The sequence below is a fragment of the Eleginops maclovinus genome, chromosome 21 (assembly GCF_036324505.1).
Source record: "Eleginops maclovinus isolate JMC-PN-2008 ecotype Puerto Natales chromosome 21, JC_Emac_rtc_rv5, whole genome shotgun sequence".
Lineage (NCBI taxonomy): Eukaryota > Metazoa > Chordata > Actinopteri > Perciformes > Eleginopidae > Eleginops > Eleginops maclovinus.
In genome coordinates this window covers 7,233,886-7,502,334 of record NC_086369.1, presented here as the reverse complement: position 1 = coordinate 7,502,334, position 268,449 = coordinate 7,233,886, and the positions used below count along the sequence as shown (strand labels likewise).

Below are 268,449 nucleotides of genomic sequence, written 5' to 3'. Positions count from 1 at the left end.
TCAAATAGCAAATGCCAAGATTGTTCTATGTTTTTCCTTTGATAATTTTAAGTGTTTTTGAAGGATTTGCCTTTATTCACCAATTGAGTGCTCAAAAATTATTGTATTTGGGAACCCGATCTGTGTAATAAGTTGAATTGGCACAAATACTTTTGTTAATCCTGAGGGGAAATTCCGTTCTTCACTTCTATTTATTAAACATACATGCACAAACACGACCTACTTGCATTAGGTGTCTGAGCGAAGGGGCTGCCAGTGTTCCATCGATTGGTGTTTTGGTTCCTTAAGGCCCCTCGGCAGGGCCCAGGAGGTGAATTGGCACCTCTCGAGCAACCAGTCAACATTCGATATTTGGTCTGATTGATACTTGAACCAGCAACCATCTGGTTCCCAAACCAAGTCCCTCAGGACTGAGCTACTGTTTTGAATTGCTGAAATAACATATTAGAGCATGGAACCATTATATACTCCAATCTAAATGTTCTTAGTTCTTATCAACTCTAAGCTTTCAAATGTAATAAACACATGACGGTTATCTCAAATGCATGATTAGAAAACCTTCACAGTGCCAATCCACTCAAATAATTTTAGCAGGTTCACAGCTTTCAGATAAGACCACAAAACTAAAAGGTTTTTACTTCAATTTATTGTATTGGTGGAAAAACCTAAACAAAAATAAAAACGAGTGACACACATACACAGTAGCTAAATAAGGTAGCCACAATAACCAGACATACAGAGAAAAAAACCCAGCATGGAACAATTAGGAATGACGATGGTTTGGATTTCTTTTGTTTTTTTCCCCTCACCCTACCTTCCCCCAAGGACGGTATACAGATGAGATGTTTGTCCAGAAGGAAAGGCGCATGCATCTACAAATGAAGGTAAGACCACAATTTTATTGAAAGTGCGATCTGACTAAGAGAAACAATCCAATATTTAAATTGTAAACTACATTTTGTTGAACAGTCAATTTAATCAAAGCATCAGACTAAACATTTTTTTTAAATCAGTTTTCTTTGTCGAAGGCGTATGAATTGTGGAATTGCTGGGGCAAATTTAGAACACAATGAGGGTGCAGAGCAAATGCGCTCTTACCTTTGTGTGTGTATAAAAAATAATAAGTTACTCTGTTGGGTCAGACATTTGTAGATCTGACTCTGAAAGAGTCAGTGCCTCACCAGCCATGAACCTCACCGCACGTCACTGAGGTACAGTCATTCCCTAACTCCTAACTCAAGTCATACATTGATGTGTGTGCTGCTACAGTATGTGAAGTGTTGTCTGCAGTGATTTTCTTTCAATGTATATATTTTCTGTGAAGAGATTGGTCCACTGATTAACACTTGAATTTGATCATTGAAGGGTTCAAAAGAATACTTTCCTTGGCAGTCAGAGAAATTAACTGGCTGTGCTTGTTGAGTACATTGATTCCTGAAGTGTTTCCTAGCAGACCGAGCTCTGGGGATGGAGGGATTGTGCAGTCTAAGATGACTGGTAAGTAGTAGGTGGGTGGGTAGTATCCGAGAAACTGCTGCCTCCCAACCCTATGCTTTTGTATAACTTACGTCCATTTTCTGAAACCTTTTTTTTGCCCACATTCGATAAATGCTGTGAACATGGGAGGGACACAGACAATTAGTGCGAGGCAAAAGCAGGCAAACGCTGCTGGCAAAAATTATAAAAAATCTGCTGGCAAAAAGCTAGAGAAGTAAGCAACCACCTGTTAACGGCAACAATCCGGCATGGAATAAGTGCAGGCTGCAGTCTTCATAGTGTGGCTGATGAGCAGGTTGCAGGTGTGGTTGATTGGAGATTGCTCCCTGCCGTGTAGAGCAGACCAGCAGGCAGGGTGGAGAGAGAGAGAGAGAGAGAGAGAGAGAGAGAGAGAGAGACACACACACACACACACACACACACACACACACACACACACTCTCTGTGTAGTGTATCGGTCTAATGCTCTACTGTTACGTTATAGTGACAGTTTGAGCAAATGTGACAAAAGGTTTTTTAAATGATGTTATCAACTGAAGCCTTGAGTGGATCGTGCCCTCAAGCCTGTGAGCACATCTCTGAGCTCACACAGGATGATCCTCTTCTGCTCCATCACAGCCACATTAAAGGGAACATCCCAAGTCTTAAATGTCATTTTCATCTGTCGTTTCCTTAACGCCTTAGTCCCTCCCAATGAGGATGCATGTAGAGATGCCAAAAAACCTTTGAGTAGAGACAAAACTATTTTCACCATTGACAAATCTACATTTACAATCATACAAGACATGTTCTTGTATTTAATTCATTCATTTTTTTAACTTTCATTACGTGACATGTAATGAACACATGTGAACATGTTTCCTTACTAATGTCAAATAAATAACAAAATTGTACAGTACACATTGACATTTTATGATTTTGCATCAGGCTGTAACAGTTTGCAGCTTTTTCAGAGCAGGGAAGCTTCATGATGGTGGTGTTAAGAAGAGAAATCTGAACATGAGATGTTTTTGCAATACCGTTGTTGCCAAGTCCATCCATGGGATAAAGTGCTAGGTTTGATAGCTCATTTAAGAAGTGTATTGTGTTTGAGTTGTAAATAGTTGAAGAAGAACTTCTGCAGTGGTTCAGTCTGTAGGGACTTGGACTTTGGACTGAAGGGTTCACGTCCCGATCGGACCAAGTGGACTGGTACTGGAGAGGAGCCTGTTCACCTCCTGGCCCTCTGCTGAGGTGCCCTTGAGCAAGGCAGCAAACCCTCAACTGCTCCCTGGCGCAGGCTAGCCTGGCAGCCTCTCCGCTCTGGATCCTCTCAATGCATGTGTGCATAAATCTGTGTGTTATTCTATGTAACTTTGCATCTGCATCTGCATGTGCGTGTATAAAAAAACAGGAATTTGGTGGAAAACTGAATTTCCCCTTCGGGTGATCAATAAAGGTCTATTTTAAATTGGTAGCCTCTAGCTTGTTTTGAGATTCTTTTTCTAGGGTAGATAGTCAGATTTTTTCTTTTGGTAGTGTGATAGGCATGATTAAAAGAAAGTGGGTGAGTATTTACATTTTGACAGTTGCAATTTCTCCAACAAGCAGTTAGATTCATGTATCACCTAATATAATTTTCTACTGTCAAGTGAAAATAACTTTGTCAGCCTGGAAGAAGAGGAGGTCCGATGTTTTTAATTATTTCTGTTCTGCAGAAGTGAAGTTGAAGTTGTAGAACATTTATTTATTATTATTATTATTATATTATAAAGACAGCAAATAATGGAGCATGTCTCCCTGGTGCTTCAGTACAGTGTGACACACTGATGACAAACCTTAGCTTTTATTATCCAGCAAGGCGACAGCAGTATTCTTGAATCCGAACACCATTTCAATTCATCCACTTTGCAGCTTATTACTTAAATTTCTTTTTACCTATTGAACTTTGCAATTTTGTGTGGTAGGGCGAGGGGTAAGTCCATTTATGACGTTTTATATAAATTCTTACAAAGGTAGTTATATACTTAAAAATCTATTCCTAATGCTTCTATACTTGGGGAAATGAAACCTAAACTGAAATGGGCTGAGGCATGTAAATGGGATGTTAGGCTACGTTAAATGTACAGTATGTCTAGGGTGCTACCATACTGTATTTACCAAGTGTAGTCATGGCAAACCACACACACGGCGAACAGGTAGCACATTTTTTGCGCCCCAATGACCAACACTAAACTCCACTAAATCAAAGGAACCAACTGACAAAGTAAAAATAAAATGATAGAATGGATGTTAAAAAAGACTCCCCAAGATGCATACAAACATTGAATTAAATGTTGTGGAACTAAACACAAGCAAAGGTCCAATAATAAATGGACGACAGACACATTTTGTATCAAAATGAATATATATTTGATCCTTAATGTGTTTAATGCCAACTAAATGAATGTAACATATTGCTTCTATGATGCTTCCTTGTCGATGTAAGCAGAAAACTGACGGTGCATAAATTGCCTCTCTTTTCCATTTTATCTGCCATCACAGAAAGTGACCAATCCAGAAGTTACTAAACCCAGGACTTCTATTATCACATGACATGATAATATTAACTCTAACTTTCAACTAGTAATCACTATCAGCAGTTGTTTAAAAAATTGCACCTTAAACTCAAATTGAGTTGTTGTTAAATCAGGAGGTTATGTCAAATAGATTTTTGGCACTTCAAATAACATTTATTCTTTGGGCAAGGTATGTCTGGAGAGATTGGTGTTAAACCCCATGTCGACTTGTAAGTACCTTTTTCAAGTAGTCTCTAAAGTCATTAAATATGTGACTCTAGTGTGACTTAAATCAAAGTCATAAGAGTTGAGTCCACCACATATTGAAATAATAATCTCTTATTGTAAAGTGTTTCTTAAAAAGGTACAATTTAAATGCAAATCATTATTTTCCACTGGAATGAAACCTCTTATCTCAAATCTAAAAATGCTAAAACTCTTTGAAACACTTTCCAACCAGCAGTGAGCAGAGTGACGCGCTCAAACATTGCAGGAGTCCTTTCTCTCATGGAACTCTTGTCTCTGCTTCCTCAGGGATCAAACCTGTGACCTTTCCATTATGGGACCCACAGACCCCCATCACTCCCCACACACACATGCTCTAAGTCAATCACTCACTCAAACACACCTTTTGCTTCCTCAATTGATCGCAGCTGCAGTACATTGTGTCCTGATTGTGCAGTGTGATCCCTGGACAGTCTTGGAAGCCCACTCTGCACTTATTGCTACAGCAGTAAGCACTCTGTCACTTCCACTGATGATGCAAGGGGCCACCACGTACACCATACACTCATACACATGCACCTTGTGTTTCTGACACAAACACATATGGAGACTTGTGTAACTAAGAAGTATCACTACGTTTCTTCCTTCAAAATCACTTTATATTATATGTGGTTTTTGTGCATCCATGTGTTTTTGTAATTGTTTGTTTGTGTGTTTGTGTGCAAGCTTTAGCTTGCCGGTCTTAAAAGTCATAGGTTCTTGTAGTGGGGACACAGGGGGGTCTGGGTCCTCCCCTGGAAACATTTTCGGCTTTCATGTGTTTGCTACACCAATTCATAGGAGAAATGTCTTTATATATGTAACGGGAAACACAAATTTCAGGTGCCAGTAACAAGTCAAATAGAATATAATGTCAGGCTTCTTCTTTATTGACCTTAATTATTTATTCTTCCATAGATCAACTTTCCTCTATCAATGTCATCCCTGACAAGTCAACACCCAGGTAGGGATGATTGATTCTCCTATTGATTGACACACTATAGCAACATTAACTAAAGGGAGAAGCATCAAGCAACAGGAGGATGAAAATCAACACGCTTTGTGGGTGGATTTCAGTTTTGTTTGTTATATCACTTGTTGCTGTATGCACTTCAATAAAAAGCCCATTATAAAACGTCTTTTTAGAAATAATTGCCTTGCTTTTGACTTGACTTATGAGATTTATATGTAGCATATGTTACTGTGGTCCTAACTACCTACAGAAATGTCCAGAAGCATGGATGTCTTCCTTTGAAAAGATGTAGGTTTACCATTGTGTTAATGCTGGAGTTGTTTCAACACTCCCCAGAGGTTTGGTTCATTCAGCTCGACATTAGACCCACAAAGGCTATGGACTATCAGCAGGAGGCCAAGCCTTCTGGTTGTTGAACACTGATCACTAGGGACTCACCTGAGATCAAAAGGATGGTTGGTCGACACAAGTAAATCAATACTATGGATTGACTAACTGGACAACAGACCCACTGATCCCCCTGTCTCTGTCTCTGGAGTGCAGACGCTGAACAAAAGCATGTGTTTCAAAAGACTGTGTTTCAGGAAAAAGTATTTTCATCGCTACACATTGAGTTCCATTTTCAAAATGTTAATTATAATCATGGTAAATTATAAACTTGGATTATGGGAGGAAGTTGGGGTCAAACTTGGAAATGTGATTATTTGTTGTTTGTTTTTTTTCTTCTGGGAACGAGCACCTTATCGTGGTGGAGAGGTTTGCTGGTAGCTGGAGAGGTGCCAGTTCTCCTCTTGAGCCACTGCAGAGGTGCCCTGGAGTAAGGCACCAAACACTGAACTGCTAGCTGGCGCCTGGTACCTGGCAGCCTCACTGCTCTGCCACCTCTCCTGCATGTGTGGGGTTTTTTGTGCATGTATATAATCTGTGCTTGTGCATGTATAACTTCCCTGTGTGTGTAATGTGTGTGTGTAAACACTACAGAGTGGGGAAGAAAGCAGGGAAGAAATCAAAGTTAGAATTTCAATGATCTGTAACACTTGTTCTTTGCTTCTGTACCTGTCTTCTTTCTTCTTCTTCTTGCGGCTTTGAGATTGTTTGTGAAGATTAAGGGGGTTAAATCTACAGAAACTTTAGTCCAGAGCATGGATGTCTTCCTTTGAAAAGATGTGGTTTACCATTGTGTTATGTGGAGTGTTTCAACACTCCAGAGGTTTGGTTCATTCAGCTCGCATTGGACCACAAAGGTTGATGGCTGGAGTTGAGGCAAAGCTTCGGTTGTTGAACAATGACCACTAGGGACCACCTGGATCAAGATGTGGTCCGACACAGTAAATCAACTCATGGGACTTGACTACCTGGGACAACAGTACCCACTGATCCCCGTGTGCACTGTCTGGGTGCAGCGCTGACAAGATGCAGGATGTTTCACAGAGATGTGTTTGAGGAAAGAAACCGTATTTGACGATTTACAGTTGAAGTTCATTTTCAAAATGTTCTGACTGAAAAGTCTAGATAATTTCAACATGATCATGCAACACTGGGTGTCTCCTCTCTGCTGTGTGTACCTGTCGGTTCTCCTTCTCTGTGTCTTTCCTCTAATGCAGGCTTTGAGAGTTGCTTCTTTAAACATTAACGGGGGTAGAAGTGCACAGAAAAGGGCTTTAGTGTCAGAGGTTTTCGATCAGAAAAAATTTGATGTGATCTTACTGCAGGAAACTCACAGTGACAGCCTGAATGAGACAGACTGGGGAATGTGGTGGGGGGGGGGGGGGGGGGGGTTAGTATGTATTCAGTCATGGCTCTAACCTTAGTGCTGGGGTAGCTGTTTTATTCTCCCCCTCTTTAAATGTTAAGCTTGTTTCCAGCACGGAGATAGTGGCAGGTAGAGTCTTGATGGTGAAAGTGGAACTTCTACAGTTTATTTTCACTTTTATTAATATTTAGGCACCCAATCGAGGCTCTGAACGCTTATCTTTGTTTCAGGTTCTAAAAGACAAGCTAGACACAAGTGCACAGGGGGAGTGTGTTCTACTGTGGGGGGAGTGGAACGCTTGCACCAATGTCACTTTAGACAGAATAGGACAAGAGCCTCATCCTCAGTCTTCCCTTTTATTGTCACAGGTAATCAGAGAGGCTGACTTAGTGGATGTGTGGAGGATGAAACATCCCTCGGTTAAACAATACACGTGGGTGAGAATGCTAGATGGAGGCGTTAGTGCAGCCAGGTTGGATATATTTGACATGTCTGCCTCTTTTATCGCTCGAGCAGTGAACTGTCACATCCAACCTGTTGGTTTCACAGATCATCATCTAATTTCCTTAGATTTGGTTTTATCCACTGCAGAAAAACCTAGATCGTTCTGGCACTTTAATGTTAACATTTTACAAGATTTCAATTTCTGTGAGAATTTTTAATTGTTCTGGATTAACTGGAAATCAGAGAGAAACTATTTCCCTTCCCTGAGTCAGTGGTGGGAGGTAGGAAAGGCTTAGATTAGAGTTTTCTGCCAACAGTATACATCCTACTCCACTGCAAACATTAGAAGAGCTATAGAGCAGTTAGAGAGGGAGATCAGTGAGTTAAAGAGGGTGTCTGTTGAAAACAGAACAGTCCCTCCTAAAAAAAAAAAAAGCTTAACTGTTTTCTTCAGGAGAAAGCCAAAGGAGCTCTGATCAGAGCCCGTTTTACTTCCAGTTGAGTTCAGCAGAAAGTGACACCCTGTGTTCTGACATTACTCTGGAGGAACTGACCTCTGCAGTGACACAGATGGCCTCCGGCAAGGCTCCAGGCATAGACGGCTTACCTGCAGACTTTTTTAGGACATGACTTGTTGGACATGGTTAAGGAGTCCTTTGGAAAAGGGATTTAACCCTGCTGAAGAACTGGAGACCTGTGGCCCTGTTATGTACAGACTATAAGATACTGTCAAAGGTTTTAGCCAACAGGCTGAAGTGTTTTGTTGAACTTCTTATTGGTACTGATCAGACATATTGCATTCCTGGCAGATCAATTGTGGACAATTTGTTTTTGATGAGAGACACTTTTGACGTCTGTGAACTGTATAGCATAAATGTTGGTATCATTTCTATTGACCAGGAGAAGGCATTTGATCGTGTTGATCACTCCTTTCTGCCACATTGCAGGCTTTTGGTGTTGGTGGGTGAAGTTGCTGTACAGTGATGCATGTTGTATTGTGAATGTGGGGGGAGGGCTGAGCAGACCTATACCAGTTAAAAGGGGGATCAGGCAGGGCTGCCCTATCTCAGGCCTATTATACAGTATTGCCATCGAGCCCCTTTTGAACAGGCTTAGGAACCGGCTGAGGGGCCTGTGTATGCCAGAGTCAGCTCAGGGCCCCACTGTGGTTGTATCAGCTTATGCTGATGATGTCAGTGTCTTTATCCAGGGTCAGCAAGACATCCAGGAGCTACAAGACAGTCTAGTTCTGTATGGTAAGGTTGCTTCAGCCAAAGTTAACTGGGAGAAGAGCGAGGCTTGTTTGGTAGGTCAGTGGGGTGTAGAGGATAGGCCCAGTCTTCCTGGTAACCTCAGGTCGGGAAACAAGGGTTTAAAGGTCCTGGGAGTTTGGTTAGGGACTGGGGACATGGTGGCACAGAACTGGGAGGGAGTGCTGGGAAAAGTGCAAGCTAAATTATCCAAATGGAAATGGCTGCTACCCCAGCTGTCCTACAGGGGAAGTTCTCATAGCCAACAATCTGGTCGCCTCATCTCTGTGGCACAGACTCCAGGTAATAACCCCACCGCCGGACCTCATGAAACAACTGCAGCGGCTCCTTGTGGATTTCTTCTGGTCGGGACATCACTGGGTGCCAGGATCGGTCCTGTACCTACCTGTGGCAGAGGGGGGGCAGGGCCTTGTGGACATCACGGCCAGGACTGCTGCTTTTCGACTACAGGCAGCTCAGCGGCTGCTGTATGGGTCATCTCCCTGCTGGCTGGCTATGGCCCGACTGTTGCTTTGGAAGGCAGGGGGTTTTGGTTTTGATAAACACCTGTTTCTGCTCAAAGCCCCTGCGTACAAGATAACTGGACTTGCACCTTTTTACAGTTCAGTCATCAGTGCCTGGAAGATCCTGAGTTTTTCCAGACCACCTGACGCCCGTCCTGGGATGTGGCTGTTTGAGGAGCCACTGTTTGATAGTGGTTTTCTTTCTGGAACCCCCTTCTCTTCAGCCACCCTAAGGAGCGGTTTCATCAAAGCAGGAGTGGTAAAACTGGGCCATTTGACAGGGATCTCTACAGAAAGACTGGCTGAAGTGACAGGTGTTCGGTCAAACCGAGTTTTGCAAAACTTGGTAGATGAGGTGTGGCAGTCGCTGCCGCCATCCCACCGGACTTTCGCTCGGAAGACAGATCTAGCTGACCAGTGGAGAAAGGGATACGAATACATCTTCCCTCCCTTGAGTGTGGGTCCTGCGGTGGGGGAATGGAGAGAAGAGGAAGGTCTCATGCTGTCCCTGAGGACTTTGACACTTGGAACTTTCAGCTCCTGCAGTGGGAAGCAGCTATACTCTTGCTGTGTGAAGGTGCTCAACCTCAGTTCACTTGCAGGCGTCAAGGAGTCAAGGTGGACAGATGTGTTTGGCTTGGGTTTTTCCCCTCAGGGCAGCTGGCGTATGCTGTATAAGTCTCCAGGGGGCTCCTTAGTCTTGCTGGGAGACTTCAAGGCACATGAGGGGAATGATGGAGACAATTGGAGGGGAGGAACGGCCCCCCTGATCTGAACTGAAGTGGTGGTTTGTTGCTGGACTTCTGTGCTAATCATGGATTGGCCGTAACAAACACCATGTTTCGAACATAGGGATGCTCATATGTGTACATGGTACCAGAGCACCTGAGGCAGAAGTTCTATGATCTATTTTGTTATTGTATCATCAGACTTGAGGCCATATGTTTTGGACACTCGGGTGAAGAGAGGCTGAAGTTGTAAACTGATCACTGTTGGTGGTGAGTTGGGTTGAGTGGCAGGGGAAGCCTCTGGACAGACCTTGTAAGCCCAAACGTGTAGTGTGGGTGAACTGGGAACGTCTGGAGGAGTCTTTTTTAAGGCATCCCTGTGAAGTCTGGGGACATTGAACCAGAGTGGGTGATGTTCAAGGCCTCTATTGCCAAAGCAGCGGCGGGGAGCTGTGGTCTCAAGGTCTTAGGTGCCTCAAGGGGCGGTAACCCTCGAACCTCCTGAAGGAGTTCAAGTATATCAGGGTCTTAATCTCGAGTGAGGGAACAATGGAGCGTGAGATGGGCCAGAGAATCGGATCAGCAGGGCAGTACTGCAGTCGCCTTACCGCACCATTGTCTACCGGGCCATTTTTGTTTCTACCCTCACCAATTGTCATGAGGACGGGTCATGAACGAAAGAACGAGATCGCGGATACAAGCGGCTGAAATGGGATTTCTCCGAAGGGTGGCTGGCATCCCCCTTAGGAATAAGGTGAGAAGTTCAGTCAAGTGGGAGGGACTCGGAGTAAAACCGCTGCTCCTTCGCGTTGATATGAGCCAGTTGAGGTGGTTCGGGTACCTAGGAAGGATGCCACCTGGGCGCCTCCCAATGGAGGTGTTCAAGGCACGTCCAGCTTGGAAGAGACCAAGGGGCAGACCTATGACCAGGTGGAGGGATGATATGTCTTTGCTGGCCTGGGAGCGCCTTGGAATCCCCCAGTCAGAGATGGTTGATGGGAACAGGGAAAGTGACATTTGGGGCTCTCTGCTGGAACTGCTACCCCCGGGACCCAACCACGGATAAGATGGGAGAGGATGGATGGAATGATGGAAGGATCAATTTGTAGTATATTGTTTAATATTATTTCAAAAGTTTTACAAGTTGGAAACCTTTTTTGTGTCTGTCTATGCCTGGGTCCTGAGTCATGGCTGTGTCTGTTGCTATGGTCCTGCCTGATGATTACCTTACTACTTCTTTAATGGCCCCCAGGGGATTTTTGACATCCACTTGGATCCATCTTTATCTTTTTCTCATTTATAGACACATACATTTTCAAGCATTTGGATTATCTTGTTGTAAAAGTATTATCTTTTCATTTAGACAAATTAAAATGACAGGGCTCTGGCTTCCTCTCAGTAGGCTGCCTTGTTGCCGCCGGTGACTGGGCTGATGTGGGTCATTTCGTCAGCAAAATTAATGATGGTTTTGGATTTAAATGTAGACAAGCAGTCGTGTGAGAAAAGGGAGTACAGGAGAGGGCCGAGCTTGCAGCCCTGAGTGGCTCCAGCATTCCAGAGAGTCAGGGTGGGCGATGCGATGGTGCCTATCAGTACAGCCTGGACATAAGATAAGATAAGATAAGATGTACCTTTATAATGCCCTTTCAGGAAACTGCAGTCAGCATGTTGTTGTGTCCCTGGGCAAGACATGGTGTTGAATCCATACTCAATGAATACAATTGTAACTTAAAGTGTTGCCATGTCAGCAAATTAAAGTGGTTCCAGTGAAATATGAGGTGATGAAGGACTAAATGCCCAGAGCATGTTGTGTTGGTTGAAGTACCATCCAGACAGAGGGGTTTTGTTTTGTTTTTTAGAACAATTACTATTCTGGTGAATGGAGCAGTGAGAGGAGGACAATTTCTGCCAGTTGGTCTGCACACTACTTAAGAGTTTGGAAGAGCTCGGAAGAGCATCCAGGCCTTGGGTACTTCCTCAGCCTTTTGATCAGGAGGTAGAGCTGTTGTCAAATAATCAATCCAATAGAGAGCATATATTGTGGACTGCAGGAGTTGTGGACTGCAGGAGTAGGTAATACAGTAAACTCTAGCTAACAATTTAACTAACTATAAGGAATTGGTTAGTTAAATTGTTAGCTAGAGTTTATATCCTAATGCTAAAATAGCATTAAAGATATCCATGTGAGTATCTTTTTTTCTTGCTCTTTCACATTGAAATGCAAACCAACACACAAACAAGGAGTACTTATTACCATCATCCATTATTGTTGTCAGTCTTCTTGGCACCCCTAACTACATTTCAAACTTTGCTAGAATTCCGTTAGTTCGTAATGTGTGTTCTTTGGACCAAATTCTCTCACAGAAAGACTACAATATGTTTGCAAGTATGCCCAATGTTTTAAGCCTTCACTGGCTGTTTCTCTTTGTTATGTGACTGGGTTTCTTTTGGGTATTGAAAAAACATGTTGTGATATTCCTACTATTGCCCTTGCCCTCGGATCAGGAGTTGTTTTTCTTTTTTTAGATGAAATGGGTCTAATGCAGAGGACACCCAAAAGGATCAACTTCCTGTCGTAGTCATTTTGAATGTTTTGTTTGGTTCTTCAATGTTTATATTCCTGTTCATCCTTTTCAATGTGGAAATCGTTCCCCTCTGTCTGCCATCTGTTATCTGCTCTTGGGTCCAATCCAGTCACATGAATGTGAGAGTTTGTGACAGAAACAAACTCATGGCCGGCGCCCATTTTTCTGAAATCAAAAGCTTCAGTGACGCAGATCTAGGCCTGAAACCATGTCATCCTCTCATTTGTTCTTGGGCTATTTGTTGTTGTTTTTTTTAACTGTGACTTAGAAGCCAGACAATTTGGAGATGAACAAGGCTGCCAGTATGTTTGTGCTCCTGCCAAAGCTGACCAAACACAGCTTGGCCACCATGCCTGACTAGGTCTCTAATGAGTGTCCTTGAAAGCGTCATCATCTAAGACAAAAAGAGTTAGCCAGACCAACAAACACTCAAACGCCCTTATAACCTGAATTAGGAACTGACTAATTGCATTTTTAGGAAGAGACACAGACCACACCAGGGGGCAAGGTACCACAAGTACCTCAAAGGGACACATCTTTGTGAGAAGAGAAACCCTCTTCAGGCCTGACTTTTGGTTTGTCAAGGTGAACAAAGGCAAAAACGATCATCTTCATGGAAACATCTTAAACTGCTTCACCTATGCTCAGCATGTTGTCATATTTGTTCAATTTGGGAAATGACACTCCTTCTTTTTATAGTTCTGCAATGTAACATACAAACATCATTGTTAATTTGCGAAACAAAGGGTGTCAGTGGTAATTTAAGGTTGCACATCTTCCAATCCAAATGCTAATATTATAACCATTGCACAAGTAGCACAAATGCATACAAAACTACTTAAACAAAAGAAGAACATTCTAGTTTATCTTGTTGTTGTCTCTGAAGTAAAAGTCTGTCTGTCCATGTGCGATCCAGAGGTAAGACAAAAGCACATTTTCGACCACCCAATACTATGAGCATATTGTACTGCGAAAAAGGTTTTAAATAAAAAAGACCTTGCAAACAAATGACAGTCTTTCATGTTTGCTTATATGGAGTCTGCACATCTGCCCCTTTGCTCTACCACCTCTCTTCAAAGATAAGAAAGGATGTATCTTCATATAAGGCTGAAACTTTCTGTCTAGATGAAGGTGTCCATTTATGCTTTGAGGCTGTACAAATTGAAATTATTTGACACATCAAGGAAAGTGTTAAATAAGTGTGAGAAAACAGACATGGTAAAAATCTTGCACGGAAGTATGGTTGTCTTTCTGCCATCAGCTTAACTTTCATCTTCTAGCAACATGATGCTAACAGCGCCAGCGCCGCCATTCCAATTTGCCTCATGTGCATGTCTTCTTTTCATTCATGCCAAAAATGTATGTGTATTGCACACACACATTTTGGTCAAACTTGATTGGATAGTTTAAAGAAAATATGTCGTTTGATACTTGTGTATATATATATATGTGTATATATATATATATATATATATATATTTACAGGAAAAGAGACAGAGGCAGAGGCACGGGGAAAATGACTCATCCTTGAACTGGGTTTAAATCGATTGTGTCAGACCAAGAGGAAAATGTGTTCTCCCAAAGGAGCAGTAAAAGGAGTAAAGGACAGAGAACAGGCAGGAGGTGCAAGAAGAATCAAGTGAAAATGAGTTCTCTCAAAACAAAATCACAGAAAGATTCACAAACACACTCTGTTATGGAGCATGGACTGTGTGCAATGTCAAGATAGAGATATCAACATGATGGAGAGCCACTAGTTTTCCATCATACTATTTCTCCACCCACCTACATATTCCATATTAAAAGAGACTCTGTTAGAAGAAGAAGCAAAACAGTCTCAAAATCTCAAAATCATCACTAGCGCCCTAACTACATCAATAAAGCCGTGGAAAGTGGCTTCCTGAGCTTTGCTGGCCCAAAGTGTGAAGACGACACTCAAGCCAGCTTTCCATGCAAGGTCAATTTAAGTTACAGCTTAACACAGGCAACTCATGCCTTAAAACTGGATCCCACCAGGGACATTTATGCCTTTGCAGATTGCCCTTTGTTCCAGCAATGACTTTTTACATTTGATTGTACAGTAATTACCTCCATAACAAGGAATTAAACTATTTCATTTCGTTGTTATCTTCATTAGAAGGAGTTAAATCACTCTCTGTTGCCTGAAGGTGAAACAAAAAAAAACACTTAATGGAAGCCCTTAGGGTTTGGCAGCGGTCAAACCTGTGGCCTTTCAGTTTTGAAGTGTTGTCTCTTGACACTGCCTCTAGTTTTAATAACATCAGAGTCCGGTGAATGAGTTATAAAGAGACATAACTCGGGGCTGGTGTTATTGATTGGCAGAGTGAGCATATGGCTGATGCTGCTCCTTGCCTGCTACACACACCTAGGGAGGACTCAGGCTTTATTTAACCCCGGTTAAGATTTGATCTAATTCTTCTGTCTGTTTGCTTATTTACATGATGATCCTCTATCAGTTGTAAAGATGGAACAGGATTCACCCAGCCCAAATAAATCAAAACTATGTTATATCCAAGTGGCTATTTCAGATTAGACATTCCATGGCCTGACACTTTTATTTTACCGAAAATCTCAGATAGCATTACAACTGTAAAAAGAGGAGAGAAGACCAAAAGTAGGAAATGGGATAACCTAACCTAACGAATAAAATGGAATAAATTCAGAACTTCAGATGACAGATCAATGCTGCACACGCATTTAAGCACAAGATTGTTCCCAGTAGAGGAACTAAGGCCCTTGAAGAGTTACCTTTTATTGAGGTAAAAGCTAAACCATACATTTTCATAACTTTAATATGTCAAGTTTTTTAATTGGATAGTTTTATAAACTATTTGAATGTTTTTTTGGTTTGCTGTTCTGATGGTGGTGACAGTGTCTTCTCCTAATGGGGCAGAATTGCCTTATGATGTACAGTGTCACAACATTTGACAGTCACTTTATTTTTATATTTGTCCATTTTTGAATCACAGAAACCCTACAACTTTATTGGACCAACACATTCTTCGTTTAGGCTTCTAAAAACACAATGTATTTTATTGGATGATGGTTTAGTTTGGTAATTTTAATTCTATATATATACTGTAACAGTGATATCAATTTCCCCATTAGTTTTTTGGTTCAACTATCTCTTCTTAAATCGACTTTTGGCTACTGAAAGAATAAAGACATGTTCATAAGCATGGAAATATGATTACTCCTTAAAAAGGGTTAAAGAAGGTCAATTTTGGCAAGAATATTCGAAGACTGAAATGTTTTCCCTACATCTAAAACCATCACTAGATATACAATTAGGTCATGATGATATCAGAAGCATATTCATATTTTAAAATTTTGTTTTAAATGTAGGAAATGTATGACTGAGAATAAACTGAAACGCCCGTGAAGGTTTGTTTTTATAATATATTTCATCAAACAAAAATGGACTTTGAATCTTTCTTCCTCCTTTTTCTCGTGTTCTGTAATCACATGCCAGCATTTGCCAGGTCAAAGTGTGTTCCTGTGGACACGAAGATTGAGAGTGAACTCTGGTTGGTGGTGATGATGTGGGTAATGGTGTGGATAAATGGATACTAATGCTTTTCCCAACTCAGCCACTTACTCATGGCAAAACGAGTCCCCTGGCAGAGCGAGCTAAAGAACCTGAAAGGAAAAGAAAGGAAGCACTAAATAACACCACTGACCTTCATCTTGCACTGCCAATTTCACTGGTCTTCTTCAACGAGAAAAGGACTCAATGGAAAAACCTTTTGATTGAAAAACGTTCAGTTTTTTCTTCTTTCTTCTTTTTCCCCCTCGCAACCCTTCCTTTGCTTTCCTTTTCAATCGTCAATGTATTGGCCTGACAGCGAGGCAAATCATCAAAATGGAAATCACATCCATTCACTTTTATCTGTTCGATGAAAAATGTGCAGAGTGTGAGAATCTATTCTCTAAGGAAGTGCTTGGCATTTATTTTGATTGCTGAATGTTTCAACTTACTCTAAATGTTACATACTTTCATATGATAGAATTTTAAAACACTCAAGAGTGTGTGCTTTTCTAGCTGATTCATCTATGCTTCAATATCATATGATTAAATAATTTGAATCACAACTTGACAGGTGAAAGAAAGACAAAAAGAGACAAAATAAGATAAGAGAAGATATACTTTATTAATTCCAAATTGGGAAAATAAAAAAAACTAGGCATTGCACATAATTTAAAATTAAAGAGTAGAAAATAAAACATAAACATTTCAAAAATAGATATAAAACAGAACTTAGCAGTAGAAAATATACAAGTTGACCATGATGGCATATTAAATCAAATATGAATGTATGATGTACAGTATGAAGTTGTAAATCCAGATAACAAAAGATAATCTATGGATGTGTGAGTTCTCTGCCAGCCAGAGGTGAGTTTTTACAAAGTTCTATTGCAGTGTTTTAGAGAAGGAGCTCCGCTGTCTGCCCAGCTGCTGGTGGAGAGGGTGGTCGTGGTTATCCATAATGGACGACAGTTTGTTAAGTGTCCTCATCTCCACAACAGCTTCGATATAGTCGGTTTTAATGCTGATGACGGAGCCAGTCTTCCTAATAAGTGTATTGAGTCTGGCTAACTCCTTTCTACAGCGCAACATAGCATTAATGTAAGGTCAAATATGAATCAACTAAAATAAGTAAACTCAGTAGTATGATTCAATTCCATTAGCAAGCTGCAAAAGAGTAAGACATGGCTTGCTACTTGTAAATCTCAAATGGTGAATATTATATAACAAAACACTTTTAAGATGAAAGCATTTGCATCAATGTCTATAGGCAATACACGGCATTGACCTGTTTCTGTCATTAGCAAACCACACAATCTTGTCTTGCAGCGACACTGGCCCTCAGATGTTTGACAACCACAACCATGGCAAATTCCCATCCAGAGGTTGGCCTGAAGTACAGACACTGTCTACACAAATACATCTGATACATATATTTTTAATATAGAGATCAAAAACATATGGTTAAAATCTAAATGTCTATATATTTCCCAGCACCATGCAAAGGGAGAAGTTTACAAGTGGGCTGACAGATTTCTTAGTTTAACCCAAAAAGAGATAGATATGCTTGCTTCAACAGTATAGAGTCTGGATTTACCTTGATAATAACAAATTAAAAAGTAACAATTGACAAAGGATTGCTTTGGCAAAAAAAAAAAGATGACATGTTAAAAAGACCTTGACAACTTTAATGTGCATTAAAGAGAGACCAGCTGACCGGACAAAGACTCTTACATAGAAATATGCGTCTGTTGCAAATGAGTTAACACAATTCTGATTCCTTGATTCAAAGAAGTAACCTTATGATATGGTTTGAAGAAATTATACTGCATTTCCTGTGTAGTGAACTATTCATTATTTTATTGAAGTCTTTTTTTAGAGCCAGCCCTGGGAAAACGGCCAAAAGACACTACAAAAACATTCAGTAGTTCATAAGAGTACCTTGCAACTAATATAAAAAAAGGCCCTTGATGGCCCTTCGACACATTACACCACATCATTTAAACTAAAGATGATTGTTATTAACTATAGTAATCTCTGTGGTTTAAACTTCTCTCGTAGATTTATGTTAGAAAAAGGGTTTTAAAAAAAAGGAGCTTTTTTCACAAACCACAACTTTATTTGATAAAAAAATAGCAGATTCAAATCAAACACAACGTCGAAGGTCGAAGTGACACATGGTCGCACGAAAAATAGCCCGGCATGTCGCAGCATCCCATAAGCTAGCAGTAGCCTCATTATTGGATCTGTAAGGCAAGACAATACAATACAGGTTTACTTGTACGCCACATTTCAACAACAAGGGCAAAAGTAGACCATACACCTGTACACGACAGGAGGAGGACACAACCCGAAGTAAGCATGCAGATGGGTTATGTCTATTTCCTTCCAACTGTTGCCAAATACTTTCTCCCTTCCAGGTTCGTCATCTCAATCAAGATAGTTTGGACAGACCCAAATGCTTTCTTTATATCTTGGTCATGTGACACTGCAAATGTAGTGGGCCCAGGGGTCATTCTGATGATGTCCTTATCTTGTGCTCTTCCTTCAGTTTCACAAGGGATCTTGGGCCATGTCTTGCCAATCCATGACATAAAGACCTCATGTTGTTCTCCCTCATCCTTCTTCCTCATCAGATGTGTCTTCATCATGTTCAGGCACAAACTCCACATCATGGGGGGGGATGCAGCCATAGGAAGGAAAGAAAAAAACCTCATGGGCCTTGGTGGTGCTTTTGATTGGATGAAAAAAGTCTGGATCAAATGACTTGTTCAGTACCAAACCCAACAGAAAATCAGAGCAGCAGCAGTTTGTTTAACAGCTAACTATGGGGAGATTCTGCTGTGATTGAGATCATTTCATAATAAACATGCATTCAGTAAGATGAATTTTGAAACGCTTTAGGCTGTACAGAAGGGAAAACATGCATCATATTGTAGAAACAATATCAAAGCTGGTGGAGGGGCATTATATTCAGAGAAAATATCGTTCGTGGTACATTTGGGGAGAAAACACAAAGAACAAGCTGTAATTTTATTTTCAAAGCAACTATTTTGATAATAATGATGTGGCTCGAAACAGTTTTAACGCAGATTAAGGGTTGTCAGTTACAGTATATCTTCCATCGCTATCCTCTAATTGATCAAACCTTTCTGCCCTAAGGAAATGTATTGGTAATTCCCACCTTCCTGCCTCAACACTTGTCACTCATCTTGATGAGCTTATATAGACATGTTTCCTGAGGCTGAGGTGATCTGCATCCATAAATACATGACAGCAGAGAAAACAGGAGGAGCAGATGGTGGAAAAAAAATGACCATATCTGCAGTAAAATGTTGAATTGTTCTAATTTAGTCTGTGGCATGTTTATTTTTCAGATTTGTTTGCTACTGTATGCACCATACATCTAAATTGACGGAAGTACTGATTACCGTTCACACAACGCATACATCTATAAAGGCCTTTAACATATGACACATACTGTACATACACAGTTTAATTCTGTGAAATAAAGCAGAAATTTCAGACTACCTCCATTTATTCCAGAAGACTTACAAAGTACTCAATTATCTTCGGTAGGTTTAGAAACCTTTTCACCTTCTCACCTTCGTGTTGTAGCTCATGGCTGTATTCACTTTTCAGTTTAACCAGCACTTGTAGAGCAGATGGAAAACTGAGGTCACACGTTTTTTTTTTACAATAGAGACGAACACTGGCTGGGAAGTAGGTGTCCTATCACGGCAAGCCTCCCACATTGCTGTTTTGAACTCCATTTGCTCTCCTTTTGCATTCCTGATGTCAATGTTTTGCTCCTGTTTCTTGTCCCTCACTGCTTTCACTGCTATAGGCAAAACATCTAAATACCACTTGAATTAATCTCAACAATTTAGTGGCCAACTAAATATCATATTAATGATAAATAAAAGCATTTCTCTCACTACGTGTCCAACTGCGTGTGTATACAAGTAGCATATCTTAGAAAATGCTATATCAAGAATGTTATCCAAGCATTTGTGTCAATGTTGTTATGCATTTCCCAACCTCCAGCCATCAAACCTACTTTGAAGTGGTACCATTATATTTAATGAATTCACACCTTTATATCTCACCACTTGACCTAGAAAGTCTGGTGTTAATTGTCCTCATTTGGTATACCCTCTTCATGTCTCTGCATTGCTTGTATTTATTAAGCAAATTTCAGATTTTAACTAGGTATTACCATTTTAAGATAAATCTATTGTTATGTATTTCATTTATGTTTGAGACTTGAAGCTATTAGAAAGGGCATTAAGAACAAGTGATATAGAATATAAAGTACATTTAAAGAGTGCAACAATAAAAGAAACAATAAATGTTAAGATATATTTAATTTCAGAAGTAAAGGCCTACTCATTGATGTCATATGCTGTTGAATATGCTCAAAATGATTGCTGCATTCATTAGGTAAGGCACCTTTTATGGAGTTTTGTTGTTGACACAATTATTTTAAATCACTTTGTTGTATCCTTAAGGCCTTACAAATGTGTTGAATGCATTTCCTACCTCCTTAAAGATTTACAAAGCCTGGAGCAAAGGTTTCTTTGTTCTGCATTCGAGGAAACCACAGAACGATGGTTGTGTTTAGGTAAGAAGTCAACAATATCACAACCTCCATCTGTTCTGCAATGGAGTTTTCAGGTGGCTTTGTTGGTAGTTTTGTATTTGACGTATCTAGTTTGTCATGGGTATTTTTGAATCTCAGATTTTATGGAAATGAACATATGTATATGAATTTGGGGCACAGCTCTTAAGTGATAACATTTGGCACATACAGCCGCAGAAAAAAGTAAGAGACCGCATTATAGTTTTCTCTGGTTTTATTATTTATAGGTATGTATTTGAGTTAAATGATTTTTATTTTTTATTATTGTATTCTGTATACCAGTGACAATTTTTCTGTGTGTTGGAATTCAACAGACACTGGAATAGCTGCCCTACTGTACATGTAGAGATAAAGATTTAAGAAACAGTTGGAGTGTTCTCTTCATTTTTTCTGGAGCTGTATAAAAGGTGGTCAAGGTGAGACATTTTTTAATGGAGAGGACCTTTAAAAAATGAACCAATGAATAAACAAATTCCGATTGCTGGTTTGTGTTGTTAAGGAACCAGAAATTCAGTGTACACACTATGCAGTACATAGTATGTATCCTTTACTGTGTAAGTATGCTCTGTTGGGTTATTACATTTATTTGCACATTATAACCACCTCATGTTGAATGTTGAAATACCGTGAAAACCTTTAGCATGACTGTGGACCAGTTCACCACCATGCACATGCGTGTACTAAGCACAAGAAGACCCATTCTTAAACAACCTTGTTAATCTATCTATGGCACATAGTCTAAAGTGCATGGCTTGTTAAGCAATACATAAACCAGGGCACAAAGTAAAGCACACGCAGCAGGTGGGATTTAGTCTCATAATAAACCATAGGTATGTTTTTGGTGTGACGTCATCCAACCATTGTCTTCTCCCATTCCCCTTCTAAAGCCAGGTGCACCTGCCCCTGGAGCATTGGCATTTAAATCGCTGATTCAGCAGATTAGAGAAGTGATAGTGTTGTTTTTTAAGAGCAAAACACCTACAAATGATGAGTAAAGCAGAATATTTTGTTGGATAACAACAAGTGAATTTCAGGATTGATTGCATCACACAGTTTTGTTCATATACTATCGTACTAATAATGTAAGATAGCCTTATCTTTATCTGTAGGCCTACTAACAAAAAGGGTTAAACATAATGACTAGGCATGCAGGTGGGGAAAAAAGCAATTCAAAGAAGCGGCTTTTTATGCCTTTACAAAATAATGCTTTTTATATAATTTAAAACATCTTTAAAATGTGAGATAATAAATAATGAAGACTGTATTGCTTTCTGATTTAAAATAAACAATGAGGGGCTCTGATAGAAGTGTCCGCGCACAAGCTTCTGAAGTTTCAGGCATTACGTATTGCATGTTAGAATCACGTGTGGAGCGAGGCTCTTAGTGGGTTACACAGGAAATGTGCTGTTGGAAGAATTTGGGTGTGGCAGTGATCTCTCTGGTCGCAGAGGTTGTGAGGAGCACTTAAAGCGAGCCACAGGTTGATTAATACAGAATGCTTGAGAACCTGACTTCTTCAGGATTTATTATATGTTGAACTGTCACCTGGCAAGACTCTTAAACAGTTATAGCAAAAGGAGTTCCATGGGCAAAGCCTTACACATTTTTCCAAAATCCGATTAAATGATTGATAGAATTAGATTTTTGTTGAAGGTTATGTAAAACTAAAAATGTATACTTGTCCATTAAAGCTATCATTCACATGATTTGTTTTGCTCAATGCAGGTTTGGGCCTTGAAAACAGCTAGTTGGTTTGATTTCTTTGCTTACCTCCCTTGCTATTTCAGACAGATACATACAGCTGTCAACTGATTTGCTGTGTGTTGAAAGGTCAGCAGTTAATGAGGTCAAAGTTGAAATAATTTGAACTTTGAGCGCAGCGCTTGGCAATCATTTTGAACGATTCGCAACACCAAGGGAAGCTCATCCACATAATCAGGCTCTCCATAGAAACACAGTGTCAGCGCAGAGACGTTTGTGAATGTGAATGATGCTTCAGATTTGTATCTTTTAACTGTCTTTAAGATCAGGAGGAAACCCTCAACATGACCATGAAACAACTGTGTACCACGCATTTCCTCTCATATAGGCCTTAAGACAAGTTTCTTTTTTCCCCACACTCCTCAGTTGGAACTGAATTCTTTCTGCTGGGCAATCTTAAAGGCCGTCTTTAAGCTCTTATGTCTTTCATGAGCTAGGATACATTAGAACAGATGAAAGCAAACATTAGATATTCTGCCCCTGCATATAGCAAGTTCAAACAGTACTCTATGTGGGTTAATTTAACATGTTTATCATATTTACTTCTTCTACAACCCGTTGAGTTATGTATAAGCCCCCTTTTAATGTGTGTACTGTACCATTTTGTTATTTATTTGACATTAGTAAGGAAACACGTTTTCCAACACATGTTCACATCATTACATGTCACGTAATGAAAGTTAAAAAAAAAAAGAATGAATTAAATACAAGAACATGTCTTGTATGATTGTAAATGTAGATTTGGCAATGGTGAAAATAGTTTCGTCTCTACTCAAAGGTTTTTTGGCATCTCTACATGCATCCTCATTGGGAGGGACTAAGGAGTTAAGGAAACGACAGATGAAAATGACATTTAAGACTTGGGATGTTCCCTTTAATGTGGCTGTGATGGAGCAGAAGAGGATCATCCTGTGTGAGCTCAGAGATGTTCTCACAGGCTTGAGGGCACGATCCACTCAAGGCTTCAGTTGATAACTTCATTTAAAAAACCTTTTGTCACATTTGCTCAAACTGTCACTATAACGTAACAGTAGTGCATTAGACTGACGCACTACACAGAGAGAGAGTGTGTGTGTGTGTGTGTGTGTGTGTGTGTGTGTGTGTGTGTGTGTGTGTCATCCTGATAAACCATAGTCCTGGACAAGGGCGTCAGCAGTTTTTTGAATGTGGGGGGGACACATTTTTGCGGGGGGTCTGGGGGTCCTCCCCCATAACATTTTGAAAGAAGTAGATTCAATTTCCCGCATTCTGGTGCATTTTACATTCAAAATGATCTCCCTCTTTCATTGTTTTTCCTTGGAGCCGGCATGGTCTGCAATTACTGACTACTATTATGTTTTGGTGTAATACACAGAGGACTGACACTGACAACACTTTTGGCACTTTATTTTCTTTTAATGAGAGCAAAATATAAGGATTTAAAAAATCAAAGAGTGAATTAGAAAAGAATGAGGTAAATTTGAGGCAACATATAGCCCTATTTTAATGTCATGCAACAAAAAATCTCTTGAAAAAAAAGTTATGAGGAAACATAAAATGCGTACCTAGGCTACTCAGAGCCTATTACAATCAAACTTAGCCCTCTTCAGTGCCCTGCAGAACATACAACTTTAACTCAATACAACCTTACAACCTGTTAAAGACTTGCTTTTACTATCTCCATCCTTTCCCCAAAATTGTTGATTTCCCTTTTTTTTGTCCTTTCATTAAATGTTCTATATCTTCTCCTATAATCATATTTCTCCCCTATTATCTGTATCATGCCTACAGCAGGATTTTTACAGTTAGAACAAAAGTAAGAGATCATACAAAGGCTCCAAAAGTGTGACCTCTTTTGTCATTTGCAGACACAAATGACTGGCAAATCTCCCCTAAGTCAAGTTTGTCAAGATGCTCCTGGTGGATGTGGCAAACAGCCACATTGTTCAAGCGCTTTTGAGACATTGAAGAGCGCAGCCACGTCATAAGCCTTCTCAAGGCACTAAAACTTCTCTCAGCTTCTGCTGAGGAGCATGGCACAAAAAGAAGAAGCCTGACCAACACTTCTACTTGAGTGAACAAACCTCGAACCTCTGGCAGCATAGCTCTCAGGGTATCCACCACTTCACTGATCGTGCTGCAGGGATACTGAAGTTTGAACATTGCCAGCTGTACCTCCAAAGAATGCTGGTCTAGTTCTGGGTAAGAACTGACCACATCCACATCCTCCACCTTTCCAGTTATTAACACCCTTTCCAGTATGTTGAGTGTTTGGAAGCTGCTCTGGTCAAAGCGCTTTGTCTTAGAACTTCAAGGGCCATAATCAGGCTGAGCAAAATGTGCTCCTTCTGAAACCTCTCCAGAAGCCCCCTTGCAGTTATGCAAGTGTCAGAGGAACCAGATGCCATTTCCTCAAGACTGACCAAAATCTTTTCATATTGTTCTACAACTGCCTGGATAGCTACCACCCTCATGAGCCATCATGTGGGGCAGAGGGGCCTCAGAGTTCTGAAACTCCGTTCTTCCGACTGGGCAACCTCCTTAAATATTGTCTTATGTTTCCCAGATAGATGGTACAGGTTGCCAAGTTTGTGGACTAAATCCAGCGCATCAGACACAATAGTGCTTGTGCTACAGGCTGTCTGAGTCACCAGATTAGTGCAATGAGGACCACAATGAACGTAGAGAGCAAGAGGCTGTGTTTCCTTTATGACTGCCTGAACGCCTTTAGCTCCACCTGCCATATTGGCTGCCCCATCATAGCTCTGCCCGCGAAGGCAGGATAAGGGCAGGTTCAATCGAAGGAGGACATCAGTTGCCATCCGAGCCAACTCTTTCCCTGTTGTTGAGGAGACTTGATAGAGGCCTACAAAGTCCTCATGAGGTAGCAAATGCAATTTAGCTGTTTGGCCCCTCAAGGGAAAACTCAGACTTACTTTCCTCTTCCGTATGTCCATCTCGTGATCCGATTCTCAACAGTGAATGTTTTGAATATGCGCATCACGCAGCGTGCCGCGCGCGTGATGCTGCTGCTGCTGTTTGTTAAAAAAAAAAAACGCGGAGTGGATTTCTGTTGATATGGGTAATCCCCTACTGATAAAGTGGAGCGGATTTGTTTGTGAAGCAATGGAAAGAACGCTGGACTATTATAGCAGTCATGCACTCATATTTTTGATGGCAAATGTGGGGGGGTCCAAACGACTTTTTTTCAAGGGTGGGGGGGACGTGTCCCCCCCCAATACTATTGTGGCGACGCGCATGGTCCTGGAGCTAGCACATAAATAGTTTGGAGTCATTTGTAAGGTGCCTATATTACTGTGTGTCTCTGCAAGATTTCACGAAATGTTACATTTGTGTAGTTGAGATCAAAAATAAATGCGTAGGTAAAAGATTGGTGTGGTACCCCCCCACCCACCACACACACACACACACACTTTATGTCCCTCGCCAAATTTTGCCATCATGAATGTGATGCCATTGCATGAAAGTCTCTTGGTCTTTTTATTATTGCTAAAGAAAACACAAGACAAAATCAAACTAGTCAGCAAAGCAGAACAGAGAGATGATTACCGTTTTGATGAATATACAATTATTCGATGTAAAAAATATGAATATATGAAAATATGAGTGTATGCCACTCTTGACGTTAGGAATTATAAGAAAGTTGATCTCATCTGGTGTCTTCACAAGGGGATAAGAGGGTTTTTATTTAGAGAAATACGAAAAATACTTCACCGATCTCTAAAAGACATTTCCTAGAATCTACTTATAGCTCATCAACATATGACTATGGTTTGCCTCCTGCTCACTTCATTCTATATCTAGCATCTTGGAGTTCTTACTCTGAATTTAGGCTGTCTTGAAATGCTTATCGACTTGTAATCTTTCTGCATTCTTTACATTCATTTAAGTTGTTTTATGCAGCCCTTGTTTTTGTACTTTTATTGACCATGAGTATTTTTATTTCTTCCTCTTTTGACATGCTTGTGTGATTTATTGAATAACGGGGGTGCACAGTAGCACAGCAGTGTAGTGTTTAGAGGGTTGTAGAGATGGGGTGTCTTGTTGTAGACATGGTCTGCTCTCATAGTGTCCCTTAATATGCAGTTTGTTTATCCCTCGATGTACCATGATTGTGTGAGCGTGGTTTGAGACGATAACACACATGCATGCTCACAGACACACACGCGCCACCCCTACCACCTCATGTTGAGCCTTTCCCCCCCAAGCGCTTTAAAAGACACTGTGGGTGATAAAAGCTCAGGAGCACTTAGCACTGGTCCGGTGGCCGCACAATAACGCCGGAGCGCAGATCTCCGGACCCGGAGCGCACGGTGGAGGGGCGGATCCAAAATAACAGCAGCATCTTCTTTCTGAATCCTCGCTCATTCGCCAAGTGGCTCTCTTGATAGCTCAACGTTTACTAACCTCTTCTGTGCTTGTAAAAGGCTACCTCATGCGTGCACGGTACAACTGTGGACTCCCCCGTGCGCCTTCGCTTCTCCAGATGGGTTGAGAGAGTCAGCAGCACCGAGACCGGATGGTTACGTCCCACGGTGCAAACTTCGGGCTGATGCAAACTTCACGGCTTTGCCCGGTATGATCGTTTGCAACTTGAATCTTAGCTGTGCGCAATGTCCTGGCGGAGGAGCAGGTGGGACAGCGGCGACGGACGTGTACGAAGAGGTGTCCGGTTCTCTCGCGCCTCCGTCCTTGAGTCCAAAGGGTCACCTCCTGGTGGCGGTGTGTCTCGGCTTCATCGGCACCTTCGGGTTCCTTAGTAACTTTCTGGTGCTCACGCTGTTCTGCAAGTACCGGGTTCTGCGTACGCCCATGAACCTCCTGCTGGTGAGCATCTCTGCTAGCGACCTGCTGGTCAGCGTGGTGGGCACCCCGTTCAGCTTCGCGGCCAGCACCCAGGGGCGGTGGCTGATTGGACGCGCTGGGTGCGTTTGGTACGGGTTCATTAACGCATTTTTAGGTAAGCAACTCTTTACATTAACTTTGGCATGTGTCACTGGAGACCTAATAACACATATTAAGTGTTTCAAAAACGAGTTTCACTTTTAAATCCGATTGTTTTAGTACTTTCGTCACTTCTAACAGTTTTAGATTTCAGGCATGTTGCCTTCTTTTCTATACACAATAACTCTGGGATACATGCTGCTAAATATTGTCATTTTTCAATTTCAACCAGGTATGCACTTTTATGCAAACAGATTTCAAAACCACTAATCGTCACAGCTTTCCATCAGTTCATCATTATTACATAATATTGAATTTCAGGGTTTCCCGGTTTTGCAGCAGCATGTTAGATCTGCTCTGCTATTACACATTTTCTTAGGTTGTGGGACTGATGAGCAGAACAAAAATATGCTTTCATCGTCTGCAGCAACTGGCAACATGAAACTAACCCAAAAAACCATCAGCTCGATTAAAACCCTGCAATTTAATTCTGCAGCTAATTCCCGTTACAATCCTATTAATTTGTGAAGGATATGTGGCGTCACTGCTAGTAATGTTGAGCTGTGCTAAGTCTGAAAACTGAATTCCCCCCCCCCAACCTTTGAGTAGAAATAACTTTTAAGGGGGAAAAAAGTTGAGGTTTAAGAGATGGACAAATCGTAAAACATAGAAAACCCATTTCTGCTTATATTACATAATAAATATTATCTTGTTCCTGCATCCCTGGAGGTTGTGTCCTGTGTCTGAATTCAAAGGACTGTTGACAGAGCTCTTCACCACTGCTACGATCAAACCTGTAACCTCTCATTTTCAGGACAATCACTGTAATTACTGCCAAAGCTTGATTAATGTCACCCCATTGCTCAGAAACTAAGATCCCAATTTTCTAGCCAATGGAGCGAAAAAACTCAGAGGGCGCAGATGTTGCTTATTGGAGCTGCTGCTGTCCTTAGTGTTTTCATGCTCTAATTGAATGCAGACACAATTCTCTTTGTGCGTTTGTGATTGAGTTTCATAGATAGAATTGGAGGATGAAACTCTCTTTATTAGTCACATACATGCACACAGCGGAGCACACAAAGTGAAATTTGACCTCTGCATTTAACCCATCCTAGTACTAGGAGCAGTGGGCAGCTATTTTGTGCAGCGCCCGGGGAGCAATGGTGAGGGGGGATTGGAGGTGTCTGGTGCCTTGCTCAAGGACACCACAGCAGGGCTTAGGAGGTGAACTGGGACCTCTCCAAGTAGCAGTCCACTTCCCATATTTTCAAGTCTGTTCGGGGACTTGAACCGGCGACCCTACTGTACAGACACCAGCTCCTTTATTTATCCTCCTTCTCCTTCTCATCTTTCTCCTTTACTTTTGCTGCTCTCTGACGTGATGTTATTGCTCTGATCTGTTGTATCCTCTTTGTAGTTTTCGCACCTGAAGCAAGGTGTTATTGCTCTTAAATCAGTTGTTTTCAAGTGTGGACTTGCAGCGAGATATTTTTTTTGTCCTAAATGGACTTGGACTAAGGTGTAGTTCTTACAAAATGAGTTTACTGTATGGAGTTTGCCTTGCAGTAACATACCAGCTTCAGACTTCGATATACTGACAGGGTTCACATTTTCAATCCTTCAACAACACATTGAAATTCCCTGTAGGAGGACATGTACATTTTATATCAAGTTTGAAGTCTATGGGATGCCTGAGTACGTTCTTATTTCTCATATGTCTGTGGAATTTAGAATAAACAAGTATCAAGCAATAACATCAACAATATATGAGACAGGGTCATAGGTTCGCTGTGGAAACATATCTGAATAAGTGCTTTGAATATAAAATTCTGGACAAGGCTGATCATCACCTACTGTAGCACACTCGCATGATATTTATCTGAGTAATTGTTCTCTGGCTACTAAAAATAATGTAGATATACAATCGCTAGTCAAGAAAACGTAATATTAATTACATTTTAGTTACTTTTTAAGAGCATTTGATCCTTTCTCCTCTGTGCAGAGTTCAAGTTGTTTTTCAACTGTATAAAAACTGTCTGAGGAGAAGACCTAACTTGAGATGAATCTTTAGAGTGCACAAGTATCTCTGTATTATGCATTAACCGAGCAATATTGTTTTAAGCAATTGGCTTCCCAGAGCCTCTTGTTGATGTTTTTGTTGTACTAAAATGAACTTTTTGGGTTTGTTAAGAGTTCACCAATTTAAATTTTAGACAATTAAGGAGCCTTGCTTTGCCAGTTATTCTTCTTTCTGTGTCTTTGTATGCACCACATATACCAAAGCAAATTCCTCGTATGTCCAAACCTACTTGGTAATCAAACCGATTCTGAAACAAATTATGATATGGCCAAAAATCGTAGTGCTTTATAATTTTATTTTTCAAGTATTGTCCAGCAGTATATTATAAAATGTTCTAACACACCATGGCCATATGCATTAACAAAGCCAAATAATAAAACATTTTAAACTGAAGCAACCATAAAATCTACTAGGGAAGCATAAGGATTTATACTTTTGTAAATTGAATTGAATTGAAGTTTAAGACCACCTACAAGGTTTTTCAAGACTTCACCTGCAAAAAAACCCCCCAGCCATTTACTGATTGATTTCGTAACAGTAATTGACAGTCAGTTCAGTCAGTCAGAATGAATACACTGTATCACGTACAGGAGAAAAATAAATTGATTTATTCCGGTTGGCAAGTCTTCAGTGAACACAGAATTTCTCATTTCACCCTGGCCTCTACCTGCTGGGTGAAATTTAGACCTTTTGTAAATCGGTTTTAAGAAACTGTCCGTCCTGCTGCTATTATAGCATATAGCTTATATAGTTCTACAGCAGTCCAACGTGATTATGCTGTGGGGAGCAACAAGTGAAGGTGTCTAAAAGTAAGACGAGGATGACATCTAAAAGAAAGACGGATGTATGAGTTGTACATCTCAATAAATACAAGCAGGACCCATTGACACAGGAGAAAGAAGGAATACCTTTATGCAGGAAATCTGACAATGATTTTACATGTGTCTGCACATTTCAATTAGTTCTCCCCCACTGTAACCTATTCGTTGAGCTACAGCTTCTTTTTAAGTGTATAAGTGATATAAGACATATTGTGCCTGACAAAAAGGCAGCTGCTGTTGTGGAAACTGACTTATTAAGACGTAGAAACCTAAAAGATCATCCTTTTATTTACGAAAAATGTATCTGGTTCAACACTTAACTTGTAACTTTGGTTATATTCGTGGCGTTCAAAGCATTAGGTTTCTGCAAAAAGACTAAAGGTTAACCTGATTACTTACAGTCATCGCAAGATAAACTTAGTCTTTGTTTGCTGAGTGTGCAGCATCTTGTTAATATTTAGCAAGTGCTTTTGCTTTGCCATCAGTTTAATCTAAAAAAAGAAAGAAGAAAAGAAAATACTCGAAGATAGAGGTGAGATAGAAAGTGGGAGAAAGGGGAATAGGGTAATACAAAAGGAGGGCGAGAGGGAGAGAAACCAAGAAACAATGAAAGATGAGTAGCTTCTGTGCTGACTCAGGTGTAGGACATTGGGTCATTCTTTTTACCATAAATCTATTCCCCACCGCTCTGTGTGCTGTGAAGAAAAATCAGGCCTCAAGTGAGAAACACATTAAAATGCATGGTGGGAAATCAAAGTGGGCCGTGTTTGGATCAAAGCCAACGTCAGGGATTGAAACATTTCCCCGAATTGCCACCGAAAAGAGAAGAGCGCAATCATTACAGGAATTGTATAGAATGATAATTGTCGTTAAGGGAAGTTTTCTGGGTTTTGGGGGTAGCAGACCATTAAAGATGTATAGACAGATTGACATTACAACAGACAGTCAGAAGGAGAGACATATAGGCAGAAGGATATTCATTCTTTATTAATCCAGCTAGCAAATGAGACAAAGTGCTTTAGAGAGGTTCCTAAATAATCTAAGTGGCCATGCTTAGAGCTGTTGAATAGGAATTAGCTTCCATGATTCTTTTATAATGTCCTTTAGCGTAGGATTAACTAGCTATCCTGAATATGATGTAATTTACAGTAGCGAATTAAGTTTTTCCATCGTATGAAAAAACGTGCTAAATGCTTGTATGTATATGACGAAAAACAACATTTCAATTGGTGTTTTGTTCATTTGTAATTAAAGACCCATAAGACTATGGCATCATTATTCGTAACCTTTTTCCTGATAAATTCTCCTTCAAATCTTTCCTCAACCGCTGGCCTTTTTTCATCGGAGCTAAGAAAAAGTGGTTAGAGAAAGACATTGGATCTGATCCGAGCATTAATCTTGCAAGTCGTACCTTTGGTTATCAATTGACCTATTTCTGAGAATTACCTCCCACTGCTTACCCCGTCGACCCGTCGGTGTTGCCATAGACACCACACCGTCACTCACCGGGCGGCCGTGGCTCGGGAAAACGACCGGATTGTCCATTAGTCGGAAGTTTGGGGGATGCGATCCCTGGGGAAGGGTACAGAAGATAAAGAACATTTTCAAACATAGTAAAACATTTTTGTTTTAAATAAATTGCATTGTCTCACTGAAACAGCCTTAAAATCACAAAGTTCCATTGAAGAAACCCATCTCCTTACTTAAATCACAAAGTAACTTTTAAGGGTAATGTTGTAAAGTGCTTTGAGTGGCAAAAGTGTCCAAGAAAGGCGCCATATTAATGCAAGACCCTTTACATACTGCACTCTCTGAGTAGAGCCCATATACAATACGTGTGTGTGTGTGTGTGTGTGTGTGTGTGTGTGTGTGTGTGTGTGTGTGTGTGTGTGTGTGTGTGTGTGTGTGTGTGTGTGTGTGTGTGTGTGTGTGTGTGTGTGTGTGTGTTCATTCACTGCAGTTGCCACTTTAATTCTTCTGTTTAAAATTCAGTGGTAAAACTCTGATATGTGAAAATGTTCTCACTTTGGCGACTCCCTGTGGTGGTAAGGAAAATGTATTGGGCCAATCTTAAATCCGGAAATGTGTTGTCTTGTATGTCTTTTTTAATCCATGTTTTTTTTTTACCTAACTCGTTATAGCTATCCCACGTCATATAACTTTTTCTATAATTGAAACTTTTTCAAAATGTTATGTTAACGAAATATCTGTTTGACAACAAAATAGGCTTGTGGAGTCAACGTGCTTTATTTAACCAGAGAGCTTTTGTAATGAATTCAAGGGGCTCTTACCCCCTCTTCAACCACCTACAAACACATGCACGCACACACACACACACACACACACACACACACACACACACACACACACACACACACACACACACACACACACACACACACACACACACACACACACACACACACACACACATGCACACTATCATTTCCATTATTCTCAAGACTCTCACTCTCTGTTGTTGCATTCAACACATATATTATGCCTGTGACCTGTCCACGCCAAACCTGCCACGGTAAGAGCCAAACAGAATCCTTAATTATGCATAGAGGTTGAGTAATTTTCTGTAATCAAAGTTCTCGTCCCTTGAAGACTCGTGAAATGGAGGTAAAGTGCCCCCGGTGCACTTTAGCCCCTATGTACTGATTAGCACTGATTCAAGATTTCACTTCAGCAACAATTCACCGCAATAAAACACATTGATTAGTAATTAACATGTATGAACGCTTGAACAGGTGCCTCTGCTCCCATGCAAATCAGTTTCAATGTGATCAGATTATAGCCACCGAACACACAGCAAGATAATTGTTATCTCAAAATTTCAATAACAGTTGATGAAAAAATTAAAATAGAGAATCATTTATTTTATATGATATATAATGTTTAATATAACATTTTAACTTCACTTCTAATTAGAGTAAAAAAAAAAAAAGGAAAGGGCTTACCGTGGTTGATTGCTGCTAATGCCGTACATCCCATAAATGATGTCAAAGATAAACTTTACATCATTCATGAACCGAAACCTAACTCATCCATTTTTTTTTTAGCAGCTTTCACATACTTGGATCAGGAGGGAAAGAGAGACAACGTTATCTGCTGACGCTTTCTGAGTCTCTTTGATGTATTAAAGACATTAGGGGACCTTTACGTAAGAATTCGCTGGTCTTAAAGAACACATGGCGTACTTCTCTAAACATAATAGTTGGCTACAAATATCAGTTTTCAAATGTACTATGGCTATGTAGCATGCATGTTTTTGTTTTTAGCATACTGGATGTTACGACAAACTTTCTATGCAAATAAAATTAAATACAAAATAAACTAAAAGATTCAGATGTGATGCATATTGAGGCAAACACATATGTAGGACCCCATAAATAGAGATAAAATAATATAGATTCAGCTACTTGTTCTATTGTTCCCCTTTCTCAGGTGTTGTCTCCCTGATATCCCTGGCCGTTCTGTCCTACGAGCGCTACTGCACCATGATAAAGCCCACCATAGCTGACGGCAAGGACTTCCGCCCAGCGCTTGGAGGGATCTGCTTTTCCTGGCTCTATTCTGTGGCCTGGACTGTACCACCACTGCTGGGCTGGAGCAGATATGGGCCCGAGGGTCCTGGCACTACCTGCTCAGTGGACTGGAGGACTCAGACGCCAAACAATATCTCATACATTGTCTGCCTGTTCACCTTCTGCCTGGTCCTGCCGTTCAGCGTTATTCTCTACTCCTACGGCAAGCTGCTACGTGCCATCAGACAGGTGCGAGTATGCAAATGTACTTCTTACAAAGTCCTTTTGTTAAAATGTGTTGGAAATCTGACTGGAAGTGAGCCAGTAAACGCACTTCAAGGTAGTTTTGACAAGATACATGTATTTATGAGTGATTCAAATGCAACCCAGCAGTGCATTCCCTTATCTGCGACCCAAGCTGATCCACTTACTGTATTTGTCAAACGCCTCTGGCTGGTCCAAATATTTAATATGAAACTGTGAAGTTGACAAAAGAAATTGAACCATGTATGAGCTGATCTTTCAATCTCTCATCAGATTTATCACCTCCACAAAGTTGTCTATTAAAGCTGCCAAGGAATTATTTCAACATCTGTTTTGAACCCTTGCAGTCTCTTAGGGATGCCCCTGTGAGATTGCTAGTGTTGCTAGCCTTCTTCTTGAATGTTAGTTAGACTTTGATGCCAGATGAACCAGAGAGGGTTGGGATGAAAGCCATATTCTCCTGACATTGTTTCTTAACCGATAAAATGTTGTGTCTGCATCTGTCAGTATGTTGCGTTAGACCTCCTTTCAAAACTTTAATAGTGGCACTTGCATTATGCAAATAGTTTCACCCTTATGAATTGTGAAAGTTTAGGAAATGAATACATGTCAAGATGCAGTTTGTAGGTACACATGCTTGCTAAACCCTTATGTTGTGTTCGATAAGATACATAAACATCTATAAATATCACTTCCAAAATATTTCAGTATCTGTCCATTTCACAATTTCAAAAAAACTTTTTTTCTAACATTACTTTATTATTATAGTCAGAGATCATAATTATCCACTGTCTTCACTATAGGGAATTTAATGAGTGAATTTAATCCCATTTTTCACTTACAAATATGTTGTTTTAGGGCCATAAAATACACTTACAACAGAATTGTATGGTTATGAATGCATAGGAAGTTACTTATGATGTGGTAAAAACAATATTGGATGATAGTCATTACTTTTTAAGTGTTTCGGAATGAGTTAAATCATTGGTCAAAATAGACCTGTGAACACGAAGAATGGAAACAGTGTATGGTAATGTCAGGGTTTAATCTTGAGAAACCGTTGGCAAGCAAGGAAGAACATAAACTCAAACGGTACACCTGTTGTACCAAGTGAGCCTGGAAAAAAGATCCATGGCAGCCGTAATTGAGAGTGTTTGGACTTTTTCCTTTTCTTTACTTGGACACCTCATTTGAAATGCAACCGTGCCTCACAGTTTCTCGCCACTGCCGTTTACAGAGAGCTCTCCAGGCTAATGTTATGGAGCACTTTTTGGGTGATATGCATGAGCTGCTTCACTCAGGCTTAGCTTTCAGTTGGTCATCGGTAGCTGCTTGGCTTCCTGATGACGAGTACGCCTAGTCACATTTGTCATAGTCCGGCTCACCGGATGTAAACTGTGTGGTATAAGCCTGCCATGTTTTTGTAAAGTGGTCATTTGTTTTCAGCTCAATCCCGGCAAGTTTCGGCACTAACTCTTCCCTTTGACGTTTTGCTCACTGTGTAAATGTTCAATTTGTGTGTGCACCTGTCTGAAAAAAAGGATGTTGTTGAGTTTAGGGTTGTCTTTGTTTTTGGCCATGAACCACACTTTATGAGACCTAGGTGCAGATGTGTTGTTGCTGTTTGCACAATAATTTAATTTGCCAGACCATTTGCTGGTTCATGGGCCATGCCTTTGTGGGTTTTTGCAGTGCCTGAAAGCTCACTGAACTTTTTTGAGTTGCTTTTTCCGAGCAAGGTCTCAATTAAAGTGTATTTAAATGAAATGTTAGTGCTCACTAGAAGGTTGAAAATAATATTACACAAACGGTGTTGCTTGCATTTTTGCTCCCATTTAATCACCTGATTGTCGCATTAACATGAAATGGTGCACTTCTTATGTTCTTAAGGTAAAAGCATGAACCTGCGGGGAAAATAAAAAGAGATTCATCCGTTTCGGTCACATTAATGCTCTTAAAAGTAAGTCCTTTTAATTTGGCTAGTTGCTGGAGAATGACAGCCACCAGCTAACTTAGAGTGACAAAGCGAAAACCCTTTGCCATGACATATGATAATGAAGTATATGTCAGTTTACCCCTTCTTTATCATAGCACTGAGAGCGTGGTTTCCAGTTATTTCGGATTCTTATCGTTCTTTCTTGGATAGTAGCCAGGCTCAAAGCACTAGCTATGTTTCTAATAATATATCATAAGAGTTGCTTTATCATGAAAATAAATGCATTGTGTTCTTTTTTCTATATAGGAATAAAATTGAAGAAATATTAAGCACTTAAATAGCAGGTTCAACCAATGGTGAGGATTTGTGTTTTCTCAGTACCAGAATTATAGCTTCCTGTAATGTAGATTAAGATTTGATCGCCCATCAGTTATCACACCATATTTCTGAAATTTCTTTCCCAGTGTAAGTATATTGGAAAAGTTATTTTATTGACTGGACATGGAATTTGTAGTGTCAGTATTTGCTCGCTAAGAAGTTTGCTTCAACGTTCGGCACACTTCCTGGGGGTTTGGTCAAATGCCATTATTGAATGGTTGGCAGATGTTGGAGGACGTGAACATGTGTCTGGCTAACTAGGTGCATACTTACTTTGTCTTTTTTTTCTAAATTAAATCTGGATGAATCTAAAAAAAAGTCAAAGTAGCAACAGACCCATAGCAGTTCAGCACTTTAAAACCTTTTACAATCTTTTAGTTAATTGTTGTGTTTTTTAGATGATTCATTTGACTGTTTTGTTGCCCCGCCTTTATTCTGGTTGTTAAGTTTTCAGGCTGCTTTAGCAAAAGCATATAACTCACAATGCAACAAACGGCAGGGCAAAGTAGTCAGTATAGGAACACAGTGTGGTATTTAGCTGCTTAAAAGTCCCTTAGGTGATCAACACAGAGCTTAAAAGATCAATGAATATTATTCACTCATCCAGTATATACAGGGACGGATTTTATAGAATGCTAGATTCTCAAAAATGTGCAACGTTCAGTGTTTTCTGTAAGCAATGACAATAATAACTGCTGAGTTTGTTAACAGTAATTTCTGTCATGAGTTTTGACCATAAGCAAACCAATTTACGGTCAGTTTGCAGTTTTTGTGCCACATAATAACAACATTGTGGGAAAGTTAAGGAACTGGTTTATGATTTTGTCGGTTGATAAAGCCCAGTATTTGCAGAGTTGTCTGCAAGCCTGAAGGCAGATGGATGACTAATTTATCTCACACAGAAGCATTGCAAGCTCTTCATTTGAAGAGCCTCATGTAGCCTCAAGGGAGGCTGTGGCACAGTGGGCTAGTGCGTTGATCTTTGGATCAGGGAAGCACTGGTTGTGTGAGAGTACAGGAGGGGCTCCAGCATTGAGAGTCAGGGAGGAGGAGGTGGTGGTGCCTAATCAGCACAGCCTGGAGCTACCCTTAAGGAAACACAGGCTCAATTCCAAGCCACACCCCGCCCCACCCACTCCGTGATGGAGTGAACTCCGTCTGAAGTCTCACTCGCAGCATAATAAGGCTCCCTTCTTTCAGGTGGAGGGTGTGAATACAGCGACAAGCTCTGGAACAAACTCGTCTCTCTTCGGCCGAAAGAGGAAATACCGTAACCTTTTATAACAACCGTTTCAAATCAGCATCTCTTGGTCAAAACATTTAATAATAAGTCAAATAAAAATCTAAAAATCTTTAATGGCAATTTTTTATTTGCAAACTTCTTTTATTTTTAAGATATAATGTTTATAGGCTGCTTGGTTTTTGCACTATTCTGTAAATATAGACAACTTTTATAATTAAATTCACACCGTTTTCAAGACACTGGAACTGTATATATTCCTGAGTAAAACAACAAAATGTATCTGTATGATATTTATTGGGTATTTTGTTTTACACAGTTCACCAGTCTACATTTTTGCAGGAACTGTTTGTACACACAGCAGTGAGTCCGGTCAGGTAGTGTAGGTGGTGAAGTCAGGAGCGATGCAGACTCGCTGTTGGAGGGCTTGATAACCTACTCCCCACACAATTGGAGGGGGATTGTGTAAGGGTAAGGTGTCGTGGGCAGTTTGGAATTGAGCCTCAGTCTCCATTCTGAAAGGGCTGTGTTGAGTCAAGGGAGGCTGTGGCACAGTGGCTTAGTGCGCTCCAGATCAGGGGGACACTCAAGGTTCAAGGGTTTTATTATCAAATGCACAGTGTAGTTATGGCAATGAAAATCTTAGGTCCCGAGCTCCTCTAACAATGCAGCATATTATAAAAGTACACTGGTTCCATCCCCACTGCAGTCAGCATGTCATTGTGTCCCTGGTCAAGACAATCCTCCTGTGGGGATTGCCCACAGTATTGAAGTCGCTTTGGAGAAAAGTGTCTAACAAGTGACAGTAATGTAATGTAGCACAGTTTAGCACACAGTGATGATTCAAATCATAAAGTCATAGCTGCTGGGGATCCACTGCAGCATAGTTAACAATCATCCAAATGACCAAACTTAATTAAAAACAAACATGTTATCAGAAACTCCAGACTCGTACACAACACTGCTGCAGTTAATGAACTGGAACCAATCATTTTCAGTTTTAGAATCTAATGTTGTGTCAAAGTCTTTTGCAGAATTCTAACTGATCCACAATAAAATACAAGTGTATGTGAAGACAGTCGTGAGCAAACGCTTCAGGGGATCAAAATTGGCCTCCTGTGGGGGGGTTTAATTTCTGTTCTCTGCATGTTGTTGTAGGCATGTGTTTTGTTTACAAGTGTGCATTGGTGTAAGGTTACCTGGGGGGAAGATAATCCTCTATCAAAACGCACACACAGTCAATCCCAGTGTATTGTGGATTAGAAGGGAACTGAGAGCAGAGGCGACATTCTTCGGGGTTTCGCAGTTTTTCCTCTCACTGTGAGCTTTATTTGATTTTAATGTGGTATTCATACACATTTTATGGGTTTAAATAATCTCACAGCTTTCTATTTGGCATTAATGTACATTGAAATGCAGTCGTGCATCCATTTGCATATTTTTCTATCAGAATGTTATAATTTGTTTACTTTTTCACATCACGGATATTACACAAATAGCTCTCATTTACAAGAGTCATTACATCTGCATCAATGCTTGTGATACAGCAGCAATACTGTTTACTCTGCTACATAAAAGATTTTCCATGTTGTCTGATCCAAACGGTATGAATGACTCTAATCTAAGGAGATTTTTCCAAGACTGCCAATCTCACATTTGAATTATTGCAGTGGCAAAAAAATGTGGATTTGAAACTATGCATCTTTCTATTCGGGTAGGGTTGCTGGTCTGATTTAACATAAAATTGCCATGGCCTACTTTTGGTTAAAAAATGCAAGCCTATTAAAACTGTTAATTGTAAAATAATTGATGCTTTTCATCAATCTCTTTAGTGTGCTTAAATTAATCACCATGTAATGAATGATGAATCACTAGAGCAGCTGCACAGTGCAGGGTGTCCTGGAAGGGATGGGACATGTTTCCCACCAGGGAAGACAGCCTGGCCATCATTCTCCTGTCCCCCTCCACCTCCACAGTGTCCAGAGGACTCCCCAGGACAGAGCTGGCATTCTATACCAGTCTGTTCAGTCTCTTCCTATCAGCAGGACATAGCAGCAAACAAATAGAACATGGATGACGAGTCAAACAGAGTGGTGTCATCACTAGTTAAAAGCTTTAATAAAAAGGAGAGTTTAAGAAGAGATTTAAAAGGTGTCACTGATTCTGCCAGCCAGGAAGTTCCAGAACTGCGGAGCTCTGTTGGAGAACGTTTGCTTGCCTCTTTTGTTTTGTTTTTACATAACTAAGATTGGGTGAAATAGATTAGGTGAAAGACGTTTTCTTTATTTTTCATTTTGGCTGCTTTTGCTAGAGTGACCAAATAAGGAGCTGGGAAAACCCCGCTCATGTTAGCCTGAACTCTGATATAATAACGTCTTGGCTCCCACACACTGAAGGTTACAGTAATGAATAGGATTTTTTCATTTTGATACGCCTCTTTAACAGACAGTCAGTACACAACCAGACAAACATAATTGGTTTCTTACAGTTTTACGAAACATTTTTAGATATTATTTAATTAGAGTTTGAAACTCAAAACAATGTTACTTCATCATGGTGGTTTGGTTCGATTTGATTAAAAATGATTGCAAAAACGAGACAACTAGATTACTCCTGAGCAATTCCCTGAACCACATGATATCCCATTTTCAACTGAGCCAGCTATTATTGTAGCAATATTATTTGCAAAGCGTGTGGAGAGTTATGCATATATGCAGAATCAAATAACCTGCTGAGCAAAAGCAGATTCTGGATCCTACTCTCTAGTTGTGCATTTCTTAAAATATGTAATAACGGGAGTATAATAACTCACTTAGTTAATGGATTTTTGCCTCATCTTCAAATACCTCTTGCAACCCTGATGGTCCCATATGCAGCTCATCATGTGCTACATCAGATGGAGTGACAGTATCTGGTCTATTATTGACTGGACATTGTCACCTGTCATCACATATTACAGTTTTGCCCCATCCTCTGTGCTCTGTCATTGAAAATGACTCCATGCATGGGGAGCAGAAGCCTCAAATATCTGAATGCCAACCCTTAGGGCTTCCACAGCACCTGTCACCAGGGTTGCTAAGTGTGTGTGTATGTGTGTGGGTGTGTGGGGGGGGGGGTGGCGGAGGCTAACATGCTCAGAGTAACATGGACATGATGATTCGGTTCTACAGATCATTGTTCAAAGGGCAGCTTTGGCAGCTCAGAGATTGAGGCTTTGTGCGAGAGCTTGCTGACACATTCAACCCACATTCATTGCTCCATGCTTTGGTGGGGCTGTCAGAACATATTTTTGGTCATACATCAATGAATTTGCTTCCAGTTTCTTAATATTACCCTTGGTATTGTTATACTACACACAGACTCAAGTGTAGGTTTTCGTCTTACAGTTACACAACTTTGCAAGCAGAGATTGTGTTTAGAAACCTCTTCGTGTGGAAAATAGTCAGACTGACTGAGTGTGTTGCCATATAGCAGTGATTTAAATGCCAAAAGATCTAAAATTGATTTGATTATTTTAAGTATGTCGATGTTTGGTTCTTTGTAAGTCTCACACAGGATCACTATACATGCTTGGGCTGGTCTGACGTCATAAGTACTTAAGCTGATCACTGGGTTCATGTAATTCAAATTAAATTAAATTACAGAAACTACACCACAACACTTGAGGAATGATGGTCCCCTTTCTCACTCTGCCCATTGATTAGCTAATACTAGAAAAAGACACACCTTCTTTAAGTTGGTAATCAATCTAAATGACAAATTACCTTGACATTGGGATTGAATATTTTAGATAATTGATGGCAGCCGTCTATCAGTGATTAGGGATGAGAACATCCTTGAATATACACTGCCCGTCCAAGAAAAAGGTCACAAGCCTGTGGGGGGCAGTGCAGTTGCTGCAGTTGGTCTGGTCTAGGTTCAGCAATGTTATGTGCCCAAAGAATGAGGTCAGCTGACTACCTGAATATACTGAATGACCAGGTTATTCCATCGATGTATTTTTTCTTCCCTGATGGCCCGGGCATGTTCCAAGATGACAATGCCAGGATCCATCGGGCTCAAATTGTGAAAGAGGGGTTCAGGGAGCATAACACATCATTTTGACACATGGATTGGCCACTGCAGAGTCCAGACCTGAACCCGATTGAGAATCTTTGGGATGTGCTGGAGAAGACTTTGCGCAGTGGTCCGAATCTCCCGTCATCAATACAAGATCTTGGCGAAAAATGAATGCAAGACAGAAATAAATGTTGTGACATTGCAGAAGCTTGTGGAAACGATTGCCACAGCGAATGCGTGCCATAATCAAAGCTAAAGGCGGTCCAGCAGTGTACCTCTAATGAGAGAAATACAGTATACATCCTGCTTACACCTGCCCTGCCATTCAGCAAACATACAACAAAGTGATAACCTAGGGGGCTATGAAATATATGGCTTGGCTTTTTTTATTGACTACAGTAATGCAAAATACAATTTGTAGATAAACGCCAGAAACATGGAAACCTTGTTAGTGACTTTTAAATTAAGAAACACAGACAACAATAGCTGTTATGTAAATATATTAAATAAGTAATAAGTGTAGGCCTATTATAAAAGCCAGTTTATGGTCATGTACAAGCAACAATTGCACATACATTAATATGTGGGGAAAGCATGAGGAGCAAGATACTTCCTTCAGAGAATTTCTATTAGTGGCCATGTCTCTTAGGGTTTCCCACTAATGTATGCATTCAATTGTAAAACTGCATGTACCAAAAAAAGGTTGGAATTGTTCCCGTTCCCCTCCCAGACTCTGTTGTCTTTTTGATTTAGATTTTCTTAAATTATATTGCCCAATTGCATGAATATTCGATAGCTTCCTAATACAATATTTATATCGGCAGACGAGGATTTGATTGTTTGGGTTTAAATGTCAATTGAACATTCGCAGCTCCTGGAAATGAAGATTCAGCTCTGTTGTTATTGTGGTTCTCTCTGTTGATGTACTGAATAATAAATAGATTGTATGTGTCATTCAGGTGTTAGACATTGCAATAGTTTTACTCAAAGACTATAAAAGAACATGGACAACACCTAAACTGGACAACCCTGTGGTCACAACCAGTCAATCTCAAGCCGGCCCCTTAAAAGCATGCGCTGCTTTAACGTTAGTTTTGTATTCAACCCATTACCATTTTGTTCTTTGGGACCAACAGCGACCAATTTTAGAAGACAGGGTGGAACAGGAGAGAGTGACGTATTGCTGTGCGTTAATCCTGATGGACAGCTCACCATTGTGACAATTTGTCAATCACAAGGTAGCCACACTCTAAAGCGATGCGTTTTCATCTGTATCTGTACTTTAAAGGGACAAAATCATTGACAAAATGGACATCATTTTCTATTGAAAATTAGCTTTCAGACCAAAAACACATGTAAGCTACAGTATGTTATACTCAATCGAAGTAGAAGTATTCACTTGAGAAAGAATACAAGTTTAAGGCACTTCAATGATGGCTTTACTTTTTTGAACCAGAAGTTTGCCGCCTATTTATGACAAGGCCAGACATGGCTAACTTTGCAGATGAAAGAGAAAGTAAACAGCACTTTCGATGTCTTTTATACATAAATATGTGTACCTGGTGTGAAACACACCCACATCTCTAAAAACGGGGCTACAAACGAGCTGATCCAGATTTGCTACAGACTTACTGTCATCTCGGAAATGTGGGCTGGCTTTACATTGAACTCCTGGCAACGTCCCGCCCACGTGACACGTCCCAACCTATCGTCCCACATATACATTCAGCTAGCTGAATTTCATAGCTGTTTGTCTGTCTGTTCAGCAGGATGTCTGCAGGAGGGACTTAGAATTGTTATAAATAATACATATAATGGCACTGTTCTAGCGGTAAACATTGGAGAAAGAACATGTCAAGCTATGTGCTGTATCAGAACAATCCTCAACGTGTTTTGGAAGTAATATGATCTGTGTTGACGTTAGCAAGCATCGCTAACAGTCAGAGCTAACGCTCTACTGGAGAGACTATGTGTAATATAAAAGGTCCTGTCCTTTGAGCTCCATACTGTTTCATAAATAATGCTTGATGCAGTTTGGAACATAATATGGCGTTTAATCACGGCAGCGTTTAGCTGAGAACAGGCTTAAGTTCGCAGAGCTCACTGCTTGCTTAAGGAAGTGGACAAATGGACGTGGCCAACAGCAGCTAGTTTATTTAAAGCGACAGTCACAGAATCAACACTTTAGGAACAGGGCTGAAATAGAGGGGGGTGGGGCATGCTACAATGTGTGATCTGTTTGGTATTTTGAGCAAAACACTTCAGAGACATGTTTTGTATAGATTTGGCCCCTGAAAATGTGTTTCTTTTCCTTTCTACTTCCGTTGCATTTAATTTGCACCAATATCGTTTTTTCCCCCCCACCAGGTCCGCAGTGTGAGTTCAGTGGTAAACCGTCGCAGAGAGCACCGGGTGCTGGTGATGGTTGTCACGATGGTGGTGTGTTACCTGGTCTGCTGGCTGCCTTATGGAGTGGCAGCTCTGCTCTCAACTTTCGGCCCCCGTGATCTTTTGACCCCACAGGCGAGCATCATGCCGTCGCTGCTGGCCAAGTTCTCCACCGTCATAAACCCTTTTATCTATATATTTATGAACAAACAGGTGAGTTTTCTATCTCTTTCTCAGTTGATTCGTCATAATGCGGGTTTCCTAATGTGGCTGGATTCATTGCCATCTTTTTGGGTTTCCCTGATGGAGCTGGTCTGTTTTATTTTTCCAAACATTTTAAATGTATTCCAAAATGTTTTTTTCTGCTATGAGTTGGACATATAATGTTAGTTAGGATTTAAGTATCCACACTGAAGCATCCCAAGTCTGCTTCAGTTTGGTTGTGGTGTGAAATTGTAATTGTAATTTAAAATCTACTCTACTATTCCTGAGGAAAGGAAAATCAGGCCAGTTAAAGGAGATTGACAGCCATAGGAGGTCAGTGAAGGCACATGCAGAGCTCCTCTCTCCATCTGTTGGCTCCTCATTTACACATTCAGTCACAACACACACTCCCACATCCAGCTGTGAACATACAGGAAGCAAACTGCTAAAAGGCATACACAAAACCCTCACACTATCAAACACACATACCGTTACAAGACATCAAGCCACCGCAGCTTAACATTCCTTCCTGCCCCCTGCGTGTGTGAGGTTGTGATACATATCACTGTCATCCAAGCACACAGCACAGTAATTAAAGGAGGAAGAGGAAGTAATCTGGTTTATGCCACCGGCTGTCTTAATTGGCCGCTGAAAACATTTCAAGGGTCTTTGTGCAGCATTTCACCTTCAATAAATCATTTCCACAGTCATTAGTAGATTAGTTTAATAACTGCGAACAAGTGTGAGCATGAAAGGTCAACTCAGGCATGTCTTCACACTGCTTGGGACATTTTTGATAAGATTGTCTTCAATACATCTGTAAATAATAATACATTTAACAGTGAAACGGAGGGGACCTGAGTACTGTAAGTATTAGGTCATTCCTCACTCTGATTGTACAGTCCTTCTTGCAGCTATTTTAATTTATGTCTGTAACTTAACCAAGTGTTTTTTTGTGGTCTTGTTTTAATAACCAGGTATTTGGATCTGCTACTGTAATCTGGGAGAAAATATTTTTTCTTCAAATAATAATTGAGAATGACTTTTGGTTGTATAAAGCTTGGATTTTAGCCTTTTTTTCACTCATCTTATGCCCCTTTGGCACAAATGATACCAAACTGCAGTATGTCAAAACTGACATCAATGAAAGATAGTACATGGTGCAACTGGCTGGGGAAGCTGCACCGTACGCCGGCGACCCGGGTTCGATTCCCGACTCGTGGTCCTTTCCGGATCCCACCCCGACTTTCTCTCCCACTTTCCTGTCACTCTCCACTGTCCTATCCGATCAAAGGCAAAAAGCCCCCCCCCCCCCCAAAAAAAAATGTTTTAAATAAATATATATATAAATAAAGGGGAAAAAAAGAGAAGAACAATCAATACATGTTGGGAAAAAAAGAGAAGAAAGGCAGGAAATGTATCATGCAACATTGAAAGCAGGTGAAGAGAAAGGGGAAGTGTAAATGAAAGAAAAGAGATAAAGGAGCAGGATGGAAGAAGAAACAGAAACAACAAAGGATGGTGGGCGGGTATTTATTTAAAAGTCTCCTATCATGCTATATTTGAACAATATATTGTAATATATTCATACAAAACTTGTCTGTGAAGTCAAAATACCAAACAGATCCCCCATTGTAGCATGCCTCATCCCCTCTATTTCAGCCCTGTTCCTGAAGTGCTGATTCTGTGACTGTAGCTTTAATGAACCAGCTGCTGCTGGCCACGCCCCTTTGCAGCGTCATGATCTCTCCTCTGAAGAGAGTTTTCTACAGGGAGAAAACCAAACCCTGCCGTGATTAAACTATTACTGATTAAACTAAATTATTTCTGAAACAGTATGGAGCTCAAACGTTTCTCTCTCTGGGTTTACCACAAGGACAGGACCTTTTATATTACACATATTCTCTCCAGTACAGCTTTAGCTCTAATGTAAACACAGACCATATTACTTCCAAAACAGCTGCGGGAGTGATTTTGGAACGTGTCATGTGGGCAGGATGTTGCCAGGAGTTCAATGTAAAGCCTGCCCACATTCTCCTTATTACTTCATAAGGACGGCAAATCTGGATCAGCTCGTTTGTACCCCAGTTTTTACAGATGTGGGTAAGGAGGAAAAGAGGGAAAGTTGTATTTTCTGAAACATATTTATGTATAAAAGACAACAAAAAGTTCATTTTGCATAATAGGGGACCTTTAAAGAAAGTAAACATAAGATGATGGGGAAGAAGATGGAAAGACAGAAAAAAGCAATAAAAAAAAGCTGAATGGAGATAAAGAGGAAGACACTAAATAATGAGAAGATAGAAAGTAAGGATAAAGCAGTGACACATGTCAGAAAGACAGTAAGAAGCAGTGAAGGAAAAGGTACAGGTAGGGATGAAATGGAAGGAAAAATAACCAAAAATTAAAGTGGAACTAAAAGAAAAAATATACCTAAAGATTAGGTATTGAAAAGAAAAAAGGTCAATGGCGGATAAGGAAATCCATTTAATATAGCTTCTTCAGCTTTGATTTGGCATGTGATGTTAATATGAAGGGGAGACACTGCGCTGGTGACCTTTTCCTTTTTCTCACACTCTTTTATCCGTCCGTCTCTTTTTTTATCTATACTTCTACCTCGGTTGGACAGCCTGTCTCCTGTCACTTTTTAGATTGGGAGACATTTAGATTTCTTTGATGAAAGACTTGTCACATCTGAATGCTCTGTTGAAGGTTAGGGTTGTTTTGGCTTTGTGTGTGTGTGTGTGTGTGTGTGTGTGTGTGTGTGTGTGTGTGTGTGTGTGTGTGTGTGTGTGTGTGTGTGTGTGTGTGTGTGTAAGTGTGTGGGATGATAAAACTACTAAACTGGACTTCCACGGCCACAGATAAACACACAGGAAGACACACTGTGTGGCACTTTCAGTCTTCAGTTCCTCCCAGCCCATAACTATGGCAGCAGTGTGTTGAGGCGAGTTGAAAACTTAAAGCGCTGCACAGATTCATTCCCCGGACCTGAGCTCTCAATCTTGGAATTACTCTTTTATTGCGTTTAGCTTTTGTCTGCATAAGGTGCCATTTCTGATTACTTTTTGTTCTCATCTTTTTGGTGTAAAGTCACTAAATACATTTATTTAAATACTGTTTAAATTTGAAGATGCTTAAAACTTCTATTCTACATTTAAGAGGGATTTATTGTTCTAAATCCTCCATTACATCCATCCATTTATGTTGGCTGTAACTTTACAGATTAAGATGTATCACAACAAAACATGTGATTCATTTATAAAATATCATCTTGTGTTTAAGATTATGGCAAAATATGCTCCATCACTACCAAGTTGAAGTCATATAATAATTCTCTGTGAAAGGGACCATTCTGCTTTCAAGCAAGGACAGCATAATTGAATTTGTTTTACTATTTTGTCCAAAACTTTTTCACAGTGATGATCGAAAACATGTTGGCTTGCGAGCCATTTAAATCAATCAATTACATTCTTCTTCTTTCGTTTTTTTTGGGCAAAGTAACATCTACTTGTAATATGTCATCACTCTTTTAACCATAAGTTATATTTTATTTTGTTTTCACTAGAGAGACAAGGAAGGGGTTTAAGTAGAGGTCAAATTTTGCACTTTGTGGTTACACATAATCTGATTTTTGGGGGATTTCTGGTGGAATAAAGGCATATTGTCACGATCTGTCAGTATGTTTCTGTGTTTTATTTTGAAAAGTGTTCACCCTGTGTCCTGTCTGCTGTTACTTCCTGTCTCTGTGTTCCCTCCTGATTGATTACCTGATCTGGGTTTTTTTTCTCCTCCCACCCCACCTGGTCTTGTGATTAGTCTTGTGTGCATGTAAGTTCTGGTTGTCCTGTCAGTTGGTTTTGATGTTGTTGAACGTTTATTGTTCAGAAAGAGTTTTATGTTCTGATATTTTGCCTGGCACAGCTCTGCCAATAAAGGATTTTGATTTCAAGAAACAGTCGTCTGCATTTGGGTGTACTATGTATTTTCCAGCCGTGACACGCATAAAAGTTCATAGCAATCTTTATTCTTTTTTTTGTTGTGTTTCTTGCAAGATATATAAATGTACTCAAGTGAGAAATGAGATGATATTCCCAGGCTAAACACAGCTCTCTGGTAAATTAATACATTGGGATTTAAAAATATGAAGATTTCAAATGGAATGCCAATTTTGAAAGCTGCATAATTTCCTCGGGGTGACAAAAATTAATTGGCTCATACAGTATATCATGAACAAGTCAAGAGCTTAAGTATTTAAGTTGAAAAGCACCACTGGTCTCATTTGTATTATCAATCTCTGGGTAGAAACATGCTAGGAAACTATTCTTATGTTGTAATGAGATGTGGTGAAGTGTCTGGAGCAGCACACTCATTTGCATTGCGGCACCCTGGGGAAATGTAGTTGACTTAAAGTATACGTGTGGAACCAGAGAGTATACTAAGTACACTACGTTTATCCAGGGGAGCTTGATATCTGCTCAACTCTCAACATGGAGGAAGGAAGGAAGAGGATACAGTATATGTGCACTTTATTCGTACTTGTTTTTGGCCACCCCTTGGTCTTCTGTTAATATCATATATACTACAACTACAGCTATAACTAAGACTATTCGCCACTTCAATTCCCTAGTCTACTACTGCTTCTTTACCTCAATTTCTAAGTATTATGATACTGTTTACTCACTCAGGTCCCTTACAAGGTCTTCTTGTGCTTCTTCTACCGCTACATCTACTATTAATTTATTTTGAAACAAAAACATTATGTAACAGCTTTGATGCAGGCTATTTGTTTTCCTTATGCAATTCCAGAGCTCTTGAAAGTATAATAGGATTGGGGGCTAATACAACTTGATTTGGATACACCTTATCCCATATGGCCAAAGACTAACTGTAGTATGATAAGAAAATAGATGTATCCCAGAAACTACAAGAAGCACAATCAGTCGTTGGTGTCTATGAAATCATAACGTTGTGAATATAAAATGTATTATTAAGGAGTTAAAACATTTAAATGTAATAAACAAATTGTTTTCCTCCTCCTTTACTATTTAAGTGTTATTTTTCATTTGATTTTACCTAAAGTATGTCCTTACCAGATTTCAAGACTTAAAGGTCCCCTATTATGCAAAATGCACTTTTTGATGTCTTTTATACATAAATACGTGTCCCCTGTGTGTAAAGAGACTCACAAAGTGTCAGAAAATACAACCCTCTCTCTTTTCCGCCTTACCCACATCTCATAAAACGGGGGTACAACAAGCTGATCCAGATTTGCCTCGGTTATGATGACATAACCGAAATGTGGGCTGGCTTTACACTGAACTCCTGGCAACGTCCCGCCCACGTGACACATCCCAACCTATCGTCCACCATATACAGTCGCGAGCTGAATCCCCTCTGCAGCACCTCTGTGTGTCTGTGTGTTCAGCAGGATGTCTGCAGGAGGGACTTAGAGTTGTTGTATACATAATACATATAATGTCTCTGTTCTAGTGAAAAACACTGAGAAGTGTTTCAGAAATAATGCTTCATGTGGTTTGGAACATAATATGGCACAGCAGCTTTTAGCAAACTTTCACAGAGGAGAGAGAGCTGCATGACTGCAAAGGGGCGTGGCCAGCTTCAGCTCAGCTCAAATTTAAAGCGACAGTCACAGAATCAGCACTTCAGGAACAGGGCTGAAATAGAGGGGGAGGCAGCCCTGACCCTGACCATTGTGCTGCCCTAGGCAAGATTTTAGCTTGCGCCCCAAACACTTCACAGACATGTTTTGTATAGATATTGCCCTACAATATATTGTTCAAATATAGCATAATAGGAGACCTTTAAGAGCAATCAGAACAGATATTATAAATTGTTCCTTATCATAATCAATATAGTATTTGGCCACAATTGAATGACACTAATCCCAATGTGTATGTCTTCAGTTCTACAGATGTTTCAGGGGCTTCCTTGGATGCTCTACTCCTGAAAGAGGCTCCACCTTAAAGACATTTTCACGGCCAACAAAGACGCTTCGCACCGTCCGCCAGGAGAAGGAACTCAATGTGACTGATCCCGCCCTGTCCACCGCTATGCCCACACCCAACTCCATCCACAATTTGTCTCAGAGAGCTAATTATGCGTCTCCGTGTCCATCGAATCACCACTCTGCTGTTTCACACACCCCTGCTGCTAACACCCCCAAACCCAAACTGATTCTGGTGGCTCACTACAGGGCATAAAAAAAGGGAAATGACAATGGGAACTGAAGGTGATGAAAAGGTCGCAGGTCTCAAACTGACAACTATGTTGTCCTCATAAAAGGAATTTAGTAGGATTAAAAAAAGAAAATACAAACTGGGACGTTTTTAATCCCAGAACAGGTTGTTTTTTTCTGTGAAGTCAGCAAACAGAGATACACACAAAATGCCTGTCTTATTTTGTTTACCAGAGGCAATGTACACACAGGGCTGAGCGTAGTGCTTCATGTTAAGCTTACCCACCATTAAATCCACATAAATAGGTTAAGCATCTTGGTTGTATTAATGAAATATCATGGTTACATTAATTAATAATGTTCTGTTTTGATCGAAGAAATTAATCAGAACTATTTGAAGAAGCAAAGTGTTCTTTGGTGGAGATTTCATAAATCTTTTGGTGTTTCTTTTAAGGGAGGAGTTGCTTTACTCTAATCAGGATTATTCTTTTCATATTATTTTTTCCTGATTAAAGATTTGTTGAACAAATGTATGCAATTAAGTACGGAGGGGTGGTTTTAACATGCCTTTATTTGCTTTGATGCATATAGGCACTGCTTTCAATACTGGGACTGTTATGAAAGCCATTAAAAGGGACATTTCACGATGTTATTATGGACATGACGAGAGATTGCACTGTTTTGAGTTGTCTCAATGTTTGGGAAGCTTCAGTTTTTCTTTGTTTAGTGGAAAAGTGTTTTTTGTGTTGTCAACTGATGTATTTTATTTGCTTATGTAACATAAATGAAATCATGTCACTTACAGATTTGTCTCTCTCAATCTTTTTCATTTTATCTCTCTTTCTTATTTACCTATGTGTTGATCAATCCATGAATAAGGCATTATTAACATTGAGGGAAGCAGATTAATATTCAGCCTTGGTCTTGCTTGGAAACCAACAGAATTGCATTTCTAGAGTAGAATATTACAACCATGAATAAATAATGAGCTGTGAGGTGCAAACATACAGAGAGGCAAAGTTGATAATGTGTGGATCTCTGCACATCAGGCCAGCTGTTCGGAGTATCATTTTAGAGTGTTAAGTCCTTATATTCTAGGAATTCAACTACTCTAGGATTTTGACAGTAATTGATTATGCTTGTTGAGGCGCAATCTAATAATAACTGTCAGCACCTACTTGGAAATATCCACTAGTGGTCTAATCCATGTAAATAACCCATGTTAATGCCAGAACTTGGCTGCAGAAACCAACCACTGACTGGTTGTCGTTTTTTAATGTGGACTTAAGCCAATGATCAGCTCATTTAGAATTAAATGAAAAAATATATATACATTTACAATTGCAGATTTAAAGGTCCCCTATTATGCAAAATGCACTTTTTGATGTCTATTATACATAAATGTGTACCTGGTGTGTAAGGAGACTGACGCAGATGATTCCCAGAATTCGGGGAGTTTGAGGGTAACAGCGTTCACCGTCATTTTCGTGTCGTGTGTTGTGTCTCTGGATACGTCCAGCAAAAAAACGTCGGGGTCACCAGTGTGGAGATCGTATTGAAACGCAGGAGTCGTTCATTACAGTTGAGCACACGAATGCGTGTCTCGTTTAATCACACAGTAAAAGTTATAACAAAAAAAAGATGGCGCTGTCCTGTAAACCAACAAGCATGGGAGTCCACGTCATCGTAAACACAGATTAATTAAAGGGACCACGATCCCTTTTTACAGTCGTACTTTCAAGCATAAACCAACGGTCATACTTACAGGCATGAAACAACAGTGTGTAGAACCACACTTAAGAAGGAGGTGAATTATGTATATTACATTCACTACAGTAACATCAATACACCACCACTGTAAGTGTACAAACTGCTCCCCCCCACCTTCCGATTTGTCGAGGGTTCAGTGTCAATTCTGCTGAGGAGTTCTTTTTCTGATGTTCGTTAGCTCTTCCCTAGTGAATGAACACGGTGTACGGTGTGTAAAACCAGGATTAACAAACAAAACGAGACAAAGCAGAGTGCACCACGACACAAAGGCAGCCATCTTGGTTTAGAGGAGAGGGGCAAGCAAGTCTCATAATCTTACGGTCCTTTGGTTTCTTTACCTCATATAACCCTTCTCGCTAGTGCTTTTGCTCGCTGTTTATTTCTCACCTCCCAGTGTGATCATTAGCACATATGACACTTTAAAGCTTCTCACACTATTACTCACCCTTGCCCGTTTCTGTCTGTTACTGATCATTATCCCTGCTTCCTCTCAATTCCTTTTTTTTTTTTTGTGCTCAATCTTTGCTTGTGTACAGTTGCAAAAACATAGGATATAAATTAGTGGTATGAATCCAGAGAAAAACCAGATCCTGCCTACCTTCTAATTCACTTAACAGATCATTTAAATATTGTTTTATTTTGGGGGGGAAAGGAAATGCTAATACTGAGAGAAAAAAAAAAAAAAAAAGTTAAGCTGCTTATCACTGTGAAACCATCCTGTCCACGCATGACCAAGGCCAAAAGGGTGGGTAGAGGGGGTCCAAAGGCGGGATTCGGGCAGGCGGCCCGGGAGCAAGACAGAGGACGAAAAGGGTGTCTCGGGCGGACGGCCCACGGGCAAGGCAGAGCATGAGACAGAGCATGGACAGGGCTTGTGGCAAGAGCAGGTGTTGGCGGGACCCCCATTGGAACAGTTGACGGCAGGACCCCCAACGGACCAGGTGCAGGTGTTGGCGGCACCCCCATCGGAACAGGTGACGGCAGGACCCCCAACGGAGCGGTAGCAGGTGTTGGCGGGACCCCCATCGGAATAGGTGGTGGGACCCCCGACTGGACAGGCGAGACTGGAGTGGACTGGACAGGCGAGGCTGCATTCGCCTGGACAGGCGAGGCTGGAGTCAAGGCCGGAGTCAAGGCCGGAGTCAAGGCCGGAGTCAAGGCCGGAGTCAAGGCCGGAGTCAAGGCCGGAGTCAAGGCCGGAGTCGACTGGACAGGCGAGGCTGGAGTCGACTGGACAGGCGAGGACGGAGTCGAGGCTGCAGAAGGCTTGGCTGCAGAAGCATTGGCTGCAGAAGGATTGGCTGCAGGAGGTGTCACTGCTGTGACACGAGGTTTAAGGACAGGGTGGAGGCTTTCTGGGGAAGTGACAAATGTCCTTAAATAGTCCGGCAGTGAGCTCTCGAACCAAGGCTTATCTGCCAATTCCCGGCGTGCATGAAGGAGAGCTGCATCCTGAGCCTCTTTAGAACCTGCTTTCCTCCACTCTCCATAAAAACATAAAATGTGGTAGGAAAATTCCACAAGAGCATCCTCAAGAAGTACTGCTGGGTCCATCGGTGGTTCGGTCGTTCTGTCAGGGTTGGGGAAACAGGACCAAGTGCAGTAAATCAAGGGGAGGCAGATAAGGGTCCAAACCAAGCTGTTGACGAAAACACGAAGCAAGGGGAACACAGGACATGAAGGGCGACAGGAACAGGCAGGTATCATGGACAAGATCAGGGAAGAAATGACGACGACCGAACAACAGACAAAAGGGAAACAGGGACTAAATACACATGGGTAATCACAAGACAAGAGACAGCTGGAAGGGGGAGGAGAAACACAGGGGCAACAGATGAACACAATTAAACAATCAGGCACAGGAGGGAAACGCAGACAGGAAGTGAAGCTAAACATGACACAAGAGGGGAAAACATTTCAAAATAAAACACAACACAAGGACATGACAAATTTACGTTTTGGAGAAACATTTAATATCAAAATTATTTATTTGGCGACAACTATCTTAAGTGAACCTGCCTGCTTAAAAAAAAAACATTTTAAAAAAGCATGTCTAATTGAATGTCATATTCAAAATTAATGCTAGCAATATATCCCATTAACCAATGTGTTATTCCTCTTTTTTTATTGGCAAATTAACATTGGACATGGCAGCAGTCAAACAGTTCCTCTCATCTTTAACCCCCAGTTCATGAAAAATCGGACAGTGTAAAAGACATTTGGTTAGGAGGATTTATTTGCTCACTCTTCTAGACATCAATGGGACTTATCTACTCTCTCTTTGTTTTGTTACTTCTTGTCTGTAATCACAGCTTAGAGATAACGTTCTTTTCTGTAAACAAGATTTTCAAAGGAGTACATATTCAGGCAAATTCAATCACTCACAGTGTATTTTTCTCTGAATGAATTCCAAAAGGAAATGTATTCATAACTCAAACACTGATCCACTGGGCCACTGATGGGGCCACCGCATACACATTTCTCATTTCGCAAAAAACGACAATTGAGTGAGCATGTGGTTGGATGCTTACCAGCTGTGAACATCTTCACAAACAAGCAAACAATGAACAAGATAAGGCAAGCCATGCTCAGCTGGAGTATGATGGATCCCGTGGGGAAAATTGTCAGACTAATTGAGCTTCTTCTCACTTATATTACAGTAGAATGTTGAAGATTCTCCCTTCCCACTTTATTGCCTGGAATATTGATTTGACATGTATTAATATGTATGATTTGTTACTGTCATGTCCACATGTAAAGTTTTTCCTATGTGAAGGAGCTTATGCAGTAATCTTACTGACGGAAAATGTCTTCTTAAAAGATTGCTTTGACACCCTTCACTGACACAAAGTGATTGTACAGAGCAGACCCGGCAGCAGACCAAATCCGTGGGAGGGGAATTCGGTTTCCGAGAGCGGGCCCAAGGTAAAAATAATAGCACATGAGTTGATTGTTCGCTGATTAATTATAAGCAGGTCTCCCTCTCTATACTCAACATAATCGTCTTGAAATCCACTCATCTGAAAACAACATATTTGCAAACCTTTTTTCGCATTTAATGTATATGCAGACGAAGAAGTAAAACCGCTCTTTTCTGGTGCTGTGCCAGTATGTTTCAGACCAGCACAGAAGGGAACAACATACACATTGGACCTACGCTGGACCTCTGTAGGGAGATTACAAATGTACTTTTCAAAATTAACATAAACATCGATTGTGATGCTTTTTTATGCATTCTGGACACTTATTAACATTCATAGAACATGTTTCAATCATTAAAATATGTGCACGTGTTATGTTATCACAAACAGTTTGAAGATAAAAAATGAATTGTAATGCAAACATATTTATGCTGTCCCATTTTTCCTATTCTATGTTTCACTCAGGGCTGATCAACAGACTCTCTCTCACACACACACACACACACACACACACACACACACACACAGTTATTTCAGAGACCTTTGCCTACACTCCATTTCTTTTCTTCGCATTGGATTACATTTAAAAATATTTAAGGCCTGCCTGTATGTTCCCCCAGGGCCCGCCCTTGATGCTGGGTATGGTACAGAGCATGTTAAAAGTCACATTAAGTGAGCCGAGTGGATAAAGTATAGCTGGATAGCATTTCTGAGGCTCCTTTATACACTGAAATATTCAAGTAAACATACAAACACCCACAAATCTCCACCCACAACATGATTAGACATTCACTCCAGTCTTCACCCGACTTGGAAAAGTAGACACTAGAAAGACTAACCCTCCAATCCTTCTTCTTTGCATCTATCAATTCCTACCTCGGGTCTTACAGTGCCCTCCAGTGCTTCTCTGCAGCTCATTATAAGCCTGTCTTTGTGAAGAGCACTTGACTGGCAGCTGTTTGCCTTTCCCCCAGTGATTCATGCATTTCCACAAACATCCAGCACCTTCACAAACCATACCGTTCAATTATTCAGGTTTCATACTAAAGCAGCTTGTCCAAAAGTTGACACATATTGGGGCTCAGCGCTAGAGTTACTCAAACCCCTTTTCCACTGAAATGAGTTCTGTGCTGGTGCTATTTGGTTTATAATTAAATTGCAGTGTTGAACAAACTAGTTTTATTTTCTACTGATTAGATCCCTGTTGGAGCCTTGTCTTGACACCACTGTTTACTTCACTCCTTTTTTAAACAACACCAGCATAAACAACAACGGCTGACTGCAAACAGAGGAGTTCAAGAGAGCATGAACTACGGGGGAGATAATTGTTGCAATGAATCTCAAATCCGACATATAAATGTGCAATTTAACAATGACCAATTGAAAGTATAGAATATAGACAACATCAGCAGAGGTCTTACATTTTGGAAAAGCGAATTTCATTCAAATTTGATATATTATTGTGACAGGCGCCTAAATTATTTAGTTGGTCTTGTGGTTAAATTAATATGAAAAGCTATTTTCAAAAATCAGCAGAGTAGACTTATCTTAAAGTTTAACTGCTTATAACTTTCCAGTTCACTGATTGGTCAAAGGATAGTAGTGCAGTTTGTAAAAATCTGTGAAACCTGCCAAAACCCCCCAAAATTATTTCAGAGAATCCACAGGACCAATCAATGAGTTTAAATATATTGTCAGTTTTAATTTTGGATCACCATATCAAATGGAGATAAAACTAAATAAAGGCCTTAGGCTATTTCATAAAAAGGGTTTGGTTAATTTCAGAATGCTGCACATATGACCACTGATGCTCTAATTCCCCCTCTTATCTGAATGTTTAAATAAAAGTCAATGTGAACGGCCCGCAGGAGAGAGGAGGAGGAGCCATCTGTTGCTGTATGAGACAGCTGTTGTTCTCATGTGTATACACACACACACACACACACACACACACACACACACACACACACACACACACACACACACACACACACACACACACACCCACAGACTATTTGGAGCAGTGTGGCTCCAGATGGCAGATCTTTATGCTGATAGATGAAAAGTTTGAAAGTGCACACGGACAGAGACAGATAATTCAGAGAAACACAGGCTTACATATTCAGACATGTGTTATAAGAATGGACTTTTTCACACAAGGCAAATGGCTGCTTCATTTTCGTGGCTCATCAGTTTTAATGGTTACAGGATTCCATTACTTAGCTTTAATTAAATGTGGAATCTGGGACACATAGAGAGGACGGCAGAGCTAATTCTAATTCACTGCTAGATGGAAGCAAGTTTAGAAAACGGTTATTACAAAACTAGAATTGAAAGAGTTAAAACTCAACAACCCAAGCCAAGTCTGGCAATGAGTGAATAATATTTAATCAGACCCGCTGATAGCAAGGGATGAGCCCCTTTGAGCAGTCAGATGATGAATGAGTGCTTAAGACGAAGGATAGCAAGACAAACACCAGAGCATCGGCAAGACGACATCAGGAGGCGGAGACATCCATCACACCAAGGTTGCCATGACAACCTGTCGCCAGTTGTCGCCAGGCGACCCACCCGCAACGCTCAGCTGTGGCCCTCAAACAACAAACTGAACATCTAATCACCAAGTTCTTCAATGCCGAGGAGGAAACAAGGGAGGAAGTTTGAAATAGGGATTTGTGGGTGTGTGTGGGTGTTTGTGTGTGTGTGTGTGTGTGTGTGTGCTGGCCTCCTAAAACTTTGAAATTGTCCCCACAAAGAGATAAACCAGCATGTACATAGAACAGGAACCAAATCACATTTACATAATAATGTCTGCATTAGGATTTTATAATTGTATTCAAAATACCTAATATCTCTGAGTCATTAATGGTCTATTTAAATTTAAATTTAGTATGAAATTAGTTCATGGGTTTTGTCTCTAGGCAACCCTGCTTTACAATGATAGGACACCATGCCACTTCTTTTTCTGTCTGCTTCTCTCAGTTGCCCTTGTTCGAACAGTTTCTTTTGTCTCAGTGAACAAGAAGAACCTTCACATTCCATTTATTCAGCAGGCATTTTCCCTTTTTATTTGGTGCATTCCACTGGAGTAGAAAAGTTGTTTGCATTGTAATGAAAAGAGAGTGTTCTGTGAGTAGAAGTTTCCTTTATCCTTTTTGAAAATGAGAGAAGTAGTGCTGGATAGAGGGTTTAATTTGATAACTGTGGGAACAGATCCGAAGAGTTCTGACTGAGATAATAGTAATAATAGTTGATTACATATTTATAGTGCCTTTCAAGGGACCGTAGGCCCCTTTACATGGTGTAAGAACAGACAAAAAACAAACAAACAAACAAGTAGTGAAGATAATAAAGTAGAAAACAGATAAGTGACCCCAAGGTCAATTCAAACAGAGGACAGTTACACCAATACGAAAGGGTTTTAACCGAGCAGAAGTGTACTTCTCTATCAGTGTCTACCCAGGATGCGTTGAGGCACAGTCTTGAGTGGGGGTCATCCCTTTTCAAGGTTTTTTTTCTGTATTTGGGAACAATGAACGCATATTTGTACCTTCAATCCTTTCTGAAATCCTGGCAACAAAAGCTGCCGTAGTTGAAAAATGTCATCGGCGTTTTGAATTAATGTCCCACCTCCCGCTTTTGGGCCAGCATGACACAGAGGCAGAACACAGACATGGACCAGGCAGTTTCTACGTAGTGATGTACTATTTGCTTTTTGAAGAATGGCCGAGATTTTTCTTTATTTCATAGTTATAAGCAACATATTTCAGATCTTTCCCCCTGGGTTTTTAGAGGGCTGTGGAGGTTTTCCAGAAGTCCCTGAAATCCCCTCCTATGAATAGTGTAGACTCTTCTTTACTGTAATCCTGCGGATTTATATAGCCTGTGTGAAACTGCTGACTCAGTGTTCCTCTGTCCTCTCTCAAATGGATTGTCAATGTAGTTGGATCTATTTTAGGTTATTGTACATGTAGTGTTCTCATCAACAGCCAGCTAAATTCTTCCGAGCATTAACCCTCCAAGTAATAGTGTTGGCTTAGGCAGGAATTCAGTGATGAAAAGTTTGAAAATTAAAACATAACAATGTTCTTAGTAAGTATACAGAAAACAAATATATTTCTTATCCTCTGCAGTATAGAAGTATTTTATTTTTCTCCATTAACAAGAAGCAGGTTAGGTAGGTTTATAAAGTATGTCATGTACTGTTATTAGCATCATCTAGTAACCGTCACCAATTTGACCCCCTTTAAATTATACTAAATGGCGAGTAAGGGAAGCTTGTTGGCCAAAAAAATGATAAATGATATGTATGACATTTCATTTGTCAATTAGATATCTTGTCATTAACCATAACAGTATTTCCAGTCTTCATTTCTGAAGGGATGAAGATAAAAAATTCAACTTATCCTCTCTGATCCACCTCGTCTGCCTTTTTTTTTTACAGTGATACTTTGATTTGTATTGCTGTAATCATGTCCAGTTTGATTGACAGAAAAGTGTTGAGAAGCTTCAGATGAGTTGCCATCCATCTCGCTGCACTTAGTACGCTAAACAAGAATTCAACTACAGAGTAAACAACACTGTCAGCACAGCATTGGGTTAGTGTGGCTGCAAGATCCTTAGAAAATAGTCTGCACTATAAGGTATGTCTGCTACCTAAATAAACATGTTTCTTAAACAGTAGAGGACACTAAAGAAGGCCAGTTTCCTGCCAGAGATCGATGGAACAATAGGACGAATAATGGATGGCTTTAGAGATACATGATCGGAATAGCTGAATCGATAATCATGAAAATGCTTCTGTTTTATTCCTATAAATAACCCAGTGGTCAAAAAATACATTTAGTAAGCAAAGAAAAGTTCAAAAAAGTGAGATAAATAAAGAAAATGAGGGTGGTATTACGAACACAGATGTGTAAGGGACACGGAGTCATTCGTGTAACGGTGTGATCCATCAATAGTCTTCAGCATATAATCAGCCTTGACAGACGTCAGCCTTGTAATCTTTCTTACATCTGTAGCCACAAGAGGGGGTCCTGTGTGTGTGTGTGTGTGTGTGTGTGTGTGTGTGTGTGTGTGTGTGTGTGTGTGTGTGTGTGTGTGTGTGTGTGTGTGTGTGTGTGTGTGTGTGTGTGTGTGTGTGTGTGTGTGTGTGTGTGTGTGTGTGTGTGTGTGTGTGTGTGTGTGCGTGTGCATGTGTGTTCCTAGCTGTGCAGGGGGTATGACTTTGTCCGCAGCTGGAGGGAGACTGACTCAGACATATTTAGGAGTGACACACTTTTTTCTCTCTCACACGAAACCAATGACACCACACTCACTTAACTCTTTATCCATTTGGATGGAGTTGGTGTCATGCTGTCTTCTCTTTGATTTGTTTCTAGTTTTTTTCTTTTTTTCTTTTGTAGTGCAGGAGTTTCCAAATACACCTGAGATGTAAACACTGGGACAAAGAATTCAACATTATTAAAAAACCTGCATTTACTTTGATAATTAAGATGGCTATGTCAAAAATATATTGCAAATTGACCCATTGACATTTTGTCCATACTTAGCTTATATTACAACAAAATGACCTGTCGATACCAATGCCTTTAACCATACTAACTCACACTTGACTGTTTGGATTAAGCACAATAAGGAGTGACTCTCTGAGCAGCAAGTCACTAACAGGCTATAGCCCGAGATGCAAAAGGCCATTCTGCCTGAAGGGCCTGTCTGTTTTCTACAAGCTCTTACTCTGTGCTGTCTCCCTTGGGTTTTGTCTTATCTTTTTTGGCATTTTGTTACAGAGGTGCGGCTTGAGTTCGAAAGTGGACGAGGTTAAAATATGTGTTCAGGCTAGTCAGGTTTAGGCTTGTCAATTAAGAGCTATCTTATCTATCTGTCAGTCGGACACTCAACAAACAAAGACAGTTGTGTTGGCCCAAAAGGCACGCCTGTCCACTGGGAAAACGCCAGATGGCCAGACCACAACTGTTCCCAACCTTTCATACCCTTTTCTTTGCCAAGGTTAACCTCTTGTCTACCTGCTGTTTGGGATTTTAGATGTAAATCTTCTGAAATTTTGGCCCAATTCCAAACGGAAACCTATATTTGTTTAAAATCTGATAGATAGATAGAATCGGAGGATGAAACCCTCTTTATTAGTCACATACATGCACACAGCAGAGCACACACAGTGAAATTGGTCTTCTGCATTTAACCCATCCTAGTACTAGGAGCAGTGGGCAGCTATCGTGCCCGGAGAGCAATGGGGAGGGGGGATTGGAGGTGTCCGGTACCTTGCTCAAGGACACCACAGCAGGGCCTAGGAGGTGAACTGGGACCTCTCCAAGTAGCACCCCACCTTCCATATTTTCAAGTCTTCGGGGCCTTAGTTCGGGGACTTGAACTGGCGACCCTACGATTCCCAGTCCAAGCCCCTACTGACTGAGCCACTGCTGGACTAAGAAGGACGAAGATGTTTATAAGCTACTTGGTTTGTGCAACAGTCCCTGTAAATATGCAAAGCGTAATAATCAAATTCACACTTTTAGCATTTTCTAGACTAGACTCAAGGAAACCATGACGTTGTTAACATCTGTACGACAATTGAAATGTCTATCTTGTTTTGCGCAGTTACTAATAAATGTTTTCATGGAACTGTTTGTGAAAAGCATGTTTCATGACGGCTACAATCAGCGTTGGGTCCAGTCAGGTAGAGCAGCAGGTGAAGTCAGCAATGATGCAGACTCGCTGTTGGAGGGCTTGATAACCCACACCACACTAGTTGAGTTGGAATGGCCCATATTTTGGGGGACCGTCCATACAAACGCGCAAACGGATTGAAAGTGTGTAGGGGGCGGTTTTTCAATTGGGACATCATTTCTCACGTTAATACACTTCAAGTTTTATTTATTTGAATGCAGCAGCAACGATGTAGACTTTTTGTAAATTCAAATTTCTGCTGACCTTATCATACTGCCTCTTATAACATTTTAGCAGAACTAGATGCTGTGATATACTTTATACATAAATGAAAATGATATAGGAAAAGCATCTAGCAGAAACTTTGTATAGCATCACACAGTTCTCCATCTCACAAGCCTGGTTAACGTAATTTAAAACTGCAAATTGCTACAAAACGTAATGTATTCATTTGGCCCTTTAAGGTCACAAGAGATTGGCACATCAACTTGGACAAAAACAATACATGGGACATTAAAATAATAACAGTGAGTAACCTTAGGTCAATCATGTTTTAAAATAAGTCATAGTCTTGTCAGTTTCAGCAACTGAAGATATCCAGTGGAATTAAAGTTATATCAATCTAATCGGTTGTAAAAACAAAAACAGCCAGGCAGTACTTTTTGTTTGTCTGTGGTCACTTTCTTACATTTTGAAGATAAACTGCACTCATGTCTTGGCAGATATTATCAGAAATCTAATTTAATTGAGACACATTGTCCTTTAGAGCAAAGAAGATATAAATCAGAAAGAAGAAACCCTAGGATCAAAGACAATAACCAGAACGGTTAGTCAGAAAGGAAACATTAATAATGTACTTCAACTGCAGTGGGAATTGTGTCCAAGCAAGTTTACAGTAATTCATAGGGTTACACAAATTGAACAAGACAATCATACAATTCAAGAAGAAAATGGAAAGAGACTTAATAAAAATAAAAAAAATTGCTCAGAAAAATAAAAATATATAGAAATACTCTCTAAGCAAAAGTCATGCATTCTAATTGGTTCTTAGTAGAATATTGATTTCAAAATATGTACCAAAAGAATAAACACTCATTACCCAGGATGGCATTTCAGAGCAATAGAGCACTATCATTTGTTTGACTATTTGGAGTGTCTATATTGTAACTGCCTAAAAAGTAAAGGGCGTTTCTAGGAGTTATAACCTTTATTTAAGATAATGGAATAGGAACAGTAATTTCTAAAAGCGTTTTATTTTTACTTTATCTTACTTGTCTTCATGTATGATTACCACTTAACCATGTGCTTCTCATTGGCGCATGAAGACTAAATGGCCTGAGATTCTCGAGATCATAACGTCACAAATTACCCATCATGCCCAGCTGTCGAGCATGCGCAGTTGAGTTTCCTCTTAAGCCCCGCCCCCATTCGCCCGCTCTCTGGTTTCGTTGGTTTAAAAAAAATCCACCTATTTCCACCTATTTCCAGAAGTCTCTTTCCAAATGTAAGTCAATGGGAAAAAGCATTTCTGGACCGGGTGACGCCACGGACTGATACGGAAGTTAAAGTACCGCCGTTTGGCCACTACGAATATTTTTCTCAGCGGCTGGAGCACTTCCTGCTTGACTTCTCTCCATCAAATATAAATGATGTTTGCTTCCTGAATTTAGCGTCACATGACCATGGTCCCTAGATAAAGGGGGTGGGTCAACATAGCCAATGGCTCATCTTACCCTACTCTCCCCTATGTAAAGAGGGAGCCTTTAAATTAACTGTAAAAGTGTAATTTGTGTGGCACTGGATTATTACTCTACATTATCAATTTTTATTTTTTTGTATATATAATTATCATACAGCCTTAATACATAACATCTTTTTTTAGTTATGTCTATTACAATTAGGTCAAGCCAATCAAGTTGAGTAAAAATAACAGAAGTCAGTGAATGAAAAAAAGGCTTTCAAGAGCTTTTTATTAAAACATTCAAAATGGAAAAATCTTTACATCACTTACAAAAAGCAACAGGGGGAGAAAAAAAGTGAGATGCGTAGATACAGAAGCAAAGCTTAGCATTGACAAGGCATTACACATTCGAGGTGGTTTAAAGAGGTGGAGGCGGAAACTGGAAAGCTCTTGGCCAAAGCAACGGGTTTAAAGAAGATAAAGAGATGAAAACATTGCTGGAACACACCTCGTCTTTCTGAGCATGCTCGTACAGCTGTAAGCTATATATGTGCATCTCATTGGGTCCATAAACTTCTCTTGTGTCCCATTTCTGGTCCATGAAGGACTGCGAGCTGCAGTAGGATGTGAATGGCTAAGCTACAAGAACGCATGGGTTACTGTGTATTCATGTCCATCTGCTTGCATGTGTGTGTGAGCATGTTTATTGTTTATTTCTTGCGGTAGTCATCTGCATAGGCTCTGTGATCTTCCTGCTCGGAGTACTGGTCTCCGTAGCGCCTCAGTATGTCTTGGAGGCTGGGCATTCCCTGTGCGAGCGGCTGGTAGGGCATGTGAGGCTCCTCCTGGCCGCTCTGGTAGGGTTCCGCCTCGTACTGCTCCTGTTCCATCTGCTGTGGCTGCTGCTCGCTCTCTGCTGCCACCTGGCTGTGATCCTCCTCAGCGTGATGCTCAGGCTCAGGCTGGGACTCAAAACGGCGCAGGCGGCAGTCACGATCGTACTCAGGGTCACAGTCTGGGTTTGAAGGCTCCATGACGCCGTTTCTGGATCCGTCGGCATTCAGGTGGGGCTCGTAGGCCTCGGCAGGGTAGGGCATACGTCGGTGAATTCCAGATCGAGGCTCGGCGGGCTTCACTGGGTAGCATTCACGATCGTAGCCAATGAAGCAGTCATGGCCCTCTTTGGTTTTACCTGGGGGGCCCAGAGGGTTGTGCTCCTCCCTGGCAGGCTCCTCATAAGTGGGACTGGAAAAAGGGAACTGCTGCCTGGAGTTTGGAGGGCCGCGGCGATGCATAGCAGCTGCTGCCTCACGGATCGCAGCGAAAGGATCGTTTGGGTTGGACTCTGGAGAAGCCTCCATGCGTGGAGCGGCCTCCATGCGAGGAGCATATGGGTCGTTACCGTGAGCTTGAGACATGAACCGGCGCAGCATGGCGTATGGGTCATTTGCTTGAGGAGAAGTTGGAGGAGAAACCGGGGCGCTAGCCTGGCGGTACATAGCATAGGGATCAGTGACTCTATTAGCATTAGCATTAGCATTAGCATGAGCATAAGCATCCCTAAACATGGCATAGGGGTCTTGGTTCTGCATAGAAGGAGGAGGAGCACGAATGGCAGCAGCCTCTTCTCCTTCCTCCTTGTTGTAGGTCGCAGGGGGAGTTGCATATTTGGTAGCAGTAAGAGGGTTGCAGCCTTCTTCAAATACAGGGTTGCAGGATCCAGGGCCAGCAGGGGCAGGGGGGTTGGGTGAACGAGGCGCCTGTACAAAGACATTACAGGGGAAACTCCATAAGTCATTAAAATCAAAGCTGTCAGAATAAATACAAATAAATAAATACAAGTATTTAACAATAATAAAAGGAAGCATACCACAAGGGAGGCAGCGTGGGCACAGCGGGGATCACGGAGTGGATCGCAGTTGGGGTACTGCAGGTAGAGACCAGAGGGGGCTTTCTGCACCAGCTTGGCTTTGCAGTTGGGGTCTTTCTTGGGATCACAGCCCAGGTGAGCGTAGGAAGGCACGGGTCCGGCAGAGGGTGAATACCCATGGGCCGCTCTCAGGTGGTACTGCAGACACTCCACGTCCTCAGAGGAGCAGATACGCAGTAGCTCGGCCTTCTGCTCCTAAATAATGTAAAAAGAGGCAGAGGTGTCACTAAAGCGAGAAACGGAGGGGCTTTGCCGGTGCGTCTTTTTTCAAACTACCACAAGGGGGTACTAAAGTCCAAAGTCCTATACACTTTAAGGTAGCATCCTTTTGGTACAGGTTTAACACGGGTAAATTGCAGAACATCAATCTACTAATTACTAACCAATATATTAAAATAGCTAAAATGTCTGGAAGCATACCTTGGTAAGGAAAGGCACTGCGGATGGAGCGTAGTAGTAATACCCTGACTGGGGGTCCTTTGCTGGAGCAGCAGAGCGGACATACATAGGAGCTGGGGCCTTTACTGGTGCAGGTGCTACTGCTGCTGGGGTAGCTGGGAGCACCAGGGGCAGGTAGGGGCTTTTGCCCTGGACCAAAGCAGCGTACAGGCAGTAAGGGTCCTTGGTGGGGTCACAGGTTCTCACAGGTGCAGGTTTGGGGGCCTCTGGCTTAGGTTTGGCCCTACTGGTGTATGAAGACACACAGTTAGGGTCATCAGATTCGGAGCAGGATTTGTAGACGTCTCCGAGGTGACGCAAGTATGCCTTGTGGGAGCGACGCGCCTCAGCACGGTTCTTGTTCTGGAGGTAGGCCAGGTAGATGCGGTCCATCTCCTGAACCTGAGTGGGAGGAGGAGTTTATTGGTGAGAAGACTTGTAACCCGTAATTCTGTTCAGTATCAAAAATCCATTAAAGGCTCAAATGGGGCAACAAACTCAGCAGCTGCTTTAAACTTGAATGTTAATAAAGATGAAGAGTGGACATGGATCATGCAGCAGGATGCTTCTAAAACTTCTATCTATCAATCTTTAGTTTTCTGGCTCAAATATGAAAATATGCATCGCTATACGACCTAAAAATACATATTTTACTAGAATATAGATGCTTTCTTTCATATTAATAAAAGTAGGGTGTACTTACAGCCTCCTGGTTGCCATTTTCGGTGAAGTACTTGTACCAGCCCCAGTAGTCAGAGTTCTCTTTGTACCAGCTGATGTTCCTGCGGTTGCGAATCAGCCTCCTGTGTAACTCTGCAGCAGCCGACTTCTCCTGGATACTTTCTCCAGCTGAAGGCAGAAAGAAATGAAGGTTGTACTGACACCAGGGAATAAAGACTTGATTGGAAATCAATCAAGGACTTATTAAGTGAATTTCAAAGTTTGTTGAAAGATATTCAATGCCCCAGACATCAAATTAATCCGTAATTTCTTTACTATTTCACAACAGATATTGATCCTAAGGTTGAGTGTGTAATGCTTTTAAATCAGACAGTACTTTAATGGAAAAAAGTGTTCTCCATTCATGATCTTTCACTCACCAATTGTATGCTAAGGTAAAAATCACATGTTTACCATTTCCATTTGTCTTTTTCCCAATTGGTCCAGCAGACAAGAATGCTACAAAGAAGAGAAAAGCAAAAACACATGTCAAATCCAAAATGTGCTGAAGTCAAGATGAAGTCCTGGAAACTGCTTACTCTTTCTTTTCTGACCTTTAAATGTGTCGTCAATCACAATATTTGATGTATGGCATTAAACCTCAAACCCTCAACAGGCAGATATTATTCATTAAATAGGGCTGGGGTAATTGGCTGTGCCAGGAGCGCTCGCGACTGCAGGTCTTTGTAGATTTTATAGGTGAGTCTGTAACATCAAACCTCACGCTGTGCTTTTAAAGACCACTGTGTGCACATATATGTGTACGACCACATGCAGCTGAGGGAACAGCTAATTCAGCTCTGCTCCAGGTTTCTTTCATCTCCACAGGGAAAAGGTGTTAATGCCTTACAGAAGGAAGGAGAAGGAGGAACAGATGACAGGTTTTAAAAGAAAGATCCAGAGGGGATAACTGTGACGCATGTTGGAGGTGGAAAAACATTCATCTCCTGCTTAAAGAAGAGTTTTGATAAGCTTCAATGGGAGTAATCAGAAAGATGCACTGTAGGGTCACACATGAAGGGGTATGAATCTGCAAAGAAAATCGGCATTAAAATTAAACAAAGACGTAAAGGTGACCACTAGGTGATGGAGGGATTTTGAGGAGGGTGGGCTAAATGATGCCGTCTCAGTGTATCCGCTGTATTTTTTTACAAGCCTGTAAAAAAGTCGCTGGCACATCTGGAAACGGCAGAGCTTTAAGAGGGCAGAGGAGGAGGAGATGCTGACAGGTACTAATCTTTTTACAGGACCAGGAACGTTGAAAGAAACATCTCCTCCTACTCTGTTTTTAACCATCAAACTGCAGTTTTTCAAAGGAGTGCTGATTCTCGGCTCTGTGTAAATGTGTCAATCATGAATTGCAAACTTAAAACAGGTGGTGCAGGAGCAACCTGTATCATGTTGAAACATTATAAATGATATATGAGCGCCACAGGCTAAGATAGAGAGACACCAGATGCACGTTGAGCACAGTTGCGTGGCGATGATGTGTGTCTATGTCCACAAACTAGTGGAGGGCAACCCCTACTGTATCAAACTCATCCTTGAAATCTATATTTTACGACTATCAGTCAAATCTATTTATTAGGAGTTTTAAAGGAAACAGGGTCACACAGCAAACAAATACACAACATGGATGATGACCTAACATATTTGTGCTAAAACCAGTGATGCAAAGTAATTTAGCACCACAGAACTCAGGTTCAGTAAGTAGGAATGATAAATACAGCTTGTGTTCCTTTAAGAAGAGGTATTATATTAAAAAGAACATCTGCTTATAACATATGATGAACTGTTACGCATTTAACCAATCAGCCAAGTAGATGCTTTGCTTAAATTTATCAACATAATGCTGTTATAAAAAATCAGCAATATCTAATTTTGCTGCTTAACTTTTACTGAAAGGAAAAGGAAAACTTCCCTAGCAAAAGATCTAAACGCTGGATACAATTTAACCAATTGTCAAAGTCAACATTCTGAGAAAACATTTTTATCTGTACAGCGCAGCTCTGAAAGGAGACCTCATATAAAATGCATTCTGCTGTATGAATAGATGCATCAGAATACATTATCACTAACCATTTTATCATTTAGTATCATGTGAAATGAATGCATGCTTTAGTTGGTCATTTCTCACTCACAATACTTTGTCACCAGTGCTTTGTGGTTGCATATATTAAACTAAATGGAGTTTCTCATTTAGAAAAGAAATACATAAGCTCATCATTCAATGCCATTAAAATGAAATACCTATTAATTCTGGGATTTCATCACATTTTGGTTTTGCTGTCTTTGAGAAAAAGCTGAAAATTAGGATCAATTAGTTCTGTTTCTACTTAAACTAGTTCTGTAACAGTAAATCTATCAAATGAAAATTATTCTACTTAATACTTAGTGCCTTACTTACTTTCCCAACATTATTTTAATAATTGTCCTTGTTATTTAATATAGTTACTGCTTGGTATTTCTACTTTTACTGAAATAAATAATCTCAGTTTGTCTTCAACGGCTGGGGTTTACATGGTTTGGATATTTTTAGTAAACCATAAAGCCAGAGGTAATTAAAACTGACAGATAATTTCCATCCTGACCCTGTTGTGTCTGGCTGAACTGTCAGATCCCCGCTGTGTACTCACCAGGCAGCAGGATCACAGCCAGCAGTGTTACGATGGCCACAGCGGAGAAACTGGTTCTCCTCCTTCCAGCCATGGCTTAACCTCCTCCTGCGAAAGACATCAATGTTCACAATCACCCCACTTCATCACTAGTATGCCTTTAAATCTTTGTTTAGGAGACATACTTTTAAGAGAGATATTGACTGCATAGTCGCATAATGACAGCAACGTCACATTTCCTTAAATGTCTCTGTATGTGCGCATGTTCTTTTAATGAATGCCATGATGATCGGGTTAGAGTTCGCCTAGTAAAATAATATTTCTAAGCTCTAGTCAAGCTTTTTTCTCTTATCCAGTGGAATTTTTAGGTGCAAATCTTTTCAGCCCAAAAGGATGCTGTGAATTGCATGAAACCTTATCAATCACTGCTGTTTAAATTCCTCCCAAATCAATACATGAGACCCCAGACCAGACACCTGGAGAGCTGGTGAAGTGAACCCTACAGCTCGGAAGTGAACTTTGATTTGTAAGTTTTAAACAAACATGTTGCCACAAGGACTCCTGGTAGGAGTGAAGCTACTGATTTTGCCATCGTAAAACCAAACCAGGTGTTGTCCAGAAGACAAACTTGACTTCAACCTGAACTTGGATCCCTCATTAGTACCTATAGTTAAAAAGAAGTGCAGCACCACATCACCACAGTGTTGGTCTCTTACCTGTGGTTCTAATTTCTTGTGTCCGCGGATCCAGATGTGGACTCAAGCTGACGGACCAGGTCTCTCAGTCCAAACACCGAGTGTGTTTGTGTGGGTGTGATAGATGTTCCTAGTCTAACCTGTCCCCTTGGCGCCTTCTGACAGACTGCCCTCATGTAAGGATGTGGCAAGGTTTTAAACCAAGCCCGTTCCACAACACTTGCACAGAAAAACGCAAGCAGGCACCACCTGAAGGGGTCAAGGGCCACCCCAACAAGAGGCGTGATTGGTTAGATATTTCAGAAAGTGTCAGCCAATTGGAGGCTCTCTAATTAAAGACAGGAAAAGAGAGAAGGTGGGAGGGTTCGAAGCAGAGGTGGAGACGTGGAGATTGTAAGAGATGTTGTCTCATTTGGGGTTTTCCAATTTAAAACGCTTGAAAAATAATTATATATGTCACAGTTAAGGTGTAAAATCAGACACTAGATCATTGTTTTTTGAATGTAACATTTCTCCCAAGCAAGAAAATAAGTCAGAAAGGGACAGAAGAAAGACAGCATCAGGTAATTATGAAGGGGAGCTGAGATGCCACATAAGCACTTCTCAGAGACCTTCAATGAGGGCCAAACCACAGCTTCTGTCTCAAACCAGAACACATGCAGGGGCAGCTGGTCTACACATGAGGAATTTGATAATCTACAGTTTCCTCCTCAGTTTAACTGTGTTCAGGCATGCCAGCCTTGTAAGACGCACACATACACAGACTGATTTTAGTGGGACTCTGGTTGTGGTGCGTGATGCAATATCAGCACATCTGACTGCATTCGCCTGTAATTGCATTGTAACGATCAGTTGCTTTATGAGGTTTTTGTGTCCAGGCCGGATTTTGAGGTTTGATTCAGTTTATGGAGGAATAGAAATGTCCTAACCCCTTTACCCTAATCTTTTGTCACCCCAAAAGTGATTAAAACCTAGATAAATCATGTTTGTTGAGGACCAACTGAAAGCGCATGCATTTTTGTTTGGAAGGTGGCTTACCGAGAACATTTGCTCTTGCAACACACAGGCTAAACTTCCTTTTTTTAAAACTTATACGTATGCAAAGAGAGATAGTTAAATTGAAGTGAGAGGACTGTTATATTGGAGCTGCTTTGAATGGTTTGAGCTTATAACTTAAAAGCCCCTGAAAACCTGGTATCGAATCCTATATTATTCATGAGTGAATCAGCCATCATACATTTAAAGCGTTGAAGATTATATTTAAACTCAGGATTCTATGCTTTATCTGGAAAATCTGGGTTTGATTCTTTCAAATATCGAGAAAAAAATATATGTGACATCACCTTTTGGTTCCAGCACTTTTGGGGTGAACTAGAATGCTGACTGCGAGCTGGGCCAACTTTACCGATGCTCTTGCGGCTGAATGGAAGCAAATCCCTGCAACCTGGCTTCTATAAGAGGGCAGGCTGCTGCAGATGAATGCAAATGGCTTTCAAGTGAGATGTTTTTTCAAATAAATTCACACTGTCATGGTGAAAATGGACTGTACCATCTTTAAACTGGAATCAGCTGCACTAAACAGACTCTTTGGTACTTTTTGTAATATATTAGCGTCGTTTAAACTAAAATGCTGGATTTTTACTAAACTTACACGTGCATCTGGTTTAAGTGGGTTTGCAAAACCTGTGGGAAAATCAAAAGTGAATACATTAACATTTAGATTGCACACTTAAGTTCACACTACAGTTCAAGGCACAAATAACAGCTTTATCATTTTCCCAACTGAATGTTTTTTTTGGCTCGGTATTTTTCTTTCAAGCATTCCCACATTTTTCGCAGCCCCTCTCCTGTCCCATCGTGCCCTAACTGAACATTTAGTGGTCATGTTAACACTGTATCTCGTTTGTAATTAGGTTTGCTAACAGGTGTTTCTCACAGCCCACAAACCTACAATCCAGCCGGGAGCAGATTCAAACACGACAACGCCAAAACCATACTCATAATTTTCCCCAAAGCTGGAATGTAAGCGATCCTCAGAATTCACAGACACCTGGTTTACAGAGACATCTTTTATTTTGTAAAAACAAAAAGTCTTATTTCAGTATGGGGGTGGGCGACATGTGGGTGGAGGGTTCTGTACAAATAAGACACATCTTGTGGTCAGACGAGGCCCATTTTCTTGATTCCTTTATGTACACATTATACGGGTCATCACTGCAGGTCATCGTCATCGAAGAGGTCTTCAAAGTCTGCAGGTAGAAATTAAGAAAGAATAGGACAAAAAAACAAGAACAGGGTTAGACTGAGACCAGCTGTTTCCCACAACTCCTTCATTCTCAACTGCTTGTGTTTGAAATTACACTAAATTACATTTCCTTTGGCTTTTATACAAAGCAACTTACAATAAGTGAAGATAAAAACTCAAATAGAAATGGAATCCTGCAATGACTGTACACACACTTTAAAATGGAAACCAAATCATTTTAGGTCCTACTGCATTGGCTTCAAATAAGCCAAACTTTTTGAGTAGTGAAAAGTGTTTTTTTATGGGCCACAGTGCAGCCAAACAAAGGAAGAATAAAGCTAAAAGGTTTTGTCTGCTGTTTGACAGGTACTTTTTTTTTATCCAGGGTGTCTTTCACTTGTAAATCAAATGTGGCCAAACACAAAGGAACTTCATCCACCGACATTCAATAGCTATTTTATTGAAATAAAAAGTGGTACTTATCATATATTATGACATTTATTTTAATAATGTATTACTAATTATAATACAATTCATAAATAAGATCCCATAAGAGCCTGAAAGGTGATTACTATTATTGTAACACAATTTAAAATGAGCTTTTCTTTTCATGTCAGCATAATGAAACACTGCGTTTACAAGCTCTAATAGAAACAAGCTAATGTATCCGCTATATAGGGTTTATGTTAAGTAAAAATGCACAAAATTCACAGTTTCCAGCTTCTGAATCACTTAGCATTTTTCTGTGATATTAAACCTAGAACTTTTGGGTTTTAGATACAACAAACTATTTGAATATGCAACTGTGACACATATCCTTTTAACAAAGGCTGTGAGTCAGTGGTTTATGTTACCCTGACCTTTTGAGTAAAGTCAATTTGATTTAAAAAGCCCAACATCACAAATCGAAAATATGCCCCAAGAGGCTGAACTTGCCGCTGCTAAAACATTTCAGAATGACCTAAAAGTTCCAAGTAGTTTGAAGCCATTTATTTATTCTGTAAAGTCATTTTTCCGTTGCCAGAACGTCGTTCGGTTGAAACTGATCCAGCTCACCGGCTTTCATAAACTCTTCCTTTCATGTCTTTGTAGTTTCCAGGAAAACAGGACATTCCTCTTTTGCCTAATAAGGGACAGGCACCGAGCCAAACGGCTTGCCCCTTGGCTTCCCATAACCCCTTGCAGCTTTTAACACACGCCACTGCAGCACTGCAGCACCAGGAACTGAAAGTGTTCTTTTAAAAATCTTTTTTTCCCAACATAATCCAAAAGAGTTTTCCATATTTCACACGATTCAGACCTTTAAACACCACCAAAAAAAAAAACCTTCAATTGAGATGTCCGCCTAATTGTAGAGGGGTTCGTCAACCTGCGCTTACAGAGCCCAATTAGGGAGGAAAGACTCTCTGAAATCCAACAATGGTTTGAAATCATCCCCTCTTCTATAATCAGACATTACTCATTACCAGGCTTTCCAGTGCCTTGCCCACCTCTTATTGAATCATGATTCTGATTAGCAAAAGTGTTCATGTATTAGCACATGAGTGGCTAAGGCTTTAAAGTCCCATTACTGCAGTCACTGAGAAAGCACTACATGAAATTACAACTCATTAAGCTGTTTTATTTCCAAATGAAACGTGGCATTATTACAGAACTTTGTGTACAAACTATGAGTATAAAAAAACCCTTATGGGATTTAAATCTCTTGTTGGTGTTCAAGCCACAAGCTAAGATACATGAGAATATACTGAATGGCAGTTTTAGCAGGGTTAACAACCCAAGGGAAATAGAGTGTGTGTGTGTGTGTGTGTGTGTGTGTGTGTGTGTGTGTGTGTGTGTGTGTGTGTGTGTGTTTTCAAAGAAGCTGACTGGCGAGGTGTCCCGCTGTGTTTCAGTCTGACAGCAGCTATAAAACTAACTTTACCATCCTCCTCCTCTTCTTACTCTTTTTCCTCCTTTTTTTCTCCTTTCATTCCCTCCTTTTTAACAATCAGCTCTTTCCTTTTCTAGGTCATGTGCCGCTGAGCCAAAATTGTTTTGCCTGCAGCCGATTCCTCAAGACGGAAAACAGATTAGCTTAGTGTTTTTGTTTTCCCTCAGAGTATGGTGTGTGAAATGGTGTTTACAGGGAAAACAACAGGATGTTTTAGGGTTAATTAAACAAGACTGAAGCTAAAAAATGGATAATGCACTTACAATCCATTTACCATTTCCAATGATTTGGTTTCTCCCATTAAAATGTTTATAATCCTGAAAAACATGTTGAATTAACTTAAGTGAAGAGACGCTGACAGTTCTGTCTTTCACTTAGCAGATGTGTTCAAATAGTTTCGTCGTGTCTTTTAATGTAAGTTTAGTTTTAAAAGAAAGAGGCCAAATGTTCAGGTTTCTCTACATGAGTTAACGAGGCTTCCATTAATCCCTTGATCATTTAATGAGAACTGGGTTTCTCATTTACACGTTGCTACAGATATCACATTAACCACCAAAAATAAGGAATGTTAAAATAACTTTGATTCATGTAAACAGAGCCAAATATTAGTAATAGAGCAAGACGCCAACAAATCGTAAGAGTTTATTATTTTAAGTAGGCACAAGAGAGGTCATATTTGTGACACTTCTCCATCAGATATGACCTTTAAAGACAAAGGAGTAAACTTGCTGGATAAAGAAAGACTTTCGCTTATTTCTGCTAAACTCCGCAAGACTCCTCATTGTATGCAGTCCTGCTGACCGTTCCTGCTATTATGATTCACAAAGACTCACTTAAGTGGTACACACATTCTTCCCAGTGTGTTCAAAAGTAATCATTAAGGGGGGAAAGACAGCAAACTGTGACTTACCATTAAAGAAATCAGAATGCACTGCTTTTTCATTGGCTGCCAGGTCCATTAGCAGGCCGCTGCTGCCCCCTGCCTGTGAACACACAGCAGTACAACCCGAGTCATGGAAATAGCAAAATACACACACACAAAACATCAGGTTAAATCGAAATAAAAGGGATAAAAAAAAGTCTACAAGGGAACAGTCTGCGAACAGAATGGGCAATAAATACTATTTAATATTTTCCAGATCTGGGGCACAGGCTGCGTTTTGTGGCAGGTTGGAAATACCGTCGAAAATCATTTCTCATCTCACTCCTACTTTTAGTAAAAGAAACGTGTCCATATTCACCGGGCATCATTTGAAAAATACAGAATAGCGTAACACTTGACAGATTGTGAGAGACCGCATTTTGTAGAGGGTCACATATTTTAGCACAATGCATACATACTGATAAGAAAAGTATGTTACCTTAGCCGGGTTGTGTTGTGAAAAGCGCTTACGTTATATTTAAATGGAATGCATTATTATAAATACTTGTATTGTGTTATTATTATATCCCGAAATGTTTCAAATCCACGGTTCTAATAAGCAATTGTGTAGGAAGATTAACACAACTTTACAACTCTAACGTAGCTAGGCTAGTTAGCATTAACCATTGTTTTTGGACAATTGTGTTGCAAATATTGTGTTCCGAATGAGTTGACCCACCTCGTCAAGGTCTACATAGGGTCCGGCTCCTTCAGGAAACATCTCGTCCACTGCGGGCTTCATGGTGTTTCCGTATCAGTTCAGCAGAACTTATTGTTTAAAAGATGTTGCTGCTTCGAATTTGTGGCTATCTAGGCTAGCTTTTTGGAGAACGTAAACAAAACAAACGAGTGCAACACTTAATTGTGCCCGGCTTCCTCTGCCGGCTTCTGTCCGCTCTCTGCTTTCAGCGAAAACCAGACTGTAACGTGTAGGCTGATAGAAGCTGTTTCCTTCCAAACAATAAAGTCAATCATTATTTTATTTTTAGCAACATTAACCAATGTTTTGTCTTTCATTTTAACTCCTCATATCAATATGTCTTCCTCCCGTTAGAGGATTCGAAGAGTAAAGCCATTGTTTCTGGGATAAAGCAAAAACTCCCTTTTTTTCATTAAGGGTAATAGAATAACATTACAAATGGGTATGAACAATCAGTGAATACAATACATTTAATGGGAAACATCATGGCACTATTATAGAAATTATATTAACATAATTAAATATATAGCATACAACAACTACACAGGAAGAATATTTTTCAGGCTACACCTTTTTTTTAAATCAGAAATGTATATCAAAGATTAAGTAAGACACTTGTATTTACTTCCTAAATACAAAGATTACATGAAAGTAGTTACCAGAACATTTTAAATTATACTAAATAGGTAAGTCCGTAGGGGCTTGGCTTGGGAATGGCAAGGTCAGCGGTTCAAGTCCCCGAAAGACCAAATGCTACTAAGGTGTACTTGAGCAAGGCACCGTTCCCTACACTGCTCCCCGGGCGCAGCACACGTGGCAGCCCACTCCTCCTAATACTAGGATGGGTCAAATGCATTATGTAAATGTCCACTCTGTGGGATGATTAAGGGTTCCTTCTTCTTCTTCTCTTCTAAAACTTTATGTGGAAGAAAAGAAACTTCTAAATGATTCAGAAAGATTCAGAAAAAAAGACACAAAAATAATAACTTTATAAATCATTTAATAGACATCATTACGTATTTGAACAGTTTAATTAATTTTGTATTCATTATAAAGATAACATACACTGCTACAAAAGATCTATACTCTACACTTGGATTATTTCTTGTCTACACTATCAAGAGTGATATACTTGAGAAAAACAATTAACTATTCACTTCATTTAATTGTTAATTTGGCAATATTACTAATTCTCCTTCTCTGACGTCTGTTACTATTAACTTAGGATATCTCCAGAGTCCCCTTTCTGCCCCCTTCCTCCAAATCCTGTTGTTTCAGCTCAGTGTTCATGGCCCTCATTGGTCTCATATCCCAGGGTGTCTCCGAGGTGCTGGTGGGCAAAGAAGGCCCGGGCCATTTCGTTGATGTGGTTGTAGGCGCCGATAGATCTGAAGTATTCAATGTAGTTCCAGAAGTCAGAGGTGGAGTAGGGCCAGTAGGGAATGGCTGGTGGTTCTTCATATGGCACTAAAGACACACAGCAGGTCAGGGGAGGACATAAGACAACTCAAAGGATAAAGCACTCTTATAATATGCTGTTATATATCACATTCCCTACGTATAAAATGAGGGGTACACCAACCATTTTTAAATGTCTCTTAGTACATTGGAAAATTCCAAGACTTCCTTTACAACAGTCTCCAGAGAAAGAGTGCAACGTTATAAATAATAAACTTATATTGAAGTGAAATACAGAGCAAGTTTATAAACACCTCCAAAAGTGTATCTCTCTGGGGAATTTTTGAATTGCTATTGATGGAAAACTATTTTTACTATCGGAGGCATGTGTTTGTTGCAAAGTTTGAGGATGCTAAAAGGAGATGTGTTATTTAAATATGTTACCTCCTTCAGGGATGACTCTGGCCTCTGTGAGGGGGAAGAGTGAGAGAGAAAAAAAATTAACATTCCCAAACATTCCAAAGCTTCCCATGCACAAAGAAAGGATTCAAGTGTTGGAAACCGAAAAACTGTGCTTCCTCCCAGAAGACTGCTGGATACCTGCTCCCTCCTCAAATATTATTGCTGACTATTTCGCAAGCACACGCAAAAACACACGAGCACACACAACAGACACATACACATAAAGAAGGCATAAAGAATTCCTCCTCGGACAGAGTCCTCTTTGTACCATTGCAATGACTAAAGCAAATGATCTCCTATAGATGCAATAATCTGTAATCAAACAAGATTCATATACAGCATTTTTAAAGCATATATTAATTATATTTACTTACAGGTACAAACTTTTGCTGCACAGAGACAATAAACTTCAGTATCAAGATATCAATTGTTGCTTTTTAGCAAACCCCAATTAATAATCTTACAGATAAAAAAATAAGAAACTCACCACTGAGATGACAGGCAAAGAGGCAGAGGAGCGCACCAAGCCATACCAAGAGCTTCATCTTTCCTTCCTAATTACAACATTTTAAAATGATGCATTTTAATGCACTTGTTATTCATTAGTAGACATAATGATTCAGTATTTAGATCAAATATATTTTCTCTTAGATACTACAGTTTTATGAACATAAATTATATTGAGATTTTTACCTGCAAAAGGTTTGTGAAGCCGTGCAGAGAGATGCTGTTCATTCGCTGGTGGACTGTGGTCTGTGGTGTGGAGCTCAGAAGAGGAAGAGCCAGTGGACCTCCACCATACACACACAAACACACACACACATGCAAACGCACATAGCCAAACCTTTCCCAGTTTACACTGAATTTACCCGAGGGGCAAGTTTATTGGGTCTGAAAAGTACAGCCAATGCTGAAGTCCCCATTCTTTCTTAAGGCCAGCAGGAAGTGACTATAATGCTTGCAAACAAAGTAAGATTGTCAAAGAAGTCTATAAGAAAACTTGATAATACCTTGCAATGGGGTCACACAAGTCGCAACACTAAATTCGGCCAGGAGCGGGGCCATAAAAGGGAATTGTGATCAAAATGAATGCAAAGTTTTAAGATTGGTATGGTTGGACCAAGGGCGGCAGATATTCCTTATGTTGTAATTTTTTTAAATGTTACTTTTATTTGACCATAGGTCTCATCGAGAACAATATTCTCTTACCCCAGAGAGTCCTGGCCAAACACAGTCAGACATAAAGGGGTATATCTGGCATTTACTGTATGCCACAACTTTTTCTCCGGTTAAGCGCTCTGTTTCAGACACCACAGTCAGCTGTTTTATACCGATGTTCCGTTTGCTATATATAGATTAGCATCCCAATGAATATTAAAGTTAACAAATACAGATGCACTTTGCTAACCTGGATAGCAATAGCATTAGCTGGTGACTTAGCATTTGCTAGGCCAACAGTACCTTGCATCATCGCACCTAGCCCCTTTACCTTCTTCTATACAGATATGGTCAATTCTAGCTCCAAAAAAGCATGATACCAAAATGCTAAACTTGAAGCATCAAAATAGAGCTCTCATAGGTCAATGTGAACTGCTTTTTTTATAAAGTCAATTAGATAGAGGATTACTTCCTTGATGTTTTTCATGTGGTTTGTTTTTTTCTCCTGTAGGACCACATATGCCCTCTTAATAATAATGGTGTGAATTTATAATTGCATGTTTGTCTATGTAGCGTCGTTCTTATGAATGCAGCTCAAGGCCTGACTCCTCCCCCAACCACTCCCCTAATTAGAGCAGGGTATAAAATGCACCTGCTAGCTGTTGTTCTTTCCCTTTGGCTCTGCTTTCATGGTCGGTGGCTGTTTCCTTGCAGCTTGTCCTGCTAACCGGAAACTAAAATATTTGTATGCCTCATGGTAGACCATTTTTAACCTTATTTTACCATTGCTTTTCTCCCTTTTTTGCTCAGTTAAAGTCCCTCCAATGCTCACCACATTAAAAAACTGCCTAATGAACATAGTTTTATTATCCATTGATCTAACCCTTTTGTGTTTTTTTCTTTGTGATCAGCAAGGATATGCTTTTTTTATTCCAACATTATATCTTTTATAAATATTTTTGACATCTGTAAACAGCAGATTGAGCGAGATGTGTCATGGTGGATAGAAATGTTTTAATCAAAACCAACCATAGTGAGATATTTTTGTTGTAATAATCACAATAAAAGGTACAATACAATAGCTTGAACTACAAAATGAGCTTCATACAAGATTATGTTATCAAATATTAGTCATTCATTGTACATATTGTATTAAGATCAATGTTGTAATTTTTATTAAATATCGGTCTTTAAAGGCAGCAATACAAATAATGATGAAGGTTGCTGGTTACGGTGCAATGAGGGGGGGATATCTCTATGAATCCCTAGTTATCCTTGCAGCCCGTCTGATCTGTGGCCGTCATCTTGGACAGGTCCACCCCTTCTTTGATCAGCAGCTCTTTGGCATACCTCACAGTCTCCGCTGGCAGGAAGCGTGAGCGTCCAAGGATCCAGGCGTAGTCGAAGTGGAACAATCGTAAAATGTCCGTGCAAGAGTACACAACGGTCAAGCTGGTGTAGTCAGTGGTCACAACCCAGTAGGTGCCGTAAGGAGCAACTGCGAGCAAGAGGTACAAGTAGAACAGTATAGACGTTTTTTATATACCTTAAAATATATATTGTAAGAGAAAGAAACATCTTAGTTTTGTGAATAGAATAGATTGATATTGATCCTGTTAATCTTTGGTAAAAGGAATATATAGTTAAATATAATCTTAAATTTGCTTCACGTTTTTTAGGGGAGAATGTGTCATCTTTAAGTGCAACTTCCATATCCATTTCTTTATGCAACTTCTAAACATATGTGTCTGAAGTTGTTTTAACTTTTACATTGCTATATAATTTGGATTAAGGACAGTATAATCCGCATACTGAACAACAGCATATGAATACTTGAGATTAGGAGTCTATAGCTGTGCTGGTGGCTCTATGAAGCTATGTGTTGGTTATTCAAACACGATGAGCTCAAATAAACTCAGTGGAGAGGGGAAAGTCTGCTTTTTTTCCCCCATGGGAACCATAGCATAATTGTACTGATGATTATTGTCTCATTATAATCTCAAAAGAACATCAAAGACTAGTAAACTTGACAAAGAAGAACAACACCAGATTAATGAACCAAATATGAAGAGGATAAAAATGGGGCAAAACAGATAGACTTACAATAAGAGAAGCCAACTCCAAGTTTGGCAGGTTCTCTGGGGTCTGGAATCACTGCTGTCCCTTCTGTTGCTTCCACCTTGCCTTTACTGAGAGAGAGAGAGAGAGAGAGACCGAGGATCTATGAACTTTTTCAAATAAATTTGAGGATCCATCTTAAAAGCAAAGTACATGTTTGAGGGACAAACAAGATTAGATTAAAAGACAGCTTCAAATCTCCATCATCTCCCAGCATACAGAGGGTTTTCAAGTTGTTTGACAAGTAAAATTGCAAGTTTCCTTCACTCAAAGTACTAGATTAGAGAATGATCAAAACTACTTTTATGATTTATCTTGGAGAGCTGAAACAAAGTTTCTTTGAGTAAATTCATGTTTTGAAGGCAGCTCTTGAACTTATAATTTTAAGTTAAATGACCCTATGTATTTGTACAGTGTTTCCTGTGTGCTCACCAAAGAACTCAGACACACACCTTTAGAATTTATCACACCTGATAAAGTGAACTTCTAACCTAAATCATGTGTATAGATTAGCTCATTAACCATCCAAAATTAAACAGTCCTGATATTCAGAAAAAGAAAATATGTGCAATACATACTTTTTTGAAGCCTATAATAAATGTAGAGATGACCTATAGTGGTGGTAGAAGATGGATTACCGGTATGTAACCTCATGACAGAGCTATTTCCCTGTCTCCAGTCTGTATGCAAAGCTAAGTATAGGCCAGTGGGTCAAGATTAATATTTACCTAACAAATATGTGGCAGCTGGTGCGGTTAGGGGGCCGGCTGCTGGAGTGGTAGGAGTGGCTCAGCCGGAGGCCAGACAGCTGATCGGGATCAGGTAATCAGGCACTGATTAAAGTCATGGTCTTAACCTGGTTCTGTGCTGTTGCAGTAGACGGGGGCCTGAGTGAGGACTGTTTCCCCTCGCCCGCAGGACGAGAGCCACTAACCGCCAGTACCATTGTGAAAGTACTGTTCTGTAATAAAGATTTTATTTTGTTTCAAAGAACCGAGTGGTCCTTCCATCATTGGGAACGTAGGTGTGAGCCCGAACGCTCACAGTGGCGCCTGAACAGGGACCTGATGGAAGGCCACAATAGGAACATTTTTTAAAAAATCTATTTGCAGTAAGACGGGGAATAAGCACATTTCCAAATATGATGAGCTTTATCTGGAGTCCGATAGAAAATAAATAATAGTGGGTTTGTTTTCAAGAGCCTCTAACGCTGAACATGAAATGAAGTGATAGGTCAGGTCTTAACCACATGCAGTAATAAATATCCTTGGATACTTACTAGAATCCGCTGTTCAGCACCTGAATGGTACTATCCTTCCTCACGGCGTAGTTTGCCTCGATGCACTTCCCTCTCTCGAAGGAGGCAGGCAGCCTCTCGATCTCATACCACTTGCCCAAATACTGTTAGCAGAGAGGTTCCATTAGTTCTGCGTAGTTCAGTGAATGAAATTTGATTGAATATTTTGATGGTTTTTTACCTGTTGAAGCTTGAAGTTGGGCTGCACTTTGGGATTGGGACAGGGACCCCAGTGATAGGTCTGTGCTGACACCAGTGGAGCGAGCAGGAGGAGGAGGTAGATGGCAGACATTGCTCCTAAAAGTAGTTACAGCTCTAGAAAAAAATTAAGAGACCACATTATCAGTGTCTCTGGTTTTATTATTTATAGGTATGTTTTTGCATTAAATGATTTATTTGTATTTTTATGGTATTCTATAAACTGCTGACAACATTTTCTGTGTTGGAATTCAACAGACACTGGAATGGCTGCCATACATGTAGAGATAAAGATTTAAGAAATATTTGAGAGGGAGTGGTTTCCAGAGCTGTAAATATGACAGCTAAATGTACTCTGTAAAGGCTATAACTAAAAGCCTCACAACCAAAACTGTACATACACAGACACATTTTTAATCAACTTTAGTATACTACATTGAGTGCACGCAATCTTGTGTTCATTAAAATCCCAACTTTTTTCAAGCTTTATCTGCACTCATAGTTTTTGTGTACCCTGGCTTTCACATGCTCAAGCTATCCAAAAGTAAAGTACTCATTACCCAGAATTTCAACATATATTATATGGATCCTGTATTCTGGCATATAAACAGTAGCAGAAAATGGAAATTCTCAAGTGTAGTACATATAAAGTAATAAATCAGAAGTCTACTTAACTAACCTGAATATCTGACTAAACTTTTAGTTGCCGGGTTGACTTGTTGGTAATGTATGCATCAGGTTTTAACAAAAAGGAAGAACATGCTGAGCAAAAAACATGTCTTTCTGCTTCATCTGCTTTAAAAAAACAACAAAAAAAACTGTCTGTCATGAGTCTGATTAATGCTATAGGAGAGGCATACGCTTTTAAACAAACAGTTATTGTAACCTAACTGAAGTCTGCCGAGGGGGTTGACGTTCTACATTTCTTCTCTATTGTTCCCCATATAGGTAGAAGGTTATGGTTTTGTGAAACAAGATAACTCTCTTTCTTTTTTGTCTTATAACACAAGATAACATAAGGTTGCTTCACCTGTTCTTCTGGTTTCACGTAACAGCTTTATACAAGGTTTCATAATGAGCTATTTCTTTCAGTAGGTGATACTACTGTGTAAAAATAACAAACAAATGACATGTAGTAGTTGCATTAATAGTTAATTATTGCTAGTTGATAGAAAACATTTTAATTGAATTTATGTGCAAAATATAGATTTAGGACCACAGAGGACAAAATCAAGTGATGAACAAGGTTTTATACTGCAGAAAATAATCAGTGTTAAAGAAAAACTTCAAAACATTATAAAATAAAATTCAGGCCATGCCATAAAAAGTACTTACCTTAGGTGTATGAAGGATAAAGGTGTCAGGTGGATGTCTGGTGGAGGCTGCCGCTGGTGATATGAACTGCGTGGAGCTCGGCTCAAACACAGACTGGGAGTGTTCCAGTTACATCACTGCAACAAAAAAAACAAGGCAGATTGTTAGCTAATTGTCATCATGCGCACATTCCCCATTGAAAAATGCAGAGGTTTAAATATGTCACTTGTTTAGTTTCCACAGTATTTTTTTTTTTTATATCATTAGCACAATGTTCTTTATAATGGAATTTCATTTTTACATTTTAGAATGTATCTTTATATTTTTTGTTTTCTTAAAGTTAATGGTGTAAGGTTTTATTTGGTTATATTGTTGAAATAAAAATGTATGTTGTATTGGCGTGATGGCAAAAGTTAAAGCTTATATTTTCTGTTCCCCTATTTCTATATTTTTCTGTACTTTTAAGTTGACTATTTTTATTAATATTAATAATAGCTCCTGTCAACCACAGTGTCACTGTCTACTACTACCACATAGTTGAAAAAATCGATCAAAATCTCTACACAAATTGTATAACTTTAATCAATTAATATGTTATGGAGGCAAAGAACATGTAGGCTATGTAGGCAGGGGTGTAGACAATGAATTACATTTGAAAATGCGTTTGTTGTGTAATCATACTTTTTTAAATAAGTATATATTATTAGCTGTGATTTGTTATATTTCCTCATAATAAAAACAGTCTCATGAACAAAAGAGGCTGCCGATGCCGGAAGCTGCAGGTGTGTTCATGCTGCTGCAGGGAGGCGGAGCTTCATGTCCACAGGGGAATTTAGAAACATACCTGTCCCACGAGTCAGGGGTGTGTCCGGCCGGGATAGCACTAACAGTACTCAACACTCACCAGACCAGCGTGTGTTGTTGTGTTCATACAAATGGGCAAAAAGGGTGTGTGACAGTGTGAGGCATCTATAATACAAAAGCGTTTAACTTGTAAACGGTTTACAGAGCCATTTCCAATCTCTGTCGTAGACTCTTATGTGTACTTATTATTTATTACACCCTGTACAAGAACGCGTTGCTTTTCACACCATGTGATCCGATCGTTGTAGATACTGGGGGATGCATCACGCACCGAGCATAGTTATTTTTCACTGAAGTGGGTTATAAGTCCACGCCCTCTTCCATAACCAGAGATAGAAAGTAATTAAGAACAATTACTCAAGTACTCTACTAAAGTACATTTTCAGATACGTGTATACTTAAGTATTTCCATTGTACGCCACTTCCTTCTCCTAGACTACAATTTACAGAGGTAAATTGTGTAGTTTTACTCCACTACATTTATTTTGTACCTTTAGTTACTTTACAGATTTGGATTAATAACGTGAAATGTAATCAACACAGACTTTAGTTACACCTGGAGTAAATTCACAAGTGACCCTGCAGTATATAAAGTAATTAAAACTAGCTCCACCCTTAATGCAACAATAATTGTACTCAAAACATATGATAAACTATTCTGAAATGGGCCAGTCTGCATAATGAATATTTTCAGGTACTTTAAGTATATTTTGAGGCGAATACTTTTGTACTTTTACTTCAGTAACATTATGATTGCAGCAATCCTAACATCAGGGGGTACAAGTTTAAGTAATAAGACGAAGAGGTAAATAGACAGGGAATTTTCCTGTCTGTGTAATACAGAAATGAGCTTTAACACCCTTTTTATATCACTATTCACTTCTTTATTTGACCTTCTGACCTAGCAACAGCACTGTTCTTGTACTCGTACTGCAATGCTTACACAAGTATTATAACACAGCATTGACCAAAAGGTAGACAACCCCATCTAGTGGGCCAAGGCACTGGGTAATGATGTAAAGAGATTTTTTTTAAATCATGTAGGCTCAGGCACAATTTGTTTGTTGCATCTTTTTATTTTAACACAACTGTATTATGCTTTAAAAAATCTTCAAGGAATGAAGAGTACATGATACCATAGGACATATGAACAAAGTACTGTTCATGAATGCATAGTAACAATAACTTAAAGGGGCACTATTATGCTCATTTTCAGGTTCATAATTGTATTTTCTGCCTCTATTGTGACATTTTTCCATGCTTTAATGTTTCATAAAGGTCTTTATTGTTCTCATACTGCCTGTGCCGCAGGACCTCTTGTCACCCTGTCAGATACCAGAGCCCAGTCTGTTCTGATTGGTTTGGCTGGCCAATGTTGTTGTGATTGGACAACCGCGTCACACCTAAAACTTTCACGCCAAATGTGTTGGAGCGTTGGAAGAACGAGTGATACATAGTGATGTCAGGGTGTGAACATAGGATGTGGTGAGAGTGAGAAACTAAAAAAGCATAATAGAGTCCCTTTAAGGTGGACATTCACCAATGCTAAAATAGTGCTACATAACTTTCAAAAAGGACTTCTGTATCATGTTATCCACTTCTTCAACTAACGCACCATAATCTGCCTGACACACAGTGTGTTCCTTCCTGCTGCTTTCCTGCAGGCACTTCATCAGGTCTCTGTGTATTCCAGGTCTGGATGCAGAGGACCCGAGCATCTTCAGCTGCTCAACAGGATCCTCTGGAATATTTTGGATTTGTAATGCTTTGAACACAGCGGGAGCAAATTTCCCATAGTGAGCGGTGGAACAAAGCACCATGGGGCATGAAGCGTCCTGCAGCCTATCAGCTACCACTTTAGCCACGGCGGTGTGTGTGTCCATGAGGTAGCCTGTGTGTGTGTGAACGCTATGGATGGCGGCCAAGCAGTCTTCCTCAGAGCACCAGCCAGCCAGCACTTCCTGCTGAATCCTGCCAAGAAGAGGCTCAGGAACCTTAAAGTGCTGCTGTCTGTCTAAGCGTGTGAACAGCTCCTTGACAAGTAGGCTGTCTCCGTCCGAAACGTGGTGGATAAACCTCTCCATGTTGGAGGATTTCAGGATATCTATGGCAGGTGAGTGGGAGAGCGCCAGAGGCCGCGCCCGGAGATCGTACTCGCCTGTGGTGATAAAGTCTGTAATGATGCGGTTGTGGTTGGACGCACAGATGATCTTTCTGATCGGGATCCCCATCTGCTTGGCGTAGACAGCAGACATGGCGTTGCCAAAGTTACCAGAGGGGATGCAAACATCAATGGGCTCCCCGAACTTGATGACTCCGTCTCTGCATAGATCCAGATAGGCTGAGGCATGGTACACCACCTGCAAAAGGAGATGTTAAAAATAAAACGGGATAATAGAAAGAAATTATGGCAAAAGCTCTTTCTAGATCACAATGCAGATACAGATAAATACAATTCTACCCCCTTTATTATAGGAACTATTTACCTGAAAATACACACTTCCCTCTGCACCCTGATTTGGTTGAAGGGTGTAGTTTCGTGGAAAGAAAATAGTTCATACATGAAACAGCTCACAAAAAGGTTTATGGACTATAGGGAGCTCATGATTTGTGTATAAAATGTTGCTGTTGATTTTGTCTTATTATTTGTATCGTGCCTGGAACACAAGACATGTTTACAGTTGATATATTGGACCCACACAAAAAGAAACCAGACTGATAAACAATATTCTTCCTCACTGGTTTGAAAGAAAGTGTGTATTTTGGGTGAACTTTCCTTTTAGGAAATAACTCCAAACCACTTCCTGGAAGGCTTGAATAGAAACGTTGTTAGACATCACAACTTTAGTTACACCTAGGCTTCCCCTGGTTTTAAGTCAAAATGTCTGCCATGAAAAACAAATATATATATATATATATTTACCCACCTGTGGCAACAGTCGGGCCCAGTTGATGGAGTTTGCGGTGCTGAGGACGGTGCTGTACTCTACAGCAATGTGACCCGTCAGCCCGGCCTCCCCAAACATCCTCTTTATGCTTCTCTGACAGAAGTCAAAGTCTGAGAGGATGCTGACGGCCCTGGCGTTGCCCTCCCTGTAGCTCGTCATCTGAAGCTTCTGAATCTCGCTCACGCCTTCCTCTGGAAAAAACACCAGCACCCCGGTCCTGTGTGTGTCAGAGCCACTAAGACTGCTGAAGCCACTGAGCACCGCACTTCCTGTGTCTCCAGAAGTAGCTACCAGAATAAGGTAGTTGCACATCTGTGGGAGGCAGTAAGCGAAGAGCTGCGGCATTAGCTGCAAGGCGAGGTCTTTAAATGAGGCAGTGGGGCCATGAAAAAGCTCCTGAATATACTGATTGTTGGTGAGATGTTTTACAGGTGCTATTTCCTCGCTAGAAAAGTTTGACCCATATGCCTTAAATATCATTGTTCTTAAATCCAAAGCAGGGACATCTAATGGGTGTATGCACTTTTCAAGTAACATTAATGCTCGTTCTGGGTATGACTTGTGAACTAATCTCACCCATTCACGAGCATCAATGTTTGGGAAGCCATTTTTAGGAACATAGAGTCCTCCATCTGTGGCCAGACCCTCCACTACCACATCACTAAAGAATGTTTTTGAATCCACGCTGTCACTCCTGGTTGATACAAAGGTTTCTGAAACGTGGTTCTGATATCTCTCCATAGCTTTCAACACCTTCTCTGCTACTTCCTCCACTGTGTCCCCTGTTCCACACAGCACCCGCATGTCAAGCCATCTCTCATAAAACTGTTTCCTGTAATGCAGAATGTCCCTCATGGAAGTCCCTGTCTCCTGTCCCACGATCCTGTTCACTTTCATCCTGGTGAGTCTCTGTATGATGTCTTCACTGTCCACGTCCAGAAAGATGACCAGTCCAGACTCTTTGATGTGCTGCATCGCTGCAGTGTGCAGAGGGTTGGAGCCTGTCAGGGAAACAACACAGCCTGAGGCAGAGAAGTTACACAGAGCCTTGCCTTCTTCCTCCAGGAAACGCTCTCCGCCTACTGCTGCCAGCTTTGCAGCCACAGGCATCTTCCATGTCGTCTCCAAGACATCATCATCAACGTCGATGACAGGCAGTCCCAGTCTGTGGGCAACTATCCTCCCCACTGAGGTCTTCCCTGCTCCAGGGGCACCCATGAGCAGGATGTTTCTGTCTCCCAGCAAAGAGGCTTTGGTGGAAAACCATGATTTTGATGTTGAAAGAGGACTCAGGTAGCATCTGACAGCTCTGAGTGCATTCAGTAGACCCATAAGGACTCAAATGACAGCAGCCTTTCCTCCTGTGAAATGTAAAAGTGAGGTTTAATACATATTTGTGGAAGGTAACTGGCCACTTCGTGGTTCGTGGCTCTGACTTTGGACTTGTGTTACAGCCAGAGTAGTTAACGTTACGTGTTATCATAAATGATAGTAAGTGAGCAAGACACTCACGTGAAATGGTTTCTTTCCGTACTTAAAACCTGAAAATATTGTTTGTGTGGATTCTGTGAACTAAACTAAACAGTTTGTTAGTACGGGGAAAGCACCATGCTGTACCACACGTTTAGCAGGACTGCTAAAATAAACAACTACAGTAAGCCTGGAGGGACAAAACTGATCAGATGTCGAAGCAGAGACGGTATAAATAATATTTTGTCACAGTCCCACACATTTGTGGTTGTAAAAATTATACAACACGATCATTTAAAGTTGTATTTGTGGTGAAATAAAATTCCAATTCGATAAAACGTTCTGCATTTGCGGTAATTATCTGCGCGTATGAGTGACATTTGTGCTACATTCAAATGCTTCTCAGAAAGTTGTTATTCAGTGTACCGTACCTGAATAAAAAGGGGGGTCGTTAGAAATATAATGAATAAGCTTATATATAAAATGAGATGTTAATGAAGTCTAGCTGACAAGCCAAGCAACGTTGGTGAACTTCACATGTGGACAGCTCGGATACCTTCAATTTATCGCTTTACCACTGTAAAGAAATGCAGCATTCCCTCTTTTAGTTACCTGGCAACTATGCAACAGCGTGTTGTCAAACAAATCTCACTGGACCAAGTTTTTCTAGCGTTAGCTAATGTTAGCTCGGTAAAGTTAACTAGTTAAGTCCATTAGCGTTAACTGCTGTGCATTTTATTGTTCTCCTTTTTTCCTGCTTGAAGACCTTCAACATGTCTGCAGCTGTATATCCCCGAGAAAGTGTCTACAATCTCATTCCAAAGGAAGAGGTTCATCCGCAAAAAACGCAAAGGTAGCCTACTTTAAGAGCAAAATAGAAACCGAAATGCTGCATTAACGCAGGCTAGGTCAAATGAATCTAGTTGTATTAACGTAAATATTGTAGACATACGAAGCAATGACATGTGTTAAGCTTTGGAAATTGGCCACAAACGATTAAATGAGGCAAGCTGATGTCTGGCTCATAGACTAACGTGGTCCTTTTCCAGAAATGTATATAAATGATAAAGGCAAAATAAGCATTTCATTGTTGTTGTCTGATTAAACTGCAGTCTATAGATATTTATTTTTTATGTTATTTATGACTACATATAAATAAAGCAATTGTATCTCTCTCTTTATCCAAAATAAATAATAATTGTCTCTATTTTTGCCTGAATCTGAAGGTATGTGTCCAAGTACAGGCCGACAGTTGTTCTTGAGAAGAAGTCCACCCAGGATGCAATGAGGACGATGGGACCAGCAAAAGTAGAGGTACCAACTCCGGAGAAGTTCCTCAAGAAGCATTCAAAAGAGCCCAAATTACCTGAAAGTGAGTTCTCCTACAGACTATTTGAACAATGTGCAGGGATTCTATAATTTCACTTCATATTTATTTGTTTATTCAGACACACAGAAAGTGGTTCGTAAGAGCTGCACTGTGAGGAAACCAGCTGTTCCTGCAAGGACAGACATCCCCCCTATGGGCTTCCACACCAATAGAGACTTTATAAGGACAGCTACAGCGGTGCCAATGAAGCCCAAGCCTACATCTGTGGACACCAGTAAGGGACACAAGCAGCTCCTTGAGAATTCAGGACTTATCCCCAAATACATCAAGAAAAAGGTATTTTTTTCCACCCAACAAAAAATCTGGGAATACTTTTTTGCTACATCACATCCGAAAAAGTAAAGAAAAATAGTAAATTAAACCTTTTATTGAAGTCCATCCATTGGTGCTGATTTAATTAGATTTAACTTATGGCGTCCTTTTCCTTTTTGCAGGATTATGGAGAAGTTCCTGAGTATCTGCTGCAGCGCAATGAAGAAGAGCAGAGAGCTCAGGAGGAGTATGACGAGTTTGTGAAAGAACAGAGGGAGCAGGGAGCCATGAAACATCTGTCTGATGAGGAGAGACATGCCGTCCTGGAGGTACACCAACACACGGCTGCATATTTCTCTCCCTGAATCAGCAGTTTCACTCTGGAGGTGCATCGGAATTGAATCGTATGATTTAATATCTTTATAATGTGTCAGTAAAACAATTTTACGTAGCCCTAACAAGTCAGGATAAAATGGCTTATGCATGATCATATAGATTTTTGCCACGCACGACAGAATTAAGACTAATATTACCAAGAATGTTACGCACAATGATTGTGTAATGTAACACAGAAAACAATTCTGATTTTAATGGCTATATAAAAGCTGTTAATCCTGACATCTGGCATTATTAAGATGATTTTAATGCGTTTCCCTCTGTGTGTTCACCATGCAGGGCCTGAAGAAGAATTGGGATGAGCTGCACCATGAGTACCAGGGCCTGTCACTGGTCACAGACAACCTGTCCAAGAAGTCCCGCAGGGATCGTTTAGAGGTGGCAATGAAGCAGCTAGAGAATGACATCAAACTCATTGAGAGGTTCAAGACCATCTACATACCCAATTACAAATAAGACAAACAAATCTTGATTAAATCAGATGTACTGCACTGTATGTCTTCACACTCACTCCTTCAAATATGACATGGGCTTTAGTGAAGTATAATTCTGTGTTGGTATATTTTTGTGATCTGATCTAAGAAAAAAGGTGTATTTTGTGAAAATACTTTTGCTGGAGCCATAATGCAGTTTGTGTGTTTTATTTTATCTGCATAAGTTAATGGTAACCTGCAGTTCTAACAGTGTTTGTGTCAGAGCATGACTGACATGAATACATTGTTCACTGAATGGAAACAGACCAGCAATGTTCTTAACGGTGATTATGTTGAACTATAAATAAAAGCATCGATAGATTCAAAGATATCGACTCATTGGACATTGTTTGTTAGACTGGAACAAGTTCTCCCGTCCTCAGTGGCTTCAAGTTTAGATCATGCTTAAAAGGCACTACAACTTTAATATATCTGCCAAAATAAAATTGGCTTCATGAAGAGCTGAACCGAGTGTATGTTGCCGAGTGCTTTCGTTGTCCTGCAGCAGCCCTTTATGCGGCCACAAGCCAGCATAGCATCACATGCAGCTGATTATCCCTGTAATTCTCCACGACTGCAACAACGCTGTCCTTTTACGCAAATGACTTGAGCGTGAGCCCACAGTCCATGTGACTGGCCAGAAGGTCTCCTGATATTTTTTGACTTTCTTTGTTTTTGTGAATTGTCGCTGGAAGGAAAGGGAGGCAACAACAACTGTAAGTAAGTCTTTGGAAATAACAGTGTCTTTTTTATTATTGTTGCTTAGTAGTTAAATGTAGCTCACAGTCACAGACAGAAAGTAACTTCAGGTACAAATTAAAAACTTGTGATGTCTGATTTACAGGAGATATTTCTATAGTCTGAGCTTTCATGTACCATCACATTTCAAACTAAGCAAATAAGGAAAGTATTTCATTATTTGGTCGGGTGTATGAAAGAAACTTTTCTGTGTATGTCCCCTGAAGGTCACTGCTGCTTGTATCCTAAATTTGTGCTTCAGTGAAGACTGTTTTCATCTGTTATACATGGACAACGCAGGGATGAAAAAAGGAATTGTGGTATGAACGACACAAATATCACACATTCAAAAGTTTTAATTCACTCATTTTAGTCTAATTTGATCAACAGATAGAATATTATTATGTGTATTATTAGCTGAGCTATAAGAGCTGCTGTTAGAAAATAAAATGTTTACTTTTTCTCTGATTTAATTCCTTAAGTCATTTTTTTTATTCGTTTAAAGCAGCTTTTGAATTGAAGTGCTTTGTTTTTTTTAGCTTTTGAGGTTATTTTTATATTTAAATTATAAATGTTGTGTAAATAGCTACTTGTCTTTAGCATTTTTAATGCTAAATAGTTTCTTTAGAATACTTCTTTTTATTATCTTTCTATTTTTGACCTATTTTTACAACTTGTTTTCTTAGATTGTTTATGTTCGCACCACCAGACACCAAATCAAATTCCTTGTATGTGTAAATACCTGGCAATAATTGATTCTGATTCTGAGTCTGAATAACCTTCACAGCTTTTATTCATTCTGAACCCAGAAGAAAACTATTGGGCTTATGTCTGTCATTTCATCAAAAATAGATCATTTTTTAAAGCTTTAAGCAAATAGATGCTAACATCACATCATTAAATAAACATCATATATATATATAAAATCTTCTTTATTTAAGTGTAAAATAATCCTCTATTGTAGCTTCTTTTGCTACGTGTTTCATTAGCCACTGCTAAGTTTTTATTTCCCAGGTTTAGAATTCCTCGAAACATCGTACAGCCAAATATATACAATAAAGTATACATTAAAATAGCTATAGCCATCAAAACTATACTTCTTTAGACAATGGAAATCCAAAACGCTATTTTTAGTGTTTTTTTCCAGTTTCTAAAATATCTTTAAAAGTTTTACTCCCATGCCTAACAGTGTTTCTTCTGCCCCAGCTGAAAGATGACTGGCCAGGATATAGTCTGGACCTGTTCACTTACCCTGAACATTACCATGAAGACATAGAGAGTGTATACATTCCACATGGTATAATCATGAACAGGTAAAAAATACACCAAAAAACACATGTAAAGTTATTTGTACAAGTCTTAATTTGTAATTTTTTACTGCAATTTCTCCTGCAGGGTGGAGCGTCTGGCAGGCTACATCATGGATGACTTCGCTGACAACAACAACATCATGGTGCTGTGCGTCCTGAAGGGAGGCTACAAGTTCTGTGCCGACCTGGTGGAGTTCATCAAGGTGCTTGGCCGCAACTCCAACAAGTACCTGGAGACTCGGGTGGAGTTCATCCGTCTGAAAAGCTACCTGGTAGGTGCATGGCATAATGTACACATAAACAGTACACACATATTAACATACATACTCGGGTACTATTTTGCAAGTCACTTCTCGTCTACCTGTAAAAAATGCCCCTAAAAATAACTTTTTAAAAAAAGGATTTCAACGTTTTCTTTCTGTAATTATATGTATCCCATCAAGAGAATATTAATTGAGATAAATAACATTTTTGTTTTTATTATTTGTTCAGTGAAAAGTGACCAAACAAGCATTTAAGGGCATCACAATTGCCTCTGGTAAATTATAATGATTTTTCTTTCTATCATTTTTTGACATGTTATCGACACAATGAAAAAAACAAAACAATGAATGACAGTTCATCAATACTCAAATTACCCTTAAAGTTACACTCCCTAGATTCATGCACCAAAGACACTTTTTAACACCGTATGTGTTACGGTGAGCTGCGTCTGACTTCTAGTTCAGCCACCAGGTGTCCCTGCTGCTCATGTTTAGTGGGGAAAGATGACATTCAGGCAGGACATCTCAAGGACAATTGATTATGGAGCCACTGCAGAGCTCTGGTCAGGCAAACACCATCCTAATTGTTGCTGTTTTGCTGCCAAGAGAAACAGCTTATGGCACTGTCCAACACCTGGAATGTAACTGAGGAACTCTGGGAATTACACAGTACTGTTTACAATGATTTCACTATGCATTTGTCACCACAGTAACTTATTTTTCTTGAGTGTATTTTGGCAGAGAGCACCTTAACTGATGTGATTTACATTTTTCTGCATGTGGTCACATTCCTGCACAGCGCAGGGGAGGGTTTACTATTTATGTCTCCAGAATTGGCTTTCACAAAGGTTTAAGTGATTTAATGCATTCTTGTCTGAATTAAAGATATCTTTTTTTCCCTTGCTGGGTCAGTTAAACCATGAGGTCAAACGATAAAGTCCGATGTTTGCTCAAAAAACTGTTTTTCTGCAGGGAGTTGACATTTTAACAGGACAATTATTCAGGTAGAAATCACAAGGCACCATTTTTTGTACCAAGATTAACAAATAAAAACACAAAAAATAGATAGAAAAAAGCAATAATACATAAAAGGACCATAGGTAGAAAAACGATACTACTCTATAAATAACAAAATATTTCTGTAAGCTAAAAAGCTTTTATGTCAATTAGCTAATAATTACATCAATCTAATGAATGAATACGTTTTCCCCTCTGAAGATGAATAAAGGTATTCTGAACAAATAAATGAAACATCAAGAAAAATGTAATAAAATAAAGACTAAATGAGGCAGCTCATTTAATATTAAAAAATCAACAGGGCAAAAACCAGCAGTTGTTATTAGAGGAAGGGTCTCACTAATGACGCTGTGAGTCCATCTCTGGTCATGATGGAGTCATGTGACCTGCCCCCGGGGCCGGGATTTTGTCCATGTCACTGCTCCTCTTATCTAAGTGATGCATCTGTGGACAGCAAATCTAACTTCAAAGCTGTCGTCCTTTAAAGCTTTCGCTGGGAAACAGAGAGTCTGGCTTTGTTTATGTAAAGAATAATATTTTATACTCACAGTCTTGTATAATGTTTCTCCCTGTGTGCATCCCTTGTCTCGCACTATGCTGCGGAAGGCGCTTTCTGGAGCCAAATGATTGAGTAACACTCAAGTTGAATGTCTCTGAGAAAACATACATTATACTATTTCTCAATCCGAGTTTTCATTGTAATATCTGGCGGCTAAATGAGGAATACATCTTGAATTTCCCCCTGTTATAATTCTGATCATGTTTCTGTTTCCATGTTTTCCTGGCCAGAATGACCAATCAACAGAGGAGCTGCAAATCATAGGAAGTGGAGATCTGTCATTCCTACGTGGAAGGTATGCATAAATAATTGTGCATACAGAAAATTGTGTTTTTCTCAGATTTTGAGATGTACCTTTTTAATTCGGACTATGTTAGCCTCAAGAGGGGGCTGTTAAACATTCAGAAGGCCTTCACAGGTCAACAAAAGAGAAATTACTCATTACTTTCCTGCTGAGAATACCACTTTCAGATAACATGAACAAAGAATAACACATTTTGTTCTAAATTATTAAGTGGCAGCCCCAAACTTGCCTCTTTGACCACAGGATCACTCCCCTGTACTTCAACTTCTGAGGCTTTCACTTCACAAGTGTACTCTTTGATCCCGCCACATGTGGGTCACTCAAAGCCGTTTTCCCCTGACCAGCCTAGCCATGAATCAGGAATTTGGAGAATATTAATGTTCCCACAAGGCACATTTACTGACTGTTCATCCCTGTTGAGCTGACAGAGTCAGAGGAATGATCCCTCCTCACTGCATTATTTTCTGACATGAGATCACAGCTCAGTGGATGCGTAAATATGCCCACACGTGTTTGCTTAAAAAAGACTGTTGAATTCCTTTAACTGAGATGCCTTGCGGTTTAAAAGGGCAATGGGAGTAAAAACAAAAGGCTGACAACCACCTTGCACAGAAAACATGAATCAAATGAAAATATCACAGTTAACCTCCCACAAAGTCTCGTGTATTAACAAAAAGCTACTCATGCATTGATCATATACTGTACAGTAATGTGTTGAGTCACAGCTTCAGGTGCACTATCTGGGTGGTGATACTGACATCATGCTTGACACTGGATACACTCATAGCATATCTTTATTTACACAGAGTAATAAAAACCCCAAATCTTTTTTTACATATATTTTATCGTAATCAGTATTTGAACTGTGACTCAGATTTGTCCTCAGCTTTGTTCCAGATGAAATATCGTTACAACTAATAGATTCATCAATGTGAATTTATTTTACGGTCCCCAGAGGATGAATACTATGGACTTTTGTTATCTCCTTTTCATTTAGACCATCATGAGTGTGTGCTATGTAGTGAAATGTCCCAACAACAATTCAATAGTCAGCCATTAAATGTTGGATCACACATTCTTGTTCAACTTTGGATGAATTGTGATGATTTTCTGTCGTGCAGCGCCATCATCAGGTCAAAATCTGGCATTCTTGGCCTGTCTGATAAACATCGTGATGTTAGTAATGTCATTTTGAGCATTTTAGTGTGCAATCACATCAACATTAACCCTATCATAGCTCTCTCTTCTAGCTGATTAACAATATATGGCATATTAAAGGTCCCCTATTATACTCTTTTTCAACAATATATTATAATCATATTAATAAGTCTTGGTTTAAATAGTACTTTTCATACAGGAGGTGCAGCTCAAAGTGATTCAAAAAGGACACACATCACACAATTAAAACAAACAAGACCTTTTTTGAACTCATGCAGCACAGAAACATAAAAAGGAGAGACACAAGGAGGTACAAGACAGGCTAATAAAAACAATGAAATAGATAATGATCCCTTTCAGAAATAATAAAGGAAGACAAATTGAATCGAAAAAGCAAAGTAAAAGACCTATAAAATAGATCAAATAAACATGTATACGTAATAAAATAACAACAATGTAAACTTAATGATAATTATAATAGAGGTTACAGATTAAAACACCAACTGAAAGGGAAAGATCACTAATAAAACTGTTAAATAATATACGGTAAGTTAAAACCTATAAAACCTTTAAAATATCAAACAACATCAAATTGTATACTCAAAAGTTAATGATGGATACTAAAAAATCCATTTAAAAAGAGGGCTGTTGCTTATAAAAAGCTAATTTAAAAATATGTGTCTTCATTACGCCCCTCTGCGAGATGATTGGTTTACACACTGGTGCTATGGGAGGAGAGTCAGGTGATAAGGGGGGCGGGACTTACCTTGGTTGGTAATTGGGAATGGTGGCACAATGCAAAAAAAACAACATTTTGACATCACTAACTGGCCAAAATCTGATTAGCTCATTTTCTGTCAGGTTTTTTACATTAATGGATCAGGGCAGAAGGAGAGGGAATCTTTTTTTCCTGAATCTTTCAGACTTTCAAAGGGGACACATATTTATGTATAAAAGACATGAAATTGTTACCTTAACCCGGGATAATGTAAATAAAAAAACATCACCGATATTTGCATTGGCCCTCTGCAGCTTGAAATACTTTGAGAGCGTTTCGGATAAACCTTTTTCCATAGTCATGATTGATCGACTAAACTACTAAAATCTCACACATGAACTATGGATCCCAGGAGAACTATAAATTACAAAACAATAGTTCTATATGCAGCAAAATGACTCCCAATGCACGATTCTTGTCCAGCTGACTGTGTAGTATTTTCATTCTCCAGCATGCAGCAGTCATGTTTGAGTTTTTTTGTTTTTTTTACACGTCCTCATCCACTTTCCCTGAGTGTTGTGTAACAGGGTTCAGGTGTAGACGGGAGAGAACATTGGCCAGGCGCCTGCATTCTCTCCGATCACTCTCCCCAAACCATAGATACTCTCCACTGGTCTCACAAAGAGCCCCATACACCAGCCAAGAGAACAAGGAGTCATTTGAAACCCTGCAGAAGGGAAAGTGAGCAACACCCGGACACTTAGAAGTGACTTTTGCTCACTGTAGACACAGATGTTCATTACTTGGGAGGAGAGAATAAGCTGTTGAGTGGGCAACATTGTTACTATAGATACCATCTGTAAGAAAGTTTCACACAAACACACTAGCCTTTATTCTCACTGTGCTCGGTTAAAATCCAAAGGTTACTAATGTTTTTTTCCCTTTTCTTTACATGTACCAAGAGTGTGCTCATTGTGGAGGTGAGTGTTCCATCTGCTCTGACTTGCAAAGTAGTTTCTTTGTTTTAACTAAATTAATTCTATCAAGCATGTCCTTCAAATTTGCACCTTGCTAATGTTTTGTTTGCACTTCTTCTGGGTGTCGTGTTGATCGAGAGGCCATTGTGCTCGTAAGAGCCTCTTTTGTTTTTGGGGTACAAAAGTATTCTCTCTTTGAAATCATGTTTCATTTGTAAAGGGGCTCACGGCAAAACACATACGCTGGGGATCAAAGTGGTTGTTAACTCCAATGAAACAGTTCAGAATGGGAGGCATCTTAAAATCACGTCACTGAATACTCTGCTTATGGAAAAGTGATAATGTGTCAAACATGCACTCCATGCACTTGTCATTACTTTTTTAGTATGGTAATCAATCTTGTAAAAACTTAAAGTTGGAAAATGTTTTTCATTTGCATATTTGGTCAGTTTTCTCCTCTTTCAAAACATTCTCCACTCAAAAGCCCCTCCTCCTTCCCTCTTCATCTCTCCCCGCGCCCTTTATCTCTTCCCTCCCCTCAGGCCATAGTTGACACAGGAAAGACCATGAAGGCACTTCTGAAGCATGTGGAGACCTTTGAACCAAAGATGGTCAAGGTCGCCGGGTGAGACAGTTTTTAAGTCATCTGTGTTCTCCCCACCAAGGGAAGTACAGAGTGTGTGACGACACAACAAGAAGATATCACTCGTCCAAGGCCCCTATCTCCTGTCTGTGGGCTGTTCCTATGCACAACAACTAGATAAACATCTTTCCTGGCACAAGTTTATCTCCTCGACTGTTTGTTTAACACTTTTTAAGTGTAAGCATGTTGCATACACATACAGCTCTGGAAAAAATTGAGACCACTCCACATTTTTTATTAAATCTCAATCTTTAGATGTTGTTAGTAGTTTATTGAATACAGTTAAACAAAATAATGATAATAATTTAACTCAAAGACCTATAAATAGTAAAACCGGAGAAAATGATAATGCTGAGGTAGTCTCTTAATTGTTTTAATTAAATGAACAGCAAGAAAATGTATAACACATTTAAAATACTAGATAAGTTCCGGGAAGAAATACTTCCTTGTTAAAATACTATTGCTTGCATTCATTTCTGAATATAATAGAGTAAAATCCAATTTAGCTTCAAAACATACTTACTGTGCGTAAAGCAGAAAGTACTCATTATGCAAAATGGGCAATTTCCAAATATGAACTTTTTATTATAATTATTAATGAATGAATATGCCTTCAGTGCTGCACTTGGTAAAGATGAGGTCTATTTGATGTTCTATTTACTGCTGGGTAGCTTATCCTATACAAATAAGTCATGATTCATTTGTTGACGTCTAATTTATATTTTTAGTTCAATCTAAAAAGTATCTAGTAACTGACGCCAACAAATGGCACTTGACTTACATGCGAAATGTAATGAAGTATAATATAAAGCAGCAAGTGAAGTACCTCAAAGTTGTACTTTAGGACATACATGTCTTTTGTTCTGATTAGTTACAGTAGAAGTGCATTGTAGAGTTTTGGAAATAAAGTTTATATTTCTTGTGTTTCAGTCTGTTGGTGAAGAGGGTTCCTAACATGGCTGAAAGTCTGACGGACTGTAAGTACCTCTAGTCGCAGTGTCTGATATGTATTCCATTTGCAGGGAATCAGTTGCAAGTTTTTTTTCCAGTTTTTCTATAAGTTGTCGCTTTGCAAATGTTACTTTGGAAAGAAACAAGTAGTACTGTGTTTATTATCAAAACAGTTGATACTCCAGTAAATTCTGAAATGCATCACTGAAACAAAAAGATGAATTCAAACCGCAGAAAGTAGGTTCATCTGCAAGGTGTCTCACGAAGAATCCACTAGGTGATTAGATGCAAAACAAACAATTTAACTACATTGAAAAAAATATACATTTCTGGGGTGATCTGCCCGGTAGCCTAAAAGGATAATGGTTTGTATGAGTGTGCACTGTTTTATCCACAGTGGATTGTTGGCATGCCCCAAGTTTAAAGCCATTATCAATACCCTCACAAAAGCCACTATACCTTGCAGGACACAGGGATTAGTGACCTACCGCTGCCTCAATTAGTTATCTTTTTGTGTTATGATGTGAGTTTTGAAAATCCAAACCTACTAAAGTCACACAATGATACTTTGGAAAGAGCACAGTTGGATACTGGCTTCAGTTGCCTGTCAGAAAGGGCTGACCTCAAGCTAAAGTTGTCCTTATATTCTAAATATAGTGCCCACCTTAAAGGTCTCCTGTTATGCTATATTTGAACAATATATCGTAGGGCAATATCTATACAAAACTTGTCTGTGAAGTGTTTTGCTCAAAATACAAAACAGATCCCCCATTGTAGCATGCCGCATCCCCCTCTATTTCAGCCCTGTTCCTGAAGTGCTGATTCTGTGACTGTCCCTTTAAATTTGAGCTGAGCTGAAGATGGCCACGGTCATGCTAAACCCAATATTATGTTCCAAACCACATCAAGCATTATTTCTGAAACACTTCTCAGTGTTTCCACTAGAACAGTGACATTATCACTGATGGGCAAGTTACTTCCAAAATATAATACAGTACACATTACTTGTTACTGTCTTTTTAAAGTAATAAGTTACATTATATTATTACTGTCTCTGAACTGTAATGCGTTACACTACTTTTGCGTTACTTTGAGTTACTTTCACCAAAATAACTGCAAAAGTGAGGCTTTAAATCAGTGGTACTCAACCTTGTCCTAATCAGGAGCCACATTGACGAAAAAATATTTTTGCAAGAGCCACAATCCAAAAACGCTCCTTTCCTCCCTGAAACCATTATGCATTTGAGAATATGGATAATAGTAATATGTTACTAAGGAATGAAAAGCATAATGTACAGTGCAATAACTGATTTATTATTTTCACTGCAACCACAAAACACACATTGCTGATCATCACTGCTCATAACAACAGATAACAGACAGCATGTTTACTGATCATCACGGACACTTCGTTCAAGTACATCCAGTTTGTCAGAGAATACTCTGACAGCTGTGTAGAGCTCATACACGGTCTTGTTTCTTCCCTGCATCTTGAGATTAAGTTCGTCCAAGTGCTGCGTAATGTCACACAGGAACGCAACAGACAGCACCCACTCTTCATCATCCAAAAAGGAAAATCGGGAAGTCTCCCCTTCGCCGACAATGAAGGATTTCAGGGGTTCAAGCAGGTCCATGAAATGTGCAAGCATACGTCCTTTAGACAGCCATCTGATCTCGGTGTGTAACACCAAATCTCCATAGTGAGTGTTAAACTCCTCACACAGCAGTTTAAAATGTAGGTGGTTTCTTGCACGGGCCCTGATATAATTAACCACTTCGATTACATTTGCCATCACTTCATTCAGACATTTGAACTTAGCAAACAAGGCTTGTTGATGCACAATACAATGGTATGAGAAAATACCCTCAGCAGCAACCCCGCCGTTTTTCAGCGTTTCTTTCAGCAAAGCCACGGCTCCGTTCCTCTTACCAAGCATCGCCGGTGCGCCATCTGTTGTGAATGCTGTGATTTTTTCTGGTCCAATGTTCAACTTTTCTAATGTTTCCAGCACAGCGTTTTTTATTTCAATGCCCGTTGTTCCATTTTCCAGTGAAACCATGTCAAGCAGTTCTTCTGTAATGTCAAACTTACTGTTGATGGCTCGGATAAAGATGAGTAATTGTGGCGTGTCATTGATATCCAAGCTTTCGTCCATTGCAAGGCTGACAAACTCAGCGGATGACAGTTTGTCCTTAAGAGTATGTGCAATGTTCTCTGAAATGTTTGATGCCCTCCTAGCTACAGTAGAATCCGACAGTTGAATTTTTTTTGCCTCTCGTTCCAGGTCTTTTTTCTCAGGAAACAACGTTGAACAAGCCAGCAGTATGCAATCCTTCACCATTTCTCCATCAGTATATGGCTTCATCTGTTTCATCAGTTCATGTGTGATTTTGTAGGATGCCTCTGTCGCTCTTTCACTCGTATTAGTGTGGAATAAGTTTTTTTGAGCAGTTCGGTTCTGTTTGAGTCTCGCCAGCTTTTCCGCCCTCAGCTCTCCACCTTTCGGAAAGTCGGTACTGAACTTCGGGTGTTTTGTGTCGTGATGGCGCTGCAAATTGGACCTTTTAAATTGTGAAATGACGTTGTCACAAAGCAGGCAGATGCATTTTCCCGAACCGGTGGAGACGAAGAAAAACTCGAGTTCCCAGTCCTCTTTAAATGTTCGATATTCCTCTTCATATTTTCTTTTCCTATATTCCTTTGCCATTTTTGCGTAGTGCTGTAAGCTAGTTTTCCCAGTGTGACGGAGCATTTATCTCGCGCACCTGCAATCAGAGCGGGAAACCTGAAATCATTTGTGATTGGTCTTTCAGAGGGAGGGGGGAGGGGCGGCTTAATACACGTGACATGTGAGTGATAATGAAATGTTGATGAATTCTGCTGACAATGTTTTTGTTTTTCGTTTTTTAAAGATTTTTTGAGATTTTTATTTTTTTTAAGTGGGACTTAAAAGAGCCGCAACTAGTCTTAAAGGAGCCGCATGCGGCTCGCGAGCCGCGGGTTGAGTATCGCTGCTTTAAATGCTAAAATGTAGTTTATTGCAGCTCATTAATTAAAGCTATCTATCTGGCAGTACTACATGCTGAGAATTAGGAAAAGAGCTAGAAATTAAACTCATGCTCCGTTTAAGTGGGCTGAATAATATTTGATACCGGTAACATTACGTAGCTGTTTGTTATTATGAACATGTTAGTGGAGCCTCGGCACGGCTCTGTAACCTGCTGTATATGAACAGCTATGACAGCGTTAGCTCACCTTGTCATTGGTGTGTTAACGGGGATTTTGCTGACAAGCTTTCTAAAAGCGACGATTCCACATAGGACAGAGGCTGCATTCCTTCAACACTCTGCTACGAGTCTCTTAACTTCTCTGGGTTCAAGCAGCAGACCCAGAGAAAGTTACCTTCTGTTGCTTCGGCCTGCGCGCACTCCTGTCTGCATTGTGAACCTGCAGCTCTGCATTGTGAGCCTGCAGCTCTGCATTGTGAACCTGCAGCTCTCCATAGCGAATCTGTTTTTCTGCAGCTGTCTTAACCGATAGTAAACAGGCTTACTGAGTAACTATTCTACCTGCACAATTATTTCTCTGGTATCAGAATGTATTGCAATGTTTGTGATTCTTAGAAACAAAACACCACATCATTTCGGGTTAAAATGTGTTGTAACTGCGTTACTGAGAATTGTAACAGGTACTATATTACCCACATTTCTGAAGTAATGCGTTATATTACTGCGTTACAGCAAAAAGTAATACATTACTGTAACTCCGTTACTTTTGTAACGCGTTACGTTACACCCAACACTGTGTATTATATATACAACAACTCTCAATCCCTCCTGCAGACATCCTGCTGAGCACACAGACACGCAGAGGTGCTGCGGAGGGGATTCAGCTCGCGACTGTATATGGGGGACGATAGGTTGGGACGTGTCACGTGGGCGTGATGTTGCCAGGAGTTCAATGTAAAGCCAGCCCACATTTCAGTTATGACGTCATAACAGAAGCAAATCAGCTCGTTTGTACTCCCCGTTTTTAGAGATGTGGGTAAGGAAGAAAAGAGAGAGGGTTTTATTTTCTGACAATTTGTGAGTCTGCTTACACACCGGGGACATATTTATGTGTAAAAGACAGCAAAAAGTGCATTTTGCATAATAGGGGACCTTTAACTGATATGATTTTTTTTGTGGGACTTTTTTAGGTATAATATGTATTTTGCTGCTGCCACTTCAACACATCCAAATGAGCCCCTTTTAATGATTAAGAAACATTGTAGAATATAACAGCAATGTCCCTGATTTGATTCCAGCTGAGGACATTTGATTCAAATCTTGTGAAATGATGTCGTTAAGAAAAGACTAACCCATTTCAGAATTTACACACACCATCTCATGTCCGTGTTTGCCTCTACAGATGTTGGCTTTGAGATCCCAAACCACTTTGTTGTGGGCTATGCTTTGGACTACAATGAATACTTCCGTGACCTGAATGTAAGTTCACTGCAGCACACAGCACATGACCTTTTGAAGAGCTCAGAGAAAGAGATGAAAGAGACAGTGTGGTGGTAGGGGGGCGCTAAACATAGTAACTGAAAGAGATGCACACCTCTTCCTGAAACCTAAACTCATTCAAACAGGTATCCTCTCTGCCGGAGGCGACTACATTAAGGCAAAGAAGATCAAATCAGTAATAGTAGGGTGGTAATCGGGTCAAAATATTACTATAGATAAATGTTATAGAGATTTCAAGAAGCATATAAACAAACAATAGATGTCTTTTATGAACATTTATCCATGTTGGAAGTTGATTCAGATGCTTTAGGAGTTAGATAAGATACAAAGAGCGAAATGAACAGGGAGTTTCATCCATAATACAAAATAAAGATTAGTATTATTATTTTTTATTCATTCCCTGGCGGTGTAGACAGTTTGATGTGGCCCTCTGCCTTGTACCTGACAGAAACTGCTTTGAGGAATGGCACAGCTAACCTTCTTGACATAACAACACTTTTAGTTTTTGGGGTAAATTTATAAAAACATATTGACTTTTGTGCTTTGAGATACTGTGTTTTTCCCCCATGGTCAACAAGACTTGAAATAACTATTTTACTGAGATTCTTGTAAACTACTTTTCACTGTGGGTTTTGAACGCATTTCTGAATGATATGTTCTTCTTTTGTATCTATGGTCTCATAACTATTTGTACATTCTGCTGTGATATCCCTGTAGCCTTCATATTCATATTTTATAAGCATCTATACAAAAAAAGCCCAGGGGAGCCACACATGGGAAAAAGGACTTTGACCTCAGAGGGTTAAACAAGTATTATGGATAAAAGTGTAAAAAGATTTTAAAAAAGATTTCTTTTAAACCGCGGGGGATGAGATATCACAGATTGAGCTATTAGTTCATTTCAATCTGAAACATTATGTTGTTTATAACTCAACAATTATTAAGACAGATCAAAGAATGGAAAAACATATACATTATATGACTATATATCTGCAAAACATGCCATTCTCAGCAGCCTCAGCTATATTTTTGGTTGAATAATGACCAAATATGCCTTCTTACACACTAAATGAAATGCTGAACTTCAGCATTTACATTTTCTTTTATTGCAAGTATTTTGCCATTCTGATGTTAGGATTTGGTTTAAATTATAGGCATCATGATAACCTGATAATAAGTCAAACAACTGGCAGTACTGTAGACAAACTCCCCCTTTTTCCTTTCATATTTTAACATGTATTCCCCTGTTATGAAATCAAACTCGATTTTTGGCAGTTTTTTATTCTCTTTTCTGAATACCTCACTGTTGCTTTAAAGAAAGCTTACTCATCTACAGGCTTTAAGTGCAACTCAGCTCTACTGTACTGTTTTCTTTATTGCACCCTGACAGCTTCTTTCAAGCCAGATTTCTCAGTCAGAAATTAGTAAATGCAAACTCGTGTGAACTTTGTCATTTTTATATTTGTAAAGACGTGGCCTCAACATTACCTCTGACTCAAGTAAAACACTAAGCCCACACTGACTCCCAAAGCTTTGTGTGTGAGTGTGTATTCACATGGGTGTGTGTCCTAGAAGGACTGTATGTACTGTACGGTTGTGTGTTTGCTTGTTTGAGGGGGTTGGTATTCATTCCAAGAGTTTGAAAGGGGGTGACCTGTGGAATGCTGAGGTTAGGATCTCATTATCAGAGTTAAAGCTTCCCCTCTTATCTGTCCTCATCCTACACAGAAATATGAGTTGAACCCCTGGGACCCCCTAACTTAGATTGATGAATGTGTCATATCTTTGTAGATTACCTACCTTGCTTTCAAATTATTGCGAGATCCATCTTATCATACAGTCTGTGGCGTTTTGAAGCTCTTCCTGGAATTTCCTATAGGTCAGGGTGATCTTAAACAAATATCTTGTCATCATCACATGCAACGTTTTGGGCAAGATTGAAACTTAAAATTGACACATGCTCATTCTTCTCTCTCCCACACATTTCCCTTTCAGCATCTCTGTGTCATCAGCAAGACTGGAAAGATGAAGTACAAGGTTTAAAAAGTAATTTTTTTTTAATATCAGCAGCACAGAACTGTTTGACTACCTTCTCCAGCAATGAGTAAAGGTTCATTTTAACTCCCGCTTTTGAATGATTTGCATTGTTTTGTTTAAATAGAAAAAATAAAAGTGTAATTTTGACCTCATCCTCTTCCTTTTTGTATTTTCCTGGGATGCACACAGGAACAAAGAAAAGAATAAATGGATGAATGAAAGAAAGAACTCCTGGCAACGCGGAGAGGACTGTTGGTGACAGATGGACTGAGCTTATGGACGCTGGCATCCCCGTGCCCAGATGACGCCCACTCTGACTCATGGAAACACACAGCGGGTGCAGCAGGCAGGAGGAACAGAGTCTCCTCACCACGCTGTATCTATTTGTTCCCGACTTAAATCCGGCCTTACTGGGAATCCCGACCAAATACATGTGAATTCAACTATTTGAATAGTAAAACAATGCCAGATGTAAATCAGTCATTACAATTGGCATCTAGACTTTGGGTAATGTTATAAATGACACCATCGCAATACAACCTCCATTATTTAATAAGAAAACAGTGTTTTGTTGCAGTTAAACCCTAAGCCCTTGATATAAAGGGAGAAAGTGCTCATCATTGAAACAAACATTTAGAAATAAACAAAAGAAACAAAGCTCATCGGCAAAACATGTATTTTTTCACTGTTTTACCTTGCTGGGAAACTCTAAAGTCTATGTTTTCAATGGGGAACTGAAGCAGTTATCTGTGCTCTCTTCATGTCCCGACCAAATGTTTCTAAATATGTTTTAAAAACTGCAGCACTGTGAACCACACACAAACACAGAGAGGTATTTTGTGTGTTTTGTAGCCATCGTCAATTGTGCATGTCGACAGACCGACCAAGACATACTTCACATCAGGCAGCGTGCAATCTGGGAGTGTTATCATGTGGCTACCCACTCTTGATTCTTAATCACTTGGAACTACAAACAGCAGTCACATCAGTCAGGAACGTGTGCGTGCACACGAGTATATTTCTAATATTGCTAAGATGTTTGTGGGTTATGATGTCAACTGAAAGATGGTGCGTAATTAAAGTTTTTCTTAACCCTGAACCTCAAAGCTCCATGTGCAGACCACCTAGGTTTGACATGACTAATGGCTAAGGTTACAAACATATCCAACATAATATCCTAGCTTTTATGTTGTATAAATATTAAAGTAAACCGAGCGTTTTTTACAAACTTGTTTATGAGTCAAATATAATGGTCCAGCTCCAGCTACAAGGCCTCTCTAATAAGTGAAATGACCTGATAAATGAGTTTCTATGTGGATAATATGAGCGTTTATAAGAGAACTGTTGATACATTTAGTTTATATTTAGTTACACTTAGTTTAGTTATTTTAGTTTATATTTAGTAATATTTGATGTATATTTAGTGTATATTTAGTAGTTTAGTTATATTGAGTGTATATTTCTCCTTCCTTCTTTGTATTGAACTGTTGCACCTCAATTTCCCTCGGGATAAATAAAGCTTCTTGAATCTTGAATCTTGAACTCAGATTCCATGTTGTGCTTTCAAACTGCTCTCAGGCTTCAGGTCTGGAGCTGTAAACAACACCTTCACTAATACACTTAGGATGCCTAAATTCAGTCATGTTTTATAAATTGTGGTTGACCCCTAAGGTGCAGAAGAGTGAGATAAGCAAGAGGAAAGAAACTCTACTTTTTGTCTGGGTGTTATCTGTGCAGCCTTGGCCACAAAGACCCCGATTGTACCTCCGCTGCACCCTTGTGTGTCCGTATCATAAAGCATCAGTACTTGGCAGCAGTGGTTAACTTATCCCAGCACTGATGCCCCCCACACTGCCCTGGGAACCCAGAGGCCATTGTTTTTCACCTTGATGTAAGGTTTGGTGAAAGCGGGCTGGGAACAAAAAGCAGAGCAGGTTTCACATGCTGCGGCTTTGTTGCGCTCCGTCAGGGGAACTGAGGATGGGTCCGACCACAGAAAGTAGGCTACAGGTAAACTGCACTCAGCACAAAAGGAACAAAACGGGAATTGTACATTTGAATGGCCACACATTCATGCATTTGACATATGAAGCCTGTGGTTAGAAACAGAGCAGTGGGGTTTTATTTCACATCACCAGCACAACAGCATGTTTACTTTCAAAAATGTGCTTTATTGTTCTGCCTTTAACCAAGTAGAACTTTTAAGGAAATACGCTAATTTGGCTACAGCCAGGGTGGTTACCTTAGCTTAGCATAAAGACAGGACAGTTAGCCTGGCACAACAACCTTCTGGTCTCTACACTTTGATTTTTTGTACAGATTGTAGTCAGCAAGTTCAATCCAACTCACTTTTTCTCAAATCCAGCAAATAATTCCATGCTCCTTTAAACAGGTTAAAAAGTCCTGCCAAACTGCGTGAGGCAGTGTGGTTTTGCTATTGACAGATTCAAGATTGCTGTATCCCCCTGCTTCTGTTATTTATGCAAGGCTAAGCTTAACCTCTCCTGGCTTCTTCTCATCCAACTGTTTTTGAAAAAAAAGAAAATAAGCCAACCGCAAACTATTGAATACAGTGAGATTTGATCTTTTCAGTGTCAATGCTATGTAGAACTCCTTGTGTGCTTCTGATGCATTTGAGTGAACACACCTTCATTTGGAACATTTGTCATGTAGCTAGCATTAGCTAAATGATGATATTCCCAGTTTTGCACGTAATATACTGCTTCCCTGACCCTTCTTGGTACATAAATAGAAAGAACATTCTCTCCAGCGTTCATTGTGTTCCAATTGTGGCCAGAGAGCTTGATAGATTGACTGCTGCTGGGTTTCATCCAGTCATCAAACTCAGTGCCAGATCCCCTTATACAGCATGAGTAGTAGTCCTCCTCCTATAACTCTCAACTCAACTAGGCCTATAAAGAATCCTACACTGTACACTGTCTTGCCTCTTGTTTTTTTTGTTTTTTTACATGAAATACTGTTGAAAATCTGTTTCATACAAGCATTCTGTGCTGCAGTCATTTCCACCTGTCATAATTCAAACAGTGCTGGGCTTTGAACTCTTCAAAGGCTTCATGTGATGCCTTAATCCAGCCAAACATTTTGCTGCAAAGAAAGGTTGTATTCTCTCTTCTGCTGAATGCTCTGGCTTTTTAAGTATACATTTGGTATAAAAGAATTATCTGTGAATATCCATACAAATGTTTCAACAAAATGTGATGATTATGTGAATCGAAATGAGTTAAATAAAGTTCAAAGCACGCTTAAGAAAGTATAACATATTGAAAATACAATATATAAGTAAGTACCAAAACAGCAACTTACAGTCATTCAGACTTCAGAACATCAGTGAGTTATCATTACAGCTCATTGATCGGAAATCCTATTTCCTCACTTTGCCATTCATAAAAACAACACTGCCCTGTAGGTTGTCTAAAGCTCTGCACAGAGGAGATTGTAGTAAGTGGGCCAACTGCCTTTCCGGGAAAGTAACACAGAAACAATCACTGCTGGCTTTTGAGATGGTAAACCCGTAAAACATTTTTAGAGTTTACTTGGGAATTTTCATACACACATTATCAAGAAAGGTACAGATGATGAGTTTTTTGTTTTGTTTTTTTTAGAAAACACACCATCCATATGTGATATTGCTGGGAAACATAAGTAACCACAATGTTTTGTTGTGCTGGAATCACACTTAATGTGAAATCAATCAAATCTCGCTGCAATAATTCGATTGTGAGTTCGATAAAACAAATTGTATTAAATGAAACATATTAACCATCACATAATGCAGAGTCCCACTTACTTCAGTTTGAGTTCTCCATTGTCTGGGTGAGGGTGCACCAGCTCTTTAGACAATAGCTTCTCTCTGAAACCAGGGAAACCTTGCCACAGTGTGGGTCAAAAGAGCCCTATTGTCCTATCTTCTATTGTGCTGCTGGAGTAGCCCGCAAACAGAACACTGTCAGCCTTTGTCTTCTCAGGATCAGCTGTGCAGCCCTTTTTTTCATGCTCTGAGGAGTCCCATGTGGCTGCCATGCCCTACATGTCACCATAATATAGTTAAGGACACTGCTGTTACAGTTGTTAATGGATGAGCAAACATGTTTCACCAGTTGAATGTTAGGAAATTGCAGAGTTCAGCATATGTGTGATGCCTAGGGGCATTTCCTCGCCTCTCACAATGATGTCCCTGTGATTTCTTTGCTCACTTTAAAGGTCTAACAGGCTTAATGACGGAACAAAGGGGGCTTGCTGATTATTGGAATGCACTGTGTGAAGAAAAATTGTGTCCTCAAGGATGCTTGATCATATTCCATCAGTGGTAGAAGAAAATGTCAGTTTTCAGGAATATTTGAGATCTTTTTTTCTTTCAAGTACATTTTTATTTTTAGTTAAAATGTTGTTACAAGTTATACACTTACATTCCAAATCCATGTTTAAGTTATGAAATACAGCACATTATAAAGTATTAAAATAAAGTACCTAACTTTTACAAACAGTGAAAGTATGCACATATTAGCAGAATAATTGAAATATAAAAAGTGTAAAAATATTCATCATGCAGATCAGTCCTTTTAAGAAGTCAATATTGTCATAAAAGTAAAAGTAATGAATTAATATCGTGTAGGCATCCAATTTAAATTTGATCAACCCATTTTGCAAAGTGTAAGGCTTTTTCATCTAGAACAAGGTTGAGTAATAATCACTATTTCATTATCATATGAAATGTTATAATAAAATGAAATAAAATCCTCATAATTTAGCTTGAGAAAAGTTCTGAGGGTAAATCCATTTCAGCTGAAGACCTTTCAACACTGAAAATAACCTAAAAGACAAAGTTCTTTCAAAGTGAATTGTAGCCTCTGACAAGAAAGGACCAAGGAACCTTAGAATGGACCAGCTTCCACTCTTTATTGAAGTTCTTATGTAACAACGCCTCCAATTGGCCCGCTTTAAAATTCCAAACGTAATCCGCTCATCTGATTGGATCACTCCCTGCGAGAGGGCAAGTGGAGGGGCGGTGCTTAAACGGAGTCGGGAGGTTTGTCAATCTATACAGATTGTCGCGCCGCCAACCGGGACCTCGTAGGAGTACATGCACTTTTTGTTTCAATTTTGACTATTTAAGCTTCGTTATAAAGCTTGGAAATGATGGGAAATTAATGAACACAAGAGGTTTATTTTTTATCGGGTCCCAGTGACGGAGAAATGCACACTGAAGGGCGTTTACCGTGTTTTTCCAGCGTGTTTTTCCTAACAGGTAGTGAGCCTCAGCGGTCAGTCAGTGTGGCTCTAAAAGGAGACTGAATATCCCGCTCTGTAATCTCTTGACAGCCTTTTTAACCCATCTTCGGATCGACCGAGGCTTTCAACGGAGCACTCTTCTTTTCCCAGAAACATGGACAATGTGTTGTTTTTGTGGAGTAGTTTTCTGCTTTTGTAACAGGTAGGGTTTCTATTAATGTTGTTCACAATTATAACCCCAGCAACAACCTGTCGTCCGCCTGTTAGGCTATTATCGTCCACAGCAGCCCCTAGTAACAGCGACGCGGGGGTTTTCTAGCTCAAAAATAGTGAAAATTAGTCGGTTTTGGTTAGTGTTAGTCATGTCGTAAGAGTGGGGAATGTAACATAACATTTTGTCTGTTTATATCTGGCGTATGGGTTAATTCATAATGGCTGGTGTGGCGCTTTTACACCGCTACCCTAATGTGCGCTTTCCCCCACAGCGAGCTATGAATTCCGCTTTTTATTTGGCATGCACGTCGCGTTTCTTCCTCCCAGTGTTTAAATACAGAGGTGTCCCTCGTGAGTCATTTTTTAATCAAGGATTGCAAAATCTACTATCCACCTGCCATTAAGTGCATTCAGGCAGATCCACTGTCAATTAATTGAATAGTGAATGTTGACCGTTAAATACATTTTAGTGACACACTTCAGGCATGTTTTACAACCTGAAAAATACCAGCATAAAATGACTGTTTGGTGTCTATAATGACCCAACATTCAGGGTGTATAGGGACCTTTTTAGATAGTTATAAATGTGTTACAATGCACTCTTGTTTTAGACTAAGATGTCAGAGTAGAGGTGTCCTTTGTTGACCTGGCTCCTCATAAATGTTCCATGAGCATCCATGGAACATTTAATGGCTATAGTATGTTTCATAACTGCATTTCAGGTTATTTTCTTTTGTCTCTTGTACTTAATGGAGCTATTTTGCTAGCCTAGGCTCCATAGTCCTGGTAAAAATCCTTAGAATATCTGTTATATTTGCCACTGGGACCCTTCATGGGACAGGACAGTGTGCCAATGTCTGCACTGCACTAACTCATGTTCTCTTGTGTTAAGATTTCCGCCACTGATGGACATGAAGAAGGCGGACGGTGTGGATTAGGATCTTTTTCCTCTTCCTTTTTTATTTTTATTTGGCTTCATCCTCCTCACCTCAATGTGGTCTCTAAAGGACTTCTTCCTCCTCTGTGGTTCGAAATGAAATGATGGCAGCACGTTGGAGTGATTCACCACAGGACAATGAAGAGAATAAACAAACAGCGGTAACTCCGTCTTGCGAGGTAAGGAATTTGGATAGAGATGTGTCTGAATTACTGTTTTGTTTTTATTATAAGTGTGCAAACAGATCTGTTGAAGTGTCTTTTCCTTGCTTGACTGTTGTGGTATTTCACAGTTATCTGCTGACATATTGAATTGTGTGAACTTTAGCAGTGTGGCAGAGGAGTTACGATCCTGAAATGTTGTGCCAGAATCCTTTTGGAACGTCTATTTTTGACACAACAGCAGCTTTATACTACTCAACGGAAGTGGAAAACATGTGGATTCACTATATATAAACGTGGATACACAAAGCTTTCATGAAAACCATCAGTCTATTTAGCAACTGTAACTTCATCAGCGGCTGTTCAAAGGTGTCCAGAAAGCTCGTGACATGCCACAGAAGTTGCTCAGGGTGACTCGGGAGGGGAAACAGAGTGAGTGTGAGCTAAGTGTTGCCGCACATCACATCTGCCAGGGTTCGGGGTGACTAAGTTCATTTTTTTTCTCACTCTTGACAACTGTTTAAGTGCACAAAGAGAGTTTTTCTACTTGCAGTGCAGCCTTTTTGTCGGTCTACATTCCAAACGGCACTTTACAGAGCTCATCCTTTTCCTCTTAGGCACAGTAGCGTCAGCAGTTACATCATCATAATCATCATCATACTCCAGCTAGGCTTGATGCATGTCATAACAGCAGTGCAGCGGTAGCATGTTTTGGATAATCCATCATCAGAAAATGGCAACAGTGCTCCGTGTGTGTGTGTGTGTGGCTTTAATCCTCTTACTATATCAGAACCAGCTAAGGATGGGGGACGTAAATCGTTGGGAACGGGGTAAGGCATCAAATCTGAGAGTGAAGGAGTTTTTGAGATGTAGCAAAAGAGGGGGACAGTTATTTGTTTGTCATTGAGATTAAGCTGGATTAATGTTTGTCAGAGGCAGATGAGTGGAAAATGCGCTTCATTGGAAATGGAAGCTATTTATTCCTCTAAAATCTTGTTCCAGTATCTATGAAGAAATGACACAAAACAGAGTAGTACACTTTCGTCTCTTTTAGCTGCCTTATTTGTCTCTGCAATGCGGTGTCCCTCACATCCTTTCCTGCTATTAAACGATTCCCATAACATCACTTAATTCTCTGTCACTGGGTAAAACTACAGCCACAACAGCCTTCTGAGCTCCCAGCTGTTGAGCAGAAGCATCAAAAACACATTAATTACTCCTCCAAACATACTCCTTACACTGGCACGCTTTGGATAGCTCAAAATCAGCTTAACCCACAGATGAAGCCTGATTTTTAAAGACTGTTTGGATAAAAGGCAAAAAAAAAAGGATGGAGGATGGTGCGGAAGTGTGCTTTGCAGGTGCTGCCAAATGAATAACCAGACTGCCCTGATATTAGTGAGATTTGATTCTGATAACCTGAGGAACAAAACACACTCCACAGCGCTGCAGGAGATGTGAGTCACCTGTGAGTCAGTGCCGGAGTGTTAGCATCCTCAGGCTCGACACAGGAGCGAGGCCGCTCTTTTTTATCTACCTGATGCCTCCTACAACACAGTACTCTCCCAACTTTCAGGCTTCACTGCTTATGAACTGCTGTACCCCCTGGGATGAGCCTCCCCTCTCCTCTCTCCACCAGCCAACCCCGCTGCATCATATCGACTCGCTAATGAGCGAGATTGCAAGGGGCGTTTCCTCCCACCAACACACACACACACACACACACCCCCCACCCCTTGCTACTGCCAAACTGATGGTAGCAACGCTGGGGTAGTGCAGGCACAGCTGCCCTGATCATCAGGGGCAAAACACCCCACGTGTATAACGTCTGCTTCTCCCTCTCGGTTGGCCTCATTCACTCTCCCTACCTTACTTGACCTGCTGTCACAGTCCTGCTGATACCAACTCTCCCTACCTTAGCAGCTGAGCTCGCTTATATACATCACATGGAAAAAATATATAGATATAAAAGGTGACTTCTTTGGGACACAAATTACGATTTATTTAATGTTTGTTAATCTGTCAGTTATTTTTCCAAAGTCCATATAATCTCCGAAAAATAGTGAAAATGTGATAAAGTCAGAAGCGGAAATTGGGGAATTCTTTGCACTTCTTTTGTACTGAAACAATGATCAAATTGGATTAGTTGTCTAAACCTTTTAGCCGTAGTGTTTGGCCTTATTCCCGCCTTGGTTCTGTTCTTTTACATTTCATAATATAGGCCTACGTGTTTTTGTGTTGAGATAGAATGGAATTGAATGTATTATAACTTGCACATGATAAAATGTAAGCTAGTTTCATTATTTTGATCATTGAGTGATCATTTGAGTCATTATTTTAAAGGTAGAAATGGTAAAGACTATCACATCTTTGCTTCTCAAATACCTTTAACCTTTTTTTCCTGTTTTATTTCATTGTTTACTGAATGTCTTTTGATATTTGGCAGACCAAACAACTGGTTTTATCGAGCAAAATATGAATAAATCAGCCGATAAATTGATTTAGAATGAAATCATTGGTTACACCTCTCATGTCGAATCAGTAAATGCCTTCACAAACAATGCACTTTTGCTCATTGTCTTTCTCTCTCCTTTTATTCACTCAATTTCAGTTCTATGTGTTCTATTTCATTTAGCCAAACCTGTGAGATATACCTTTGTGTGGAAGAAAAACATGTGGATAAACGATAAGAGGGGGATAAAGAAAAGCAAGAACACAATGAAACTCTCTCCACCATATATCGATCATATCCCTTATCCATGTGGAGCCCATGGCGGTGCTGTGAGTGCTGCTGATGCTCTGTGGTTCACTCTAAATATAGCCCATCCCAACACCATAAATCCCTGTCCTTTTTTTCCCCTCTCCCCCGTCCACATGCTTTTCTTTCACCCGTCCTCTATTCCCGCGTGTTTTTAGTGATGCTATATTTAACCCGTGGAAAGATGAATGCCGGAGAGGGAAAAATGGAATCACTGTACTGGAATTGCTCTACATTTTTTTCTCCTGAATGCTCTTACAAGCAGTGAATGTGAGTATGTTGGTCAGGACAGTGGCATTTTAGAGGTCGGGGAATGTGACAGCGGTCAGTTTCTGCCACGTTATTTTCAGTGGAAGAAAAAACACACTCTCTTTTTCCAGCTGGTGACAAGTCACATGTCCAGTGTCACGTCCACAGCTAAACTTAAGTTCACCATTATCTCACGTCTTAAAAGTCTGAGGGTTTATTTTAATCATTGGAAGAGGAAAAAAAAAAGAAGAGGGATTACAGTGTCTCAAAAAGGAAATGAGCCATACTTTTATCACTGTTTAGATCCTGGGCAGTTCATCAATCAGAGCAGCAACGAAACCATTTTGATTTGCATACATTTGAAAAGCAAATGTGTCCCGTGCAGACATCAGGGTTTTTTCTTATTCAGCACTAACCCGGACGTGACCTGGCTTCTGTGTTAGCACTCATAGAGAAAAAGCGTTGTGGGAATCACCAGAAGCACGCCCTTAAAAAGGGATTCCCCCCGGTTTGGAAACACCACATTCACCTCACAGTTCTCATCATGAAACTGAAACCAGGGTGTGTGTATGTTTTGGCATCTGTTATCGGAATCAAACTTCCCAGCTGTTGTCGGTCAAAGGGAAACAAGTGCTGTGTGGAAACTCAAGGTCAACCTGTGTTGGGCCCCCTTATCTTTTTCATTTGGAGAGGTGACGTCCATGTCTCCTCTTCATGTCATCCTTCAGTCTGCCTCAAGCCCAGACTGTTCCACAATCACACTAGACGCCATTATTCCGCTGACTACAGGCATGGCATGATTGATGGATGGATGTTTGGAGGGAGGAAGGGAGGAAGTGGAAGGGATTGTTGTCAAATCAGATGAGAGTTTAACCATTGGGGGAGAAATTCCACCCTTTTCATATTTTTGGTTCTCTCTTTTGCCAATTGGCTCAAACTCTCTTCCTCTTCTGCTTGAATGCCCTTGCCGCTTCCGAATATAAAGGAAGGGCAGCAAGAAGATGGTGAGAGGTGGTAGTTTTGGGGGGGAGGGGTTGCAGGCAGAGAGGCTGAACAGAACCAGTCTAATGCTCAGTGAGGCTGAAGCGCTATCCATTACACATGCCCAAGGCCTCCCCGTCACAACACTCCCCCCCCATCTGAGTCTATCTTTGGCTCCGAGACATGACATACAGTGGGGCAAAAAAGTATTTAGTCAGCCACCAATTGTGCAAGTTCTCCCATTTAAAAAGATGACAGAGGCCTGTAATTTTCATCATAGGCACACTTCAACTATGAGAGACAGAATGGGGGAAACAATCCAGGAAATCACATTGTAGGATTTTTTATGAATTAATTGGTAAATTCCTCTGTAAAATAAGTATTTGGTCACCTACAAACAAGCAAGATTTCTGGCTCTCACAGACCTGTAACTTCTTCTTTAAGAGGCTCCTCTGTCCTCCACTCGTTACCTGTATTAATGGCACCTTTTTGAACTCGTTATCAGTATAAAAGACACCTGTCCACAACCGCAAACAGTCATACTCCAAACTCCGCTATGGCCAAGACCAAAGAGCTGTCAAAGGAGACCAGAGACAAAATTGTAGACCTGCACCAGGCTGGGAAAACTGTATCTGCAATAGATAAGCAGCTTGGTGTGAAGAAATCAACTGTGGGAGCAATTATTAGAAAATGGAAGACATACAAGACCACTGCTAATCTCCCTCGATCTGGGGCTCCACGCAAGATCTCACCCCGTGGGGTCAAAATGATCACAAGAACGGTGAGCAAAAATCCCAGAACCACACGGGGGGACCTAGTGAATGACCTGCAGAGAGCTGGGACCAAAGTAAGAGAGGCTACCATCAGTAATACACTACGCCGCCAGGGACTTAAACCCTGCAGTTCCAGACGTCTCCCCCTGCTTAAGCCAGTACATGTCCAGGCCCGTCTGAAGTTTGCTAGAGGGCATTTGGATGATCCAGAGAGGATTGGGAGAATGTCATATGGTCAGATGAAACCAAAATAGAACTTTTTGGTAAAAACTCAACTCGTCGTGTTTGGAGGAGAAAGAATGCAGAGTTGCATCCAAAGAACACCATACCTACTGTGAAGCATGGGGGTGGAAACATCATGCTTTGGGGCTGTTTTTCTGCAAAGGGACCAGGACGACTGATCCGTGTAAAGGAAAGAATGAATGGGGCCATGTATCGTGAGATTTTGAGTGAAAACCTCCTTCCATCAGCAAGGGCACTGAAGATGAAGCGTGGCTGGGTCTTTCAGCATGACAATGATCCCAAACACACCGCCAGGGCAACGAAGGAGTGGCTTCGTAAGAATCATTTCAAGGTCCTGGAGTGGCCTAGCCAGTCTCCAGATCTCAACCCCATAGAAAATCTTTGGAGGGAGTTGAAAGTCCGTGTTGCCCAGCGACAGCCCCAAAACATCACTGCTTTAGAGGCGATCTGCATGGAGGAATGGGCCAAAATACCAGCAACAGTGTGTGAAAACCTTGTGAAGACTTACAGAAAACGTTTGACCTCTGTCATTGCCAACAAAGGGTATATAACAAAGTATTGAGATGAACTTTTGTTATTGACCAAATACTTATTTTCCACAATAATTTGAAAATAAATTCTTTAAAAATCAGACAATGTGATTTTCTGGATTTTTTAAAAGAAATTACAACCCTCTTTCTTTTCCTCCTTACCCTCGTCTCTAAAAATGGGGGTACAAACGAGCTGATCCAGATATGCTTCGGTTATGATGTCATAACCAAAATGTGGGCTGGCTTTACTTTGAACTCCTGGCAACGTCCCGCCAGCGTGACACGTCCCAACCTATCATCCCCCATATACAGTCAGCACACTGAATCCACTCTGTTTTGGAAGTAATATGGCCTGTGTTTACATTAGCACGCATCGCTAACACTTGGAGCTAACGCCGTACTGGAGAAACTCTGTGTAATATAAAAGATCCTGTCCTTGTGGTAAACCCAGAGAGAGAAACGTTTGAGCTCCATACTGTTTCAGAAATAATGCTTGATGTGGTTTGGAACATGATATGGCGTTTAATCATGGAAGCTTTTAGTTTTTGTCCTGGTGGAAAACTCTCTTCAGAGGAGAGATCATGACGCTGTAAAGGGGCGTGGCCAGCAGCAACTAGTTTATTTAAAGCTACAGTCACAGAATCAGCACTTCAGGAACAGGGCTGAAATAGATGGGGGTGAGGCATGCTGCAATGGGGGATCTGTTTGGTATTTTGAGCAAAACACTTCAGAGACATGTTTTGTATAGATATGGCCCTACAATATATTGTTCAAATAAAGCACAATAGGAGACCTTTAAGTCAATTATATGTTGCACTTTTGGCGGGACCTGGCAACTTTTATTTTTTATATTTAAAACCACACTAAAACCATGTGAGTGTGATGTTTTTGGTTTTAATCAACCCTTATGTAACAGATAGTTATCAGGACATATCTTATCCCGCGGTATGAGTGTCGGCTTTGGGGTCTTGGCAGGAAACAGCATTATTTCCTGTCAGCGTCAGCAGTGGAAATGAACAAGGACAGCCTGATGAAGGAATGGTTTCATGAATGGCTGGCAGAGAAGCCACAGAATGGCAGAGCCACTCTTCTTCTGGGAGCCTCTGTCCCCTTTGATTGGCTGTGGAAGTCTCAGGGGAACGAAGTCCCAGCAAACTGGTGTTTGATATTATATATCATTTTCACTAATTGACCACAACTACTTAATAGTAGACTATAAAAAGCATTGGTTTATGTCGTCTAAAAGAAGGCCTGCCTATTAAAATGGCTGGATGTTTTAACAGATTTGAAGCCAATAAAGTAAATAAAGTGTTATGTTATACTGTCACTTGGAACAAAGATTTAAATGGATTTATAATGAAAGTATATAAAACAGACACATTGTGACCTCACTCAGTGTTCATTGCAACATCACTTGTGCTGAAATCAGGACACCGAAACTATTCTTTTTATACATTAATCAAAAGGATTTCCCTTTTCCATGAGTTTTATATCATTGTAATTTAAAAACGCCTAATTTTGGACTGTTGTTTGGACAGAACAAGCGATTTGAAGACGTAACATCGGCTTCTGGAAACTTGTGGTGGGCATGTTTTAGCATTTTCTGACTTATTTTAGTAATAAAAACAGAAAAAATAAGTAATTATTATTATAAATGTACAGAATGCTCCTGAAATAAGTCTCCACTTGAAGTACATTAAGGCTTTCAGATCGTTTCCGTGTTTTTTTAAAACTTTAAATATTTTCATTTGACTGTAGAATTCAATTTACTGTAGATATCAAGTTTCATGGGTGTCATTAGTCCTCTACGACAGCTCACGTTTAAGTAAAGAAGTAATGTAAATATATAAAAATGAACAATGTGCAATACAATAAGATAAATAAACTATCAATAAATTACCCGATGATAATGAAATTGATATTAATATTCTTTTGGTCAAGATTTTAAAAAATGCAGGTTGCATTCAGCAGCTAGAAGACACAGAACTCCCGGCTGCAGTCTTAATGAATCTGACAGTAAAAATGTGTTACTACTTGCTCTTCATCACTATTTCATATCTTGCCTGTGAACCATCTTCATAACCCTCAGGTTGACTCCCCACACGACTGACATGGAGTTCTGTTTCTCTGCCTGATCTATTTTCCAGTCAGTGAAATGACCTCAGCATCCTAAACATGCGTGCACTCCCCTGTTGATCTGCACTGCAGGAGGGTGTGTGGCTCTGCCTGCGTGCGTGTGCGTGTTCAGAGATCAGATCCATAACTCAGGGTTGATTGGATTATATTGGCTTCAGTGCGGGGGTGGGGGGGGTACATGCTTTTACTGTTTACTGGCCTGCTGCTGGCTTGTGAGGTGGGGGTTTTGTAGCCACAGCTCATGCGTATGTTGCTGCATGATGTCACGGCGGTTTGCTCGTGTTATTCGCTGACAGTTGTGTCTCATTAGTTTGCAATTATTCCAACATGAGATCATTTGCACTAACGTGATTTAGTCCACATAAATGCAACACATTTTATTCAAAGACAAAGCAAGTCTTCTTTTAAAAACACCAATGTGAATAATTGATTTTTAGTAATGACATTTCTTTCAGCGGCTTTTACATTCAATTTAAAAGGCAGTTAAAAATGACCTGGCCAAGATATTTTTGACCGGAATAGCACTGCTGCAGATCATGGTCAAAGATTTACTCGTATAATAAGTAAATGTATTTTATGCATAAGATAGCAAAAGAGGGACTTTAATGCGGTTCAGAATTAATCTTTGGATAGCTGTGTGTTTTGGACTGACATCACAAATGAAGTGATGTTGTTTTGTGGGTCATATCTTGACATGTTTTACCCCCCAACGTGAAAAACAACGTTTGTCCTGCGGAGGTTTAGCTTATTGTTCAATCAGTATAATGCAACTTTTCAAGTAAATCATCACACTGGGGGCCTCCTGAGTTAAAGAAAGTCAAAAGATAGTGTGTCGATAATGGAGAGCTGGTTAAAGAGTTATGGGGGCCAACCAGAGGTTCCCAAACTGGTGTAATGAAAGTGTGTTGTGGGGCCCTGGGTTGCCATGTCTGGTCACTGAGTGTGGCCTATAAGGGTTGGATGACCTTTCTGTCTAGACTGTGTGTGTGTGTGTAGCCCTATGACCTTACAGAGTGTGATGTCTGTTTTGTCACTGAGGTTGTCTTTACCCATCTTTTTGTGATACGTTTATCTCCGATACACAGATTTCACCAAAAAGACGAGTGCCCATTCTGCTGAATAAACGCTTAAAACTGCACATTGCTGTACTTGCAGAATAACCACTTGGGACAATGGTGTGCTGGTTTAAATGTTTTACATGGTTTAAGTAGTTATTGACTTTTATTTGCCTGTTCTTGGATCCCTGTAATTGAAAAAAAGTCCAAGGCTGATCGACACTTTGTTCTAAGGGGTTATTAAAAAATGCATGACTATCTTAAACCCCACCTCAGGCTACTCATTTGCCCCTAAGTGGTTGTGGCCATCATCATTTCAAGTGAGCTTAAAGCGTCTCATTGATGAAGCCGCCAGTGTCACAATCACAACCATCTGGACGTCACACAGCATCAAAGGGTGGAAGGAACATAAACAATCCCAGACAACTCTTTACTGGCATCCAGTAGTTCTCTCTTCATGCATTTCCGGCATATTTTCCTGCCTCACGCGCTTGATTTCTTTGACATCCCACGGTGACAGGAAGTCTTTAAGTTGACGTTCGTTTGCGTTGCCGAGCCGAGGTTTTGTCTTTGCTTTGTAGCGACGGGAGCTACGGGACGTCTGTTGTGTTTCGTCAGGAAGTCATCCCTCTGCAAAGGACAGTAAAGGTTTATTTTTCATGCAGGGTAAGGAAATAAATAACTCAGGCGGGATAGATTTCCGCATTGCCGGCAAAGTGCAGAATCAGTCAGGTTTGGAAGAAGAGGCAGAGAGGCTGCGCTGTCTCTCCTCTAGGTTTTCGCAGGATGACACAGGCATCTTAAACCCTCTTAAGGTGATACAAGCCTTAGGTGTAGTTTCACTTGAAGAAGGGACAGCAGCAAAAGGTGCCTATTGAGTCACTGTCGGACTCCTTTGCCTTTCTCTGGCGGTTTCCAGAAAGAGGAGAGGGAAAACATTCTGTCTCTGGGCATGTCCTGCAGTGCGGCCTGATGCTTGATGATTAAAAGTGAGCCTTTTGCTCGTCCACTCAGGCTGCCTCAGCCTGGTACGACTGCGGAGACGAGCACAGGGAGGCACAGCCAGCTGGGAAGAGACAGCAACACAGAAAGAGACACGTAGGGAATCAAAGAAGAGGGAGGGTAGCCAAAACGCACAGGCATATGACAAGAGAAAGTGCAGTCTGCTTCGTCGTCTTTCAGGCTTCTCCTCAACCGGCCAGTCTGCTGCGTAACCATGGCGATGCCTGTCCTGCTCCGGACTGCTGACAGCTCTTTCCTGCTGCATCCCTCGCTAATGTTACATCTAAGATAATCCCCTGAGTGTTTGCGCAGCAGGAATCATCTACATACTGCTAATGAAGCATGGCTGGGGCGACGGCCACGCCGGATAGGACGCCTGCTGGGCTTGCAGATGGGCACGGAGATGCACCCTTTGCCTTCTGCCGGTGATCCCCTGCCGCCTCCTTACACCCTCCTCCTCTCCGTCAAGGTGGCATCAGGGAGCGCTGTTGCCAGCAGGGCGCCGCTTGGAACAGCAGGGTTTGGAACACACAGCTGAGGGGCAGGTGTCTGGGCGGATTGGATTTCTTCAGAGGAACCAAAAATGGCTCATCTCAAAGTTCTCGACTGCATGATTAACAACAACTGGAGTCTTATCTGTGATCTGTACTGCGCCTGGAACAATCAGGTCAGTTCTTTCTTAATGTTGCGAGCATTTGACTTGTAGGATTGATCACGGCAAGTTGACATTTTTGGCTTGACAGGAAGTATTTGCCTGGCATGCAACTAAAGCTTAAGTCCGAATTCAAACCGGGGATGTTGCAATAACCCTGATATAATATAGATCTTAGGCCACTATTTGTCACATTTATTTCTTCTCATATGGCAACTGGCAGCTATTGGGGCACTAAAAAAGAAAAGGTCTTGTGTCCAGACAGTTTCGGCAAACGTCGGGTCACTGTGTGCCCCTTACAGACGTAATCATGATGTATTGAACTGCATCCATACAACATCATCTGGGTTTTGTACTCATTTTCTACCTGTACATTTTGGACATCCTCCCTCACCCTTTTTATACCTTCCTCTCCGTCCCATTTTATCACTGGAGTTCTCCAGGAATGGCATCCCTGACATACCGTGTATTAATAGCTGGAATTCATTCAGCAGTGCAGCATGGAACTGGAGACTCTGGAGTGTTTGGCATGCTGACCCCAGAGTGTCCCTGCTCTTTCAGACAGAATGCCTCGTGCCGCCTCAGGTGGCTCCGCACTGAACTTGATTTTGAAGGCTGTTTTGCGGTAGTTTATACAGTCCAACACTTACCCTAACCCCAACAAAAACTGAAACTGAAACCCATCTAGAACACTACACTGCCACATTTGCATTAGTGATGTGCACGTTTCACTTATAACAGCTGGTCAATCTCCATATTTGGCAGGCGGGGGACTAAAAATAAAGATTTATATGTCTGATTAACAGCGAAAGGTTTGCAGTTGGGTGAAATAATACATAATTTACGAGGAACAGCAATCACTATGGACTGGATTGGAAAAAACATTGCATCAGCATTGTGAAAAATGACTCCTCCCATTGGCAGTTTTGGAAACCATTTTTGGATGCAGTCTTAGATCAAACGCTGGCTGGTTAATCCAAGGGAAGATGTACACTTCTAACGGAATGGGATGTTAAGTGCAAGGGTGCAAAGGTCGAGGCCTGTCTATGTTCAGAGAGTGACGTATTTTCCTGTGAATCTCATCATATGAATGTGGACCTTCTCTCCATCATACAGCTCTCTTTGTATCTATCTTGTATGTTGAAGTCAGAGAAGTCAACTTGGCACCCTTACTAACACTTCATATCTCATGTACATGCCTTTTAGTTTTTTTCCACTGGAAACTCAAACAGAGGGCTTATTGTTTCATGGATTTGTTCCCCCTTTTCTTTTTCATTTCACCATGGAATGCCTGATGTGAAGAGTAAAGAAGTCTTTGCTGTGTCAAGCATTGCGGCAGAGCTGTTCTCTGGTATGCCCCTTCCCCTAATTTAATTTTAGCAGTGCTGAAAATTGTTTGCGTCCCATTCCGAACTGATAGGCTTCTGTTTCCAGAGAGCCTCTGCTGTCCGACGCGCTGAAAACGGCCTTTGTGCGCCAGTAGCCCAGCACAGAGGCCTCATGAAATATTTACAGGCTGACACCTGGTGTGAGACTGAGAGAAGAGCCAGGGAACCAACAACACTGCCACCAATAATAGCAAGGCCTGCCGGAAATGTGGTTTGTTGTCATTTGATCATAAGCATTGGCATATCCAATAGCAAACCTATTTAGAGCTGGAATGCTTGCTTGATGTTGATCAACAGAAGCAAGTTGTAATTTTCATCCCCAGGTAATTTCATTTGTTTTCAAAGAAAGGAATGGTGGGAAAATGCATTCTCTTGTTCCTACTTTGTCATTGTAAGAAATGTTCCTCTTTTTCTTTGCATTACATTATCATACATTGACTATCTCCTAACAAAACGAGATTCAAAGGCTTTATTTATCACATTTACAGTAACTTAAGTCCCAGGCTCCTCCAACGATGCAACATGAATATACATATAGGACATAAAACAAATAGAAATAGGGATAGAAATAACAGAATAGAAATAAAATTGTGCAAGAGACAAAAACAAGACATCTGAAGACATCATCATGTCCTTTTTGATGGTCACTTGATAACGAGCATCATTTTTAGTCTCAGCCTTAAAAAACGACCACTGTTACAAAAGAGGTTGTAGCATCCTCTGAAGTTGAACCTAATATTTATTTTCTAAACCTAATATTATTGCTTTCAACTCACTTAATACAGTTATGTTGAATCTTTGTGACATAAAACATTGAATTAAAGTTAGCGTTTTAGTTTTTTCCGTACACTGATAATGCCCCATTGGATTTACTGTTCAGTGATATAATACAGCAGGAAATAAGGAGAATATGATAGATCGCTTATATGGTAACATACTGTCTACATTATTTTAAAAGGCCCATCATAAAGGACATTCAGCATTAATACAGCCCTGGTTTTCATGTGAGCTCCTGGATTTGTCTGAGTGTCCCCACTTTGTTCTGTGGAGTTGTTTTAACATTGCACTGGGGGGGGGGGTGGGGGGGTTAAACAGGAGAGTCTGTGTCATGTGTCACGACCTTCCCCTGTCAAAACCTCAAAGAGCAACCTGGATTAATAATTCATAGATGAGGAAACCAATTATACAGGGCTTTGCCTGCATCTGGGTGGGGGGACCCAAGGGACTCTAATTGGCCCACCTGCTCTCCGTCTCTGAAGGGTGGGGCTGAGGTGGGTGGCTGGGTGTGATGGGGTGTCTCTGTCCTCTCTTTGTTTAGATTGCCCCTTGTCTTTTATGTGGGGGGGATGGCTTCCAGATTGGTACATTAGTAACCACCTCCGCTGACATCCCTGTAGTGATGGACCACACCCAACACAGCAGAGGCAGGGCGTTCCATGTGCCATGCCATTGTGTTTATAGACGATAACAAAGCAAAAATAAACAGAATTAAATTAGGAAATAAAAAGATGAGCTTTTTGGTTGTGCTTGTGGTCGAAAAAACAAGACATTTATAAATGTCCTCTTGGATTCTGAGAGTATTGATGAGCATTCATGACTATTTCCTGACAATCCATAGAATCAACCATGCATAGAACTATAGACCAAATACAGCAGCTTAATCAATCACAAAATAATCCTTAGTTGCAGCCCTGATGGTTTCATCTATTAAAGGGCCGAACATAGTGAGAAAATTGATCTACCCAACAGACCTAATACACACACAGTCAGTTGAGCTTAACATGCATTTTTTATCCATTTACTAATAAATGAAGATACCTGATTTTTCAGCAATATATAATACAAGAAGATTACAAGTCTAAAAGTGGGTTTGTTGAAATCAAAACTAAAGCTAAAACAACCAAATAATCAATCAACGGTCTGATAAAGAATCCAAAACAATTTGGATAATCAAGTTATGTATTTATAAGAAATATCTTAATGTGAATTGTTTCTTAGTGTGGTATGATATTAAATGCAATATATTTCGATTTTTGTTCTATTTGAACTTAAAAAGAGTATTTATTTGGCTTTGGTACGTTGTACATAAATATAAAATGTATCAAAGAGTTGAACCATGGTTGGCTACAGCCCTAAGCAGACTTACCCTAGCATGCTAAACCAACAAACTAGAAACACAGTAGAGATTAAGCCACACTCTGGCTCTTTGTGGACCCTTGTGTGGACAGTGATTTGGGCCTCTGATGTGCATCAGCCACTTTCCTCTGGTCTCTCTTTCTGTCTGTCTGTCCCTTTCTCTCCCCTCTCCTTCCATCTCCATTTCTGCTTTGTGAGAGAGGAATTCCAGGCTGTTGGCCCGCACAATTGCCCCGTCTATTAGCATATGAAAGAAGCCGAGGGGCAGCGAGTGCGGCGGGAAAAGGGAGGGAAGGGGGAGTCATAAAACTTCCAAATCAGTCCCAAGCAGACAACTTTTAATCAGCCTCATGGCAGCACATGTGGCAGAAAGTGCTTTTCACTAACATGGAAAAGGACCAGGATGAGCTGTTTGAAGCCTGTGGTTCTATTCATAGACTTTGACGTAAAAAGAATGTTTGGTTCTGCCTGACAGTTGCAGCATGTCTATGATGCTGACAGCTTTTCCTTTCAGACCGCGGCAAAGACACTTCCCTACCTAAGATGTGATACAGCCTGCTCATTATACACTTATCTCCTGCTTTAAATCAATCAATCTAAAGGATTTGCTGCTCTCACTCCAGATCTTAATGTGGGTCAGTGAGGCCACACAGCTGTGAGTTGAATAGATCTGACGCTGCTGTGTAGGACAATACAAGTGTTGGTCATCTTATGTATTGCTTTCTTCATTTGATTATTTAGTAGGACGGAACTGGTCATTCTGCTGATTCCAAACCTCTGCGGTGTCCTCCTTTTCTGCATAGTCAGGGTTGTTTTACATTGTAGCAGAGCATGCCATCAGAAGTACTGATAGTAATAAAATAGTGAATTCATCTGCTTTCAAACAGGCCTTAACACAGACACATTTAAATGTCAATAGAGGAAGTATGATTTACAGACCTGTTAACAGTTCTGCTATGCCTTACTATGAAAACACGTTATTGTTACGGAAAAGCTTTGTGAGGCTTTTCAGATGCATTCATTATGGAGAGTATAGTATTTAAGTCATTGTTTAAGTGTGAAGGCTCTCTTTGAATGCAGCTGACATGTGTGATGCCAGTGAGTTACTGAAGCATCAAACTACGATGTAATCACCCACACGGAGGCAGGTTAATGTTTACACACAGAGGGGAGTTTTAAGATACCTGAACCTTTGATGTTTTATTGGAGGATTTTGATCAAGTTAATTTGTGTAAGAAGGATTTCATGTTAAGAAGATGAAGGTATGCTTAATCATGCCCACAAGGGAAATCACAATTCACATGTTTTCATAAGCACTCTTTATGATAATCCATTTAACTAGATTAAAGTGTACTGTCATTTGATTTTTGAACTGGAAAAACAACTAAAAAGTGATGAATAATTAAGATTGTGCCAAACTCATTTTGATGAACAGGTTTAGTGGCTAAGTAGTCGTCCCTCAGCTCACATTTGATACTCCAGCCCCAGGTAATATAAGATATACCTCCTGCAGCTACTAATGCTGTGTCATTGTCCCGCCATGTAGCTGCACAATACAAAGGTGTCCTTTTTTGGGGGGCACGTCTGCCTTCGGTCGTACATGTGAGCTGTACTGTACTCCTCAGCAGAGTGTAGCGTCGTGACAGAATGCTGATTCACTTCAAACTGCCACAGTAACCCCTCAGCCCCCCCCCCCCCCCACAGAGACATAATCCCTACGACATACAGTATGTGCACAGTGCTGCAGTAAACACAGATGCCATTTGTGGAATTACAAAAAAAAACACGCTGAAAAGAGAGTGTCTCTGGAGGCTTCGCTCAGCAAAACACCTGGGAGTGTAACCTTGGTAACACAGAAAAAGGATGCGACACAAAGACGCCATTCTTCTGTAATATTTCAAGTATTCTTCACTGCCACAGGGGGAAAAAAAAAGGGAGTGTGAAAACACGGCAGAGGATGTGAATAAGAAGTAGCTGGATGCTGCTGAGGCTCTTTGGTGCAATGCAGACAGGGCGGGGAGGAGCCTCTGCGGTGGGTGGAGCTGTGTGTGTGACTGTGTGTGTGTGTGTGTGTGTGTGTGTGTGTGTGTGTGTGTGTGTGTGTGTGTGTGTGTGTGTGTGTGTGTGTGTGTGTGTGTGTGTGTGTGTGTGTGTGTGTGTGTGTGTGTGTGTGCGCGCAAGAGAGCGTGTGAATGTTTTTTAGAAGGTGTTGTTTTGTTTTCATCCATAAGTGATTACACATTTGCCCAACCCCCCTGGCGCTCCTGAAGTGAGGTTGTAAATATCACAAGCACGGCTGGAAGACAAGATGGATTTTTTGTTGAGTTTTGTATGCCTGAACCGCGGCTGTGGTGCAAGGTACATCTAGCTAAACTCGATCAACCGACTAAAAGCAGTTACGTCATGCAAGACATTCAGAGGGTGGAGCAGAGGGGAGATGAATAATCCCTCTGCAGCACCCTGACAGAGAATCCATAGATCACTGGTGTGTGTCGGTCACTCTCTTTGGATATCCTATCACAGCTATCAGATTAAGCAATTCATTTAGCTGCCATGGAGGAATCAATAACTTTAGGACAATAGTTTGCAGTATTCTGAATCCTAAAATAGTCTTTTTAACATGCTTTTCCCATAAAATGCATATTTTCCTGTTTTCCTCACACATCCCTGAGGCATCCTAGTAAAAGAGGCGTTAATTGGCCGCCTGTTCAGTGCCAGTGCACGCGATTGGCCAGGCAGTCCAGGCTTCACAGAGAAATCCAGACGGTGATAATGATGCCCTCCGTCCCATGTCCGTCAGTGTGCAGACACTGCTTTGTTCTGATGCTGCGGAGACACCCCCAGCATTAGCATTCAGAGCACTTCCACACCTATGGTCCTCTGACAGGGACAGGCTGAGCCCTGATTTGCTAATCAACAGTGATGAATTGCCAGCAAACCAATCTGACAGTGTCACAGGACAGGGTCCCCAGAGGAGGAAGGTGCCAAATTAGCTCTTTTTATCCAAAAGTGGAAAACCTCTCTTGGAAAGCTATTCCAATCGCGATTGTCTGTCCTTAAAACAAATGACATCCATCTGTTTCTCCCTTGTTGTTTTTATATTTTTTAAAGGGGCCTGTGCGTGCATGCCAAAGAGAATGGCTCACTCAGTTGACGGAGTGTTTACTGTGGTGATGGAGAATGCAGTGGACACTCCCTCTCCTCTACGGGATGATTTAGAAAACAGGACGATGAAGGCGGACAAAGGAAATTGGGGTGCCAAGGGAACGGCAGAGAGTGAAGGAGTCACCTGATTGGGATGCTCAAGTTGAGGGTTTACAGTGCGGTGAGAAGGGGCAGCAATAAAGGACAGGAGATGAGGGAAGGGGGGGGGGGGGGCTGTTATTGTTTCCAGCTGGGGCTGGGTGTGGTCATCATGGCCTGGAGACCTGCTGTGTTCAGTTCTGCTCCGACCCATCTGCCAAATTCTTCTCTGCGTGTTGATTTGAGTTCATGGTGATCTATTTGTGGCTCTAACAGTATCCCTCGTTGAAATATCTACAATGTCGGGATTTCTGTGCAAATTGGAGCCATTCTTTTAATGCTGCAGGATACATCCACTGCTGCAGGAATCAAAACGGTTGACTTTCCATTGTCGGATGATCTGTTAAACTGGTAGGAAACCCAGCGCGGGGAATATGTGTCTCAAGGCTATAAATCTAATTCAATGGCTGCTCATATTTTTTGCAGTTTGCTGTGACTACCATCAGGTTTTGACATGTTTTATGGACCGTTGAGGGTCAGACGAGGTAGTGACAGTGGTGTTACTTAGTCAGCGCTTCCTGTCCAGGCCGGCTTATATCCCCATCATCCGAAGTGTCTACTTATTACATGGCTGGAACACAAACTGCTCATACACTTTGTCACTTTTGTCACGGGAAAAAAAAGCATGTTCTAGTCTGTTAAGGTTTCCCGAAAACACCTGCAAATAAAGTAAATTGGTGAGAAAACATTACCTGTTGTTGTGTTGCGCCACAGTTTGAATTGGATTCAACGCAGTGTACAAATGGGATGGAAAAAGCAACAAATAGGTCCAAAAAATCCAAACACTTACGGGAAGAAAGTGGAGCCTCCAAAAAAAAGGCTCCATTAGTGAAAAGGCCTGTTAACATGGTTTGAATTTGCTTATATTAGCCAAACTGAATTATGAAACATGGATTTAATTACATTGCACGATGCTACACTTAAAACTGTCACTTTCCTGCTCACAGTGATGGATAGATTGCGACAAAGGGAGGTGGGGTGGTCAGTTGTCGTGAGAGATACTATAAGTGTTACTGACAGACATGTAGCCACAGTGCCTATAAAAAGTCCGCTTTAAAACCAAAGTATTTGCCCTTCACCGCACAGTCCTCCTCTGGCAGCCTTTTTGGTGCAGTCCTCCGCCGTGTGGTTTTTCCTCTCCCCTCATCGCTTCATTATTCAATTAAGCAGTAAAACACATGTTAAGCTCAGCATTAACCGCACGGAGGATCCCCTATTGAGAACCAGAGCAGTTAAGAAGGACCCGCGGCTCTCGTGTCACGCTCCATCGGCAGTGATGATACTGAGCCTGGTTTTCATTTGGATAAAGGTGATGCTGCTTGACGGGTGCACCTTGTAAAATACCTTCTGGTTTGGAAGGGTGCGACTGCAGAGAGCTAGGTTGCCGGATCTTGGTTTGGATCAGCTGAGATGTGCCAGGAAGATACTTTTTAAGGTTCAGTTTTGCTTGTCTTAAACAGTTTTGGCTATTGTGTGCTAGAGGTGAGGTATATTGCTTTATAGGTTAAGTTTGCAATCAATTAAATGTAGGTAAATTATGTTTAATACTTGAATATGCTTTCCTTAGGGTTTCATTTTTCCTGTTGGAAGCTGACCCCTTAAACAGGAGCCTCAGATTGCTTATAATAAGGGGAAATATGAAGGGTATATGTCAAGCTTGTTATGTACGTACAGTATGTTATTCGGGTTATTTTCATCAACTAATATTTGTTAGAGACTGTTTTCAACTTTAAATTACGGAATTGATTTGACATTGGGCTCATTAACAAATGAATACTACTGTATAACATGTTTATATGTCATGGTTATAGGGTTTTGTTAGTTTCATTTTGAAATGTATCTTCCTCCTTGTGTCTTGTCTGGTGTCACTTCCTGTGTTTGCCCTCCTGTGTCTGATTGTCTCATTGGGATCACCTGTCGCCCTTGTGTTTCTCCTCCCCTCCCCAGCTGTGCCTTGTCCTGTGATTACCCTTCTGTGTATTTAGTGCTGTCTACCCTTTTACTACTTGTTCGTTTGTCGTCGCTTTTCCCCCGTCACTCTTCCCATGAGTTGAACTTCATGTCATGTCTTGATCTCTATCGTCTGCCCTCCCTTGTCCAACTTCACCTTTGTGGTTTGTTATAGTTTTGTTTTGCTACTTTTACCTTTTGTTTGAAGAGTGGAATAAAGCTCGCTTTTTGTTAAACCCTGAATCCCTCCTCCTTACTGCACTTGGGTCCTGTTTCCCCTAACCCTGACATTACATATATATTAGATGATATATCTAATATATGAGGATGAGGAGTAGATGAGGAGTACGTTCAGCCACAGACTCATCCCACTGGGGAAACTGGGAAACTCCTTTGTGCCTGTAGCGCATAGAGCTGTGATTCGTGTGCAGAGGTGCTCCCATACAGTCATCCCATCAGTCCCTATGGGGGCGTTCATCATGCACGCTGCAGGGCTTCTTCCTCTCTCGATTTGATTGATTGCTAATGGATGGCACTGATGGACATGTGGCTGCATAAACCGCCGTGATGCAACACAAACACACGGGCGGACACACACATCAGCACGCAGAGTATCTACAGGCACACTGTAGAAATTCACACTCCTCTCCGACACACTTATTCCGGGGCCTTTCGACAGTCTCCACATTCCACTGGCCGTATCTCACCGAAGGACCCAACTGCTTTCAATCAGCTGGGTCACGAGGCGCTCCAGATGGGCCTCAGCATTGGGTGGGACTGCCGCGGACGATTTGGAGGAGGAGGAAGAGGAGGAGGAGGTGGGGGCGTGGGCTGGAACTCGTAATAGTCAACATATTTGTGCCCCCCTCCCCTCAATCCTCAACATCCCCTCCCGTCCTGTATTGCGTCACCCTCCTCAGAGACCCGTGCTGGACAGCATGAGCTACACTGCCGTATTCATCGCATGCATTTCTAATGCTCTCACTTTTCCAGCGCTTTTTCTTTTTTTACTAGCTAACATTTTCCATCGTCAAACTGCATGCTCCGAGTGTTTTGAAAAGAGCACTGTGTGCTTTTGTGAAAGCGCCGTTGCAGGATGTGCTTTTACAGTCTTGAGGAAAGATGTAAGGTGTACATTGCAATTTAGTGCTTTGTTATTCACTCTGTACTGTTGAGTTCATCGAGTACAAAGTGTCTTCATCATTTTATCAGGGTAGAAATAAGACAATGGTCAGCATCCTATCATCTATCCAGTGTAAGTTTGGAAAGTTGAGAAAATGGAGGGAGAAAGAGATATTGTTAAGATAAGATTAATGTATTTGGATTCATGGTTGAAATAAATACATAAATATTTTTAAAAAAGCTTAGCAAGTGCAGTGTCTTTTGGCAGGTGCAATATTGACTTTCTTTCTTGCGTAGTATTCAAAACAACACACAAGCAGAGTAATTTCATCCCTTCAGTTGTTTTACGGCCACAATAGCTGCTCTTTGTAAGCGTGTTATTATAGAGTCTTGTGCTTTGATTCGCTCCATGTCTTGCTTTGACAGTGTTTATGATCGTTACCTGGATACCGTACTACTAATCTCCCCTTTCCTCACTCCCCTCGTCACCTCTCCCACTCTCCACTAAGGATCTCACATTACGGGGGGGGGGCTGACGTCGCCTCGCTCTCAGCACAGGGCCTGGTGGGTTTTAACTCACGGGGCACACACACCCCGGGTTGAAGGTCACAACACATCCGTGCGCTACAGGAAACGTCTGGGACACTCTCGCATACTTTGAGCGGAATATGATCTGATAGTATAGAGAGTTATTCCTGAAAGTTCATCCCCAGCAGAGCTGTTCCTGTCCGCATACTGAGAACCGTTTAGTGCCGAAGTGTGACACCACCAGCTGCCACATGATGCTCGATTGGCAGGCAGAGATGGGCGAGAGAATGGGGAGGATTCAAGAACAAGGGAAGTTGTTGTGTGTGCAACAAGCAAGCTTCCGTCAAATCTTAATTCCTTGTGAGTACTCTTTTTAAAAACTTTCCTTCCAAGAAAGTGGTTACAGCGCATCCGGGGGTCCACTCCGGCCTTAACCCTTGGGGGTCGGTCCTGGCGCCGCAGCCAGAAAACTATTTTCCGCACACTGCCACACCTTCATCACACCGCTTGTTTGTACCGTTTTCAGGCGATTTGTAATCTATTCTAAGCGTATAAACACACAACGGATGTCTGTTATGAACATTTATCCATGTTGGAAGTAGATTTAGATGTTCTAGGAGTTAAATAGAGATTATAGATCTAATTATGCATCCCATGAGGCATTGCATGAAGTCTGTTGACGAATGTTGGGGCTGCATAGAAGTATTTGTTCTTTTTGTAGGCAGATCATGCAGGCCAGCCTGTGACCCCACTAGAGGTGTAGGCGGTACACTGGGGCGCCGTGACTTTTTTTGTAAATATCGTAGATACATATTGATTTTGGTGCTTTGAAATATTTTCTATTTTCCCCATGGTCACCAAGACTTGAAAGAACTACTTTCAGTAGACTACTTTTCACTGAGGGATTTGAATACATTTTACATACATTTACATTTTCGTCTTGTTTTTTCTTTTGGACTTATGGTCTCATGACTATTGGTTCATCCATGTGACATCCCTGTAGCCTGCATATGCTGATAGCTTAGCTTGTTATGCATAAAAACATGTATATTACTTGATTATGCAGCACAGGGTTCAATTGCATTTTTACCAAAAAGGACCAGGCGAGCCAAACATTTTTTTTATGTTTGGCTCGCCATGCCCCTATGTCTTCCGTTCACTGCCATTTCTGCACAGTCATGTCGAATAATGGCAGAAGGAAAAAGGAAATGCCTCTCTGTTTTTTATTTATTTAAATGGACTTGCTGTCTTATTTCTGTTTGGTTGCAGAACCTATCAATGTAGTTAGGTTCTGCTGCCAGCTGACTGCAGTGATGTAGCAGAGCAGAGATATAGAGTGACATCTGGGAATATTCCCTGTCACACTGTGGTGGAACATTCTTGTCAATGGGATTGATTGAGTAAAGTTGGCTCAGTTAAGCAGCTGATCCCTGCTCTCTTAAAAGGATTAAAGTGGGTGCATAGTGTAGACGGGGCATCCCTTTGATGGTTTCTACTGTAGCTTAAGTTCCTGCCAAGCTATCCCGTACTCTCATCCATATGATCGATTCTTCCTTGCCAATTTAGGCTGGCAAGGTTCTAAGCTAAAAAGCTCTGTATTTAGCTAACCCCCTGTTGCTATCTCTCTGCGTTTCTGTCCTCTTTGTCTTTGCTAGCCATTTAATCATGACTTGTTCCTAGGTCAACAATCCCCAGTCCTCTTAAGACATTGATGGCCACTTTAGAGACAATCCCTGTGTCACTGAGAGGATATGAACAACTTGTTTTGATTGCTTCAGCTACTACTTATATGATTGCCTGTAATTCGGCATTGGAATCAAATAGGTTAAATGCAGGAAGCGCTTTACTGTGATGTAACACTTCCTCTTATGGCAGGATAAGCTTCATAGCCAACATAAAATGTCTTGTCTTTTGTATTCAGTATAGACCTGATGAATCTTGAAATTGAAATCCATGCTTAACATAGAAGACACATTTTGCCTCTGTTACAGATGTATGCTGTGTTTATTTTTAGTCGTGAGTATCAGAAATACTGGCCTGTGGACTCCTCGCCACCTGCTGTGAGTCAGTGCAACATTGACATAAATGGGGCAGTGGCTACATCTGGTTAGGGTCTCCATTAGGGATACATGTGTTGTCTGGTCATGCTCACACGTAACCCCTTCAACTTAAGCCCTGACCTTGGAACCTAATTCCATTTAACTCAGCAGTCAAAGCTCAGTTTGTTTGCACACATGAATGTCAGTGTTTTCCTCTGTTAAGCATTCATATGTAATCCCAGTAAAATGGATTTAAGCAAAGACAAATCTGCAAAAGACAACCATTTATATAATATACATGGTCATGCTGTTTCAGGTCACTGACGATCCCAACTTGGCAGAAAGACCACTGATTCCTTATCATTTTGTTTGCTGATAAAGCCATCTGGCCCTCAATCTGGGCTTGTAGTACCACCAGCAGCCCTTTTCTGTTTGCCTCTTACAGTAACACATACGCTCACACCCATGTCGCATCCCAGCACATGAAATCGCTGCTGAGTCACAGTTTTTAACATGTGAGCATTCTCCTTATTGCTGTTATTTAATATTTGTGTTCAAAGTCATTTTAAGTTGGGCTGCGTAGCTAGTAAGCGTCTATGTGAATCCACCCATTTCATTGCTGGTTCCTTTTTGATGTGAGACACATACCTGATGTAATTGCACCCAGCTGCCTAACAGTCTGGGCTGATGACTGAGAAAACAACATGTTTTGACATTTAACTAACTGTACCACTGCACATACTGTGCCTTTTTATAAAGAGCACAATGTTTAGGATTTTAAAAATATTTTACAGTTACACTATTTTTATTTAGCTGTTTAGTTCATCCAAAAGACTGATTAGTAAGTAAAAGTAAAGGAGACATTACAATAAATTGACTTGATTGATGATGATTGCATGATCTTTAGAGTTTGTGGTGCACTTGTATTTTATTTGTAAAAAAACAAACTTGTTTCATATTTGTAAAAAAATCCCCAAAATTGTACCAATTGTAAAAAAAACAAAACAAATGATGGAAAAACAACGTTTATTTGACTCTTAAGTGTGCGTGTTTGACGGGTAATAATGAATCAGTGTGGAATATGTATTATGAAGAGTTTCCTATGAAGTGTTACTCATCAGTTCAATTGCTTACCCTAGATTAGGAAAAGACAGACAGACAGACAGGCAGACAAACACACACTCACACAGATTAGTGATTTGTCAGCCGCTGTGGCTTCGGGGTATCGGTCCCCCTGGACAAACATGGGAGGAAAACATTCCAGTGAATAACGGCTGAGCTGCTCCGCACTGCAGAGAGAGAGAGGTGGAGAGCTAAATAGTCTTTTTCTTCAGCTCATCTGGCCAAGGTCCTCATTGCATAACTGCGTTTTGTTGGACAGACAAATGTAGAACAGGGTTAAGAAAAGCAGGGACTGTACAGAGCCTCTGATGTCAGCACTGAAAGAAGTCTTTGATGCAATTTGTGTTCAGGGGCTCATTTAAATGAGACTAGACTGTGAGATATGTGTCAATACATCACATGTGTCTGGCTGCTTGCTAACAGGCAGACAAACATCATCAGCAGGCGTCCCATGAACTATTCTCTACCGAGTGACGTTAGCGCTCGGCTGAAAGACAACATTCTTCTCTCCTCAGCTAAAACAGGACATTACTGTTCGGTCACACCTGCCCCGCCCTGTATAAATCCCATGTCTGTCTGAATGTCTGCAGCAGGTCACATGAACTCTCTTTGCAGTCCCGGCTGACGTTAGCAACAGCTACGCAACATCAAAATCATTTATCAACCCAGTCCATCGTCTCCTGGGGCTCTCAGATCATCTATTACTCACTGAATCCATCACTTTATCTCAATCTTTAGTCCTAGCGCCCCTTTCCTTCTGTAATTGCTGCTCGATTCCCATTGTAATTTCCAGATTTCTAGCGTCAAGTTCTCATCCCCATCTGTAATTCTAGTCATACAGCCCCAGGCTCCAGCCGCTGACCCTACACTGACTTTACTGAGGAGTGCCAGCTGACATCAGACAGCAGCTCAGACAAGATTTTAAAAGTTGCGCTGATTCTTTCAATTACTTTGGCCATAAAGCAGACCTTCGTCCTCTGAGATGCTGCCAAATGAACTCAGAAGATAGGCCTTTCCCTTTCGCAAAAGCAGCTGACTGACATTAATAATTCAATAAAGCCTAAACTGTGTGATCCTATCCTAGGGTTCTTGTTGGGACCACGCTTTTTTTTTACTAGTACATCACAGCAAGAGCTGCAGCTGTTTATTACGTCCAAATATCTTTTTCAATTCCTTCTTTGAATTTGAAATGCACCTTCTAGTTTCTGAAGTCAAATGTACACCTAAAATAAAAGAAAACACAAAAGCAAACTGATGATCGTTAAATGGACTGTTAGCTTTAATGTTTACCCTTTAGTTCAGTAACAGTTCAGCTAATCTGCTGGTCTGGATCTTAACCACACAACGACTGTGGGTTTGCTTTAAATTCCAAACCCCATCATCGTCCACTTGATTAGATTCAGCATGATGTCACTAAGTGAGTTTCTGGGCGGTGCACGCCAACATCTTAATTAATGAATTTGCTGCGGCTAAACTCCGAGGTCTGATGTAGAGCAAAGGGTGACTGCAGAAGGGAGGAGTTCGAAGACACACCCATGGGCAGTAAAAGTGAAGGATTGAAGGAGGTGGATAAAGGAGGAGGGGGGTGCAGATCTTAAGTACTGCATGTGCTCAGAATCAGACCGTGTGTGCACACAGGAAAGCGCATGGTGTTTTCCGAGGACAGTCGTTCCTCTCTTTAGACACTTTGAGCATCTGCAGTGACCCTTCCTCTCGCTTTGTATTCTCTGTTTGTCTATGTTTTCTCTCACCATTCTCCCTCACACTCCTCTCCTCGCGTGGATCATAATGGTGGTGTAATTTACAGCTCTTGGTCAGCCCGGGGCTGTGTGTGTGTGTGTGTGTGTGTGTGTTGTTTGAAGGGCGTGTCCCCCAGACCTCATCAGTGTTGGCTCCAGTGCAGAGCGCCTCTCTTTATAACCAATACCAGATCTGTCTCATACCAGCTTTTTTTTTACAGTCCACTGAAGGCCTTTACAAAGACGCAATGCCTTTAGTATTGTTGATTAAAAAAATGTATTTTGTTTAAGTGTTTAACTATTTAAGTGGAAGGGGTCTAGCATATAAATATATGGAGCACCACAACACTGTGGTGTCTATACATTAAATGTAATGCAGAAGAAATATAAGGACATAAAAATGTACCATTTCAACTAAAATAGTGCTTTCAAAAAGATTCCAGCGCAGATTGTTACCACAAATGACATGGCAGTCAAAAGTCGAAGGAAGTGGAGAAAAAGGTACAAGCTAGATGTATTGCACTGACCAGAGAGTTCTTACATCAGTAAGAACCATCACTACATCGATGTACTGGCACACCTGAGTCAAGGTGTCCTCCAATCCCCCCTCCCCATTGCTCCCCGGGCGCTGCAAGATAGCTGCCATGCCCACTGCTCCTAGTACTAGGATGGGTTAAATGCAGAGGACTAATTTCACTGTGTGTGCTCTGCTGTGTGCATGTATGTGACTAATAAAGAGGGTTTCATCCTCCGATTCGTCTTTGGGTTTCATAACAAATGTTCAGCACTCCTTTGTCTCTTTGTTAGAAAAGGCTTTTGCCGCTCTTTCTTCTTTTGAAGTTTCTTGAACTTGCACAGGATTCGGGGATAGTGGACAATTTCAACACTGTTGGAATTGATAGTCCTTGCAATATAATAGTGGCACCAAGAATATAAAATATAATAATACAGGCATACTGTACCATAAGTTATAGAGGGGAATCACACCGGCTTTCTGTGTCGGAAAAACCTCATTCCTATAATTCCATATATACGATACAGTAAAAATCCCTCAGATTTTTACGACCAATTTGTCATTCATGTCTTTAAAAAAGCAGCTTACATGTATTTGTTTTATCTCCTTTCAAATGACAGTATCTACAAAGTCCAAAATAGTATTTTCAGCTTGTGGTTTTATCATAACAGACTGTAATAATGTGATATTATTATTTGATTAAGACTACTAGATATAACGCACATAAATACAGCCAATCAGGGACTTTAGAAGACAATACCATATTTCGCTTGATGATTTGCTTCCAATTAAATATCAAAAGAGGTTTTGATTGTTTTTGATGAACTTGGTAGTCTACTTCACTTAGAGAAAACATGAGAGGGTCACATCATCAAAGAGCCTTGGAAGCGGTGAGAGCATCTTGTATGCAGACCTATATTTCCTCTGCAGAGTTCAGGTGGGTTGAGTTTCCACAGTCATAATTCTAATCAGGAGATTAGCAGCTGCTGTTCTGGCTGCAGCATTAAGCAGCATACTGTAGCAGGAACACATGTTAGAGATGCACCAGGTCTCCAGACATGACAGGAGTTCATATTAAGATGAATATTTCATACTCCATCACGTTGTAGGGAGTATTTTTAGAGTTTGGGAGCATCTCTCCAGTTGCTTATGAATTTTAAATGGCCGACGTGAATATTTCAGAAGTGGACCGGGAGAGCCAGGCTGAAGTTTTTTTTAAAACAATTCGCTGTGGATTTTGTTTGTCTGTAGGCCTGATAAGGATTATGACTTTATGATTGATTATTCTGTAAATTAACTGTATTAAATACTCATACAAGCTTCCAGAGCAAAGGTGATATCTTCCAAAATGTCATTTTAAAAAATACAATGCTTATAATCAAAGCATTGGTGGCTTCATATGTTTAAGGACAAAGCTGTAATTGCAGCCCCTGGGCTCTATTCTTGTGTCACCTCTCTGTATACCTTCGTTACATCAATACCCACATGTTTCATGCGATCAAAAAGAAAGAAAACCAGCTTATAATTGGCAAAATATATGACATTTTCGCTTGATAATTCACTTAAACAATTAATCGTTCACCATTATTGGTGTGAATTGATTGTCTGCCATCCATTTTCTTCATCTACACATTAATCATTTCAGCTGTACCTGCGTCTTTCAGTACTTAAATTAACATTGGTCACTACTAGGGGCATCTCTCACCAAAGCCATGTTGTTGATTATAATAATAATGTGTTGATGGAACAAAAAAGGTGGTACTAAACCGTTTACTTTTTATTTTTACTATTTTAATGGTGGCGGTTGACTCTAGCTTCTTTCAAAATGTGCGTACATTCAATCAAGGTTTGAATGAAGTAATTGGTTCTGATTGAATTGTTGCATCCAAAAACGTATCGAAGATTCCCAAAGATTTCTTCCACTATGTAAGGATCCCATTGTATTTTGTACATGTGCTGTATAGTTCCTTGATCTTGTAGATTCCATTACGCAGGTGCGACAGCAACACTGTAATCTCCTATCTATTTTAATACATAGCACCTTAATGAATGAGTTTGTGTTATAATGAGTGTGTTTTCCCTCCATATGGTTGTCACCATAGCTGTATAGGTAAAAGGCATGTGTCTGTAATGAGTGGACCCTCCACCCTTCTGCCTCCCCTCTGAGCCTACAGCAGCCCAACCTCAAACCTCAGCCAAGGGAATTCCAAGATCACCTTACACCGCTGCTATATGGGCTCTTTATGGAGCACACGTTGGCTTACGGTAGTGTCACAGTTTTCTTAAAGGAGCCCTTTCAGTCGTGACTGGCTTAGTTTACATTCAGGGCGGACAGGTTAGTGTATACGTCCTATTCTCACATTAGCGTTTTGAATCAGGTGTTTGTCTGCGAGTCTCCGTGTCAGACGGTGTCTATATGTGGAGTTTCCACACGCGGGCGGTTGATGTACTTGGTTGGGTTGTGGATAGAATACTTGTGTCTTATGTGGGGTGAATCCTGCTTTCCTTAGGGGCATTTTCTCAGTTGGTTATCCGACTCTAGAAGGACTTAAGCACATAAACCCCGTGTCTGACGTGTTAAAGCTGACCCACTGATAGAGACTGCTCTCACAGGTTAATCCCCGGTCACACACGCAACCCCTGCTGCTACTGCAGCTCATGCCAGATTTGCTTCACAGATTTGTCAACATAAGTTTAATAAAAGTGATTGCTGTAGAGCTTACACTGGAAATCGCACAAAATGGAAGTTATATTATTAGTTTATTTGAGCGTTTAATAAAATAATAGTACAACAACCTACAGCCAGATTGAAAATGGCTGTCAGTGGTGTCTCTAATGTAAAATCTTAGATATTCATTTAGGAAGTTAACAAAGTGGTTCCATTAGATCCAAGTAGCATATCACATGACATGGTTAAGTTATGAATGAGACTGTATATGACCACAAATACCGGTATGCCAACTATACGACCTTCATATTCGATAGCTGGGAGCAAGGTTGATTTAAAATAACTACTTTAAACCTTATCCTTACCGGACACACACTTGATTTGTTGCGAAAGAAAAATGGCTGTTCCAACGGCGACATTTGTAACAGCATTTCTAAATAACAGCCTGGGATTCAAATCTATGTGAAAACATTAACAGCAGGACACACAAATGAGTTTTATTGTGATTGGTCTTTCGTTTCAGAATCAGTTTTATGACCAAGTAGGTTGACACACACAAGAACTTTACTTTGGTATAATTAGTTCAGATAAACAGACAGAAGATTGAGTAACCAAACAATAGATTAGTGCAATTATAAAAGCTAAGGCTATTGCAAGAACGGAAAAATAAAGACAATATTTCCACCAAACAGTTATGTAGGAAACTGAGTGCAGTAAAATGTGATAAAATATGACAATACTACAAGGTGGTGACCAAGAGGTTACAGGGGGACACCTGGCAAAAAAAGAGGTCATGCTTGCTATTTGGGGTGGGAATCACCAGCGTCCCCACGATACTTAAGCCACGATACGATAGTATTGCGATTCTACAATATGCTTAGTATTGCGATACGATATATTGCGATATGGCTCATATCTGATTTCTTTCTCCGCTGACTCCATCTTTGTTTTGACTGACTTCCTGCCAATCCCACTGACTTTACCCATGGCCATGACGGCACAAGAAAAAGCTCAGCACCATCCGGTGGATTGAAAAAGCAATTATTACCAAAAATTTAATTTGGATTTGCAATATGAATGGTTTATAATAAAATATCAATACTCGGTGTCCGTGTATCGATACAATATCGCCAGGCAAAGTATCGCGATACTATCCTGTATCGATAGGACTTAGTGGATCAGAAACTGTGAACAGACTTGAACAGTTACGGAAAACCCCGATCAGTGCTGCCTTAAAGTTGTTGTTGGAAGAAATACAATAATGTTTTTGTCAAAAAATGAATTTCAATTAATATATGGAGTCGAGTCTTTAGTTTGTTTAGTATCTGGCCGTGTAATAAGCGGCGGGCTCCCTGATCAGCCTGTCGGGTGTTCTTTTCCCCATAATGACGCCTCGCTGCACATTATCACTTACATGATGCATGTTCACCCTCTGATGTTGACCCAAACAAAGGCTTATCTTACACCACCGGGTCTGACAGGAGTATAACTGTGTCTTCATTAGCGCTTTGTGTTGATCTCAGCCACTTTCTCATCTCACTTCCCCTTCAACCATGTGGCGTCTCCCTTAGGGGGAACCTTGCTGAGCAATGAGGAGGCTTTCTTTATCCAGGAGGTGTTGCTGATGGGGTGGGGGTACTGCTGTCATCACAAACATTTTTTTTTTTTTTTGCCGTCTGTGCGCAGCTGCTGAGGAGTGAATGAGCGAGCTACTGAATGCCTGATTGGCAGAAGCATTTGTGAGGAACTGTCGAGGGACCTCCGGAGACAATTGTCCAGATCAACCAGGGCTCCATCACTGGGGAGCCCCGCTAATACGCCGAGCTCATGCAAACCCCCCCCCCCCCACCTCCCCCAGCTCTGCTTTTGTCTTCCCTGTCTTCATCCACAGCCTCTCCTTTCTGCAGCTCTGTTTGGAAGGAAAACCCCTGAATTCTTTTTTTTTTTGGACCTTTTGCGCTGCACACAGATGGTCTCTATAGCAAACAGATTTTTTGATTTGATTTGTTTTTGCCAGTGGTAGAAAAAAGAGATGCATTAGCTGACTCACGCATTAGTTGTGGGTAAACTCCCAGCGAGTTAAACTGGTAGCTTTCTGGAGTTGTTGCACCATGACTTATGTTTGAGTTGGATACTTAAAATGAAAGGCAATATGGTGCCAACTTCCTCCTCACAACAGAAGCATGCATGAGGAAAAAGGCAGTCATTGTGTTCCTAGTGGATTTTATAATGATAACTTATAATGGTAACTTTGACATTCGTTGTAATGTCATCTTTTATTTGTTACATAGGGAACACATTTATTCCTTGACGTTGAAACTTTAATGTGTGGCGAGTCATAGCAATCCTAGATATTTCTTCTGTAGGCTATTCAACAAACTTATACTGCAAAGACATATACAGCTCCAGAAAAAAATCAAGATGACCACTTTTTGTTAAACCTTTATCTCTACATGTATGGCAGCCCTTCCAGTGTCTGTTGATGTCTTTTGAAATCATGTAACTCAAGAACATACCAATAAATAGTAAAACCGGAGAAACTGATTATGCTGAAGTGGTCTGCCGGAAAGTTGGCGAGGCCTTAATTTCAGACTCAACTGCGCATGCTCTATGCTCTTGACAGCCTTGCATGATGGGTAATTTGTCACGTTTTGCACCCGAGAATCTCAGGCCATTTCGTCTTCATGAGCCAATGAGCAGCTCTCATAAGAATGAACAAGGCCCCGCCTCCAACGCTGTATCCAGTTCTTATTATACAGCCATGGTTCTGTCCAACCACTTACTAATAATTGATTTATTATTTCATCTCTTTCAAAAACATAATCCTAGTCTTGTTGTATATTATCAGTATGTTTTTGTGTCGCTGCTAAATATTTATCCTTAAGCCAGTCAAAAGCAAATACTGGCATGCAGCCTGAGTCAGATTGTATATTTATTTTAATTCCATTCCAACATTTCCAACAACTTCTACGACTCATTTTCTTTGACCTTATTAGCTTGCTCAGGTTCTTCCCTTCTCCTGGACAAATAGTCTATCGTGTGTGTGTACGCCCGAAACACTGTCCCCTCTTCTGACTGTATTTTACATATATTAAATACACTAATATTATATTATAGGCCCTCATATATGCAGTATTGCCTGCTTCCTGCCGTATCTGCCTGATCAGCACTGTGCGGGACTCCCCTGGGTACTGTATGGTGGGGTTGGTACCCCTCTGTACCCCCTGAGGGCCGTATGAAGAAGGGCATTGTGGGTGTGCAGTGGTGTGGGTGCATAGAGGAAGCAGTCTGTTCCCCCGGCCCTCATTAGCTAGTCCTTTGTTACAGTAAGCCATACCTCGCGGAGCCCAGATGCAGCATGTCCAGATTAGATCTTACACCCGCCAGGAGTCCTGAAAAGCCACCGCGAATCGAGCCTAATCCTCCTGCAAGACTTTCTCTTTTCTTCTTGCTCTCTGTACCACACACAGACACACACACACACACACACACAACCGCAATACAAAAAAGTTGCTCCGATAGGAGACTTGAAATGACTTATTGTAGTTGTTAGAGCCCCGTCGGTGCCTTGTGTCTTTAATCCCGGTCCAGAGATCCTGTCAGCTGCTTGCAAACCACAGGCCTTTTTTTTCTCCTTTGTTACACAAATCAGAGCTACAGATAATCATCTAATAAATCCTAGACTCCAAGATTTGAGTGGATTAAAATGAAACGGCATCAACCTGGTTTTCATTGTGTTCTCCAACAATGTAAACATCTGAAATGGGTTTCACTAGGGGAACACAACTTTGGCTGTCAGCGTTTGGTTTTCCTTCTTTAAAAAACTCATGAGTGGTCTTAGCAACTCCACAACCGTTTTTAAAAAGCTTGTCGATTCCCTCCATCCTTGTCTTTATTTCACCACAGCTGCAGTCTGAATGTTGTCTTTGGCTCTGCATGTCATGTTGTGTGAAGCCACAAAGACATTTGCAGAATTATCAGCAGGGGGACTCCAAGACCAAATCGCACTGTGTCGGAGTCCAACAGCCTCGAGTGGTTGTGCTGCAAAGAAAACGACTGAGACCTTTTAAATGTTACAACACATACATACGGCCTGTTATTCAAGGCACCGCCCTCATCACCCACTTGGAGAATTTCACAAGCGTCTGAGGCCACGCTCAAGCTGATCTTATCAACACTGGTATTGTTTGTTATTTTTAGCTTGTATAGGATGTTCCAATTTTCAGCTTTGTGTTATGTCCTACAGTTCTTCAAAGCACTTTTCTAGCTGAGAGCTGTGGCTGCTTTATTGTGTTGTTTGAACATGTCATCGCTGTCAACTTATAAATTAAACGGCATTTCCCTTTCATATCAAAGTAGTTAATTGTCTGAAGAAAGACATTTTGAGGATGTCTCTGTGCTCTTGGAAATGTGTGTTGATATGTATACAATTGTGTTGATATAAAGAGGGAAGATGATAGATTTATCCTGACAACTGATGGATATTTCCACAGTTTGCTTACTGACAAAAAGAGACATGTGTGTCAAATCAGAGATGGATGCATTCACACCTCTTCAACATCTGGCATGGATTTTATTTCAATCCCTCTAGAATACTTCTTGGATGCACCAACCTTTTTGGGAGCTATCCAACCTTGTCCCGAGACTACAACACAATATAAAAGCACCAATCTTTTTAAACGTGAACATTTTGTTTTGTTTCTCCGTTTGTGTTCAGCTAGGCCTTCAATTGAATATCGCCCTGACATGATTCTGTAACCAAAGTCCTTTGATTGTTTACAGTAATTCCTTAATATGCCAGACTTTCTGCTTACTTAGCTCTGCAATCACAGTACACGAGTTGAGCAGATTTAAACTGTAAAGCTGTGAGTAAGACCAAAAGGGCACTGCTGAATCCAGTACATGTACACTTTAATCCATCTTTTTACTTTTGCGCATCAAGCCCAGGAACAAGCATTGTTCTACACTATTTACTGTCTCTCATGACGCCCTTAGACACAATGATCCGTACACAAACACAGACGCAGAAAAAGCAAGAAATCCCATGAGCGCCCACGGAGAACACCCCAGTCCAGTGGCCAACATTGTTGTGGTGTGGTTCATTGCCATGACAACACAATATTTCTGGGCAGCATGTCTAGTTTTTATGTCTGCATGGCACCAAATCCACTTCTTAGCCAACAGGAGTTCCATACAGGGTTTTTTTTTTTCTTTTGTCATGTGTTTTAGATTTACAGAAAGACATGTATAGGATCTGGCTTGAAACCCTATGGTCAGAAAGGTAAAAGTGGAGATTAAAAGTACTGTTTGGCTGAAAGTTGTACCTCTAGTAGTGATGAAGACTTGTAATGCTTATCCAAAGAATGGCTTTTTCTCAAATTCACTTTTATAGATGCAGCCTGTCCAGTGTTTGTGAGACTTAATCCTTGTTTTGGCTTGCTTAAGTCAAGTATCTCAACCGACTGTTTGGTGACTGCTATTTCTGCTGCCTTTTCCATACAGAATGCCACATGCTATATTGAGCGGACTGAATGTGGTAACAAGATGCTCATAACAAGTTGCTGAGAGGGAACATTCCACCACTGGGTTCCTGATGTTGTTTTCACGGTCGCCGCCGTCTCGGATGGCAAATATTCCTCCCAATCAAAATAGACTGATATTTACGTTTCGGCCATTCAGCAAACAATCTTATCCAGAGCAACCATGCTAACTGTTGACAGGCTCTTATTATATTTTTGGGAACTGGTAAATCTATAATTTAAGGACAATCGGAACAATAAACCGACACAGAGTGGCATAGTGAGGAAATTCAAAACGGACAGAAGACGGACCCAATGTCCTCATGCAATGTTATTAAGCCTTATTCAACATTTAGTAACAGGCCATATCACATCGCAGAGATCTGGCTTCACAAAAGCTCCAGAGAGCCATAACATAAAAATGTGATTAAATTTTAAGTTAATGTTTTGGCCCCACTCTCTACCAGAGAGACTTACTAAAAGGTATCAGGGCTAAGTCCAGTATCCAAAATTCGCACTGCTCCTGAAATGAAGGCAGTCGCCAAAACTCTGCGGAGATTGTTTACCTTGAAGGATTGAGAAGGTATTCCCCTGGCATCCATTCTCTTTCCTAATTCCGACATGAGCAGATTGTTCTGGGTGAGAAAGTTGGGTTTCACTCATCGTCAAGTTACTTTTAGCCATTTTTGGACACACTGACAGTTTTTACCAGTTCATTTTTAGGATTTGTGACTGGTGTCTAGATCAGAATCAGAATACCTTTATTCGTCTCACAGAGGCGAAATTTGCATTTGTTACAGCAAGAAAAGAGCCAAAGACAGATGAATATTACCCAAGAAGCATGCATTAAAACATATTTGTCAGGGTAGGGGTAAATTAGGATCCAAGCGCAGCAAAAGGAAGTGGAATACAATGTGCAACAAAAAGTGAGCTTTTATTCCTAACAACATACAAAGCTCAGGATTCAAAACAGAAAAGTGGCAAAAAGAAAACTATAACCATCTAAAGGACAAGGGAGGACAAGGGAGGGTAGGTCAGGAAAATCCAGGACTTGAAACAGACTTGACTTGACACATGAAAGACAACAACGAACTGAAAAAGAACACAAGGGAAAGCCAGATTAAATACAAAGGGACTAATCACAAGACAAGACACAGCTGGGAAGGGGAGGCAGAAACACAAGGGCAACAGGTGACAACAATGAGACAATCAGACAGGAGGAAAACCAAAGACAAGAAGTAAAACTAGACCATATACACGGAGGGAAAACATTTCAAACTAAAACAGGAAACTACAAGCACAAAACAAGGATCATGACACTATTAGACAATTAGATTTGTCTCAGTCAGCATTTCACACAACTAGATACAGGTTCGTTTGAGGGGGTAGGACTAGAAAAGTGTTTATGCTTCTTCTTGCCCCTTTTGAACATGCAAAGCTATGCAAAGTTTGCAGCTACTAGACCTGAGTTTAAAGTTGGATGGAGCTATGCTGCGAAATAAGCGATCAATCAAACTCTATGAACCTATGACAATGATCAGGGTGTAATTGTCCCGAACTAAATAGTAAGGGCGCTGTCTATCCAGATAATCTTGGGGAATAAAGGTCTTGTCAGGCAACACATGTGGAAACACCCATGTGGATGGTTTGGTGCGTTCCTTATCTGTGAAAGAAATCCTAAAAATCTTTATCACATCGATGCTATTAATCAAATCAAGCGATGGAATTGTAATACAGTATCATGCTTTCCATTCTGCAGCATGTTTTGATTTACAATCCACTGGCACGTAAAGAAAAACTTATTTTTTGTTCATGTTGCCTAAATTGGTTCAAAGCCCTAGCTGGGACCTGGGGTTGCACAATTCGGTACCTCTTTACAATAAGAGGTACCGGGTTTACGAATTGTTTGTAGTTCATGTATTAATGAGGTTGTGAACACTTTATGAATCTTTAATACGCTTTTATAAGACAAGAGATAAACAGGGCAACTGGGACCAGTTACTTGCCAAATAGTGAGACCTAAATGTATCTGTATTGCTAAGCCTTATATTAGCTACTTAGCTTACTTCGTCAAGAGATGCCAAGAAACATCAAGAGGGATTGGGGGGAAATCAAATCAGTGAACAACGGATACCAAGGATGTTGGCTGATGAAGAAGACGAAGTAAGCTAGGTAGCCAATATAAGGCTTAGTCATTTTGCCAAATAGTGAGCCTGTGTTGATGTATGAAAACAATGTTAGAACTGGTTTATAAATGGTCCTCAATAATTAATAAAGTGTTTACAACCTAATTAATACCTCATTATTATCCCTTTATGAATCCTTTATAAGTGTAGTCTTATTGTAAAGTGCTCCCCACAATTCCTTTAACTAGACACCATATTTACATAGCATATGTTGCATTGCTTATCCTTATGTAACAGTGTTATATGGAACCTGTTAGATAAACACATAGATAGATAAACAGGAGTTACAACGGCTGGTAGTTTCTTTGTTTCCCAAGCCTGCCACCCAGACACAAGTCTTTGTAGTCACCAGATGAGCTGCAGCCGGCATGCAGAGGTGGGTGGGTCTGCTGTGCATTTTTGTGCCCTATAGATTTCACAGAACCCATATGCTTCCTTATCTGTATTAGCCCCACTTGACTTCTTCCACAGCCTGAAAAAACAATCCGAGTTATTCCCGTCTCTGACAGATAGCGACAATATGCTCCTTGTGCTTCCTACGATAAAAAATGTTTCTCACTGTTCCTCATATTTAACTTGTTCTCATCATTTATTGATTCACCTCGACACGTGAGTCTGTTGGCGTTTAACTTTTAAAAAGTCAGCAGCAGAAGCAGTGAGTTAAAGAGAGAGAGAGAGAGAGGGAGAGAGGGATGAAAGAGACAGGAAAGGAAGAGAATTCATTTCAGGCCGCCTGGTGTGTGCATGTGAACGTGTGTGTGTGCGCATACTTCAGAGGGAGTTTTTGTGTGGTGGAGTGGGTGGGTGCGTCAGTCAGTCGGCCCTGGCTCTCTGCAGTGCACTCAGCCGCTGTGCTCTCCTCTCGGCTGAGTGGAAACATCATGTGTCTGTGGGACGCCCCAAAGAACAGCCCTGCTTCCAAACTGAGACCAGAATAGACAGTTAGAGACGGACGGCGAGAAGAAGAGAGTGGAAAATGGACTCAACCAGAAAACTGGAGTAAATTACTTAACAAAAAGGAACCAAAAGAAATTGACACCGGATCATTTTTTGAGGATAGTTTTCTGCCGTTTGATCTGACCACCTTAACCCTGGCTATGCCATGCTGGCCCAGAGGAACGGGCTACCTTCAGGCTGTAAACCGGTTCCTCTGAAGGATCCCCCGGACCTGCGGGATGTGGACGTGAGCGCTGAAGGGTGCTGCTCCCTCTCTTCTTCCCCATCCTCTGGAGGCTGTCCCTGGGCTCGGCTGGCCGGGGTGGACGGCTGCCTGTCGGAACCGTACTGTCTCTGGTTCCAGCTTTTAGCCAGAGCCTACTGGGGCGAGGTGGAACTGGGGCTCAGCAGTCCTAACCGCAGCGTCTCCTGGGCTCGGCTCAGAGAAGCCTCCAGAAAGAACTGTGTCCGCTCTCGGGTAAGGACAGTGAGAAAGATGGAGAGCATCCTTGTGAGTTGACATTTTGAGGAGGTTCATTTTGATGCATTTATGGACTCCCTGACTTGCTGAAATATATATTGAGGCAATAAAGGAGATGTATAGGTGTAGGGAGGCAGGATTTGATAGTGGAGGCAAGGTTAGGGGCGGCTACACTTTGTTGTGCTGTCTGAGGAATGTTGTGTGCGTCATCTTGCGCTCCAGCGGCAGGGTAGTCCTGTTTCACCTTCCCATCTTTTGTAAAATTAGTGTGTGTGTTTGGGTTTTAAGTTTCCTTTATTGTTGATAGCTTAAGCGCAACACTTTGCAGTATGCTGAGTTTGTCCTCCAGTTTTGAATACTTTTTTTTCTCCTTCTTTTACCAATTCCTTATTTTGAGCTAAGTGCATTTCAACCTTTGTGCAGTGATGGCCCAAAATAAGGCACTGAAGGCATATTTTCCTATAGTACAGGGAATTACGGTGACTAATGTTAAAGTCTGTGGTCAGAGGGGGAGAGACGTTTGGAAAGAAAGTGCACAAGGGAGGGAAAGAGGTAGATCCATGATGTCAGACAACCCGGGGGTGACTCACTCACACACACACAAGAAGAAAAAGAAAAATGTGTGGAGGAGTCCACAATGCAAATTCACTCATCTCATGAACATAAAGAAGCAGGCATCCAAATCCTCCATCCCGCAGGCCAAAGCACCATATGGCAGCATGCAGATCAAACCGTCATCCTGGAGACTGTTTTTATGAACAGACTGCATGCGTAATTGATTCATCAGGTGATTGTGCATGCTTGTTTGGAGCAGATTTACAGTATTGTACCATTTACTGAGGCACTCCCTTCCCACTGTGCACATTTTCTCTTGCTGTCTTATTCAGCATATTATATTAAGAAGGAGATGGAAAATGTGTGTGTGCGCATGTACCTGTACCATGGGAGCCAAATGGCTTAACTATTGCATAATACGACATTAAAATTTAGGCCAGGAATCAAAACAAACAGCTGAGTCGGACTGTCAGCTCTCTCCCTCTGCTATGGCTGACTTCCAACTCAACACCACTTGGGTATTGGTGGTGATTTCACCAGTCATACCATTAAGCCCACACCCATCCCACTCTCTGGAGGCCTCTACATCTGCTGCTCACCAGACAGGCCAGGGGAAAGGTGTGGATAGAGAAGCCCGAAGGGCGGTGGGGAGAATGTCTTTGTTTTGGATCCACACCTAAAGATGTATTTTGGTAGGAAAAGAGCCCGTGGAGGGATCTGGTTTGAGGCTTTAAACTCTTGGCAGGCCCTCGTAGCCCCAAGTCGCTATAGTAGTGTTCGCAATAACCGCTAACACACGCCCCGTGGTGCAGTGGTGCAGCTCCGACATTACTTTGGTGATGGATGTGACAGAAGTCTCGCTGCTCAGACAGCTCGCGGCAGCAGGAGAGGTCAGAGGGTTTCTCAGCGATGGCACAATATAGAGCCATAGTGATGAAGAGTTTAGTTTTGGTTATCAAGTGTATCAAAAAGCCTTGAAGGTCTGGATAATTAGAGTTATTAATGTGTTGTATGCTTGGACTATTGCAATACTTGACATTCTTTGACTCGACACCAAAAAAAACTCATAAAGGAAGTCATTGTTTGTAAGGGCTGCTAGTGTCAAATATTTCATTTTCAGTTAATCTTCACAAAATAACAAAAAACTGGATTTCCCGGAGCCCATTGTCACAGTTAAATGCCTTTTGGTATTGCTGGGAAAATTACGAAGGCATTTATTTGACTTTTGAAAGCGGTTGCTGAATAAGATTCTCATAAACAACTGATATTGATAGACTAATTGTTTCTAATACTCATTTTTTTTCTACCTAGATGGATATATAAACATAGCACTCACAGCAGCACAGCAGGGGGTTTTCCTCAAAAAATATAGTATGAGGGCAATACTGTGGCGTTGATCTTGTATATAAGATATCAAATCTCGCGAGAACATGACGCCCGTATACAAGACGGCAATGCGGACATATACAACAAGGCGACGTCGGAGCGCCGTAAAAAGAAAGCTGTCTGGCGGTCTATTTGACACGATTTTCATATTCATGAAGTAATTATACAGCTTTCGACTTACATAAATATTGTTTTATGGCATCACTTTAAAATTTCACGGGGGAAAAATCGTCATTTTGGTATGAGGGCGCACACCAGAAGACAAAACCCTGGTCACAGGATCCTATCATACTGTACTAGAGAATGTAATACAAATTAGATGGGGAATAAAATGATAAGAACACATCCATTAGTGTATCAAAAGAAAAACGTCCGTGAACGTCCCAATCTTTTTTGAAATACAATTTAAATAAACTAAACATTAACTTGCATTTTTGTTTTGGTTCAGAATGGGATTATTCTCTTTTATTTAGTTTAATATGATAATAAAATAAAAGCATTTGGGAATTTAGTCAGGTCAGAGTCAGATGAATAAAGATGTTGGAAGATGTGGAACCCTGTGAAATAATTGTCGACAATAAATTGGAACCAAACGATTAATCAATGAATCTACTGAATATTTTCCTGATGCTTAATAATACAAGTGTTGCAGCTCTATGTAATACTACAAAGCCATTCATCAAACTGCATTATCTAAGATGGGATATATCATGTGACCACCCATATTTACTGTGTGTGTGTGTGTGTGTGTGTGTGTGTGTGTGTGTGTGTGTGTTCTTGCATTTCTGTGTGCTTTGTAACATCATCTTCAAGAAAAAGAGTCCTGAGCGTGAGTCACTGTATCTTCAGCTTAGCTACAGTTGCCATTTGAGACAGTCAGCATAAACACAATTCGTTATTTAACATTTCAAACCTGATTCTTGCTGCTGATGTGTAGCATGTGTTTAGTTATAGGGGCATAAAAGTAATGTTACGTAAGCTCAGAGCTGCCAGCATTAATGGGTTGTTTTCATCCCGTGTTAGTCAGAGCAAGAATGTAGAAGATAAGTCTGTCATCGTGCAAACACGCCAAAGAGTCCTGCGAAAGCCCAAATGTGCAATAACCGAAGCCATGTGTACGGTTGTGTGGAGGTTTTGGCAGTACAAATGTGGCTTGAATGACAATCCTGATTGTTTTGACAGATATTGTGATCACTGACAAGAGACACAACTTGGGAACACAACTATTTGACTGCATTTTTGGCCTCTGTTGATGACATCGTAACATCTGAGGATACATGGTGTACTGAGTGACTAGATTTTTCCTCCATTTTTTGCAAGGCAAGGCAAGTTTATTTATAAAGCACCTTCCAACACAAAGCAATTCAAAGTGACATTAAGAGCTTTAAGAAATAGTGCAGCAGAAACACATTATAAAATGGCATTTAAAAACAGGCATTAAAAAGCAAAGATAATACAATAAACATAACGGTTATAAAAGTTACAGTGCAGTGTGAGATATGAATGTCTACTATAATTCCAACATGTCCACTTCATCTTCTCAGTTTCCAGAGGTGTTGTCAGAGCTGACTTCTGTCCTCTCCAGATAAAACAACCTGTTCTGTTTTACTGCTAGTCTTTTTGCTCCAACCTGATCCCGTGGTTTCCCTGAAACTGTTCCTCTTTCACATTAGTTAAGTTTACCTTGTTTTTCTATGACTTTATAGGATTCCTCCATGAACCAAGGTTTTGAAAACAAAATCGCATTAGTACGTTTCCCTGAAACTTGTTCTCTTTAAGTTTCCACTGAAACTCAGCCAGGGTCTTGAAACCAGTCTATTTTTTAGGATTCCTCCGCGAACCCAGGTATTGAAAACCAAGGTCTTGAAACCAAAATCGCGATCGCAAGACGAAACTCATTTGATTTCTTAATCAACAGCTCCTAGTGAGTGGGATATCTAGTCTCCCCATTAAAACAGATAGTAGCAGAAGAAGAGGAGATCAATTTACTGGTATTTGGGACCTTTTCTGTTTAACTGACATCAGAGGATTGGAGCTCTGTGAAGGGCTTGGCCGAATATCACTATCATATATTAAACTACACAACCTAGCAGCTGATGTGATCAGGTATTTGTGACAATGGGCTGGATTGGTTTTGGATCTGATTATATTCAGAAAAAATTCAGGACATTTAAATGTAATTATTCACATGTTATATTTTCGTTTACAAAGTTATGAAAGCTGTTTTATATGTAATCTAAAACAATATGTAAGTCAAGCCTGATGTTTCCTGTACACTTAACGTAGGTTATTCAACTCGAAATTTTGATTTGTACAAGTTGGACAGTGCATCCATACTGATTTTATTTTATTTGTACTTTTTTTTTAGCAAAGCAGGTCTTCCAATGACTCCTGGGAATAATCACTACTTGGGGATTTCATGTGTTTTTAAATCCAGTTAATCTATTACATCTGAGCCTAGCTGTGGGCTATTGCATCTGTCAAGCCTTTTTCTTTGTTTTATCTAAACTAATTTCCTTTACTCAATTACCAGGGCTGAAATAAAAAGAGTTAACTGTACTTTTTGGTGGATGTGAGTTTGTGTTGGTGCTGAGTTTGTAAAGTGCAACCATGTGGAAATGGCAGTTTTACAACGACTTCTTTACTTTTGGCGCAACCACGTTTCATTTATTTAACAAAGTTCAGTTTGAAAGCCACTTCTTTTTAATTTGTTGCTTTCATCAGCATGGGTAGGAGTCACTCGAGAAGATTGCTACAACACTCTATATCGGCATGTTAAATATGAAGCTGGCACTGTTAGCTTAACTTAGCATGAAGACTGGGTGCGGGGGGAAACATCTAGCATGGCTCTATCCAAATTTAACAAAATCCATCCACCAGTACCTTTCAAATGGTACTGATTTACAAATTTCACATTATTTGTTCAATCTGAAAACACCTGATATCCTGTTTTCAGTCTATATGCTAAGCCAAGCTAGATTAGCTTCTTTTGGATAATTTGTTTAACATACAGATATGAGAGTGATGCTCCTCTCCTTTCCAGTGTCTATCTGTCATACCACAGGATAGGTTCTCCTACAAACTGTAAATATTCGGAAAATTGGCTAATATGTACATTTGTTTGTCCTCATTACAGGCAAAGCAGAAGGATGGGCGCGATCAGAGCGAGGCGTCGGCTCTGGCTTCTCCCGGGGCAGAGGAGGAGCCTTTTTCCTGGCCGGGGCCCAAAACGCTTCACCTGCGCCGAACCTCTCAGGGCTTCGGGTTCACACTGCGACACTTCATCGTCTACCCGCCTGAGTCAGCTGTCCACAACTCTCTGAAGGTGACTGAATGTTACCCCTCTGATGACCAGCAACTAAATAAACCATAAAAAAAAGTTGAAAACATTTATCTGTTGCAATTGAGAGATCAGGCAACACATTCATATACTCACATTTCCAAAGTAAATTCACTTGAATTAATCTGCTGCAGACCTCAAGGCACATAAATTAGGCTGCTGTCTCTGAGAAAAGAGAGATTTTATTAAAAACATATCAAATAGTCTCCAGACAAGGAAATTTAAGGAAATAAATCTTAATTTTATGGTTGTACAGTTTTGTTATTTGGAATTTAGCTGGCTCTCGATTAGACAACACTTGTTCATGTGACACAAGGAGAAAACATAATTAGAATCATTACTTTCAGCTGCTGTTTGAACTCTGTTATAGACACACACCTCAATATTTAGTGCTGCTGGGACATTAGAGATTCACATTAGCTACTTATTGCATACAGTTATGCAGTATTAATCATGTTTTGAGATCATCCTGAAGCTGTATTTCCCACCATCCACCACTGTTTGTAATTCTTAACAGCTGTGAGGAGCTCCCTTTTTGCCATAGAGATGTGAATTGAGAGGAAGTATTCCCATTTCAAATGTTTATTTGAAGGAAATCCTCAATGTAAATTACGCAGAAACAGGAGACTCTCTTTGTCTCCTTGTTTGCATACTTAGATCTGTGATATTAAACCTGCTTGGGATGTGTATGTTATACAGAATTGGGATGCAGCTTAGGTTATTTCAATGCTATCTATCGTACATACCTCATTAGCACTCAACCTGTTCATCAAGTGGTCGTCTGGAACATTGTTTCAATGTTTAAATGTTAGGTCAGGCGTGTAGCGAGGGTCCCTGACTTTTATCATCCAACCTTGGAAGTCTGCCAGCCATTCTCCGGATAACATCCGTACCAATCTACCCTTTGGTATTCATCTTTACGTTACATCACTTCCTTGTCCTAATAGTCACAGGGTAGTACACACTGAAGGGCTTCTTCAGGGAGTACAAGGCGCTATCAAAGCTTATCATGGCCTCCCGACGATTAGGTTTTGTTAGTGATAATTTGGGATGAGTTGCGTTTACTTTTCTCTAAAGTGTATTTTGACAACCAGAAGGATTTCCTACAAAGTTAGCATAGTTCCCTCTGTTTATAACTTTTGGCTTAAGCTTCGGCATTTTGAAAAAGAAACTGTGGCATGACAATTAGGATTGTCAGATATTTGTGTAACCAGAAAGATAGACGGTTCGTCCGAGAGGCCTTCTTGGGTATTACAATGTTGTTTCTGTCTCTTGTTTAAAATCCTGGCGAGACAGTTGCAATTGCGACGTGCAATAATCACACGATTAAGATCACAGTGGTAGAAATGGGATTGCTAAATCTTTACAGGATACCATATTTTTTCTGTTACATAATATGCACTGCATACCCCAGTCTTCTGCAGCCTCCTTGAGTCTGCTGTGGCCTTCTTATCTTAAGACATGATTCTGGGAAATGTTCAAACTGAAGCTTTACATTTCAATCCGTCAGGTCACACTCACTGTACAGCCACAACCGTTACTCCCATTACGTAACCCTAACCCACAAGGGGGAGGGTAAAGAAAAAAATCCTTGTAAATTCATCACATTTCATTGTAATTACTTTCAGCGTGGTTGGGTTTGGAGCGCTTGATTAATCACAGTTTGAAAGATATTGGGGTTGGCTTCAAGAGGGTCAGAACATCTGAAGGAGCCTTTAAGGATACATGGAGAACATACGTGTCACTGAGGGGAGCTAGATTAAGCAGGAGTGTGTGGATTTTCACTGGGACTCGGAAGGAAACTAAGGTTTTATGCGTTGAGGAAATGGAAAACAAACCAACATGACTTTGAAGTGGCTTTTTGATTGCTTCGGATCGCCACGAGGCTTGTCACCTTTTCTGTTGTTTGCCACAACAGTTTTAATTATGTACATCTGTTACATGATAATGAACGCTTTCTGCTCCGTGGGTCGTCTCATCCCTCGTTCAGTCGAGTCCTTTTATGGTTGTGACTAACTATTCTTTTAATAATGAATTAGTGGTTAAGTCTATAAAATGTCAAACGATTTTTAAAGCCTCCACAGCAAAATGATTTTGGCTACGGACAGAAAGTCGACCAATTTTCATTGGGAAAGATCTTTTAAGCTCTGGGTTTGGTCTCTACCAACTCCTGTGGGAACAATATGTCTCTTTAGCTTTCAAGACTAGAAATTGGTCTAAAAAGGAGTGGGTTTTTTTTGTTAGATTTTTTCTCATGAAACAAATAATAATATCTAAATGAAAAAAGTTTTATTCAAAGGTGACTTTTCTGTCTAGGCCTGAACAATCAAATTGATCGTAAATGTATAAAATAAGAATCATGTCACGTTTGAAAAGCCTGAGGCAGCAAATTGGCACCATTTTTTCTACATCGAAGGTTGATTGAAGTTGATTTGAGGATTTGGGAATGGAGACACATTTTTAGTTAAAACCATAAAACAAACACAAAAAATAACATGCTCAAAGTGAATGCAATTCATTTAAAATCAATATTTACTGACTCTCTTTTTGCTTACAGGATGAAGACAATGGCAGCCGTGGTAAGTGTGAAAAAACTCTATACTTATTTATTTATTTAAATCACTGATGCATTTGAGATACACTCTGCTCCGGGACACCAGGTGCTGCAATCACAGCAGCACACAAACCATTTACTCTTGGCTATTCTTCAGTAGCTCCCCCAAAATAGAGGGGGAAAATGAGGATTGACAGTCCATTAGTCTAATGTATTCTCACTCCTTATAGATTTAAATTGATGCCGTCTGATGATTCTTTGTGCTTGGGTCTTCACATGTCATTAGCTTTGGCAATTCAGTCGATTTGATTGCTTTCAAAATGCACTGATGTGACCCAGGAGTGGTTCTGAAGCCAGTGTGAACAGCATGTTGCAGGTGAAGCAGCCTTTCTCTGCAGGCTGCTCTGTGGTGTTTAAAGCTTTGCTCTCCAGAACGGCAGTCGGAGCTTTGCTGTTGGCTTGGCAAGGCCTCAGCATTCCTCAGAGCATCCAGCTTGTCATTCCGGTCCCTCAGTATTCTGTTCACGTCTGCAGCCCAGCATGAATGCATGAGGATTGCTCCGCTGTGCTTCACCACAAGCATTCTTTAACAGCCCTGCATCTGAAGTCTTATGTGGCATGTAAAACACAAAGCACGTGTTCAGGCTCTCATAAACACACAGAATGAACGATGCGGTCTTAAAGAAATAACCCATTTGCATTATTATTTAAATAAATCTACAGGGATGTTTCCCAGTGTGTGATAGAGCTTTCTTTTTCAAAACAAACCGATGCCTTTCTGGCAGAAAGTCTGTAATAAATGGGAAACAGGGAGAAGATTATCATCATTAGCTGTTTGTTTGGCTTGTAATGAACCCAAAGCCCTACCAGGTGTGATCCAGTGGATGGTTTTGGCACGAGTGGACAGTGAAAGTGAAGAAACCCGGGATAGAGGAGGGTAAGCACCTCGCTTTGGGATAATTCTGACTCTTAAACCCCTCTCAACGGGAAATTTAGAGATTCCTGTAAGTGTCCCTCATCAACCCTCTTGGCCCTCGGTGTCACATTCCTAACACTACCCCCCCTCCTCTTCTCTTTAACCCCTCTGTGTCCACTCTCCTCATTCAACACTGGCCTGGTAACATTCAACAACTCACACACCGGGGCCCTGCTGTGGCAGGAGGAAAACCCTGCAGGGAATTGATGCATCCACACATTCTGGAACTTGAATTCCCTACCTAAGAACTCACGTAGAACCCATGTGTGATTGTGTGTGAGCCCATGTCATTAAGAAGTATCTGGGAAGGGCATGAGAAACATTTTGCTAAGTTCAATAGATGTTGAATAATGCTCCTCGCCTGCAGAGCCCCCTGCTGCCACAGGAAGTCACTTGGCTCTGTTCCAGCCTCTCATAAATCCTCCGCTACCTCTCCGCAGCCTCAGAGACTCAGCGAAGGGGATGCTGACAGGTAGCAGGGCCACAGCTGAGTGCAACATTGATCAAGAATTAACATTACAAAAAAATGAAGTGATACCATTCTTCTGTAAAACGCTGTTTCTCCACATCTTGTGGGAATTTTAGAGGAATAATTAAGCTGGCAAACATTAAAAAAACTACTGAAATATCTGAAAAAAATGCATTTTGAAAAGAGCCGAAGACAGATTTTCCAAGCTGATGAGAGGTTTACATTTACATCAAAGTTTTAAAAGGAAAGTGATGAACACGAACATACAAAGTGTTAAAAATAAATGTGACATCTTGACACACGCCTGAAAATTGTGACGAAAATGCGCAGATTTGAATCAATACAATAAACGTTTGACACAAACCGTTCTCTCCGGTAAAGACAGACAGACAGATAGACAGACAGACGGACGGACGGACGGACGGATGGATACAAAGAAATAAAATGGCATTATAAGAAAAAATTCATTCAAAAGAGGTTCAATAGTTCTGAAAATATGGTAGTATTAACCAGTAATAGTAGTAAGTACTGAGTTAAAATTAAAAAAAAGAAAGACAATTTACATTACAGAGTGAGGAGCAATGTGATATTACCAGTTAGAAGATTTATTGGTAGGCTAATTTGCTACGCCTTTAAATGACCTTCACACCACAGCCCACAGCCATTCATGGGAAATGAAGGTATAAAAAAATGATGTGGGTTTTTAACTTCTAGAAATGTTGCTTTGGTGTCACTTCATACTGATGGCATCGAATTGTTGTTGATGTCGCAGACTGCTGTCCACGAACACCCCCTAACATCATCAAAAAAACATGTTAAAAGAACAAAGACCCTAAAGATAACAATCCACATGTGCTTGACAAATGAAAAAAGAAAATTGGTTCATGTATGTTTCTCTAGTTTTCTGTGCACGAGTGAGGTCTGTGAGGTTCACTGCGGCATGTTGCCTCCCTCTGCACTACAGTTTATTTGCTTGACTCTGGGCCAGTGTGTGATGAGGTTGTTGGTGTTTGGAGAGAGAGAAGGGGGCTGGTGGGAGGGGTGCCTGCTGACCGCATGTTGACTAGCTGGGTGTTGCCGCTGGAAACGCTTCAAACCTCCAGAAAAAACCCACATGGACCCACACACATTGACGCAGACACACAAACATAAACACTGATATACAGTGTGTAGGTGCATAGTGGAAACAGAGCAATAATGTGTCTGTACCAAGAATGGCTTTGTTTATTTCCTTACACAGCAGTTGTCTACATACCAAATCTTCCTCTCTATCTCACTTCCTCTCTTCTACCCTCCCTCTTCAGTCTGTCTCTCCCTTTCCTGTATCTCTTTCTCTTCAGCTGCATATTTTTGCAAGTTGTTGAAGGGTAAAATCCAAATGAGGCGTTTTGTGTTATGCTTATAAAGCTGTGGTACCACAAAAGGTCTCCATCTGTTCAAATATTTGTTTTTTATTCAATGTGAAGCACTTTTTCTCTGCAGATACCTGCTTTATATCCCCTTTTTTGACAAATTGTGGTTCGTTCCCATGAAGTCTGCAGAGGCAACGTCATGTAGTGCAAACAGAATTCCCCGGTATTCTCCAGTGGGCCTTTTAATGCCCCACCTTCTTTAACAAAGCTGTGTCCAAAGTTTTGCCTTTCTTTGCTTTCCTCCTTCTATCTGATTTAAATTGTACACTTTTCAATGTCTTTCTTTCTCTTTTCCCTTTCTGTTTGGATTGTACTTCCGCACTCACTAAATTCTTGACTTGATCCCACTAGACCTCTCAAAATAAAGAATAGTATACTGACACATAAAAGTTTTATTCAATTTAGTTCTGTAAACAAGTACATTTTGCGACCATTTCCTTTTTCTTTGAGTGTGAGTAGTTAGAAAATGTTGTCATTGAAGCGTTTTCAGGCAAATCTAACTAAATAGACTGTTGGCCCTTCTTTCGTTACAGTTCCCTTTTGTCTCACACTTGCAGTTAACAGTTATAACAGTGGCAGGTTTACCACTTAACATTCCAAGTCATTTGTGAAACTTGGTTTTTGGTCATTTTAGTCAGAGGTAGACAAAAGCAGGCTTTCGTTTCTAGCTAATCTGAGGCTGAAGCTACATTTTGTAAGGCGAAAATTTGAATCTTCATCCCTTGGCCATCTGCGTAGAGTTGTTCTTTTGGCACAGTGTAGCTAGGTTGTGTAGCCTATAATACATAGGATGAAGAAAATGCAAGATCAGTAATATGCTGTTTTATATAATAAAACTGACGTTTCAGGACGAGGACTAACAGATGATTCTGGCTAATGGTGCTATCATATGTTGGCTGGGGTGTGCCCAAATCTGCTAACCTTAGCCTGAACTTTAATAAAGGAGCAACCAGACACCAACTTCCACAGAGAAGGGATACTTTTTAGCCTGAACGATTGCAGCTAACATTAGAGCATTAAAAAAGTTTGGTCCATTCCTTTCACTTTTGCTTGTGTGCTTTTGTTTTTGGAAAGGCTAAAATAACACCACCCTCTAAATTCTTTTTCATTTGTCTTATTTCACACATTTTAAAGCAATAGACAGTATTTAATGCTAAAATCAACCCATCTGTTTCGAGAGGTTTGTCACTTATTTCCTCAGCTGAACTTAAACTCCCTTGATGGATAGGTTGGCTTGTTTTAAAGAAAGAAAACAAAACTATTTTTTGTTACCGTGTGGTCAGTACAAATCCTCTTTCCCCTGGGTGGAATTTGGTATTTGGAATTCCAAAAAAAAGTGATGGAAAGAACTTCTCTACCTTCCTGTCTGTCCTGGAAAAACACCAGGTGTGTGTGTCTGTGTGTTTCAGTGTGAATCTGTTGTGATGTAGCAGAGTTTCTACATAGTGTCTCCAAGGGTAGGAATGTTACATTCATGGAAGTGACTTATTTTGAAAGGATCCCAACCCTGCAGGAATTCACATTTTTCTGTCAATGATATCCTAACAACCCTAATATATTTGTATTGCTTTACACATTGGCCAATAATTAAAACTAGTTAGAAATGTGTGTTACAGATATGGCAAAGTAATGTCCCAGGTAATTTGGAAAACTGTTTTACAAAAAACCCGTAACTCAATGTCCACTTTTTCCAGAGCTTTCGACAACAGCTCTTCATCAGTTTGCTGCGTTGTCATGGACGTGGCTCAGTAGTCTCTGTTTTTTTCTGTGGTCTTTGGCCTCAAATACGAGTGGATGGGTCATGGGATGAGAAATCTCTGTGACAACAACTGAGGCAACACTCGAGGATACACTGAGCGAGCTAAACACACATTTAAGCAGATAACAGATCATTTAAAATAGCGTCTTGTATCGTCATGTATCCTGAATCCAAAATAGAGTCAGTTGGGTTTAATTGAAATTCTCTGTGTAACTACTGTTAAGAAACATGCTTTAAAGGTCCCTTATTATGCAAAATGCACTTTTTGATGTCTTTTATACATACATATGTGTCAGAAAAAAAACTCTCTCTCTTTTCCTCCTTACCCAATTCTCTAATAGCAGGGGTACAAACAAGCTGATCCAGGTTTGGATCGTACCAACCTATCGTCCCCCATTTACAGTTGGCAAGCTGAATCCCCTCCCACAGCTGTCTGTCTGTGTGTTCAGCAGGATGTGTGCAGGAGGGACTTAGAGTAAAGTTGTTATATGTATAATACATATAATGTCACTGTTCTAGCAGTAAACACTGAAGAAAGAACATGTCAGGCTATGTGCTGTATCAGAAATGTGTTTTGGAAGTAATATGGTCTGTGTTTACATTAGCAAGCATCGCTAACAGTCAGAGTTAATGCTGTACTGGAGAGACTATGTGTAAAGAAGCTAGATTTAAAAGCTCCTGTCCTTGCGGTAAACCCGCAAGAGAGAAACGTTTGAGCTCCATACTGTTTCAGAAATAATGCCTGATGTGGTTCTGAACATAATATGGCGTTTAATCACAGCAGCGTCTACGCCGGTAGACACCCCTCTCTTCGCAGAGCTCACCGCTTGCATTCAGACGGTCCAAAGGGGCGTGGCCAGCTTCAGCTCATTATCATTTAAAGCTACAGACCCTGAATCAGCACTTTTGTAACAGGGCTGAAGTAGAGGGGTATGAGGCAATGTTTGGTATTTTGAGCAAAACACTTCAGAGACATAAGTAAATACCTATTTACTTGCATGCTATGACAAACTGCTGACTTGACACTGTCAGTGATGGTTTGGGCTTTAAGGAGTATTGACATTCCCTCCGCCAGTGTGTGCTGAGGTTTGTGGCATAAAGCTGTGGCTGTTTTCAAAGTGCAGCGATTAGTTAAATGACACCTGTCCATCTAAGAGTGGCTCCTACACGTCGTTTTACATCTGACAAAGACTATTGGCTCAGTTTGTAAGGATGTGGGTTTACTACGTATTTGAAGGGAGGTCAGGACTGGGGTACGCAGGTGTTTTAGCAGTGTTTAAGCTTTCAAAGTAGAGTTGTGTTTGGACTAGTTTGTGTGTGAACGGCATGGGAATGGGAGAAAAGCGGACAGAATTACAGTATTTATTTTCATGATCTGCTGTCTTAAATCAATACCTTTTCTTTTAGGAGCAGTTTGACAATGAGCGCTCTGTTCTTTTGAAGTCGGGGATTATGAATTTATGTAAAGTGTACTTGTGCTTTGACCTTTTAACTCCATGGGGGGAATACACGATGCCAGGACTGTGTGCCTCCTCTTTTTCATATTTCTCTGCTGAAAGAGAGCCAACACAGATAGCCATCTGAACACATTCAACCCTCCTCCTCCTCCCTGTTTGAAGTGTTGAAGAAAAACCCTCCTATTCTCAGTGTGACAGCGAAATACAAGCAACGCATTTGCATAGGCTTTTGAATATTTTGGTATCCTCTTTTTACATCTGTATGTGTGTTTGTTAAAAGTGAGTGACACTAATGGGGAAAGAGCAGCGAGTTGGAGGAGGCATTACGCCAGGGTTAATGCAGTGAGCGGGCAGCGGGCCCAGCCCTCTGAAGAATAACATTATCTAACCCAAAACAACAGGGGGGTGGGGGAGGCGGAGGCGGGGGCCGACACAAGCGGGCCCAGCTGTGCTGCCGGGGACGACAGCCAAACCAGAGCCTGTTGAGGCCAGTGGACGGCCAAGCAGTGCTCAGTGAACCCAGATAGGGTTTAATAACACTTCACCGTAAATTGTTTTGCTTCAGATGATGATTGAAATGTGAGATAGTTCACATTCTGCTGTTTTCCTGTGCTTGATAAGGAAAAAAAGTCGGAGTTGCCATCAAACCAGATCAATTTGTGGCAGGACTACAATTTACATATTACACTTCGATGACAAAATATTTAAGAGAAAATAATCATTTTGAGATGACAGATAAGTGATCAGAATATTGGTTAGTTAGGGATACTGAAAACATTTTCTAGTCAATGTTCTTTTTATAAACAACACCTTAAAGAAGCGTGTCTTGTAATTCAAAAAAAGAACACATAGACGTATCGCCAAATAAAGCTTATTTACAGTTTACTACAGTGAAATCTTACATAGTGCCACACTAAGTGGTGTTGATGTGCTGAACTGCCCTTATGAGTCACCTGGTGTAGCTTGAAAATATTTGCAATGATGTAAATATACTTTGAGGCCAAACTCGATTTTCAAGCATGCACCTGCTTTTCACAGTGCTAAATTATGTAGTGACATGTCAATTAATTGCAACTAGTGGAAAAGTGCTTCCCCAAAAGTAGCTGTGGTTACACAGCTCTGTGTTTTTGAGTCATTTTGAGGCAGGCTGATGAATTTATTTAATCCACGCAGTAGTTTATGCTTCGGTAAGACAGTTGGGAGCATTTAAAAATATCCAGAGCTTTAGATTTCCACATTTAATCCCGTTCATCCAGCTGCGTGGCATGGAAACTTCCAGAAATCCAATTTGTGCTGCAGAGTTCGAGCTCGGTGAGATTGGCTCTGGGATTGGGAATTTGCCGAGTACAAGAAGCAAGGGACGGGAGGGAGGGAGAGGGAGGGAACATTTGTTAACATCTGTACCTTCACCTCGGGTCAGTCCCAGTCTGTCTTACATTGTGTCCATGATGTTCCACATAAAGGCTGTTTTACGATCCTTCTCTGAGAGGGGCTACAGTTGAGTTTTTAATATAACAAGCGTGCAATGTCATTCACCAAAAACTAAAGTAGAAATGCATTGTTGCCCTTAGCATATTACACTGTTCCTCACTAAGACAGATGTCTTTATATGTGCTGCACTGCCTTCTACTGGATCAAAAACAAACCTGCAACTATTGTCAACATCTCAGTCAAACCCCATGTGTATCATACTTTATATTGAAGGAGCAGGTTTGTTATACATATGAGCTTTGATGGGTATAAAACCTGTGGTTATCCATGTTTGAGAAGACTCTTTGGGGGCTGAATAAACTGTCTGTGTACATTTGAATGAGTCCAGCATTATTTAAACTAACATTAATGTCAGAAAATGTAATAATACAAGTTAAAATACTTTGAGATCAGGAGGAAAGCAGCAGAGTGTACAGTTACTCTCATGCCGTTGTCCTAAATAAACATTTAAGGTGACACTCTTCCATTAAAGCAGCTCATATTTTGAACCTTGGCATGTTTCCTGCCGACAGGAACATTAAAATATAAAGGATTTGAAGGAAAATGTCCACCATACAGGTGTGGATTCCTTTATAAAGTTGAGTAACCTGATGATACAACAACTCTTCCTCCTTCGAAGTTGCTCCAAAGCTAACATCTGCTCCATTCCAGGTGTTCAAGGCTCCACAGAGGGTCATAAATGCATGTATCTGCTGCTGTGTGAATGTAGAAAGAAAAGAGCATGTGATCCCTGAGGAAAGAACAGTGGGATGCTCTGATGTTGCACTTCCGAAAAGCCTCTGGAAGGCAGCTGACGCCAACTCCGATTGAGGCTTATGGCTCAGGGAAAGACGATTTTGCTGTTTTAATCACAAGCGCAAATATTGTCACTCCCTCTTTTTTGCATGCATATAATGGCTTTATTTTATGTGTTTATTCCACACAGTCATTTTAAAACGAAACATGTACACTTTACACAACTTTTATAGCACATAGTGGAAAGGAGCAGGGAGTAGAAGATCTTATTTTACCTGCCACTTCTTAACAACAAAGAAATTAAATAACCATAAAAAAGCAATATTCTCTCGGTCATAGTTGCTTACAAATACCTACAGAAACACAAAACCAGAACAACATGAAAAGACTACTTCATATTACTTTTTCTTTTTTTTAAACTGATAAAAATGTTAATACAGCACATTAGTACAAAGGCAGGTTAATAGTGATTTAACTTAATAAGCTGGACTTACTTTACTAACTTGCTCCATGCACATCACACAGCATGGACTGAGCATGTGATAGAAATAAGAGCCTGTTACAGTGTTTGGGATGTGAAGGGATATTTTGAGATTTGTTTTCTATGATTCTTTCATAAAACCTCAATTGGCCTCAAGATATTTTGCAATAATTCACAGCAGGGAGGAGATGAAACAAAGAATTCCAGCTTTATACTTGTGAGGATTTCCTCTTTGTCTTTAAGTCAACTATTGAACATGTTAACAAAGATTTGTTTTGTTTACAAGGTATAAATAATAAAGTTGTTTAGCTCCATGTTCTAAAGGGGCAAGAAGCATACAAGCTTTTCTAGTCCTACCCCCTCTAGCAAACATTGTTGGTTGAACATGGTTGTCAGCGGTCGTGATATGTGACTCGTTTTTAGAAAATAAATCAAAATCATCTGTCAAAAAAAAAACAAGAACAATATTCAAATAATCTTTACAGGAAAACCTTTTTTTTTTGTTGTTGTCAAAAACAAAAAATAATAACCACTTAAAATGTATTTTTTAAATAGTTTTTTTTTTAGTTTAAATAAAGTTGCACAGTATTTCAGCTTATCATTGCAGTTGTTCCACAGATAAACACGTTTATCATTCAGGTTATACATGTTTACTGATGGAACCTGCCTCCATAGTCTTTTTGCATCTAGCAATTATTTTTTCTAATTAATTATGTCTTGTATATATCATACTCTATTTACATTTTATACAAGAAAACTTAATATCATTTTAGTACAGTAAAAGCTAAAGTAGGTAGAGAAAACAATACATATAACTGCCAAAATGCTCAAAATATTGTAGACATTTCACATTTTTGCATCCGATTTTTTCAATTTACATCCAGAAATATCACATTTGTATTGTGTGTGTGAGTAAGAACAATGTCATTTTGGAAAATGACTGATTTTGTTCCATAATATCGCTTCAGCTGAAGTTCAATGTGATCTAGTTCAGATTCTGCTGCTGCCTCTCTTCCTCCCTGTGTGACCAATCGCCTCGGTGCATGTGCTCTCTTGTTGCCAGGGAGACAGCGGAACCGCCTGGAGCCAATGGACACCATTTTCGTCAAGCAAGTGAAGGAGGAAGGCCCCGCCCACGGAGCTGGACTCTGTACAGGTACACACACACACACACACACACACACACAGTCTCTGTGGAGAACATTGCATGGCTTCTATAAAAGCAGCTGATCTTGTGATTAACTGCCTCTCGGATTTGACCTCAAAGTGCCGTTTGATGCCAAGATTTCTTCACGTTCGTACTGTAGGTACTTCCTTGTAACCCGCCAGGCCAAACAGATATGAGTTACAAAATAACAGATGGCTCCTTCGTGGGAGGTTGAACAAAGTGTAATATGCACACTGTTATTTCAACCTGCCCTTGATTCCCCACTTTGTTTCAGCCCTTATTTTTTTGTGAATCACTTCTTATTCTAAGCAGAAAGGATAAAGATACTTGAACAAACTCCCTCCTGGTGAAAAAGTGAAACAGCTCCTTCCAGTATCTCTGAAAATGGAGGTGACGGCTGGCGGCTTTGTCAGCGTTATTGCCAGATTAGCACTATGTATAACAGGAAATGTTAAGTGGGCCGGGCCAGCCCTGTAAACTCTGCTTTTATCTGTTTGCTCTCCTCTCCTGGGATAAGGGAGTGCACTGTTTTCCCATAATTATCTCTCCTAAACTCACCTCGCCTCTCTTCCTGAAAGATGGCCATCAGAAAAACTTGAATTGAGATGGATCTTCACATGAGGTCCTTGAAATAAACAAGTATTGGTATTCTCCGTTTGATCTTAACACAGATGTGTGTTTGGGCTGGAAGGAGAGTGTTTTCTCGGTCAATAACCATATTGACCCGGTTTTTTTCTGAGCAGCTGAGTGCAGAAAACAGAGTTTGTCATGTTGCTGTTAGCCACAGCTTTCTAATGTATTCTATCATCCTTCCCCAGGGGACCGGATAGTGAAGGTGAATGGAGAGAGCATCATTGGGAAGACCTACTCGCAAGTCATAGCCTTGATCCAGAACAGGTACGAAATGTTGCATTCCACATTTAATTGTTTGGAGAAATATGCCCCGTCTAATCTCCTCACTGCCTACACTCCCCTGCACATCTGTGGAGTAAAAACACAGAAAATGAGACGGAGGCATTGTGAAACTTCTGAGGAAAAACACATTTCCAGTTTTTCAGAGAGAATATTTTCCCTATTAGCACACGTTCATTCACAGTCCATTACCCTCTACTTAGAATTCGCAACTTTTTCTTGAAAGTGCTGTCTGAAAACAGTTTCCCTGTCTTTATCTCCCCCCCCCCCCCCCCGCCCCCAACCTCTCCTCCTCTAGCGATGCCTCTCTGGAACTCTGTGTGATGCCAAAGGATGAGGATATTTTGCAGCTGGTAAGCATTCATTTACCAGTATATATAGCAAGTGTGATTAAAAATGCCCTTACGTTTATACGGCAGGAAATTATGCATTAAAGATGATGATCAAGGGTAGTTTGAATATGAGGACAGTGTTATTAAAAAGAAAAAAAAAATCCACCTTTACTTCTGTGCTATGTCTTCTACTATGTCAGATATGGTCGGTGAGCTGCGCAGAATAAGGTTGTCAAACTTTGCATCCTCACTGTGATGACACACTTAGGAATGTTGCAAACAGTCACAGCATGTGGCAGTTAATCCCCTTGAAAAATCGACATGCTTTATTCTTGTTAACAGGTTGAAAAAACTATAAATAACATGATAATTGGTATGGAGCTTAGCTATTTAAGCTATTGCTTTATGCTAAGCTAATCTAAAATCTACTCACTACAACTTCATATTAAGGCACAGAGATGAGACTGATATGTGTTCTTCTTTCAAAATGTGAAACTACTCGCTTAAACGTAGCCTAGGGCGCTTGAAGGGATACTCACCTCTGAGTCACGTTGGATTCATTTGGTGAAAACAAGCTTTTCCAGGCTTTCCATACGATCCCAAATACGCTTGTATGGGATACAATCTTACGTTACCCACATTGTTTCATTGGAATTAGATCACCAGAGTGGATGATTATATGATCGTAAAGATATAAAACATGGTCACAATGTTATTTACTGAGTCACAGGGTTCATCCATTCAAGAACGTGGGTACTCGGATATGTGAGTTTCCCAAAAAGTGGGAAAAAGTTACTGGCAGAAGAGCTAGAGTGGATACCACAGCTCCACATCATGCTCCTGAGCTCAGTGATGCAAAACAGCCAGCCCACGCCATCAGTCAGGGTCCAGAGCCCCACAGACGATAAAACAGCGCCAGGCTATGTCAAAAACCAGCCTCCACATGTTATTCACCTCTGTTTGGAAATTTCTCTTGGAGCAGAGAACTGAGTCAGATCCCACTGTTTTGCTAAATTCCAAACATAGCTTGTTAGCTCTGCCGCAACACAACGAAAGCCACAGAAACTTGCTTTTGGCGTTTCGGAATTAGTCTGAGCACTCACATGGCAGAGGGAGTCAAATGAAGGACTTTCTTCCCATAAAGGAAAACATGAGTCAAAAATGAAGGCAATCTTTGTTGTGTCAAAACTTGTTTTTTTTTATTAACAGTTCCATTAAATCTGGCTTCCAATGAAACATTAGTTTAAAACTGTTGTACACTGTGCTATGAGCCTTAAGTAAAATTGAGTATAGAAGAATTCAAGATGGGATCTAACTGTCAAGGGTTTCTGTTTGTATGATTTAATCCTCAGGTCAAGTCATTTCTTTAAAGTGTCTGAAACACACAATATAAATGCTTCTCTGTGTGACCGTTTTACACAAGGACAAACATGTGTTGAGCCTCTTTAAAGGATGACTGACGGATGTTCATATTGGTGTCTGTAAAAGTTTCCATGTCTATGTTTTCAAATGTCTTCATGTTTGTGTTTTCCTGTGTTTCGGGAGACATCGAGCCCACACACTTACCAGGGGGAGTGCAGCTGCAGTCAGCTGACTCTCCTCAGCTCGCTATTGACACGAGTGAGCAAGGAAAGCGAGCCAGTGAAGATCAGGCAAGCGTTCTGTTATGTTCGCCCAAAAAGTGAACAAATCATAGATAGAGCTAACAGATGAGCGAGAGGGATGAGAGAAGCTAGAGGAGAGAGACAGTGAAAGAGCCTCTGAGGAACCAGAGAGGGGGAGGGGAGGTACCACAGTCAGCAGGTGAGAGTGACAGCGCAAAGGAAAGAAATGCTGAGTGTGTCGGGAGTGAAGAAAAGACAGAAAAAACATGTGCCTATGTGTTTTCGGTGGAGGTAGGTAAGAAGAGCAGATAATGGGGAGGAAGCGCAATGAGGATGACACCAAACCTGCTGAAGTTGACCTCTATTCTTCTCCCTTCTTCTTCCTCCGACTGTGATGCGAGTGTATTTTTAGCGTGACCTGAAATCAGAGATGTCTCACCTCCAACGATGGCGATAAACCTCATTTCCTTATGCTCACCTGTTTACGCCTCTTATTCCCTTTCTTTCTCTTTGCTTGCCCTTCTCTATCCTGTGGACTGCAGTTTTCCAGGGATATCACTGCTTTGGTAAGATGGGAAACTATGCTAACTTATCCCCTTCCTTTAAGTCCTCCTTCCTGATGATGCCCTGCTATATATTCCTGCAGATGAAGAAGCTAGCAAACCCATATAACCCAAAATAAACTCCCCCGTTTGCAATATGTGTAGACTGCAGGTTAGTATACGTGAGTTTGTTTTTGTTGTCTCTGAATAGCAGGTTAACAGAAAGATGTGTCTACTCTGAAAACAAATCATCTGAGTCTATGAGTCAGCAGAACTCCAACACTCTCTATTGAGGAAATTGGTTTCTATTGACCTGCTAAACAAATCCAATGGGAGGCACCAAGGAGTAGATTTACAGTGGCTGCTGCATGTAACCTGACACCTCAGGTGGAGTGCTATGATTAAAGTCCGACACCAAAGCTCTCTCCCTTTCATTTTCTCAAGAGTTCTTGCGCTGAAATGATGAGGAAATGTAGCATGTTTAATATGCAAACAAGCCTGCATTGGAAAGTACCCAGCTGTATTTTCTTCAAGTTTTAATCAAGGGAAGTACCTATAGTGACAGAAGTGAGTTGTGGAGATGCTGACAGAGGTAGGGTTAGCGGGCAACGGCAGACCGAGGCGTCCCCCATTCAGCCTCTCCTCATGCCTCAGGGCACACTCTCCAGTACGCAAGGTGGGTAAACCCTGCCAGCTTAATCCTTACTCCTGGCTTGAAGGGTTTATTCCTGGCTCCTTTCTTTACTTATTTGCTTTTTCTGGCTATCCCCTTTTCCCACTCTTTCACATCTGTTACTTCTCAGGGCAGTTAATTTGTATCATGGCATGATGTAACATTTGTTCGTGGTCTCGAGGAAAAGATTGAGAAAGTGTTACTGAAAGAGATTGTGTTTGATTTGGAGAAATTGTTCTAGAGAGCTGTAGCATGCTGCTGTTTTTTTGTTTTGTTTTTTAGACCGGATTAAACCAGTTGTCACTGACAAGTCTATTTAGGGAATGCAGTAACAGTTTGTTTTGCTGATCAGCTCACACAGAGACTTCTGTAAATAAATGACACTAGTGCGTTACTATTGTCTGTCTGCTTCTAAATATGGGCAGCCACATTTGTAAACCAAAGATTACTACTTTAGCAGCAGAGGAAAGTTGATTCAAATGTGAGATATGGCAGTAATTGTAGTAATGTAGTGATAGAAGAAGAAGTTAAACTGTACCCTCTCACCAGGAAATGAAATAAATGACCTTGCTGAAACAACATAGATCTATCTATGATCTTCTGGAATTCTTTTTATTTGCCGTAATTGTGGCTATTGCAGAATATTCTTTGACACACTGGTCTACAGCATTCTCTTTTCAGTTTAAGTGAAATCTAATGTATCCTGTCTGTGGTTGGGTGTGATGTACTCCCAGGGGTTAATGTGATCTACTTCAGCTTTCCAACCTCTCAGCAACCAAAGTGACATAATGTCCTATAATCTCTTGCAGGCCTATTCCCAGGATGCATACCTCAAAGGGAATGACGCGTACAGCGGAAATGCCCTGAACATCCCCGAGCCCCCTCCGATATGCTACCCACGGATAGAAGTGAAGGCTGCAGGCATGGCTCAGACATCAGAGCCCGCCGCAGTCATTGACACCGCCAGAGGACCGGCTCAGGGACCAGGAAAAAGAGGGGGAGTGGCAGAAAAAAGCTATAGGGTTGAAATCCCTATCCCGCCCTCGCATCCAACCCCACAGACATCAAAGTCTCAGACAGTGGCGTGTGTCTGCAATGAGAATGTGAGGACAGTGGCCATGCCTCCTGATCCAGTTGACAGGGGGTCCTGGGTGGCCCGGGCTGGACCCAGCCACAGGACAGAGGAAAACCGGTACAGTCCTTCAAAGGATTCAGGCTCAGCTAAACCAAGACCCCTTATTCCCTCAGTACCTGGGGGTGCACAGTTGCAGTACCCCTCTTCCCGTCCCGCAGAAAGCTCATGCTACTCCCCTTCTTCAAGACCTGGTCCGATCTATCCTGACACGTTGTCGCCACCTGTACGGCCCGCCGCTGCGTCACCAGACACGTTCTCCACTGCCATCTCACCCAGCGCCAACCAATACTCACCCTCTCCCACAGCCCCCTCCCTCTCTCCACATCAGAACATTGACTGGAAAAACTACACAACCTATAAGGACTATATTGACGCCAAGAGGCTGCACACGTATGGCTGCCGGACCATACAGGAACGCTTGGACAGCTTGCGGGCAGCTGCCAATTCCAGCTCCGCCTACACACAGCAACGCACCCAGTCGCCTCCTAGAACCAGCCCAAAAGCAGAACCGGGCTCCCAGGCTAGAAGGAGAAGCACCTCCAATGACCGCAAGGTAGATTCTTATAGCCAGGACACTTCAGTCACTCCATTACGTAGCGTTTCCCAAGAGAGGCTTGGAAGTGCGGCAGACCAGACAACACCAATCAGGAATTGGCCAAGGAGTTCTTCCGAGGACGCTCTGCCTTTCTCTAACCCCACAGGAGTGCACAAACCCCGGGCGAGGTCTTGTGACTACTTGGGGCAGAAGCCTGGAGAACCAGGTGGTTTGGCAGTGTTTGGAGATAGAGTAGGGTTGGAGGACAGGTTGCTGCTGTGTCGGGGAGAGGATGCCAGAGCTAGCAGGCAGGGAACAGGCCATAGAGCTTTACCTCATCTTAACAGGAGTCTCACTGGACAGGAGGAAGGTGGATTATCTAACTCGCCTTTAGCTGTTCCTGTGTTTACTAAAGGTACAATGGATTCTGTACTACCATCAAGGACGGACGGTGTCATAATGAGACCGTCACGTCTGCCTGTCAAAAACACTATCTCAGACCCTTCACCTGCCTTGTCCTCCACCAAGACCACAGACCCTCTTAAAGACCAAAGAGCTAACATCATGGCCAACCACCTGGGCTACTCCTCGCCTCTGCACCTGCAGCTCAGAGACAGGGCTGACAGTCTGAAACTAGAGGGCCAGTTAGGGGCCGGGTTGGCAGCCAGGTCCTCCTCTTGCTCTGGTACTTCCTCTAAACTGCCCATGCAGCGACAGCAACCAAGTTTAGATGTAGCTTCTTCTTCCGTTTTCTCCACCACAAATGGAGCTGTGAGTCAAAAGCCAAAATCCAGAGAAATCTCCAGTTCCACCGGCGCTCTTATACGGACTAATGGCAGTCTGGCAGAGGGCATACAAGGCCTGGATGCAACAGTCGTTGTTTTAAGAAGGGACAAAAACTCTGGACATCCCCACATCCGCCCTCCATCCTATGTACTAGCTGTTAATGACCAGGGAGGAGTTACACACAAGTCACCACCATTAGTGAAGGCAGGCTCTGCAGATGGAGCGATGTGCTGGACATCAAATGACAGCTTTAGGGAGATGCATCTCAGAAGGCTGGGAGACACACGACATAAGTCTGGCTCAAACAACTTGGATGACTCCCTGGATTCAATCCCATTCATAGGTAAGACTGATCTGCTTCTTTATAAGCGCTTCCTATTTCTATAGCAACAGCAGTAAAAGGATTGTCCTGTGATGCGAATACAAGTTTTATGCAAGAAATCGTGGACCTGGCTTTAGCTGAAGATTCTTGAGCCAATTGTATTCCTTTTCAGGCTTGACTAGAGACCAACATTTGTCTAAATGATCAAGTATCGAAAGTTGCTTGGTGAGATCATAATCTTGTTTACGCATTGATGTGACGTTTCCTTATCTTAATCAGGAAATGCTGTAGATGCAAATCAGGACACTTAAGACTGTACTTTATTCATGGAGAGTCCTTTTACTGCTGATTGCGCAAAGAAGTTTGGCTTGTTTTTGATACTGGGAAGGAAAAAGGTTTTGTTTTGTTATTTTCTTTTTTGATTTTCAATTTGATTATAAAAAAGTACTGGCGTAAAACAAACCAAAATGTTACCCTGCCCCAAAGAACAGTAGAAGAAAAGTGGGCATAATTAATATTTCGAAATTCAATCATGGGTTTGACATGCTCTGATGCTTCTAGTGTTTGAAAGAGGGAATAACTCAGCTGCAGTTGGAAACAAGAGGGTGTGTCCGTGTGTATTATGTATGTAAGAGAAAGCTCGGGTAGATGCAGTCTGCAAGGTGGGAATTCTCACTGCTGTATTGGTAGAACACGCTGTAACGTTAACAGTTAGAAGGTGGTTATCTGTTATTTCCATCAAATATACGTCAATACGCTTTTAATAACTCCATGTTTTCTACAGTAAACACTTATCTCTCCATGCAACGCAAAATACAAAAAAATAACCCGAGGCTCCCTAATGCGTCAAATAAAAAAAATGCATGAAATATAAAGTTTGAGCCTTTTCATTGCGGCTTTACTTGTCATACTACAAGGACACCTATTGTGTGGAAAGGTCACAAACTGAAATACCCTCTGAATCCTGTTTTCTTTTTAGAACGGTGTTTGATTTTACAGCAAAACTCAACACTGTGTTGCCTTTCAAACCACTATAGGTCCTAAAGGCAGTGTGATTCCTGCATTCTGACTTTACTGTGTTTCTTTTAGTTTTTATTTATTTTATTTTGTACAGGCTAAAGGCACACACATGGACATACCAATAACATATAGGAGGTGACATTCCCATCTCAGACACAAACCAAAACTAAAAAAAATGAAGATCAGTAGGATCACTTCAACATTTCATAAACAAAAATAGGTTGACCACCAAAAACACAACATGGCAAGCATATTTATTCTTCCTTTGATCCCACTCTTCGTTAGAGCTGATTATTTCCCATTTCATGATGTGTTGAGCCACCCTTTGATTTTTTCTGGCAATCATGTTTTCCCCCCAAAAATGTATTTTTAATTCAAACACCTTAAATTAAGATTACTCCTTGATTAAGTTTTAAAAATAGGTATGTCTAAAATATCTACATATCTAAAATCCCTAATAAAATATTAAAGGGTGTACATTACTTTAATGGGTTTACAACCACAGCAGACCATGTTATTTGGGTATTCAAATGATAACATTTATGAATTCCTTGCAACATTTTGAACTCAGGCTGACATCGAGTCAGGTGTTTGATTATATGACAGCATTACACTTTACTGCAGGCGAGCATGACACATTCAAACCACCCCTTTGGCATCTGAGTAGAGCAGCGCACACACACACACACTCATACAGAGCTGCTCTCCAACTCAATACACCCCCCACCCCCTCGCTGAAATGTCTCATATTTCCCCCGTATAGTACAGCAAAAGAAACCCAAGAACATTGTCCCTAATGAACTGTGACATGACGGAGAAATAAGAGCATTCCTGCAGCTTCAATTAGATTTCATAGTACAGTCCCAAACAATAAGTGGAACAACTGCTGCACATTAGCTGCCAAACATTTTGTACTGGGAACAAATGACAACGTGTACTGCTTGTAGGTGCAAAATGTTATGTACAACGTAAAAATGTTTGTGTTTTTCCATAGAAAATACATTCATAACAAAGCAAATGCATCACCATCTTACAAGAAAAAAACAATCAAAGTGTTTAGTATCTTTGTTATGTCATCGACTGACATAAACAGACAAGTTTAAATCAGTTAAGTCTTCATAGTTGAGTCTTCATTCGTGACTCATCACCAGCCAATCAGAGCAAACCTTGTGTTTAAGCTTGCCCCCTCGACCGTATTCATTTCCAGCACTATTTCCCGATACACAAAGACGCCTCAGCTCTTGCTATTAGGGCGGTGGTGGCAAAGTCCGTAGGAACTTGGCTTGGGATCCGCAAGGTCACCGGTTCAAGTCACCGAAAGACCAAGTGCTACCGAGGTGTCCCTGGGCAAGGCACCATTCCTACACTGCTCCCCGGGTGCCGTACATATGGCATCCCACTGCTCCTAACACTAGGGTGGGTCAAAGGCACAATGTAAAGGGTTCCTCCTTCTTCTCCTCCTTAACTCCTCTACTTTGAGGTTGTGATTAGATAAGAACAGCTCTATGCTCCAGCAGCAGGTTAGCTTAGCTTAGCATAGAGACTGGAAGCAGCTAGCTTGTCTCTGTACATAATTAAAAAACATCCCTCTACCAACACCTCTAAAGCAGACTTTTTTAAAACCCAACTTTTTGTTTGTTTACATCCAAAAGTTTTGTTTCAAATTCTGATTGTACCTGTAGTTTTTAGCTGTAAGCCTACTCTTCCTATGCTCTCAGACAAGATGCCAGAAAATCACTGTACTCATCAAAGACATACTCTTTGCACCTACAGTAGTTAGGATTGTATCACCTTATACTGAACCAGTCCAACAGCTTCCCTCACTCTTTATGCTAATCAAAGCTTACCACCTCCTGACTGTCGATATTTAAAGATGTATCTATTGACTATGCGCAGTTTAACACAAGTTTCTCTGGACAATGACATTCCTTATTTGCCTCCCACTCTTAATGCGGTTAGCAAGGAAACACGAGGTGTAAGGAATTTCAAGAAATTGAACACTTTGTACAACATACATGAAAAGATGAGAGTGGTATGGAACTTCTTCTACCTCTATGCAAAAAAAGTGAATTTCTTTATTTGATTTATAGATCTGTATTTTCAGTTTGAAGCAAAGTCAACTTTGATACCCTTAACTAACATCCTGAAAATAGATTGTAATTGTACATGATTTACTCTGACCTTTTCCCAAAAATAGGATTGGAGGTATATAAATAATTGATTACATGGAGTAGGCATCTTCCATCCAGGCCAGAAATGCAGGTGTGCAGTTTCATGGGACAGAGAGAAACTAACAAGCAGATCAGTTGTTCCATGGAAATCTAAATATTGGTAGAAATGTTTCTTCTTTTTATTTTCTGATTTACTTTTTTCAGGGTATTTTTTGTGTTGAGGAAAGTATATATACAGATCCGGAAAAAATTCATAGACCACTCCAAATGTTTCTTAAATCTCAATCTGTATGGCAGCCATTCCAGTGTCTGACACAGAGAAATATTGTCAGTAGTTTATAGAATGCCTATAAAAAATGAAACAAGAGAAAATGAAAATGCTGAAGTGCTCTCTTAATTTTTTCCGGAGCTGTAAATATGTATATAATTTTTTGAAGTGCTGTACTAGATTGTTAATAGTGGTTCTGTTACATGAGGTTTTACCCTCCTCCTGCATCACCACAGTCACAGATATGATTCATCGTATGCGTCTCTTCATTTGTTTTTAGGGCTTGCCATCTTGCTGATATTACATATCAGACACGGCTGTGTCTGTGATGTAATGTTAGCTGAGTGCCTGTGTGTGTGTTTAAAGGAAAGGTGTGTTCCAGCTTATCAGAACAGAGACACCAATCTACTAGCTGACTGCACCTCTGTCTGCCTTACTTTCGGCCCATGCATGCGCCATGATCATACCGTTTTATTGCTGTCTGATGCAATGTTTATTCAGGTAGAGATTGCAGCGATTAGTTAGACTATGTTTTTAGATGACTTTATTCAAAACATTGCAGCTGAATTTATGACAAAGATATGTAAGAGTTTAGCCAATCTAACGAGCTAGCAAACTAGTTAGCTTTCTATTGAAGCGTCGATGGCTTCGGAACGTTAATGGGTAAAGAAAGCATTTGACATTTTACAAAATCAAGGAGAGCAACATTCACCCATTCCAATGGTTTGTTGGCTCGCATCAAAATAAACATAATAAGCGCGTTTCGACGGGAGCCAATAAACTGGTGGAATGACAGGGCTATGTCCTCGTTGACTTTGGAAAATAGGATAAGCTACTCTTAAATTAAATTAAAATTATGTTTACTTCAATCTACCGTAATATTACTGTCACATGCGTCCCGAAAAAGACGAATTTAGCTCACACCCCTTAATAGATGAAATGCAGCATAAAGCATTCCTTTTATTCGTCCCACAGAGGGGACATTTTCATTTACACTTGTGCTTTGAGAATTACAGAATTGATGTTTCTTATTGTATAGCTTTTTTTCAGCAAAATCATTGAGTGAGCTTTCTTCATGCTGTACCTAAATTCTTCTCCTCCTGTCCTCAGATGAACCATCTAGTCCCAGTACTGACCAGGACAGTGCACACATTCCTGCATCTGCTGTTATATCCGGAACGCCCAACATCACCACCATCCCCCCCAGCCCCATCGCTCCCTCCCCTTTCATTCGACGCCAGCTGTCACATGACCAAGGTATGTTCATGTCAAAGCAGCGAAATCAGTAAATTATTGAAATGCAAGAATACATTGGGAACAGTTACAAATAATCATTTCCTACTCGTCCTTTTAATAGATTCTCTACGTCTCACAATCATTGAGTCAGATTCTGGTACTAAAACAGAGCGGTCCAAGTCATATGATGAAGGCCTGGATAACTACCGGGAAGAAAGCAAAGGGTAAGTTATACCCACAAATATGAATAACGGCTTGATTTTGGAAAAAAACATCTTTAAATAACTCTTCTCTTCCATTTAGGAGGGGCTTGATACCTGGTCTAAAAAATCTTAGGAAGGTGAGTTCAGTCCCTTTTTTAAAATCTATCTAGCAGCTGTGCACACCTACCATATGAGAGGTTTATTTGTACTCTATCTGCTCTGTAGTTCACACCCTAAAGATAAAACTTCTAACATTGAAATGTGAATATGTTATGGAAACAAGGCAATGCTGGTAATTGATCCATTCTAATTTTATTTCTGTGTATTTACTGTGGAATCAACCTAAATATAGAATGGACAATTTAACTGCCATTCCTTAATTAAAAAATTCCCTCCATATTTGTATTTATTCAACAAAACACTTTCGTATGTTGTCTCGGCTTGAATTATTTTCTCATCCATCCCAGGCGTTGGACAGGTCATCCGAAGATTCCGGTTCAAGGAGGGACTCTTCATCAGACGTCTTCTGTGACGCCACCAAGGAGGGTTTTATGCATTTCAAGCAGCTGAACATAGATAAGGGCAAGGTGTGGACCGTCTCTGTTTTAATACAATGCATCATATTACTCACACTCGGAGACAGAAAGCACACCATCAATGAGTCCTACTGTCTGACTTTTTTATTTTCTGTACTGTTGTCCCAATTATTACACAAGTTTGACCTCCTTGTATGATGCCACCAGTTTAATTGCCTCCACTGTTTTGTCTCCTTTTCCTGACCTATTTCTGCAGCGTGTCGGAGGAGGTATGCGTCTCTGGAAACAGATGTATGCCGTGTTGAGAGGCCCCTACCTCTGCCTGTACAAAGACAAAAAGGAAGGGCAGGCTCATGCCAACTGCCAAACAGTGGACGAGCCCCTGCCAATCAGCATCAAGGCCTGCCTGATCGACATCTCGTACAGCGACACCAAGCGTAAGAACGTGCTGCGGCTGACCACGTCCGACTGTGAGTACCTGTTCCAGGCCGAGGACCGGGAGGACATGTTGGCCTGGATCAGAGTCATACAGGAGAACAGCAACCTGGATGAGGAGGTGAGAGGGGAGAACCACACACACAGCAGATTAAAGTTGCATATAAGAGCAATTTAAAAGCAAAACAAGGTACAAATAAAATGTAAGACCAGCTGTTTGAGTCTTCACAGGGGGAAACAGTTATGATAATCCTTTTATCTGAGTGAAGTATTGTAATTAAAGTTTATTTTTATAGTTGTAACATGCTGAAATCAACTGAAAATAAATGTAATTGGTTGATAATTTACTAAGGGTAAAGGTCCATGTCTAAAATCCTGTGTTGTGACACCACCCACTGTATAAGTGTCCTATTGCCCTACAATGGTGGACACCTTGGCCTCGTCCCATTTTAAATCATGACCCACTTTGCTTCAGTAGGACATTTATTTTGAGCATATTACTATATCCCAAATGGTTCCCTCTTGAAAGAAAAAGTGTTATTCTCATGGGAAAAAAATCACACACCTCCTGCAAAACCCATCTTTACGCTCTCTTTAACACTGCGCATATTATGAATATCCACGGTCATACCTGTGTCAACTGATGCTGGCAGGCATGTTGGAAAGGGGAGGAACTGATGCTCACAAGCATTAACCATCACATTATTATGTCTTGTGTCAGATTTGCTCATCACCTTCTTTCTTATTCGTCTTTTTATAGAACGCACTCTTCACCAGCCATGACCTCATCAGCAGGAAGATCAAGGAGTACAACACCTTGATGAGGTAAGAAGTTCACATAGAGGGAAAGAAGGGCTGTCCTCAAACTCAGGAGACACACAGTGCTGGATGACTTAGTTCTAATTGGGAAAGCTCATTTTGTGTTCATGTTCCCAGCCCGACAGGCAGCAAGACAGAGCCATCGCCCAAACCCTCGCGCCAATCATTAAGCATCAGACACACACTGCTGGGGGGGAAGGGAGACACCAAAGCAACAAGCCCAATCACACCCAAAGCTGAGCAGGAGAGAAAGAACATGCACAAAGGTAGGAAAAGAGACAATTTGATGTCTGCTGCAAGGGAAAATGTTCTCCATCCAAGCCAGTTATATTTAAAAGTAAGAATGGTATAAATGTCATACTGTGTGATACACTCAGATGACACAAGCCCTCCCAAGGACAAAGGGACATGGAGGAAGAGCATCCCGGGTCTGATGAGGAAACCTTTTGAGAAGAAACCGTCTCCAGGAGTCACGTTTGGAGTGAGGCTGGACGATTGTCCTCCTGCACTGAACAACAAGGTCTGCAATCTATGTTTAGGCACTTCAATTTGTTTGTTACTGTTCTGCATTTCCCGTCTCCTTGCTGCATATCCAATGAGGTAAAGACTTTTTTTTTAAAATGTCTCTGCATTGTAGTTTGTGCCCCTGATCGTGGAGGTGTGTTGTAAGCTGGTGGAGGACCGGGGGTTGGAGTACACAGGCATATACAGAGTGCCAGGAAACAACGCAGCCATCTCCAACATGCAGGAGGAGCTCAATAACAAGGGCATGAACGATATCGATATCCAGGATGATGTGAGTGGCGCTGTATCGATCTCTGTTGCTTTAATTAAACTCACCTTGGAGTTTCACATTCGACAGTAATGTGTCTGCAACTGATAGAAATAGATAGATAGAATCGGAGGATGAAACCCTCTTTATTTGTCACATACATGCACACAGCAGAGCACACACAGTGAAATTAGTCCTCTGCATTTAACCCATCCTAGTACTAGGAGCAGTGGGCAGCTATTGTGCAGCGCCCGGGGAGCAATGGGGAGGGGGGATTGGAGGTGTCCGGTGCCTTGCTCAAGGGCACCACAGCAGGGCCTAGGAGGTGAACTGGGACCTCAGCGGGGTCTATTCTTCAATCATCTTGCATCTAACATCTTATCCGACTCTAATGTTTCACAGAAATGGAGGGACCTCAATGTGATCAGCAGTTTACTAAAGTCCTTCTTCCGTAAACTTCCAGAGCCATTATTCACCAATGGTAAGTTGCTTCTTTTTTTTTTTACCAAGGATGTGCATGCCACCTAGTGGTCATATATGAGAGCTACACAGCAGTACATCTGCGGATAAATTTCCCCTTCTGCCTTTGACTTATTTGTTCATTTCTGTGTGCAGATAGGTACGCAGATTTTATAGAAGCCAACAGAACAATAGATCCTGTTGAGAGACTCAAAGTGCTCAAGAGGCTGGTGAGTTGACAATTAATTTGGTACTGTTTATGTATTATACGCTCCGGAAAAAATTAAGAGACCACTCCAAGTTGTTCTTTATCTCTACATGTATGGCAGCCATTCCAGTGATTGTTGAATTTCAACACAGAGAAAAATTGTCAGTAGTTTATAGAATATACCATTTTTTTTAAATCGAGTTTGAGTTAAAAAATCATTTGACTCAAAGACACGTCTATAAATAATAAAACAAAATGATAACGCTGAAGTGGTCTTTCAATTTTTTCCACGGCCATTTTTCTTTTTATTTACTTGTTTCATATGCATTTGGAGTAAAGCTTACATAAAATAGTTTAAAAAATGAAGGAAAATTGAGTTTTGTGTCGTCTGTCTCTGCTTCTTTAACTAGCTTCATGAGTTGCCCGATCATCATTACGAGACCCTCAAGTTCCTCTCAGCTCATCTCAAAACAGTGGCTGACAACTCAGAGAAGAATAAGGTAGATAAATATCTCATACATATATATTAATTATGTTGTGAAAGTGAAATGTTCTTCATTAAAACTGTTTTATTCTATGTTAGATGGAACCGAGAAACCTGGCCATCGTGTTCGGTCCCACTCTGGTGCGCACCACAGAGGACAACATGACTCATATGGTGACACACATGCCCGACCAGTACAGGATAGTGGAGGCCCTCATTCAGAATGTGAGCATTAACAGACCTTAAACCCCATTTTCACATGTAAAACTGAGAAAACGTTATTGTAATGCTTCCTTTCTTTCCTATAGTATCACTGGTTTTTCACTGAAGAAGGAAATGAAGATCCAGTGGTGGGTTCAGGCTTCACTGCCATAGATTTTTTCTTCTATCCTCTTTTTAGATAACTCAAATTCAATTTAAAATACATGAATCAGCCGTAAAAGGAGCAATTTTACACATATGAGCAAACACAATTCATTAATACAGAAAAAACTCAAATATGATCATGTAAGAATCAAACGGATCATTGTCCGGCAGTGGCTCAGTCAGGAGGGACATGGACTTAGTCCCCGAACACACCTGAAACTCAGAGGTCCCAGTTCACATCCTTGGCCCTGCCATGGTGCACTTGCGCAAGGCACCGTACAGCTGTTCACAGTCCTTATGGCTTCTGGAATAACATTTATTCTACACACAGATGATGTATCAAAGCAGTTTGTTTAAAGATAAAGATAAGAATGACTTTATTAATCCCAAACTGCGAAATGTTTGTAAATAATCTATAAACTGTCAGACAAGTAAACACTATCAAAATGATCAAAATATAAAGCAGGATATTATATACATAATAGTTCAATGAATGGAATATGTAATGTTTAGCTTCTAGGGCTACGCATATCTCTACCACATTCTTGTGAGTCTGCTCCTCACTGTGTTTCCAGACTGTGTCCCATTATGAGAGTGCGGTGGAGTCCCAGCCCATCCCCAACATCGACCACCTGCTCACCAACATCGGCCGTACGGGCACCTCGCAGGGTGAAGTATCAGGTAACGTGCTGCCTTTGGCAGACCGACTCTTTGGTGGGTTCACCTTTCTCTACCCTTTTTTTCTCTGCTGAGCTCTCTGTGGTCAAACAGGGACCGGTGTGTTTAACTCGTAACAAATGTTGATGCTAACGCTGCTTCTTCCCTAGGCCAAGCTTCCACTTTTGCTCTTTGGCGGTTGCCATTAGATAGAAATGTCTATGGCTAACCATGAGTCCAAATGCCTGTGTGGGTTTCAGTGGGCAATTTACTTGCATCACTAAAAGGATGCAATAAATTGTTACGCTTCCTCATTTGCTTTTTAGAGATCTGTCCCCCTTCCTCGATATTTAACCTTTTTAGATTCCTTTTTTTTAAATTCCCCCTTATCCCTTTAGTACCCATTTTAGCACAACTCCACAACCAGGCTGTTTTCTCCCTCCCTTTCTCCTGCCTACTGTTGCACATATACGTTCTTTCCCACGTCAGAAGTAGATTTTTTTACAGTGAAAGGCGACCTCTGATTCCTCTGTCTCTAGTGAGGCTCTGTCGGGTGTCCTAAAGGCTTTCCCAGCATTCACACATACTGATCTTGACACAGGCCAAGTGGGAGGAGTCTATCACACCATGATGACACTGATGGACTCTATAATGTCCGTGATGGACAGCTGGAACTGTAGGAAGAAGGAGGATTGTTGCCCGCAGTGTAGCTGCCTAGTCTGCAGGAACCCGCAGTTCTTTTAAGAGAGAAAGACAAAAAAAGCAATAAAGAAAGGAACCGTGAGGAAAAAGGGGGAATGGAAGCGGCTCCACGGTACTTGTTGGTTTTCTATCAGAGTATACCTAACACAGGCCGGTGCCACTGTCTCTCCGCTGTCTCTCCTTACTGTCTCGCAAGCTCGCCAACAGGAGAGATAGCATGGTATGGTTCCTACGTCTCCAGTCAGTGTGCACTTGCATATTGTGCCATCATCTGTATTGTAAAGGGGTGTATAGGGGGGCTCGGCTATGTCACACAAACAAAGACAAACAAATTTTAGCTAGCAGGATGATATGAAGTAGATTACAGAGCAGGTGAGGACTGACTTTAGGTTTTCCTTGCTGACACTCTCTCTTCTCATGTAGTGTCCCCTTCTTTTCATATAGCTAGCCCCTCTGTGACCCCCCTGTCACTTATTATTGTCACTGTTGTGTTTTGGTTTCTTCCATTGCCGTCTCTGTCATCACTGTGTCATTGTTGTCATGGCAGCTCATGTCACTTTCAGCTAGAAAAGCACCGTATAAATCAGCGAATCGAGGGTTTTGAATAGTTTATCTGTTGGTTTTCAGATAGTCCCTTAGTCATATCAAGAGGTTTACACATTTTAGAATCTACATTTCTCATAGGGCTGCTTGGGTTCAAACCATCGGTTCCCTTTCTGAGAGTTGCAATATGAATTAAAGGGACTACTTCCTCTTATTTTCTCATTAACTGGATGAATGTACCTCTTTACTGTACATGTATGTCTCTATTAAATATAAAAGTATGAAAAGAGAACATCACATTGCTAATTGAACTTCTCACTGCTCCTGGATGTTGTCCAATAAAAATGGAATGATCCAGATGTTGTCAGTTAAATTCAAGAATTTAGTGTTGAGCTAAATCTACCTGGATACACCTTTAAAAAAAACACATGGGGAGATCAGATGAAGCTGTTGAGTTTCCTTTTTGGAGGATGATATGGTTTTCACCTTGATGGCGACAAGTAGACATTAAATAACTAGTTTACCCAACATTTAAAAACTGTGGAACACACGTTTTATTCAGGTGAAAATGTAAGTTATTATTACAGCAAGCGCACTAAACTTATACTTTTGCACAATACTCAACTTTTAGTAGTGGTTTCATATTTTTTTCCATCAATTTATACGTGTTACAACACACCTGCACATCCATCACCATCCTTGTGTTGCATGGAGCATTATCTGCCTCACTGTTCAACTTGTACTTGTCGTTGCTAAAGTTGCACTCAGTATCACTAAAACATCAGGAAAGAGAAGAACTATCTTTACTTGGCTTGGTGTTGATGTTCGGGGTGTGTTGGGGAAGAACACACGCCATGTAGATGTGGACCTGAGTGTAACGTAGAGCTCATCTGTCCCTGTGTGAAGCATGGCCTGTCGTCTGCTCATGTGTGCCCACATGTCTCGTCTGCTGTGTCCCCCCTCCCCCCACGTGATCCTTCTCATCAACATTTTACTTTTTTTTCTCTCCCTGATTCATTTTCCCATGTTGCACTTTGTACATGTGAACATCTTAGTTGTTAAATCATCTAATATGTCTTTCTCTTTCTCTCTTTTACCCACAGATTCACCCACTAGTGACTCAGCTAAATCAAAGGTGAGTGTGTGTGTGTGCTGTGTTAACCCTCTCAGGTCACTGGTAGTGTAGGATGACAGGAGGTAGGTGACAAGCAGGAAAGATTGCCTCCACCACCAGACAAGATCAGCATAAAAAAAACCATACATTTAAACAGTTGTTTCGCACAACAACAAGCGACTTACCTCCTGTGCTTTGCCTTGGCTTCATGCAGGTGGTTTTGGCTAATGCGCTCAGCGTAGTTGTATAATCATTTGAAACCTTTTGGTGGTACATTGGGTAAAAAAGTACATTTAGGAAGTTAGAAGCGACATCTCTCTACAAAAACAAGCCTTTTTCATGCTTTGTATTTTTTAGATCATAGTGCTATAGTTCACAAAACAACTTGGCATACCTCCAATTGGATATATTACAGTCCAACACAGATACAAACACATTTATTTATAAAAAAATACATACTCAACAGATTGCTCCTTTTAGGGAAATAACTAGCATTAGAACAGTTTTTTTTATTGGAACTACTTTCTGTTGTATCGTCCCTCAGTAAATTCTAAAAGTATAATGGAATATGGCCCACATCTCCTAATTGTGCTTTTCGTATATTGTACTTCCTAAATATACAGCACCTTTACATAACAAGCTTCAAATATACCCTTACTATTTCCCCTTATTATAAGCAATCTGAGGCTTCTGTTTTAAGGAATGAGCTGCCAACAAAATAACTGAAACCCTCTGGAGAGCAGTTTTCTTAAAGCATTTCCAAGTATCAAGCACAATTGACCTACATTTGATTGATTTGGCTAAATTATAACTTAAAAGCATATACCTCACCTCTAGTGTGGGGCCCAGCCCTTGTGTTTCTGTTTAGCTTTTTAAAATGTCATTTCTCAATGATGTGAGCACCACACTTCATTTAAATACATAGTATCAGGGTGCAAGCAGAAATGGATTCCTAAAAGCTATACAGCTCTGGAAAAAATGAAGAGACCACTCCAAATTGTTCTTAAATCTCAATCTCTACATGCATGGCAGCTATTCCAGTGTCTGTTGAATCCCAACACCGAGAAATGTTGTCAGTAGTTTATAGTATACAATAAAAAATAAATACTGTAACTTAAAAAGAAAATGATAATGCTGAAGCGGTCTCTTCATTTTTTCCCGGGCTGTATGAAAACAATATGAAAGCTTTTTTACACAGTGCTCAGTAAGAAAATATCTTCCCTTTGAAATGAACAATCATCTTGTCCGTCTGTGCTGATCCGACAAAGCCGCCTGTACATACAGTGAGCCGCTGCCTCTTTCCTGCTTCATGACACATTGAACTTAACATATGTGGCTCTGGATTGTGCAGTTGTTCATAAAGAGACACAAAAAATACATGGAAATTGTGTCATTATCAGAAGCAAGCCTTTCTTCACTGCCCGGCTGTTTAGTGGCTGCTTTCCTTCAGCTTTCAAACCAGTCATGCCAGAGCTCGGGCTTGCGCGGGGATGCTTCAGTTCATGCTGTGCTACTGCTTCTCCTGCTTCTCCATTCAGGCTGGAATGGAAACAACAATGTGCTTCCTGTTAATGACACCTATTAATGTTCCTCTCTCTGTCCATCTCTCTGGTTTGTGTTGCTTCATGGGAGCAGGTGGAGTACAGGTTTTTAGGCAAGGGTTTCGGTTCTCTTTGTGTTTCTCAGCATCAGAAGTACTCACTGTTCCTCTCCTTTCTGCAGGGTTCCTGGGGATCAGGGAAGGACCAGTGCAGCCGAGAGCTCCTGGTCTCCTCCATCTTTGCTGCAGCCAGCCGCAAAAGAAAGAAGTCAAAGGAGAAGCCGCAGCATAGCAGCTCAGATGATGATCAGGATTCTGTTTTTACCAAGAAGGAAGTCCCTGGACAGAAGCCGAACCACCACGGCCTCCAGATCGAGGTGCAGAAAGAGAGTCGTCCTAGCCCCAACGCAAAACCCAACGCAAAGCAACCTGTAGAGGAGAGGAAAGAGAACGGGCGAAGTGTGGAGATCACCCCTAAAGCCAAGAGAGAGCACAGAAACTCCTTATTCCTGAAGGACAAGACTCCACCCAGACACCCCTCACCCTCCTGCTCTCCATCCCCAAAGATCTCTGTCCACCAAACAGCTCCTCAGCGGAAGTCCTCCTCCCTGTCGGATCCCCTTTCCCAGCTTGATGAGAACACCACAAGTTCTGGAGTGTCTGTGTCCCGCTCAAGGCCGAAAAAGTGGACCGGAGCGTCCCCTGATCTTCCTGCAGGGGCAAGTGTCGGACCGGCAGCAAGTCAAGGGGCGTCCGCCGGTGCAGAGGTGAGCTCCATCACCTCAGACTACTCCACCACTTCTTCCATCACGTTCCTGACAGGAGCCGAGTCCAGCATACTCAGTCCGGAGCTGCAGTGTGGGGAGGAGGCCGACGACGAGCGCAGCGAGCTCATCAGCGAGGGGCGACCCATGGAGACGGACAGTGAGAGTGACTTCCCGGTGTTTGCCCCGGGCGGTGGCAGCAGTCAGTCCACACCCTGCCCAGAGCAGAGTCTGGACAAGAGTGAACCAAGAGGAAGTGGAGCCGCAGAGGGGAGCACTGCGCCGAAAATGGAAGCGCGGCGCCTCTTCCCGTCGCACAGGATGATCGAGTGCGACACCCTCTCCAGAAGGTGGTCCCTGAGACAGAAAACAGACAGTGAGTCGTCGGTGGAGGGTGTCTCTGGAAGCGGGGAGCGTAGCGAGGGCAGGGCTGAGTCTTCCACGCGGCTCTCTCGAGTCCTGGAGGTGATGAAGAAAGGCCGGTCGACCAGCAGCCTCAGCTCGTCCTCACGCAGCGAGTCGGAACGTGCCGAACCAGCCTGGCACATAAAAATCACCGAGCGGCTCAAATTGAGGTTACGCACATCTGCAGACGATATGTTCACCGCCAAGAACCGAGGCACGGAGGCTCGCGGGAAGAAGAAGAACATCCGCCGAAGGCACACCATGGGCGGTCAGAGAGACTTCGCAGAGCTGGCGGTCATCAACGACTGGAGGGAGCAGGGCGGGGTCGACCAGACGGCCGATCTGTCCGCTCTGGACCACCTCAAGCCCAGATGTTCCTCTCAGGACTTCACCATCCAGAGTTGGATCACTAGAGAGCGATGTCGAGGCTCGGATTCAAGCGTCGAGGTCGCACCTAAAGCCCTCCCTGAGGATGAGCACCCAGAGGCCCAGAATGTAGCTTCTGAAAGACCTCCTCCCTCTGAGTCTCCGAGCGCCCAGACGCTAGCAGGGGAGCAAGTGAACGGTAGCGGAGGCAAAAACAAAGCCAGCCTCGGGGCGGACGCTCACCCACACAAACTGTCCGGGGCACAAGTCGTACGCTCACGGTTCTACCAGTATCTGTGAAACGGCAAGAGTGGTCTTTCTGGTGTGTGAATGAATGTGTAAATGTACAAATGTGGGTATTTTAGCTAACGTTACTGCACAATATTTTTTCTACAAAGTATACTTTATGTATCTACTGTACATACTGTGTATATGCTTCTGTGATTGTTACTGGAATAATGCTGAAGAGATGTTTATGTGTGAAACTCCACTGACTTGTTGGCCATGCTGGGACAGACGTGGACACAACTCGGACTTCCTCCTGCGAGATCGGACCCTACCAACGCAAAATGACACTTTGATAAGGGTTGAAGAAATGGACTTGTGAACAGCAACAGCGTCAACTTGACTACAACTGAATGCAGGAGGATGCTTTCTTAATGGAATCATGGTTCAGTTCTTCCTATTATAAGCGGTATGAAGATTGTATTATTCTCTTTGGACTAACACTAGTTTTTGTGACAATATTGTCATTTTCAAACCAATATGTATGTGGTTTTTTTTGCCTGTACTTGAAGTATGTGGATGTAACCGAGGGCTGCTTTCTGAGCTGGGTGCTGTGGGAAGTTTCTTTTTTCACAGCACAGTCACAACAGCCAGATATTAGCTTGATGGACTGGAGAATTATTATAGTTTTATCAAATAAAGACTGAAAAACAGTAATGAAATGCTGATACTATAGTATGTAATGCTTGGTGCAGTAGTTTTTTTTCAAAACTTTGTCCAGTTATTGTCTAAAAAGTCGGTTTTTACACGTTTTTTTTAATCTCAAAAAGAAAAAGTGCCTCTTTTTTTCCTTTTTTAAAAGCGTTTTTACCCACAGTTGAAAAGACAAAACCTTTTTAGGAAAAAAACAATAATCACAGGCATTCCGGAGATGTGTTTTGTTGTTGTGAGATGTTTCCTGTTTTTAGTTAAACTCACATCAACAGCAGAGCATTAAGTCATTTGTCAGTGTGTGTTTCATTATAGTTTAACTCCAACCCCACCCCCACCCCCCCCCTTGTATGCAGTAAAATGCATGGGCGCTTAAAACCTGGGAGAATAAACAACAAAGTTATCTTTAAGACTGCATGAAACAATGTTTTCTGATCAGAGAGCATCTTGCCTGTTTGCAGCAAAACATGGGCGTGCAATGCCCTTCAACAAACACTGGAAATAAATAATCTTTATTAGACTCTTGTGTCTGTATCAATTTATTTTCCCCATAGAAAAGATTTTTCTTTCATTTTCCCCAAAACAATGTATACACTCATACTACCTTTACTAAGTGGGTCACATTGATTATGTGCAAACAAGTACTGTACGTAGAATAAAAAATATAAATGTTATTTTATATATATATATATATATATATATATATATATATATATATATATATTACATTATCGTTCAATACATATAAAATATATTATATATTTGAAGTAACAATGACAGAATAAAATACTGTTATAAAATCTACAATATATGTAAATATAATTGAACTGTACATATTTAGATGTATTGTAGTTTTTATAACAGTATAATACTGTCATTATTTTAAAAAGTACTGCACTTTCTACTATACATTATAAAATTAACATTAAATTAATATCCATCAAAATCCATTAGGTGGAGGTGGAGGTAGTAGAATATTTAATAATACTTATGTACTCAGTTGTTAAGTAGTTGTGAAAAAATATTAAAGTAGGTCAGTTCAAATCCACTGTTACTGCAAAACATTTCTAAAGGGAAAGGGAGGGTGGGTAAAAATAAATTGCATTAAATGTAAAGTACACAACACACTATTGAAACAATGTCAGCAATAGCTGTGCATGCATTCACACACACAACCTCACAAACACTGTGTCCACCAGGAATCGAACTTGAGATATTGAGATATGGACAGAGTTGGGAGAATACTCAGATCTTGTGCTTGAGTAAAAGTACCAGAGTGTAGGAATACTCTGTTACAAGTTAAAGCCCTTCGAAGAGCTACTGTTAGAGCCAGTATTTTGTTTTATAAAAAAGGCCACCTAATCGTTGCGGCTGTAGTCAACACTGCATTAAGGACTACAATTCCCACAGTGCCATTCTCTAAAGAGACAGAAATGGGAAACCTGTTGGTTAACTAAATGACCGTGAAAGTTATACAAGCCTATACAAAGACAGAAAACACCACTTAAGGTCTTTATTATTTTATTTCAGTTTTGACTCTTCTGTTTCATTTTTTTTTACTATTGTAAAGGCCTGTTTTCTGCGTTATGGGTGAAAAGTTTGTTATTTTATTTTGGGCAAAGGCGGCTAATAGCACAATATGGTCACACCATCGGAGGCCAAGCAAGTCATCAACAATCTGAGTAAAACAAATATAAAGGAAGGCGTTAGAAAATGTCTGTTTAAGGCGTGATGGATATCAGAGCAGCGTGGAAGATCAGCATGGCATTAAAATACAGCTTATGAATGTATCTCCATAGTCCAGTACTGTGAGGTGAAGCTCAAGCAGCTGGTTCTCTCCTCCAATTAGTGTCATTGACTCCTTACTGAAGGTGATTTCTTTCATGACAAACTACTTGTGAACCACACAAGTCCGAGCATTTTCTCTTTTATGTTCCTCTCAGCTGCTAACATTCGAGACCATTTATTCCTTAAAAAGAACATTCATGTTATTTGATTTGTTTTATTGTGAATAGCAGTAAAGAGGGTGGGTTTGAACATTTTGATTGACACGAGCAAGTGGCTCAACTTTTGTTTCCTCCTGACGTCATCAACAAGGAAGGGTATTGTGATTTTTTTTTTACAAACGTATACCCCAGAAACGTTTATCTAAAGCATTTACAGTTTGACAACACACTAAACAGTGCTTTAGCCATGATGTTTTAAGGCAAAAACAAGCAAATTACCGTTGCAGTTTAAATATATTTGCTGTATTATAATGATTCAAAAAGGTATTATTACTTATTTGCTTATACACACTGGCTAGTAAACTGAATTGTGGGGCGCACTGAGGGCTCCAAGGTTTGTAATGTACTTTTAAAAAATGTATACTTTTGAGAGGAGGACATTTGAAGAACCAAGTCTTATTTTATATCAGTTGGCACACCTCATAACATGTATATGGTAATATTACAGTGGCTCAGTAAGTAGGGACTTGGTCTTGGGACCGAAGGGTTGCCGGTTCACGTCCCGATCGGACCAAAAAAAAAAAAAATATGGAGTGAGCTGGTAGCTGGAGAGGTGCCAGTTCTCCTCCTAGGCCACTGCCGAGGTGCCCTTGAGCAAGGCACCTAACCTCTATCTGCTCCCTTGCAGCCGGGTTCCTGGCTGCCTCTCTGCTCTGCCACCTCTCCTCTGCATGTGGTTGTGTGTGCATGTATTTCCTCTGTGTTTGTGCATGTATATCCTCTGTGTGTTTAATGTGTGTCAACACAACAGAGTAGAGAAAGCAATTTCCCTGTAAGGGATTAATAAAGTATGTCTTCTTCTTCTTCTTCTTCTTCTACAGCTTGTGTCTTTGGTGTATAAGATGATGGATATGAAGATATTGATAATATTGTTCAAGTGTCAACAGCTAAACCTCACGACACTTTTTACCAGACAGCTGCCAGAAACATCCTATAATACAGAGCAGAGGTGGAGTGGGCCTGATGGTAATTTTCCAACCTCTGACGTCATGTCATCCATACCAGGTAAGTCTAGGAATGACTCCAGTCTCTGTGGCTATCAGTCGAGTCATTTAAATCCAGGTGCTGCCTCAGCAGCGGCGCGGACAGGAGGGAGATACGTTTCATAGATCTGCAGGATTGCTTATGACTGCAGTTGCTAAAATAGATGGAAAGCCAAACCTGATTTGACAAAGCACTTCACTAGCATACCTCCGGATCCAGATCACTGTCTCCGAGAACTTATAGGAGAAGAGTTTTCTTCAGTTTTGTTCCAAATCTTTTATTTGCTGGCAAATAACTTTTTCAGTTTATGTCCAAAAACTATCTTTAGGAAGAAATGTGTGTTCCTCAGTAAAAATGTAAAAAACTCAGCCAAAGAAATCTTTGTTTTTAGGTTAAGCGACAGTTTCTCTCAGTAGTCGTTGTAAAATATAATAATTGTACTGCCCTTTAACAATTTAAAATAGTCATTAAATAAGATATTTAAGGATATATTCTAAGGAAATGACTTAGTGTTAGAGACATCTGTGCAACTATTATTTTCGTAAGGGAACTTAAAGTGCATTTTTGAAGAAAATGAAATATGAAATAGCAAAAATGAACATGCCATATGCAACTGGTCCACTAACTCTTAAATTACATAAGCCTATTTACCTTGTTACTTTCATTTCAGGAATGGAAATAACATGTCACATTTGACACTATCTCCTCCAATTGGTTTCAGATGCCCCACAATAAATCACAAGTTGAGTCTTAGTAGTGCGAAACCTTTAACAGGAAAAACAAAATAGATAAAACTGGTTACTTTTAAATGTTTCTATTCATAAAACATTAAAACAAGCTAAAATGTCATTCTGCAGCATTAACATTTATTTTATTTTGAATAAGATAGTGTGAGGGGAGCAACATCTACTCGTCAGTATTTTTGGAGAAAAAGGGGTGGTCTGTGGTTTGAAGTGATCCATTGCTCTTGACACACAGTTTTGGACTTGTGGCACACAGATAGAGGGAAAAGGTGCTGCCCTGACAGGTTATCAAGATAAATGAAGACTTGTTTTTTTATTTATTTAGTGTATTATTTTACAATTACCCCTCTGACTAAGAGTTTTTATAGGATGGCTGGTCACTAAGATGTTTTGTTGTGCATGAATCCTACATAACACATACTCACACTCTCTGTGTACAGCTCTGTGTGTTTTCTTCTTGCCTTCCCTCTCTGCGTCCATGGTTGCTCCGCCGTGAGCAGTAGCCTTATTAATCAAGCTGCTTGGCAGGCGGATGTGAGGAATGGGCGGGTAAAGTGTCTGACGGAGGAGGAGGTATAGGATGCAGTTGTGTGTGTGTGTGTGTGTGTGTGTGTGTGTGTGTGTGTGTGTGTGTGTGTGTGTGTGTGTGTGTGTGTGTGTGTGTGTGTGTGTGTGTGTGTGTGTGTGTGTGTGTGTGAAGGGAAAGAGAGAGCCAGCTGTTGATCAGCACTAGAGGCCCACGGCTGGGTGAGCAGGAATAATTGCAGGTACCAGCCTGTTCCCATCTCCTAAATGTGAACCTGTGGCATAATGGAAACTGCTCTTTCACAGTGGAGGGAAATAGAAAAAGAGAGAGGAGGAAATGAACGCACCGGAGGAGTTTTAGAAAGAAGATCCGGTGAATATTGACTTGAGATTCTTCTCCTAAGATTCCGGACTCTGTTATTCTCTTTCTGTTGCAATGTAGCATTGAGATTTTGAACAGGCATCACTTTGGTCTACACATATGGTCTTTTCAGGGTAACACTAAGGATAACTTAAAACTATTTTACTTTATTTTTTCATACCTTCATTCATTTAAAATATTCTCATTGAGAAAATGTATGTATGCAAGATTTAACAACTACTTTCAAAGGGTTTGTGCCATCATATTTTTCTCTCCCTCCACTTGTTCTATTTACGTGTATATGTAGACCCTTACCTTATATAACTACGTTGCATTGTTGGAGGAGCTCGGGACTTTCATTGCCATTTCTACACTAGCTTATGTGCATATGACATTACAACCTCATTAAAAACTCATTTAATTTCAAGTTAATTCACAACAAACCAGTGAAAAATTCCTTGACCACTAATAAATAGAATGCTGTTAAATCCCTACAGACTGAGCCACTGCCATAGAGCATTGTGTGGACAATGGAATATTCCACACTTTGGTTATGAACTATTCTACTGCAGTGGCGGCTGGCCAATAGAGGGCGCTAGGGCGCCACCCCACCACTCACCTCTCACCACATTTCCTTGAATAAGACATAACATTTTTTTTTTAAATGAAATAATAAAATATAAATATTTCGAAATATATGTATATATATTTTTTAATAATGAGTAAAGTTGTTTCGTTCGTTGACATTGTCTGATTGGTGACGTATTTCCGCCCTGGGGCGCAGGAATCTTTGCCCATAGACTCTCGTTAAAAGTTGTACATGCGCAGTAGCTCCTCTTCAATACAAGAGACACGATGTTGGGGCGCACCTCTCCTGTGCCCCGAGCTGAATGCAGCTGGATTTGGCGGCGGGGCTGACGTCACAGCCTTCTGTCATAAAGTATGTGTATTGTCCATGTTATATATGATATATATTATTTAAATATATAGATATAGAGATATATCTAGAGATAGATAGAGAGATAGAGATAGAGATAGATAGATATGTATTATATATGTATATTGGCCATCTGTATAGTAATATAGCACATCTGTATATTTGTTCATACTGCATCTGTTTATACTATGCCAATTATTCCCACCTCTTTATACTGCCCTTATCTTTACATAATCACTCTTAACTGCATAAACTGTACATACTCTATATATCGCACTTGTTTCTCTTTGCACTTCTATCTATCTATAATGTTGTTTTCATTTATGTAAATACACTCGTTTGATACCTTAGTACATGTATGCATGCTTTTTTTTTTTTATATACATTTTGGAGTTATAGCCCCCCCTGGAGAAAACTCCACCAGCCGCCACTGTTCTACTGTATTATGGATTATGTGTTATTACCCATATAATAGTGATTAAAGAGACCTTTACAAATAGTGTAAGATTTGTGGCTGATGGCGGAAGACATTGGAACATGTAAAATAATGATTATAATACAGATACAGTGCACGTTAAATTATTCCATTGTCATAACCTGTGCATTTGTTATCTCGTTTAAAGGACAATTTACAATATTCTCAATCTTATTGTTATTCATTCAATTATTTATATAATGCATTGTAGATGCAGGTATATATGCTGTTTATAACCTTGTATAATATAGCTATATTAAATCATGGTTGACTGTGAAATTATAGATCATATTAAACAATTTTGTGACATGACTTTTCAATGTCACACAAGCTTGTTTTATACAAAAACAAGTCATCAGATCGAAGCCCGACCAAGTAAAAACAGTGTGTGTGCATGACTTTATATGTACGTTCTTAATAGACTTGAGATGTTGAGTATTGCTGCATAGTGACGTGTTTTTGTCCTTCATCAACTGTTTCTTTCTAGAAGCGAAGCAATCAGACACATCTCCACATCGTGTTCACCGGAGGCTTCCCTGCTAATTACCTCAGACATTGATTTGCACCCCAACATACCTCTGTAAGAAAGGGGTGAGGAAGAGGAGGAGAGAACAAAGAGCTAATGAAGGTGTCAACAGGAGCTCACCACCGGAACATGATTGTTATTGGATTGAACGTATTTGCATTTTGATGCAAACTGGGGGCTGAACAGTATCCTATCTGCTGCTGACAGTCTTTTAGAAGCACACAGAAAAAAACTGTGATTCAATTCAAAGTGAAATAACTGAATGGTCCTGAAAATAGATTAGCTGATGTCTCCATCAGGCTTCTGGCGACCGTCTGCCAGGACCTTCTCTTCTCTGCGGTGGAGGAAGAGAAGGTCTCGGAGGACTCGCTGAGTTCAGATTGACAGCTGACTGACAGGGGTTAACTGCAATAGAAGACTAACTCGCTCAGAGGTGTACAACTGACCCTCCTGGACCCTTTGTTGAGGGCAGGGTTGATACGTGAGACTCGATTCCCCAGATAATGCTGTGATTGACCATCAGCTGACCCCTTACTGCTATGCCTGTCAAGCTTTATATTCTTGTATTGGTGTCAGATTTAACACTCAGAATTACACAAGTTGTTGAAACAGCAGTATAAAAAGGGGTAACATATTGCATACCGTGGTTGGACAAGTACTGAAATTGCTTTCTGTTAATAAAAGCGCTACATGAATGAATTAACAGGATGATTACTATTTTCGATTACCCTTTAAAGAGCAGGTTTCAGGATAATTTGCAATGTAATCCAAATGTAGGCATATGCAAATAAGAAAAAAAAAGGTGTATAATGCTGCACTCAGTTCTGTTAAGGTCAAGTAGATGTTATTAAGACAAACAATGTTTAAAACTGATTAGAAAGTATCAGCTGTGTATTTGAATGAACAAATCAGGTGTTCCTTTCCTAAATGACCTTCCAAAGTTACGTGTGAAAGAAGGTATAATGTGAAAAGGGGTACATTTCCTCCATGTCTGAGCAATCTGTCCTGAAAACCAGCTGCAAATTCACGGACAAAATCTTGGATCATTTGTAGGCTCCTGTCCTTTCTAGTTTTATGCGATTCCTCTCATACTCTCAGCGTCACTCAGCAGAGGCTTCAATTTTCTCAAAAATAGGAAGGGCTATGACATTGAGTGGCGGTTCGCACCCAGGGAAGGACTCTCAAAGACTCCTTCCCCTACAATGGCTCCACTTTTTCAGACGAAAGGTTGCTGGACAAATGACCCGGAAGTCCCTCAGTGGCAGCCATGATAAGAGCTGTTGGAATTCTCTAGAGATGATAGGATAGGAGCTCTGAAACTTCCTTTATAACCTCCTTTAGCTTAGGAAACACAGGGCTTTCCTTTAGGAAAGGAAAGGAGAAAATGCTGTCCCACAATGCCTTGCAGCTTGCAACTTTCATTGTGACACAACATTCGGCCGTTCACAGAAACAACCGGTCGTGGAGAGAAATGCGTATCATGAAAGTTACGGTGCTTATTAAGCATTTTAAAACTTATGACATAACTTGCTAAAGTGCTTTGTTTTGAACGTTCAACACTATATTAATCAAAAGAAACAATATGAACATTACTTTTTTACTGAAATGATCAAATAAAGTCAACATTTCTCAGTGTTTGTCAAAGTGTCACTTTCCTTTTTTATTTCCGTACAATTCCAACCTAATGAGGAATGTCTCTCTGTTGTGCACGTTCATAAAGCATAAAACAACACCATTAGAGCACGGCGCAAAGTAGATGTCTTTCAGTAGTCCTGTACAGAGATCTGTAGTCCCCCGGCAGCAGACGCACATTAATAACGTCCGCTGGCAAATCATAAGTACGTCGGATATTGTAAGTGCAGTCGGGGTCTCTTGAAGCCTGGTCGTCTTTTCCTGAGTCCTTTTGAATTCTCCTATCCACTATTCCTTAACCCCTTGACGTTTCACACAGAGGTCAAGGAACAGAGCAAAGGAAGAGACGATAGGAGCAGATTTTTGGACAATTCGACCGTCCACCCAGGTGTTCATTCACTCTACACAGCTGCATATGATCAGCTCATCATGGACTTTCTTTACTAACCAATCACATTCACCACAATCTCCAGCAGCCAAACATCGTGCTCCAGTCCATCTTTAAAATGTTTCTCCTCTCTCCTGTGGTCAGCTGTGATTTCAGGTATTCATGCTGCTGCCATCTACCTCCTGTCATCATGTCCAGTGCCCAGGAGAGCTAATCCAAAGACCTCATAACACCTCCTCTTCTTCCCATCTCCCCATCAAATCCAGATTTTTAACATCACCACCAGTGTCTAGACCCCGGGGGGTTTTCCTATTATACTGTGCAGTTGCCTGGACTACAATAATATTTTATTTTATTTATGAAGGCGCCTTTCAAGGCTCTCAAGGTCGCCGTATAAGGTATATAAAACTAAACAAAACTACAGTGCAAAAACAATACAATATAATGAGTAAAAACAGGATGTGTCATGTGATCAGGGTTGATACGCCAGTGTGAAGAGATATATTTTGAGACGTGATTTGAAAATGGAGAGAGAGACAGTATTCGGATGTTAGGTAGGAGGAGCATTTGGCTTTTGCTTTAATCACCCACATGTAAACTATGAAACATACTCCCAAATTAGAATACACCCCAAAACAGTCTTTATTCATCTAACCTTCCCCTTAGATTTGATGAAATGTTGACTCCCCTTAGGCGATTCTATAAAGGCTATTTTAGGCCGTCTTTAATTTTACAAATAGACAAAAATAAGCAATGACAGGGTTTTTCAAGACTAAGCCTTATATTTTTAGACTTCATATCTCTAAATATACTTACAATATAATGTTAGTTACAGAAATTACAGTACAGTATGTTTGCAATGGTATAAAGCAGTTGAGGTGCCAAGTTAAATGCTCTCCAAAAATATAAAGTATTATTATTTTATACTTAATGTGAATGCTTTAGGAATGTTGATGGAAGAGTTTAACTACTGTCTGGAACAAAAAAGGACAAGGGTGCTTTTACTCATCAGGGAAGGAGAGCTTGCTGCTGTAAGAACAAATGGCACTCGGATTTGAAACGGCAAGCCAAAAGAGGAGAGAACAGCCAGAACAGAGGAGAAGACAGCCACCCACACCTTGTTCCTCACATTGTATTAAAAGGAATTCAAAGATACCATATCTAAAAATAGGAAACCTAGCATTGAAAAAAACATGGGTATTTTCTTTCGCATTTGTTGGATACTTGGAGGATAGGTGGATTTTGATTTATAGCTGAACATGCTGTTGAATAAGACTTTAATTGTGAATTTGTGCTCATAATGTGTGGTAAAATAAGCATACACATGCATTTTCTAAATAGTTACAGCTTGTCTACTCTGATTACATTTAGTTTCAGCTGATTATTTCTGCTTTTTCCTGAAATCTAAGCTGTTCTGTCACACTGATTTTATTGCTTTGGTGACATCCATGTGTCAACACTTTACTCTGACTTCACGTTGGCGTCCCTCTGCTGTGCTTTAGTGTAGGTGTCTTACTGAACCTCCAAATCCCGGCTATAGGAGATTGACAGTCACACCACAGATGGCTTCCCTTCTTTTCCTCATCACTTATGCCTGTGATTTCCTGCCTGAGGTAACAAGTGATCAGTGACTGTCACACAGTGAGCGAGTTCCTGAGTGAAAGCCATTCTGGGATAGGTGATCTAGTTTATCAAAGTCACTGATATAAGCGAACAGCAAGCAGGTAACACTTATACTAACACTTTGAAACACTGACGAACGTGAAGCCTGACATCCTGTAGCATTATTGTCGTATATCCATCGTTTACGTCTACAGTGGCTGTTTTTTTAGAAGAAGTAACATTGATACAGTTTTTGTTAAAGTTTGAGTCCTATATTGTATTAATGCATGTTTGCTAGTTAGCGATCTTCTTCTTCTCTGCCTCGCACAAACAAGTGTTTCTTGGTGCATTGCTACCACCCATATGAATTAAAAAGGGTGAAACCATTGGAAAGACTTTGTGTAAGGCATGGGTGTGCAAACTAAGGCCCGGGGGCCAACTGCGGACCGTTGTCCATTTTCAATCGGCCCTCATCACGTTCAGAAAGTGGGCTTATAAACACATGAATATTACTCTGTATTATCTGTTAAATATATAATGTGATAATACAGAGTGGTATTCATGTGTTAATAAGTCCACTCTCAAATATATTCAGTCTATTAAAGTTGGGAACATTTTCTAACAAATCTTAGTTGATAAGAAATCTATAACTTACATAACAAGCTCGAAATATACCCTTCATATTTCCTCTCATTATAGCAATCTGAGGCTTCAGTTTTTACATTTTTGTTAAAAATGAAACATGATGGAAAGCTGTGATGTAGGTATCAGGTATCAAGCATCATTTACCTACATTTGATTGATTATGCTAACTTATAACTTAACTTACGAGTCGATATACCTCACCTCTAGTGAGGGGCCCCGTCCTTTGTATGTTTTTATGTATGTGGCCCTCAGTGCGAACAGTTTGGACACCCCTGCTGTGTGCATGAGGGTATAAATGGACCTCACTTACTGTACCTTTTTAGGTTATTTATTAGCTGAATGATTTTGATTACTCGTTTTCTCCTCATGCCTGGCGGTTCGTCCCTGTTTTCCCTTGCTGCAATACATTTGAGCAACGCTTTTTAATACCATCCCAAGCTCTCCTTTCCTGATGCCTCATAAAAACATAACCACCCTTGTCATTTATTGTTCCAGAGTGTAATTTGAGGTTGGAGTGCAACAACCATCAAGCATTATATCGCATTTACATAAAAGTGACAGTCTAAAATGTTTGGTTTTTTGCAGACATTAAACTGAGCACTTAACTGCATTATGGATTCTTAGGTGGATAAGACTGTAGCAGAACATCACATTTTATGTTTTCATAAAAAGTAAAGTAAACATATGAAGTCTATCCGATGAAAGTAATTGAAGTCAGTTCCTCAAAACTCAAAGTAATTTTACATCATTGAGGAATCAATCATAACACCATGTTCATGAAGTAGTCCGAATGGCTGCACACCAACTTGCAAAACCAGTGTGGAAGAGGATGGCTCACTCCTACAAAAAAAAACATCTCATCAACGTCTTCAAGTTTCATGACCGATTCCCACCAGTGCAGTCTTTCTGCATGTACACCAGTGCCTCCTTCATACATTTATGAAACCACCTTCTTTATAGCCTTTCCCAGTTTTAAATGGAAGGAGGGAAGCCAGCAACAGGCATTGGCTGACCTGCATGAAGCTATCATCAGTGAATGCAGATCATCCTTGGATATATAACATGTGCTATGTGGGAGGCGTTTCCCATAACACCACTGGAGCAGAGCAAAAACAACCAGCGACATCATTTTATAGGGATTATTACGGCCCGTTTTTGATCAAACCCTGTGTCAAAGGAGTGTTAATCTCCCTTTATGTGATATATTCAGATGCAAGTATGTACAATGTTCCCACGTACAGGGGATTGAGCTCTATGATCTGGCAGCTGATAATTCCCATGTGACGAGATGCAATATAGGTTAGGCATTATTTTTCTGATTACAGCCCATCTGTGAAGGTTATTGTGGGTGAGGAATTCCTATATTGTGATCAAAAGGCATCAACTTCAGCAAAAGGATCCAATTGGTAGATTTTTTCCTCAAGAATCCATCTCACTTGGTTGATTTGTTCCCTATTTTCAAGCAATCCATGAATCTCACTGGGGATGTCTTTCAATTGGTATTGGTTGTCTCTCTACTGCTGATTCCAGACCCCCTTTGCTCATTATTGGTGACCTGTTTTATTGGTTGTGTGACTGCTGGGTCGACTGCTTTTATTGCGCTTCTGGCTGTTAGAGTCAAATCCATATCCATGTTTTCACACACAGGCACATTAACTTCAAATACCTATAACACTTTTTTTATTTTGAAATATTTCCTTTGAAAGACCCTCTGATTAAAAAAAGATTGACCAAATGATTGAGAGATACATGTAAGTTAGTGTCTATTAGTATTGTGGAGGTTTTTCATTTGCATATTCATTTTATTGTGGTTTATTTTAAAGGATGTCTTAAGAGGTGATGATTTTCATGGACTATGTATTTTCTTTAATGCCAAAAAAAAGGAAAACCTGATCATCCTAGCATGAGGAAGACATGGGACATTTACATTTTAGCTATGCTGCACATGCGACCAAAAACCCTTTATTCTAATGTATTTGTTGATCAAACGACCATACCTCTTATCAGGCAACTTGTTTGTGTTACACATACAAAATATAATAACCAAAGAAGACAAGTGTACAGTGGCATTTAAGGCTACATAATATACATGCCATGTACGCTAATGTCACTCGTAATTCTGAGTTATTGTCAACGTGTTAATGCCAATTTGCCCACTGATCTTCCAGTCACCACAGTCCAAGAGCAGTAGGACTTAAGGAGACCTTACAGCCCAGATCTTCCACAATAAACATATCAAACCTGTAATATGAAACTAAATAAATATATTTTCCCTTAAGGGTGCCTTACTTCAATTTCACATTCTTGAAAGTGCATGTAATTAAATGGATCACATTTTTGAAATTCAAGCAATTGGTATGCAGATGGTTAACACCATTAAAAGAAGGTGCTATTTCCACCTTGTCCACGCCATCATCGCTATGACTGATGGTTTAGGATGTTCTATATTGTTCTAATTTCCCTCTTAGCAGAATTGTAGTACAAACTTAACTTTAAAAATGGAAAGACAAAAAAAAGGTGAACGCTTATTTTTAGACAGACCTTTCTTATGTACATTGGTGTAAGGATAGCAACTGCTGCTGTCCTGTAGCCGGTTTCTTGCAATTCTCAAGCCTTTGGGATAGGACAAGCAAGCAAGCTCTTGGATTCTGCTGAATGTAGGTTGGTCAGAAAAAATGCAGGAGGTCTTCAGGTTCCAAATTCCAGCCTCCCCCGTGGCCCCCAGGACCACGCAGGTTGACTGTCAGCTCTGTCACCCACGGTCACGCTTGTCTTCCTCACTCTTCTTCTGGGACGAGACGCCTCTAGCCCACACAGCGTGACGTGACATGCCCCTACATCCAGGAGAGAGTGAGAGAGAGAGAGCAACATGGTGCTTGAACCAACGCGAAACAGAGACACCGATAAACTGGTGACGAAGAGGAGAAATACATCAGACCCCCCTTTTTTGTTTCTTAATAAAAAAACCTTCCTTCAGGGTATTACACTTGGCAAATATGTAAATGACAAACCACCTGCCTCCACAAAAAAATAAAAATAAATGTTAAACTAGAAACATAAAGCTTCAAGGGGAGGCATGACAGAATCCCCTCAAATAACCCCCATATGTTTAGATATGGTGCTTATTTAGATATGGTGCTGATATGGTATTTAAGAATAAAAAAAGACAAAGACACATATCTGTTAGCTAGCTGTTGATTGACACTGTGGATCAAATGTTACCAAACCAAATTCTAACCTGATGGAGAGTTTGCTTTGTTTTTAGAGTGTTAAATAACACCTACAGATGTTTTCTGGACATTGTTGCTTATTATCATAAATATTTAATGTTTTTAATTGAATATATGGGGCCTAGAGTAAGGATATCTTTTAACTATTCAGTCTGTGTCATTTAACACATATTGTACTTGAAACTCCTCCTGTGTCCTTAACTTTTACTTTTACTGTTTTGTATTCTTGATTTTGGTTAACAGTGTGCTCCTAGAAAATAAAGTCAATGTAATAAAGCGTTAAACACTGAAAATAAACTACTCTTGAATGCCAAAGTGAGAACAAATCTCTATCTATTGATAAAGTGCTTAATTTAGATAAATGAGATGACGTCGCCTTCATATGTTTCAGCACCGGACAGCTCCCGCCCTGCTCCACCGACCACTGCACTGTGATTGACAGGAGAAGCAGCCAACTGCGGATCATCTTCTGGAGCCCTATGAGAGGAGAAGGAAGACGGGCTCCTGATGTGTCTCTTCGAGGCTTCGGTAGGCCTACTTAATGCCTGTTGTGGTCGGAAGAGGGCGGAGTGCGTTTATCATCCAAGTGAGAAGCTCCCTGACTCCGTGCCTCGTATAAAAATATATAAATATAACAATAACCAGCCCCCTATACCCCTCCCTTCCTCCTCGTTTTGAATCAGTCTATGTAGTGTGCATGCAGAGGGAGAGCGTCCGCCGCACAGCAAAGCCAAGACAGTCTTGTCTAGAGTGGAGACAGAGAGGAAGAGAGAGAAAGGGAGAGGTGGAGGGGAACAGCTGCAAGCGGATACTCAACATCAACAAGCTGTATGAGGCATCTGTAAAGAAGGAGAAGGGATTTAGCGAAGACAGCGAGGGGGGTTCCTTGCGTTTTCCCCCTTCTTCTGCTTTTTGATTTCAAGATCAGAGGAGTGGAGCTCGCAAGAATATCCTACAAGTGGTGAAGCGATGGTTTAGCGGAGCAATTTGCTGGATTGTTTTTACAGCACGCCCGCCCAACCACTGTAATTCTGATCTTCTGTACATCTGTGGACGCTTTTTCTGGAGGGAGATGGCTGTTTTCAGGCTGTCGTTGCTGCTGCAAGTGGGATTTGTGATCGGATCGAACCATAAATACGCGGAATGGTCAACGCATGGGGAAGATGTGAGAGCACAGGAGGCGGTTTACGGTGCTCAGACGCACCGTCGGCAGCTGGCGCATCTCCGTGCGCCTCAGCCTCCTCCCGGGGAGACGCCGGAGAACCTGGAGGAGCTTCTCCCCAGGGTGGTCACGGCTTTCCTTCACTCGGGAGACTCGACCACCTTAAAGCACGCCAACTGCTCGCGGAGGTACGAGCTCACCTCTCTGCGGGGAAGGTCACAATCCATCCCGCACAAGTCCATGAGCAGCGTGCTGGATACGGTCCTGCACGCCACAAACTTCCTCAACATGATCCTGCAAGCCAACAGGTCCAGGGAGCAGAGTCTCCGGCGAGACATTGAGTGGTACCATGCCTTGGTCAGGAGTATACTGGAAGGAGACGCCAAGATCCACCGGGCTGTGGTCTCTTTTAGCGCAGATTCGTCTGTGGAGGGGCCCTCGGTGCTTCTCCAGGCCACCAGGGCTGGTGGGGAGATAGTCCTCCATGACCTCTCCAGCATGGCACACCACCATCTGCACAACCGCACAGCAGACACAGAGTGGTACCACGGTGTCAAAGACAGAAAGAAGCCCAGTTTCCATAAGAGGGTGCTGAGTCAAGATTTTAAATCACTTGACAATTCTCTAAAAAGGGGAGAAAGTTTTATCCCGGACAAGACACATGTCAAATGGTCTGCGCCCTACCTGGAGTGTGAACATGGGAATTTTGTTCCCCGCTGGGTTTTGACCTTATCGGCAGCTTTCTATGGCCTGAAGCCCAACCTGGCTCCTGAATTCAGGTAGGCACACAGATGAAACCTGACAGTTATGTTGATTAAAATAGAAAAGCTGGTCAACAACAAGCCCTGTTCATAAGCCTTGCATGAATTACTTGTATTATTAAATGTGTAGATGTATGGCAGAAAAACTTATGCCAACCTCAAGGTGAGTTCCGGTGTGTTAAACCACCAACAATCAAACGCTTACCTGCCTCTCTCCTCCTCAAACGTACCGCAGCCTCCCACTGGCCTCCCCCTGTTATACCAGGGGGGTTTCTACTCCCCTCCAGTCTGAGAAGGCGCGGGGATGCTAAAAATAACCCTGAATGTTAGTGGATGTTGCAGTGGTGGAAACCCCTGGCTAAAGGCCCTAATTCATTTTTCAAAAACTCACTAGGCTGCATGCTTTACTACTCAGGAAATGTTCTGTGCCTTTTCTGTAAATCTACGATGAATCACAACCTTTCTGAGATGAGAGAAAGCCAATCAGAAAAAAAGCACATCAGCTGGCTTTTGCAGATTAATAAATGGTGAAATATTTGGCTGTTTTGTACAATCCATGTCCTGAAGCCACCCCTGTCGCAGCCTGCCGGTGTAATGTGCCACGTTTATGCCACCAGCCGTGATATACACTGGAATAATCAAGTGTAAAGGCTTCATTATGAACCTGACCAACATCTTCGTCATAAATATTTAATCCAGATCACGAGGTGTGTGTGTACAGCATATGATGAATCTTTAATTGATACACTTGAGTTGCTCACAGGCAGGCATGGATTGCAAATGAGTCAAAACCTGCAGTGATTAAAACTGTAAGAGGCTATCACCTGGCTTTATCCCACTGTAAAGCCTCTCAGAGCAGCTTCACACACTCAGTGTCAGTCTATACTGAAACAGTTTGATAGGAAAGTAAACTAAACTAATGAACAGTCTGAACTCCCATTTATCTGTAAAGCCAAATTCCTTCATTTTTGATTTGATAGTTAGGGGTTGAAAAGCTTCCCATCCGTTTTGTCCATTTTCTTTTCCCCCTTTCATGGCCTCCTTCATTAGATTGAAGGTGGGACATGCGTGGGCGTTTGATATTGTTTTAGGTCATTTGAGAGTGGTCTGTCCTGCACCACTGAAAGAAACACCCCGCTGTGCAGGAGGGAGCAGGGGAGCATAAATTAGTTTTCCTTATAGGGGGAAAAGTATAGCACTAATACAACATAAGTGTTCAATTTTCATGCTTTATCATCACTCCTAGTAACTTAACTGTAAATTATGGATGCTCATAGATTCTGAGTTGCTTGTAGAACAATTACTGTATAATTATGACCAACGCAATTATTTAATGGAATACATTTTCCATTCCTTATGCTAAGAGAAGCTAAGCTGATATGTGTTGTTTCCTATTTAGTGCTAATAAATAATGTGGGTAAGAATTTTCTCATCTAACTCTCAACAACAAAATGCAAAGTATCTACCCAAATCCAGCCCCGGAAGTGTATTATTTTATAAATAACAAAGCTCTAACTGGCAAAACAACAAAGAAACAGATTTCCCAAAATGTCATAACGCCATTTCTATCTGCCAGATAGATCATGTTTGACATATTTTTGCGGTGCTTTTTGGCAGTTTACTTTATGGAGATTAAAGGAAATGTTGATTGTAGATTGCCAGGCAGTTGTGTTGCCATATCATTAACCAAATGCCTTAAACACCTTGCTAAGATTGTCTCAGTGTATGCTATTACAATGGAGATTTAGCTTACAATATTCAGTCAGTAAGCTTTCATCATAATTTTGTCTCAGTTTGTCTCGTATCAAAGTGGGGGGCGGCTCATCCTGAATCCTCACTGTGCTTCAGCACACAGATAAGAAACACGAGAGGAGGGCATAATATAGCTGCCTCCGACATCAGCTCGCCTCTGCTTTCCCTTCAGATGAATACACAATCAATACAACAATGAATTAATAATGAATGATGTGGAACAACACCACTGCACGGGCCATCTTGATTCCTTTTAAGTCACTTCCTGCCAGGCGTGATGACGTCTCAAGCAGCAAGGTGACTTTCTTAATGCGATTGTTTGATGGAAATAAATCAAAACTTGTTTTGTTTGTGGAACCTGCAGGTGTTTAACATCTAATGCTACGAGTGTGTGGACATGTGTTTGGTATGGATCGACCTTTTGTTTCTATAAAGGTGTAAGAAATGGCACCTCTCACATTTCATCTCTTCCCTTCCTGTCTGTCTCTTCAGTTGCACCAGAGGCACAGGGGAGGCCGCTTACACCACACAGGGAGGACTGGCTGTTTTCAAGCATGCAGTGTGTGTGCGTGTGTGTGCGTGTGTGTGTGTGTGTGTGTGTGTGTGTGTGTGTGTGTGTGTGTGTGTGTGTGTGTGTGTGTGTGTGTGTGTGTGTGTGTGTGTGTGTGTGTGTGTGTGCGCGTGTGCGTGTGCGTGTGTGTGTGTGTGTTTTTCCATTGTTAGAGGTTGAGACTTTTTTCAGCATGATACAAACCATCCTAATTGGTAGATCCCTCTTCAGACTTTAGGAAAAAAAACTTGTAACTACACACGTGCACAAATGCAAAAAGTTGTTTTTAACAAACACACAAAGTGGGAATACACAGGAAAGGAGGTGACGAAGGTGGATTATGTTGAAGGTGAAAGCAGGCTGTACTTCAAAATAACCTTTCACAACACAGACCTTAATTGCTTGAGGCTTGAAGCTCCAGCAACAGCAGTATAATCAGGCGAACTGTAAAGACATCTTTTCAGCATATTTCTCCAACGGCCAAATAGGTTCTATTGCAATTAGATGGTAGGATCATCTTCATTTACGCTTGGCTTATCGCCCTATTTTGCTGTACAGGCAGCTAAAGTCTGGACAGCCTGACTGCTGTGGGACACCCAGCAACACAGAGAGGGAGGCCTCATGCTCACGGAGGAGCCAGCAGCATCTGCTTAGATGGAGACCATCCAGAAACTAATAGGAAGGAAACCCCACAAGTCCCGGGGTTAAACATGATACTATACGGTGGTAAGCTCAAATAAATGAAAGCAGGATGAAAAAAAATGCATCTAAGAGGAAAATGTGTTAGGACTCGGGGCTAAGAGCAGCTATTTCAGAGCAGGAAGCTTTCTTAACTGAAAAAGAAGTAAGAAATCACAAGTGCAGCTGAAATGAGTCTAACCTTGTCAATATTCTGCTGTGTGCACCTTTAAGCAAGCAAGGGTTAAATATCCCTGAGGTTGTCCTTCGCCCACTTCTGACGTCACTGGGACTCCGCTGCTCACTAAAGCAACGAGTCAATACGATGCCTTCAGCCAGTAAATGTCACGTTACAGAAAATCCAACTACCATCTTCCTGGCTTGCTATAAAGAGATATTCTATTCCTACTAATACTGCTAATGAGGGGAGTAATCTCAGTGATATTGATACTATTATGGTGATGTAATTTGGTTGCCTCTCAAAGGATTATAACTCTGTAATATCATTACTGTAGGTTTATCCTTTATAATCTGGGGAATAGATTATAGTAGAGGCCTCAGAAGGGACAACAGAACGCTGTGTTGGGTCAAGAAAAGTTGGAAAAGATTTGGAAAAAGGAATTAAGCTGCTTTTAGGGCTTTTCATTTCCTTACTTTTTCTTTAAGTTGTCATAGGGTGTCCGCAAAATACAGGAAATACGCTGTACCTCAAGGTTTCATGATGCATAATTGTTTCACTTGCAGATGTTTCATAATTAATAGCACTTGGGGGAAAAAGAGGAGTAAATCTTATCTGGTACATAACCTTTTGGCATGCTTTTAATAACTGCATTTTTGTTCATAATATATTGCCTTGTTCTAATGTGTCTTGATGCTGACATTATCATGTTTAGTTTGAAGGGAAAATATAGAATAGCAGAGTTAAAGTTGGAAATACCAATGACAAAGTGTTGGTTAGTAGAAGCCATGCCTGATTGTCATATCCCCATTACTTGTCAAACAACTATTCAGACTTATCAATCATTTTACACTCTCCCCCAACTGTCAGGTTTCTTTTGTCAGTTGCTCAAATTACTGACAATCTTCCGACTTGATGTTTGGTCTTCAGAGGAATGCTTTTAATGACAAGTGTGTCAAGAGTCCAGAAGTGCCAGCTCTGAAAAAAAAAAGAAAACACGTCTTTATTTGCTTTCTTCGACAGCCTCTACGCCACAGGCATCGTGTCTTTTTTTGATTACCAGCGACAGAACTCAATAAAATGACCCAGGTCGCACTGAAACGCTGGTAGACCAGCAGCATCCTGCCCAGCAGCTACACTCACATTAGCTTCTGCTCGTCCTGTCAGCCTAATGTATTTCCATCACACAAGAGACATTTTCTTTCGGAAGACTGCTCGGTTCATGCATTGTGATTGTTCCATGACATAATGCACAAACTGTGCCTTTCTTAAAGGACAGCAATGTATTCTTGTCAAGACACTGGGGCAGGAGAAATGTGCATGCAAGTTCATCTGGGCGTGCAAGGCTTCTGGCTACATGCTAAGGGATGTTTAAGCTTATGCCATTCTTCCATGTTCTCTTTTCCTTTATGTTATGTTTGGTTTCTCTGCCCACAGTCAGTGTTACTGTGAGAGCTTATTATTCTTGCTTCAGAATAGAAATCTTGTATAGAGCTATAAATAAATAAAAATAATCCTACAGTTTACACATGAAAAATTGCTCATATAAGCGGAAGTCTTAACATAGCTTTGCAGAGGATTTTGTATTATGTATGTCCCTACATTGTCATAAATTTGAATACTGTCATGGCTCTGGTATAAAAGTCTTGCAAAAGCCTCTGTTCATGAGTAAAAATGTTCAAACTTAAATCTAACTTCATTTGAAACACCTATAGAGTCATATTATTTGATAGAATTTGGAGTTTGCCTTATTATATGGATGAAAAAAGACCAGTGGCATTCTTGATGATCTTCTTGCAAGCTATCAAACATCATTTCTTTTGACGGTGGCAGCAGCTAGCAGCCTTAGCTAGAGTTGCGCCTTTTTGCTAAGCTAAAACCTCTTCATCCAGTTCTTCTCTTACCAGCAGCCTTCTTTCAAATCCCTGGTAAGACAACAAGCATACATGCAGATTTCAGAACTGAATTAAAAACCCTTTTATTTTATTTATGTGCCATTATTTTATTGAATAGGGAGTTTGCCTTATTATACAGAGGGAAAAAAAGACCAGTGGCAATCTTAATGATCTCCTTGCAAGCTATCAAACATCAAAGGCTAGTTTGACTTTCGCTTAGCCACGGGTACTTTTCTGACAACGAAGTTACAGGGTTCACAAACCTTATAAAAACGGGTGAGTCCTTACATTTAAAACAGTGGCTAACTATCAGCTAAGAAGACAAAGCATTTAAAAGAGACACTAAAACAACTGGAGACTCTACATATTCTCTTACGGTGGTGGCAGCAGCTAGCAGCCTCAGCTTAAATGTAGCCTTTTTGCTAAGCTAATACATCTTCGTCCAGTTTCTGCTCTTACCAGCAGCCCTCTTTCAAATCCAAGAAGCATACATGCCGATCTTTGAATACGTCAATGCATAGGACTTTTATAGTAGTACAACATGGAAATGTATGTTGATTTAATAAAAGCAAAATAAGGTACAATAAAAAGTCAATGTGAATTTTGAATCAAGTCATTTATAAAGTACTCACATTGCAGTCTCCAATTAGAGAGTAAATAATAGCTGTCAATAGAATAGATTTTAATGCAATTCATGTTCTGGTATAGTTCTTTATCCATTCAATATACCACGTTTCTTTGCCTGTAATCCTGTCAATACGTCTTGTACCTTTTCTTTACTACAGATTCCACTATAGCAGCCTGCTCTGTACAGAGCTAATACACGGGCAAATCAATCTCAGAGACCATTTTCTGCGGCTGAATAGAGACATACAGCTCAAAGCGTATTGGCCTAACATTCAGTATTCATTCATGAATTCATCAAAGACTGACGAAGAGGGCATATGGATGCCTTCATTGCAGGAATGTTTTGGGGGAAATCCTTTTGAAGTCTATAAACCATTAACTATTTAAAGCTACAGTCGTCTTCATAATGCTGGGGCTACCATTAGCACAGTCTGTAAGAAAGACTAGAGCATTGCTGGTGGGATGCCCCTCTCCAAACTGGCCTGGCCTTTAGACCCACTAACAATGGCGGATGAAAGGAGAGAGCGCTCTGTTTCCTGGGGCACCACTCTCTCCTGCTTTCTGTCCTAACATGCTTTCTGTCCTAATCCCGTCTTTATAGGGCCTTGTTGGCAACCATGATGCTTCTGCTTCACATTCCCCATTGTCCCTCTCATATTACTACCCAGTCTTTGCATTTTAAGTTCTCTGAGCTATTTTATACGCCATCTGTTCACTCTAGCTGGAATTTTTTTGAAGCACAAAAAAAGGAGGCAGCAAAGGAAATAAAGAGGCAATTTTAGTTTGGTGAATACTAATGCTTGAGCTGCCAATGATTCATTTTTGATCAATTCATGTGCTTGTGCTGTATGTGATTTAGGACACTCTTCCGAATTGAAACGGAGGTAATTTCTCGGGAAAAAAAAACAGTGCAGTGGGAAAAAGTGAGGTCAGTTTGCCCCAAGGCAGGAGCAGCAGTTATTAATAACAGAAGTTCAGGCATCGAGGCTGCACTCATATGGGGTCCATTGGGAGCTGGTTACAGTAAACCAGCTCTATACACCTGGAGAACATGCCACAACAGCAGTATCCGTGTGTGTGTGAGTTCTGTGTGCGTGTTAGTACGTATGCCTACGAAATTGGAAGCTAGATGGACAGAGAGCATATTCATGTCAATGATTGTTTGTTATATCATGGTTTAAATATTATAATGTATTGAAATAGTTTGATGTTGTCAATATTTTAAATGAATTAGGGTTTTTTTTTTTACGAAGAAAGACGTCCTGCTGTAGAATAAAGAAAGCATATCTCCGACTGAATGAACAATAATTATTTAACCTTTAAAACAATTTAAATGTGGTGTGTTAGAGGGCAGCATAACAATACCAAACGTATTATTTCTCTTATAGCATCACCATTAACTACCAAGTTAGTTTATAGTCAGATTTACGTTATTCTTTTCAACAGTAAACATTAGCTGGTAATGGAGCACACAAACTTTCCCAGGTTGACGTAAAGCATTTGAATTGAAACCATATTCAAGCTGTAATGCACTTTTGACACCAGACAGCTAATCAGTTACAAGAGTTTTCCACTTTATCACAAATAAATAAGACTGTTCAACATCAGGTTTAGTGCCATTAGATGAAGCAAAGATCACCATGGATCTCTATCTGGTATTTTTTCAGTGCTTTCTTTCCTCTCGTCTTTAATTACCAAAAATGTTGTACTCTTTCCTCCCAAAAGTGATAAAGCATTTGTTTGCAACGTCTTCTGCCACATTCTGTGGTGTGCGATGTGAAGCTAACTTACCACAAGATGATGGTTTGACTAAGGCGCCACTATGGAAACCGAAACTGAGAAGTCGATTGGACAAGGTGTTAACATCCCTCGTTGTCCCAGCTAATAACAGCATTGTCTTTTTGTTCTGATGAGATATAGTCGTGGCATTTATATTTGCCAACTGGAATCAGGGACATTATAATACATTCTTAACACTTTGAACACTTATGGGTCCAACTTTTTCTCATTATTATTAACATTATTATTATGTAAGTTGCAGATCTACTCAGTAATATGAATAAAACCAGAAGGATTTTTTTATTCCCAAAGAGAACCCTTTACAGCTACTGCTCAGTACATTTCTAAATTATGCCTTCCCCTCTTCTTCATTCATAATATCCTGCTGAGACCACTAAGGACTATTTATGTGCTCATATTATAAATCATAGCATTCTAATAGAAGCCTTAAAAGCCAATATCAGGGACACTTACACTAGGATTAATCAATGGTTTAACAGAGGTGAAATTTCTCCTGACTATAACTCAGGCTAGAAAATGACTCTTTAAGTTATTGGTGGCTGTACACTGCTTTTATCCTTACATTATCTGTTCGTCCTCTACGAAAATACATCCTATTTGCATGTTAATACTCAAACAAGCATCACGGCAGTTAAAGGTTATTACAAAGTTATTAAATAAATGAGTGTCCGTCACGTAGCTCCAGGTTTTGCCAGATTAAACAGAATTCATGTGTGTGAAATCCCTTTTTTTATTGGTGTCTTGTACTTCATGGCACTTGCTCTTCTAAGCTATAACTCTCAAGCATGTGTTCCACAGTTTAAAGGCAGTATGGATTTTCCTCACTTTGTAGCACTCCATTTTTACAGGTGCCAAGAGGGAAAGCCTGTACGTGGGCTGGGGTTGCCAAGAGACAGTTCAAGGCTTCTTGTTGAACTGCACATGAGTTGTGTAATATTAAAAACACAGAATGAAACAGGAATCCTATGGAAAGTTGCTTGTTGCATACTGTACTGGGCTTTTGGTTTGTCCTGTGTGCTGCAGCTGTCAGATAGAATAGACATATGCCCAGCAAGTGTAAAGACGGTCAGAATCAGAGGGACTGACCTTCAGAATCAGAGACGCTGACCTTCTCTTCATAGAGCTTTAGGCAGCTAAGTAAGTGTAAATCCTTAGCAGCCCTGTTAGAAGTTCGTGCCTGGCTCAGCTGGCTGAAATGGAGCAAAGACTCCAGGCTTTCAGAGTTTTTGGTCGTCGGGGGTTTATCGTCTGCCTGTCATGCTGAGTTTTAGCTGAGCAGGAAGGGAGGAGATTATAGACTCTTTTTTTCTGTTTCCCCAAAGTGTGTATTACTGTTTTATAGTTACTCAATAATACATATTATTTTCTGAAATAAGCGTGTTTTGACATTTTTGAATCAATCATTTATTGTATAATTGTGGACATGACAAGTTCAGGAAAGCAGTATTCCAGGTCCTATTTCTCCACATGTCCATACTCTAGGGTGCAATGTAAACAGAAAGTGCCATGTTGATGAAGCATTTGTTGGCTAAAATGTATATTAATTAAAACGTTGCTTTTTTAATGTGCCAAAGAAGCTTAATACCCATACAGACTGGATTTCTTTGATCCTTGAAAACTTGGAATGAGTCTTTTTTGCTTTAAATTCCAGGCAAGTTTGTGGATTTGTAAAAACAATGTGTGTTTCATGTCTTTGTCCTCCTATTTCTCACCTTACTCTTCCTTTATTTAACTCTGGTTTAATCATACTCTGCATTTCTTACAGTAACGCATCACCATGGCAAATAAATCAACTGTCCACCCTTTTTAGCTGCAACCAGTAGCTCTATAGCTCACTCGTTCGGTCAGTCGATCCACAGAAATATACTACTTCCATCAACAGCAGCAGTACGAGAACACTGCAGCACCAATGAAAGTGCTCATGTGCCAATGATATGCCTGATTTAGATCTGCCTTTTTTTTCTCTACATCATTATTGACATCCAATTGTTTATTTGTCACCATTCATCCCATTTATTCTAACAGTCTTTTGTCTAAACTTCCAGAGGGTACAACCTGTAAAACAGCAGTATCCATCATTTGCATCGACATTCTTAATACTACAAGTGCCGGGTTAACGGTGTCCTCCTTGTCTTGCAGGGGCGTGGTGAGAGTGGACATTAATCTGCAGGATGTTGACATCGACCAGTGCTCCACTGACGGCTGGTTTGCTGGAAGCCATCGATGCAACCTGACCACTATGGAGGTGAGTGCCGAACATGTGGATTAGACAGAAGATTGATCTGGAAACCTGAAATGTAACGAACACGCCTTCAGTCACTGAACGGAAAAGCACTAAATCTGTACTTCTGCTGGTGAATGGATGGGAATCTGATCCTTCTTTAATGACACCGCTACACATAGAAAATTCATAGAAATGTCTTTTTAAAACCTCCAATAAAACAACATGTGTTTATGGGGTGTTAGTTGGAGTCGTTTCCATAGCAGATCAATGCTTGATCAGTGACAGGTACAGTTAGCATTTATACTAGCATTTACTGGGAAGAAAACAGTCATTTTCTTATTTATTTGTCCAAGTCACACCTGAAGCCATGTTAAATGCACCTGCACCAAGTTATTACGGCTATCTAGGTTATGTTGTCATAAATCACGATGCATCTGTCAGTCAAGTCTGAATGCATAGGTTTGCGTGACAGATGGGCTGTAACATTTTTTTTACGAAACTAACAGAGATAAAGTATAATGCCTTGGATCCAAATATGAAGGATTCATTTACAGGGTCAAGAGATATATTTCATTTAAAATGTAAGAGACGATGGAGATAGAGAGTGGGAAATGTGCTCAGGCTTGGCAGAGGAGGAAATAGCCCTGGCAATTTTTAAACTAATGAAAAATAGCCTGTCTCAAGGCCATGGAACATGTAGCTCTCGGACAAGATGATAAAATTCTCAGCGCTCGGCTATTTTTGAGAGGATGTCAAATATCCACGTCCTTCGATTCAAATTGGAGAGCTATCATTTCTATTATTTTTATCAATGCTTGCTTGAATCAATAGTAACTTATTGGCAACTAACACAAGGAGTCAAAAAGAGTTTTGCTTTTACGGATGTATGTTTTTGACAGCTAGAAAGTAGTTCGTACATATCACTTTTTAAGTTAACTGATCAAATACTCTCTTTTCTTAAGCTTGGTACAGTACAACAAAACTGTATTCATTTTTCCCATGCAATTAAGTCAGATTTTTGAGAATTTATTTCAATTATAGCGTTGAATTCGCTTTTGGTTCTTCGTGAATGTTCCATCAACAAGGCATTTTCATTAAAAGAACTTATGCTCACTATATATTTTATTTTACTGTACACCACAGAGATGATTGAATATATTATTAAATTAGTATAAATATCTTACAGCAGCCTAACAAACCATGTTATATGCAAATAGAGAACATGCTTTTTGTTTTAATCACCCATTATAAAAACATTTCTTTGTAACCTTTCATTCAGTGAGTACTGCTGTCCGGCTAGCAGCTCTCCTCCTGGTCGATACGTCTTACCTGCCGATTCAGTCTTTCGTTAAGAGCAATAGATTCTGAAGAGGTGCTGTAGATCAGGCTCCTTCATAATGCATGTGATGTAATGGATTGCAGTGAGCCTCTTTGAATAATTAATCACTCTCTTTGTCTGAGTACTTCCACCTTTCTGTGGACAGTCAATGCCAGAGAAATTTGACATAGTGAACGTGTGTGTGGCTGTGCATGCGTGTGTGTGTGTGTGTGTGTGTGTGTGTGTGTGTGTGTGTGTGTGTGCGTGTGCGTGCGTGCGTGTTTGTGTGTGTAGGGTGGCTACCGGGAGAGAAATACGTTGTTACTGGTATAGATTTTAGATGGGTTTTCAAAATAATGATCTCTGTGTGCTTACAGGGCAACAGTGTGTCAGGAGGATGCTTACTTCCAGCTGAGTGATGAAAGCTGGTGTGGTCATGGCATGTTGCAGGATGTGTTGCACGGCAGCTTTATCATACAGAAGTGATCATTAATGTCATATCTGCTCGATAAACAACATAAATAGGGAACGATATAGATGTAGGAATGGATACATATGGGGTTGAATTTAACAGCAGCAGCGATTTAACCACGTCGTTATCTCTTGTGAATGTGGATTGCATTTCATAACACATAAATAAGGCAAGATACTCACAAATTATAGCAAGCCATCTTCCTGGTTCTGAAGTGCGCAACCAGGTAAATCAGAGGTGACGTGGGAGGCGGATGTCTTTCCAGCTATGAATAGAAAGCACGCCTGCAGCGGTGTAATCAAGTCTTGTTGGGCTGTGTGTGTGTGGTAATGTAATGAAAACAGCTTTGGGAGGGATGCCCCGCATTTGCAACCAGGGATTCATTTTCAGTTATTGCTGTATTTATTCCTCATGCAGGTGTTCCCTCTGCATGTGCAGCATTTGTTGTTTAATGGGTTTCTTTGGGGCTATTGATCCACTTTAGGAAGATATGTTTTATTGGAATCTAAAGCATTGGGTTTAGTTGGTGCAGAGCAGTTTATACTCTTAAGTGTTTCATTGACATTCACATTTTCATTCCACCTTCGGATGTTCTTTATAACAGCCTTTGCAGCACACTCTACTCCCACTTGCATGTAGACACCACATTCACTCTTGCATGCACAACACAACAGGATTTATCCTACATCTATGAATTTCCTCTCTTCACACATCTACTGTTGTTATTTCTTTTCTTAGCTGCGTTTAAAGTGCCACCATTCCAGCAATTGATTTTGACAAAATGCAGTCCTTCCAGCCAGCAAGCCAGACAGCCGGCTCCCTGGCCTCTCCTCACTTCCTGCCTCTCAAGCTGCTGTTTGCCCAGCCAAGCATGCAGGCAGCCCAAACTCAGATGGAGGCAAATGCTATGGATGAATGATTCACCAGGCAAGCGGAGGAAAGCAAAACAAAATGAGGCTTGGATGGTTGACGAGGAAAATGCGATAACCCAACAGTGTCACAAAGCTATGAGTATCCGAAGGCGTTGTTTTTTAAAAATCCAACACATGTTAATAGTGTTCCTCAATTTTGTCCTTGTTTTCCCCAATGAGGTTAGCGTTGAGCTCAGCTAAAAAAATGTTGACCCAAATCATATCATGTTAAAGTAGTACCATGATTTGTATGTGTTTATGGTTACAGACAAACTGACAGACAGATATGTCTTCAAGAAAAAGCGTGGTGATATGAATTGCAGAAAGGATACAGTATAACATTTCCAGATTGTTTTTGGAAAAAGACACCGTCGTAATATAGGAATGTGCAAGCAACACAATAAAATACACCAGAATATGCCATTACTGCTGTTTCCGACCTAATAAATAGCAAACAATGTTGCTATAAAGTCTAAAGTCACAGCATATATTATGTCAAGAGCAAATGTATTTTCTCTGATAAACTATTCAGTACAACTTTGACTCGTACCAATCATGGTAGAGCTAAATGAGTTGTTACATAGCCAAGCAGGAAGTCCAAAGATTATCAACTACATCTCGACTTCATATCCTGTTGGAAAGGTGTAGACGTGTTTTAGGCTGACATTTTCCTACCTCTTATGTTTCATTAATGGAACTTCAATTAATGTGTTTCACCGTTATTCAAAAGCCTAGGACTTTGACGCCCTGGGGGCAGGATAGGGATGTGGATGATAATGAATGTTATAATCAATTAGCTTATTGCTCAGAACAAATGGTAGGGCCCTGGGGGACCGAGCTATTTTATAGGCAGTTACACATAACCTGAAAGATAACTCCAACCCGCATGACAAAGACTCTGACTTTGCTGTTTTTAGGTTATTTTCAAACTCCGAATGAAATTAAAACATCTACACACAGGAAACATGGATTCTTGTTGATATTGAATCATCACATACATATAGTAAACAGGATTGTCATCCTACCTCGTTTCAGCCATGGTTGGATAAAGCTCTAATGATGTTCATTGCAATGAACCCTGAAATATCTAAACCTCTATTTGATGGATTTCTATGACACTTTGTGCAGGCACTTATGGTTCCCAGAGGATGAGTCATAAGGACTTTTGAGATCCATATACTTTCCCTGTAGCGCCCCCATGAGATTTACATGTCTACAGTGAAAATATTTGGTATACGTATTTATTCTCCCTTTGAAATGAAATATAACATCATCAGTTCACCATTGCAGAACTGGTGCTCAAGTATCTTGGTTGACCAAATACTGGCTCAGTTTTAGCAGTGCTCTCTACACTGGTGGGCATTGTAAACACCTGCTTACTTTTATCAAATTTTCAGTAATTGATGTCCTTTTCTTCATTTGGATCTTTGTATTCTGCCTTTTTTCTAGTCCACATATACACCTTAATGAGGAGATGTTGAAAAGCAAATTCGGTTTCAAAAATGCATCTGTTCATTTATCCGGTCTTAAAATGCATCGTAGAAGAACAATAAGTTACACACAAAATAAGTACCAAACACCGTGTAGTAGGGGACATGTGATGTTGCTGATTTGAATACTCGAAAGTATGTGTGGTTTATTTTTGCCCTGTTGTGGTGATGTATCTGATGTTGAAAAGCTGAAGTGGATATTCCAGCTCTGTCTGTTGAATCACTGTTCCATCTTGACCTTGGTTCACAAGGTTGTCCTGGCTCAGCCGGCTATCTTCTCAATCACACGCTGATTTCTCCGCTGTGTACCTTGCTGAATTAATAACGCCATCAGTGTTAAACAACTGCAGAAACCCTCATCTCTCTTGCTCCTGTTTTTGCCAACAGAAATTGTGCGCACAACACGCACTTGTTGTCCTCACTTGTAAGGACATTATAATGATTATCCTAGCTCTAACTGCAACCAATCCGTAGTAAACTTTTTCCCTAACCTAAGCTTGATTTCTTTTAGGACTGTCTTGTGACCTACAAGCAGAGACTTTTGTTTCTGTGATTTACATCTCATTGTATCTTGTCTTGCAATCTTTCCTGGCAGCTGCCTTTAACATACAAAGATAAGACGAAGGGCATGTTCTGTATTGGATACTATTATATGAAGTCCTTTATCTATAAAGCATTGGAACGAGTATACAAGGACATACTTTCCCAGGATTCTGTCATTTTGATTGGGTTCGCCTGAGGACATGGCAGGTTTAATTAATGGGATGCATTTGGAAACACTTTAAAAATGGAATACCAACTGGAATTCATTAATCACTGTGTGTCACAAAAAATATTGATTAAGCCATCAGAGATGATGCCTCATGTGCATGCAAAGGTTTAAGGCCTCATTCAGTATAATAATGAGGTGGTGGTTGCTGCTAGAACAAAGTAACTACATCTCTTGTATAAGTGTCTTTGAAAGTAATTGAAAAACAACATGTTATTTCCCATAACCCTAACCCTAACCCTAAACCCTAAACCCTGAACATATGCTTACAAAAAAGGAGAATCGGCTATATTCCCTGATGAATAATAATCAATACCAGGAATTGATCCATTCAAGATTCAAGATTCAAGAAGCTTTATTTATCCCGAGGGAAATTGAGGTGCAACAGTTCAATACAAAGAAGGAAGGAGAAATATACACTCAATATAACTAAACTACTAAATATACACTAAATATACATCAAATGTTACTAAATATAAACTAAAATAACTAAGTATAAATAACTAAGTATAAACTAAGTATAACTAAATATAAACTAAATGTATCAACAATAAGAGCAGCTTTGCAAATATGAAATAGTGAAATAGTTACAGTAACTACGTAGGTACAACAATACGTATAGTGCAAATGGCAGTACAGTAATAAGATAACTAATAAAACTAAGCTGAATACTAAATACTAAATACTAAATACTAATACTAAATAAAGTGACATGTGAATAAAGTGACATGTGAAAGTGAAAGTAAAGTGAAATGACAGCATTGCGATGAAATAAAGTGTCACTGAGTCTCCAATGTTCCTCTAACGACCTGAGGTGGATGAGTTAAAGAGTCTGACCCAGCAATCAACCTGTTTTTATCATGTTTTAAAAACCAAATTCCTAACATAATACATTACATCCAAAAAGAATGTTCTTCACTGGGACTTGTTTGCTCTTTGGACATGCTTTATGTTTCAAACTTCCAAACCCCCTTTGAGAATGTTAGACACATTACATCTGCTTGTTTCTCTGTCCATGTGTTCCCTTTGCACTCGATAAAAGAGGGTTACCCCCTCAAGGGCTCACAGCAGCGAATTGAAAGATTTTTTAAAAAAAGCTTTTACTTTGGGAATTCCGCTGCTTTTAGAAACACGGAATCGTAGTGGGGCAGGGAGTCCCACAAGGGACCTGTCTAAACAGTAGTTTCATCACGGCCCCTTTGAACCTGCTGATCTGGTTTTAGCAATTTGGGAGGAGAAAAAAGGGCACAAAGCATCATAACTAACTCCGTGCCTTGCTATCTGCCTATTAGAGTATGTTCAGGAGCCTATAAATAGGGTAATTGCTAATTATCTACACTGATCTCACCAAAGCTGTGATTATGCTCCAGAGTTGATAAGGGGGCTTGATAGGAAGGAAATAAAATACTGCTGCGCACCAGCAGATTTTAATTCACTCTTAAATGTTTTTGCAAATCCTTTTGTGCTGGATTAATTTTGCTGTATTGTAGAAAAGTAGAGACAACCACATTAAGTTGTAGATAAGACCAGGAAAGAAAATACTGCAATAAATGTCTTCTTCCATTGTGGATTTAAAAGTTTAAGGATGAATAGCGATGAAGATCTGTCAGCAGCTCAGCAGATGGATTGAATGTTACATCTTAAGTTTTCAAGATTGAAGGAAGAATAACATGTTTTAAATCCAATGGCCTGTCCTGGCAACATAGTCTGGGTCAGAATAGTTATACTTATTAGCTATATTCTCTGTAAAATTTCCCAGATTTCTTCATTCCATATCCAAAAACCTTTCCAGGATTCCGTTTGTGATTGCTATCTTGTCCTACAAGGGTTTTTTTTGGGTTACCAAAAGATAAAACCACTACTTTCTAGATCCAAATCCCTCATTGGATAGTAGTATGATTCTCTGTGTGCAGCAGTATTGTCTCCTCAGCATTATTTGAGATAAAAATATCAAGGTTGAGGACCGTTGGCCATAACACAGTGGGACGAGAGATCACAGGACACTTGTAGTTTTAACTCTGGCCCCCTGGCCCCCGGCAGTTGCAGCCCTTCCTTAACCACTGTCCCACTAATTGGCTCAGTGGATAATGCTGGAACTCTGAATTTACATGGAAACACTTTGAAGACTTGGGTATACCCGCCTCCGGGCTCAGTCGCACATTCACTGTGCCAAGCCTCAGCAGCACATCGTACACCGAGGCAGAAAGCAAACACTCAGTCTGGGGAGGACTCGGAAAAAGTGGGATGTAGAGGTAACATTTGTCTATGGACCCATGAGATTGGATGTGAAATGAGTACAGCCTTATGCCTACAAAGGATAGAAATAGACTGCGAAACAGTGGGGGATACAGACACAAAGATAGGAGGTGATGGTAGCATAATTTGCACAGACAAAAGAAAACCTGGCTGTTGCTTTAACCCTCCTGTCGTGTTCGTATCTCCCCCCCTTACTTTGGTATACCGGGTCAAATTTGAACTGCTCTTACATTAACATTAAAAAAACGTAATCATCACATTTATTACACCCTTTGAAGCTGTGAAAAATGTCTCAGACTACTGGTTTATATGGATAAGTGCTTTAAAAAGAATTAATAAACACTTGAAATGTCTTCCAAAATCAACATTTTGCCGATTTTTTGAGTGTGTACTATCTGATGTACAGTATGCACACAATCTAGGGTTACCAATTCATTTCCTATGGCAGTCATTTTTGACCAAGTTGACTAAACCACTTAAAATTCAATGGAAGTGCTGATCAGTATTTTTATTTGTACACTGTAGAGGCTTTCAAAAGGCCTAGAAACTATCAAATATAAAACACAATATTTATGATTGATAAAAGTAGTAAATTGGTCAGATTTGACCCGAACCCAACAGGAGGATGGTGTGTTTTGTATTTATCATAATGTGTTCCAATACCATGAAAATATGAAAACAAAAATGTTGGTTGATCGAAAAAAATCTTTAAAAATAGAAAGAAGTAATAGTCACAAAAGCCTCAACATAACTACATAATTTTTTCAACTTTAGTTGATGTCAGAGAAAGCTGTTTATATATCCCTAACCCAGCACCTCACTGATACCACAAATAAAGGTGACTCTTGAGAGATAAACAATATAACAAATTATTACATGGCTTAGTTGAATACTCGATTCTGATTGGTCAATTCAGAACATGTGACTTGTTGTTAATCCAGTAGTACAGACCGCTGTCAATGATTAATTGACCATTGTTAGGAGGATCAAGAAAGAGAAAGGAAAAGAGGTTAAAATACGGAGCGCTGGACGACAGATACATCACCAGAAGAAGACAGACAGGAAGTAAACACTAACAGGAACAAAGTATGGGTTCTGCAATGTTAAAGGACTTGTTAGTGGATCAGAAACTGTAAACTGACTTGACCAGTTACAGAAAGCCTCGATCAGTGCTGCCGTAAAGTTGTTGTTGTCGCAGTTCCAGCCGTTGGTGCGCCAAGGAACAGCGGATGAAATACAATCATTTTTGAGTCAATAAAATAATTTCAATAAGTATTGAGAGTCGTTAGTTTGTTTAGTATCTGGCCGTGTAATAAGCGGGATAATGTGCACCCTTCATGCTGATCAAGATCCCTCCGCTTTGTGTCAGGCTCCCTGATCAATCTGTTTGGTGTTCTTTTCCCACTAATGACCGCCTCGCTGCACCTTATCCCTTACTTAATATCTTGTCCACATGAAGTTTTGGACAATCATTTATCTTATCTGGGTCCATGCAAGAGTAAGCAAGTGGTTTTCCTTTGCTACATCCTCTGGTCCCCCTGAGAGATTCTAAAGGTGTTCCCTTACCAGTAAGCATATAGAATCCCTCAGAGTGCTCTCGGTCTGCCACGGGGTCTCCTCTCAGCTGGACCTGTTGAGGAATACCTCCACAGGGAGGCTTCCAAATTGATTAGAGGCTGTTCCTATCTTGGATTTGTCCAAGCTACATGCTGATGTGAAAGCTACTAATCATCTCTCTAAAGGTTGAGTCCAGAAATATGTTAAGCCAACTCTTTTTGGCTGCAATCAAATTATTTGAATCGCTACCCAAACATCATAACGATTGTCCCATAAAGGGGTCAGTACACAGCCTCTTTATCCAGGATCATACCATCTGCAGTGTTAAATCTCAGACCATTTGGTGTCATGTTTATCTTGTTAGTGCAACCATTTCCCATCGACAAAGATAATATCAATGCTCAGACGAAATGTTATGTTTTCATTTATGGAAATGATTGTTCCATAGCATGGTTTCCAGACTTTGGTAACTTAAAACTAAAAAGTTCTTTCACTTTCAAGCAACATATTAGGATGACAAGGAAGGGAGAGCTGTTGCAGTTACAGTATAGGAGGGGAGTTGTGTCGGATCAGTGGACGAAAGCGGAACATTTCCCTGATCTTCATCACCCATGACAGGATTTGTGCCTGTTGTCCCTCGAGGCTGCTTTGAGGTTGTCAGAAAACTTTGTGCATGCCTGACTCATTACTATTCACTTTCCTTGTTGTGTGTGTACACCACTGTGGGTACAGTACATTTAGACATGTCTATTTGCAGATTGTAAGTTGCAAGACTCAACATTACTGTCCATTTTACCGTGTGAACGAGGAATAAATATGTACTCTGCCGGGTTCACTTTGACACTTACATAAGCTGTGAATGTGATTATGACAGCAATAACTCAGTGGTGTCTGTTGTGTGTTTTTTTCCCAGCCTGATGGCAGTGTTAAGCTCCCTGTAGGCTAGAGTGTTTATCTCACTGGTGTTTCGGCTTTGCAGTTTGGAATTCACCCAAAGCGAGGCCCCGCTGTCCGGGCAGCTCTGCTCCGGCTAACTCCGGCTAGTTGACCTCATTTAAAAGCCAGGCTGGCTGTGTATCTGTCCCTCTGAGCACAGAGTCTCTGTCATCCAGCTCTCTTTTGTGTCTCTTTGTGTCTCAGAGTTAGGGTAATGCACAAGCCTGAAATTGCAGTCTGAGCCAGACCCAGCGCCAATCTATTCAGCCCAGTCCATGCCCAAAAGCTAAACATTGTTTTAGCAGGAAGCCAGCCCAAATCAAAAATATTGACGTCAAACTCATCTTTCTTCTCTATTTGTATCTTTTCCTCTCTCATACTCATATAGCAAAAACAACTTTCCAGGCGTTATGCTCTAACCGAATCATTCATAAATCAAATGAATAATGAGCCAAATGTTTATTGTGCCCTTTAAATTCTCCTTGACGACTAATTATAGACAGTGTAATGAGTGTCATTTTACACATAATGTGTTAATAATTACAACATTTAACTCACTTAATATACATTGTTTAACTCCTTATTGTAAACCTACTGCTGCTGTTTAATAAATCTGCTATTGCTTGACCATCCAGCCTGAAAGAGTGATTTCACTTTTGCTGCCGAAATCATGAACAATGGTGTTTTAGTTTGAGGTTTAATAGTAATATTTTTATTTTAGGCTCTAACCTGGCCTGAATCAAGCTGATAGGATCCTTTTTTGTTACTTTTATTTAGCAGAAACGGTGTCCAAAAGTTCATCCAAATTCAAAAGAAACAAGATCTTGAATTCATCAAAAGTTGAAAGAGGGAATGAATACAATGTGAAGTCAACTGGAAGTCAAACCCCCATTAGGCTGGAATACTTAGGAGTCAACAAAAAATGTATCAACACCAGTCGAGATAGCCAATCTTTCAGTCCTTAAAAGGGTAAGAATTACAATTTCCCTGAAGCTGAGACGTCCCTGAATGCAACTTAATCGTTGCTCTTCATAAGGCCTTCTGTGCCAGGTTAATGCCCATGGCGAGATAACCCATATTTTCTTATTTACCAGATGCCTTCATACACATGTGGGATGGCGGTTCACAGCTCACTGCACATACTGTAAATGCAAACACAAGCACAAAACAGAGAAAATCGCCGTGGCCAAGTATTCTCCTTCTACCCTTCTTTCTGAGCAACCTATCTGTAATTATTGGACGATGAACTATCCTCTGGGTTTATGAAGCACTCTGTAGGATCATTACGAGTATCTACAGAGGCCTATTAGCAGTTGATTAGGCACTGGGCTGGACCGGAATTGCGTGGGCATATTTCAAAGAGAGGGAGAGCCTTAATTAGCCGGCAGAATCGAGCTGTTTCCTGGTTTCCTGGTCAGGTGGAAGACAACCAGCCTCTGCATCAATTAGTGCTACTTGCAGAGTTGTTTTTTTTTATTCCCCTGCTTCATGTTACAGAAAGGTGATGGAGGAGAACTGCCGTTTGATGTCAGAAGGAAGAGTATGTGGTGTGTGTGTGTGTGTGTGTGTGTGTGTGTGTGTGTGTGTGTGTGTGTGTGTGTGTGTGTGTGTGTGTGTGTGTGTGTGTACATTTGTGTGCAGGGATTGCAAATGATGTAATGAAGATATGCAGTTGCTATGACTTTATAGTCTATATTTTACCGGTCTAAAAGTTGATGTCCTCACATTGACCCCGTAGCACCAGTGTTTTTTTTTATGTATTATGCCCAAAACAAAGACATTCATACTTTTTGTTCCTTTTTTTAAATGATTATCTATTCAAAATGTATCCACTAAGGCATAAAACACTAGGTTAACATTTGCTGAACACCCATTACATTATTTTTGCATTAAAATTCTATCCAAAAATAACAAAACAAAAGCAAATGCGTTTTTAATTTTTTTTTATCTGACCTTGATTTTTAAATCACAAACCCTCAATGAAGCTTGAGTTGTTAATTTTCCAGCAAAAAATACACTTGAATACATTATTTCTCCATTAGAGAGAACCAAAATACTTTTTTTGAGGAAGAAGATCCCCTTTTATTGTCAAATGTGGGGTTATAAGCTAATTTCATTCTCTAAGAACAATTTTAGGAGACTACTGTCTAAAAAGACACACAATGAAACCCACACATGGGCACGTGAATGGTCCATAGGACAAAAATATCATCAAATGACAACAACTGGTGAAATTGGTAATGCCACTATCTTCAATCGTAGTGTTAGTATTACACCTAATGCCTATGGGTCGCAGTGGTAGGGACAGTTCATCCAAGACCTGTGGATTGAATTTGAGTTCTGCAAGCCAGTTCTTCTACATGAAACTTGGTAAAACATTCTTACATATACTGTATATGGAGCTGGCTTTGTGGATGCCGGAGTTGTCATGTTGAAAAAGGAAAGTCTTCCCCTAAATGTTGCGCCTGGGAGGAAGAGAAAAATCAAATTGGTAATTTACAGGATAGGAAAAAGGGGGAAGGATGAAAGATATGTTTATTTATATGACTTTCAATACTCAATGCTATGAAAACATTCAAATTGTGTAACCTGGGAGAGGAAAAATCACAGATTTGGTTCCATTTATCAGAACTCGTAAACATCTGTGACAATTGGGGTTGTAAGAAGACATTGATTTATTTCGAGGGTTCATGATTGGTAACAGTTGACCTAATATATCATCTTTTGCTGGTGTATTAAAAAATCCTTTCAGCTCAAAACATGACAAAAATAGCTCCAGCCATACATGGAGAAACTATACACATACTTTGGGCCATATGATATTCAAATTAACTTCCCATGCTGGATTATGTCTTCTGTTTATTGCTTCAATATGAGTGTAATTGACATAAGTTCATTATTGAATTACAAATTGATCACTACCTCTTTACAAACACCACTGATGTAAAATGATGCTGGCACACAAGTCAGAGAGCGAGAGGGAGGAGGAGAGAGAGAGGGAGTGTTTTGTATCTATTTTTGAGTCCTGTGGCCCTTTTATTAGTGCTGTGTCGCAGGCAGAGCATGCTGGCCTGACAGCGTGACGCACTCCGATAAAAAGGCTCTTGCTCGCGGTCACAAACATGTCACCATGGCAATTAGTATGTCGCCGTGCGTGTGATTGACAGCTGCCACAGCTGGCAAGTACACAACAGTGAGCGGGGCTGTTAGGGGGACCTGGGGCAATGGAGACACACATCATAAGAATAAATGAGGGAGATTGTATGTACCTATCTCTGAATTCACAGGTAACTGACATACACCGAAAGAGACATTTTCCTTTTCATTTATTTCATTATTAAGGTTAATTATAACTCCTTTTTTATAGCACAAATATTTCATACAAGCATGTCAGAAGAGTTCTAAACGCTGGACAGTTAAACACAGTATTCTTCATCATAAAGCCTTACTATCAGTTTATTTGATGTCATTTCTTTGCCCTGACAGCTCATTTGAAGCATTAAACTCATTAAGGAAAAACAATCCGGCTGCCCGAGCTGCTGGCTATCAATAGAACATAATCAAACACAATAAATAGCATATGTTTGGTATAGAGTAGTAGGTCACTGTCTAAATATGCTCTGTGAACAGTTCGTTGCCTTATAACAGCTGTATATATTATATCTTTGAGGGTGTCGTAGTCATATATTGACAATGACATCATTGGAAATCAGCCAATTATTGCCTCAAATTATAATTACTTTAAGGGTATTTAAAAAAAATGTCTTTCCTTTTAAAAGACCAAAAGTATTTCAATTACTGTCACATAAATGGGAAGAAAAAGGCATCTTCATCTATAGGCAATATGATGTTGTTACACAAGGACTAAGAGATGGCATTTGGAGTTTATTTCTAAACAAAATAGAGTTTTTCTCCCCAAAACTACAGTTTGCATCCTTGAGGAACTCCAACATGTTTATGGAAATTTGAACTGTTCAGTCAAAGTCAACTTTATTGTTAATCTTCTGTTCGAGTGATACAGACAGGGAGATCGAAAATGCTGAGGAATAAAATAAAAATACCTTCATACGTCATTTCAAATCCATCTTCTCTTACATTGCAGCTTTCTTTACATTACCTGTTGATCAGTTCATTTGTTTCTACAAACCAAGCAGTGACCAAAACCTTTTTTAAAAGTCGTACTAGTGGTAAAAAAAATATATTGGCACCTTTAATTTAAATGTAATCATATTTTTTAGTTTTTAATATATTAGATCTTGCAAAACTAAATAAATGATCTGTATTTTTGGGGAGAAAAACTCTATTTTGTTTAGAAATAAACTCCAAATGCCATCTCTTAGTCCTTGTGTAACAACATCATATTGCTATAGATGAAGATGCCTTTTCTTCCCATTTATGTGACAGTAATTGAAATACTTTTGGTCTTTTAAAAGGAAAGACATTTTTTATAAATACCCTTAAAGAAATTATAATTTGAGGCAATAATGCTGATTTCCAATGATGTCATTGTCAATATATGACTACGATACCCTCAAAGATATAATATATACAGCTGTTATAAGGCAACGAACTGTTCACAGAGCATATTTAGACAGTGACCTACTTCTCTATACCAAACATATGCTATTTATTGTGTTTGATTATGTTCTATTGATAGCCAGCAGCTCGGGCAGCCGGATTGTTTTTCCTTAATGAGTTTAATGCTTCAAATGAGCTGTCAGGGCAAAGAAATGACATCAAATAAACTGATAGTAAGGCTTTATGATGAAGAATACTGTGTTTTACTGTCCAGCGTTTAGAACTCTTCTGACATGCTTGCATGAAATTTTGTGCTATAAAAAAGGAGTTATAATTAACCTTAATAATGAAATAAATGAAAAGGAAAATGTCTCTTTCGGTGTATGTCAGTTACCTGTGAATTCAGAGATAGGTACATACAATCTCCCTCATTTATTCTTATGATGTGTGCCTCCATTGCCCCAAGTGCCCAAGTATTTCCTCAGCTCTTCCTCCCTGTTTAGAGACCTCTCACACATACAGTATGGACCAAAAGCTGTTTATCATGGCCCGTTGATATGATAAGCTCCCATCACTCCCATCCCATCATGACTTATGGCAGGCAGCTTGGTGGCAGGTTTCCCCCCATTCAACATTCTCCACATCAATCACCGCTGCAGACTGAAGTGGGGTGCACTGCCTGGGCTATTCCTGGCTCTCCCTATCACACACATGAAAAAAAAAATAAGCATACGCACTCACCTGTCTCTGGCTTTTTCTCCCTGGGTCTCTGTGACGTGGGCATATTAACAGTGGCAGGCAGTAGCTGCGGCACGCTCCACCTGTCCTGAGGAGACGACTGTTGGCGAAGCAGAGATGAAGTCAGGTACACCACAGGGCTCATGCAGGCACTCAGCTGTGCCAGGCAGATTTTTATGAATGGATCCACAGATCAACAGCCTGAATCAAAATGAGAGTAACAAATATGGTGGCCCATTTATCTTGCAGAAGTATCCAATTTGCCCAAATGAAATGGACTCGTTGACGGCCAAAGTTTGATTGAATGAAACAGTTGTAATCCTCATAAATGGGTGAACATGTTGTTGGTTTACCAATGTCATAGCTACTCCTCTAATATCTCTCTGACTGGCTGGGTAGGTTCAAATGTTGCAGCTGTTAAAAACACACACTGACACATACTAAACATAAGTTTGGATTGCTCGCCAACAGTTTACAGCTTAGATTATTGATGGTTCTAATCTATGGAGTAGCAGGATACAGGAACACACAGCATTGAGTATTATCTTCATACACAGTTTATTGGGTACCACTTTACAATAAGACTCCCCTTATAAAGGATTCATAAAAGGTTTATAATTAGGTTATTAATTGGGTTGTAAACACTTTATTAATTATTAAGAACCATTTATAAACCACTTCTAACATACTTTTCATACATCAACACAGGCTCACTATTTGGCAAGATGACTTAGCCTTATTTACATTTTAAATCATTTTTCTAGAATATAAGCACATTTTTTACTCAGTTAAATCACCACCATTACCTGAGGGAAATTTACAGTATGCATGTTAAGACCAAGTGCTTCTGAGGTGTCCTTGAGCAAGGCAGCGTTCCCTACACTGATCCCTAGGCGCCGTACATATGGCGCCCACTGCTCCTAACACTAGGATAGGTTGTCCAGCAGTGGCTCACTCAGTAGGGGCTTGGACTGGGAATCGTAGGGTCGCTCGTTCAAGTCCCCGAACAGACTTGAAATATGGAAAGTGGACTGCTACTTGGCCCTGCTGTGGTGCCCTTGAGCAAGGCACCGGACACCTCCAATCCCCCCTCCCCATTGCTCCCCGGGCGCTGCACAATAGCTGCCCACTGCTCCTAGTTCTAGGATGGGTTAAATGCAGAGGACCAATTTCACTGTTTGCTCTGCTGTGTGCATGTATGTGACAAATAAAGACTCCGATTCTCTCTCTCTCTATCTCTCTCTAGGATGGGTCAAAAGCTATTTTTCCCCTCTGTCGGACGATTAAGGGTTCCTTTTTCTTAAGCTGCTTAATAATACTCCATTGTGTTTACCATCTTTTCGTCGATTTTTAAACTAAAGCCACCCGATACACAGTCTGTTGCCCCATTGTCAACATACATTTGTTGAAAGGGTAGCTTGAAACAAACCAAAATTGGTTTTCCAAAAGTCTTGCTGGTGTAATACACAGTTGGAGTGCAGTGGCAAAGTACTATACAGGTTTATGATGTTAAGAACACAAGGACCCATTTCAAACTGTCACCACTGCAATGAGTAGCCATGTTCAGCAATGTAGTGCCCCTTTAAATGCTTTGTGCTCTTCAGTGGAATCTGTTGAAGGACCACGTTGGCTGAATCGTAACCCGTTAATTACTTTGTGCTTTTGAGACCTGGCCGGCCCCTCCAAGGCTTTAACTGAGGGACTACACTCTCAGCGTTTGGACTTCACCGAGGAGCTCGAGAGACAATCAGAAATAGTTTCCTCTAAAGACGTGCAGATCCCTGTGAAGAGCATCACAGTGACTGAAGCTTCATTTAGACGCTTGCCACTGGCCCTGCCTCTGCATCTCACAGTCAGGTCACAAGCACTTCATAGCGTGTCAAGTGTCGGCTGAAGTACCATTGCTATTCTGGGCCCCTCGTCTTTTCTTGTGACTCATAAGTCATTATCATCTCTGGCTTTTATCTCGAGAGCAGGAGCAAGAACATAACAACATTGAGCTTGATGCAATGACCCAAATGTGTCCATACACGAGAAGATGGAATCTCAATCCAGCAAGAAATAGAATTAATAGTTCCCCTTTAATCATCCGAATAAGTCTGTTCCTAATTAAGATATTAATTATATCTTGTAATTTGGCAAACAGCATAGAAAGTCTGCCAAGGATGCCCCCTGACGCCCCTCGTGTTTTTCTCAGCAGCCCTCAGTCTGTTTCCTATCAGACTTTCAATCAAATGGAAGCGGCTTTACTAATTTAATATTGAGTGTCGAGAAGGCACAGACAGAGGAATCTCACCACTTAAATAATTAGACCCTTGTCCTTCCCACAAGACCCACGTTCCAGACTTTATTTTTGGTTTAATATTGACATTTGTAATTGCTTTTCATACTGGTGTCTCATCAGTCTGCATGACAAGATGTTGTGTTTAAAATTCTTTCAACAAAGTGAATTTATTACCAAGGAAATTAAAGTTAAAATGGCCTCCAATGTCCTCTCTGTGTGGCTGATGTATATGTTCTTGTCTCTTTGCAGTGTTTGCCTCTCCATGGTCATGGATTTGTCTTGGACAAGTACACGTGCCACTGCAGGAAAGGATTCTTTCATCCCAACAGAGTGGCTGTCAACGGCTTTTCAAGTAAGTCATTGACAGATCAATCACCCTTTTCCAATAAAAAATAAATGTCAAAACTGCTTTTTTGCAACGTTTTTTTGAATGAGAAAAATATTGTTTACATTAATGATACCACAGCCAGTTTTCCCCTTTTTGGGGGGCCGAGTAAGTGGTGGTTTAACCTGGCTGCACTTACTCGCTCAGTATGGTTTGGTATGGAAAGAAAGGGGGTAAGCAAAACTTTCTATTGACCGCAATCTATACAGAAATCCGTCCAAAAATGTCCACCGCAAAATTCTAAACCATCAGTTGTTAAAGCACTTGGATATATTGAATATTCCGCTTGTTTTTTTCTACAAGAAAAGGTCAAATGAAACGGAAGTAATTGTTTTAAAGTGTTTATCTTCCTGTATTTAGCCCCTCAAGGCCGCTTTTATTTGGACTGCCTATAGACGCAACAGTGGGTGTTAACTCTTTAAATAAGAATGGGCATTTTGTGTCAAAAATAACACTTGTTCTTTAAAAAGTCATACAATTACTGTGAATGAAAGTGAAAAATGTTGTCAACTAAGATGAAACAAATCCATTAATGCCCTCGGATATCATTCTAAATAATAGGTATTCATTTTGACATGCCAAGTTGAGACATGCAAGCATAAATATGGGTTTGCATGGGAAATGCACGTACACTTTTATGAGGCTTTTATTTCATGATATCTCATAAGGTTTCTGTCAGTAAACAACAAAGCAGGCCGTTTTGGAAGAACCAGATCGTTTCCTGTCAACCCTTTTCTTTTTATTTAGTACAAATATACTGCAGCAGATGAGCTAATTGTGTTAGTTCGTGCATGTGCTTCAAGGTTGTATATAAGTGTATTATCATGGGCAGCAGCCGTAAGCAACCCCCCCCCCCCCCTGCTGTTACATTATATAACATTTTATAAGCACGTTAATGAAAGGGGCATGTGTTACTGCCCTTTCTGAAAATTGAAGTAGCCCTCGTACCTGGGGAGGATAATCAGGTTCAAGATGGGAAATATCTTTATAATGGTAGTTAGTTTCTCCAGTTTATTCTGTCTGCTGTGAGTTAATTAAAAAAGACTTTGCAGACACAGAACCCCAGTGGTTTTCACCTGCCCTCAATCACTCTCACATTTTCATTTCAATCCACTTTCCCTCCTGTCTCATCCCACTCGAACCTCATACAGCACGGCCCTCTGTTTCCATCTCAATTTTACCCTTTTTCCCACTCATTTCCCTCCCTCCTTCACCATCCAATTGCACCCATTTTACACCCTAAAATATAGTCCCTTCATGCACAGAAAAGCAAAAAATGATCATACTTTCTCTGAAGATGGAATTCTGTGCTGTCTGCTTCTGGCTGTTTGTGCTCATGTGTGCATGAGTGTGTGTGAGAACACAATAACAGAGAGGAGAGGCAAGCCTGTTAGCGAGGCGTAGTGCTGCAGTCTGGCCCACCATGGGGCCAATAACAAGCCTGTTAATCCACAAGGGGACATCCTTGACACTCCTTTGCAGAGAGAGCCAGTGCAACCCTCTTCCCTTTGTCTCCCAGTGATCTTCCATTGTGTATATTGCATATAAATATAAGTGAGGATTTGCTGGAGTTTTGTTTGACTGTCAATCAACTGCAGGGGCAACCACAGAATGAAAACCAGCTAAAGGATATGACTCATGCTACGGAGATAAGTAGTCCTTTTGAAGGGATCAATGATGTGCAGAGTCATAGCTTTGAAGAATAGGCCAGTTTCTTTTTTAAGGCAAAATCCCTGCAAATCTCTAAGACAATAGCTGTTTCCAATAAAGCCTCCATAAAAGCCCTATTTAAGGCCACCATTCGTTATCTATCCAACCACATGGGTGTCTCTCAGGGGATTTCAAAACAAACCAATAAGATGTCCGCTAGCTTCTTGTTGTCCCTGTTTGGTTGTTACCTTAGCTTACCCAGGGAGGAGGTTTTTTATAAGCCGTCACTGCTTGACCACATTTGGCACCACAGCAGCTCTTCTTGAAGCGGTTTAATGGCTGGTTTATACCTTAACCTCAGTTGAGATTCCTGAATACATGTATTTTACCCACCCAGATCTTGCGCTTTTTATTCGTTTAGCCAATCTCCCCCATCGTCAGACTCCCCGTCGTAAAAATGACTATGTTCTGGCATGTCTGTGCGATTTTCAAGGAGAAACTGCAGTTATCAGCCTTGTGTAATATGCCAGTGATGGAACAAGGTGCTGCAGTGTTGACTTTTCATGTTCACACATATAGATCCATCTCCCTTGTGTTGACACAATGTCGATGAATCCTTGTAAGGTCAGAGAGGGATAAGCACATATAAACTCAAAACGCTACAGCCTGTCATTGAAGCACTTTATCTCCTTTATCTATTAATACTGGTATCATATCCAGAAGAAAATTCAATATCATAGGAATACTGTAACATAACAAAATAATCTGTTACGCTCACGATTCTGTCCTCATGCAAGCACATATTTAATTACATTTACCCTACATTACACAGTTTGTACATAAGTGTATCATCGTTTTTGCAACAATTTTGACCATTAAAACTGTTTGTTGCCTTTTTTTTTTGTCAAATGAACTATGAATCCAGTACTTTTAGCTAACTTTTTTGAAGCTTTTATCTATTACTTAGGGCTATCTATTTAAAGCCTGCGTCAATTGAATTTAGCTTTAACTGTTTTTGTTTATCAGTAGGGGAAAGAGGGGTAAGATGAGCCACATTTTTATTTTGTTGTACATGAGGTTAAATGCAACAACAACAACCTTTACTTCCAGATGTGTTCTGTCAACCCAAATTAGATGAATGCATAATTAAAATGGAAGTTCACAGCATGTATTTGGAGTAAGACCATGGAACTGGTTATCCAGGGTTTTTATTTGGTCTCCCAGTTCCTTCTCTGTCCTGTGTGAAGACCCTCTTTACTTCTCCACTCTACCCTACTGTTTTCACTTCCTTTTCACTTCCTTTTTCCTCCTTCTTTTTTATGTGTCCCTCCCCTGACTATGTTTTTTTCAACCATTTATATGTTCCTTATGGCTCATTCCAAACTTTCTAACCAGTTTAGACATTCTAGAGCACAACACCTGTTTGCCAGCTTTAACATTAATACATGTATTCAAAGGATTTCCTTCCCTGGGATACATGAAGCCATAGCTAGAACTTCTGTATTGTAGCACAGAAATCATGATATCTACCTTAGGTGAATAAGCTTGATCAACGACAATAACAGGACGATTTTGGGTTAAAGCTTTCCTGAATCTTCGTCATTAAACTCCTATCTTGTTTTTGATAGGGATGGGACGAAAGGGACAAGCTGCAGACAGCGGTCCCAATGCAGACGAGGGGTCTTCCAGCGACTGTCTGCCATGCCAGCAGGGCTGCGCCTTCTGCAAGGACGACACCCCCTGCGTGGTACGAGAGGACGGTGCCCTCCGCTTGGCTGTGCTCTCCTTCCAGTGCCTCTGCATGCTAATCGTCTTCGTCAGCATGATACTCGTCTACCACTTTCGCAGGAACAAGGTACGCATCATTACAGGCTCACAACATCACCATCTAACAGGGTCTCACATTTATTATATTTAGGCTGACATGGTTTGCGAGTGATTAATTAGATAGTGTTATGGGGGCTGAATTACCATTGCTACAGTGACACTCAGCTTTCTTTTGAGTTAGTCCATCATTAATGTATGAAAGCCAGTTTGCGCCACAGAAAATACAAAAATGTATCATGTAAGTCATAATTATAACTTACTATCTCATCATTATCACTTACTATCCCATGATTTCAACTTACTAAATCATTATTATAACTTACCATCTCATTATTTCGACTTATGATCTCATTATTTCGACTTACTATGTCATTATTATGACTTATGATCTCATTGTTTCGACTTATGATCTCCTTATTATGACTTACTATGTCATTAATATGACTTACAATCTCATTATTTCAACTTACTATCTGATTATTATGATAGTAATCATAAATAGGACTTATAGGATACATAAGTTCTTTTCAGTGGCGCAAATGGGCTTCCATATGAATGTTTTTGGCAGAGGTTGCCACACGATATTATTTTTCAGGGAATTTGTGCTGTCATCATAAAGAGTGGAAGTTTTAAAACTCAGCAGTGCAAAAGAGACACAGATTCAAATCACAGTAACGAAATCATGACAGTTGTGGATTTGATGTTTCCTGTGCCATATGGTCATCAAAGCACCTCGGATCAATAAACCAGTAAATCTGTTTGTGGGTGGTCAAAATAAAGCTTTGAAATCATTTCAAACAGCTCAGGCACTCAAGTCAGCAACTTGGAACGAGACCAGCGTGTGCAAATGCATCCACTTAAGCTAATTTGATTCATACACAGGGCCACTGACCGCTTCATGCTTCACAGTTATAGTAATAAGATGTTTGCATATAACTTTCCACAGCTGAAATATTTATTTATTTCATTCAAATAGTTGTATAATAATGATTTAGTTCACAGGTTTGCTGACAGTGTCATTGTCTTCTAATTTATTCAGAAGTAATATATTCTCTTAATCAAATTTAGAGGTGAGGCCGTTCCCACATCTGTTTCACAGCTTTCTGTATGCAAAGGGAAGATTCAGATTCAGCTCATTGAATAATATTCACGAAAGCAAAGTATCAAGTCTCTAAATTTAGAATGTTTTTTTGTAATAGTTATCTTTTTGGGTGTAAACGTCTCTTTCCCAACAGATTGCTTTAGTTCCTACTGAAAATGCAATTCCAATAGGTTACATGGAGCACTAAAACAGAGTGAAAAGATATTCTGAATGTATCATTGTCACGTTGGCTAATGCCCTGTCTCATGTTGTAGTAGTGAATGTACCTGAAAGTTGGCGATAGTACCGCTTTATTAACTTTCTACCCAAGTAAACTTTTGAACATACTTATAAAGTCCTCTAAGGTTCTAGATGTTACCGTCAAATAATTGGCTTAATTAAAGGCTTTGTCTTGAGCATTAGACCTGTAAGGATTAGCCCGAAGATTCAGCACATTCCTGACAGGGGAACACAGCCACTCTATCTCCCACAATCCTGAAGACTGCCATTATCAAGCAGAGTTCAAAAAAGAATTGCTTCCTTTTTTAAACAAGAGAAAAGTCACCCCAGGGGTCTGTTATCGTTTAAACACCACTTGTGTAATCACCCAATAATCTTATCAAACTAAATTTAAGAGATCATTTTGCTTTGCGATAAAATCAAATTAGTTCATTTGGGTTGCAGATTTCAATATACCCTAAATAGGACCTTACACTCTTCTGGTTCATATATGTGACCAGTGTGTATGTATTCTTAAAATAATCAAGCATTTTGTCAGTTAGAGGGTGATATTTTTGTTGAATGTCTTTTTCATTTGGAGCACAGAAGGAGCCTTAAAATGGTGAACCCTTCTATAAAAAGTCCTCGAGGCACAGGCTTTCATCATTCTTTGTTCTCTTTCAAACAACAAAGAAGAAAGCTCCATTCCCATTTTAAATCCTGCAATATAAAGATATATTGTTTAGACCTGCTGCAAGATGAGGGGCATTTTAAGCGCAACATTCCAAACTGTACATTTTGTAAATAAGGGAAAAACATTGATGTGTAAAAATGTCAAGACATTGGACATACTCTGATTGTCTGCAGTTTAACGATGAAAGCTGCCCTAATGTGTTCTATAAACAAGGCATCAAAAACGTATAGTGTAAAACAAAGCATCCTCTGTTGCGTTTTAGCTTCTTTTAGCTTGTTGTCTTGACTGCTTGAATGTATTGATTCTCAATGGAATTCGGACTCTTATTGGTGTTGTCTCCTCCAGTAATGAGCTTTTCACAGTGAAAACAAAAGCTATTTAGTCTCTATTCAAAATGATCAAACTGTGAAAAGCGGAAGCAGTAACCAAGATTGTTTTGATGAGTTTTATTTTGTTTCTGTTGAGCTAAAATGAAACTCTTTTGTGATTACCTAATTTCCTACAGAAAGGCTTCAAGTCAAGAAAAGTTACAGTGATACTAATATTAATATTGCCTTTAGATCTATTTAGAATAGTCTTTACATGGCTAGGTATCTTTGAGGAGAGATTCTAATAATTGCATGTTTTCCTGTACATTCGTCAACCAATTAACTAAATCGCTGTTGGTTCTGTTTGTAATTTATTAACTTCAACATGCTTCACACATCAAACCAGAAAAGGGGACGAAATGAGTCTCACATTTCCTACAATGAACATCTGAGCCAAAGGATATTAATCCCTGTGATTACTGAGGAGTCTTTGTCCTTGGATGAACACTTTTTGTAAAATAAATGTGAATGTTCTCATACCTAAGTGGCCAGGAATCAGTTAGTGTGGTTAATGATTGGTGTCATTTTCTTCTTTGCAGAGTATCAGAGCATCAGGTCTAGTCCTACTGGAGGCCATTCTGTGTGGAACTCTGCTTCTCTACTTTCCGGTAAGCCCGAGACACTCACCAGTTTGTGTTTTGTTTCCTGACATGTTTGCTGATAATCCTCATGTCATGCTCCTTTAAGCTGAAAACAAAATGTTCTTCTTGACTGAAGCTTGGCATTCAGTTTGACCTTCAGTTTGCGCCGTCGCATCTAAAGCAGAACGAAATTTCGTTTCTCATGCAGTGGCACAGAGCAGGACTGTTTGCCTTGTCGGATGGTACAAACCACACTACATAAATCATACGTGTTTTGTTTTTTTGACAGCCACATGGAGCTGCGATAAGCAGGGTTTTCACAGCCTAGGTGTGCGTATGATAAAACGGGGCTGGCAGATACAAACATCCCAGGGCTTGTTGGTGACCTCCTGCTGGCTGTACACAGAGCGGGCCAATGAACCAAACAGCATGTCAACATTACCATCTGTTGACCAGCCGAGCTGTGCTGCTTCATACAGACTGCGCTCATTTAGACCATTATACAGAATGACCTCATATACATTTCATTTAACCTTAGGAAGCCCCAGTTTTGATCCGAGACTTTTTGTTCCATTGTTCTCCATCAAACTGGTCAATTTAAAAGAATATGTATTAGTTTTATTCGATTTTTGATTGACTGACTAAACAACCAACTCCATTTTGTGTGATTAATCTATCTTAAGACTATTTTTAGAGCTAAAATAATTAGTCTATATGTAATTTTCAAACCAAACAGTCAAATGTGTGTATTTGATGCTTTTTTGTTTGGTTTATTCATGGGTTTTTGGCTGTTGTTTATAAGAAGCGATTTCACTTTTGTCTTCGAAAAACTGGAAAACAAATGTCCAATGAACCGCAGACACTTGCGACACATGTTGGACTGCCAGACAAGATTTCTCATAGACTCTACTATGGCATTCTCTTTAAATTGAACAGAATGAGTGTATAGACAAGAATCTAGTTGCTCAATACTGCATAATTATTCTCTTAAACTTTCCATACTGGCGGCATTCTAAAGTTTTGCATTGTGATAGCTTCCTACAGACAGACCAGTGGGCGTTTAAAAGTGAAAGTATAAGCAAAGAAAGTATCAAAGTATTGACTATAGCTAGTGGATGTCTTAGTGAAGAGCAACAAATCTATAAAAATAGCATTCGGAGATTTTCACTCTTGGCAATGGTTTGGTTGTTCTTTTGGCCCTATGACTTCTTGGGATAAAACCCAAAGATTAAGTCTCTATAGTCAAACAACTAAAGTTACCTTATGTGAGAATAGAACTTTCTTTCTTTGGTGTACCAAGAATCTCATGAGTGTTATAAAGCATAAACATAAGAAGACAATGGCTTTCTTATTATTTTTATACCCTGCATGAGTAAAAATCAATCCATTAGATTTCATCAAATAAAAAAACAGTTACAATGTTTTCCAACTCTGAAGCACCTCATTATTCCAACAGACTCTGTACCACATACCATTGATTTACATGAATCTACCATTATGTCTTCCTCTTGGGTGCTTGGGGGCATTGGCTAATTGCAATTTAGTTGCAATCATGTGCAGCTATATGCTTAGCGAAGCAATGCAGGGCAAATGTAATTAACAGCAACTGATTTAGAGCCAGCTAATCAATGCAATTTGCTGCAACAAGCTCCTGGAAGGTAATAATGTTTGAAGTTTGCAGACCCAAAGCAAGCTCAGGTTATTGGTTAGTGAAGGGATGGATAGTAAACCCTGTATCCAGCTGGTGTAGTGAAGGCACAAAATGCTAAAAATAGATTGCTTGAAAAAAGGTAGTACAAAGGGAAGTTCACTTTTTGAATCCTTTGGAATTATTCTTTACTGTTATGCTGAAATGGTCACTGTGAACACACCAAAGAAATCTCAGCCTGTTCTTGGGAAAAGACCATCGTTCTGCATGGTGCAGCACGCTAGATTGATCTCCACCCTGATGCATTTCCATGTCTCCCATGCGAATCCCACATGAGCTGTGAGGGTGGGACGCATCACCCCCAATCTAAATATAGATTTTGAAATATTCCACCGCTGCTGCTGCTGCTGCTGCTGCTGCTGCTGCTTCTATTTTAAATAATTCCACTGTTATTAAGCAGCAAGAGATACATCTCATCCCGCTCCCATGGCATTCGGCTTTGTGGAGTAATGCAATACCACCCGGCACTCTTCCCCCTGCCCTTTTTCTCCTGAGTGTGTCACATGCAATAACTTCAGACCCCCCGACTTTGAAATGAAAGGGGAGGAGGGATGAACAGGGAGCACAGAAGGAGAGAGGCAAAATTATGGCAGCGCTAAAGCCAGCTATTTCTGTCTGGCTGTGGAGATGAGAGGGGCAGGGGTGTGGGGGGGGGGGGGGGGGGCGGAATTTGTGATTCACAATGTGATCCCTGGATTATCCAGCCCTGTGTTTGTCTCTTTGCAGCTTCTTATTGATGCTACTGGGAAGGATGGGAGTAAAAGTGACAGAGTTTGGATTGCTATTGCTTTATTTTATTTTTTTTTTTAAATGCAGCTATCTCCTCCAGTCAGGCCAGGAATACTTTTAGACAAGACAAACAAATCAGAGGCGCTGCATAGTGTGTGGCCCCCTAGCATCAAATCGTATAAAGACACTGATATTGTGCTTGACAATAATGGAGGAAAAGGCTAAAAGCAGATTCATTTAACATGATTTTCTTGTTGTTGCAGTATTTGCAGCTTTGCAAATCTTCCAGAAGAAAACACCTTTTGGTTTTAAAAGGCTATTGATCAAAACAAAATTTGATAAAAGCATGAAATACTATATTAGAACAACTTTTGCATGCATGCACCACAATACCCGCTCTACAAAAGAAAGAAACAGATAGTTATTTCACGCTTTAACCGTGAACGAGGTCACAATATCATATGGTTGGATCACTGCAGAAATCTGACAATCACCAACTCCTTAACTGAATGTAAAACCAGTGTGAGTCCTATTTACCCTTTGCTACCTGCTCCCCATCTGTGTGTGCACCAGTGCAGCTCAGAGACACCTGCCCCCCCCCTCCCCCCGCCCCCCTGCATGTTCTCCCCTCTGAGAAATATCATCCGTTCTGCTGCTTTTGCATTCATAGATGTTAACTCAGATGTAGAAGTGGAATAACTGTACTGGTACTTCTTTCTTCTTTGGCGGCTTTGCAGTTCACAACCCAGAGAGGACCTTAAATTCATTCAAATGCGTCCTGCCGCCTGACCTGTAAAGCTACTTGCATATAGTTAGAGGAAAAAATCTTGGGTCATGATTGAAAGGATCAATATAGGCTCCTGGCTTTTCCTACTCTGTTTCTTCTTGCACGTCAGCTACTGTGCATATGACAATAAAGCCTTTGAATCTTTTAATCCTGGGAAGGAAGGGGTGTTGGAACCTTGGTGTTGGTGTATTAAGGTCAGAGGCTTTGCCCAACCCAATCATCCAACCAGAACTCCACACTAAAGGTTTCGCAGGTCTGTATGTTTAACAGTGTCTCGCTACTTCTGCTTTGATTATTAAATCAAGAGCCTTCAACACAAAGGTCATCTTAAGTTAAACAAATGACCAACACAGTTTGTTTTTGTTAAAGTACCTATGTAATAGTATTGACAATTATGGGTCTTGCTAAAATCCTTCAAATTACATCATGCTATTTCCCATTCACCCAATATTGTTAGGGCGAGAGAAGGGAATGTCATGTCCTGCTCAGAAAATCGTTCCAGTTTTTAAGCAGTGACCTTCGAGAACTATTCCCCCGTCCTTCACTCCATGTCTTTCCACCTGTCCAATCTCCGCATTGTCTTGGTGCCAAGCTGGGCCAATGTGCCACCTCAGCCCATCTCAGGGATCTGTCGTGCATGGCAAGCAAGCTTCGCAGCACATCAGGGGGCTAATGAGAAACAGTATGGCCATGGGATAATGTATCCTGACCTGACAGGCCATGGAACACAGTCTGCCAGACTTTCTCTCTCCCGTGCTCTGCCTTCCATCCAAGCTGTTCTGACACTTTCAATCTGACTTAAGTGGATCTGGAGGGATGCTGTTTGCATTTCGAGCCCTCCTTTCATACCCTGCTTCCTTCTGCAGAGTGCTGTGGAGTCCTCCAAAACCTACGCTCACAAAGTTAAAATTTAGTATGCACTACGCAGCGCTTCTACTGTTCACGTAAACAGAGAAAAAATTGACATCGGAAAAAGAAAGATGGCATCAACACATGATTGTATACGACACAGGCTATACCCTTTCTGATAAGTCCGTTTGTGCCCAAGCAAGATGGGATATAACGCTAAGGATCTAACTTGTGATGAGGAGTGAAGGGAATTGTGGGATCTGAGCGTCAGCCATCTCTTGTCTTGTGAGTGCAGCGTGTGAACTGGATGTAATTTACACCGGGCCCACCTCAGGGAGCAGAGGGAGCAGAAGAAAGCATTACCTCCCTTCAGAAAGCTGCCCTTCCCATGTGGCGGTGGGTGTCGGCTTTCATATAAAAATGGATCCATTGCTATTATAACACCCCACCCCCTCCACCCATTGTCTCATACTGAAGGTGTTTTTCAGATTTTGGAAGAAGAAGAAAGAGACAATTAGAAAGATGATGACCAGAGAAAGTCGGGCGAAGGCAGACTGGATGTCTGTCACTCTTTCATGTCAAAACATTCGAAATAGCACAAGAGCTTTGTTGTGACAGAATGATTCCTGAGGCTGAACCATTCAGTTCTCTTCTCAGATGGAAAAAAGTCACGCTAAATGGCTGAAAGTCATTTTTCCTCCCTTTTAGCTGCTAGCCTTTTCCAAAGAAACTGTGGTAACAAAAGATTAAAATTCAGCGGCGTCTGTACACTGGAGCTGGCTAACGTTTTCAGTGTGAGTCACTCTAACATCTGCAAACTGATGTGTTTATACTGCATCATTGACAGATGACTAATAAATTATACTGTATTTTAGCATTTTCATTTCCAGTAAGTGCTCCATTAGCACGAGGTTGCTCTTTCAGCAGTCATAGCTGCCAATCACAATAATAATTCAGTGTTCAAATCATAATTGAGAATTCCTACTAAGACTAACAGAGGCAGTAAAACCATTTGCATCAGTTTTTTCACATTCATTTAGAGATATTACCAAAATTAATAAACTTTTCTGAGTGGATTGGCAGCCACAAATCACCAAAGTCTATACTGCAGTTTCATATTATCCATTAAATGTGATTTGGTGGGCCCCGGCCGTGGCACAACAGGCTGGGACACCTGCACCGCACGTCGGTGACCCGGGTTCGATTCCTGACCTGTGGTCCTTTCCGGATCCCACCCCGACACTGTCCGATTAAAGGCAAAAAGCCCCCAAAAAATAACTGTATGAAATGTGATTTGGTGGCAGAAATGACATTTGGAGGATAACAGGAAGATGAAACTAGGAAACTAAAGTGAAAGAGTGTTTAAGGATAATCTTTGTAGAAGAACATTGCACCGTTATTGGAAAATATGATCTTAATTAGCATCTTTTAGCTTATTATTTTGTGTTTAATGTCAACTACACTGTCTAAGTTAACTCTTTTTGTTCTCATTTAACATTTTAAGGCTGCAGCAGGCAATAGTTTTTAACATTATACAAAGATAAGCACAGCTTCAAACAACAAGTCAAAGACTAACTGGTGACCATATGGCAGCATTTCAGTTTGTGGAGACCAGAATCAGAGCTGAAAAGATGCTTAAAGTGGCCATAGAATGCATCTATCTGGTATTTTAAATTGTTCTCTGATGTCAAAATAGGTAACTTTGGTTGATCCCAAAAAATGTCCAGATGTGGTTTTACAGGCCCTTTCACAACCCTATGATTTGGTCCTAGAATGAAACAAACTGAGTTGCCTTATTTGAGGCTCATTTAAATAATGATGACGAGCTCTGCTCTGATTGGCTGGTTTACAAGGAGCAATCCATGGCTGCCTCCGAGCCCACGGAGGTAAGTGAAGTTCGCAAAACTGTAAGAGATGAACCATGGAGGCTATTGGCATTCAACCTCACATGTTTGAGCCTTTATCGGAGGAGGAAACTGATGAATTTGAAGAACAGCCAGTTGTTCGGAGATTGGAGAGCAACATTACGGAGTGGTAAGTGTTAGCGTTAGTGTTTCCAGCAGCTGGTGCATGCAAATGTTGGGTCTGGACCACCGTGTGTGACGTCCCAGGATTTTAATTCCCCGTTACCGCTGTGATATACATATTCATGATTTGCACGTGAAGGAGGAACCATGGTGTTTGAGGTTCACTGTATGTCAGTTCAATGTACCGAACTCTCCTTATTCAACTATGCCAAGGTAAACACAGTTTTCCATTCTATGGCACCTTTAAACATGGCCAAAGTCATAGTTGTGGTAAATATTGTGATGTTATTTATAGTTAGTTATATTATTATTTATTTATAACAATACACTTCAAAAAGAGAGGCACCACCTAAAGATTAAGATTGATGTCACATATTTTAATATGTTCCTGTTGTCACCAAGCAGTTACCTAGCAGTTGTGTTACAAAATATGCATCAAGTTTATGTGTGGTTATATTCATTTAAATATGTAAGGAATTTGCTTCAAAAATACTAAACAATAATATGTAAATGTTGTATTTTCAAATTGTTCAACTCCCCCCAAGTGGCCAACAAATCAATGAATGCTGCTATAGGTATAAATAGACAAAATATGTGATATAATTAGAAGGACAGAACATTGTGTTTGCACTGCTATAAAGAATGTATTTCAATGTGTAGGCTTCAACATAATGAAAAATGATATTAAAATCCAGAAGACAATCTCACTGTTGATCCACCACCCCCATTTCTTTTCAAGTAAAAGCTCAAGCGTTACATTTGCAACTGATGCTGACTTGTTTCTATCATGTCTGCATGACTGCCAGAGACGACACGGTGCATGAGACCTATTTTCTCTTTTCTACCTCCTTCCCATCTGTGTATGCACCGGCACCTGTGCAGCTCAGAGACACCTCTCTATCCCTGCATGTTCTCCCCAGTGAGAAATGTCACGCCTCCTGTTCTGCTGCTTATGCATTCATAAATGTTAACTCATATGAAGAAGAAGAAGAGTAGAAGAAGAAGAAGAAGAACAAGAAGAAGTAGTCTTTTCTTCTTTTCTTTGTCAGTAGGGGCTTGGACTGGGAATCGTAGGGTCGCCGGTTCGCCAAGGGTCGCCAAGTCCCCAAACAGACTTGAAATATGGAAAGTGGACTGCTACTTGGAGAGGCTCCCAGTTCACCTCCTAGGCAGGCCTGGGCGATATGGACCAAAAGTCATATCTCGATATTTTCAAGCAGAATGTCGATATAAGATATATATCGATATTGTTGACGCAATAACACGACAGTGTCCGCGCTCCAACTCGTGCCGTTCATGCCGCTGTGTGCTTTCATTTCCAGCCTGCCTGCTACATATTTTAAGCACTCTCTACAGCTGTTTCTGTAACTCGTCAGACACCTTGTAACCAAACCATTTCCAAATTACTCCATCCATTTGTCTTTCGCTTACATACCAGCTCTGCGCCGCGATTGACATTTTGCTCGGACGCCATGGGGAAGAGTGTGTGTGTGTGTGTGTGTGTGTGTGTGTGTGTGTGTGTGTGTGTGTGTGTGTGTGTGTGTGTGTGTGTGTGTGTGTGTGTGTGTGTGTGTGTGTGTGTGTGTGTGTGTATGTGTGAGAGAGAGAGCTAGACGCAGAGCGGGAGAGACAGAAGCAGTGGCAGGCGTGGCTCAAACGGGCTATTATTTGAAACAAATTTGCAAATGTGTGAAAATACATATATATATATATATATATATACACAATAAACACAGTTCTATATATATACATAGACATACAATATATATATATATGCATAGTTTATACACATATACTTTCACCCATTTCTAGGGCAAATGAAAAAAAAGGCTAAAGACCTGCTGTGGTTTCCAGGTCTCTTTGCAGACGATGAGACCTAGAGTATGTGGGAAAACAGATCACAGGTACGCTATTCTCCACTGAGTGCGGAAAACTAATTTCACGGCATTGAGGGAGAGGTCTGACATCCTAATGTATGAGATCAATACCCTGTGGGACCCTGACCTTCATGGTTAAGGGGATAAATCCATGAAGCTCTCACCCTCTGCATTGAACCCCCGTGCACACACACATTTGCATTTTAATCCTCTACACTTAATAACACACTGCTGCTCACACTGCAGTGGTATTAAAACAAATCCACCAGTATTTTTTTAAGTGTTATTTGTTGAATATCTCTCGTTTACCCTTCAGCGAGAGCTAATTATCTTAAGCGGCCCAGCACAAAATTATTTGTGTGTGCTCTGTTGTGCATCCAGTTGGGCGTGTTATTTTGGTGGTGGGTGTGTGAACATTCTCACATAAAGCCTTTGGCGACTGCAGAGGGCCAGAGCTTTTGTTTTCATGACATTTAAGTTAGGCCCTTACACAGTTAAATTAACACATTTATGGGGTAAACCTGGCTCATATCTAAATCCAAGTCACTCTTCAAAGGCATTCATGGTTGGTGGGCTAATGAAAAGTGACAGAGGTGGCTCTGTGAAGAATAAAAATGAGCACTTGAGAGATTAGTTTTGTCTGCTGGGATGAAATCTACACAATTATACTACAAAAACTCCTTTCGCCCTACAAACCATCTGATTTACTACTTCTACCTCTTAAAAGTAACTGTCCTTGTTTTCATTTTGCACGTTGGATGGTGTAGTATGGAAAGGAAAACTCCCAATTTGCAATGAATCATTCACGGTGCCACCCGGGAAACTACAATGCTTTCACCGAGGTCAGTGTGGTTAAAAAGGTGGCTTAAAGTTCTGTTGATGCTGTTGCTTACCGTTAGCAAGTTCGCAAGTCCCATCTCGCAGGAAGAAATGATGCTAGCATTTGTGCTAACAATGCTAACAGTCCAAACAAGGATAATCAACATTACAACTTTACTGTGTTAAACACCTGGGGGTGGTCGTCCTGACCCTGACCCCTGTATGAGCGCAGTATTAGCATATTAGCTAGCCAGTGGGGTCAGTTTGAGAACAGCCTTCAATTGTGCAAATGACGTTTGGCGGAAATTGACAATATAGTCAACCTATAACAGGTGTACAAATGTCATATTTGAACAGTATTTGAAAGAAGTAATGGTGCAACGGAAGTAGGCAACATCACAACAGCTCCCTGGAAAGCTGCTGCTCGCACCACAGCTGGCTGTGTTGCGTCACCGTGGTATCAACTCTCTCGAGGGTTACCAACCAACTCGGTGCGTGTGTGTGTGTGTGGTGGGGGGGGGGAGCCAGCTGGTGGGTGCTGAAATGAGAGATGATTAGAAATGAAAAGATAACTGCAAATGAAGTGACTGAGTGTTGATTGAAAGAGTAAGTGGTTGAGTGTGTGAATCTTGCTCTTGTTATGTTTGTCTGTTCTTTTAGTGTCCCATCACTCCAAATTCAACTCGTGATTATTGTTTATTGTCTTGGATAGATGGAACAATCATAGCTTTAGCAAATAACATTGGGAACCTACTGGGATGTCTGCATGACTTTATAGTCTGAGCAAGTGTTTCACTTCTTGAGCAAGGAAACAACATCTCTGTTAAAAATGTAACTTATTATCTTCTGGATGGAGAGCAACTAGTCGTTTAGAAGTAGAATTGGACTATGAACTGGACTTTTTATTAGTCACATACATGCACACGGCAGAGCACACACAGTGAAATTGATCCTCTGCATTTAACTCATCCTAGTACTAGGAGCAATGGGCAGCTATTGTAGCACCACAGCAGGGCCTAGGAGGTGAACTGGGACCTCTCCAAGTAGCAGTCCACTTCCCATATTTTCAAGTCTGTTCGGGGACTTGAACCGGCAACCCTACGATTCCCAGTCCAAGCCCCTACTGACTGAGCCACTGCTGGATTTAACTATGTGGTCATTTTGGAGATGTAGTATTATGTAGGATCACTTCCCCAACTTTTATCTGCCTATGAAAGCTTAATGTTACATTTTTCAGGTGGGAATCTGTAGAACACACTGTTCTGTTTTGTAGTTTCCACATGACAAGGCGTTTTTGTAGAGGGCAGAGGCAGAAGCAGGTTGTTGTGTTGAGTCAGGTGCCTTGGGAGTATTTGGATCAAGGCAGCAGATGTACATAATGTTCAAATACTATATATTTCCAAATGATAAATTACTGTGTTTGAGCAAGAAACTTGAACTTTATTGAAAATGTATCCCATTTTTAAAAAGGTAAACATCTGTAACACTAATCTGACATTGTTCAACATCAGCAAATTTAGACTGTTAGGTGCTAAGAGGGCTGATCGATGAACGCTAACTCAGCATTTCCAGAAGCCTTTACTCATGCTGTAACTGAGACAAGACAAAAGGGAGGGAGGCAGGCTGAAGAGTAGTAAGTGTGTTGATAATAGTCTCCTCGATATTGATGTCCATCAGATAGGTATACAGCACCCTGAGCCTCTCTATCCCTCAACGTTCAGATTTTGTGCGCACGTACACATAACACATGATCCCTTTCCCTTCCCACGGCGCGGAATCTAAGATTCCCAGCACTTAGCATTGATTATTAATGGAAGGTTTGCGAAGGAAAGGGGGGCAGAAACTGAGCTGCTCTTTATGCACACTGGCTTTAAGAGAAACCCAGGGGTTCATGGCCAGTATCTTCCCAGAAACCCTTCTGACGGGAAGTGCATGGCTTACGTAATGAATTTCTGCTCAGTGCCACGGCAACGTTTCAGGACAATGACTGTGCCTACTTTTGCCCAGGAATTGGGAGTATTGACATTGGTCTTAGCAGCTACAAGGGAAACTTAGTGATGGGATATACCGTAAGAGCACAGGGGGAATGGATTTGGGGTTTTTGGCACTAGAATTTAAGCCTCATAATATTTTCTTTACATAACTTTTTAAGGTCATCACAAATATGATTGGGTGGTTGAAACGGAATTGGAACGATTTTGTCTCACACAATCTTAGTCTCAAGGACTTGCAGTTTGCCAAAAGTGACACTTCCTCTCATTGTTTGAGTGTAAAAAACAATTTTCATTCCAAAATGTGCCTGGTGCATGCAATGTGTGAACTTTGTTATGTGAATTTCAGTATGATAAATTGGTTTGTATTTGAGGATTTTTAAGGATATGTCGAACAAAAATGTTTACCTAAAAAGGAGCCATGAGACATGTTTTCCCCCGGTGCGTTTTTGTACTCATCTTCCTCTGCCCTCTTCTTTCCCTGCAGACCTAACTGTGCGTCAGCAAGTTGCTCAGTGCCGGCCCAACCTGCTATCTCTTTATCATCTCCTGTCTCTATTCCTCTTTAAAAGAAATATCAAAGAGTGCACGGAGGAGAAGTTACACATTGGTATTTAGATATTTTCTTTGACTTAGCGAGATTTGGTGTCCATGGATAGTCTAAAAATGTAGTTTCCGAGGCTTTTCTATCTTGCCCAAAGTAGAATTCAGCATTAAACTCTCCTTATGCATTTAAGATGAACAACTTAGAACTCATCTATTCATTATTCGCTCTGTGCCATATTGCTGAGTCACATGGAGCTTATTTAAGGCAGAAGTTTCTGTGTTTAGCCTGCGTGCATTTGTGAGCAGATGAGGATGTGGGCTTTCTCCCGTTGGGTCCTCCGTGTCCCTTGACTGACTCAAACCTAGTGAGCAAAAATATCCACATGCCTGCATCTTCTCCACAGCCTGAGGGAACGTAATAATGCCTTGGCTAATCCGATTAACATTAACAATCCCATAGGGAAAATCGCTGCACATCTGCAGCGGACAGATAATTATTTCGCCTCAGATGTTTGTTTCTTTTATTTTTTTCCTGTTTTGTCGCCTCTTGTGTCTTTGGAAGACCATCTGTGTTTTTTGTGTGGACTTGGATAGACAACATTGCAGTGTGTTTTTTTTCATAGCAAACATGGGTGAATGCCCTCCTTGTCTCAAGGGCAAGCTTTGTATGATGTTCGGCTCTGATGATTGTTTTTTTGAGCTATGCCAAGGATGGTTATAAAATAACAATGCAATTCACTGTTCCATCTTGTTTTAATTATTGAGGTCAAAGCAATGTATTCTTTTTTCTGAATTGGTCTGAATTGCTTGACAAAGGCAGCGGATAAATGACACAGAAAAATCTGCCAGGCACTTGCTAGATTCTCAAAAAGCACAGATGAAACAACCAATGTATCAAAAGCATAACGTCAATGATTAGAGAGCCGTCCATTGAGAGAAGAACCAGCCACTTCCCACTGCCCATCTTAAAGGGGCCCAATTATGCTAATTTCGATGTTCATTGTTTATCTCCTGCTTCTACTCTGACATTTTTACATGCTCAAAAAGGGATTTATTTTTCTCATACTGCCTGTGCTGCTCAACGCTTTTCCCCCTCTGTCTGAAACCAGAGCCTAATCTGCTCTGATTGGTTACCTGTCCTGCTCTGTTGTCATTGGTCAACTGCTTAAATTGGTCCCTCCCCTTATCACGTACAATATGTTTGAGGCAAGCCAATAGAAGCGTGAATGTTCCATAGTCAAGTCACTTTGTTATGGAATTAAAAATGAGTAGGCACTGTTGGACAGAAACTCCCTCTGGCGGGAACTTTGGGATTTAAGCCTTTGTAGACCATTTACATGCACTAAAACCTATATAGTACAGTACAGAAAAGGGAAACCCCTAAAAAGCATAAAAGGCCCCCTTTAACCTTTTTCTCTGTCCTATTGCAGGTTGGGATTCTCTACTTCCAGCCAAGTGTTTTCCGCTGTATCCTGCTGCGATGGGTCCGCCTGCTGGGTTTCGCTACCGTCTACGGGACACTGACTCTTAAGTTGTACAGGTAACACACTTTCATTACACACACATCTACACAAAACCATTTGTCCAACATCGTTATCCATCCCAGGAAATCGGATTACATTGACCTCTGTAAGTGCAATTACATTGTGTCTTAACTCCTTGTAAAAGTAAGAGCCTTATGAAGTGTCGAGGCAGCATGTTCCTCGTCTAATTCATCACCGGACTACACTGCTGCACATGTTTGGGGGGGAGGATTCACTGCCTCGTTAGGTGGAAGAGTGCAAAAGTAATTAAGAAGACATGGGGTGCTGTGGCCCCAAATGATCTCGTATATAACGCAGTATTGAATGATAGTTGGCAAGAGACAAACGGAAGGACAAATGTGAGTGAGATCAGAGGAAGGGAAAGCACAGCTGGAGGAGGGACAGGCAAGAGAGCAGGGTGTTTCAGCACCAATAGTTGATAATGAGACAGGGGGTCTGCTGCATTTAAAGTAAAGCACTTGAAATTGTTCATCTGAGAGGCTTTTTGTCAGGTGAATCTGTCAAAAAAAAAAGGCTAATGAAGACGCTGATTAGGAGGATGTGGCTAATGCGAGCGTGGGCCCAGTAAACCCTTAGAGGTGCAAGTTAACATATTGCACAGATCAATTTTTGATGGGGGGCTCATTAGTGGCGAACGCAGTGGACATTCATCAATGTGTGTGAAGGGCACAGCCTAAGAATAGCGATGGCTGGTCATGTGTTGAGCACACTTAATACACAGTCTGCAGATTTACTACTGTTGTGTAGAAATTCACAGAATCACTGTTCCACTTTTGCGGTATATCATATTCATAATTGTGTACTTGGGGGTGGGGGGTTACTTTTCCATTATAAATCACTGGTTAAATACATACATTTGAAATAAGGTTATTAAAATATCTGATATTTTGCACCTCTTTTCTCTGTCTGAAATGCGGCCTCAGTCAGCTATGATTGGTTAGCTGGCCTGCTCTGTTGTGATTGGTCAACCACTTAGAGATGTCCATCCCCTATATACGCATACTGTAAAGTGATGTCACTATGTTACGGAGGAACACAGTAACGGAGGTTTATTTAGTTTAAATAAAAAATATCAGGTTCAAATTATTATTATTACTTTCAACTAACATAATAAACTTATGTGAAATTTGTTGACATAATACATTTAATAAAAGTCAGTGTTTCAGTTTTTTCAGTTTAAATAAAGGATTCCAATCAAGGCGTTTCAGAGTGTGTGTCAAAAAGAAACTCCCTATGGCGGGAATTTCCTTCTTCTCAAAGGGAAAACCCCAAAAGTCATAATAGGCCTGTTGAATATCTGCTAGCCATATGCCAGGTCCTATTAGCTATTCCAATAAAATCCAGATCAACATTGTTAAATACAGTTCCTTTGTCGCGTCATTATGAAATGCAGTGTTTCTGTACATTTTCTGACCTTCTCTTCCATTGTAAAACTCTGGTTTAAGAAGACAATGTGAAATCACGCTAGTTAAAGTAGCTAACCGTTTTTATTGGCACCCAATTAATTCCAAACCTTGTGTTAATTTACATTAAAAATGACCCGCGATGCTCATCCCTCAGAAGTCCTTCACTCTTGAGACACATGCCACCGATAGAAAAGCCAAAATATTTTAAGTTTTGGAGCAAATCAAAAAAGTATAGTCTCTTTGGTTTCAAGCTCTTGCGATGAAATTAAAGGGGTTTCTCTTTGATGATGATAAAGCATTTTACATGTTCAGCAACTGTATGATGAGTTGTTTCATATAAAAACATGGTTGTACAGTAACCCCAGCAGGAGATGCATTACAACAATCAAAAAAATAAACTATGCCTTTCAGAGTGTGAACATTGTGTCATTCTGCGTTTTAAATGATCCTTTCATAATGTTAAGTGTTAGTTAGTTGTAATGTTCTCAAAGTGAGCATCTCATTCCCCCTCCCCTTAGGGTGTTGAAGGTGTTCCTGTCCCGGACTGCCCAGAGGATCCCCTATATGACCAGCTGGCGAGTGTTGCGTCTGCTGGGCATCATCCTACTCATCGTCTGCTGGTTCCTGGTGGCTTGGACATCTGCTGTCTGTCAGAACCCGGACAGGAAGTTGGCTCTCATCGATGTGGGCTACACGCCCGATGGGCTGCAGTTCAGCATGTGCCTGCTGGATCGCTGGGACTACATGATGGCTGTCGGTAAGCCCTGCTACTGCCCTCTGCCTCCACAGGGTGATGTAAATTGATTTATGGAACACTGAACCATGTGTGTTAGGGGCAAAGTGAGAAAACACGGGTTATTCGAGGGATTCATGGCATAAAATCAGGAGGCAATTTGTTTGGTCTGATAGCATTTGGAGTCCAAAGAAAGGTGGATGGGAAAAACAGTTTGTGAAAAACAGAAAGGCCATTTGTTTTCCAAAAGTAGACATTATTCCTCTCCGACAGGGCTTAAGTGTTGGATATATTCCTGTTGTGCATGTAGCAGAGGGCAACCAGCAGCCTATAAAGGTAGCTGAGAAATCAAACAATCTCAGAGGGGGGGCAGCATCTTGCCTTGAGGAAATCTGCATGCTGTTTTATATCTGCTGACCCAGGCTTGAATGAGAAAAAGAACCATGGTCCTTTCTTACTTCAGGGGAAACAGATGGACCTCCAGCAGAGTCTCCATGCTGTGATACTGTATACTGAAGGCACATTTTCATTTGGATTATAAGTGGGTAAAAATAGGGAGGCGCAAGCCAGCTCTGACGTCAACTCCATACTGTACGGCTCATAAATTACAAACACACGCACCAGCATGCACAACACTAAGAAAGCTACCTTCATTCCAATCAGGATTTATTATTTAGCCCAAGCAATCATATAAAAACTGCAGTTTCAGCATCACAGTGGATTTTATTCAATCTGAAATATAAGATTCCGTTTAATTACATTTCTTTCAAATTCTGGCAGACTCCACAGCATTATTTATTTATGCACTGCAAAAATGTCCTTTTGGTCAAATCATTTATTCTTTGTACACTAATGTCACAAGGCACCATTTATAAAGACATGTTGCCTTTATTGGAAAGATGATAATGAGGTAGGACAGATAAGGTGTGAAATCCAATCAAAGTCCAACTATTTCTTCTCTTTCTTTTAAAAATCCAGAATGTGTAACCTATATTGGCAGACGCACTGCAGATCTCCTTTTCGTTTAATTTAGATATTTTGTCCTTCACATGCCCCCACAAATAACACTTTCAATTTCATTTAATGCTAACTCTTGGTCCTGTTGTGAGGAATACTGTATGTGTGACTCACTCGCAGCAGTTTGAGCACACAACACAATAAATGTGAAAAAACAGGTTTTCATGGAAAAAGCTCTGTGTTTATTGCTGTGGAGTTTGCTGCCTAGGAGACGTTCCATGGGGTTGCCATGGAGGTGCACAGGGATTCATTTATCGTCCAGAGAATGCATCCACAGCTGTTACAAACGAGTATGATAGCTTCTGTTAAACTGGGCATTTTTCTTGTATACCCGTGTTATGCAACAGCTTGCACTAGCTCAATGAGAGCGCTGAACTGTGGCTGGTTCGTTGTTGCATGTCCTGAAAAGCCTGCAAAATACCTCAAATGTATCATTTCTTTGTTGTAATTCATTGTGTTCGTCACACATCTTTTTTTAATCTTGCTTTACAGCTGAGTTCCTCTTCCTGCTGTGGGCAGTATATCTGTGTTACGCTGTGAGGACGGTGCCCTCTGCATTCCACGAGCCTCGATACATGGCCATCGCTGTTCACAACGAACTTGTCCTGACGGCAATATTCTATGTCATCAGGTGAGAATTCTTGTTATAAAGCATTATTGCAGTATTACCTTAGCGGATAGATGTGGTGGAATGAATATATATCTATCTATCCATCTATATCGAAAAACATTACATTTATATGAATTTCTGGCACTATCTTTATAATTCTGGTGCTGTAATTCCAGCCCCTCTGGGGATACGAGGAAGATAAAACAACCATTATCACGAACAAAAGCCTCTTCATCAACATACTGATGCTGTCACTTACATTCCCAACATGTTCCACATTTACGAGCTCCATATTTTATATCAGAGTCTTTGATTACCCTCCATTTTGACATTTATGTCCTCCATTACATTGTCAAATTTCCATCACATACGGGCTACCGCATTAGGCTCGACCCTTCTGTTGGTCTAGGAATCGTTTATTATTGTGGTGAAATCTCCCCCTCTCCCTCCAGTGTATACATCAAAAAGCTGTACCATGCAGTTTATAAATGAGGCGTTTCAGCTGACACTACCACAGCAATTCCTAGCTGGAGTCCCCCTAATAGAGAGCTCAGCTCCATCACATTATTTACTAATGAACCATTTGAGAACGATTTTATGTATCTCAAGACAGAAAAAATAGCTTGAATTATTGGCAGCCACATTCCAGTTATACAAATAAAACATGCGAAAAAAGTGCATCATCAACGTATATTTGACAGTTTCTGTGGAGAAATCTGAGACTTTCTAACAGTTTTGATGCTATTTAAACATCTGGCTCTTTGTGATTATTTGGCCAACCTCTTAAATCGGCCACTACAGCCTTGTTGTGAGGCTTTCCTAAGTGGAAAGTAGTCCAATAAGACCCCTTATAAATTGGAAAGTTGCCTGGTTTGCTAGTTATTCCAACTGGCTGCCACCAGAGACCACAGCGAACATAGGGGCTTGTTAGAGGCATCCGGCGTCCATTTGTGTTACTCACAAAACCTGCTATTTGATCCCACAGTAACCAGTTAAAGCTCAGGCTTCTTTGTGTGATCTGATAGTCATCAGGTGTTAGCCAGGTCCAGGTGTGAGTGGGATGCTGTGAGAAACTGAAGGGAAGATAATAGCTTGGGGTCGAATCTTGAGTGATGGGGAGCAGGATGCCAAGGTTATTAAATCAATCCTCATCTGCACAGAAACCCCTTACCAAACATGAAATGAGGGACGACTTCAAAGCTCTTGGACATTTCAAATGCTGGACCTTCACCTTTATTCATGCCTCACAGCTATTACCACATAACTGCTTGTTAATTAGCCATTTACTAACTAACCCCTGTAATGATACTGCTACATGACATTTGCTTGGAGAGGAAGCACTGTCGTGGAGCGTGGAATTATACTCCAAAAGAACATTCTTCATATCTTTGCTGTGCATGTGGTATCACTGTGCAGAAAGCCTGTTCTAAATAAAAGCGTGATGCTACTCATATTTCTCCCATTTATTATCTAATTTTCCACCAACTGCTGCACCACAGACAGCCCAGTGTCTTATTGTCTGAAAATGGTTGAATCTTGTGTCCAGATCGAGGTCATTCTCCTTTATTGTGAAACCAATTGTAAAAAAATGAGGAAAATATTGTGTCCTTGCCGGCATAAGGATCACCCAAGTGGAACATTATATGAGGCAGTGGAATTGACGCCCAGACAGACAGTGTATAAATCTACTCTGGCTGAAAACACATTAAGTCTGCTGCTCTCCTTCTCTGCCGGCTCCATCTGTATCTAAGAGGTTTACTTCAGACACGGCAGCGAGTATGAATATCACAGCATAATTTAGTTATTCTTGACTGCTTTTACTGTATGTACATTTGGAATATGACAAGGCACTATGTATGGTTAAAGATGTCTGTCTTAATAGCAAGACTGTTACAAATGTGAGCACAGATATTAAGCTAATAATGAATATTAGGAATTAGAGCAGCCTATGAATACTTTGCTATTACTAATAGTAATTGCATCTACAGACAGTCAAATAAATTGGCCTTATGTCTGGGTATTACTGTTCATAAATTCATATTAAACTAGGTTCATTATCCCCCTCTTGTCTGTTTTTCACATCCTGGATATCTTTCCTCTTTATTTTCATTTGACAGGTTCACTCTAGCTCTAGAGCTCCATCCAGACTGGATGCTGTTACTGTTCTTCACCCACACACACCTAACTGTGACAGTAACACTGGGTCTGCTATTCGTCCCAAAGGTAATCATCACATTTAAAATGTTTCATTCTTACCTTCTGTGTCTTTTAATTTAATCCAGTTGAAGAATCAAGCTAAAAAAGAATTGTATTTTAACATTGTTGACAGCAAATCCTATGAAAAGACAAAATTACCAATTCATTGATTCAAGTCAGTTTTGTCTGTGTGTCTGAAGCCTGATTTATATCGTACATTGTAGCCTAAAAACACATCAGTTAGCAACACACAGGGTGAAATTCCCAGCGGTTTTAGGAAAATACGTTTGAATCAACCTGTAGATGTGAGACATATTTCAAAGAGTTCAATGCATTTTGGGGTGGGGCAAAGAAAAGGCTGGGAAAATCTCCAAATAATTGAAAAGCAAAGTAAAAACATTGATGGCTCTGAACTTTCAAAAGATTTGTTGACAATTACAAATGAGTTTGCTTAAACAGAGCTATAAACAATGCTGTTCCTCTTTAGTTCATGTTTGCTGGCACCCACATGAGAGATGATATAGCCTCTGAGGCATATGAGGACGAGCTGGACATGGGTCGTTCGGGGTCGTATCTGAACAGCAGCATAACATCGGCGTGGAGCGAACATAGTCTTGATCCTGAAGACATCCGGGTATGAAGAGCTTCCTTTTACCTTTCATTCTCCATTGTATAACCTGGTGACAAGCTTTCCAGAAATACTGAGCAATGGTAGTTTTTTATTGCAGACACCAGACGAAATGGGCCATCTCAGTTCTATTAATGGCTGTGGCGTAAGGTCTTGCGACAGTCATTGGGAAAAACGTACCAACGTGAGCAGAGATTTCTGTTTGTCTGTTAGAGCTGAAGAAGTCTCTCTACTAAAAGATTTGGGCAAGCCCATTCACCAGAAGGCATTCATTGTGTCAGATCGAAATAGAGACAGAAATACAATAACATCTGAGCTTCGAGGCTGTTTCAGACCTAACATTAAAACACTCGTTTCCTTATTTGATGCTGTCCGAAACTGTCCCGTCTTTGCTTTTTATCAGCACGCATGTGATATTCCGTAGTCTATAATTTAACGACCGTTTGTATTCACGTCTCCTGAATTTGTACTGCATGTTTCTGTGCAGTAGAATGCTTTTTTGTAAGTGCTTTGATTAGAAATATCCATTTTTTAATGAATGCAATTCTTTGTAATCCAAACCGCCAACTAATCACCTTGTTTCTGTCTTTCCCCCTTGATGTATATGTAACTATGTAGGAGGAGTTGAAGAAACTCTACTCCCAGCTGGAGATTTACAAGAGAAAAAAGATGCTAGCAAACAACCCTCATCTCCAGAAGAAGCGTAGTTCAAAAAAAGGGTTGGGTCGTTCGCTAATGAGACGCATAACTGAGATTCCGGAATCTGTGCACCGGCAATGCAGCCGTGAAGACAAGGATACTGGAGAACATGGCAGCAGCAACCGTAACAGCATTTGCATGTTAAAGAAGAACCCCTTTGATCAGAGTCACCCAATAAAGCCGGCCAAGGAGGAGACGCTTAAAAACAAGGTTTTCTCCCTCAAGAAGTCCCACAGCAGTTACGACCATGTCCGTGATCAGAGTGAAGACTCCAACAGCTCAGCAACAGACAAGATGGAGGTTACTCCAGCTGAAGGCTCTCTCTTGGACACACTTATGGGCAAGAAGCTGGTCAAGAAGAAGTCCACTGAGAATGTAGGGGTCATCAGTGAATCTACAGAATCGGTTCCTTTGGTCTGCAAGTCAGCCAGCGCCCATAACCTTACAGCAGACAAGAAACCAATTCATCCTAGAGCCTCCATGCTTCAGAAGTCCCTCAGTGTCATCGCCAGTGCCAAAGAGAAGACTTTGGGCTTGACAGGAAAGGCACAGGGTATAGAGGACAGCAATAAGAAGAGTCAGCCAAAGGGGAAAGAAACGAGGGCAATGCCGAGCAGGAAATCGAATTCCAACCCAAGATGATTATTAGCCAGTCAGTGGAGTGCAAACAGACTGCATCAATGGGAAGGATCATGAAACAGCCGGTGAGCGGCAGCCAGCCTACGATCTGTTCTGATCCAATCAAGGGAGACCTCTACGATCTCTCCGAGGTTTGTCCCTGGGAAGTGGAGGATCTTCCAACACCGTCTGAAAATAAGGTCCAAAAGCATGTATCTATCGCACCAGATGAAACCACAACTGTTCATGGAGGTAGCACCAAGGGGGGGAAATCTCAGCAGCAGAAACAGAAAGCTTCCTGATCAACCTCCATCGAGTGGCAGTCATTCAAAGGAAAGTCCAAAGACGAGCGCTGTACGAGCAGATATATGTCCATGGGAAGATGGAGGTGAAAGTCAAGGTGGTCAAGTAGACAAAGTTGCTAAGACCGATCGCCAACCGAGGGTTCTAAAACACATCGGGTAGACGTTTGTCCATGGGACTTTGAAGAGACCCAAAAGACGACAGAGTCAGGTTTTTCTCCAGATGTCACGACACAAAGAAAAGGCACCTCTCCTGTGAATGGTAAAAGGAGTACTCTTTTAGATCCATCCAAAACTGGAGACTCACTCCAGCCACTATCTGCAAAAGTAGATGTATGTCCCTGGGACTACGACAGCACTGCAGTATCTCCAAATTCTGAGAGGACACCCAGTCCCTCTCAAGCATCCAAAACCAAGGAATCCCTGTCAAAAAAGAAGGGTTCCCCTTCCACAAGAACAGTTGAGAAAGAGAAATCAAAAGACGCTGAGAATGAGAAAGGTAGAACAAAAGCTAAGGACAAGAGTAAATCTTCAGAGAAACAAGCAAGCCAACAAAAAATGGCTGAGGTATGCCCATGGGATGTAGAGAGTCATCAGGAAGTGCCGGCGGTAGAGAAAAGGAAAAGTGCAAATGTAGGAACGGCCAAAGCAAAGCCGGCGGAAGTCTGTCCATGGGACTTTGAGGCTACGTTAGATAACAAAGATACAGACAAAAGTGCTTCTCCCGTGAAACAGAGCAATCCCCATCCTCAAGGCGGAGTTGCTAAAAAGGCAGATGTTTGTCCCTGGGACTTTGACGATAGCACATCCAGCAAGAAGGCATGACCTTAATGGACTATTGAAATTATAGTTATTGATGTATACTTTTTTCACTCTGAAAATGTTAAATATAATCTTTTATTATAAGTCCGGTGACTTGGAAGAAAAGTTCAAGATGAAGTTCCACGAGTTGCCTTCCTTTATGAGGTTTTTTTCCTGTTTTACCTATTTTGAAAATAAGTAAAATGTACAAAAAACAATAAAGTCATGACGAGCATTCCAGATTATTACAGGAAGATCCTGAGGATAGATCTTAGACTAATTATGCAACTTTTGATTCAGCCTTTTCACTTCATTAGCAATGTTGAATATCATGTTCTATATTCGGTCAACAATTCTTAGTGGTTGTTTTGTGCATTTATCATCATCACTTATTGGACATAATTTGAAGGGGAATAGAAGTATAAAATTAAGGTTGATGTACAAAACAGCAAAAGTGAAAGCCAAAGAATAAGGAAACAATTGCAAAGAGCGTTATCGTCTGTGGGCGATAAGGTTGAATTATTATTTTGTGTCCACTCCTTGTTACAGACGGAGGGACTCCCAGTATATCAAAACAATATATAGCACTTTAGCCAACATAAATTGAGAACTGAGGACGGACTCTGTTCTTTTTGTACATTTTGTTTTCTTATTTTCAACTTCATGGCATGATGTCACATACCGACCAAACTTAGTTTTTGTTTAGATCTATTTAATTGTAGTTCTCAGCAGATTCAATTGCTTCCAAGTCTGCAGAGATGTACTGTATGTGCCTAACTAACTAGCATTGTCTTGTATCAGTCTGAAGCGAAGCAAATTACTTCTTCTTCAGCACTTTGTGACGGTGAATTATATAAACAGCATGCACAGCCAAGTGTTGAGACTAGTTGGACCTTTCTGGTTTGTCAACTAAAGCAGTTTATATGTTGAGAAATATATAATGTTTTTTTGTTTTTTTTAACACCAGAGGCACTCCTTTTACTGCTTTCATATTTCCAGAAGCTCATTCAGGATGGTGTGGATTATATGAGAGCAGCATTAACATGAATGTGTGTCAAAATGGCTCATACGTACACTGTAAAAAGTAGGGTTAGAAGAACTGGGGCAAAACTGAGGGAACAATGTGCACCAGCTTTGTTTATGAAATCAGCATGGATCTTTGTGTTGGCTTGCACCAAGTATGTGTGTTTGTGTGTGGACACAATACCCTGAATTTAAATTGAAAATGTAGTTCTGTAGATGAACCTCTGATGTCTCATACAAGAAGAAGCGCTTACACCCCCTAAATACCAAAACATTGAATGGTTTCTCTAAACAGTAATTCATATTTTTTTACCAGTTCACCAACAGCAAGTAAAAGCTGCTGCCTTGAAAGGTAATATTGGTTTATTATAAATTGGGTCTTGTGTTCTTAATTATGGCCATCATTCCAACCAAACATTTGGCTTGCTGAGACCTGGAACCAAAGCAACAACCCTAAACAAAGTTTAATGTTGGCACAAACCAAGGCTAACAATAAAATACACTTTATATCCGACATTTTGTTAACCGACCGACTTCCTGGTTAGAATTTCACCTACCATTGTTACCGTAGTTGTGTGTGCATTCAACCAATGGGACAGTTTCCTGTCTTGTAGGACTATGTTTCAGTGATGTAGCCTTGTTTCCAGATATTAGCTTTTGATACCAAATTAAAACCCAATCCTTTGGAGATCAAAACTATCCTTTGATATTTTAAGATAAAACATTACTATACGACCCTTATACAATTGCGATAACAAGCACTACACTGCCATCCCTTATTTCTTTGCATTTCTGTACGGAAATTGAATGCATGCTCTTCCTACTTTAATTCAGGTTGTTGATCAGTTGAGATTACCTTTTAGAATTAGGTTTAGCAATGTGGCATCAATGTATAATCTGACTAAACCTTTTGAGGGTTTTAATTTGTTTAATGTTTTGTATCAAAATGTCTAAATATTCATCACGCACTATTCACGTGAAATAAATAATATCCCACTTAAATTTTAAATGACCGTTGAACACTTCTTACAAAAAAACGTATGTTAATATAGCATCCACGGTATTTTGTGAGGAATACATGGAATCACTGAATGTTGTCACTGATTGTAATGATCTATAATTGCTGTCAAATTCCTTAATATTCAAGCTCTATAGGAGTCCTTACCTATTGTGATAAAAAAAGAAGTCCTATTTGACAAAACATCTTCAATTGCTACATTTCTAACAACAAATAGTACAGCGAAAATTATATTTTTAATCTAATTTTCTTCTACAGCTAGACTCATCAACAGGATTTAGATGCTACGACATACATCTTTGAAAAATGACCTCCGCCATTGACCTATTGGGTTCTCATCTGAAATATTTCAAATGTGTAGTGTTTGCCTTACAGCGTGAGATTTGTCACCCCCCCCTCGCTTTATGAGCTCCTTTAGGAACGGTGTCTGAGAACAACTGTCAACGTGCATGGATTGATTGTAATGATTTGATGGATCTATGTGATATTTATGAACCAGATGTTACGCGTCATCCATCATATGCATTGTGGTAGTAGATGCAGGGCCATACCGAGAGACCCCGCCTGACAAGAACGACATTTCAAAAGTCATTTTTTAAGTCACTTTGGAATCACTGCCGCATTGGATTTTTACTGCCCTGTTGATGAACAATATGCTGTATATTTTTTATCCTTGTAGGAAAGCTTTTTGAAATGAGAACACGTGTTTATTTCCTGATATTCATTTTGAAAAATGAGCTCAAACAGGCTTCGAAACAACAATGATTTTGAGAGATTGGATATATTTATTGTTCATTTGTATAACAAGAAAAGACGGTATTTTTTGCTGCATTCAAAAATGTACTTTTTATTGATTTGACACAGTGGGCCCATGATATTTCCAGATCAGAGCTGGAGCACAGAAGAAACACAATTACACTTGTACTGTCTTAGAGCAGAACATAATAACATCGCAATATCCTACTATTTCACAGTGTAATACATCATATCACAACCAGTCTACATTGTTGACCTATTTGCATGATTCCAGTATGCTTGCTTGAGCATTCCTCATTTTAGTAAGTTCATGTGTACTTACTTGTGTATACAAAACCAGTGTCTGTTACTCTGGATATTATCGTTGTCTTTTGGCTGTATCATATGAATCAGTGAAAGTCAAATGGACCCATTTTTCTTGTACCATCTAAAGATAATCTACACTGTGTCCTGTAGCTCTTTGTCCACCAATCAGATCCTTTACCATTGTTGGCTAGCTGATTTCATTTAAACCCTCCTCTCTTGTGACCAAAACCATGTCACCCGATGGCAACACAACTACTACTATAGCTACTACTACTATTCAATGCTGTAACGTCGTAAATCTTTCTCTTGTGGCTTCTGCATGAATTCAAGAACAAAAAAAAAATAATAGGACCGATGTTTCACTGCCCTTGATAGAACAAAAAAGAAAAAAAATGGATCTTTTATGGACTGTTACAAGTTGTATAGTGAGTGATACTGTCCCTAACCTACTGTATTATGTGCTTGTTATAACTATTGCTCTATGACAAGCTTATAGCATCAATATATGGGAACATTTGGTAGATTTATATTGTGTTATATTGTGATAGCATGTACATAAAAGATACCTCCTCTGCAATAAATATTTATAAGAAAATCAAGCGTGTGCTCAGCGTGTTTCTGAATCTTTTACTTGACTTGGAGATCACATACAATCCCTTTTCCACATCCCTACTCCCGAGGGAAGTTGATACAGGACTCTCTCATGATGCATTTGTGCTTAGTAATCATGCTTGTCATCCCTTGTGTTGGCTTATTCCTCATGTAGACATGCAGTTAGAGAAAGCATGGCATTTAAAAGCCTCATGCATCATGACCACTTTAGGTTATGCGCTTCTTGGCGACTGTCCTGAAATGCTTTTATGGCTTGATGTGGTTTTTTTGGACAGAGATCAATAGAGGCTCTGCAGGAAGCGAGAGATACAAGATGGTATCAAATGCTGACTCCAGACCCCTGCAGAAAAAACTGCAGCTATTTTCCAATCCCAAAATAACTGATTGGCCATGAAGAAATATTTGTTTTCTCTGAGCCAAAGGGAAAATAATTTCTTGCTCTATTAATACTATTCCAACCTCATAAATTCTGCATAATGAGCATTGCATAAAACTGACAGTGTCTACACTGTCACAACTACTTTTGTCTCTCTGAATATGGTTGTGATGCAGCCAAATAACATTGCAAAAGATTATTGTATAAAGCAAACATGTTAGCATTGATTCCTGTTTACAAGAGCACTTTCGGAGCCTTTGTAATAAATAGACGATCAATACAGGCTGCTGCAGGGAACTAAAATAGAGGAAACGTCAAAGAACACATGAGAAATAACCTGTGATGGGCAAATACGGAAACTATTGTTGTTCCATTAGATATTCTTTACAGTAAAATAGCATAAAGAAAGATATAAAGATAGATGTTGTTTGACAATAACAGGCTTTCTTAGTGATGAAACTACAGAGAACAACTACCTGAGTCAATGGGTCCCCTTTTCAGAGCTTTATAGTTAGTTGCAGGTTATGTTTGGATGTCCCACAACATAGTTTTATTCTTTTTACTCTAACGGAGGTGGGTTTTAGGGGAAAAGTTCTTAAAAACCCTACGTTCACTTAGAGGAGAGTGGGGTAAGATGAGCCAAATTGTACTTATGTTGTCCTCTAGGCAAGGAAAATGAGACAGAAGTCAGATACCAAATCAATTGCTACATTGTAATACCATCTTCTACTACAGAGACTTGACTTAACTTCAGTGACTGTCTAGGTTAGTCCTTAATGCTAATCTTTAGTTTAGTAATTCACATGCTTT

General features: G+C 40.5%; 10 protein-coding genes and 1 pseudogene across 15 annotated transcripts; 6 read left to right on the top strand and 5 right to left on the bottom strand.

Annotated features, from left to right (window-relative positions):
• The first annotated feature begins 27,010 nt into the window (after nucleotides 1–27,010).
• On the top strand, nucleotides 27,011–51,271 carry tmtopsb (teleost multiple tissue opsin b). Its single transcript, XM_063912874.1, has 4 exons — nucleotides 27,011–27,465; nucleotides 33,801–34,129; nucleotides 44,125–44,358; nucleotides 50,277–51,271. Exons 1-4 carry the CDS (start codon nucleotides 27,084–27,086, stop codon nucleotides 50,571–50,573), a joined length of 1,242 nt encoding a protein of 413 aa, XP_063768944.1. The 5' UTR covers nucleotides 27,011–27,083; the 3' UTR covers nucleotides 50,574–51,271.
• Nucleotides 51,272–64,317: 13,046 nt separating this feature from the next.
• Nucleotides 64,318–69,404, bottom strand: and1 (actinodin1). Its single transcript, XM_063874038.1, has 6 exons — nucleotides 69,332–69,404; nucleotides 66,679–66,824; nucleotides 65,958–66,377; nucleotides 65,481–65,732; nucleotides 65,125–65,367; nucleotides 64,318–64,869 (listed from the first exon to the last, which is right to left on the bottom strand). The coding sequence occupies exons 1-6, from the start codon at nucleotides 69,402–69,404 to the stop codon at nucleotides 64,318–64,320; spliced, it is 1,686 nt and encodes a 561-aa protein (XP_063730108.1).
• Nucleotides 69,405–72,059: 2,655 nt separating this feature from the next.
• cops9 (COP9 signalosome subunit 9) lies at nucleotides 72,060–76,028 on the bottom strand. Its single transcript, XM_063912232.1, has 3 exons — nucleotides 75,785–76,028; nucleotides 75,094–75,166; nucleotides 72,060–72,254 (listed from the first exon to the last, which is right to left on the bottom strand). Exons 1-3 carry the CDS (start codon nucleotides 75,845–75,847, stop codon nucleotides 72,217–72,219), a joined length of 174 nt encoding a protein of 57 aa, XP_063768302.1. The 5' UTR covers nucleotides 75,848–76,028; the 3' UTR covers nucleotides 72,060–72,216.
• Nucleotides 76,029–76,788: 760 nt separating this feature from the next.
• Nucleotides 76,789–79,627, bottom strand: otos (otospiralin). The gene is made up of 4 exons (XM_063873931.1): nucleotides 78,359–79,627; nucleotides 78,153–78,219; nucleotides 77,648–77,671; nucleotides 76,789–77,272 (listed from the first exon to the last, which is right to left on the bottom strand). Exons 1-4 carry the CDS (start codon nucleotides 78,398–78,400, stop codon nucleotides 77,085–77,087), a joined length of 321 nt encoding a protein of 106 aa, XP_063730001.1. The 5' UTR covers nucleotides 78,401–79,627; the 3' UTR covers nucleotides 76,789–77,084.
• A 190-nt stretch (nucleotides 79,628–79,817) lies between these two features.
• Nucleotides 79,818–83,887, bottom strand: apodb (apolipoprotein Db). Its single transcript, XM_063873930.1, has 5 exons — nucleotides 83,772–83,887; nucleotides 82,420–82,553; nucleotides 82,221–82,342; nucleotides 80,927–81,012; nucleotides 79,818–80,321 (listed from the first exon to the last, which is right to left on the bottom strand). Exons 2-5 carry the CDS (start codon nucleotides 82,528–82,530, stop codon nucleotides 80,089–80,091), a joined length of 552 nt encoding a protein of 183 aa, XP_063730000.1. The 5' UTR covers nucleotides 82,531–82,553; nucleotides 83,772–83,887; the 3' UTR covers nucleotides 79,818–80,088.
• A 1,797-nt stretch (nucleotides 83,888–85,684) lies between these two features.
• On the bottom strand, nucleotides 85,685–89,310 carry LOC134883750 (threonine synthase-like 1). The gene is made up of 3 exons (XM_063912152.1): nucleotides 89,075–89,310; nucleotides 87,542–88,923; nucleotides 85,685–86,974 (listed from the first exon to the last, which is right to left on the bottom strand). The coding sequence occupies exons 2-3, from the start codon at nucleotides 88,892–88,894 to the stop codon at nucleotides 86,171–86,173; spliced, it is 2,157 nt and encodes a 718-aa protein (XP_063768222.1). The 5' UTR covers nucleotides 88,895–88,923; nucleotides 89,075–89,310; the 3' UTR covers nucleotides 85,685–86,170.
• On the top strand, nucleotides 86,711–91,872 carry enkur (enkurin, TRPC channel interacting protein). Of its 2 annotated transcripts, none has more exons than XM_063912153.1 (6): nucleotides 86,711–86,727; nucleotides 89,797–89,885; nucleotides 90,259–90,404; nucleotides 90,481–90,698; nucleotides 90,857–91,003; nucleotides 91,350–91,872. In XM_063912153.1, exons 2-6 carry the CDS (start codon nucleotides 89,806–89,808, stop codon nucleotides 91,524–91,526), a joined length of 768 nt encoding a protein of 255 aa, XP_063768223.1. In that variant the 5' UTR covers nucleotides 86,711–86,727; nucleotides 89,797–89,805; the 3' UTR covers nucleotides 91,527–91,872. The 2 variants fall into 2 exon arrangements, with proteins under 2 accessions (XP_063768223.1, XP_063768224.1); XM_063912154.1 differs by lacking the exon at nucleotides 86,711–86,727 and adding an exon at nucleotides 88,837–88,855.
• A 276-nt stretch (nucleotides 91,873–92,148) lies between these two features.
• On the top strand, nucleotides 92,149–108,230 carry prtfdc1a (phosphoribosyl transferase domain containing 1a). 2 transcript variants are annotated; one of them, XM_063912230.1, is made up of 11 exons: nucleotides 92,149–92,259; nucleotides 92,509–92,601; nucleotides 93,488–93,594; nucleotides 93,677–93,863; nucleotides 95,661–95,725; nucleotides 98,575–98,590; nucleotides 99,130–99,212; nucleotides 100,161–100,207; nucleotides 104,593–104,669; nucleotides 106,686–106,736; nucleotides 106,917–108,230. In XM_063912230.1, exons 2-10 carry the CDS (start codon nucleotides 92,569–92,571, stop codon nucleotides 106,731–106,733), a joined length of 663 nt encoding a protein of 220 aa, XP_063768300.1. In that variant the 5' UTR covers nucleotides 92,149–92,259; nucleotides 92,509–92,568; the 3' UTR covers nucleotides 106,734–106,736; nucleotides 106,917–108,230. The 2 variants fall into 2 exon arrangements, with proteins under 2 accessions (XP_063768300.1, XP_063768299.1); XM_063912229.1 differs by lacking the exon at nucleotides 95,661–95,725 and having other exon boundaries at nucleotides 98,573–98,590.
• A 3,578-nt stretch (nucleotides 108,231–111,808) lies between these two features.
• LOC134884071 (rho GTPase-activating protein 21-like) lies at nucleotides 111,809–192,446 on the top strand. Of its 4 annotated transcripts, XM_063912690.1 has the most exons (26): nucleotides 111,809–112,179; nucleotides 113,083–113,306; nucleotides 156,376–156,564; nucleotides 159,137–159,158; nucleotides 168,977–169,069; nucleotides 169,900–169,978; nucleotides 170,292–170,346; nucleotides 172,472–172,495; nucleotides 173,954–175,943; nucleotides 180,492–180,638; nucleotides 180,739–180,841; nucleotides 180,921–180,957; nucleotides 181,288–181,407; nucleotides 181,613–181,912; nucleotides 182,552–182,616; nucleotides 182,728–182,876; nucleotides 182,988–183,130; nucleotides 183,248–183,406; nucleotides 183,785–183,863; nucleotides 183,998–184,071; nucleotides 184,460–184,549; nucleotides 184,633–184,758; nucleotides 184,842–184,883; nucleotides 185,475–185,580; nucleotides 187,905–187,936; nucleotides 189,638–192,446. In XM_063912690.1, the coding sequence occupies exons 2-26, from the start codon at nucleotides 113,229–113,231 to the stop codon at nucleotides 191,288–191,290; spliced, it is 5,955 nt and encodes a 1,984-aa protein (XP_063768760.1). In that variant the 5' UTR covers nucleotides 111,809–112,179; nucleotides 113,083–113,228; the 3' UTR covers nucleotides 191,291–192,446. The 4 variants fall into 4 exon arrangements, with proteins under 4 accessions (XP_063768760.1, XP_063768758.1, XP_063768759.1 ...); XM_063912688.1 differs by lacking the exons at nucleotides 111,809–112,179; nucleotides 113,083–113,306 and adding an exon at nucleotides 150,757–151,295; XM_063912689.1 differs by lacking the exons at nucleotides 111,809–112,179; nucleotides 113,083–113,306; nucleotides 172,472–172,495 and adding an exon at nucleotides 150,757–151,295.
• An 11,074-nt stretch (nucleotides 192,447–203,520) lies between these two features.
• LOC134858134 (patched domain-containing protein 3-like) lies at nucleotides 203,521–206,945 on the top strand (annotated as a pseudogene).
• gpr158a (G protein-coupled receptor 158a) lies at nucleotides 206,744–267,220 on the top strand. Its single transcript, XM_063912290.1, is given in 15 exon segments — nucleotides 206,744–207,921; nucleotides 217,523–217,628; nucleotides 235,106–235,208; nucleotides 238,520–238,746; nucleotides 241,620–241,688; nucleotides 254,425–254,534; nucleotides 256,463–256,701; nucleotides 258,187–258,325; nucleotides 260,422–260,527; nucleotides 260,988–261,134; nucleotides 261,229–261,312; nucleotides 261,747–262,422; nucleotides 262,425–262,744; nucleotides 262,746–262,878; nucleotides 262,881–267,220. Coding segments are annotated over 15 exon segments (4,020 nt in total). The 5' UTR covers nucleotides 206,744–207,052; the 3' UTR covers nucleotides 263,573–267,220.
• Nucleotides 267,221–268,449: the final 1,229 nt, after the last annotated feature.

Bases quoted from the DNA above. Each gene is read 5' to 3' on its own strand.
- tmtopsb (XM_063912874.1), top strand. From the start codon at position 27,084: ATGATCGTTTGCAACTTGAATCTTAGCTGTGCGCAATGTCCTGGCGGA. The intron at 27,466-33,800 runs GTAAGCAACTCT...CCCCTTTCTCAG, and splicing joins GTTCATTAACGCATTTTTAG to GTGTTGTCTCCCTGATATCC. The intron at 34,130-44,124 runs GTGCGAGTATGC...CCCCCCCACCAG, and splicing joins TGCTACGTGCCATCAGACAG to GTCCGCAGTGTGAGTTCAGT.
- and1 (XM_063874038.1), bottom strand. From the start codon at position 69,404: ATGGCTGGAAGGAGGAGAACCAGTTTCTCCGCTGTGGCCATCGTAACA. The intron at 66,825-69,331 runs GTGAGTACACAG...TTCTGCCTTCAG, and splicing joins GGCTGTGATCCTGCTGCCTG to CTGGAGAAAGTATCCAGGAG. The intron at 65,368-65,480 runs GTGGTATGCTTC...GTCTTTGTACAG, and splicing joins GTGCCCACGCTGCCTCCCTT to GCGCCTCGTTCACCCAACCC.
- cops9 (XM_063912232.1), bottom strand. From the start codon at position 75,847: ATGAAGCCCGCAGTGGACGAGATGTTTCCTGAAGGAGCCGGACCCTAT. The intron at 75,167-75,784 runs GTGGGTCAACTC...GTGTGTTCACAG, and splicing joins CCTATGTAGACCTTGACGAG to GCAGGGGGCAGCAGCGGCCT. The intron at 72,255-75,093 runs GTAAGTCACAGT...TTCTACCTGCAG, and splicing joins GCATTCTGATTTCTTTAATG to ACTTTGAAGACCTCTTCGAT.
- otos (XM_063873931.1), bottom strand. From the start codon at position 78,400: ATGAACAGCATCTCTCTGCACGGCTTCACAAACCTTTTGCAG. The intron at 78,220-78,358 runs GTAAAAATCTCA...TGTTGTAATTAG, and splicing joins GCTTCACAAACCTTTTGCAG to GAAGGAAAGATGAAGCTCTT. The intron at 77,273-77,647 runs GTAACATATTTA...GTGTGTCTTTAG, and splicing joins CAGAGTCATCCCTGAAGGAG to TGCCATATGAAGAACCACCA.
- apodb (XM_063873930.1), bottom strand. From the start codon at position 82,530: ATGTCTGCCATCTACCTCCTCCTCCTGCTCGCTCCACTGGTGTCAGCA. The intron at 82,343-82,419 runs GTAAAAAACCAT...CTCTGCTAACAG, and splicing joins CCAACTTCAAGCTTCAACAG to TATTTGGGCAAGTGGTATGA. The intron at 81,013-82,220 runs GTAAGTATCCAA...TCTCTCTCTCAG, and splicing joins GTGCTGAACAGCGGATTCTA to TAAAGGCAAGGTGGAAGCAA.
- LOC134883750 (XM_063912152.1), bottom strand. From the start codon at position 88,894: ATGGGTCTACTGAATGCACTCAGAGCTGTCAGATGCTACCTGAGTCCT. The intron at 86,975-87,541 runs GTGGGTAAATAT...CTCCTTTTGCAG, and splicing joins GGGCCCGACTGTTGCCACAG to GTGGTGTACCATGCCTCAGC.
- enkur (XM_063912153.1), top strand. From the start codon at position 89,806: ATGTCTGCAGCTGTATATCCCCGAGAAAGTGTCTACAATCTCATTCCA. The intron at 89,886-90,258 runs GTAGCCTACTTT...CTGAATCTGAAG, and splicing joins CATCCGCAAAAAACGCAAAG to GTATGTGTCCAAGTACAGGC. The intron at 91,004-91,349 runs GTACACCAACAC...TTCACCATGCAG, and splicing joins AGAGACATGCCGTCCTGGAG to GGCCTGAAGAAGAATTGGGA.
- prtfdc1a (XM_063912230.1), top strand. From the start codon at position 92,569: ATGGACAACGCAGGGATGAAAAAAGGAATTGTG. The intron at 93,595-93,676 runs GTAAAAAATACA...TTTCTCCTGCAG, and splicing joins CATGGTATAATCATGAACAG to GGTGGAGCGTCTGGCAGGCT. The intron at 93,864-95,660 runs GTAGGTGCATGG...TTTCCTGGCCAG, and splicing joins TCCGTCTGAAAAGCTACCTG to AATGACCAATCAACAGAGGA.
- LOC134884071 (XM_063912688.1), top strand. From the start codon at position 150,984: ATGCTGGCCCAGAGGAACGGGCTACCTTCAGGCTGTAAACCGGTTCCT. The intron at 183,131-183,247 runs GTCTGCAATCTA...TCTGCATTGTAG, and splicing joins CTCCTGCACTGAACAACAAG to TTTGTGCCCCTGATCGTGGA. The intron at 184,759-184,841 runs GTGAGCATTAAC...TCTTTCCTATAG, and splicing joins TGGAGGCCCTCATTCAGAAT to TATCACTGGTTTTTCACTGA.